Source organism: Oncorhynchus masou, chromosome 29, assembly GCF_036934945.1.
Source record: "Oncorhynchus masou masou isolate Uvic2021 chromosome 29, UVic_Omas_1.1, whole genome shotgun sequence".
NCBI classification, from domain to species: domain Eukaryota; kingdom Metazoa; phylum Chordata; class Actinopteri; order Salmoniformes; family Salmonidae; genus Oncorhynchus; species Oncorhynchus masou.
Window position 1 is genome coordinate 25,447,026 of NC_088240.1, and position 215,188 is coordinate 25,662,213.

Here is a 215,188-nt window from a genome sequence, read left to right on the forward strand (position 1 = left end):
AAGAGGGAGCATTGAGTATATAAGGATGGGGGAGGGGTTGGAGAATTTTGCATTTTTCAAAACTTAAGTATCATACCCAAGATTTTAAGCAAATTTTTGTCAATTGTTCACCTACAGTACATTCGGAAAGCATTCAGACCACTTGACTTTTTGTATATTTTGTTACGTTACAGCTTTATTCTAAAATGTCTTTGTTTCTCATCAGTCTACACACAGTACCCCATAATAACAAAGCAAAAATAGTTTAGAATTTTTTGCAAACGTATGTAAACAAAAAAAAAACACGGAAATATTACATTTACATAAGTATTCAGACCCTTTACTCAGTACTTTTGGCAGCGAATACAGCCTGGAGTCTTCTTGGATATGGTATGATGCTACAAGCTTGGCACACCTGTATTTGGGGGGTTTCTCCCATTCTTCTCTGCAGATCCTCTCAAGCTCTGTCATGTTGGATGGGGAGCGTTGCTGCACAGCTATTTTCTGGTCTCTCCAGAGATGTTTGATCTGGTTCAAGTCCGGTCTCTGGCTAGGCCACTCAAGGACATTCAGAGACTTGTCCCAAAGCCACTCCTACGTTGTCCTGGCTGTGTGCTTAGGGTCGTTGAACTGTTGGAAGGTGAACCTTCATCCCAGTCTGAGGTCCTGAGAGCTCTGGAGCAGGATTTCATCAAGGATATCTCTGTACTTTGCTCCATTCATCTTTTCCTCGATCATGGTCTGAGAGTATTTCAGGTGCCTTTTGGCAAACTCCAAGTGGGTGGTCATGTGCCTTTTACTGAGGAGTGACTTCCATCTGGCCACTCTACCATAAAGGCGTTATTAGTGGAGTGCTGCAGAGATGGTTGTCCTTCTGGATGGTTCCCCCATCTCCATTGACAGAGCTCCAGAGTTCCTCTGTCAGAGTGACCATTGGGTTCTTGGTCACCTCCCTGACCAAGGCCCTTCTCCCCCGATTGCTCAGTTTGGCCGGGCAGCCAGCTCTAGGAAGTGTTGGTGGTTCCAAACTTCTTCCATTTAAGATGGAGGCCACTGTGTTCTCGGGGACTTTCAATGCTGCATAAATGTTTTGGTGCCCGTCCCCAGATCTGTGCCGAGACACAATCCTGTCTTGGAGCTCAACGGACAATTCCTTCGACCTCATGGCTTGGTTTTTGCTCTGACATGCACTGTCAACTGTGGGACCTTACATAGACAAGTGTGTGCCTTTCCAAATCATGTCCAATCAATTGACCACAGGTGGACTCCAATCAAGTTCTAGAAACATCTCAAGGATGATCAATGTACACCGGATGCACCTGTGCTCAATTTCGAGTCTCATAGCAAAGGGTCTGAATACTTATGTAACTAAATTTGTTTGTTTTTGCAAAAATTTCTAAAAACCTGTTTTCGCTTTGTCATTATGGGTTATTGTGTGTAGATTGATGAGCGTAGTGTGTACAGCGCAGTACATCACTGAAGAGCTACCTTCCTGTAGGTTCACTCCAACCCCAGTTGTAAATAACCTGATTCATTTTATCAACCAGGTAATTATTAGAATTGTGTGCTAGATTAGGGTTGGAGAGAAAATCTACAGGACAATAGGTCTCCAGGAAGAGAGTTGAAGAGCCCTGATTTAGGGAATATGGTGCCATTTGGGATGCAGCATGAGAGACAGATGAACAGAGGAAGTAATGTACCAGCTTTAAATCATCTGTGCCCAAAGACACTCTAAAAATTAGGGGTTTAATAAGTTTTCTTCTAAGATCTCAAAGTTCTTCAGAGAACCTTAGGGTTCTTGGCACTGAAAATTGCCCTCAAAAGGTTCTTCCACGAACCCCATAGGAGGTCGGGTTCCTCGAGGAACCGCCATAGTTGGTGAGGGTTCTTGCAGGAACCTAACTGCCAATATAAAATGGTTGAATTTGAAAGGACAACATGTGCAGGCACTTAAGCGAAAATGTTTAAGATCTCCTCAATTTAAGGTAAGGTTTGTCCCTTATATGATCTAAATTGCTATTGTTTTGTGATGATACCATCTATCTTTTAATATCTGTGCAAATATTTCTAAAACAGAAAATGGACAATTCAATGGATTTCAATCAAAAAGGTAAGAACATGTACTGTATGCTAAAAGAATATAAAGGCTAGCTTTAATTTATTTAACTCGGCAAGTCAGTTAAGAACACATTTTTATTTACAATGATGGCCAAACACGGAATATGCAGGGCCAATTGTGCGCCGCCCTATGGCCTGATGTGATTCGGCCTGGATTCGAACCAGGGACTGAAGTGATGCCTCTTACACAGATGCAGTGCCTTAGACCGCTGCGCAGTTCAGATGACTGAACTGCTCACTTTCGTGTCTGTAGGTATACAGTCTAGGAGGCATACAAAGGTATGTCTATTGGTATGTTATGGAGATCACATGTACCACCCTCTTCCCTTACCTCTTCAATGAAAACCCCATAGGCCTCTACAATACCACAAAAACCAAGGTATGAATACTGTTGTGTGCATGTTTAGTTAAACATCTGTATAATCACTATTTTTGGGATTCAGACTACCCCATCCCTACACCTCTGATGAATATAACAAGAAACCTGTTCAAATCACCATGCACTGCAAAATCATTCTGGCTATGGATACGGAGAACATCAACACGCAAGAGGATATACCCATTGGACTTGGGGTTTTGCTGGCCATTTACCTCGCATTTTGATTTTTTTTTTGTTCTACGTTGCCACGAAAATCATAATAAAACACTGACAACTAAAATAGTGTTATACGTATTATCAATGTCATAATAACGATAATAAAAGGGGAGGGAGAGTTCAGATATTAACCCAAAAAGGTTCGTCGAGGATCCATTAAGAGGGGTTCTTCTACAAACTCATAGGGGATCCCACAGTTCCAATTTTAAGAACCCCTAAAGGATACTCCAGTAACCTTTCATTTTTAGTGTATAAAGATTACATTTTTTATTTAACTAGGCAAGTCAGTTAGGCTGTCGTTGTAAATAAGAATTTGTTCCTAAGATCTCAGATGCAGATGGAATGTTGGATAAAAGAATGTGAGAAAGGGAAGAGGGGAAGCGAGATTAGTGTAATGTGAGTGGAGGCTTTATTATAGCAGCTGTGTTGATAATCACTCTTTGCACTTACAGGCCTATCCACCGGATCAGACACTTACACCACTCATACTGACTAACGAACCCATATGGGTTTGCATCCAAAATGGCACCCTGTTCCCTATATTGTGCACTACTTGACCATATCCCATGGGTAGTATTGCACTATGTAGGGAATAGGGTGCAATTTGGGATGCAAAGCTTGCCTCAAGCCAAAATACGACTATTACGTATAAGGGTGTGCTAAGCCAGGCAATTTGAAGCTGCTGCCTCTGGTCCATACCTCCTTATAAATATTTTGAAAGTGCTGATACTGCAGAACAATAGTGGATTACAGAGCAGACTCTTTCCTTTCCCGGTCTGAAATGCAGCCAAACCAACCACAGCACAGAGACTGGAGGGAAACTGAAAGGCAGCCAAACCAACCACAACAGTAGCCTCGTCGCGAACCAGGGAATTTCCATGGCAGAAATGAGTTTGGCCCCCGGCCAAAAATGGGGGAGAAGGGCAACGGTCAGGGAGGTGACCAATTTACACACAGAACGTTAACCTGTTTCAAAAAGGTCTTACTCACATCCGCTACAGAGAATGTGATCACACAGTCGTCCGGAACAGCTGGTGCCCTCACACATGGGTCAGTGTTGCTTGCCTTGCAGTTGGGTTTCCCTTTGTAATCCGTGATAGTTTGCAAGCCCTGCCACATCTGTCGAGTGTCACAGCAAGGTGTAGTAGAATTCAAACTTATTGTCAGATATGCAAAATGGAGGGCGAGGGAGAGCTTCGTATGCGACTCAGTGTGTGGTGTAAAGGTGATTTAGAGTTTACAAAAACAAATGGGCAATCTTAAAGATATTTTCGGGTGGTAGCAAAGCACAGCCAGCGTCGGATGAATGGCGACATGGAAAAATTCTCGCTCACCTGAGCTCTTCAGAACATGTTGTTTGAGGTTTGAGGTTTGACTTTATCAGCGTACTCCACTTTCAGTACAAAAGAAAACATTAGTTAAAAAAAAACACACTGTCAGCCACACTTAAACAGTGATGACCATAACACACAGCACCCCCATGTGGGGGGAGGGTTCTTGAAATGTAACATCTGGGAGCCAGGGAACCATTCAAAACGGTTTTGCAAGAAAGAAATAAAATTCTCCAGACCTCCAAGGGAGGCATGACATCAATGTGATATGGCAACGCGAAACTAGCGTAATGTTGACCAAGGAAAACACCTGGCCTGGTAAAGACCTAGAGAACTATGAGTGTGAGACATTGTTTATTTATGTCTGTGTGTGTGGGTCTGTATCCTACACCACAGCACGTCTATGCTGGTGTCCAGCTTGGTCAGAATGAACACTGTTCAGCTGTTATCATGCCGATCAATATAAAACTCCCTTGCGACCAAACATGTTGTAAAGAGGATACTTATATTTATACAGAACAAAAATATAAATGCAACAATTTCAAAGATTTTACTGAGTTACAATTCATATAAGGAAATCAGTCGTAATGCCCTAATCTATGAATTTCAGATAACTGGGAATACAGATAAGATATTTGTGACCAACAGATGCATAAGAAAAAATGTAGGGGCGTGGATCAGGAAACAGTTAGTGTCTGGTGTGACCACCATTTGCCTCATGCAGCGTGACATCTCCTTCGCATAGAGTTGATCAGGCTGTTGATTATGGCCTGTAGAATGTTGTCCCACCTCTTCAATGGCTATACGAAGTTGCTGGATATTGGTGGGAACTGTAACGCTGTTGCACGCGCCGATCCAGAGCGTTGATCCAGACCTGTGTAATCCCAAACATGCTCAATGGGTGACATGTCTGGTGAGTATGCAGGCCATGGAAGAACTGGGACATTTTCAGCTTCCAGGAATTATGTACAGATCCTTGCGACAAGGGGCTGTGCATTATCATGCTGAAACATGAGATGGTGGCTGAATGACACGACAATGGGCCTCAGGATCTCGTCACGGTATCTCTGTGCATTCAAATTACAATTGATAAAATGCTATTGTATTTGTTGTCCGTAGCTTATGCCTGCCCATACCTTAATCCCAACGCCACCATGGGGCACTCTGTTCACAACGTTGACATCAGCAAACCGCTTGCCCACACGACGCCATACACGTGGTCTGCAGTTGTGAGGCCGGGTGGACATACTGCCAAATTGTCTAAAACAACATTGGAGGCGGACATTCCTGCAGTCAGCATGCCAATTGCACACTCCCTCAAAACGTCTGTGGCATTGTGTTGTGTGACAAAACTGCACATTTTAGAGTGGCCTTTTATTGTCCCCAGCACAAGGTGCACCTGTGTAATGATCATGCTGTTTAATCAGCTTCTTGATATGACACACCTGTCAGGTGGATGGATTATCTTGGTGAAAGAGAAATGCTCACTAACAGGGAAGTAAATGAAATGAGAGAAATTTGTGCGTATGGAACATTTTGAGGATATATTACTTAAGGTCATGAAACATGGGACCAACACTTTACATGTTGCTTCTATATTTTTGTTCAGTATAGGTCCCAGTCTGCACCCATTTCACACACCAACCACCTGAACCCTGACCCCCTAACCCCTTTCAGCAGAACTAAAGATGCCCAGTTTCCACATCATGGGCCAAATGTGACCCATCATCCATCAGTTAAATCGTGACTGCCATCACGTCCCAAAGACACACAACCAGAAAGGAAATACTCTGGACGGTGGAGGTAATGGAACGGAGAGGTACTTTCTGAACTTGTGTTTAGTTGCAAAATGTTTTGCTAGTGTGCGCTATCGAACACCAAGTCCCACCCCAAAACAAAGCACTTAGTAAGAACTCCATTCAGCCAACAAGTAGTTTAAAATTGTAATAAAGTTGTCACGTCTTAAGATAAAATATCTTGGCAAAACTCATTACTGAACTTAAGAGTGTAGGCTACAGGAGGTTGGTAGCACCTTAATTGGGGAGGAAAGGCTCGTGGTAATGGCTGGAGTGGAATCAAATAATTTACATGGTTTCCATGTGTTTGATGCAATAGTTGTGTAGGCTTACATAAGTTATTTAATAGTTCTTCCAAAACCCTTTGGGTTGTGCATTACATATGTGGTGTGTCTCGGGTGGTTGGTTAGTAAGTAAAAATAGAAATTGCCTTTAATCAGCAAAGAAAATGCACAAATACAGTATCCACTGTTTAGCTTGTCAGAGATCTTGCCTCTATAAGGACATATGTTGTTTTTCTTAACCAGCTATCGGTTATGACCTTCTAAAACAAACATTATAGCACAGTAGCACTACTATGATGCTTTATTTTTTTTTATGCAGTGTCGCATAGATAGACTAGTCAAAATGGATCAACCATAGTATCCGATCCTACTACAGCTCTCTTAAAAACATAGAATTTATCTCAATGAGATGACCTTACAAATAAAGCTTAAATGAAAAAATATAAATAAAAAGAAAACTTCTGGGAAAATAGGCCTTCTATATCATTTCCAATAAGGGCCTTTCATTATGCCAAACTTCTTTCATAAAGTCCAGTTCAAAGTTAAACAAATTCAAACATTCTGTGGTCAATTATAATGACGCAGCCTACATCCCAAATGGCACCCTATTCGCTATACAGTGCACTACTTTTGACCGAAGCCCTAAAGGCTCTAGTCGAAAGCTGTGCAATATATGGGAATAGGGTGCCATTCAAGAAATAATGCCGGGGTTCAGAGCTGCAATCTGGCTATCTGAACCACGACTGCTTTGTCTAGAGCGGTAACAGAATACCTTGGCCTGCCAGCCACCCCACTGCTTTGTCACGTACACACACGTCCTGTGATGTATCACAGAGCAATGTAGCGCCAGGGTGTCACCTTCCTCTGCTGTGTCCTCTGTGTAAAATGCACTTTAAAATCCTAATTAACTTGAAGTTTGCAAATTTGGATGCAAGTCCTGAAGAAACACATACAAATTATTAAAGGCCCAGTGCAGTCAGAAATGTGAATTACCTGTGTTTCCTATACACTCAGTGGCCAGTTTATTAGGTACACCACCCCGTTCATGAAAATGGTTTGGTCTTACTGACAGTTAATCACGTGGCCGTGGCTTGCTAGATAATGCAGGAAGACATCGAGGCATTCAGTTACTGTTCGATTGAACATTAGAATGAGCAAAACAAGTGACCTAAGCGACTTTGAGCATTATCGTTTTTGCCAGGCAGTGTTTACCAAGAATGGTGCAACAAACAGAAAACAGTCAGTGGCAGTCCTATTGGAAAAATCATGTCGCTTATGAGAGGTCGAAAGAGAATGGCAAGAATCATGCAAGCTAACAGGCGGGTAGCAGAACCGCAGCTTGGAACTCACACTCGTCGGTCCTGGTCACGAATGGACTATTGCAACAGACTACCACACCGGGTTCCACTCCTCTCAGCTAAAAACAAAAAGTAACGTCTCCAGTGGGCACGCGTTCACCAATGGTGGACAACTGAGGACTGGAAAAACGTTGCCTGGTCCGACGAATCCCGGTTCCTGTTGAGGCATGCTGAAGGTAGAGTCAGGATTTGGTGTAGGCAACGAGTCCATGGACCCATCCTGTCTGGTGTCAACGGTACAGGCTGGTGGCGGTGGTGTAATGGTGTAGGGGAAGGCTTTCCTGGCACACGTTAGGTCCATTGATAGCAATTGAGCAAGGTTTATATGCCCCAATGAATTCAGGCAGCTCTGAAGGCAATGGGGTTCCAACCCGGTACTAGTCGCACAGAATGGAATATAACATTGCAGATAAATTTCATCTGTACAACATCTAAAGACCTGCATCACTATACTGAGAGCTTTGCCATTTCTATAAGAACATATTTGGGTGAATTTGGAGCCTTTGTTCATATTTCTTCAGGGCCCCCATACTACACAACAAGGATGAGGAATTTGCTGTTTGGGGTAAGTTTCTCAAAACGTTGTATGGACCCTTCTATAACATGCCATTTACATCCCTTCTATAAACATGCCATTTACACCCAAAAATGATTTGATATAAATATGGCTGCATTGGACCTTTGAGTTCTACCAAATAAAGCTGAAGCAATATCATGTAACATTAGATCTCAAACAAGCCTGAATGACCCACGTACTGTCAGACCTGACAAGTCAAGAAGAGTCTCAAACTCCCACTAAATATTATATATCCTGGATATGTCAAACAGACTGGGTTCCAATCCAAATAAATCTGAAATGTAAGACTGTGTTTTATTTAAGAACAAAGTGACACATTGCTTATGATAGCATCACTTTTGGTATTTTTGTGAAACTCTCATTCCGACAGGGTCGAGCTTAAGCCTAAATTTCCGTTTCAATTCAAACAGAGCGTCGTCGAGGCGATGTGAAGTTAAGATTTATCCCAGATTTATCCTGAGGAAGAAGAAACTGTGCTTGACCTAAAGACGCTCCAGGACTGACAAAGCATGCACACACACACACACGTGTCAGTGTGTTCTTGCTTGGATCCAGCCAAAGGTTTCACACCTCTGGTACCCCTGCCTCTCTGTGAATATTCTCACCACAACCTATTAAAATGTGTCACTTCAACCCTCTATCCCCTAGTAGAGGCAAGCAGACCGGGGGTGACCACTAAAGTGCGCCCCAAATGGCACCTTCATCCTATATGTAAAGAGCCTTGCGTGCCATTTGGGATGAAGCCTATGCCTAAATAACAGTGCAGTGGTTTAGAGAGTGACCCAGCAAAAATAATTGCTGTTGGCAAACTTGACCATGACCCTGGTTTACAGGTTATATAAACATAAAAAAGGGCAGGAGAAGTTTAGTGTGTCAAGTTCAACCCATGTCTATCACTTTCACAGCTGAAGAAGAGAGAGATGCAGAGTTGGGTAACAGAATGACGATTTGTGCCGTCATTCTATAACCAAACTTTTCATCTGCACTGTTCTTCAAGCAAATGTGTTTTTGTACAATTTGTTATGGTATTTGTTAAAAGTATAGTGCATAGCGTTGTCTGGTTTATTTAACTTTACAATTGGTTTGTTTAACATTATCATTGTTTTTTTGTTTGACATACAATTTAATGTGAAACATCTGAGTAGCAAATCAAATCTTATTGGTCATATACATCATGGTAAGCAGATGTTAATGCGAGTGTAGCGAAATGCTTGTGCTTCTAGTTCCAACCATGCAGTAATATCTAACAAGTAATCTAACAATTTCACAACAACTACCTTATACACACACAAGTGTAAAGGAATGAATAAGAATATGTACATATAAATATATGGATGAGTGATGGCCGAACGGCATAGGCAATATGCAGTAGATGGTATAGAGTACAGTATATACATATGAGATGAGTAATGTAGGGTATGTAAACATTATATTAAGTGGCATTGTTTAAAGTGACTAGTGATACATTTATTACATCCCAGTTTTAATTATTATAGTGTCTAGAGATTTGAGTCAGTATGTTGGCAGCAGCCGCTCAATGTTAGTGGTGGCTGTTTAACAGTCTGATGGCCTTGAAATAGAAGCTGTTTTTCAGTCTCTCCGTCCCAGCTTTGATGCACCTGTACTGACCTCGCCTTCTGGATGATAGCGGGGTGAACAGGCAGTGGCTCGGGTGGTTGTTATCTTTGATGATCTTTTTGGCCTTCCTGTGACATTGGGTGGTGTAGGTGTCATGGAGGGCAGGTAGTTTGCCCCCGGTGATGCATTGTGCAGACCTCACATCCCACTGGAGAGTCTTGCGGTCGTGGGAGGAGCAGTTGCAGTACCAGGCGGTGATACAGCCCGCCAGGATGCTCTCGATTGTGCATCTGTAAAAGTTTGTGAGTGTTTTTGGTGACAAGCCAACTTTCTTCAGCCTCCTGAGGTTGAAAAAGAAAACTTCTGGTTCAAAAAGCTGTCTGTGTGGGTGGACCATTTCACTTTGTCTGTAATGTGTAAGCCGGGGAACTTAAAACTTTCCACCTTCTCCACTACTGTACCGTCGATGTGGCTAGAGGGGTGCTCCCTCTGCTGTTTCCTGAAGTCCACAATCATCTCCTTTGTTTTGTTGACGTTGAGTGAGAGGTTGTTTTTCTGACACCACACGTCGAGGGCCCTCACCACCTCCCTGTAGGCAGTCTCGTCGTTGTTGGTAATCGGCATCACTTTTACCTTGGAATTACCCACAGGACTGGACAGTGTCTGCCACCCTGCCAAAAATTGTCTGTGGACATTGTCTTCACCTCCTGAGACCGCATGCCTGTCTTACTACTGAGTGATTAACCGATATGTTGGTTATTTTCCATTTTATTAAACAACTAATTGACCGACATCGGTTAAATTATTTGATAAATCAGATCCAGCTTGAACTGTACGATGTAGTAGGGAGTATATTCTACATAGTTGTGGTAATGACCTAAAATTAGCATAATCCATTACGCATCTACTTGTCCGGTCTATCTACTTTATGACTGCTACGGAAGAGAGAAGAATGTGTGATTGTGAGGTGATATAGAGAGCAGGTGTTGCTTCGTGAGGTATCTCTACCTGAAAATACATGATCTAAGTGATTGATCTTTGGTATTCAGCAGTCATAAAAGTATGCCTTATTTACTTTTGTAGTTCTTCAGACAGCATAGGCAGCAGCTCTATAGAGCAGCTCTATAGAGATTAAATAATAATGTCATCAAATAAAACAAATGTAATATACACAACTGAAATATGTTGTTAATGTTAATAAATTATGGTTATATGTGATAAACAGTAATTGGCAGTTATTAACATTACTTTAACTAAATATTTCAGTTGTGGATATTACATTTGTTTTATTTGATGACTTTATTCATGGGAATTGTTTTAATTGATTTATTCTGTGTTGTTCAACCCACACAATGCATAGTGCATTAAATGGTTAAAGAAAAAAAGGGACTAAAATCCATTATTTTTTTATAGTCAAACCGAAAGTGAACCGACCCCCAAAAAGCACTAATCGCTCAGCACTACTGCCCTTCTGTCCACATAGATGCCTGTCTGCTTGATTGCCTTTATGCCTGGCCAGCAAAGGTACAACAGGCAGGAACACAGCAACACGCAATGTACTGTCCTGGAGCAATATCATAACATTTTCTTATAACAGCTGAAAATTATGGGTTTAATAGCATCCACCTGATATTAGAAACAACAAACTACTACTATAGTACTGTAAGAGATTTGCTGGCAACATTTTACAGTGGGTCACTTCCATGTAAAAATGACCCATGAGCACCAACATGTGACATTCATAGGAGCATATCAAATTGGGTGTCAAATGAAAGCTAAGAGTCCATATTTTTGAGAAATATACATAGTGCTTTCAAAAAGTATTCATACTCCTTGACTTACAATTTGTTGTGTTACAGCCTGAATTCAAAATGGATTAAATATATGTTTCTCACTCATCACACAATATCCCATGATGACAAAGTGAAAACATGTTCCTAGAAATGTTTGCAAATGTATTGAAAATTAAATAAAGAAATATGTAATTTACATAAGTATTCACACCCCTGAGTCAATACATGTTAGAATCACCTTTGGCAGCGATTACAGCTGTGAGTCTTTCTGGGTAAGTCTAAGAGCTTTGCACACCTGCATTGTACAATATTTGGCCATTATTATTTTCAAAATTCTTCAAGCTCTGTCAAATTGGTTGTTGATCATTGCTAGACAACCATTTTTATGTCTTGCAGTAGATTTTCAAGCAGATTTAAGGTAAAACTGTAACTCGGACACTCAGGAACATTCTTGGCAAGCAACTCCAGTGTAGATTTGGCCTTGTGTTTTAGGTTATTGTCCTGCTGAAAGGTGAATTAATCTCCCAGTGTCTGGTGGAAAGCAGACTAAACCAGGTTTTCCTGTATGATTTTGCCCGTGCTTCTCCTCCATTGTTTATTTTTTATCCTGAAAAACTCCCCAGTCCTTAAAGATTACAAGCATACCCATAACATGATGCAGCCACCACTATGCTTGAAAATTTGGAGAGTGGTACTCAGTAATGTATTGTATTTACCCCAAACATAACACTTTGTATTCAGGACAAAAAGTTAATTGCTTTGCTACATTTTTTTGCAGTATTACTTTAGTGCCTAGTTGCAAACAGGATGTATGTTTTGGGAATAATCTGTACAGGCTTCCTTTTCACTCTGTCAATTAGGTTAGTATTGTGGCATAACTACAACATTGTTGATCGTTCCTCGGTTGTGTTCTCCTATCGCCACCATTAAACTAGAGTATGTAACTGTTCTAAAGTCACCATTGGCGTCTGTGAAATCCTTGAGCGGTTTCCTTCTTCTCCAGCAAGTGAGTTAGGAAGGACGCCTGTATCTTTGTAGTGACTGGGTGTCTTGATAATCCATCCAAAGTGTAATTCATAACTTCACAATGCTCAAAGGGATATCCAATGTATATTTATTTTCCCATCTACCAATAGTTGCCTGCCTTTCTGCGAGCCATTGGAGAACCTCATTGGTCTTTCTGGGTGAATCTATCTTTGAAATTCACTGCTCGACTGAGGGACCTTACAGATAATTGTATGAGTGAGGTCCGTAGAAAATGACGTGAAACAGTATTATTGTATGAGTGAGGTCCGTAGAAAATGACATGAAACAGTATTATTGTATGTGTCAGGTACATTGAAAATGACGTGAAACAGTATTATTGTATGTGTCAGGTACATTGAAAATGACGTGAAACAGTATTATTGTATGTGTCAGGTACATTGAAAATGACGTGAAACAGTATTATTGTATGTGTCAGGTACATTGAAAATGACGTGAAACAGTATTATTGCACAGTTTGAGTCCATGCAACATATGTGACTTGGTAAGCAAATTCCCACTCCTGAACTTATTTATATTTACCATAACAAAGGGGTTGAATACTTATTGACTAAAGACATTTCAGCTTTTCAATCAATTTTAAATTCAGGCTGTAACAGAACAAAATGTGGAAAAAGTCAAGGGGTATGAATACTTTCTGAAGGTATACATTCAACCATTTTCCATCCTAAAATTTTGGAGTAAGCAAAAGCTTTCATTTCTTGTCAAACAGGTGGAAAACAGGTGGAAAATGGGTTTTAGAATACAACTACCAGAAGGGTATGGTGTTCTTTGGATGCAACTCAACATTCTTTGTCCTCCAAACACAACGAGTGGAGTTTTTACCAAAAAGTTCTATTTTGGTTTCATCTGACCATATGACATTCTCCCAATCTTCTTCTGGATCATCCAAATGCTCTCTAGCAAACTTCAGACGGGCCTGGACATGTACTGGCTTAAGCAGAGGGACACGTCTGGCACTGCAGGATTTGAGCCCCTTGCGGCGTAGTGTGTTACTGATGGTAGGCTTTGTTACTTTGGTCCCAACTCTCTGCAGGTCATTCACTAGGTCACCCGTGTGGTTCTGGAATTTATGCTCACCATTCTTGTGATCATTTTGACCCCACGGGGTGAGATCTTGCGTGGAGCCCCAGATCGAGGGAGATTATCAGTGGTCTTGTATGTCTTCCATTTCCTAATAATTGCTCCCACATTTGATTACTTCAAACCAAGCTGCTTACCTATTGCAGATTCAGTCTTCCCAGCCTGGTGCAGGTCTACAATTTTGTTTCAGGTGTCCTTTGACAGCTCTTTGGTCTTGGCCATAGTGGAGTTTGGAGTGTGACTGTTTGAGGTTGTGGACAGGTGTCCTACAATGTGATTTTCTGGATTCTTTTTTCTCATTTTGTCTGTTATAGTTAAAGTGTACCTATGATGAAAATTACAGGCCTCTCGCATCTTTTTAAGTGAGAGAACTTGCACAATTGGTGGCTGACAAAATACTTTTTTGCCTCACTGTACATCTAAATACAATAATTCTGAAGGAGAGACCCCTGCCATCTAATATCAACATATTTGGTTTAGGATGCATTTTTTTTGTCTCCTGTAAGTTTAAGAAACATTGCCTTGTGCCTTGAAATTCCATTACCAAGTAACAAGAAGTAACAAGTAAAGGTAGACCTACCAATTAGTTTGTTTTTTACTGGCATACATTTTGTTCATGAAGTGATAAAAAAGATTCTCGGTGACAGAATTTCTGTTATGTTCAACTGATAACTTTTCTTTCTCTATCTGTAATCTGGTGGTTAAAGCAAGAGTGAGAAAAGTCTGGACAAGTCCTCCCTACACCGTATATTGATGGACGTTGAAAATTAGTTTAAATTTGGTCAGTCCGCCCTGGCATTGATTTCAACGTCCACAGACCTAGTTTTTTGGTCCGGTCTGGACCAACGTTCATTTCAACATCCACAGAGGTCTAGACCAGCCATCATTTGGCCCAAACATAGACGTCCATGATTGGTTCAGATTTGGTCTGGTCCAGACCAAATCTGAACCAATCATAGATGTCTATGTTTCACTCGTTCGGACAACACACATTAGAATACAGTACATTACAGTAATGCACAGTAAAGTGAGTATAGATCAGTACAGTCCTGTGCAGTACAGTATAAGATTAGTTATGTGCATTGCAGAGCACACCAGAGTTCAGTACACTATAATGTACTGAACTCCACCGTGCTGTACTTTGATGTCCAAACTTGTGACACTTGGGCTGCGTTTAGACAGGCAGCCCAATAATGGTTCTTTGAAAAAAAAATGCCCAATCAGATCAGCTAAACAAAGCCATAGACGTTATAATTGGTTCAGATTTGGTCCGATCCTGAGCAACCAAATTTGGTCTTGTTTGGTGGCGGAGCGCATTAAAATAATAGCCAGAGTATAATACAGGAATATGCATGCAAAGGAGGATATTGCATATTTCTACCTTTGCGTACCTATTTAGGATACATCTCCATGAAGAGAATGACATTCACATCCATTTCTGTGTAGTACAGCTCAAGGACCCATGATTCAATTCCATTACCTCAACTCTGTTATCGGATGTAAAGCCATTTAACTTAGAATAATCCAAATCAAAATATGGCATGGGTGGCTCTTCATGAAATCAGGACAAAAAGCATTTAATCCATACAATGGTACTTTTGAGGAATTATTGTTGACAAACTGTACAGTCATGGCCAAAAGTTGTAGGAATGACACAAATAAATTGTTCAAAGTCTGCTGCCTCAGTCTGTATGATGGCAATTTGCATATACTCCAGAATGTTATGAAGAGTGATCATATGAATTGCAATTAATTACAAAGTCCCTCTTTGCCATGCAAATGAACTGAATACCCCAAAAACATTTCCACTGCATTTCAGCCCTGCCACAAAAGGACCAGCCGACATGTCAGTGAATCTCTCGTTAACACAGGTGTGAGTGTTGACAAGGACAAGGCTGGAGATCACTCTGTCATGCTGATTGAGTTTGAATAACAGTCTGGAAGAGTCAAAAGGTGGGTGGTGCTTGGAATCATTGTTCTTCCTTCATCCATGGTAACCTGCAAGGAAACACGTGCTGTCATCATTGCTTAGCACAAAAAGGGCTTCACAGGCAAGGATATTGCTGCCAGTAAGATTACACCTAAATCAACCATTTATCGGCTCATCAAGAACTTCAAGGAGAGCGGTTCAATTGTTGCGAAGAAGGCTTCAGGGCACCCAAGAAAGTCCAGCAAGCGCCAGAACCGTCTCCTAAAGTTGATTCAGCTGTGGGATCGGGCACCACCATACAGAGCTTGCTCAAAAATGGCAGCAGGCAGGTGTGAGTGCATCTGCAAGCACAATGAGGCGAAGACTTTTGGAGGATGGCCTGGTGTCAAGAAGGGCAGCAAAGAAGCCACTTCTCTCCAGGAAAAACATCAGGGACAGAGTGATATTCTGCAAAAGGTACAAGGATTGGACTGCTGAGGACTGGGGTAAAGTCATTTTCTCTGATGAATCCCCTTTCCGATTGTTTGGGGCATCCGGAAAAAAGGTGAGCGCTACCATCAGTCCTGTGTCATGCCAACAGTAAAGCATCCTGAGACCCTTCATGTGTGGGCTTGCTTCTCAGCCAAGGGAGTGGGCTCACTCACAACTTTGCCTTAGAACACAGCCATGAATAAAGAATGGTACCAACACATTCTCCGAGAGCAACTTCTCCCAACCATCCATGAACAGTTTGGTGAGGAACAATGCCTTTTCCAGCATGACAGAGCACTTTGCCATAAGGCAAAAGTGATAACTAATTGGCTCGGGGAACAAAACATTGATATTTTGGCTCCATGGCCAGGAAGCTCCCCAGACCTTAATCCCATTGAGAACTTGTGGTCAATCCTCAAGAGGCTGGTGGACAAACAAAACCCCACAAATTCTGACAAACTCCAAGCATTGATTATGCAAGAATTGGCTGCCATCAGTCAGGATGCGGCCCAGAAGTTAATTGACAGCATGCCAGGGCGGATTGCAGAGGGAGGGTCAACACTGCAAATATTGACTCTTTGCATCAACTTCATTTAATTGTCAATAAAAGACTGACACTTATTAAATGCTTGTAATTATACTTCAGTATTCCATAGTAACATCTGACAAAAATATCTAGAGACACTGAAGCAGCAAACTTTGTGGAAATTAATATTTGTGTCATTCTCAAAACTTTTGGCCACGACTGTATATTTGACATTTTTATCTAAAAGCATAATTGAGATGTTATTTATCAAAGTTGTGATATTTATGACATCTTGGCCTTACCCAGGCCCAGGGGTGTTGTGCTTGCTTGTTAAAGAACGTTTTGATCAAAGTTCAATGTCTCACAAGATCACTTAATGGCTGAATTAGTATTTTACATTCGTCTAACATTCGGTGCATTCGGATAGTATTCAGACCCTTTGACTTTTTCCACATTTTGTTTCGTTACAGTCATTCTAAAATTATTAAATAAATACAAATCTTCATCAAGCTACACCCAATACCCCATAATGACAAAGCGAAAACAAGTTTTTAGAAATTGTAGTAAAACAAATCTCAGCAAAAACCAAGCCATGGGGTTGAATGAATTGTCCGTAGAGCTCTGAGACAGGATTGTGTCGAGGCACAGATCTGGGGAAAGGTACCAAAATGTTTCTGCAACATTGAAGGTCCCCAAGAACACAGTGGCCTTCATCATTCTTAAATGGAAGAAGTTTGGAACCACCAAAACTCTTCCTAGAGCTGGCCGCCCGGCCAAACTGAGCAATTGGGGGAGAAGGGCCTTGGTCAGGGAGGTGACTAAGAACCAGATTGGAGCTCTTTCAGTGTAACAGAGTTCCTCTGTAGAGATGGGAGAACCTTCCAGAAGGACAACCATCTCTGCAGAACTACACCAAAGCCCTTCGTGGTAGAGTTGCCAGACAGAAGCCACTCAGTAAAAGGCACATGACAGCCCGCTTGGAGTTTAAAGGACACTCAGATGATGCTTGCTGACACCATCTGCTCTAAAGTTTGCTCAAATAGTAGTTACTTACATAATTCAAGAAGATCTAAATGTATATTTCCATTAAACTAATTGAGATCAAATTGTTTAATGCAGACGCAGCTTGGACGTTTCACCCATATACAATGAATAATTATCCTTTACCATTGACAATGACCATAATTTGGTGTTCGAGGTTAAAGGGGGGCTGAACTGACTGATTTAGCCTTGGTTTCAATCCTGGAGGCATGCTTTCATGCTTTGATGTGGTTGTCTCTTGTGTGTTTGCACGTGGGTAGGGCTGTGAAAGTCATGGAATTTTGGATGACGGTAATTGGCCAGCCAAATGACAGCGGTCTCCGTAATTTTTACTTTTTTGTTCTCTCTCTCCTCCGCGCCTGACTGCATGTGCTGCCATAGAAATAGAATAAAGCCTGTTCTATTCATTCTATTTCTGTGTGTGCCGCTGCTGCATTGTATGGGGCTCGTTTGACACAACACCTTGCTTGTTTCAGCAAGGAGCAACAAAGTTTCATCACGTTGTTAAGAGTCCATGTTACCGCAGAAACGCACTCAACCGCATTACTCATAGCCGCAGGAAGTAGGGATGCTGAGGGTGCTGCAGCACCCCCTGAAAAATGTAACATCTTGCTGCGGCTAAGGCACGAATGCCTGACCATCCCGTCCTTCAGTCAGCAGTTAGTTCCAAAAATACACACATATTTGTATTTATTTTTAAATGGTTACAACAGTCATTTTATTGTCATGACGGTCTTCATCCATAACCGTCGGTGACATGGTTATACGGTAATATACTCTACAGGCATATCAAAGTTCCATAGGGGGATGTCTGCTACTTTTAGAGATTTATGATCAATTTTTTAAGTATTACCAACAGAGGGAATGTGAAAATGGATTCAAAATGGTCACCCTCTGCTGGTGAATTGCAGGACGTGCAATGATAGAAGTAAAAGGAGGGCTGTGATTGGTTACATTGCCAACTATGACAATTTCTGTGTAAAATGGTTGATTACTTCAAAAACTAGCAGAGGTGGCACTCTGGAACTTTGATATTCCCATAGAGTATTTTATGTAAAACAATATATTGAAAAATGTGTAAAATCAACTACTTATATATTTGTGTTTATATTTGTCAATTCACAAATTAAACTAACAAAATTGTTATTGAAATCAAAATAACACTCATCAGGGACAGTGTTATGGGCAGGCCTCAGGGGTCCTGGCCTGCCCTGCTACTGTACTTCCTTCCTTCCTTTCCCATCCAAATAAGATATTGAAATATTGATAATTTATTTGACCAAGAAGCACACTGGCAGGAAGACCATCCTTAAAAAGTTTCACTTTAAAACGCTCCTTTACCAACTGTCTCAGACCACTCATAGAATAGCAAAGTGATCATTAGATCATGTTTTCCCCTTCCGCGTCAACTAATACAAGAACATCTCCACTAAACACATAATGAATATGTTTGTCTGTCTCTCTGTGACCCTGATAACTTCAAAACAAAGTTGACTAAAGTTGCCAATGTCTTTGCAATTGTTACAAACCGATAAAAGTAGCATATGATTCCAATGAAAAACGAGATAACTGCACTAAAATATACTGGAAATACATTAGGCCTATAGCCTACAATGCTATATATATTTCAATCATGCTGGCTACTGTCTATAATTCTTTACTTTAGTTAGTGCATTTTTTAGGGTAATGCTTATACGCATTAGAATAAGGCGCAACGATATTTGCAACAGTGGTTGCTATATCCCTCTAGAAACTGATGAGTCTTCAGTATTGTGGAATAATTAGAATGGTAAAGTATGATTTGAATGGAGAAAGCTAATCCGAGAGCAGCGCTGCTTTTATTTCGATCCTCCAGCGCGAACATTCTACCTGCGTGGTGTTTTTGGAAACGCATGTTGTATCATCGACCATTGCAGGGACGACGTAAAGTTAAAACACTCGTAAACCTAAAATCCATCGCTATCGGGAAACTAGGACTAGAACAGTCTAAAGATAATACGGATAAAATCCAAAGCAGGACAAATGCTACTAAAACAGATAGGCCACAGTCAGCAACGTGTCGGGCGATATCTCGCAAGCTGTCAAGGACGGTTTCTTTATTAATTAATTAATTAAAAGTTGTCTAAAATCGAGTTAGTCTCTCACCTGAGATGTTTTGCCCTATCCTAAACTATTTACCTAAAGGCTAGTCGTGTCTTACACCGCCATATCCTATGCATTTACATTGTTTTCTGACTTATATTTGACGTGTAAATTTCCCCTTGACATAAAAACTGTTAATTTGTATCCCAACAATTACTTTGGATATATACGAAGAGGATTGAAATCAGTGACAACTGAGGTCCATGTGAATTGCATCAGGCAAAGTGCGCCACAGTAAAAGTTTAGCATCAGATTTCTAAACATCATCGTATGTAATGTTTCAATAAACACTTATGCCTACCATTGTGTCGTGGGTTGGAAAGGAGTTTGAAGCGTTAAAATGCAGCTCCGTGGAAATGGAATCTGACAAATTTTGTAGAATTTAATTTACCCGAGTCTTCCGCTTCCGGGCGGAGTAAAGTAACATAACAAGGGGCGCGCAGCACTGTCTTCATAACTGGGATGAGATGAGTCTTCCACAAGGATATTTTGTAACCTGCTTGTGGCATATGTGTAGTGCAAACATCAGTGAAATACAGTAGGCCTATTGTTGCCCAACGACTAATCCTAAATCTCCACGTGCATTCAGTCTGAAACTGCCAACCAAATAGTTTGTTATGACATCAAAATGAGGGGGGTTGTACAAAACTAATTCATCAGGGATTTGATCATCTCTAACAAATCTAACCAATCAGAATATCAAAGTTCATAACGTCATCGTGTAGGCCGGCTCTGGCCCAACCCATTGGTTTCTGGGACCAATCCGAACAGTCAGAATGTGTTTGTGTTCTACAAAATGTCAGGGAGGAAGGCAAATCCGGACTCATTGTGGAGAAGAAATGCTAGTTTGGCAGGAGCGATGTGTATGGGTAGTCAGCCTAGGCATATTATAGTAGGTTACAGTATTAGTGAAATATTGGAATGTACAGTGCATTCGGAAATTATTCAGACCCCTTGACCTTTTCCCACATGTTGTTACGTTACAGCCTTATTCTATTATTGATTCAATGTTTTTTTTTCCCCTCATCCATCTACACACAATACCCCATTTTTTAAAGTCTGGGCTCTGACTGGGCCACAGAACATTCAGAGACTTGTCCCGAAGCCACTCATGCGTTGTTTTGGCTGTGTGCTTAGAGTCGTTTTCCTGTTGGAAGGTGAACGTTCGTCTCGGTCTGAGGTCCTGAGCGCTCTGGAGCAAGTTTTCATCAAGGATCTCTCTGTACTTTGCTTCGTTCATCTTTCCCTCGTTCCTGACTAGTCTCCCAGTCCCTGCCACTGAAAAACATCCCCACAGCATCATGCTGCCACCACCATGCTTCACCGTAGGGATGGTGCAAGGTTTCCTCCAGACGTGACACTTGGCATTCAGACCAAAGAGTTCAATCTTGGTTTCATCAGACCAGAGAATCTTGTTTCTCATGGTCTGAGAGTCCTTTAAATCCCTTTTGGCAAACTCCAAGTGGGCTGTCATGTGCCTTTTTCTGAGGTGTGACTTCCATCTAGCCACTACCATAAAAGCCTGATTGGTGGAGTGCTGCAGAGATGGTTGTCCTTCTGGAAGGTTCTCCCATCTCCACAGAGGAACTGTGGAGCTCATTCAGAGTGACCATCGGGTTCTTGGTCACCTCTCTGACCAAGGCCCTTCTCCCCCGATTGCTCAGTTTGGCCGGGCAGCCAGCTCTCGGAAGAGTCTTGGTGGTTTCAAACTTCTTCCAATTAAGAATGGTGGAGGCCATTGTGTTCTTGGGGACCTTTAATGCTGCAGAAATGTTTTGGTACCCTTCCCTAGATCTGTGCCTTGACACAATCCTGTCTCAGAGGTCTACAGACAATTCCTTCGATCTCATTGCTTGGTTTTTGTTCTGACATGCACTGTCAACTGTGGGACCTTATATAGACAGGTGTGTGCCTTTCCAAATCATATCCAATAAATTGAATTTACCACAGGTGGACTCCAATAAAGTTGTAGAAACATCTCAAGGCTGATCAATGGAAACAAGATGCACCAGAGCTCAATTTCAAGTCTTATAGCAAAGGGTCTGAATACTTATGTAAACAAGGTATTTCTGTTTTTTATGTTTAATACATTTGCAAATATTTCTAATAACCTGTTTTCACTTTGTCGTTATGGGTTATTATGTGTAGATTGATGAGGAAAAATAATAATTTAATTCATTTTAGAATAAGGCTGTAACGTAACCAAATGTGGAAAAAGTCAAGGGGTCTGAATACTTTCGGAATGCAGCGTATTTGAGTTTCCTCGGAGCAGCACCTGTCAATAGAATAGCATACAATAGGATAGGCCTTGGGTAGAGTAGATAGAATGGAATAACTTAATTTTTTCCAGAGTGTAGGAGTCAGTTTTGCTTATAGGCCTATGTTGTTGTTTTGTTGTGTAGTAGATTATAGTTTGTCTATGTATGTTCTACTTCATTTGCACACAAGGCTCAGGGCACAGTTTTTCAAAATGTTTTATCTGGATCAGATTGATCCAGATTCTGTAGTCCATGTTCTGCTATCCAGGGGGATCAGATTGATCTGGCTGTTTTTAAGTCAATTTTTCAGAAAATAATCGGCTAGGATCATGCCATCTGCTAGACAGGTTGTGGTACTACCTCTAAACTGTCATAGGTTAACAGAGATGAGTAGACTACATGAATAGTGGTTGAGCTACCTTGATTTAAAATGATAGGGCTTGCATATCACTTCTAAGTAAGTAGATGCATTTATTTGACAATTCTCAATATAACAATTGACCACATACCTATAATGCAGTCAATATATATGAAGATGTGAAATCCCACCTGTGCTAGAGTGGTTATTAGGAACTTTTGACGAGGTCAATTAATTGCAGTAACATTTATACTTGTTAGATGTTCATAATCTAAACAACTTTAAACATTTATGGAATATTTTAAAGATTAAAAAGTAGTCCCTATTGTTTAAAGCTTCTCCTATGGGCCCAGTTTTTCTAAACTTTTCTAAACGGAATTTCAGCAATTGTGGATTAAATGCTCGAATTTAGTATTTCAAAACTGAAAAATGTGATTCTGATTCTTCTGATTGGGTAATCCAATGCGACCTGTATTAAATGTTGTTCTTGCGTTTCTCAAGACTCAAAGGAAGTGATTAGAATTGTTTTGATTCCCGAAAATCAGGATAATCTTGATCTGACTGGAAGGGATGATTTAGATAGGCGAAAGGCAATACAACCGAGATATTTCAATGAAACTAAAGTGGGAGGTTTAAAAAAGTTATTACATCTGAAAACCAAAGCTTCGGGATGTTAAGCTGACTGCAGTATAGGAATGTGGTCAGCTCTTATATTAAGAAGTGTCAAACAAATGCATGTAGCCTAGCTACCTACTTAAGCGAAATACAGAGGCTAATATAATTTATTTTATTATCTTTACCTTAATTCACGTAGTTTACTCATTTCTGATTCACCATGACAGTGAACGCGTAGATAGCTGTCCAGTATTAGGTGGCAATGAGTAGGCCTGTTTAATGCAATGAAATTACGGTTTCTGTGATCTTTATATTTTGGTATTTGGACCTGAATGACACTATCCGATTATTTTCAGAAATGTGATCCTGGATGGCGAAAATGAGCATTATAGACTAACAGTTTAGAAAAACCCGGTCCTGGTGCCTCCGACATAATGTTTCATATCCACCACAAGACGACGCCATACTACCGCATTCAGCTGCATGCATCCGTCCAAGACAAAACATAAAAAATAAAAAGATCTTGGTCTTTTTTGAGAAAAGTGACTCAGTGAAGTCACAGTCCCACTCACCAGCGCAAAATTCTAATATTCTGGGCCTCATTTTGACAAATAAACAATGAAATGTGCTGATTTCATCTCATTCGCGTGTTACCTCAAGTGCCACTCCTGTTTCTTAATTATGAAAACAAATGTTATATTGTCTAGCTTATTTATGAGTGCCTGTTCGAAGAATTTAAAACAGATCGGGAAGGATGTAATTGTGATCTATGGGTGACTGTTAGGCTATGTGTGTTTTAAAAGAAAAACAACTAAATTAAAGCTATAATCCTTAATTGAAACAGTAGCTGAGGGATGGGCCTGGATAAATGTTACCACTCAAATGTATAGACAGATCTATAGATGCAAGGACTGACTGACCATCCATGATATCAAGCATTTCGCTACACTCGCATTAACATCTACTAACCATGAGTGTGACCAATAACATTTGATTTGATCAACTTTATAGTTTTAACCATGTTTTGAGGCTATACAGTGTTTGTTTCCATTTACATTGTTTACAAACACTGGAGTAAACCACACTTATATTTTGGGTTCTGATGGGGTACGACAGTTGAACTAAGCGGATGAGGCATGTATAAGTTATATTCTTCAAGAATAAATGGGTATAGGCCTCATTACTTTATAAGTCGAAAACTGTATGTATATCAACTAAGGATTTTAGCTTTAAAGTTCCCAACATTTTACAAAATTGATTGTCTCAGCTAAGTGGTGCGTTTTTGGCAAAGAAATAAGATTAATATTTGTTCGTCAATTTAAAAAAAATATTGGACATCGTTCTGAAGCCCCGGCAAATAATAATACTTGTATGATACTTACATTGTTATTATTAAAAGCCTAGTAGGTATTGTTATGTTACAACAGTGTAGGCATTCTATGTTAATATTTGTATTAGGCTTCAACAATAAAAACATTATGATTATTATTATTAGATTGTTATTTTTAGCCCATTGGTGTTTTTGTTAATATTATGCATTTCCCTAATAAGATATATAGGTCATATCTGCACTCCACATAGGGGTCAGATAGACACCTGCATGCAGCAGGTGGTCACCTGCAATATGAACGCGCCGGAAGGGTTCCATATCCTAGGCCTATTATTGAAACCAAAACCCATCGCACGATACACAGCTGGATTTCGAGCCATGACTTTATATCCGCGTCCAAAATTGTGATTTATAACACGCCAATACCAAATAACTAATCAGTGGTCTAACTAATTAATACATATTTGCATTTTTGCATAAGCAATTAGTGCGATGAAGGTGCAATGAAATGCTACGTGGAATTAGTTCAATCTAAGCGTCCATTCAAGCGGAAGGGCATTGGTAGGAGACGAGGAGTAGGGACTAGTATGTATTCCGTGCTCTGGGACAAGGGCTTCTAATTAGTGCTAGAGAATAGGTCAGATCATCATATTCAAATAGATACGGTGGGTTTAGAATGTTTGCAACCAAACACCAAGTTGAACCCAATGCACCCCACTGGGCACACACTGGTTGGACCGACGTTGTTTCCACGTCATTTCAATTGAATTAAGTTGTACCAATGTGGAATAGACGTTGAAATCATGTCTGTGCCAAGTGGGATGTTATATTAACTTGGTTTAAAATGTTGTTTTACGAGCATAACAGTAAAGTATCATATTGTTGAGCACAGAATAAACGAATAATGTTTGCAAAGACATGTTACAATATGAAGCCAATATCAGTGTGAATTATGTTTAGACATAGGCAAGTCTAAAGCAAATTCACGTTTAATCAGTGCATTTTCTTTAGGAATTAGTTATATATTTAGCCAATATGTTTAAAAGATAGACTGGTCTTACTGTGTATTATTTAAACCAAAGTTAGCCTAGTAATTATGAGCTGTTAAATACATAAATAAATTGTTTTGTGAAGTCTATCCTAAAATCATATGTCGTTTCTAAGAGAAGTGTGCTGTATTCCCTCTTGTAAGTGTAGCTGTCGGTGGTGCTGAAAGCCTCGACCACGTGTGTCTCCTGCTAACACCGTTTATATGGTAACAGAAAGATGTAGTCAAGGAAGCTGCGTGCGCAGCTTGTTCTCGTAGGGGACTTTCGACTGACACAACTTGTCCTGGTTTTATGACAGAGTCGAGATAAGGTGTTCTCTCTCAAGCAGCACTTTGAGGCGACCAGGTTATGTGGCCACTTGACGGTTACCTACATTACGGAGCAGACCCGGGCTCTGAGTTGCTCCGCTGGGCCATTAGCCTAACCGACGCTGTTAAATATATGATTCAGAGCTGAGCAAACAGTGTGAATGTGGGGTGTTTTTCTCGGGATGTCCGTGTCAGACACTACCGAGTTGAAATGTTGAAAAAAAAAGCTATTTTAATGGACGTTTACAAGTTTAAAATGTTATGATGGCTCATCATTTCGGCAAAATTGTTTTAATTTAGACTTTTTGTTTAGCATAAAGAATTGAGTTATTTGCGCAATTATCCATACACGTAGGCCTATGCTACTATAGGCTATATCAATAGGTTTATTTAAAGATATTGATAATTCATCCCAAATGATGTGCTAATGAGTGTATTTCCATGTAGGACTACCCAAATGCCCAGTCGTTAGATTTTAGGCTATAGGCCTAGAGTTACTCATTTTGTGAATGACCAGACAGTCCAGTCCGTATGGTTTTAGTTCGTGTAGTAGATTGTCGGTCTCATTCTAAGCCTATGGTCTAATTTTATAGTCCCACCATATAACTATTCTGCTTAAATATTCAATCGTTGTCTTGTGGTTCAGTTCTGTCTTGATTGTATGTTTTTCCCCCCCACTTGTTACGCTGTCTGTCCAACGGTCAACACGTAGATTTTTGGGGAATTATTGAACAGAAGATAGCAGATTTTGGTCGTTGGATCGAGGCAGTGAGCCGTGAAACAGGCTTTTGTTAGTGCGCGTGCGACTCGCGTGCCGACCTGCAGTTTGAAAAGAGAGGGAGACTCGATGCTCATTACTTCAGCAGCCCGAGCTCGGTCCAGATTGTACAACCACTGTTGCCAATCAACATCACGCACTGTTAGAGATGGGGACAATAACGCTTACAGATGAGCACTGATGCAGTCAGCAATGAGCAAAAAAAGAAAGGCAAAGTATGCATTTGATCTAAATGAATTATTTTTGTTGTTATGAAAGGCCAGTATGGGGCCTTTAATATTGCCAGCAAGGGCCTTATTATTTCCTTGGTGACTTGACGTGTTTATTGGGCGATGTTAGGTGTGTTCAATGTCCCCAAAGTATCCTAATGTGCAAAATGACATTATTCCATAATTATGAGATTCATGATTAATAAAATCAAACCATGTAAAGAGGACACACGTGGGGAATGGGTTGGGCTTGAGTATTGGTAGTGATTGAATATGTCTTACGCACCAAAGGGTTAATCCATCCTGCGGGTCCACACAGGGTCTATGGAGTCCCTAACTGGTGACAGATGGCCACTTTCTTTTGGCCACAAAGGAGCGGAATACAGAGCGCTGGCGAACACAAATGGTCCCATATCACGTGACACTCGAGGCAGTTTTTGCCTGACGTAGATGGACCATATGGCGCGTGCCGGGAGTAAGGCCTGGGTGGGTGGAGCCTGTTCCTGACTGTCATTGGGTAACGCGATGGTGATGGTATTAGGGATACAGCCATATATACACACAGGTTCATCTCTCTCTCCCAGTCAGTCACTCGCAGCATCAGCAGCAGCGCTATATAACCCGAGCATCTGTCGGCGCAGCTACATTACAATCCATCCACCGGACCTCACACTTCAGGAGGGGCATGTCAGAGTCATAACAAGATAATTCTGCAAAACATAGGTATTTATTTCTCAATCTTATAATGCAATAACGTATTTATGCAAATGCTTTGGGTGAAAGAAATTGCATGGAGTGCTGTGTGCTGTGATTTATCTGTTACATTGCCATAAAGTATAGTTATTTAACAGTTAAAGATTTTCTGAATAGGCGTGAATTATTTATTGATACAAACCTGCTCAGATGAAAGGTGATGTGACCATATGTCACCTGTTACAAAAAGGAAACAGGGATTCAGATATTCTGATTGAACTCAGCGATGACATTTCATAGATGTTTCAAATGACTGGAGATTTAAAATAACGTAATTGCAACAATTCTTTTCTATCAAATTGTGGACTCGTTATGTCAAGCTATTAGGTGTTAATTGAATACTTTATGTATTATGCTACTATAATGTTTTTGGTTTATCCTGACCACAAAGTACTGTTCTACATTTTGCTCTCAAATTCCTATGACGTTTATGATAGCCTATATAATCATCGGTGTTGCAAACGTAATATTGATTCTTCTGATCCAAAATTATTTTTGTTTGACTTAGAGTGAAAAAATGTGTATAGCATAATGCACATTTTCCAAAACGAACTCCTGCTGAATAGGCTATTAGTCAAGTAGAAAATTATGTCCTAAGTGAGTCTGCTCACGGTTGTCTTTTTTATTGACAGATTTCCAATATGACTAAGTCCTACACGGAAGAAACCATGATGTCATCAGACCCCCAGGATTCTGCGACCTGGACTGATGAGTGTCAGGGCTCCCAGGATGAACAGGATATGGAGAAGAAAAACGGCGCACTCGAATCCATGCACGGGGACCTCGAGGATGACGACGAGGATGGGTTAAACAGACTGGATGAGGATGATGATGAAGATGAAGATGAGGAAGAAGAAGGCGACGATCAAAAGCCTAAACGTCGTGGACCAAAAAAGAAGAAAATGACAAAAGCCAGAATGCAGAGGTTTAAGATGAGGCGCCACAAGGCGAACGCGCGCGAAAGGAATCGTATGCACGGACTCAACGACGCGCTCGAGAGTTTGCGTAAAGTTGTGCCATGTTACTCCAAAACCCAAAAGCTCTCAAAAATTGAGACTTTGCGTCTGGCTAAAAACTACATCTGGGCCCTGTCAGAGATCTTGCGGTCGGGTAAGAGCCCAGACATCATGTCATTTGTACAGGCCCTGTGTAAGGGCTTGTCTCAGCCCACTACTAATCTAGTAGCAGGCTGTCTCCAGCTTAACCCCAGAACGTTCCTCCCGGAGCAGACACAGGAGATACCATCTCATATGCAACCAGCAAGTGCTTCCTTCGCCGCGCATCCCTATTCCTACCAGACCCCGGGTCTTCCCAGCCCTCCATATGGTACAATGGACAGCTCCCACATCTTCCACGTCAAGCCCCATTCATACGGAAGTGCGCTGGAGCCGTTCTTTGAGACCGCGCTGCCGCTTACAGACTGCACTAGTCCATCATTCGACGGACCTTTAAGCCCACCACTGAGTGTCAACGGGAACTTTTCCTTCAAACACGAGCCTTCGTCTGAGTTCGAAAAGAACTACGCATTTACAATGCACTACCAGGCTGCCGCGGGACTGGCGGGTCCACAGGCACACGCGCCCCTTTACGCGAGCTCTGCGCAGCGGTGTGAGATACCGATGGAAAACATTATGTCGTACGAAGGACACACTCATCACGAGAGAGTCATGAATGCTCAGCTTAACGCTATATTTCATGATCCGTGAATACATTAAATCATCAAAGACTGATAAGAGTGCGTCATGATATGATATCCTAGTGCCACTGATGCAAAAGAGCAATTTATTATCATCTTGATTCTATCATGTAGCCTATGTATTTATTGTTGTTACTGCCTTTAGGAGAAGTGCGGATACATATGCATATTCTCTTTCACTTCATGTATTGTATTCTATAGCGCTTCTATAGGTCACATTGTGGAAATAGTGGTGACTATACTCAGAATGTGTTGATTATCCATGCTACAAAATCACAAGCAATAATTTGGAAAACTATGCAATTTTTAAACGAATACTTGGGCCAATAAAATAAATAATAAAGATTTCTATATTTTTCAACCAGTATTGTACATCTCCCATACTGAATTATTTTGTTGTGATTTTGTACAGAATTATGAATAGCTTTTTTATGAAGTCGAGTCGTATTTCATTTCACACAACTCCATGTTGTTAATGTTTTATAAAATAGTGTTATGTCATGTTTATATGATACAACCGTTTTATTAAAAAAAGTTATGTATACAGAGGCAAGTGCTAATACAAATCGGTTGCCTTCGCAATTATTTAGCCTACTGCAAATCATGCAACGTTGCACAATATTGATAACTTTATTTCCCCTAAAACATTGATAGCCTACTTAAAAGTTTAATAATGCGCAGGGGCCTGCTACTTGCAAAGTATGCTAAACGCCTAATTGTGTATACAACGCGTCACCTGGAAATGCTCATTGCATAAAACGAAGTAGGCCTACTTATTATTTCATTTCAAAATTCAACCGTGGCCCATCTTCATATTCATTATCAGTGCAGCACATTTTGGAACATACCAGGCACCTTCTTATTGCGCCATTGCATGCATGTCCAAATCAGTGCAGAAGAGCTATTTGCAGCATGATGCTTATCGTCAATGTGTGCCGACTGTATATTGTTTGGAAACATTTTATAATGTAGGATGTTTTCAGGACTCATAGGGACTGAGTGCCATGGAGTTATACTCATATGTTCGTTATTTGCATTTTGGTTTTAGTTTTAAACTCTCTTCCGATGTGATTCAAGTGTACATAAGTCAGTGGATATAAATGTATATCATGAGGCGCACTCAATTATTATTGTAAAATAAAGTGAATGAGTAGCCTACAATTTCTTTAATTATTATCTGGATCGACAGATGTAGGATCTTAGTTTGATCATTCCTTTGTTGCTGAGAATTTCACAGAAAATGCAAACCTGTAGTCTATTTTAGGTTTAAAAAGTATTCTTAAGTTTGTAATTTCCACTTTGAAATTTCAGACTTGATTTGCCCTAACGAAAAATGTATCAACCCCTACAACAATGTCCATTAATTATAATCCACATAATAATTCACATGTCCTATTGCTGCAGGATAGTGTTCCTGCTGTAGCAAACTGGCTCAAATTGATTTCCTACATCTGCGTTGCCAATGACGGAGCGAAACAGAAATAGCTACTTTTGAGCAGGACTGATTTGGCCAACATTACGTTGACAGGTGTGGCTCAATCATCAACTATATGGTTCTTTATAATGATAAAATTGCATAAAAACCTAAATGAAAACCTATAGCCTATGACTAAATCTGTCAAAAACCAGAGTTAAGGCACAATTAGTTTCAGTGGCTTTCCCTCAGCCTGGTCGCACAATAACCTTGACTTCGTTGAAACCCACATTCGACACTTCTGGGATGTCCAAATTATTGACACATTCTCTAAAATATGGGTTTCCGTCAAATCTTTACGCATGGAGAGTGACTATTTCTCTGCCCATAAGGATATGCTACTAAATCATTATATCCTATATTGTCCTAGGCTATATTATGAATTGTAGATGCATGAAATGTAAAAGCATCTTGATATGAGAAATATTAAGACATCCATTTGTGATTAACATTTAGGCCTAGGCTATATGAGTGAAAATGAGCACACCCCCTTAGCCAGCATTTATTTACCTAACGTTGTATATCAAATACTGAAGGACAAAACGAGCGTTTTTCTGCCATGCCACGAATAGCTGCAGTAAGTCAAGGGGCATTCACATGCCACCATGGTTTCTTCCCAAATGACACCCTATCCCCTATATATAGTGTACTACTTTTGACCGGAGCACTATGAGCCCTGCACAAGTATAGAAGGGTATAGGGTGCTATTTAGTACGAACACCATCTCGTATGCAAACCGAGCAAGACACAGATGTTACTTCTGCTGGAGAGGTTTTTAATTTATGAAAATGATCTTGTTTATGCATGAACACACTGGCTGCATCTATAACCCAATACTTATATTATAAGGGAAAGCACCATGCAGCGAACCAACTTCATGATATACATTCTGAATTGTGCTTCTTTATTCACTGTTCACGTTGAATAACCATTAGAGATGTTTCCTTGGATATCCGTTCTTCCTCAATATCAGAATCTTCACTGAACCGTTTAATCATTTGATTATAAGCATACATCTTAGATGGAAGTAAACACTCACAGCATGCTTTAAACTGGAATAATAAAATGAAAAAATGAAATCAATGTGTGTACTCCTGAAATCTGTAAATCGTGTGTCTCCAAAATACAAATGTATTATGTATTTTGTGTTTCATAAATGTATTTCATAAATGCACACCGTTTTTTATTTATTTGAGAGACATCCCAGTCGGTTGGCTGTAAACTATGTCAAATTGGGAAACTGGCATCCCTGTGTCATCTGTAACTTTATGAATGGGTATGCAGGGTTCCTTTGTTAAATCAGGAACTGTCCATGGTGCTGCTAAGGATATTGGCGCATTAGCCTTGTCTATGTATATAGTCTTATACCCGTATTACTCAGTAGGATATGCCAGGATCTTTTATTGAATTAAAGACCTATAAAGGCCACTGTTCTATAATTACTTTGGTTAGTTCGTAAGCCTTCAACATTGAGGTAAAGTCAATGACATAATGGACAGGACAGACAGGGTCCTGAAAAATAGAAATCCATTCCTGTGCGTAACTCAAACTTTACACACCAGCTCTTTGGATTCGGTGCATGGGCCAAGCATGTAAACGAATTTAGAAATGAACCATAGCATGATACAAATGATGTTCTAATGACTAGCATGTTGGCTGGATGAAATATAAACACACCATACGTTATATCCTATAGGCTCTTGACAGAGATTTTCTTCAGAACCTTTCTTGTGGGCGCGTGCCGCGGAGGAACACTTTACGGGTTGCGCTCAGCCTGGTGACTTGAAGTAGGCAGAGGGGTCATGGCTAGATTGATTACAGTTTATCTCACATTTACGTCAAAAGTTAAGTTTTCTGCATTTTAGCTAACCCTAACCATTTTCTTAACTAATTCTCATAACCTGCTACGTTAATTATCCCAACTTGTAGCAAAAGTTAATTCTTGTCAATTCTGACATAAACTGTATACCATCTAGTCATATCTACATAACTAGACAGAGTGGGAAGTTTCAACTGTTGGACCTGCCATAATAACCTTACCGTCGCGGGCACGCGCCCATGCAAGCAACCCAGTAATAGCCTACAAAGCAGGCACCATTGTGGAATAAGACTTTACCGTTAACTTTTTTAAATGTTTGAGTCCCCTCGAAAATCGATAAATGAAGGGGACGCATTGTCAAAGAGCCAAGAGAAGTTGAGTGAGAAGCCACCGCGGTCTCCCGTGAGTACAGGAAACCGTGGGAAGAAGAACAAGAGAACGCAACAACCAAAACAACCCGATAAACGCTCGTTCTCAGCTGCACAGCTTTGCGCGGAGGAGTCGAGTGAGCAAGAACAAGAACAGCCAGAGAAACAGTACACCGATTACGACACAGACGAACCGATAGTGAGAGGGATATTTCACATAGGGAAGAAGAGTCACGACGTCCTTCTGTCATCGACGAGGGTGACATGGAGATTTATTCAGCCAGAGACCCCTACAGGTGAGCTCACCTTTTCACCATTATCCATGACAATTGCAGACGGGGTCTGTTTCTTCTACCAGTGCCGCATGTCGACCAACATAGCCTACATCAGACAGGGAGGGGAATCATAAAACATAATATTTTCACATGAAGACATAGCTTAACGTTTCTTGGCTTTAGTGAAACAGAATCCCCCCCCCCACGAATTGGTGAATTTCGGACATTTCCTACATGGCTTGTAAGAAGTGACACAAAGGTATTTGAGAAAAGAGGGTTGTACGTGTTTAATTTACCTGTAGGTTAGATTCCAGATAAGATTGACTCCTTGATATGGTAGATGAACCAAGAAAAGGTGCAACATCAATGACAGCCTATCAATTGCAAGCCATGAAGTAAACATACTTGGCTCTATGGATGCAGACATTAAATATTGACAACAACAAAAAACGTTATAAAATGTATTTTTGTTATAAAACAAATAATATTTAGCAAATTTTGCATAGGCCTATACTATAGCCTACATATAGCCTATTATTCGCACAGTATGTGATGTAGGCTTATAGGCCTATTGACTGTTACTAAACCTATTATAACAGTTAGCCTTTTAAACCTATCAATATTCAAAACGTTATTGTTTGATATTTTACTTATTTGGGTTTCAAACTATGTTACACAGCAGTCTCAATCAGTTTCAGTCCCCTTTGTCAATGGTGACATAAATGGGAGTAACACTCAATGGCCAGCCCATGCTGTAGGGTAAATTTCAATTTTGGGGTGAAATGATGTAGGTCTAGGTTACCAAATATTATTCTGGAAGCAGAAAGATCTTACTTGGTCTTGTATTATATTGCTGTAAATAAATTATATTATGTGCTGCCTCTTGAAGAGCTTAGCCAGCCAATAGCCTAATAAGAATTCTTTATTTATTGTTGGCCGCTCGGGCCAAAGTATACAGAAGATAAAATCACTAAACTAGTTAGGAAAAATGTAGAAAGTGCCTGTTGCCAGAAAGTTATGTGTAACAGATGTGTCGGTAATAGACTCCGTCTCTGACCAGCCGGCTGGCTGACTATTGTGTCCACCTAAAGCAGGGCATCTGGCGCTCATGTGGACAGTTAGGTTGCGTCCCAAATGACACCCTATTCCCCTCATAGTGCACTACTTTTGACCAGAGCCATATACACTGTAAGGAATAGGGTGTCATTTGGGGAGCAGACCTAGAACATGTCCAAGTAAATGATACTCACACATCGCCATCTGCATCTCCACACTGAAGGATGGATACATGGGACAACGTGTGATCATCATGGGCTGGTATAGGAGGCCCTACTTGCCTTATCAGTTTCAATGGAGAGGGGGGTGGGGTTGTAGCCATTTTTCTTATGCACAGACTTCAAACATAGAATCAAATGTGTCCAAATGGTTGATCAGATGAAACAGTTTCATCAAAACAAAATGAAAAAAATGAAACATATGGAGAGTTTGAACTAGATATCCATCCCTTTCATGTTTTTTTTGGGCTGTTGTTGTTTTGTACAGTATATATCTCTCAAAAGCATCAATTGCTTAGTGCAAAACAGATTGGGTTTCATTTAGCTTAATAATCTTTACAGGCAATACTTTTTGGTTATGTGTGATCCAAGCTAATGTTATTAAGCCAGCACTCTCATTACCCAGAAAGCATCAGTCTAATAACCCCCTATGGCCACTACCAAATGCTCCAACAAAACTGCCAAAAAAACCACAGGCACATGTCTGATTCGCTGGAGGTTGTCTATTTGACTGGGTTTGAGATTCTGTTCTGCCCAGGGATAGCAGATCAGATCTGTACAGTGGTCTCAATTTCAATGATCATTTGAAATATGACTCACAGTAGCCTATATATTTGACATGCTGAAGTTATGCCAATGTTCAAAGAAATGCAATGTTATGTTGTTTTGATAGACAGAAATTAATATTAAGTTATAACAGGTATTCTTTAGGTACTGAACATATTCAAGTAGCTATAGTATACTAAATAATTGTACTTATTTATCTGATGTTCTCATATCATTGAGAGGCAATACTTTTAATATCACAGTTTCAAACACTAAATGCATCAACTCACCACAGATAATATTCATAGTGAATTAAAAATTTAATGTAAACCTACTGAAGCGTTGTGTTTGCCCAGAGGCTCCTACAATAGCTTGACCTTGAGACCCCTGGCTTTGCTTTCGTTGGCCTTGTTTACTATGATTGGACCTTGGCCTGAGGTGACTGTATTTAGTACGTGTATGTGATTCCTGCTGGGATTGAACCCACAACTTTGGCAGTACTAGGTGTCTTGACCTAGGCAAGGAGAACAGTAGAGGTTTACTAAATCTGTCTCCTGGCCACAACATTTAAACTAGATAGCATGTTAAACACTTTTATTTGTCAAATGTCTCTTATTGGATCGATGTCTAAGAAAACAACAAGATTTAGATTGACACACAGTGAATGTTTACAAAATGCAATTTAACTTCATAAAATGTTATGCTCCCTTTTATTTCACTCTGTCCTAGATATCCTTCCATGAGGTTCAGTCCCTGTGAGAGGGATATGACTTCTCTGGCCAGTTCACTTGTGGGTTGTTAGATGTAGGGTGTTGAAGTGTTAATTTGATGTTCAAAAATATCCTGTTTTCCCAAGACTCTGAGACTGTGAGGCAGATCTTAGCTCGTCAGGTCCTCTGTCACTGCTACTTCTCAGTTTTCGGGAATTAATTGCACCACAGAGGTTCTTGGGTCTACAGTGCATTCGGAATGTATTCATAACCCTTGATTTTTCCACATTTAGTTACGCTACAGCCTTATTCTAAAATAGATTAAATTGCATTTTCCACCTCATCAATCTACAAACAATACCCCATAATGACACAGCAAAAACAACTTTTTAGAAATTTTGCAAATCTATTACAAATTAAAAACGGAAATATAAAATTTACCTACGTTTTCAGAGAATCTTTTTTCTCATGTTCTGAGAGACTTTTGGTGCCCTTTGGCAAACTCCAAGTGGGCTGTCATGTGCCTTTTACTGAGGAGTGGCTTCTGTCTGGACACTCTACCATAAATGCCTGATTGGTGGAGTGCTGCAGAGATGGTTGTCCTTCTGGAAGGTTCTCCCATCTCTACAGAAGAACTCTGGAGCTCTGTTTGTAGTTAACATCGGGTTCTTGGTCACCTACCTGACCAAGGCCCTTCTCCTCCGATTGCTCAGTTTGGCCAGGGGACCAGCTCTGGGAAGAGTCTTAGTGGTTCCAAACTTCTTCCATTTAAAATGATGGAGGCCACGGTGTTCTTGGGGACCTTCAATTCTGCAGAAATGTTTTGGTACCTTTCCCCAGATCTGTGCCTCAACACAATCCTGTCTCGCAGCTCTACGAACAATTCCTTCGACCTCATGGCTTGGTTTTTGCTCTGACATGCACTGTCAACTGCGGGAATTTATATAGACAGGTGTGTGCCTTTCCAAATCATGTCCAATCAAATTAATTTACCACAGGTGGACTCCAATCAAATTGTAGTAACATCTCAAGGATGATCGATGGAAACAGGATGCACCTGATCTAAATTTCAGGTGTCATAGAAAATGGGTCTGAGGCTCTGAATACTTATGTAAATATTCTATTTGTTTTTTACAAATTAGCTAAAGGCTCTGGGTATCACTTTTATGGTAGTTCACTCTTGTGACCAGTTTACTCAAAACATTGATATCAGCTAATTGACAGCATACATCTCAAGAAAAGGGGATGAGGCTTGACGGCTAATGTAACATGAGCATTTGTAGGCTACATACCGGTTGATATATGAGCGTGTGTAGGCTACACAGGAAGTTTTCAAACTCCTTGACTTTTTCCACATTTTGATATGTTACAGCCTGAATTTAAAATGGATTAAATTGAGATTGTGTCACTGGCCTACACACAATACCCCGTAATGCAAAAGGGTAATTATTATACATTTTTTAATTAATAAAAGATTTGAGTCAGTAAGTATTTGAGTCAGTAAGTATCCAAACCCTTTGGTAAAGCAAACCTAAATAAGTTCAGGAGTAAAAATTTGCTTAACTGTAACGATGTACGCTGAGAGTCGGGAAGCAAGTTCAGGGAGTGAATACTTTTAATAAATAAATTAACAAAACAAGAAACACAAACAGCGCACCGACATGAAACAGCAACAATGACGACTGGGGAAGAAACCAAAGGGAGTGACATATAAAGGGCAGGTAATCAAGGACGTGATGGAATGCAGGTGAGTGTCATTATGCGCGTAACGCTGGTGACAGGTGTGCACCCTAACGATCAGCCTGGTGACCTAGAGGCCGGAGAGGGAGCACACGTGACATTAACAAGTCACATAATAAGTTGCATGACCTCACTTTGTTTACAATAATAGAGTTTAACATGATTTTTTAATGAATACCTCATCTCTGTACCCCACACATACAATTACCTCTAATGTCCCTCAGTTGAGCAGTGAATTTCAAACACAGATTCAACCACAAAGACCAGGGAGGGTTTCCAATGCCTCGCAACTGTCACGCCCTGACCCTAGAGAGCCTTTTTATTCTCTATTTTGGTTAGGTCGGGGTGTGACTATGGTGGATAATCTAGGTTGTTTTTTTTTCTATGTTGGCCTGGTATGGTTCCCAATCAGAGGCAGCTGTTTATCATTGTCTCTATTGGGGATCATATTTAGGCAGCCATTTCCCCACTGTGTTTTGTGGGATCTTGTTTTTGTATTGTTGCCTGTGAGCACTCCAGAACGTCTCATTTCGTTTGCTCTTTATTGTTTTTGTGCATTTCACCAATAAATATGTGGAACCCATATCACGCTGCGCCTTGGTCTGAGTATGCTTACGATGATCAGGACAGAAGATCCCACCACAACAGGACCAAACAGCGTGCCTGGGAGGAGAGGGTATCTTGGTCTTGGGAGGAGATAAAGGAGGAGAAGACATCCTGGACTTGGGAGGAAATCAGGACACAAAAGTCTTCCTTGGAAGCAGACTGAAGGAGAGAAGGGCGGACAGCGACGATTCCGGGGTTTGCGGCCACATAGAAAGCCCAAAAACAGCCTAATTATGCTTGGGGGGGTGGCACACGGTTTGGTCGGCGGAGCTGGGGAGTGAACCAGAGCCTGTGTGGGAGTCGATAGAGGAAGGTAATGAGAGATACCGGGAGATGTTTTGGCAAGGAGTATGCTGCAGCGCAGGCGTGCTGAAGAGCACCTTCTCAGCCCAGCACCATCTGTGCCAGCTCCACGCACTAGGCCACCAGTGCGCCTCCCCAGTCTGGTATGTCCTGTGCCTGCTCCCCGCACTCGCCGTGCGAAGCGTGTTATCTGTCCGGTACCATGTGTGCCGGCTCCATGCACTAGGTCTCCAGTGCGCCTCCACAGCCCAGTACGTCCTGTGCCAGCTCCTCGCACTCGCCCTGAAGTGCGTGTCACCTGTGCCGGCTCCACGCACCAGGCTTCCGGCGACGGTCCCCAGTCCAGAGCTTCTGGCGACGGTCCACGGTCCAGAGCTTCCGGAAATGGTCCCCAGTCCAGAGCTTCCGGTGACGGTCCCCAGTCCAGAGCTTCCGGTGACGGTCCCCAGTCCAGAGCTTCCGGTGACGGTCCCCAGTCCAGAGCTTCCAGTGACGGTTCACAGTCCGGAGCCTCCTGCGACGGTCCACAGTCCAGAACCTCCTACGACGGTCCACAGTCCGGAATCTCCTACGACGGTCCACAGTCCCGAACCTCCTACGACAGTCCCCAGTCCAGAGCTTCCGGTAGCGGTCCCCAGTCCAGAGCTTCCGGTGACGGTCCCCAGTCCAGAGCTTCCAGTGACGGTTCACAGTCCGGAGCCTCCTGCGACGGTCCACAGTCCAGAACCTCCTACGACGGTCCACAGTCCGGAATCTCCTACGACGGTCCACAGTCCCGAACCTCCTACGACAGTCCCCAGTCCAGAGCTTCCGGTAGCGGTCCCCAGTCCAGAGCTTCCGGTGACGGTCCCCAGTCCAGAGCTTCCAGTGATGGTTCACAGTCCGAAGCCTCCTGCGACGGTCCACAGTCCGGAACCTCCTACGACGGTCCACAGTCCAGAACCTCATACGACGGTCCACAGTCCGGAACCTCCTACGACGGTCCACGGTCCGGAACCTCCTACTACGGTCCACGGTCCGGAACCTCCTACGACGGTCCACAGTCCGGAACCTCCTGCGATGGTCCACGGTCCGGAACCTCCTGCGACAGTCCACGGTCCAGAACCTCCTGCTCCATGGCAGGAGCCTTCTTCTGCTTTCCATCAGACACTGGGAGACAAATTCACCTTTCAGCAGGACAATAACCTAAAACACGAGGCCAAATATACATTGGAGTTGCTTACCAAGATAACATTGAATGTTCTTGAGTGGCCTGGTTACAGTTTTGACTTAAATCTGCATTTAGATCTATGGCAAGACTTGAACATGTCTGTCTTCAACCATCAACAACCAACTTGACAGAGCTTAGAGAATTTAAAAAAGAATAATGTACAAATATTGTACAATCCAGGTTTGCAAAGCTCTTAGAGACTAACCCAGAATGACTCACAGCTATAAACCCTGCCAAGGTGATTCTAACATGTATGGACTCAGGGGTGTGAATACATTTAAATGAGATATTTATGTATTTCATTTTCAATAAATGTGCAAAAAAAATCAATTTAATACGTTTGGAATTTCAGGCTGTAACACAACAAAATGTGGAATAAGTCAAGGGGTATGAATACATTCTGAAAGCACTGCACATGTTCCCAGACCAAGGTCTTCAACCAGCTCTTATTTTTCATCTTGAGTTCAGGATTGACAGGGACATCTAACCCCATGCTGAGGCCCTATAGTCTGCTAATGCCTCTGACTGCTGATGTGTATATCTTCTCCATATGTTGTGGGTGATGCCTGTATAGGGACCAGATCAATACAACACATCTGTTGACACACAGGGTCATATATGTAACATGAAGTCTCTCCTCTCTAGAGTGGGACTACAGGTCTACATTATATGTATATCCACTGTCTCCAGAGATCTTATCAGATAGATAGATTAACCTGTGGGGGCTCTCTCTGCTTTAATGGATTTACATTCTCATCTAGTGCACATATTGGGACACCTAACAAATAGCAGCCATTCAATTTGTGTTATAATTCAGGATATAAATATTAGTTTGAAGAAAAGTTGTTGGTCACCATGCACTAAATATGAACACAAAATATATATGTTTTATAATATCAAAGTCTGTGATATTGATGGAATTCTATCGGAGCCAAAATAATATAATGTCGTGTCCCATACTTGGGCCTATATGGTTCCTGAAATATGTAGATTAAAATAATAATAATAATAATAAAAACTATGACAAGCACTCTGGTCCTTTAGAACAGTTCTGAGATATACTGTATCTTATATACATGTACAGTGCATTCGGAAAGTATTCAGACCCCTAGACCCCTAGTATTCAGGCCCTTCCCCCCAATTGCTCAGTTTGGCCGGTGGCTGTCAATTAAATTCTGGGCCACATCCTGACTGATGGCAGTCCATTCTTGCATAATCAATGCTTGGAGTTTGTCATAATTTGTGTAAGGTCTGGGGAGTTTCCTGGAGTTTCCTGGCCATGGACCCAAAATATCGATGTTTTGTTCCCCGAGCCACTTACTTATCACTTTTGCCTTATGGCAAGGTGCTCCATCATGCTGGAAAAGGTATTGCTCGTCACCAAACTGTTCCTGGAAGGTTGGGAGAAGTTGCTCTCGGAGGATGTGTTGGTACCATTCTTTATTCATGGCTGTGTTCTAAGGCAAAATTGTGAGTGAGCCCACTCCCTTGGCTGAGAAGCAACCCCACACATGAATGGTCTCGGGATGCTTTACTGTTGGCATGACACAGGACTGATGGTATCGCTCACCTTGTCTTCTCCGGACAAGCTTTTATCCGGATGCCCCAAACAATCGGAAAGGGGATTCATCAGAGAAAATGACTTTACCCCAGTCCTCAGCAGTCCAATCCCTGTACCTCTTGCAGAATATCAGTCTGTCCCTGATGTTTTTCCTGGAGAGAAGTGGCTTCTTTGCTGCCCTTCTTGACACCAGGCCATCCCTCCAAAAGTCTTCGCCTCACTGTGCGTGCAGATGCACTCACACATGCCTGCTGCCATTCTTGAGCAAGCTCTGTATGGTGGTGCCCGATCCCGCAGTTTAATCAACTTTAGGAGACGCTTGCTGGACTTTCTTGGGCGCCCTGAAGCTTTCTTCACAACAATTGAACCGCTCTCCTTGAAGTTCTTGATGAGCCAATAAATGGTTGATTTAGGTGCAATCTTACTGGCAGCCACATCCTTGCCTGTGAAGCTCTTTTTGTGCAAAGCAATGATGACGGCACGTGTTTCCTTGCAGGTAACCGTGGTTGACAGAGGAAGATTCCAAGCACCACCCTCCTTTTGAAGCTTCCAGTCCGTTATTCGAACTCAATCAGCATGACAGAGTGATCTCCAGCCTTGTCCTCATCAACACTCACACCTGTGTTAACGAGAGAATCACTGACATGATGTCAGCTGGTCCTTTTGTGGCAGGGCTGAAATGCAGTGTAATTTTTGGGGGTGGATTCAGTTCATTTGCATGGCAAAGAGGGACTTTGTAATTAATTGCAATTCATATGATCACGTCATAGCAGACATAGGTGGCATAGCAGCATCATATAATCTACTATAATTAATTTATGGTAAAAGAAAATACATCCATTTAATCTGACATCCCGAAATGACAATGTTTTCAACATTGGCTGTAATACAAAAATTGAAGGAATATTCTCAGATATGCCTTTTTGTTCAAATTTGTATTGTGCATTCATAGAATCTCTCTGTTGGGTTCTTCTTCATTCAATGTGTTAATGTTTGATCTCAAGTGTGTCTTAGTTCACACTGCAACGTGTTGTTATTCACTACAGATTTAACTGCTATTTGTCTCATTTCAGCTGTTGTTGTTGATTTTTGTTGTTGTTGGGACATACAGTAGAGTGCTCTCAGTCCCAGATAACTCGAGCTAACATTGTCATGTTGTCAACTGTCCAAGCATAGCCAGTCTGTGCCAGGTCAGTGTAGTGCTCCTCTTTGCCCCCATGTTGTGTGGGCCATGTGGTTCACAGTGTGGCACCTAGGATCATATTTTCCACCTGTGCCTTCAGAGGCCTGCCTGCCGAGACACACACACACACACACACACACACACACACACACACACACACACACACACACACACACACACACACACACACACACACACACACACACACACACACACACACACACACACACACACACACAGTAAAACCCAATATTTACATTTTTATATTGCTGTTGTCAAGCCCCCAGGAAGCAAACAGAGCAGACGACAGGGTCTGTTTGTTCCCTTTGTGCAATTAGACTATGACACTGTCTGTCTGTCTCTGTCTGTCCCAAATGGAACCCTATGCCCTATATAGTATACTACTTTTGACCCGTGTCCAATTGATCAGGCCATTGGACTGGTCAAAAGTAGTGCACCATATATGGCATAGGGTTCCATTTGGGACAGACACAATTTCTATCTGTCCCTCTTGTAATACGGAGGGGTCACACACATTCTGAACCCTCGCTGTGGTTACTGTACTCACTGTACCGTTCAGCTAATTAACTTTGACTGCCATAAATTGTAGAGCAAATATGGGCAGAAATTAGTCCTTTCAATCTGTCATGTGCACTTCCCACAATTATGGCGTATTGTGTTGAATCGGTTAATGAAACTACCCACAATAGTATTTCTGGTAATTGCAGTCCATCACTCTAAGCATTTCTATCACCACAGACACATGCCTTACAGTGAACAGCACAGGTTGTAACTAGGGCTGTTAAATGCTATTTAAAAAATAATTGAGTGAAACGCAGTATTTGCTGTGATTCATCGCGATTCATCACAAATTCTGAATTTGCTCAAAATTGCTGTAAATTAAGACTTTTTCATACAAAAAATTACAAGAATATTCATGTTGATTTTGTCTAATGTAACTTAGCAAAATTAGGCAAATTGAAAAAGCACATTTTCTTTAACCTCATGTCGACTTGTTTTAACATTGCATTGTTATTTTTAGCTGTATAAATAATGTATTTGGTATGTTTTCAGTGTATTTTGAATGATTTTATACAATGTGATTAATCACAAGAAAAAAAAGGCCAGGTCAGTGTAGTGCTCCTCTTTGCCCCCATGTTGTGTGGGCCATGTGGTTCACCGCAGGAGCCTCTGTCTGACTCTGATGCCAAGGAGCCAGAACCCGGCTGATACCCCAATACACACTGGAAGGGGGAGAGGTTAGTGGAGTAGTGGCGGAGTGAGTTCTGGGCCATCTCTGCCCAGGGCACGAACGCTGCCCACTCCCCTGGCCGGTCCTGGCAATAGGACCTCAGAAACCTACCCACATCCTGGTTAACTCTCTCCACCTGCCCGTTACTCTCGGGGTGAAAACCTGAGGTAAGGCTGGCAGAGGAAGGAGACGGCAGGACTTAGAGAAACGATCCACAACAACCAGGATAGTGGTGTTTCCTTGTGATGGGGGAAGATCAGTCAGGAAATCAATCGACAGGTGCGACCATGGCCGTTGTGGAACGGGTAAGGGGTGTAGCTTACCTCTGGGCAGGTGCTTAGGAGCCTTACACTGGGGGCACATTGAGCAGGAGGAAACATAAACCCTCACATCCTTAGCCAAAGTGGGCTACCAGTACTTCCCAGTCAGACAACGCACCGTCTGACCAATGCCTGGATGACCAGAGGAGGGTGACGTGTGGGCCCAATAGATCAGCCGGTCACGGACAGCAGACGGAACATACAGACGCCCAACAGGACACTGGAATGGAGTGGGCTCTGCACGCAATGCCTGCATCCAGCTCCCACACTACCGGCGTCACCAGGCAGGGGGCCGGGAGTTTGGGGGTGGGATCCATGGGCCGCTCCTCTGTGTCATACAGCCGGGACAGTGCGTCTGCCTTCACGTTCTGGGAACCTGGTCTGTAAGAAAGGGTGAGCACAAAATGGGTGAAAAACATGGCCCACCTTGCCTGGAGAGGGTTCAGTCTCCTCGCCGCCCGGATGTACTCCAGATTGCGGTGGGCAGTCCAGATAAGAAAAGGGTGTTTAGCCCCCTCAAGCCAATGTCTCGACGCCTTCAGAGCCTTGAAGACAGCCAACAGCTCCCGGTACCCCACGTCATAGTTTTGCTCCACCGGGCTGAGCTTCCTCGAGAAGAAGGCACAGGGGCGGAGCTTCGGTAGCATGCCCGAGCACTGAGAGAGCACGGCTCCTATCCCAGCCTCGAACGCGTCCACCACCACTAAGAATGCCAAAGAGGGATCTGGATTGGCCAGCACGGGAGCCGAGGTAAACAGAGCCCCCCATTGCCATGTAATAGTGGGGTTATGACAAGCTAACCAGGGCAGACCTAGCACCACTGGAAATGCAGGAGAGTCAATGAGAAAGAGACTGATTTTCTCCGTGTGACCCCCCTGCGTCACCATGCCCAGAGGAGCGGTGGTCTCCCTAATCAACCCTGACCCTAATGGTTGTCTATCTAAGGTGTGAACTGGGAAGGGCATTCCTACGGTCTAATGATCTGTTTATAAAATTCCTCGCCGCTCCTGAATCGGTGAGCACCTTTGCTGGGAATGCGGGGAAAATTCAGGAAACGTAACGAACACGTAACGAAACGTAACGAAATTTGTGCAACAGAGTGCTCTGGGTGAGAAGGGTGCCTTCTCACCTGAGGTGACGCCAGAGTGCCCTGCCTGCTGCCTCGACTCCCAGAGGAATCAACCCGGCACTGACCAGCAGTGTGACCTCTGCGGCCACAGATGGTGCACGAGACGGAACCTCTTCCGTTCTCGCTGAGCGCAGCACCTCCCAGCTCCATGGGCATCGGAGTGGTGGTGCTGGGGGATGGAACCGACAGACCCCGATCTGGACGTCCGCGGGTAGCCAGCACGTTATCCAGCCGAATGGACAGGTCCACCAGCTGGTCGAAAGTAAGGGTGGTGTCCCTGCAGGCCAACTCTCGACGGACGTTCTCGCGCAAACTGCAGCGATAATGGTCAATCAGGGCACTGTCGTTCCATCCCGCTCTGGCGGCCAGGGTCCGAAAGTCCAAAACGAACTCCTGTGCACTCCTCGTCCCCTGCCGCAGGTGGAATAGACGTTCTCGAAATCTCCTTCTCCCCATACGGCGTTAGCCCACTCCAGAGCTCTCCCGAGAGGCACGAAACGAGGACGGACACCCTCTCCCTTCTCGAGGGAGCCGGGTAAACGGTGCTCAGGTTTACGTCCAGCTGTAACAGGAAACCCTGGGACCGTGCCGCCGTCCCATCATACTCCCTGGGAAGGTCGAGACGCATCGCTTGCTCCTGGACGCGCTCCTCCCTTCTCATACCAGGGTCACCTGCTCCTGCTGACTCCATGTAGTGGGTATGGTATTCTGTAAGTGGTGCGTATCTGGTGGCAGGGAAGTCAGACGCAGGAGAGCAGAACTTGATAATAGTAAATAGTAGTAAAACTATATAGTAAAACCAACGGCATAACAAATACAAAGTATGGGCAAAAATAACTCGACGTGCACCAGTCAAAAAAAATGTGCACAAGCACTTACAATACCACACAAAGACATGAGGGGAACAGAGGGTTAAATACACAACACATAATGAGGGAAATGAGAACCAGTTGTATGGGAAAACGAGACAAAAGAAATGGAAAATAAAAAATTGCTTGGCGATGGCTAGAACACCGAACACCGCTCGAACAAGGAGAGGCATCGACTTCGAAAGAAGTCGTGACATAACTGATTAACTCTGAAAGCCCTCGTTGTAACATAATAACTAGTTGTTAATAGTAGTAAGTAATCCTTTTTTTGCAATATCTGCCAAAAAAGGGAGGGAACAATGCACCAGTCTGTTTCACTTCAAAGACTTTAAGAAGATAGATAAAATTTGAAAAAATGTATAATTTCAAAAATACTCCACATCCTCTGCAGAATATACAAATACATGAACACTTCATTAAGTTGCAATTCAAAGCCATGACACATCTCTATATATCATTATATTGCCTATGCACAGTGTGACAATACATCCCATCCAAACCAGCAATGTCCAAATCCAAAACATTACACTAATTAGTTTCACAGATTCAAACCTCTGCCAAACCCCTAAATAACCGAAAATAAGTTCCAAACAACTCAGCCAACTTTATGAATGGACCTGTGCCTGAAAGAAGTCACGGGCAGCCAACCACTGTGTATGGAGTTTTTATATGTCGAGTTGCAGCACCTGAAAGAGTTGGCTTGTGCATAAACTGCGAAAACAATTAGCGTCAAGCAGATAAGTCCCCCTATAATCCTGTTTATGGTCGGAATCACCAGATGTGCCTAGATTGATCCAGACAGGACAGGGCGCCAGCACCAGTTTACTGTAATCCCCCCTTCCCCCTCTCCTTCCCTTGTACATCACTGTATTACTGGAGGGAAGGAAACGGGTGAGGGGGACTCTCCCCCTTTCTAAAGCCTCAAACTATCCCCCCTCTCTACCCCCTTTTCTGAGTGCCTTTTCCCTTGTATCCTAATATATCACTGTTGTAAATAATGCCCTGTTTGTCATTGGTCCCTGTCTGCAGCCAGCTCATTTTGTCAATCGGGGGAGATTATCTTTATTTCCTCTAAATATATTGGATATTTTTGTAGCAGCCAACATTAGAGTGGGATAGAGGACGCACTCAAAGTATTTGAACAATTTCAAATCGTATTTGGACCCAGGTCTGGAAGAAGCCTGATCACCAGGAACAGATGGTGTCAACCGGGGTGTCCCGCTAAGCTCAGTAATGTGAGAGGATAGATGGTAGTTAATGTTCTGAAACACTGTCTGAGGAACAGGCTGGGGATCTTCCTAATGAAGAAAGGGTTTCACATGAGGAGAGACACTCATTTAGAGAAGAGAAGGAGTCACAGTCAGGACAGTTGGCCATCTTGGACAAAGAACCCAGATCTGTTTAATTGGAGTTGTGTCTGATGTTGATTGTCTTCAGCAGGAGGGCCAGGGAGAATGAGACACTAAACAATCCTGTGATGTCACACTCTGTCAACACATTACCCATTAAGAGTTAAAGATCGAATTCAGCTGGTTTTTTATCTCAAGATCGAATCATTTCTGCGTAACAATTAAGTACCTGACCTTACTGTACTGTAATTGTTTTCAATTAAAATGGTCAAAAATAAACAAAACTAGCTTCTTTGCGAAGGGAAATTCTTCAAGCAACAATTTTGCTGGCATTGTCTAGGGGAAAATTGAAAATTAGCTGTTATTGGCAGATAGGTTTGAAACTCTATTTCTTATTGGTCTATTAACTAATTTACCAAATGGTGATGTCACCATGGAAGGCCAAAACTCAATCCTACCGAAACAGGCTGAAATTTCAGGCAGTCTTTTCAAACAGCTTTTACACTAAAAGGGCATTATCATAAATTTCACAATGTCACATTGTTATTCCAATCTCATAGTGTGGAAATAAAGAATATATAAAACCAGGAAAATCACGTAATTGACTGCACTGTGCCTTTAACACTTTTAAAGCTAGTATCTCTCAGAACTAAAGTTATTTCTTTGTTTAAGTATAGGCCTAAGCCTTTATGTCGGCATTGTGGTAAAGGGTTCCTGCACTTCCGGAGCATGTCTTTGCTTCCTGTGTATCTCTAGGTCAGTCGGAGACTCTGAGGCGTACAGAGTATGTGCAGCTGAAGGATATGTTTGAAGTGAAGGTGAAGAGAGATGCTATGAGCCAGCAGACAGGGGGCATTCTCTTGGGCATCACTCTGTTCCAGTTTAAGAAGAATGGACCCAAGCTGAAGGCCCATGCCATTCACTTCAACAACATGAATGTGGAACACTGTGAGATCTAGTTTAAAAAAATGAAGGAGATACTCAGTGGTAAGTGTGCTTCACAAAAAATACTTGAAACATATAGGACTGGTTTCTCTGACAAAGATTAAGCCGAGTTCTAGACTCAGTGGCAAATCTGCTTTTAAGACTGAATCTAGGTCTGGTAAACTGGCTCATATAGTATTTGGTCTGACTGAGTAAAAAAGATGGAAAACATCAAATAATGTAGTGCATTTTTATGTGGACTCAACCTATGGCCCCAAACGTAATTGTACTACCCTAAGTGGGCTGTGCTTTTGACAAATATTTGAACACCAAACATACCAGGGCATATGTGTTGTACAGCAGTTTGCAGTGATGTTGTTGCCAACAACCCACAAAGATTTTGAGACATGCTCAAATAGTTGGTCACTGATAATAAAGCAATACATTATCGATCACTGTCGTCACTAGGATATCACAATCTTTTTACAGGTTGTCACACAAAGACATTCTCCAATATCTTCCTATTGTGATTTTTTATGACTTTTTTAAGCAGCACCCCTGTGTGGTTATTGGCTCTGTGAGTGTCTCTAGGAAGAGACCTGGCATGATGGGGACACCTGTCTCTGAGGGCCCTGCTGGGTTGGACCATTTAGGCAGCCTATCCTCCTCCCCTCTCCACCCACTGTCTCCCCCTGTCAGTCCCGTAGAAGGAAAGATAATTACTAACTACAGGGTGGCCACCATCAACCTGTTCTTCAGGCCCTAGTGGCCAACACCTCCACATCGTTCTCCCACCCTCCTCCTCTCCAGCGTAGTCTAGGGCAATGACATGGCCATCACACAAAAAGAGTGCCCATATCCAACACCTTTCAATTAATCTACTATATGCTGCCTCATCAGACATAATATCCTTGACAATCTAAAATATCCACCCCAGAAATGTTGCCTAATATACAGTACAGTGTGTGCATAAAATGTATGTTGGAGTTTCTGTAAATGAGAAACCTGGTTTGGGGATAGCTCTACCAGGTGCAGCTTAGACAAGCACTCGAAAGCTAGACAGCCTAAGTTAGAAGTTAGTGACACTGTCTGTCTGTACATAATGTTGTGTTAACACAATTCAGCGTAATCCCTGTAACGTTCGTTATAGCAGCAGCCAGCTAATACTACGTGATTAGTTCTGCATTAGTCATCTGAGATTAAAGGGGATTGTTGTTATGTTAGCTCAATCTAGCCGGCATTACACCATCTCTCCTTTCACAGGCCTGTCCGCTCTGTTATAGCCCTGTACTATTCTGTTCCTCAGGCAAACCAAGGATTTGTCCAAAGTGTCATCCTATTCCTTATATAGTGCACTACTTTTGACCAGAGCCCTATGGACCTGGTCAAAAGTAATGCACTGCCTAGGGAATAGTGTGCCATTTAATACTCAGTACAACTTTGGCAAAGCCGACTTTTAAAGTTGTACCTCCCTCAGCCTTAGGAGGATCCAAAGCCTTGGCTGTGTTCCAAATGGCCCCCTATTCTCTATATATAGTGAACTCATTTTGACAAAGGCCCAAATGCGTCTGGTCAAAAGTAGTGCACAATGTAGGGAATATGGTGTCATTTGGGACATTGGCCTTGGGTTTTTGTGTGAGAGGGCTGTGAGTACTTTGTACTTTAACACGAATTTATTAACATAATTAAAACAACATGCCTTCAGGCGGCCTACAGGACACTGAATAGCCTTATTTACGAAGAAAAAAACATACAAAAACAATCATTAATTGATTCGATATTGTCTTCTTCTTCTCTTTTATGTTGCAGAATGGATCATCTTATGAAACGAAGCCTGGGCCCATATTCAAAAAGCATTTTAGAAGAGGAGTGCTGAACTACAAGCGGTGACGTCTTTTATCATCGTACAGAATATTTTTCACCAAATGTAACACAGCGGCAGTGCATTTGCACTACTAAATTGAACCAACAAGAGTTATTGGTTGTTATAAAACCTGCATCTCATTACACTCAGGTGCTGGGCAAATATGGTTCGACACAGATTCATATACTAAATAAATATACGGCTCTGGCTTGTTCGGACAAAGATCCACTGAGGCTCTAAATATTGACCCTATTAAAAGGTGGTATTAGGAGCATAATGCAGAGCCCTTAGCCTTCACCTGGCACAACAAGCCCCAAGTAAGTACAAAAGTAAATTAAGGGCATAACAGACCTTGTCCTTATCAACAATAGACATATAATGTTATATACGATTAAATAATAACCATCAACTACATGAATCATGCATATATTCATATAGGCTCTATACAAAGAGTTAAAACATAAACGGTAAAAAAATCCTCTCCATTCTGTTGTTAAACAACTTAGCTAACGGGTTTATGTAGTTCTCACACTATGACTTATCAATAGACATATGAATTCAGTTTAGAGGACAATGGTCAATGGATCAACTCTAAGTTGAACTCTGAGCTTTCCCCCCTCTCTCTTTTTCTCCTCTCTGTTTCGCTCTCTCCTCCACTCTCTCTTTTCCTCCCCCTGAGGGCCTTTAGCTGCGACAACAATAAAGTTCAACTTGATGCAGGAGTGTGACCATCCACTTTGACAAGAGCACCAAGGCCATATTATCTGTCCAGAGAGGGGAGACGGCCTGGTGTGGGCTATGAGGGGCCTGGTTGGTCTGATTGACCTGCCCAACACAGGACCCACTAATCTGTGAAAGAAAGGGGGCTTTGAAAATGCCATGGAGGTGATTGTAGGATTGTAGCTCTACACAGCGTCGCTCCGCTCGCACAAGGCAAGGGTATCAGAAAGACACGGACATCCTGCCTTGAGCCTTGTACAGGTGCTGCCATTGTTAGCGCTGGCCTCTACACATGCTGGTCTGTCTGTGACCAGGCTGGTGACATTACCAGACGACTGATGGCTGGTTTAATCTGGTGGCTGACACCCTCAGCTGGACCACGCCACCTCATGTGTCAGACCACATCACATGGCTTGTCACTGCGATGGCCCAGCAATGACCACAGCACTGGCCAAGGCAATGCCTCCATTTGGTTTCCAGCATTCAGAATCCATCTCTAGGAAAGGAGAGTGAGGGGTTGATAAAAAAGGCAAGGAGGGAGACGGGGTTATGCAGCAGCACCTTTTGTGTTTAACTGTCAGCTGGGACACTCCCTTCATTGTGCAACGTTATTAGAGGCTCCCTGGGAAACGAGGGCGCAGGGATACACCGTTCCCACTGTAACAGGTGAGAGCTCCTGTAATCCAGCATACCACAGTTTAAATTCCCCCTGTGGGAGAAATTATTCAGCAGCACCACTGACTTAACAACAGCCTTATAATAAAACAAAAGACATCCCCCTGTGGAAAACAGAGAGAGCAAGAGAGAGAGAGAGAAAGAGAGAGAGAGAGAGAGAGAGAGAGAGAGAGGAGGAGAAGGAGCGAGAGGAGGAGCTAGCACACCGTCCTTTATGTTCCATTGTGTGAGGCTATCAAGGTATAATTTTAACAGGCAGTCATGCGCGGCGCGGACCAAGGTGACATGTGGCCCAAAGTAATGCATTTCTCTCCCAGGCAGGCAAGTCAGTTAGCTAATGTGGGAAGCTAATGTAGTAAAAGATAGCAGCATGCATCTGTTCTTCAGGACACACACACACACATAGAACCTGGCTAAGGCAGTCTGGAGGAACTCTAATGAAGGAGCTGAGAGACAGAGACTTCACATCTCAGAGCACACAGGAGCCTAATATCCACCGCTTAATGTGACACTGAAACTTTATAATCACCTTCTATCAGAAAGGCTAAAAAACAAAACATCTGGGGATATATTTATAAAGCATCTCGGAGTAGGAGTCTCTGAGTAGGAGTCTCAGAGTAGGAGCCTCAGAGTAGGAGCCTCAGAGTAGGAGTCTCAGAGTAGGAGTCTCAGAGTAGGAGTCTCAGAGTAGGAGTCTGAGTAGGAGTCTCTGAGTAGCTCTGCCTGACCTTAGAACCTTATTTATCATATGCAAAAATGTTATTACAATCAGTTGCATAAAGTTCATGATTTAAATTGCTTTACAGCACATGACCTATTTGTCAGTGTGTGTCCAGCAACCTCCCCTCTCCTGATGTGGTCATATCCTCTGTAGGATATTAGTACTCTTCCTGGTTGGATGAGTGTCTTAGCCTGGTCCCTGTCTGCTAGCGGACTAGATGAGTGTAGAATGTTAGCCTGGTCCCTGTCTCCTAGCTGACTAGATGAGTGTAGAATGTTAGCCTGGTCCCTGTCTCCTAGCTTACTAGATGAGTGTAGAATGTTAGCCTGGTCCCTGTCTCCTAGCTGACTAGATGAGTGTAGAATGTTAGCCTGGTCCCTGTCTCCTAGCTGACTAGATGAGTGTAGAATGTTAGCCTGGTCCCTGTCTCCTAGCTGACTAGATGAGTGTAGAATGTTAGCCTGGTCCCTGTCTCCTAGCTGACTAGATGAGTGTAGAATATTAGCCTGGTCCCTGTCTCCTAGCTGACTAGATGAGTGTAGAATGTTAGCCTGGTCCCTGTCTCCTAGCTGACTAGATGAGTGTAGAATGTTAGCCTGGTCCCTGTCTCCTAGCTGACTAGATGAGTGTAGAATGTTAGCCTGGTCCCTGTCTCCTAGCGGACTAGATGAGTGTAGAATGTTAGCCTGGTCCCTGTCTCCTAGCTGACTAGATGAGTGTAGAATGTTAGCCTGGTCCCTGTCTCCTAGCTGACTAGATGAGTGTAGAATGTTAGCCTGGTCCCTGTCTCCTAGCTGACTAGATGAGTGTAGAATGTTAGCCTGGTCCCTGTCTCCTAGCTGACTAGATGAGTGTAGAATGTTAGCCTGGTCCCTGTCTCCTAGCTGACTAGATGAGTGTAGAATATTAGCCTGGTCCCTGTCTCCTAGCTGACTAGATGAGTGTAGAATGTTAGCCTGGTCCCTGTCTCCTAGCTGACTAGATGAGTGTAGAATGTTAGCCTGGTCCCTGTCTCCTAGCGGACTAGATGAGTGTAGAATGTTAGCCTGGTCCCTGTCTCCTAGCTGACTAGATGAGTGTAGAATGTTAGCCTGGTCCCTGTCTCCTAGCTGACTAGATGAGTGTAGAATGTTAGCCTGGTCCCTGTCTCCTAGCTGACTAGATGAGTGTAGAATGTTAGCCTGGTTCCTGTCTCCTAGCTGACTAGATGAGTGTAGAATGTTAGCCTGGTCCCTATCTCCTAGCTGACTAGATGAGTGTAGAATGTTAGCCTGGTCCCTGTCTCCTAGCTGACTAGATGAGTGTAGAATGTTAGCCTGGTCCCTGTCTCCTAGCTGACTAGATGAGTGTAGAATGTTAGCCTGGTCCCTGTCTCCTAGCTGACTAGATGAGTGTAGAATGTTAGCCTGGTTCCTGTCTCCTAGCTGACTAGATGAGTGTAGAATGTTAGCCTGGTCCCTATCTCCTAGCTGACTAGATGAGTGTAGAATGTTAGCCTGGTCCCTGTCTCCTAGCTGACTAGATGAGTGTAGAATGTTAGCCTGGTCCCTGTCTCCTAGCTGACTAGATGAGTGTAGAATGTTAGCCTGGTCCCTGTCTCCTAGCTGACTAGATGAGTGTAGAATGTTAGCCTGGTCCCTGTCTCCTAGCTGACTAGATGAGTGTAGAATGTTAGCCTGGTCCCTGTCTCCTAGCTGACTAGATGAGTGTAGAATGTTAGCCTGGTCCCTGTCTCCTAGCTGACTAGATGAGTGTAGAATGTTAGCCTGGTCCCTGTCTCCTAGCTGACTAGATGAGTGTAGAATGTTAGCCTGGTCCCTGTCTCCTAGCTGACTAGATGAGTGTAGAATGTTAGCCTGGTCCCTGTCTCCTAGCTGACTAGATGAGTGTAGAATGTTAGCCTGGTCCCTGTCTCCTAGCTGACTAGATGAATGTAGAATGTTAGCCTGGTTCCTGTCTCCTAGCTGACTAGATGAGTGTAGAATGTTAGCCTGGTCCCTATCTCCTAGCTGACTAGATGAGTGTAGAATGTTAGCCTGGTCCCTGTCTCCTAGCTGACTAGATGAGTGTAGAATGTTAGCCTGGTCCCTGTCTCCTAGCTGACTAGATGAGTGTAGAATGTTAGCCTGGTCCCTGTCTCCTAGCTGACTAGATGAGTGTAGAATGTTAGCCTGGTCCCTGTCTCCTAGCTGACTAGATGAGTGTAGAATGTTAGCCTGGTCCCTGTCTCCTAGCTGACTAGATGAGTGTAGAATGTTAGCCTGGTCCCTGTCTCCTAGCTGACTAGATGAGTGTAGAATGTTAGCCTGGTCCCTGTCTCCTAGCTGACTAGATGAGTGTAGAATGTTAGCCTGGTCCCTGTCTCCTAGCTGACTAGATGAGTGTAGAATGTTAGCCTGGTCCCTGTCTCCTAGCTGACTAGATGAGTGTAGAATGTTAGCCTGGTCCCTGTCTCCTAGCTGACTAGATGAGTGTAGAATGTTAGCCTGGTCCCTGTCTCCTAGCTGACTAGATGAGTGTAGAATGTTAGCCTGGTCCCTGTCTCCTAGCTGACTAGATGAGTGTAGAATGTTAGCCTGGTCCCAGTCTGCTAGCTGACAGTGTAGGATGGGGCGTGTAGGATAGGGTGGCAGGTAGGCTAGTGGTTAGAGCATTTGGCCAGCAACTGAAAGGCTGCTGGTTAAAATACCCGAGCCGACAAGGTAAAAAATCTGTTGATGTGCCCCTGAGCAAAGCACTTAACCTTAATTTGTTCCAGGGGCACAGTATTACTATGCTGATCCTGTAAAACAACAGATTTCACTGCAGTTATGTGACAATAAACACATATATATATATTTTTTATGTTACTTCGGTCCCTGTCTGCTAGCTGCATGGATTAGTATAGAATGTTACCCTGGTCCCTGTCTTCCAGCTGCATGGATTAGTGTAGAATGTTACCCTGGTCCTTGTCTGCTAGCTGCATGGATTAGTATAGAATGTTACCCTGGTCCCTGTCTTCCAGCTGCATGGATTAGTGTAGAATGTTACCCTGGTCCCTGTCTGCTAGCTGCATGAATTAGTGTAGAATGTAACCCTGGTCCCTGTCTGTTAGCTGCATGGTATAGTGTAGAATGTAACCCTGGTCCCTGTCTGTTAGCTGCATGGATTAGTGTAGAATGTTACCCTGGTCCCTGTCTGCTAGCTGCATGAATTAGTGTAGAATGTAACCCTGGTCCCTGTCTGTTAGCTGCATGGTATAGTGTAGAATGTTACCCTGGTCCCTGTCTGCTAGCTTCATGGTATAGTGTAGAATGTTACCCTGGTCCCTGTCTGCTAGCTGCATGGATTAGTGTAGAATGTTACCCTGGTCCCTGCCTGCTAGCTGCATTGTATAGTGTTGAATGTAACCCTGGTCACTGTCTGCTAGCTGCATGGATGAGTGTAGAATGTTACCCTGGTCCCTGTCTGCTAGCTGCATGAATTAGTGTCGAATGTTACCCTGGTCCCTGTCTGCTAGCTGCATGGATTAGTGTAGAATGTTACCCTGGTCCCTGTCTGCTAGCTGCATGGATTAGTATAGAATGTTACCCTGGTCCCTGTCTGCTAGCTGCCTGAATTAGTGTCGAATGTTACCCTGGTCCCTGTCTGCTAGCTGCATGGATTAGTGTAGAATGTTACCCTGGTCCCTGTCTGCTAGCTGCATGGATTAGTATAGAATGTTACCCTGGTCCCTGTCTGCTAGCTGCATGAATTAGTGTAGAATGTTACCCTGGTCCTTGTCTGCTAGCTGCATGGGTTAGTATAGAATGTTACCCTGGTCCCTGTCTGCTAGCTGCATGGATTAGTGTAGATTGTTACCCTGGTCCCTGTCTGCTAGCTGCATGGATTAGTGTAGAATGTTACCCTGGTCCCTGTCTGGTAGCTGCATGGATTAGTGTAGAATGTTACCCTGGTCCCTGTCTGGTAGCTGCATGGATTAGTGTAGAATGTTACCCTGGTCCCTGTCTGCTAGCTGCATGGATTAGTGTAGAATGTTACCCTGGTCCCTGTCTGCTAGCTGCATGGATTATTGTAGAAGGTTACCCTGGTCCCTGTCTGCAAACTGAGTGTATAATGTTACACATTAACAGGCTTTCCATTAACACCATGTGTATCCATGGAGACACCACCTTCTTGTCAACTCCTCTGCATAGATACCAGTCCCTCGCTCAACCTTGCTTGGTCAACAATGTTTTCTGTTGTTGGTCTTTGTATACTTAGTTTGGTGAGGTGGAGAAAACTTCCCCATGGGCGAGTCAAGTCAATCAGTTAGAGGGTGAATTGTGTGGATGTAATGTAGTAATATGAATTAGTGGGTGAGTGAGTGAGTGAGTGAGTGAGTGAGTGAGTGAGTGAGTAAGGGATTGAGGTGTGTGTGATGGATACAGAAAGAAAGTGGATCAGGGAGTTGGTGATTGAGTGATTTCATTTGATCATGGAATATGGTAAGTAAGTTAGATGAGTAGGAGAGAAAGAGAGCATGAACAGTATGTTAGATATAAGTAAGTTAGTGTGAAAATAGTGTGTGAATGAGCATGTGTTATGTGGGAGAGCATATAATAGGGAGTGTGTGTGTGTGGGCTCTCATCACCATGGGAGAGCGGTAGTGTGTGTATATCTGTCTCCTTTCTCTCTGCGGAGGATGAAACAGAGAGAAGCAGATGCTGTCCTCCGTAACAAAGGTATCACAGCCATATCACTTTCACTGGAGAGAGTACCAGTCCTGTCTTAGTGTTCCCCCCCCCCCCACAGACTGGAACCTTCTGTCTGTCTTTCTGACTGCATCTGTCTGTCTCTGGCTTTAATTGTCTGTCTGTCTGTCTGTCTGTCTGTCTGTCTGTCTGTCTGTCTGTCTGTCTTTCTGACCGCATCTGTCTGTCTTTCTGACCGCATCTGTCTGTCTCTGGCTTTAACTGTCTGTCTGTCTGTCTGTCTGTCTGTCTGTCTGTCTGTCTGTCTGTCTGTCTGTCTATCTGTCTGTCTGTCTGTCTGTCTGTCTGTCTGTTTTTGGGGGGGCCTTGTCTGTCTGACTCACCTCATCAGTGTTCAAGCACAGATTACGTGTCACTGTCTGACACATACACACCGCATTTATAAAAAAGAAAACACCAGCAATATAACACACAGGATTATCACCTACAGTGAAAACACACCAGCAATATAAACTGAGGATTATCACCTACAGTGAAAACACACCAGCAATATAAACAGAGGATTATCACCTACAGTGAAAACACACCAGCAATATAAAGCACAGGATTATCACCTACAGTGAAAACACACCAGCAATATAAAGCACAGGATTATCACCTACAGTGAAAACACACCAGCAATATAAGGCCCAGGATTATCACCTACAGTGAAAACACACCAGCAATATAAACATTTTATTCATATTTTTTTTATTGACCCAAATCACATGCAAATAAAGATTTATATTATATTCACAACACAGTTATTATATTCACAACACAGTTGTTATATTCACAACACAGTTGTTATATTCACAACACAGTTATTATATTCACAACTGACACGTACTGACCATAGTTCTGTTATTTTATTCTTTGTTTTAGTATGGTCAGGGCGTGAGTTGGGGTGGGCAGTCTATGAATCATACTTAGGTAGCCTGGGTTTCACTTTTGGTTTGTGGGTGTTTGTTTCCATGCGTGTGTTTGGACCACATGGTACTGTTTTGGTTTTGTATATTTCACGTTTATTATTTTGTTCCAGTGTTCAGTTGTTTTTTGAATAAATCAATATGAACGCTTACCACGCTGCGTTTTGGTCCGATTCTTACTCCTCCTCAGATGAAGAAGAGAAAATCCTTTGCAGAAACACCCACCACCAGAGGACCAAGCAGCATGGTAACGGGCAGCGGCAGCAGCGGCCGAAAACACAAGACTCCTGGACTTGGGAGGAGATTTTGGACGGCAAGGGACCCTGGGCACAAGCATCGGAAATTTCACCGGCCTAAAGCAGAGCTGGAGGCAGCGAAAGCGGAGAGGCGCCGGTATAAGGAGGCAGCGCGGCTGGAAGCCCGAGAGGCAGCACCAAAGATTTCTTGGGGGGGCACACGGGGAGTGTGGCTAAGTCAGGTAGGAGACCTGAGCCAACTCCCCGTGCTTACCGGAGAGAGAGAGGGACCGGGCAGGCACCGTGTTATGCGGTGGAGCACACGGTGTCCCCAGTGTGTGTGCATAGCCCGGTGCGGTACAGTCCAGCTCCTCGTATCAGCCTGGCTAGAGTGGGCATCGAGCCAGGTGCCATGAAGCCGGCTCTACGCATCTGGTCTCCAGTGCGTCTCCTCGGGCCGGCATACATGGCACCAGCCTTATGCATGGTGTCCCCGGTTCGCCCGCACAGCCCAGTGCGGGCTATTCCACCTCGCCACACTGGCCTGGCTATGGGGAGCATTCAACCAGGTAAGGTTGGGCAGGCTCGGTGCTCAAGAACTCCAGTGCGCCTGCACGGACCGGTCAATCCGGTGCCACCTCCACGCACCAGCCCTCCGGGTGGCAGCCCCCCACCAGGCTGTCTCTCCGTCTTCTCCCTACAGGTGCTCCCACCTGTTCAGTGCTGTCAGAGCCTTCCTCCTCTCCAGCACTGCCAGAGTCTCCCGTCTGTCCTGAGCCGCCAGAGTCTCCCATCTGTCCTGAGCCGCCAGAGTCTTCCGTCTCTCCTGAGCCGCCAGAGTCTCCCGTCTGTCCTGAGCCGCCAGAGCCGCCAGTCTGTCCTGAGCCGCCAGAGCCGCCAGTCTGTCCTGAGCCGCCAGAGTCTCCCATCTGTCCTGAGACGCCAGAGTCTCCCGTCTGTCCTGAGCCGCCAGAGTCTTCCGTCTCTCCTGAGCCGCCAGAGTCTCCCGTCTGTCCTGAGCCGCCAGAGCCGCCAGTCTGTCCTGAGCCGCCAGAGCCGCCAGTCTGTCCTGAGCCGCCAGAGTCTTCCATCTGTCCTGAGCCGCCAGAGTCTCCCGTCTGTCCTGAGCCGCCAGAGTCTTCCGTCTCTCCTGAGCCGCCAGAGTCTCCCGTGTGTCCTGAGCCGCCAGAGCCGCCAGTCTGTCCTGAGCCGCCAGAGCCGCCAGTCTGTCCTGAGCCGCCAGAGCCGCCAGTCTGTCCTGAGCCGCCAGAGTCTTCCATCTGTCCTGAGCCGCCAGAGTCTCCCGTCTCTCCTGAGCCGCCAGAGTCTCCCCTCTGTCCTGAGCCGCCAGAGCCGCCAGTCTGTCCTGAGCCGCCAGAACCATCAGTCTGTCCTGAGCCACCAGAGCCGCCAGTCTGTCCTGAGCCGCCAGAGCTGCCAGTCAGCCAGGAGCCGCCAGAGCCGCCAGTCAGCCAGGAGCTGCCAGAGCCACCTGTCAGCCAGGGACCGCCAGAGCCGCCAGCCAGCCAGGAGCCGCCAGAGCCGCCAGTCAGCCAGGAGCTGCCAGAGCCGCCGGTCAGCCAGGAGCCGCCAGAGCCACGAGTCAGCCAGGAGCCGCCAGAACCGCCAGTCAGCCAGGAGCCGCCAGGGCCGCCAGTCAGCTAGGAGCCGCCAGAGCCGTCAGTCAGCCAGGAGCTGCCAGAGCCACCAGTCAGCCAGGAGCCGCCAGGGCCGCCAGTCAGCTAGGAGCCACCAGGGCCGCCAGTCAGCCAGGAGCCACCAGGGCCGCCAGTCAGCTAGGAGCCGCCAGAGCCGGCAGTCAGCCAGGAGCTGCCAGAGCCACCAGTCAGCCAGGGGCCGCCAGAGCCGCCAGTCAGCCAGGAGCCGCCAGAGCCGCCAGTCAGCCAGGAGCTGCCAGAGCCGCCGGTCAACCAGGAGCCGCCAGAGCCACCAGTCAGCCAGGAGCCGCCAGAACCGCCAGTCAGCCAGGAGCCACCAGGGCCGCCAGTCAGCCAGGAGCCGCCAGAGCCGTCAGTCAGCCAGGAGCCGCCAGAGCCGTCAGCCAGCCAGGAGCCGCCAGTCAGCCAGGAGCCGCCAGAGCCGCCAGTCAGCCAGGAGCCGCCAGAGCCGTCAGTCAGCCAGGAGCCGCCAGAGCCATCAGCCAGCCAGGAGCCGCCAGTCAGCCAGGAGCCGCCAGAGCCGTCAGTCAGCCAGGCGATTCCAGAATCGCCCTTCACTCCGGAACTGCCGGAGTCTCCCGCCTGTCCGGCGCTGCTGGAGTTTCCCACCTGTCCGGCGCTGCCGAAATCTACCGTCCATTTGGGACCCGTGGCGAGGGTCCCCAGTCGGAGGTCGGCGGCGAGGGTCGCCGCTCGTAAGAGGCCATGGGGGCGGTTGAGGAGGCGGACAAAGACTGTGGTGAAGTGGGGTCCAGGTTCCGCGCCAGCCATCCAGACCCTCCCCTATAGGTTCAGGTTTTGCGGCCGGGCCCGCACCTTTGGGTCACGTTCTGACCATAGTTCTGTTATTTTATTCTTTGTTTTAGTATGGTCAGGGAATTTGAGTTGGGGTGGGCAGTCTATGTTTGTTTTCTATGTTCGGTTTCTGTGTTCGGCCTAGTATGGTTCTCAATCAGAGGTAGGTGTCGTTAGTTGTCTCTGATTGAGAATCATACTTAGGTAGCTTGGGTTTCACTTTTGGTTTGTGGGTGTTTGTTTCCGTGTGTGTGTTTGGGCCACACGGTACTGTTTTGGTTTTGTATATTTCACGTTTATTATTTTGTTCCTGTGTTCAGTTGTGTTTTTTGAATAAATCCATATGGACACTTACCACGCTGCGTTTTGGTCCGATCCTTACTCCTCCTCAGACGAAGAGGAGAAAATCCGTTACAACAACACAGTTATTATATTCACAACACAGTTGTTATATTCACAACACAGTTATTATATTCACAACACAGTTGTTATATTCACAACAGTTATTATAGTCACAACACAGTTATTATAGTCACAACACAGTTGTTATATTCACAACAGTTATTATAGTCACAACACAGTTATTATAGTCACAACACATTTGTTATATTCACAACAGTTATTATAGTCACAACACAGTTATTATAGTCACAACACAGTTGTTATATTCACAACAGTTATTATATTCCCAATTTATATTCATTTGTTAAAGTACTGTGAATAAATCCAGAAGAATTATGGTGTATTTTTGTAATCAGCCTACATCTACAACTCTCTGTGGACTGGACACATACAGCCTAAATAATCCCAAATATCTAGTCAATTTATCCAGCACGGAGGGAGGATTGGGTTTGGTTGGGGGCAGAGCACATATGGAGGAAGGGATGTGTGTGTGTGTTGGCGTCAGATCCAGAGCCTCAGCACGGTGATCCCCCTGCTTGAGGGGGTAAATCTGGAGATGGCCGGGTGGGGAAGGGACTCGGTGGGGTTTCGTGCAGGGATTGGGCTGGGGGCTCCCCCACCGCTAATGCGTTCTAATGCCAGCTCCTGACACAGCGCCAGATGCTCCTGTTTGGCAGGGCATCTGAGGATCTGAAGAAAGGTCTGGGGTGTTGGGTTCGCCACCCGTATGCCATACGCCCAGGAGAAGTAGCACATGATGGGGACAATATGGGGACAAGACGAGTCCAGCCTACACGACTCAGTACTAAGTTAGCCTGGTCCCAGATCTGTTTGTGCTGTTTGGCCAACTCCTATGGTCATTGTCATGTGGCCTGTGTCTTGACAATTACCATAGGAGTTGACAAAACAGCACAAACCGATCTAGGAACCAGGCTAGTTCTCCATATCCTGTATGCCGTCTTTTAATTCCCAGCCTCTCCTGAGCCTTCCAGATCATCCAGGATCTAGCCCCTTAGAGGCCCCACGAGGCCCTGACCTTCCCCAAACTCAGATTCCCCAGCCTGGGCTCAGCCAGGAGGATCATGGCCCCCTCACCAGCCAGGCAGCCAGCCAGTGAATCAGTCAGCCATGGATTTTCAGCAGGGAAAAAATAAGACATCTGTTCCTAAAGGATTAGCAAATATTCTGTGCTCTTCTGAAAGCCTGTCTGTGTCCGAGTATTGTCATTGAAGCAATCACTGAGCTGCATATGTGCATTACATCTCTCTCTCTCTCTGCCTCGTGAACACTCAACCTCCCAGTGTTTTTGAACTCATTAAATGGGAGATTAGCAGCTCACAGCCAAATGAAAAAGAACAGGGACAACACAACATTGGTATACCAGGGCTGAGGCTGAGTAATTGGCCTCAGCTATAATAGCCATAGGTTAACTCCAAATGGCTCCCTCTTCCCTATAAAGTACACTACTTTTGACAAGGGTCCTATGGGACCTGCTCAAAAGGAGTGTGATATATAGGTGATAGGGTGCCATTTGCGACTTTACCATATTTCCCATCATATCCCAGTTGTGATCGTTAGCCCACCAGAGGGGACGAGGCACTTAGTCTTCCGGTAGGACAGAAGCTTTGTTTTCCAATAGGAATCACTGAGAAACCTGACCTCAGCTCCAGGTAATTTACTGGTGATTATGGGAAAAGTAGTCCCTTGTGACTTGTGGCTGTCTCCAGGGGTAGAGAGAAGCCCTTAGCAGGTCTAAACAGATGCTCTGGTGACTGAATCTCGACCACAGCCACAGGAGCCACACGTCCTCTCCTCCTGGTTCTTTCTGTCTGCACTTAGTGGTGGTCAGAGACAGATGTAGTCACTGTGTTGGGCGACATTCATGTGTGTGTGTATGTGTGTGTGTGTGTGTGTGTGTGTGTGTGTGTGTGCATGTGCGTGTGTGCATGTTGGGTGACATTAGGCAAGCCTTATGGTCCTCAGAGGTAACACAGCATTAACACAGCATTTTCCACAAGTCCACAACATGGACAACATCACTCTCTAATTGCACATACAGTATCTTGTCAATATTCAGTCAATGTAGCACCTTCATTGGTTATGTCACCCAAGCTCCCACGATTGACCAGTTTTCCATGTCATGTTAGCAACATGTAAGTTAATGAATTCAGAAACACTTTATATTTTTAAGGCTGATTCTGAGGATGCTAAAGGAACAATTGAAAAACATAGCTTGCAAGTCTCATTCATCGAGCAGGAACGAGGTGGTAAATGTACCTGTTGGTGTATTTTATGGTGTACTGAAGTGACCCAATAAATATATTTTTCTGTTGTGTGTACACTGTGCGTGTACATGAGTTACCCAGTGTTGATGGTAAACATTTCCTAGCGGGGAGAGAGAGGACTTAGTTAAACCCTGATTGAAGAGAGAGATCCCTCACCAGCCTGGCTACCCAGCCTGCCGTGTTGCTATGGCACATAATCCTCTGTAAATTATGAAGCCTGTAGGAAAGCTCTGCTGACGACTGGACTGAAACATAATATTCTGGATTGTATGGAGACTCATGTTGGTTTCATGTTGTTTTAGAAAGAAGAAGGCCAACAAGATTTACAGTCATAGGGTTCCAGTTACCTATGGCTACTTACAGTGTAATGCATTAGTTACTTAGATACTGTACCTAATAATAAAATGTTACTATAATGCTATACTCCACTATATGGTGTTTACTTAAAATTAACAGCTGTAATGCACAATCTAGTGTTCGCGTTGACAATTACCTAATAAATAGACCTAGCTGTAAGACCGTTTTTTTGTGTATCTGTCTGAGTCGGACAAAGTGTGGCTTAGTGTGTGTCTGCAGTCCCCTCCCCTCTGTGAGACTGGGGGCTGTGTGAAGTTAGCTGGGGGATGATGAGAAACTCCCATGGCCCCCTCTTAGCCTCCTTAATTCCCCTGTTCCTCCTCCCAGTCCCCCTAGCCTTCCCCTGGCCTCCTAACCCTCCTGACCCTCCTGGGCTGAGCCTCCTGATCCAACCCCCTGGCCTACTCTGGTCCTCCTGAGCCCCAGCCACAGCCCCAACTCAGTCAGCAGTGACAGCATCCTTCCTGCACCTGATCCCAGTATCAGGGCCTCCGAGCCCAGTAGGAGTGGGAGAGGATAGAGAGACAGGAGTGGTATAGTGGGCCTGGAGGTCATAGGGGGAGGGTAGAGAGAAGTGGAGTGCAGGGCAGGAAGGCCCAGTAAGGCTGGAGATGTGATCCTGCTCTCCAGCCTCATCTGTCTATCCTCTAGAGCAGTGGTTCCCAAACGTTTTATAGTCCCGTACCCCTTCAAACATTCAACCTCCAGCTGCTTACCCCCTCTAGCACCAGGGTCAGCGCACTCTCAAATGTTGTTTTTTGTCATCATTGTAAGCCTGCCACACACACTATACAATACATTTATTAAACAGAAGAATGAGTGTAAGTTTTTGTCACAACCCGACTCATGGGGTTGTATCGTGGGGTTGTAATCTTTATAAAACCTTATTTGTTAATCGAAAATTGTGAATGACGCACCACAGGTTAATTTTGTATTTGTATTAACCTCTTGGAACTCCCCATCCCGGATCCGGGATCGTGACTAAAGCCTCAGGCTCATTAGCATAACGCAACGTTAACGATTTCTGAAAATCGCAAATAAAATTAAAATAATGCGTCTGCTCTCAAGCTTAGCCTTTTCTTAACAACACTGTCATCTCAGATTTTCAAAATATGCTTTTGAACCATAGAAATTGACTAATTTGTGTAAGAGTATGCAAAGCTAGCATAGCATTTTGAGTAGCATTTAGCACGCAACATTTTCACAAAAACCAGATAACCAAATAAATAAAATCATTTACCTTTGAAGAGCTTCTGATGTTTTCAATGAGGAGACTCTCAGTTACATACCAAATGCGCAGTTTTTCCTGAAAGCGTCTGTGTGTAGGAGAAATCGTTCCGTTTTCTACATTGCGTCTGGCTACCGAAACGAACCGAAAATTCAGTCACCTACAACGTAAAACTTTTTCCGAATTAACTACATAATATCGACCGAAACATGGCAAACGTTGTTTGGAATCAATCCTCAAGGTGTTTTTTCACATATCTCTTCATTGATATGCAGTTCGTGGAAGCTTGCTTTCCTCTCTGTATCCCATGGAAAAATACTGGCAGCTGCCTTTTGCGCACCAATTTCGGCGCAGGACACCGGGCGGACACCTGGTAAATGTGGTCTCTTATGGTCAATCTTCCAATGATCTGCCTACAAATACGTCACAATGCTGCAGACACCTTGGGGAAACGACAGAAAGGGCAGGCTCATTCCTCTCGCATTCACAGCCATATAAGGAGACAATGGAAAACAGAGCCTCAAAAATCCTGCTCATTTCCTGGATGCCGTCTCATCTTGGTTTTGCCTGAAGCTCACGTTCTAGGGCACGCACAGAAAATATCTTGGTAGTTCTGGACACGTCAGAGTGTTTTCTTTCGAAAGCTATCAATTATATGCATAGTCGAGCATCTTTTTGTGACAAAATATCTTGTTTAAAACGGGAACGTTTTTCATCCAAAAATGAAATAGCGCCCCCAGAGCATCAACAGGTTAATTACAAATCCCCATTAGCTGCTGCCAAAGCAGCAGCTACTCTTCCTGGGTTCCAGCAAAATTAAGGCAATTTATACCATTTAAACCCTACTCCACCACTACCACATATCTACCGCAAACCCAACACCCCCCATCACCCCGAGAACACCATCCCCACAGTGAAGCATGGTGGTGGCAGCATCATGCTGTGGGGATGTTTGTTATTGACAGGGTCTGGGAAACAGGTCAAAATTGGAGGAATGATGGATGGCGCTAAATACAGGGAAATTCTTGAGGGAAACCTGGATCAGTCTTCCAGAGATTTGAGACTGGAACGGAGGTTCACCTTCCAGCAGGACAATGACCCTAAGCATACTGCTAAAGCAATGAGGGCTGGATCCAGGATGTCTCTAGCGGGAACCCAGCACCTCTCCTCCGGGCCATAACCCTCCCAGTCAACCAGGTACAGGAAACCCCTGGCCGGGGTTGAACACCCAGGAGACGTTTTACCGTGTAGGCCGGATGGCCATCAATGACACAGGGATGGGGGTACGGAGTAACACAAGACAGACAGCAGTGGAACTCAGGACTTTGGAGATTGGAACAGGGCCAATGAAATGAGGGAACAGTTTGTGGGACTCTACCTGAAGGGGCCGATCCCGTGTGGACAGCCATACCCACTGCTGAGGTAGCGGGGACCTGGGGTCCGACGGCGGTCCACTAGTCGACGATACCTGGAGTTGGTCTTGCGAATAGCCGCCCTGGTGCTTATCCGGGTATGTTGACAGCGGGGGACAAACATCTGGGCCGAGGGTATGCTGACCTCCTGTTCTTGTTCCGGGAAGAGTGGAGCTGATACCCCATGGAGCACTCGAATGGAGGGAGACCCGTGGCCGAACAGGGAAGGGTGTTCCAGGTATACTCCACCCAAACCAGTTGTCGGCTACAGGTAGTGGATTGGTTGAGACCAGGCATCTCAGGGTGGTTTCCAGGTCTTGGTTGTCTCGCTCCGACTGACCGTTAGTTTGGGGATGGAATCTGGATGACAGACTGGCCGATCACCCAATAAGGGTACAGAATGCCTTCCAGAACTGAGATGAGAACCCCAATTGAAGACCATGTCTACCGGGAGTCCATGGATCCGGAAGACATGCTGCACCATGAGCTGGGACGTCTCCTTGGCAGAAGGTAGTTTAGGGAGAGGGATGAAATGGGTGGCCTTGGAGAACTGATCAACAAACATCAGAATGAGAGTGTTGCCATCAGACGGAGGGAGCCCAGTGACAAAGTCCAGAGATATATGAGACCAGGGACGATGAGGGACCGGTAGAGGCTGAAGGAGGCCAGAAGGAGCTTGCCATGGAGTCTTGTTCTGAGCACACACTGTGCAGGTGGCGACGAAGGCAGAGACGTCAGGAACCATGGTGGGCCACCAGAAATGTTGTCGGAGGAAGGCTAGTGTACAACGGGACCCTGGATGACAGGTCAGCCTGGAGGAATGAGCCATTCCAGGACCTGGAACTGGGGCTGGGTTAGGGACAAACAGCCGGTTAGCTGGGCCCCCTTCAAGTCCAGGCTGGGAGCATTGCGCCTCACGAACCAGGTTCTCTACCCCAAACCACAGTGGCAGCAAGGCATGAGGTAGGGAGAATGGTTTCGGAAGTCGAGGGTGTGGCAGAGGAACTGTATAGCCGGGAGAGAGTGTCAGGCTCCACATTTTGTGACCCTGGGTGGTAGGAAAGGGTTAAGTTGAAGCTGGTAAACAGGAGGGCCCACCGGGCCTGCCTGGAGTTGAGGCGCTTGGCTGTATGGAGATATTCCAAGTTTTTATGGTTGGTCCAGACCAATAATGGCTGTTCTGCTCCTTCCAGCGAGTGCCTCCACTCTTCCAACGCCATCTTAACCGCCAGGAGTTCTTGGTTGCCTACATTGTAGTTCCTCTCTGCAGGATTGAGACGATTGGACAGGAAAGCACAGGGATAAAGCTTTTGGTCCTGGGCAGATCGCTGGGACAGGATGGCTCACACTCCAACATCCGAAGCATCAACTTCCATCACAAATTGACATGAGGGGTCCGGATGGGTGCTGTTGTGAACCGTTGCTTCAGGTCCACAAAGGCTTTGTTGACAGCAGGAGACCATTTGAATGGTACCTTGGGAGAGGTGAGTGCCAAGAGGGGGGCTGCCAGGGTGCTGTAGTCCCAAATGAAACGGGGGTAGAAGTTTGCAAAACCAAGAAACCATTGCAACTGCACCCTGGACGTTGGTTGAGGCCAATCCACGACTGCATTCACCTTTCCAGGATCCATCTGAACATTGCCCTCAGCAAAGACATATCCCAGAAAGGTGATTGTAGAGCAGTGGAACTCACACTTCTCTGCTTTCACGAACAGTTGGTTCTCCAGGAGGCACTGAAGGACCTGTCTGACTTGAAGGACATGTTATTGTGCAGATCGGGAAAAAAAGAGGTACACGAACACAAATCGGTTTAGCATCAATGACCAAAGCCTGGAAAACAGTGGGGGTGTTGGTGAGTCCAAATGGCATGACCCCGTACTCATAATGTCCACTGGCTGTGTTGAAGGCTGTCTTGCACTCACCCCCCCCGCGTATCCGAACCCGGTGGTAGGTATTTCGAAGGTCCAACTTGGAAAATATGGTGGCCCCCTGGAGAGGTTCAAACGCAGAGAAGAGGAGAGGTAGGGGGTAACGATTCTTGACAGTAATGTCGTTAAGTCGCCGGTAGTCAATGCACGGACGCAGGGTCTTGTCCTTCTTCTCCACAAAGAAAAACCCTGCGCTGGCAGGGGATGCAGACGGACGGACGGCCCCAGTGGTCAGAGACTCCTCTATGTACTCCTCCATAGCTTTGGTCTCTGGTCCGGACAGAGAATACAACTGAACCCGAGTTGGTGTAGTGCCTGGGAGAAGATCAATGGCACAGTCATAAGGACGGTGCAGGGAAAGGGAAGTAGCACGTGCCTTACTAAATATCTCCAGGAGGTCATGGTACTCAGTGGGAACGGCAGAGACATCCAACAGTCTTGCTAACATCCTGAGGAAGATGACTTGGGGAAGGCTGTACTGCTTGAAGGCAGTGGGAATTGCAAAATGGGCTCCAACCCAGGATGGAGCTTGTGGTCCAGTCAATCACAGGATTGTGTTTTTGTAGCCAGGAAAATCCCAAAACGACTGGAACATGGGGAGATGTAATGAGGAGGAACTGTATGGTCTCACTGTAGTTACCAGAAACCCGTAATTGAACGGGCATAGTACTATGGGTGTCTTCCCCTATGGAGAGGCCGTCCAGTGCCATAGCAACCAAGGGAACAGAGAGAGGCTGAGTGGGAGTATCAAGCTCCAAAGCTCCGTGGCATCCATAAAACGCTCATCAGCCCCAGAGTCAATGAGCACTCTGAGAGACTTAGATTGGTCTCCCCAGAGCACAAGCACAGAAAAGGGTGTGTGGGTGATGGGAATCAGGGAACTCCCAGTCTGACTCATCATAGTGCTGGTACCCACTAGAGACAAGGGTTGCCTAATAGGACAGGTAGCTAGCTATAAAATGTCCTGCCCCTCCACAGTACAGACAACAGTTACTGTTCATCCTCCGTGAGTGTTCCCCAACTGACAACCTAGCTCTTCCCAACTGCATAAGCTCAGGAGTATTCAACTCACCCATCGTAGATTCACGAGAGGGCTTGGGTGGCTTCGAATCCTCTTGGAAAAGCGGCCTAAGGAAACTTCCGGATTCCCTCAAAGGTGAACGAAACATAGCGGGTGCACGATGTTGCCCGAGACCAGACCTCCACTCACTCCTACGTTCCCTTAGGCATCCATTGATTTTGATGGTTAGGGCGATAAGGGAGTCAAGGTCCACCGGTGATTCTCGAGCAGCTAGCTGGGGAAAATAAGTGACACCTGGAGTGAGTGGAGACAATAACGAGGACAGGTGAAACTGATCAGGGTGTGACACCAAGGGGATTTAAAAGTTTTTCTTAACAGCAAAGATTTGCCAAGGCAGGATACTGAATGCAGCCCAATCCAGAAATCTGACAGTGGCTTCTGATTAAATTTAATTATCACAGAACCGCTTGTTGCAATTTTGATGGGGCTCTCTTGTTCAGATATCGGTAAGACTGGAGGCAGGGCATGGAAGGGATAATGAAACCAGTTGTTTGTGTCATCCGTTTCGGGAAAGTACCTGCGTAATTGCGCACCCAACTCACTCAGGTGCTTCACTATATCACATTTGACATTGTCCGTAAGCTTAAGTTAATTTGCACACAGAAAAATCATACAATGATGGAAAGACCTGTGTGTTGTCCTTTTAAATGCAGACATAGAAGAGCTCCAACTTCTTAATCATAGCCTCAATTTTGTCCTGTAAATTGAATATAGTTGCGGAGATTCACTGTAATCCTAGATTCACATCATTCAAGTGAGAAAAAAACATCACCGAGATAGGCCAGTCGTGTGAGAAACTCATCATCATGCAAGCTGTCAGACAAGTGAAAATTATGGTCAGTAAATAAAACTTTAAGCTCGTCTCCCTTGGTAATAAGTGCACTTCTGTATGTTGTAAAAGCGTTACATGGTCGCTGCCCATATCATTGCAGAAAATACATGAGAGTTCAGGGGCCTTGCTTTAACAAACATAATCATTTTCACAGTAGTGTCCAAAACATATTTCAAGCTGTCAGGCATTCCCTTGGCAGCAAGAGATATATAGATATATCGCCCATTTAGCAGACGCTTTTGTCCAAAGCGACTTACAAGTCGGCTGGGGCCACTACTTTTACATATGGGTGGCCCCAGCGGGAATCGAACCCACGACGCTTGGCGTTGCAAGCGCCATGCTCTACCGACTGAGCCACACAGGACCCCAGCCTCTCGTGGATGCTGCAGTGTACCTAAGTGGGGTCGGGAGCAACTGCTTGGACGCGTTACCACTCCTCTATGTCTCCCTGTCATGGCTTTTGCGCCATCAGTACAGATACCAACATGAGCAGCAGCTACGTTTGGCTACATACGGACTGTAAGTGGAATACCCACGAGAGAGTAAAGGTTCATGTGACTGGATGTTAGTTTTTTGACTAGGCTACCTGTATTTGACATTGTGTTGTTATTTCGCTGAACACTTGATGGTTTAATTTTAATTTTAATTTTATTAATTTTATTTTTTGCAGTGATACGAGGCTACTCAGGCGAGAAGAAAAAACTGTATAGCCAAATGTATATCCCCGTTGGAAAATATAAATGGACTGTTTGAATTTTTATTTTTTATTTTATTATTATTATTATTATTATTATTATTATTATTTTTAAATGTGAATCACATTTTTATTTGGCGTACCCCGACGGCATTGCGGGTACCCCAGTTTGGGAATACCTACTCTAGAGAAACTGGAGAAAGCACATCTCCAGGCCTGCTGTACCTTCCTGAGCTCCTCTCCTCTCCCGGTCCCTCATGAGACCATTGCTCCCTGGGACCCTGACGTTGGTCCCCTCTGTCTGCACATCCTCCTTGATCGTTGCTCGTTCCCTTCCTTTTGAACATGTGACCCCGGATGCCCCTGAAACTCAAGAGATCACAATGAATTGTCAGAATGGATAGCTGGGTGGCTGGCAGAGGGCCGGGGGTCCGGGCTCAGAGTGGGGCTCTGTCAAAGCAGAGCCAGGGCTGGCAGGCTGAGGCTCAGGCTCAGGCTGGGGCTCAGGGGGCATAGGGCTCATTAGCGTGTCGAGGTCAGGAACTTCAGGGACCAACCACCAGGGAGCCAGTGGATTAGAGTAATGAGGGGGATAATGGAGACAATGATGGGGATGAGAGGTTCAGCATGCTGCCTCTCCCCATCGATTCCTGGGTCTCCACCTGGCTCCAGAAAAGCCAGGAAGGAACACTCCCTAATTCTGCCTAGTTCTGATCCAGTGTGGAAGCTCAGTAGCTCAGAGGCTGGGTGCTTAGTGGAGGGCAGGGTGGAGAACAGACAAAGAGAGGGCGGGGGGAGCTCAGAGAGAGAGAGAAAGGGCAGAGGGAAGAGAGAGAGAGGGCAGGGTGAAGAGAGGGAGAGGGCAGGGGAAGTGAGGGAGAGGGCAGGGGGAATAGAGAGAGAGAGAGGGCAGGGTGAAGAGTGGGAGAGGTCAAGGGGGAGAGAGGGCGAGCGTTGAGGGAAGGGGAGAGAGTTAGACAGAGAGTCATGACTCCCCCCTATCTCCCTCAGCTCAGACTCTCTAGCTGCAGTTCAGGTTGTGTAAGCGAGAGCTTCAAACCTACTGACCTTTAGAAGTAGAGCGGACTCAACTCACTCTTTGTTCAGCTGATTTTATTGCAAGTGCCTCAGACAAAAGCTCAATACACAGTGATAAAACTGACCATGCCTGGTAGGGATGCCTGCTTTTACTGACAAACAGATGTGCTTGACCTGGACTAGAAATCCCAGTGAAGCAGAAATGTACCTGTTTGTTTGCCTTTTGTACAATTCTGTTGTCCTCTGCTTCTGTTTTTGCTGTCTCTTTTTGTTGTCTACACCAGGACTTTGTGCTATAAAATAGCTTTACAAATACATTTGATTAATTGATTATCCCCTTGTCTTCTTGCAGGTTTCCAGAACAGGCCCGAATCCCTGAAGGTGTTTGTGAACCCTACCAGCCATTAGAAAAAGGCCTATCAGATCTACAGAGACAATGTTGCACCACTGTTTCAGCTAGCAGACATCAAGGCTGATGTCACCAGTAAGTGTCCCATGAGAGTGTGTGCATGTGCGTGTGCGTATAGCAGCAGCTGTACTACTCTGTTGAGTCTAAAGTGCGTCTCACACTTAATAACAGGAGCAGTGACTCCTCTCCTTACTGAGTAACCTGACCCATGGGAGGGGCTAGGCCCATCTGTTCATATCCTCCCCATCTCCTCCTCCCCCTCTCCTCCCTCTCCTCACCCTCTCCTCATCCTCATCTTCTCCTCTCCCCCTGCTCCTCCCCCTCCTCCTCCTCCTGTTCCTCCCCATTCCTCTTTCCTCCTCTCCTCCTCATCCGGTTCCTTCCCTCCCCCTCTCCTCTTCCTCCTGTTCCTCCTCCCCCTCCTTCTCCTCCTGTTCCTCCTTCTCCTCCCTCTCCTCCTCCTCTCCTCCTCCTCCTCCCCCTCTTCCTCACCTCCACTTCCTGTTCCCACTCCTCCCCCCTCCCACTACTCCTTTCCTCCTCCTCCTCCTGTCTGTGTATTGTGTACGTGCTTGTGTAAGTGCGTACATGCTTGTGTGTGTGTGTGTGTACTCTAATGAATGCTACTATCTGATTCCAGAGACTTCTAAAAGCCAACTGACTTCTAAATGCCAACTGTAATAGAATCTGGTTGTGTCCCAAATTGCACAATATTCACTATACAGTGCAATACTTTTGACCAGGGCCCATAGGGTTCATAGAGCTCTGGTCAAAAGTAGTGCACTATGCAGGCAATAGGGTCCCATTTGGGATGCGGCCCTTCTTTCCTGAGACTGTATTCTCCCCGTGGGGAGGGTAGGGGATGAGTGGTCGACGAGGAGCCATTAAAACATACTTTACCTAATATAAATTAAATATCTCATTCGGGCCCCGGCTGGAAGCTGGGAGCTGTTCTGGAGTCTGCAATACACTGCAGTGGCAGTTGGGACCAACTGAGTTTGATGATGTTATAATTTCTGTTATTGATGATGTTATTACTTCAATGAGTTGTGATGGTGACAAATGTGTCCGCAATTTACTTTAAGTGAATGATAATGATGATAATGATAATGTCATTTGGACAATATAATGACAGTTAGGTAGAAACAGAGTAAAACATGTTTTTGTAAGCATATAGTTGTAATATTTAGAATAACAGTTGCATAGAATATCTAATGCATGACAAATCATAGAGTTTATGTGAATTTATGTATATGGGCCATTTCTTCTGGATAAAAAAGCATCTCTGCATAGTCACTGTTTTCACTGTATGTACACAACATACATCAACATCATCTTGATATGACAACACAACTGGTACCAGGGAAGAAACATTCCTGCAGATCATTTTTGGCTATAGTGTATTTCTGTCCGGATTGCAGGATATGTTCAAGCCCCTGTTTTTGCTGTACACTGAGTGTACAAAACATTAAGAACACCTTCCTAATGTTGAGTTGCACCCCCCCCCCTTTTATGCCCTCAGAACTGCATCAATTTGTCAGGGCATGGACTCTACAAGGTGTCGAAATCATTCCACAGGGATGCTGGCCCATGTTGACTCCAATGCTTCCCACAGTTGTGTCAAGTTAGCGAGATGTCCTTTGGGTGGTGGACTGCTCTTGATACACACAGGAAACTGTTAAGCATGAAAAACCCAGCAGCGTTGTAGTTCTTAACAGAAACCTGTGTGCCTGGCACCTACAACCAATATTTTGTCTTGCCCATTCACTCTCTGAATGGCACACATACACAATCCATGTCTCAATTGTCTCAAGGCTGAAAATTCTGTCTTTAACCTGTCTCCTCCCCTTCTTCTACACTGATTGAGGTGGATTTAACAAGTGACATCAATAAGGGTTCATAGCATTCATCTGGGTGTTTTGTACATTCAGTGTAAATGTCCACCTAACATTTCCATGTAACAAAACAACTGCAATGGTAGGCATTGGTACCAGAGACATAGACCAGGAATGAAACATCTATGTGGTTCTTCAGATAGATTTAAAAAAATGAATTTAAAAAAATGAAATCTTTATTTAATTAACAGTGGGTTAACTGCCTTGTTCAGGGGCAGAACAACATATTTTTTACCTTGTCCGCTCAGGGATTCGATCCAGCAACCTTTCGGTTACTGGCCCGACACGCTAACCAATATGGTACACATTCTCACACAACAAATCCTCATCTGCCAGTGTCACATCCGTCATGGAGGCACCTGTGATGGTTATGTGTGTGTGTGCAAGGGTGTGTGTGATGGGTGGGTACAGCTGGGACTAACCTGCTCCGACGGAGAGGAGGTGCCCCAGAAATGCTAAATGGGGCAAGGCCATGTAACGCCATCTGTGGTATAGAACCCCGTTCCCCCATATTCCTTGGCATCTTCCTTTGTGGGTGTGTGAGTCGGGTGGGGGATGAGGTAGGGGGTAATTGTATCTGTGTGTTAAGGACAGCGATGCAGAGTGACAGCTACCTAGTCTCTGGAGAACTGGGTGGGGATACGGGTCCTCCTCTCCCTGGCGTGACACCCGCTATCCTTCCTGTCTCCCCCACACCCCCACTGTGGATATGCCCACATCCCAAATTGCCAATGTATCAACTCGCTCCAGTGCTGTTGTACATCATAGTAGTCTCACTGTGTCCCTCGGATGTCCTTCCCCCCGGAAAGTTTGACCTCTTTCTGCCTGAAAAAAACAGATTTAAGATTTAGAATAACACACCAACTACAAGTTATTACAAAATAATGAACATCAGTGTTGCAAAAGATTTAAAATATCCACACCAACTACACGTTATAACAAAATAATGAACATGAGCAGTGGCATTACTGACCTTGTTTTGCATAAGTGAGAGAAGCATTAACACTCTGGAGGCAGCCTCTTTGCATTGCTTTTCTTTTCTTCATACAAAATCCAAACCGCATGCAAGTATAAATTGTACTTTACCACCACCCCCATATGTTCATCAGCCATGTGCCAAATTAACATTGGATAGGGATACTAAAAGCCATGTTTTTGTGCCAGCCCAGCCCTCTGATTTAATCTTTCATTCATTAACACATTTATTTATGTTCTCTTGCCTTTCTCTCTTCACAGTCACTGAAAGAAAAAGGGCACACTTTATTCATTCTGTGCAGAATCTAATTGGATGAATATTATGGGTAGGTTTGCTTGCCACACTATCTGTTAGATGGTCCATATAAATCCTCTCCATAAAATATCAGACAGAAAGAAAACCAACCAATAGACTGATATGAGCAGGTGTTCCCAGTACGGGAATGCAGCTGCAGCAGAATGATACATCTAATCTCATCTAAGGAAATTAATAAAACCTTTTATTCACTTTATTCATTTTTTCTATTCAGTTAGGTAGGTAAACAAAAACACCACATTGATATGGTGTTGAGTAATCAGCATGGTGAGATTCCAATTAATACAAGGTATTATACTGGGCTGTGATGTGAGGGTGGAGGGATGAGGGTGGAGGGATGACGGTGGAGGAATGGGGGTGGAGGGATGAGGGGGAGGGATGGGGATGGAGGGATGGGGATGGAGGAATGGGGATGGATGATGGCACAGAGTCAAAGTCATATGAGGAAGTAATCCCATGTCTGTGGTCCGGTCAGTTTTGTTTATCCTCTTAAGGTGGCATTTACAGTAGCTGTAATAAAAAAGCAAAGTTAGAGAAAGAGAAGGAGAGAGAGAGAGAGAAGGAGAGCAAGAGAGGAAAGGAGAGAGAGAGGAGAGAGAGAGTAGAGAGAAAGACGGTGAGGGAAGGGAGAGTCCAGGTTTAAAAACATTAGTGATAATACTATGATTAGAACAGTGTGCCAGGGGACCAAGTTGACCCAGCCGAGGCAGTCTCCTTTACAGGAGTGTGTGGGTGTGTGTCCTCTCCAGTGTGGGCACGGCAGGTGGCACTTTAATTACTTGTTCTGGAAGCAGTGATGAAGTACCTCCCATCCAGCAGACTGCTGGTGCGTGTGCGTGTGTGTGTGTGCGTTTTCTCCCTGTCTGTGTGTGTGCATGTGTGTGAGTGTGTTTTTACACCACACTGCCACACCATAGCTCCCATGTGTCTGCATTATAGTCACAATTAGATCCTTTTAGGTAGCTCCAAACTCCTGTTAAACCAGGATTGCTGCATTGGTGTCGCTCAGCAGATCAGCACAGATTAGTCTACACCACAACCTAACCCTTAGGAGGGATAGGGGAGAGAAGGGTAGAGGGCAGGGTGGGGAAGGAGGAGGAGGAGGAGGAGGGAGGTAGAGGCAGGAAGAAGATGTAGGGTGGGAGGTAGACAAGGGTGGGAGGTAAGCAGGAGAGGGAGAACAGAAAGACAGAGGGATGTCTGGCTCATGCTCTGCTAGGCAGGTCTGATATGAGGGACAGATGGAGCAGGTGTGAAGAGTGACTGGTGGAAAAGCTGAGCTCATGATCCTTCTGTCCTGCTCTCACAACCTCATTAATGTGGCCCACATATACTAGACACATATACACAACCAATATCTCAATGAATATCTCAATATTTCTTACATGATAAGAACAAATGTGTATTGTGTACTGTAGGTTTTAATGTTTGGATTTATGGTTGACGTTAAGAGTCAGACATATGTTATGCTCCTCTTATCAAAATTAAATATTCTGTTTGCATGGAAAAATCACTGGGTAAGTCCCGGAAGATTCAAGCTAAGCTACTTAACCCAACATAGCCTTGTTCGGTTGTTTGCGGTACAGTATCATCTTTAAGCAGGGAAGCTGTGGTATTACCAATACAAGTGTCATGTAATGTCTAATTGATTTGCAATATCCCTCAAATTGTTCAGAGACAGGGTTCATAACATGCACTTCAATCAGAGTCAGAACCTGATTGTACAGGATTCACACAAGGCTTATTTCATACAACATTTGTAAGTTATTAGTTGTCCGTCTCTATTGAGCTTTTTTTAAACTTTGGTTAGAAAGGAATTGTGTCTAGCTATATAGGAAGCTTTCACAGACTGTGTGGAAGACGTATGGTATATTCCCCATAGAGGATGAGGTTTTCTAGAGTATTCCGCTTAAGGAGAGGCTTTCTGTCTGGAAGACATATTCCCAATAGAGTATGTGGTGTTATAGATTCAGGGTCCTTCGCAATGGTCTGATTCTAGATCATCTCCTCTTTGTCTTGTCAACACCAGCTTAATTAACCCCAGAAGACTGAGAAGTGGTGCGAAGGCATAAAACACTAATCACGTATGTCTTCATTAATACATCATAACTCATTAATCTCTGCTTTTAAGGAAAAAAGTATATTTTTGACTACTGTTTTCCGAGGAAGTCATGCAGGGTGTGACAGCCTCAGTCCCTGTTACATGGGCTGTGACCCAAATGGCACACTATTTTCTTTAAAGTTCACAAATTTTGACCAGGGCCCGTAAGGCTCTGGTTGAAAGTGGTGCACTATAAATGGAATAGGGTGCCATTTGGGACACAACCCATGGAATCGTGGTGTGTGTAACACAATAGGAATGTCAGACACTACTGTAGGCTGTTGCGATGTGTGTAATTATTTCCAGATCTCACATTAGTGTTAATTATCAGCTCCTCAAATTAAAACATTGTATTAACCGGAGCTTTACTGCCTTTTACAGATTTTATTACTGCCTTCCTGCTTGGGGGTGTGTGTGTGGGGTGGGGGGTGGGGTGGGGGGTGGGGGGGGGGGTGGATAGGAGATGAGGGGTAGTTTAGTGGAGAGCCTGTGTTCTTTAATAGAGGGATGTATTGCCAGTGTATAACCAAGCAATGACAGAACATTAGGCAGGCATGGAGGAGAATGATATGTTATTAGACATCTTTGGAACACGATGCAGAACTTGAGGTCAAAGCCTGGCTCCTATCTAATGCCTCAGCTATATAACCTGCACATAACCTGAGTCTGTCATACATTGTGAGGTGGGCCTCATCAGCTCAGCATATGACAGACAAATTCCTTGCTGCTGATTAATCATGTTTTCAGTGAGTGAAACAAACAAACACTGCATCTAGTAATCAATTCACGGAATCCTAGAATTTTGACCACATTTAGTGCTGACCTTTATGCACATATTGCTTTGTTTTGTTACCACTGCTAGGTAAACTACAGCTCAATATCAAAACCTTAGTAACAGGCATGTCATCCAATGGGAGTGGCCAATAAAATACTCTAATACAATTTTACCCAATATAATCACCCTTTAATTACAACTAGCCATGGATTGGAGGCTAAACTAATCTTTTTAGGAATGGTAATATAAGGTCTTGTTCAAAAGCATTTCTGAAATTAACTGTAATAAGCTTTCATCAGTGCACTGATGTACTGATGTACTGATGTGGGCGGCAGGGTAGCCTAGTGGTTAGAGCGTTGGACTAGTAACCGGAACGTTGCGAGTTCAAACCCCCGAGCTGACAAGGTACAAATCTGTCGTTCTGCCCATGAACAGGCAGTTAACCCACTGTTCACAGGCCGTCATTGAAAATAAGAATTTGTTCTTAACTGACTTGCCTGGTTAAATAAAGGTAAAATAAAAAAAATGTACTGATGTATTAGTAATGTGCTTATAGGAGCTAAATAGGCTCAGGCTTACAGATTTGACCAAATTCCTGTAAAATGCTGCATCCATGACATAATCTGACTATTCAATACATTTAATGGGAATTATCATTTCAATGAATTGAAATGGATTCTACTTATATAATAAACAGGTCAAGCGCTGTAATAGTGATGAATGTAGAGAGTGTGTGTGTGCGTTCTTGCATGTGTATGCACCTGTCTGTCTAGCCCTGACCTGTATTACAGACATGTTCTCTGTTTAGTCAGGTGATTAATATGATTGATTTATCTTGCTATGTCAGTATGTCATGTTTAGCTCAGTTACGTAGGCTTAGAGGAGGAAAACCTTACTCAGGCATTTACCCTGAGCTGCATTGAAGTTCACTGTTTCATGCTCTGTGTGTGTAACGTTGTATTTTATCCTTCAGGGTGGTGTGTGTCAGCGTCGACAATTCGTGGCCGATTTACGCGTGTGCTGTATCTCATACATGTGTGTTTTCTCCAGGGTTGTGGCTTTCGGTGGGGACGGCTCGGTGGCCGAGATGGCCCATGGTTTGTTGCTGCAGGCTCAGATGGAGTCAGGCAGGGACACAGACTCCATGTTCACGCCTGTCCAAGCACCACTTCCTCTAGGGCTAATACCAGCAGGTGAAGAGCAAGGGTGGCAGCCCACACACACAACAACAAACACGTACACACACACGCACATGCGCAAGCACACACGCATGCACACACACACTCCAGCAGGTGAGGAGCAAGGATGGCTTGACCTCTCTGTTCTGCAGCTGTTCTCAATCCTCACCCAATATTTAGAACAGCTTATCTCCGGGTGTTGAGATGACCATGTAGTTTATGAAGTGCACATCCGCTAATAGAACCCCATATTGGTTTGAATGGTTTTAGCTTGTGTGCTATTACACACCATCAATCCATAAAGGTCATATGGTTATACATGTTTTCTTGAAGCATAGCAGGGGCTTCTCAAATTTGAGCATTGTGAAATTGTGTTAATAGAGCAATCAAAACATATTTTTTGAACTAGGCAAGTCAGTTAAGAACAAATTATTATTTACAATGACGGCCTAGGAACAGTGGGTTAACTGCCTTGTTCAGGGGCAGAATGACAGATTTTTACCTTGTCAGCTCAGGGATTCAATGACATTTCCATAGAGGGAGTTATTTACTTCTCAATTGAAAACAAACTGGTCATTCAAGCAAGTGTATCCTTTTCAACTTGGTTGAATTGCAATTTGGTTTGATTGCACTGGGAGCTAAATGCCTTGTATTTGAGACGGAACCACAATTATACAGCAGTCTATTCCACTATAAAATTGTGAAAGTTCCATCAACCAATGAACATGCATGTGGCTCAGACATTGGCTGAGTGTATGCCTCATGCAGTAGATGATGGTTATAGAGCAGGCAGGTCACCCCGTGATACAAGTCAGTATTCGTCATCTATCCATGTTTGAGGACGTCGGGAGATGACGTGGAAACCGGCCACTAGGGTTTTGGTCTTCCTAGGGTGTTATAGATGGTGTAAGCATCTGATTCCAAAGGTTGAATGTTCGAATCCAGCGATATAAAGTTGTTTTTGATATTTTGGTTGCAAGCCTATCCAAAACCTAAGAAACTAGTCGTACCCCTTGACTTATTACACATTTTGTTGTGTTACAGCCTGAATTCAAAATTTATAAAATATATTTTTTCCTCACCCATCAACCCACAATACCCCATAATGAAAAAGTGAAAACATGTTTTTAACATTTTTTCCAAATGTATTGAAAATTAATTACAGAAATACGTCACAAGTATTCACACCCCAAGTCAATATTTTGTAGAAGCACCTTTGGTAACGATTACAGTTGTGAGTCTTTCTGGGTAAGTGTCACGACTTCCGCCAAAGTCGGCTCTCCTTGTTCGGGCGGTGTTCGGCGATCGATGTCACCGGCTTTCTAGCCATTGCCGCTCAATTTTTCATATTTCCATTTGTTTTGTCTTGTTCCATACACACCTGGTTTTAATTCCACAATCACACTGAATGTATTTAGTCCTCTGTTCCCCTCCATGTCGTTGTGTGAAATTGTTTTATGTTATGTGGGTATTGTCACGCGCCAGACTTTTGTTTATGTTCTGTGTTTTGGTCACGTTTATGTACTTATGTGCTTTCATTTAGACTGAAATATAAAGTGTGCCTGTTATCTACACTGCTCTCCTGCACCCGACTTTGCCTCCAGTACACACCCGTAACAGAATTTCACACCAACCATGGAGTCAGCAGGAGCAGGTATCCCGGTTAGAGGAGTCGAGAAGCGCATCCAGGAACATTCTGCAATGTTACATCATCTTGGTGCCATGATGGATTGCGTTGTCCAGACCATGGACCTCTGGGAGAGACAGGAAGTCTCTCCAGTGCCTCGACCAACGCAACCGGGGTTACCTCTCCCCGTCCCGTCCGGAGCCAGTCCCAGTGAGATGGGTCTCTCCCTGATGGGATGGCAGCACAGTGCCAGGGATTCCTGTTACAACTGGACCTCTACCTGGCCACTGTTCACCCAGCTCCCTCAGGAAGGGAGAAAGTGTCCGCCCCTCGTCTCATGCCTCGTGGGGAGAGCTCTGGAGTGGGCAAACGCCGTGTGGGGAGAAGGAGACGCGGCATTGGACCTTCAAGGAGTTCACCCGGCCGTCTTCGACCATCCGCCCGAAGATAGAGCGGTTGGGGAACGGCTCTTCCATTTGAGGCAGGGGAGGAGGAGCGCCCAGGAGTTCGCCCTGGAATTCCGGACCTTGGCCACTGGAGCAGGCTGGAACAACAGGGCCCTCATCGACGTGAGCTGGCCTGCAGGGATGCCACCATCTCCTTTGACCAACTGGTGGATTTGTCCATCCGGTTGGATAACCTGCTGGTCACCCGTGGATGTCCAGAAGGGGCTCTGTCGGTTCCTTCTTACTGCAACCCCACTCCGGTGCCCATGGAGTTGGGAGGGGCTGCTCGTAGGGAGGCTGGAGGAGGGGCCATCACGTGCACCATCTGTGGCCGCAGATGGCACACTGCCAGTCGGTGACGTGTCGGTCCCTCTGGAAGTCGAGGCAACAGGCAGGGCACTCTGGCGTCACCCCAGGTAAGTCTGCACCACACTCATCCAGAGTACTCTGTTGACCATCTGTTTGTAAATGTTTGTTTCCCTGAGTTTTCCCCTCATTCCCAGCATAAGGCGCTCGTCGATAAAGGCGCAGCTGGGAATTTTATCAACAGAGCGTTAGCCCTTAGTTTAGGCATCCCCATCATTCCTGTAGTTAGAACTTTCCCGGTTCACGCTCTGGATAGTCGACCATTAGGGTACGTGCTAATCAGGGAGGCCACCATCTCCCTGGTCATGGAGATGCAGGGGGGTCACAAGGAGAAAATCAGTCTCTTCTTCATTGATTGTCCTGCGTTTCCCGTGGTACTAGGCCTTCCATGGTTGGCTCATCCTAATCTCACCATTTCCTGGCAACAGAGGGATCAAACGGGGTGGTCGCAAGAGTGCTCGGGGAGGTGTGTAGGGGTTTCCATTGATGCTACCACGGTGGAAAGTCCAGACCAGGTCTCCGTCATGCGCATCCCGCAGAATATGCCGATTTGGCTCTCGCCTTCTGTAAAAGAAAAAGGCGACTCAATTACCACCTCATCGATGGGGGAATTGCGCGATAAATCTCCTGGCAGACGCTGCGCTTCCCAGGAGTCACGTGTAATCCCCTGTCGCAAGCGGAGACGGTGGCTATGGAGACATATGTCTCTGAATCCCTGCGTCAGGGGTACATTCGGTCTTCCTCTTCACCCGCCTCCTCAAGTTAATTTTTTGTGAAGAAGAAGGATGGAGGTCTGGGCCCGTGCATTGACTATAGAGGTCTCTATCAAATCACGGTGAGGTACAGTTACCCGCTACCTCTTATTTGCCACGGCGATTGAGTCAATACATGGGGCGCACTTCTTCAAGAAACTGGATCTCAGGAGTGCATATAACCTGGTGCGTATCCGGGAGGGAGACGAGTGGAAGACAGCGTTTAGTACCAACTCAGGGCATTATGAGTACCTCGTCATGCCGTACGGGTTAATGAATGCTCCATCAGTTTTCCAATACTTTGTCGATGAGATTTTCAGGGACCTGCACGGGCAGGGTGTAGTGGTTTATATCGATGACATTCTGATATACTCCGCTACACACGCCGATCATGTGTCCCTGGTGTGCAGGGTACTTGGAAGACTATTGGAGCCTGACCTGTACGTCAAGGCTGAGAAAAACCTTCCTAGAGTATCGCATTACCACATCAGGGGTGGAGATAGAGAGTGACCGCATTGCAGCCGTGCGTAATTGGCCGACTCCCACCCTGGTAAAGGAGGTGCAGCGATTTTTAGGGTTTGCCAAATACTACCGGAGATTTATCCAGGGTTTTGGCCAGGTGGCTGCTTCCATTACCTCACTGCTCTAGGGGGGTCCTGTACGGTTGCAGTGGTCGGCTGAGGCGGACAGGGCTTTTGGGCAGCTAAGAGCTCTGTTTACTTTGACTCCCGTACTGGCCCATCCGGATCCCTCTTTGGTGTTCATAGTGGAGGTGGATGCATCCGAGGCTGGGATAGGAGCCGTGCTCTCACAGCGCCCGGGTATGCCACCGAAACTCCGCCCCTGTGCTTTCTTCTCGAAGAAGCTCAGCCAGGCGGAGCGTAACTATGATATGGGGGACCGGGAGCTGTTGGCTGTGGTTAAAGCGTTGAAGGCGTGGAGACATTGGCTTGAGGGGGCTAAACACCCTTTCCTCATCTGGACTGACCACCGCAACCTGGAGTACATCTGGGGAGCGAGGAGACTGAATCCACTTCAGGCAAAGTGGACCATGTCCTTTACCCGTTTTGTGTTACCCTGTCCTACAGACCAGATTCCCAGAATATGAAGGCAGGCTCACTGTCCCGGCTGTATGACACAGAGGAGCGGCTCATGGACCAGACTCCCATAGTCCCAGCCTCTTGCCTGGTAGCGCCGGTCATGTGGGAGCTGGACGCGGACATTGAGCAGGCGTTGCATACAGAGCCCGCTCCCCTCCAGTGTCCCGTCGGGCGTATGTACGTTCCGTCTGCTGTCCGTGACCAGTTGATCTATTGGGTCCACACGTCACCCTCCTCTGGTCATCCGGGGATTGGTCGGACGGTGCGCTGTCTGACTAGGAAGAACTGGTGGTCCACCTTGGCTAAGGACGTGAGGGTTTATGTTTCCTCTTGCTCGGTGTGTGCCCAGTGTAAGGCTCCAAGACACCTGCCCAGAGGTAAGCTATACCCCTTACCCGTTCCACAACAACCAGGATGTGGGAAGGTTTCTGCGGTCCTATTGCCGGGCCTGGCCGGGGGAGTGGGAGGCGTTCGTGCGGTGGGCCGAGATGACGTAGAACTCACTTCGCTACTCCTCCACTAACCTCTCCCCCTTTCAGTGTGTATTGGGGTACCAGCCGGTTCTGGCATCGTGGCATCAGGGTCAGACCAAGGCTCCTGCGGTGGATGACTTGTTCCCGGTGCGCGGAAGACACATGGGAGGCTGCCCATGTTCACCTCCAGTGAGCCGCACTGCGCCAAAAGGCCATCACGGACCGTCACCGCAGTGAGACCCCGGTGTTCGGGGGGACCGGGTCTGGCTCTGGACCCGAAACCTGCCCCTTCGCCTGCCCTACCGGAAGCTGGGTCCGCGGTTTGTGGGTCCATTCAAAGTCCTGAGGAGGTGTGTTACAGATTACAGCTTCCCTCTGATTACCGTATTAACCCCTCGTTACATGTGTCTCTCCTCAGGCCGGTGGTGGCTGGTCCGCTCCAGGAATCTGAGGTGTGGGAGGTTCCTCCGCCTCCTCTGGACATCGAGGGGGCCCCGGCATACTCCGTTCGTTCCATCCTGGATTCGAGGCATCGGGCAGCGGCCCTTCAGTACCTCGTGGAGTGGGAGGAGAGGTGCTGGGTCCCGGTTGCGGATGTTTTGGACCCCGAACTGCTGCGGGAGTTTCACCGTCCCCGGCCGGATCGCCCTGTGCCTCACCCTCCGGGTCGCCCCCGAGGCCGTTGTTGGCATGCCGCTGGAGCCGGGCGTCGGGGGGGAGGCACTTTCACGACTTCCACCAAAGTCTGCTCCTCTCCTTGTTCGTGCGGCGTTCGGTGATCGACTTTTGTTTAAGTTCCCTGTTTTGGGCACGTTTATGTACTTATGTGCTTTCGTTTGGACCGGAATAAACAGTATGCCTGTTATCTACACTCTGCTCTCCTGCACCTGACTTCGCCTCCAGTACACACCCATAACAATAAGTCGAAGAGCTTCCACACCTGGATTGAGTAACATTTGCCCATCAATCTTTTCAGAATTCTTCAAGCTTTGTCAAGTTGGTTGTTGATCATTGCTAGACAACCGTTGTCAGGTCTTACCATAGATTTTCAAGCAGATTTTTTTTTTACACCAATAGATGCCCTTATTTGCTAGGCATTGGAAAACCTCCCTGGTCTTTGTGGTTGAATCTGTGTTTGAAATTCACTGCTCGACTGAGGGACCTTACAGGTAATTGTATGTGTAACTGTACAGGTAATTGTAAATCATGTTAACTTCTTGAAACTCCCCATCCCGGATCCGGGATCGTGACTAAAGCCTCAGGCTCATTAGCATAACGCAACGTTAACGATTTCTGAAAATCGCAAATAAAATTAAAATAATGCGTCTGCTCTCAAGCTTAGCCTTTTCTTAACAACACTGTCATCTCAGATTTTCAAAATATGCTTTTGAACCATAGAAATTGACTAATTTGTGTAAGAGTATGCAAAGCTAGCATAGCATTTTGTGTAGCATTTAGCACGCAACATTTTCACAAAAACCAGATAAATAAAATCATTTACCTTTGAAGAGCTTCTGATGTTTTCAATGAGGAGACTCTCAGTCACATACCAAATGTGCAGTGTTTCCTGAAAGCGTCTGTGTGTAGGAGAAATCGTTCCGTTTTCTACATTGCGTCTGGCTACCGAAACGAACCGAAAATGCAGTCACCTACAACGTGAAACTTTTTCCGGATTAACTACATAATATCGACCGAAACATGGCAAACGTTGTTTGGAATCAGTCCTCAAGGTGTTTTTTCACATATCTCTTAATTGACATGCAGTTCGTGGAAGCTTGCTTTACTCTCTGTATCGTATGGAAAAATACTGGCAGGTGACTTTTGCGCACCAATTTCGGCGCAGGACACCGGGCGGACACGTGGTAAATGTGGTCTGTTATGGTCAATCTTCCAATGATCTGCCTACAAATACGTCACAATGCTGCAGACACCTTGGGGAAACGACAGAAAGGGCAGACTTACTCCTCTCGCGTTCACAGCCATATAAGGAGACCATGGAAAACAGAGCCTCAAAAATCCTTGTCATTTCCTGGATGCCATCTCATCTTGGTTTTGCCTGAAGCTCACGTTATAGGGCACGCACAGAGAAGATCTTTGTATTTCTGGACACGTCAGAGTGTTTTCTTTCGAACGGTAGCAATTATATGCATAGTCGAGCATCTTTTTGTGACAAAATATCTTGTTTAAAACGGGAACGTTTTTCATCCAAAAATGAAATAGCGCCCCCATAGATGTAAGAGGTTAAACATTATTATTGCACACAGAGTCCATGCAACGTATTATGTGACTTCTTAAGCAAATTCTTATTCCTGAACTTTTTTAACAAACGGGTTGAATACTCATTGACTCAAGACATTTCAGCTTTTATTTTGCAATTAATTTGGAAAAATTTGGAAAAACATATTTCCACGTTGACAGTATGGGGTATTGTGTGTAGGTCGGGGACCAAAAAATCTCAATTTGATCTATTTTAAATTCAGGCTGTAACACCACAAAATGCGGAAAAAGTCAAGGGGTGTGAATACTTTCTGAAGACACTTTATATGACAAAACAAGCAAGTATAGTGTAGAGAATCATTGTACCATCTAAACCGCTGTGAAATATATTTTTCATAACCCTAAATATTGTATTTTCAGCTGTTTGAAGTTGGTGTACAAAACCGAAAGTAAAAGAGGCAAAAAATAAAATATTAAAATAGCGCACATAAAATTGATCTACCGCTTCTTACACTTGCTTTCAATGAGAATGATAGATCTATAACTCACATTTCTACGTGAGTTTGGTCGGTTCACCCAAAAAGTTACATATTGCAACTTTAAACACTTCGAAATTTGATGTTTGCAACATCTTCGAAATTTGACATTTAAGAAACATGGATGAACATCTAATTCTGATGTGAGACTGTGAGAGCTTGTAGTATAGAGAGCTCATCACTCCAATAATTTGTGGAATAAACCCCCATAGCCACACATAAACACACACACACACTCACGCATCATGAGTGACCCTACACACCACAGCCTGCAGCGAGGGTATCAACAACACTGCCGTGGGCCAGTCCGGCTTTTTGTGCCAACAGTTTGACCTTCATGTGCCATTCTAGGCTGTGGTGGTGGGTGGTAAAATGGAGTGCTGTTGTTAGCAGCCACTCTGCACTCACTGCAAATTGGTCACTCAGAGGTCACTGTTTCTCTTCATTAGTGGGTGTTCCCACGGGAGTATTTGTGAACAGTTTCTTGTCACAAACAGGAGAGAGAGGAGAGATAGGCACCACTGTACCATGACTATGTCACTCCTGAGACTGAAGGAGGGATGCTATCATGTCTCCTTTGTTGAAGGAAATAATAAATAAACTCCACAGTTGATCAAAATTTCACCATTTGAATTTAGAAAATAGTTGGAATTAGGGTACTGTCAAAGTAAACCATTATATTCATAGTCTCAACAATATCCATATTTATTATATATCTTACAGTTTTTTCATTTAATTAATTTTTTTGTCTGCTGAGATTTAAAAATCGAGCTAAGGGCGGCAGTCTAGCGGTTAAAGTATTGGGCCAGTAACCGAAAGGTTTCTGGTTTGAAAACCTCAGCCGGCAAAGAGGAAAATCTGTAGATGTGTCCCTGAGCAAGGCTCTTAACCCTAATTTGCTACATTAGGGCTGTACTACTATGGCTGATCATCAACTAGATTCAGCCGCGGGATGATTTATTTTCTTGAGTGGATGGTCAGGGGGCCAGAACATAATTACAAATCATTTGTACACTGCAAATTGGCCGCAAAAAGCCCTAACATAAAATACTTATTTTCCACCATAATTTGCAAATAAATTCATTAAAAATCCTACAATGTGATTTTCTGGATTTTTTTTCTCATTTTGTCTGTCATAGTGTACCTATTACAGTTCTCTCTCATCTTTTTAAGTGGGAGAACTTGCACAATTGGTGGCTGACTAAATACCCCCCCCCCCACTGTATATCTCTCTATTACGTGTGGGAATACTTTGGAACATATTTCCAAAATTAAAATCACTTGGAGCTGATTTGCTGGTGTTGTTACAGTATATTATGTCCAACAATGAAAGCAATTATAAAAAACAAAACAAATGTATTTATTTTTTGCAAACAAAAAACTCAGGGGCCAAATAAAATCCCCTGCGGTCCAAATTCGTCCCACGGGCCACCAGTTGGGGTATGCTGCCGTTAAACAACTAATTTCACTTTACATTTATAAAAAAATAAAACAATAAATTGTTCATTTTTTACTAAGAGGACTACAAATACATTTTTGTATCTTAAAAATATGGGCTACTTAATGCGTTGTGCATGCTAATCAAGCTATCATTTCTATATACTAGCCTATTATACAATGCACCAATTTGGTGTATGTGACAAGAAAACATTATCATACATTTTTTATACAGCTGTTTTGTATGTATAGCATAGACGCTCGGGAATTCTAATTAATTTGACTTGTTTAACTGTTAATTTCTTTGAAATTCCAATGTTGGTGCCGTTAGTTTCTTAGTCTCTCGTAAGTCTCCCATCTCTCTCTCTCTCTCTCTCTCTCTCTTTCTCTCTCCTCTCTTTCTCTCCCTCCTCTCTCTCTCTACCTATCCCTATCCCTCTCCCTCTCCCTCTCCTCTCTCTCTCTCTCTCTCTCTCTCTCTCTCTCTCTCTCTCTCTCTCTCTCTCTCTCACTCTCACTCTCTCACTCTCTGTCATGCTTGACTAGACTAGCGAGTCATTGCATCCAATTCATCTGCCGGCCCGGATAGGGGCGGGGAGACATTAATGAGATTATGAATATTCATGATGTCTGCTAAATTAAGTTAATTGTTCTGCAGAAGTGCCTCACACACTTCCAAGGACATTTTCTCTCTCTCTCTCTCTCTCTCTCTCTCTCTCTCTCTCTCTTTTTTTTCTTCTCTTTTTCTCTGTCAATTCAATTCAATTAAGGGCTTTATTGGCATGGGAACATATGTTAACATTGCCAAAGCAAGTGAAGTAGACAAATGAACAGTAAATATTACATTCACAAAAGTTCCATTAGTATAAAGACATTTTAAATGTCATATTATGTGCAAATAGTTAAAGTAGAAAAGGGTGTATGTGTCTATATAGTTATACATTTGGCAGCAGGTTAGGAAGTGCAGCTCCACCTCATTTTGTGGGCACTGTGCACATAGCCTGTCTTCTTTTGAGAGACAGATCTGCCTACGGTTGCCTTTCTCAGTAGCAAGGCTATGCTCACTGAGTTTGTACATAATTAAAGCTTTCCTTAAGTTTGGGTTAGTCATAGTGGTCAGGTGATCTGCCACTGTGTACTCTGTGTACTCTCTGCTTAGAGAGTGTACTCTGTGTACTCTCTCTCTCTCTCTCTCTCTCTCTCTCTCTCTCTCTCGCTCTCTCTCTCTCTCTCTCTCTCTCTCTCTCTCTCACACACACACACACACACACACACTCACACACACACACACACACACACAATCTCTCTCTCTCTCTCTCTGTCTATGTCTCTCTGTCTCTCTCTTTTTCCTTCTCTGTCTCTCTTCTTCCCCTCCTCCTGCATGTTACCTCTCTTCATCCGTCATGTTGTTGAATGTATGAGGCAGTGCGTGTGCCTTTTGGGAAGGGGAAATTAACGAGTGTGAATTATGGAATTACAATCGCTGTTGATAATATGAGCACCACACACAACAATGGCTAGGAACAATAGATGTAAACAAAACTGATGATGGAAAATACTACATTATTATCTACACTAGTTCCGTTGTAGTATTAGGGAAATCTCATGTGGTATTTATCTGCACTGTAGATATATTGGATTATAAGGGACAAAAGCATTCCATGCAATGGAGTAAAGAAGAGATGAATCACACTATGCAAATGATTAGTTAATTTGCATAATATGCCATTACAATGCTTACGCCTAAGCATCTAAACATTTTGAAATGTCTTAGTCCAATCAATACATTGAATGAATGATTATAGCAATGAAGATCTAGATCACTTTGAAATAAATTGTATCATTGGGAACAACTTTGTTACAGTGTAATAGTAGCAGTGGATTGGAAGGTCAGAGGTCAGCACTATATAATATCTATCGGTAGCCAAGCTGTCTGAGCATCACCCCTGTATTCCGTGCTCTGTGCTGTCCAGGCCTCTACCGCATTTCATAGGAGAGGAGGAACAAGTCAATCCCTCACCCACCCACCCAACCAACCACCCATCCAGCCAGCCAGCCAGCCAGCCACCCACTCAAGCCACTCACTCACTCACTCACTCACTCACTCACTCACTCACTCACTCACTCACTCACTCACTCACTCACTCACTCACTCACTCACTCACTCAAGCCACTCACTCACTCACTCACTCACTCACTCACTCACTCACTCACTCCCACCCAGCCTGTCCTATCTGTCTGTAATGCACTTCTTTACAGACATCAGTTCTCATATCCTGTTAATCTGAGCAAACAACATGGCAGATAGCAGCTTGAAAGGAAATGCCTACTCACGTAGTGACAGAGACAACCTGCTCTCTCTTTCTCTCTCTGCTATCTCTCTGCTATCTCTCTGCTATCTCTCTCTCCATATCTTTCTCTCGCTCACTTTTTCATTCTCTCTCTTTCTTTCTCTCTTTCTCTCTGTATATACAGTAAATCTGTCTCTCTTTCTCTCCTTTCTTTCTCTTTCTGTCGCTCCCCTTTGTCTCTTTGTCTCATGCTTTGTCTCTCTCTCTCCCCGTATATACAGTAAATCTCTCTCTCTCTCTCCTTCTCTCTCTCTCTCTCTCTCGCTCTCTCTCTCCCACTCTCTCTCTCTCTCTCCGTTCTGTGTGTTTGTCTTTGTCTATAATCAGTACAAACACACTGACACCTGTTCTATCCCGTCCACCACTGCCAGCAAGGTAAACTCAGCCTAATTGGCACCAGACAATATTAAGTTGAATTAATTAATTATTAACCCTAGCTACCTCATCTACAAATAGTAGGATACATTGTGTTTGCATAGGCTTTCTTGTCTTTTGTATCATTGCGAATTGTGATAGCTTGCTACATTCAGATGGCTTACTTCTGCAATAATTAAGCTCAGTCATAGGTTTGGTAAATATGATAATTGATAGGAGAATGAGTGAATGCAAATAGCAGAAATACCTGGATGGTATAGACATTTCCCCTTTGAGAACTACTTATTGTTTGACGACAATATCATGTGAATGGCATTCCACTGATGTTGTTCTGCATCTCTTTTTCTCCAGGCTCCACTGACACGGTGACGTGTTCTGTCTATGGCATATGGCACCGTGTTACCACTGCAATGTACATCATCATGGGTACGTTCTCATGTTCTCCAGTATTATCCCATTTAAGATATAGACATCACTACAATGCTATTGATAATAGAGCTGCTTCGTAACACAGAGACCTTTTAGCAATGGAACAGGGATCTAATACAGCTCAAATATACACTGAGTGGATTAATATGTAAATGGTATGCATATTTACTTTACAATTCCACCAAGTTGTGTGTCTGCGTGTGTGTGCGATCCTCACATAAGGTATGGGTTTCAGTATTATATGGTGCTCCTTCGCCACAATAGAATGGTTGGTGAGGAACTAGTGGTTGGCGCAATCTGGTCCTTAATTAGCTCCATCGCTGCAATTGTGGGATGTGGGAGGCCCTGAGCAGAGCTGCTGGTATTGTCTTCTGACTACTAGATCTGGTTAACAGGCCCCCTGGAAGAATGAACAGTCCCTGGAGAACAAGGGGGAAGGGCTGTCATCCTGTCCCTCACACGTTCTCCGTTTTGTCTCACGGTGTAGATAGGGCTTTCTCACACTCGCTGAGTCTCTTGTGACAGACTCTTAACATAAATGTTAACAATTCTAATAGCTGGCTTGGGCAGGTGTTATTTGGTTCTGGTGTTCGGAGAATATAAACCTTACCATACGTCTGTCTGTCTGAGGAGGAGGTGAAGTTCCTGGTAGTGAATTGTCTGATCTGTTGTGTTGGCGGTGGTGTGTGAGCTTCTCCCGACTTAGCCTGATAGACAAGAGGATTGGGCTGTGAAGAGATAAGAGACAATACCAGGGTTTACTGGAAAACATGCCACACAAAATATACTTTGTAGATAGAATGCCCTCTTTTTGTGGACATTCAAACAATATGTTTATTGTATTAGCTGTATCCCTGTTATAAATGCAGTATAATGTATAGTAAAATCAGTTATAAATGTTATGAAAAAATAGCAACTCTGCGATGGCTTTGACAGAGAGGGCTGCCTCGCTTCTAATCCTTAGGAAACATTGCAGTAAATTGTTTTTGATGTATTATTTCTTACTTTGTTAGCCCAGAAAATCTTAAGTGTAATTACATACAGCCGGGAAGAACTATTGGATATCAGAGCAACGTTAACTTACCAGCACTACAACCAGGAATACGACTTTCCCGAAGCGGATCCTTTGTCCGCACCACCAGGACATTTGAACTGATTCCAGAGGCAGACCCAAAACAACGCCGCCGGAGGAGAGGGCGGCACTGAAAGTAAAGGGGCTGAATAATTTTGCACACCCAATTTTTCAGTTTTTGATTTGTTAAAAAAGTTTGAAATATCCAATAAATGTCGTTCCACTTCATGATTGTGTCCCACTTGTTGTTGATTCTTCACAAAAAAATACAGTTTTATATCTTTATGTTTGAAGCCTGAAATGTGGCAAAAGGTCGCAAAGTTCAAGGGGGCCGAATACTTTCGCAAGGCACTGTATATATATATATATATATATATGTCAGGATTTGGCCAGGGTTGTTCCGGGTTTTGGTCAGTAGATGTCCCCATTGTGCTTTTTGTCCCTATGTTTTTCCCTTGATCCCCATTATTATTTGCACCTGTGTCTCGTTTCCCCTGATTGTATTTAAACCCTTTGTTTCCCTCAGTTCTGTGCTCTGTGTTTGTATGTTAGCACCCTGCCCTAGTGTTCTGTGTGCTCTTGTCGATTCCGGGTGAAGTTCTTGTGGTATTCTGTTTTTTTGTTTTTGTTTATTTTTGGTGAGTTTCTTTTGAGGTCTTTTTGTGTTTTTCCTACCACCTTTTGGATTTGCCATTTTTTGTATTTTAGGATTTTTTCTTTATTAAATACACCGTCTTAAGTACTGCTGTGTCTGCCTCATCTTCTGGGTTCTGCTGTCTATTCGTGGCTCAGTTGGTTAAGTGACTGTTTCTCACTCCGGAGACCCAGGTTCGAAACCGGGTCCTGACAGAAACACAGAGCCAAAAATGAACCCAGAGGCAGCCAGTTCCCAGGACCTTTTGCCACGCTGTCCCACCACCAGGAGACTGTCCAACGCCACGAAGCCGCCCTGGTTCAGCAAGAGGCCTTAATGGCTAGACATTCTCATCTTCTGTCGGAGATGCTGACTTCCATTAAGCAAATATCTGATCGACTTACCCCGGCAACAGTTTCCGTCCCAGTACCTCAGGTTCATGTACCCATGGCAGTTAACCCCCTGGCTGAACCTCGTCTTCCACCTCCCCAACGGTTCTCAGGTGATCCAAGTGCTTGTAAAGGCTTTCTCACTCAATGTTCTCTCTCCTTTGAGCTGCAACCCTCGTCGTTTCCCACCGACCGGTCTAAGATCGCATATATCATCACCCTGCTGTCGGAAAAAGCCCTGGCCTGGGCTACTGCTGTGTGGGATGCCCATAGTTCCTGCTGTGCCAGCTACTCTGCCTTTGCTGAGGAATTCAAACGAGTGTTTCAAGGCCCAAGCAGTGGTTCTGACTCAGCCAAACAGCTCCTGACTCTCCATCAAGGTTGGCGCAGCGTGACGGACTATGCCATCCAGTTCCGCACGGTGGCAGCAGCGAGTGGCTGGAACAACGAGGCGCTCACGGTGTGCTTTCTGAAAGGCCTTTCCGACACTATCCAAGATGAACTGGCCACTCGGGAACCACCGGACAATCTCGAGTCCCTGATCAAGTTGGCCTCACGCATTGACCAGCGTCTGAGAGAGAGAGAACTCAACCGTAGACCTCTAGCCCCTATCAGTCCCAGCTCCGAGTCCCCACCTTTATCATCGCTGGCTCCACCGGAACCCATGCAGATTGGACGCATCTCCCAGGCTGAGAGAGACCGCCGGATGAGGGAGCGACGCTGTCTAGATTGCGGCAAACCGGGCCATTTCCGTTCCACGTGTCCCGGGCTCCAGGGAAACGCTCTGTCCCGTACAGACCGGGGGGAACTGTAACGGGAAACATAACCTCCTCCCATCCGTCCAACTCCCGTCTGCTCATTCCAGTCACCCTCTCCTGGGACAACCACAAGCTTCACCTTCAAGCCTTGGTAGACTCTGGAGCCGCAGGTAACTTCATGGATGGTGTCTGGGCGAAGGAGAATGGCGTTCCCTCTGAACTTCTAAGTGACCCCATGAGGGTTACTACATTGGATGGAAGCCCTTTGGGATCTGGACTTGTCACTCATGTCACTACCTCCTTGAGACTTTCAGTTTCACAACACCAGGAATTGATGAACTTTCATTTGATCTCCTGTTCCGAGTTCCCTCTCGTCCTTGGATACCCCTGGCTTCACAGCCATAACCCTCACATCGACTGGTCTGTGGGCACTATCAAGCAGTGGGGTCCTACGTGCCAAGCTACTTGTATTTTCCAGAATTCCCGAGTTCTACTCCCGAGTCTTTAGAATCCATCGACCTGACCCGAGTTCCCGAGTGTTACCATGACCTCAAACTGGTGTTTAGCAAACAGAGGGCCACCATGCTACCACCCCATAGATCTTACGATTGCCCCATCGACCTGTTTCCGGGCACTTGCCCCCCCAGGGGTCGGATCTTTTCCCTATCTCCACCCGAACGAGCTGCTATGGATACCTACATCAAGGACTCTCTGGAAGCAGGCCTCATGCGTCCATCAACCTCCCCGGCGGGAGCAGGGTTTTTCTTTGTGGCCAAGAAAGATGGTGGATTACGTCCTTGCATCGACTACCGGGGACTCAATGACATAACCGTCCGTAACCGTTACCCACTACCCCTTATGGCCACAGCCTTCGAGCTGCTCCAGGAAGCAGTTGTTTTCACTAAGCTTGACCTGCGGAACGCATACCATCTTGTGCGGATCAGACCTGGTGACGAGTGGAAGACCGCTTTCAACACGCCTACTGGTCACTATGAATACTTGGTGATGCCCTTCGGCCTGACCAACGCCCCAGCGGTGTTCCAAGCGCTCATAAACGATGTGCTTAGGGATATGCTTAACATATTTGTGTTCGTTTACTTGGATGACATCCTCATCTTTTCGAGCTCCTTCAAGAACACACTAAGCATGTCAGACAAGTACTCAAACGCCTCCTGGACAGCCATCTGTACGTTAAGCCGGAAAAATGTGAATTCCATTCATCCCGAGTACAATTCCTGGGATTTGTAGTGGAACCCGGTCGAGTCCAAATGGACCCTAGGAAGGTAGGGGCGGTAGCGGATTGGCCCACCCCCAAATCCGTTAAGGATGTTCAGCGTTTCCTGGGCTTCACAAACTTTTACCGCAAGTTCATCAAGAACTTCAGTTTGGTGGCAGCTCCTCTCTCAGCTTTAACCAAAGGTGGCAATGCAAGGTTTTTGTGGGGAAGAGAAGCTGAGACGGCCTTCCAAGGACTCAAGCAGCGCGTCCTCTCTGCTTCCATCCTGATACTACCGACTACGGATGAACCATTTGTGGTGGAGGTAGACGCATCAGAGGTTGGTGTTGGAGCTGTCCTGTCTCAGAGGGGTGAAGACAAGAAGCTTCATCCGTGCGCTTTCTTCTCACACCGGCTTACCCCGACTGAGAGGAACTACGATGTGGGGGATCGTGAACTCCTAGCGGTTAAGATGGCATTGAAGGAATGGAGACACTGGCTCGAGGGGGCTTCTCACCCGTTTCAAGTGCTTACGGACCACAAAAATCTGGAGTATATCCAGCAGGCTTAAGCGATTGAACTCTAGACAAGCTAGATGGTCTCTTTTCTTCAATCGATTCCAGTTTATCCTCACCTATCGGCCCGGGTCGAAGAATCTCAAACCGGATGCCCTGTCCCGAGTCTACGCTCCTGCCATTCGAGATGACACGGACATGCCTGTCCTTCCTGCTGCTAAGATTGTGGCTCCGATCTCGTGGCAAGTTGAGGATACCGTGAGACGTGCTCAAGCTAGCGAACCGGACCCTAAAGGAGGCCCTGCCAATCGGTTGTTTGTCCCCAAGGCAGTGAGGACTCAGGTCCTTCTGTGGGGGCACTCCTCTCGCCTCACCTGTCATCCGGGCATAGGTCACACCTTGGAGTTTATCCAGCGTAAGTTCTGGTGGCCTACCATAAGAGAAGACGTTGCCACTTTCGTCAATGCCTGCCCCGTGTGCTGCCAGGGCAAATCTTCTCACCTCCGCCCTCAAGGACTCCTTCACCCTTTACCTGTTCCCCACAGACCCTGGTCCCATATCTCATTGGACTTTATTACTGGACTTCCTCCATCCCATGGCAATACTACTATCCTAGTCATAATCGACAGGTTTTCAAAGGCGGCCAGGTTCGTCCCTCTGACTAAGTTACCTTCTGCCAAGGAAACGGCTGAGTTGGTAATTAATCATGTGTTCCGAGTCTTCGGCATTCCTCAAGATGTGGTTTCTGACAGAGGTCCCCAGTTCGCCTCAAGGTTTTGGAAGGCCTTCTGCCAACTCATGGGGGCTTCTGCCAGTCTATCTTCAGGGTACCATCCGGAGTCCAACGGCCAAACAGAGAGGATGAATCAAGAGCTGGAAACCACCCTCCGATGTATGACTCGTGACAACCCGTCCACATGGTCATCCTTTATTGTTTGGGCCGAATACGCGCACAACACCTTGCGCTCCTCCTCCACTGGTATGTCCCCGCACGAGTGTCAGTTTGGCTATGCTCCTCCATTGTTCCCGGACCAGGAGGCAGAAGTCAGAGTGCCTTCAGCCTTGAGGTTCGTCAGACGCTGTCGGCTTATGTGGAGGAAGACCCGTCTTAATCTGATGCGTTCCTCACAGAGGTATCAACAACAAGCCAACAGACGTCGCCGTCCCGGGCCTACCCTGCGCCCCGGCCAGAGAGTCTGGCTTTCCACAAGAGACTTACCTCTACGGGTGGAGTCTCGCAAGCTGTCCCAAAAATACATCGGTCCCTTCAAGGTTGCCAGGAGAGTTAACCCAGTTTCTTATCGCCTACACTTACCCAGATCCCTTAAGATTAATCCCACATTTCATGTGTCATTGTTAAAACCTGTTGTTTTTTCTCCCCTTGTCCCGGCAGACAGACCTCCCCCTCCGCCTCGTGTCATTGGAGGCCAGCCGGCTTATACCGTCCACCGGATACTGGATTCCCGCCGGGTGCAGCGGTCCTGGCAGTATCTGGTGGACTGGGAAGGCTACGGTCCTGAGGAGCGCTCCTGGGTTCCTGCCAAAGACATCCTGGACCCTGACCTCATTCGTCAGTTCAGGGTCCTCCACCCTGAGAGAGCTGGTAGGAACGTCAGGAGCCGTTCCTAGGGGGGATTCTGTCAGGATTTGGCCAGGGTTGTTCCGGGTTTTGGTCAGTAGATGTCCCCATTGTGCTTTTTGTCCCTATGTTTTTCCCTTGATCCCCATTATTATTTGCACCTGTGTCTCGTTTCCCCTGATTGTATTTAAACCCTTTGTTTCCCTCAGTTCTGTGCTCTGTGTTTGTATGTTAGCACCCTGCCCTAGTGTTCTGTGTGCTCTTGTCGATTCCGGGTGAAGTTCTTGTGGTATTCTGTTTTTTTGTTTTTGTTTATTTTTGGTGAGTTTCTTTTGAGGTCTTTTTGTGTTTTTCCTACCACCTTTTGGATTTGCCATTTTTTGTATTTTAGGATTTTTTCTTTATTAAATACACCGTCTTAAGTACTGCTGTGTCTGCCTCATCTTCTGGGTTCTGCTGTCTATTCGTGGCTCAGTTGGTTAAGTGACTGTTTCTCACTCCGGAGACCCAGGTTCGAAACCGGGTCCTGACTATATATATATATAAGGTATTCCTTACAGTGAAATACTTATTTACAAGCCCTAACCAACAATGCAGTTAAAATATATATGTATAAAATACCTTACAAAAAATTAAATAAAAAGAAATACAAGTAACAAATAATTAAAGAGCAGCAGTAAAATAACAATAGCGAGGCTATTTACAGGGGGTACCTATACAGAGTCAATATGGTTAGTCGAGGTAATTGAGGTAATATGTACATGTACAGTTGAAGTCGGAAGTTTACATACACTTCGGTTGGAGTCATTAAAACTTGTTTTTCAACAACTCCACAAATTTCTTGTTAACAAACTATAGTTTTGGCAAGTCTGTCAGGAAATCTACTTTGTGCATGACACAAGTCATTTTTCCAACAGTTGTTTACAGACAGATAGCGGCACCCTCGACAACATTCCGCTGAAAAGGCAGCGCTCAAAATTCAAAAATATTTTTCCGAAATATGTAACTTTCACACATTAATGAGTGCAATACTTCAAATGAAAGACAAACTTCTTGTTAATCTACCCATCGTGTCCGATTTCAAAAAGACTTTACAGCCAAAGGTACAACATATAATTATGTTAGGTCAGAGCCAAGTCACAAAAACACTCACAGCCATTTTTTCAGCCAAAGAAAGGAGTCACAAAAAGCAGAAATAGATATAAAATGAATCACTAACCTTTGATGATCTTCATCCGATGACACTCAGAGGACAACATGTTACACAATACATGTATGTTTTGTTCGATAAAGTGCATATTTATATCCAACAATCTCAGTTTACATTGGCGTGTTACGTTCAGTAATGTTTTGCTTCCAAAACATCCAGTGATTTTGCGGAGAGCCACATCAATTTACAGAAATACTCATAATAAACATTGATAAAATATACAAGTGTTATTCACAGAATTAATGATAGACTTCTCAGAGTTAAAAAAAACTTTACTGAAAAAGCAAACCATGCAATAATCTGAGTACGGTGCTCAGACGACAAAACAAGCCAAAGAGATATCAGCCATGTTGGAGTCAACAGAAGTCAGAAATAGCATTATAAATATTCACTTACTTTTGATGGTCTTCATCAGAATGCACTCCCAGGAATCCCAGTTCCACAATAAATGTTTGATTTGTTCGATAAAGTTCATAATTTATGTCCAAAGTTGTCCCCCTTGTTGTTAGCGCGTTCAGCCCAGTAATCCAACTTCATGACCCGCGAGCACTAGGTGCAGACAAGAAGTCCAAAAGTTCCATTACAGTCCGTATAAACATGTCAAACGATGTATAAAATCAATCTTTAGGATGTTTTTATCATAAATCTTCAATAATGTTCCAACCGGAGAATTCCTTTGCCTTCAGAAATTCAATGGAATGTGAGCTAACTCTCACATGAATGAGCATCACGAGCTTGTGGCACTCTGCCAGACCATTGACTCATGAGAACTCATGAGCCCCCACTTCACAGTAGAAGCCTCAAACAAGGTTCTAAAGACTGTTGACATCTAGTGGAAGCCTTAGGAAGTGCAATTTGACCCCATAGACACTGTGTTTCGATAAGCCAAGCGTTGAATAACTACAAACCTCAGATTTCCCACTTCCTGGTTGGAGTTTTCTCAGGTTTTTGCCTGCCATATGAGTTCAGTTATACTCACAGACATCATTCAAATTGTTATAGAAACTTTAGAGTGTTTTCTATCCTAATAGACTACTAATATGCATATATAAGCAACTGGGACTGAGTAGCAGGCAGTTTACTCTGGGCATGCTTTGCATCCAATCATGAAAATGCTGCCCCCTATCCCAAAATGGTTTTAAACAGCTTGGAAAATTCCAGAAGATTTTGTCATTGCTTTAGAAGCTTCTGATAGGCTAAATTACATCATTTGAGTCAATTGGAGGTGTACCTGTGGATTAATTTCAAGGCCTACCTTCAATCTCAGTGCCTCTTTGCTTGACATCATGAGAAAAAAGGTTTGGTTCATCCTTGGGAGCTTTTTCCAAATGCCTGAAGGTACCACGTTCATCTGTACAAACAATAGTACCAAGTATAAACACCATGGGACTACGCAGCCGTCATACCGCTCAGGAAAGGGACACATTCTGTCTCCTAGAGATTAACGTACTTTGGTGTGAAAGGTGCAAATCAATCCCAGAACAACAGCAAATGACCTTGTGAAGATGCTGGAGGAAACAGGTACAAAAGTATCTTTATACACAGTAAAACAAGTCCTATATCGACATAACCTGAAAGGCCGCTCAGCAAGGAAGAAGCCTCTGCTCCAAAACCGCCATAAAGAAGCCAGACTACAGTTTGCAACTGCACATGGGGACAAAGATCGTACCTTTTGGAGAAATGTCCTCTGGTCTGATGAAACAAAAATAGAACTGTTTGGCCATAATGACCATCGTTATTTTTGGAGGAAAAAGGGGGATGCTTGCAAGCCAAAGAACACCATCCCAACCATCAAGCAGCATCATGTTGTGGGGTGCTTTGCTGCAGGAGGGACTGGTACACTTCACAAAATAGATGGCTTAATGAGGAAAGAAAATGACGTGGATATATTGAAGCAACATCCCAAGACATCAGTCAGGAAGTTAAAGCTTTGTTGCAAATGGCTATTCCAAAAGGACAATGACCCGAAGAATACTTCCAAAGTTGTGGCAAAATGGCTTAAGGACAACAAAGTCAAGGCATTGGAGTGGCCATCACAAAGCACTGACCTCAATCCCATAGAAAATTTGTGGAGAGAACTGAAAAGGCGTGAGCGAGCAAGCAGGCTTACAAACCTGACTCAGTTACACCGGCTATGTCAGGAGGAATGGGCAAATGTTCCACCAACTTATTGTGGGAAGCTTCTTGAAGGCTACCTGACATATTTGACCCAAGTTAACCAATTTAAAGGCAATGCTACCAAATACTAATTGAGTGTATGTAAACTTCTGACCCACTGGGAATGTGATGAAAGAAATAAAAGCTGAAAGAAATCATTTTCTATACTATTATTCTGACATTTCACATTTTTTAAATAAAGTGGTGATCCTAACTGACCTAAGACAGGGCATTTTTACTGGGATTTAATGTCAGGAATTGTGAAAAACTGAGTTTAAATGTATTTGGCTCAGGTGTATGTAAACTTCCGACTTCAACTGTAGGTAGAGTTATTAAAGTGACTGTTGCATAGATAATAACAGAGAGTAGCAGCAGTTTAAAAGAGGAGGGGGGGCAATGCACATAGTCTGGGTAGCCATTTGTTTAGATGTTTGGGAGTCTTATGGCTTGGGGGTAGAATCTGTTTAGAAGCCTCTTGGACCTAGACTCTAGCGCTCCGGTACCACTTGCCATGTGGTAGCAGAGAGAATATTCTATGGCTAGGGTTGCTGGAGTCTTTGGCAATTTTTATTGCCTTCCTCTGACACCGCCTGGTATAGAGCTTCTGGATGGCAGGAAGGGCTGGGCCGATGTACTTGCCATACGCACTACCCTCTGTAGTGCCTTGCGGTTGGAGGCTGGGCAGTTGGCATACCAGGCAGTGATGTAACCAGTCAGGATGCTCTCGATGATGCAGCTGTAGAACCTTTTGAGGATCTGAGGAACCATGTCAAATCTTTTCAGTCTTCTGAGGGGGAATAGATTTTGTCGTGCCCTCTTCACGACTGTCTTAGTGTGCTTGGACCATGTTAGTTTGTTGGTGATGTGCACACCAAAAAACTTGAAGCTCTCAACCTGCTCCATTACAGTCCCGTCGATGAGAATGGGGGCGTCTTCGGTCCACAATCATCTCCTTTGTCTTGATCACATTGAGGGAGAGATTTCTGTCCCGGCACCACATGGCCAGGCCTCGGACCTCCTCCCTATAGGCTGTCTTGTCATTGTCGGTGATCAGGGCTACCACTGTTGTGTCATCTGCAAACTATATGATGGTGTTGGAGTTGTGCTTGGCCGTGCAGTCATGAGTGAACAAGGAGTACAAGAGGGGACTGAGCACGCACCCCTGAGGGGCCCCTGTGTTGAGGATCAGTGTGGTGGATGTGTTGTTACCTACCCTTACCACCTGGGGGCGGCCCGTCAGGAAGTCCAGGATCCAGTTGCAGAGGGAGGTGTTTTGTCCCAGGGTCCTTAGCTTAGTGATGAGCTTTGAGGGTGTGTTGAACGCTGAGCTGTAGTCAATGAATAGCATTCTCACATAGGTGTTATTTTTGTCTAGGTGGGAAAGGGCAGTGTGGAGTGCAATAGAGATTGCGTCACCTTTGGATCTGTTAAGGCGGTATGCAAATTGGAGTGGATCTCTGGTTTATGGGATAATGGTGTTGATGTGAGCCATGACAAGCCTTTCAAAGAACTCCATGGTTTTGGACGTGAGTGCTACGGGTCAGTAGTTATTTAAGCATGTTACCTTAGTGTTCTTGGGGACAGGGACTATGGTGGTCTGCTTGAAACATGTTCATATTACAGATTCAGACAGGGAGAGGTTGAAAATGTCAGGGAAGACACTTGCCAGTTGGTCAGAGCGTGTTCGGGGTTCACGTCCTGGTAATCCGTCTGGCACTGTGGCCTTATGAATGTTCACCTGTGTTAAAGGTCTTATTCACATTGGCTGTGGAGAGCATGATCACACAGTCGTCTGGAACAGCTGATTCTCTCATGCATGTTTCAGTGCTACTTGCCTCGAAGCGAGCTTTGAAGTAATTTAGCTCATCTGGTAGGCTCGTGTCACTGTGCAGCTCTTGGGCTGGGCTTCCCTTTGTAGTCTGTAATAGTTGGCAAGCCCTGCCACATCCAATGAGCGATACCACAACGGCCCTCAAGGAACTTCACTGAACCTTACTGGACTTTATGCAAACTGTATAACATACATCCTGAGGATGCATTTATTGTAGCTGGGGATTTTAACAAAGCCAATTTGAGGAAAAGGCTACCTAAATTCTATCAGCATATCGACTGGAGCACTCGCGCTGGAAAAACATTGGGCCATTGTTACTATAAAAACACTGGACCATTGTTACTCTAACTCCTATAGGAAGAAACTCAAACAAGATGTACCCGTGCTTAGGACTATTCCACGCTGGTCTGACCAATCGGAATCCACAATTGTTTTGATCACGTGAACTGGAATATGTTCCGGGTAGCCTCAGAGAATAATATCGACGTATACGCTGATTCGGTGAGTGAGTTTTTAAGGAAGTGTATAGGAGATATTGTACCCACTGTCTATTAAAACCTACCTGAACTAGAAACCGTTGATTGAAGGCCGCATTCTCGCAAAACTGAAAGCGTGTACCATTGCATTTAACCAAGACGACTGGCAATATGGCAGCATACAAACAGAGTAGTCATTCCCTCCGCAAGACAATCAAACAAGCAAAATGTCAGTTTTGAGACAAAGTAGAGTTGCAATTCAATGTCTCAGACGTGAGACGGCGGTCAACAGACAATCACGGACTACAAAAAGAAAACCAGCCTGTGCAATTGGGTCCTGGACTTCCTGACGGGCCGCCACCAGGCGGTGAAGGTAGGAAACACTGGGGCCCAACAAGGGTCCGTGCAAAGCCCCCTCCTGTACTCCCTGTTCACCCATGACTGTGTAGCCATGCATGCCTCCAACTCAATCATCAAGTTTGCAGACGACACAACAGTAGCAAGCTTGATTATCAACAATGACGCAACAACTTACAGGGAGGAGGTGAGGGCTCTCGGAGTATGGTGTCAGGAAAATAACTTCTCACTCAAAGTCAATAAAACAAAGGAGTTCAGGAAACAGCAGAGGGAGTACATCGACGGTGGAAAGTGGTGGAAAGTTTTAAGAAGGTGGAAAGTTTTAAGTTCCTCGGCGTACATATCACTGACACACTGAAATGGTCCACATAGACAGTGTGGTGAAGAAGGCACAACAGCGCCTCTTCAACCTCAGAAGGCTGACGAAATGTGTCTTAACACCTAAACTTTTACAGATGCACAATTGAGAGCATCCTGTCGGGCTGTATCACCGCCTGGTACGGCAACTGCAACGCCCACAACCACAGGGCTCTCCAGAGTGTGGTGCGGTCTGCACAACGCATCACCGGGGGTGAACTACCTGCCTTCCAGGACACTACATCACCTGATGTCGCAGGAAGGCCAAAAAGATCATCAAGGACAACAACCACCCGAGCCACTGCCTGTTCACCACGTTACCATCCAGAAGGCGAGGTCAGTACAGAGGCATCAAAGCTGGGACCGAGAGACTGAAAAACAGCTTCTATCTCAAGGCCATCAGACTGTTAAAAGGGGCTACGGGTTCCCAACTAGGAACCCCTCCCCCCCTTCAGCCCAAACGGTGGCGCAGGGAAAGCAAAAATATTCTTAAGAATATTTAACCTCCACACATTAACAAGTCCAATAGCTTAAATGAAAGATAAACACCTTGTTCATCTACCCAGCATGTCAGAATTTTAAAATGTTTTACAGCGAAAACATAGCACATATTTATGTTAAACCACCACTAGGGAAACATACAATATGTAGCCACATGGCTATGCAAAATAGCACAATCACAAATGCAGGATTAAAAGAAAAATAATTCACTAACCTTTTGAAAATCTTCATCAGATGACAGTAATAGCACATGTTACACAGTACATTTATGTTTTTTTCAATAATATGCAATTTATATCCATAAATCTCCATTTACATTGAGCCATGTTCAAAAAATGCAGCAGAAATGACCGGAGAAATTATAAATATCTCCAGCAGCTAACGCCAGATAACAGCAATAAACATCAATAACTTTGACTAAATATACATGTTCTACATATATTTAGAAAGATACACTTCTTCTTAATGCAAACGCTGTGTTACATTTATTTTTAACGTTACAGAATTCGTTCACTATTCAATCATCTGAGATGGCGCTCAGCCGTTAGCATTATTTCTCTACTATGTTGGATTCGACAAAAATACAATTTTATAACATAAATATTCCCTTACCTTTGATGGTCTTCGACAAGAATGCCGTGGAAGGAGTTATACTTACCTAATATAACGTTTGGTTGCAGTTGGTGTGTCTTTGTATTAGCAAAAGCTAACATCTTCAGGTGAATTACCCCAAAAAGGACTTCTGATCACGAAAATTGCGCATCAAAACTTCAAATTTACAAATTATATGTCAACTAAACTGGTCAAACTAAGTGCAGAATCAAGCTTTAGGATGTTTTTAACGTACAAAACAATTGGCGATTAAATCAAACGTAACGAACTCTCTTCAACCAGATTGGGAAAAAAAGTCTGTTTTTCCAGAGCGCGCTCCTGAAAACTCGTGACACCTCAGTATTTTGCCCACCAAGCAGTCAAAGCTCGTGCTATTTTCTCCGTTGCACGTCTCATTGAAAGCCGGGAGCGAGCTGAAGAAATAGAAACTGTTCCCAGATCCATAGCTGGTTGGCAAGGGTGGGGGCGATGACATCAAAGTTGGAGCAACTTTCTTAGGAGAGAGAGAGAGTTTGGGAGAATGGCTGCCCTGTGAGTTCTGCTTTACATACAGACATAATTCGAACGGTTTTAGAAGCTTTAGAGTGTTTTCTATTCAATAATAATTATTATATGCATATATTAGCAATTTTTGACAGTTTTTGTTTTAGTTTACTTTGGGCACACAATTCATCCAAAGGGGGCAGTATTTCCCATAGCCCCATCAGGTTAAACAGCCATCACTAGCACAGAGAGGCTGCTGCCTACATACATACTTGAAATCATTGGCCAGTTTAATAAATGGAACATTAGTTACTTTAATAATGTCACTTTAATAACGTTTACATATCTTGCATTACTCAACTCATATGTATATTCTCTATTCTATACTATATATTGCTTCTTAGCCTATGCATTGCTCATCTGACATTGCTCATCCATGTGTTTTACATATTCTTATTCCGTTCCTTTACTTAGATTGTGTGTATTAGGTGTTTGTTGTGGAATTGTTAGATATTACTTGTAAGATATTGCTGCGCTGTCGGAACGCGAAGCACAAGCATTTCTCTACACACGCAATAACATCTGCTAAACATGTGTATGTGACCAATACAATTTGATTTGATGCAGAACATTTTGTGTACAGTACAAAGTTTAATCCTATTGAAACAATCACGCATGCTACAATAAACTGTTATTATTAAACAAACGTTGACCCCAACTACACGAGATAACCCTACTCTTCATTAAATCCTCTTTGTCTTACATTACAGGCCATACGGCTCTGTAATACATAGTTCCAACACTGAACTAGGAGGGACTTCTAGCAAGTTCAGTCAGTCCAGTTCTGTCAGTGGTTATGGTGATAGATGATTGGAATTGTGTTCAGATTCTTCTACACATAATAGCATTCACACTTTATTCTGAATAACCAATATGGAGGAGAATCAGATAATTAAATGATGAAAATGAAAATGCAAACAAACAACATTTCTGAAGTTTTGACATGTCTGAATCTCATTTTGACATGTCTGAATTTCAAATCTCACCTGATTAGAAACAAGGCAACAGTAAACCTGTTGTCCCACACTAATGATGCAGCACCCCCTTGGGCCAATGAGTGACAACATTTCAAGCTCAAATGAGACAGGATATATGCTTGATCAAAGTTTTGAATTTTAGTTTGGCCTATCAGTGTAATTTTGCAACTGCCGGATCTATATGGCAAGATGCATCATTCACCCAAGTTTCGTCAAAATCGTGCCAGTGGAGTTGTAGATATTACGTGCAACTAATGAACAAACGTATAGACAGAGACAGATCCACAGCCCCCTTTCGATTTCATCGTGGGTGACAACAGCGATGGGAAAATAGAAATAAGAAAGAAACAAGCGAAAGACAAAAGACAGAGCCCTCCACACGACCTATCCAATTAGTTTTGCCAGACACAAAGCTTGGTGACAGCTTGGTAATTAGGTTCTGTCTCCTATGGCTGCTGAGTGCATCACTAACCATGATCAAAAATGATGCAGCGCCCCCTTGGGCTTTTCAGTGTAATATTGTAAATTATGAATTTCTATGGCTAGATGCATCATTCACCAAGTTTAATCAAAATCGGGCCAGTGGTGTCTGAGATATTGCGTGTGACTATCATATGTAGAGTTGATTACTATAGCGCCCCCCTTGGGCCAATCAATGTCATTTTGTAAATGCTGGCTCTCTATGGCAAGACGCATCATTCACCCTAGTTTTGTTAAAATCCAGCCAGTGGTGTCGGAGATATCGTGTGGGTTCGCTAGACTCATGTCTCTTAGCATGTTCCCGTTATAGCACCACCATGTGGTCGATATGAATATTCGTGCATATGTGAGCCTTGACAGTGTTTGCAACATGTGTACCAAATTGTGTTATAATACTGTAATGAAACAGCAGGGAGCAGGTCTCGACCCTCGACCTTCGAGCCCGAGGTCCGGCGCGTTATCGACTGTGCCGCAAAAGCATGCTCGTGCGGCAGGGTCGATTTGCGCGCATATAAAACCCAGGGTTGTTAGAATACAAATATCCTTTACTGACTTATATGCTACACTACTCCCTCCTTTCAAAGAGCGCGTCCTCGCACTAGCTTGCGACTCTATGTCTTACAGGAACGTGCTCACTGGCCAAGCACATGCACTGTTGTGGATGCAAGATCTGACCACTTCTGACACCAATGTAATGAAACAGCAGGGAGCAGGTCTCGAACCCTCGAGCTTCGAGCCCGAGGTACGGCACGCTATCGACTTTGCCGTAAAAGCATGCTCGTGCGGCAGGGTCGATTTCCACGCGTATAAACCCAGGGTCGTTACAATACAAATATCCTTTACTGACTTATATGCACTTATGTTCCAGACCACATCCACATGAATGTTTATTGGTCAATAGCGGACATGTTGTTTTAGTTACTAGTCTGGAAAATATTGCGCTGATTGATGTCCATAGATGTCACATATCAAGTTTCCTGTAGATCGGTCATTCGGTGCTAGAACAGTAGCGTTTTTCACAAAATACTAAATGGCGGAAAATCCATCATGGTGGACCTCATGGGTCCCTGAGGCCAATTTCTTCCTTCTGAGGAGAGGGACCTATGTAACAAATTTCATGACTTTCGGTCAAATTTAGTATTTTTTATCTTGTTATAGTGCCACCATCTGGCCAATCAGTGTAATGTTGTAAATGCCGGATCTCTATGGCAAGAGGCATCATTCACCTAAGTTTCATTAAAATCGGACCAGAGCTGTCTGAGATATCAAATCAAATGTATTAGTTGCATGCGCCAAATACAACAGCTTACAGTGAAATGCTTACTTACAAGCCCCTAACCAACAATGCAGTTTAAAAAATATGAATAAGAATAAGAAATAAAAGTAACAAGTAGTTAAAGAGCAGCAGTAAAATAACAATAGCGAGACTATATACAGAGGGTACCGGTACAGAGTCAATGTGTGGGGTCACCGGTTAGTCGAGGTAATTGAGGTAATATGTACATGTAGGTAGAGTTATTAAAGTGACTATGTATCGATAATAACAGAGAGTAGCAGAGGTGTAAAATAGGGGGGGAAATGCAAATAGTCTGGGTAGCCATTTGATCAGATGTTCATTGCGTGTGACTAACAAACGTATGAACGAATGCACGGATGAGAACAGATGCACAGATCCACAGTCCCCTCCCCGATTTCATCGTGGATGACAATTAACTGACAGACAAAATGTTTGGGTTATAAGCAAAATAATGTAAACAAGAACACAGAACACTTGATTTGAACAAGGGATGGTGATGCTTATTTAGGACGGGCCGATGTAGAGGGCTTGTTGGTTTTCTAATGAAGTAATATTTATGCATGTGAATAAGGCCAACTGGCAGGATGTTTTAGACCTTCATGAATATTCATGAGGTATGAGGTCAGGAGCCATATATTATATGGGCGAGACAGAAAGAGGTCAGGAATGTGTATAGGCCAATAGGATGGGACCTGTGTCTGTACCATCATAAGCCTATATTGCCACAAAAGAAATGGCAATGACCATGGCATAGTCTGATATATTGTAAGTTATAAACCAGAGATGAATAATTTCCCATTTTGTGTGCTGGACTAAATGTAGGCCTACAACTGAAGTGAAAGAATGCCATACACGTACTAGTTACATCTCAATCTCTGCCAGAGAACACGTCACCGAGTAGAAGCATGTCATTCAAGCTGCAGCACCATGCCAACTTTATACAGTACATTCATCGATATCAGTCATATCTATTCTTCTTCTCTCTTCCCTCTCTTTGTCTCCTGTCTGTGTTACTATAGGAGGTAGATGTGTGTAGTTTCAGTTCTCTTGGTCGCCTCCTGCATTTCGGCTTCAATGCCATGTTTGGTTTTGGGGGGCGGACGCTGGCCTTGGCGGAAAGGCATCAATGGATGCCACCTGGGCAGAAATGGGAGTTTGCTGTGATCAAAACGCTAGCTAACCTCAAGTAAGTCTCCCAATACAGCCCTAAAACTCAACTCTGGACCTCGAAGCCAGTTCCACAGCATTTTCCATTGTTCCCCTCTAATCAGGGACTGATTTAGGACCTGGGATACCAGGTGGGTGCAATTCATTATCAGGTAGAACAGATAACCAGCACACAGACACACACACACACACACACACACACACACACACACACACTCACACACACACACACGCACGCACACACACAATACCCGTCAATTCTGGACTAAGCCTCCAGGGAAAGAGACTTGCCTGCCAGGGTTTCCTTTTGAATAGTCTCTTTATCACACATGAATCTGTCTCTAGAGAACCATCCCTCCTCTTCTCCAATCCAGCCATCTAAAGTCTACTCTCTTCATCTTCCTCTCCCTCTCTATCTTGGTATGTCTGATTACAGACCTGAAGACTGTGAATTGTCCTATCTTCCTGTGAAGAAAGTCCAGACTGAAATGCTGGATCTAGTAAAGTAAGTGACAGAAGTCTGTCTGATTATAAGATCTGTAGTCCAAGTTTGATAGTAATTACCTGTGTGAATTTGATTTGAAACAGGCCTCTACAGGCTTAGTAGATCGTTGGAAGGAAACCAAAATGCCTTCTATGTAGAAGAACAACCGACTAAATATGTGGGGGGGAGAATCTCACAAAGAAAGACAAAAGTCAAAATGATGCATCTGAAAATATATATATATATATTTAGAAATGAGTCCTTGAAAGGTGACACTGGGACACTGTGAAGTCCATGGAGAACAAGAGCACCTCCTCCCAGCTGCCCACTGCACTGAGGCTAGGTAACACGGTCACCACCGATAAATCCATGATTATCAAAAACTTCAACAAGCATTTCTCAACGGCTGGCCATGCCTTCCGCCTGGCTACTCCAACATCGGCCAACAGCTCCGCCCCCACCGCAGCTTCTCGCCCAAGCCCTTCCAGGTTCTCCTTTACCCAAATCCAGATAGCAGATGTTCTGAAAGAGCTGCAAAACCTGGACCCGTACAAATCAGCTGGGCTTGACAATCTGGACCCTCTATTTCTGAAACTATCCGCCGCAATTGTCGCAACCCCTATTACCAGCCTGTTCAACCTCTCTCTCATATCGTCTGAGATCCCCAAGGATTGGAAAGCTGCCGCAGTCATCCCCCTCTTCAAAGGGGGAGACGCCCTGGACCCAAACTGTTACAGACCTATATCCATCCTGCCCTGCCTATCTAAGGTCTTCGAAAGCCAAGTCAACAAACAGGTCACTGACCATCTCGAATCCCACTGTCCCTTCTCCGCTGTGCAATCTGGTTTCCGAGCCGGTCACGGGTGCACCTCAGCCACACTCAAGGTACTAAACGATATCATAACCGCCATCGATAAAACACAGTACTGTGCAGCCGTCTTCATCGACCTTGCCAAGGCTTTCGACTCTGTCAATCACCATATTCTTATCGGCAGACTCAGTAGCCTCGGTTTTTCGGATGACTGCCTTGCCTGGTTCACCAATTACTTTGCAGACAGAGTTCAGTGTGTCAAATCGGAGGGCATGCTGTCCGGTCCTCTGGCAGTCTCTATGGGGGTGCCACAGGGTTCAATTCTCGGGCCGACTCTTTTCTCTGTATATATCAATGATGTTGCTCTTGCTGCGGGCGATTCCCTGATCCACCTCTACGCAGACGACACCATTCTATATACTTCCGGCCCGTCCTTGGACACTGTGCTATCTAACCTCCAAACGAGCTTCAATGCCATACAACACTCCTTCCGTGGCCTCCAACTGCTCTTAAACGCTAGTAAAACCAAATGCATGCTTTTCAACCGATCGCTGCCTGCACCCGCATGCCCGATGAGCATCACCACCCTGGATGGTTCCGACCTTGAATATGTGGACACCTATAAGTACCTAGGTGTCTGGCTAGACTGTAAACTCTCCTTCCAGACTCATATCAAACATCTCCAATCGAAAATCAAATCAAGAGTCGGCTTTCTATACCGCAACAAAGCCTCCTTCACTCACGCCGCCAAACTTACCCTAGTAAAACTGACTATCCTACCGATCCTCGACTTCGGCGATGTCATCTACAAAATTGCCTCCAACACTCTACTCAGCAAACTGGATGCAGTTTATCACAGTGCCATCCGTTTTGTCACTAAAGCACCTTATACCACCCACCACTGCGACTTGTATGCTCTAGTCGGCTGGCCCTCGCTACATATTCGTCGCCAGACCCACTGGCTCCAGGTCATCTACAAGTCCATGCTAGGTAAAGCTCCGCCTTATCTCAGTTCACTGGTCACGATGGCAACACCCATCCGTAGCACGCGCTCCAGCAGGTGTATCTCACTGATCATCCCTAAAGCCAACACCTCATTTGGCCGCCTTTCGTTCCAGTACTCTGCTGCCTGTGACTGGAACGAATTGCAAAAATCCCTGAAGTTGGAGACTTTTATCTCCCTCACCAACTTCAAACATGTGCTATCTGAGCAGCTAACCGATCGCTGCAGCTGTACAGTCTATTGGTAAATAACCCACCCATTTTCACCTACCTCATCCCCACACTGTTTTTATTTATTTACTTTTCTGCTCTTTTGCACACCAGTATCTCTACCTGTACATGACCATCTGATCATTTATCACTCCAGTGCTAATCTGCAAGGTTGTAATTATTCGCCTACCTCCTCATGCCTTTTGCACACAATGTATATAGACTCGCCTTTTTTGTACTGTGTTATTGACTTGTTAATTGTTTACTCCATGTGTAACTCTGTGTTGTCTGCTCACACTGCTAAGCTTTATCTTGGCCAGGTCGCAGTTGCAAATGAGAACTTGTTCTCAACTAGCCTACCTGGTTAAATAAAGGTGAAATAAAAAAATAAAAAAACAACGACATAGGTGAGTTTGTCATGGATGATGTTTTATCAATGTGAACTTTTCTATAGCTTATCTTTTATAGTGTGCCACTGTCCATCACTGAAAACCCATCTTCTCTAGAAGAGCAAGAGTTGTGGATGACCAACCAGGGTCTGTTCCTCAATGTCAGCATCATGGCCATCCACTGTCTCTGCTCCATGGCCCCCAGGGGCCTGGCCCCTAACACCAGGTATGTGGGTCTCTCTTAACACAATCACCTCCTGCATATGTGAGTACAATACATGCATACAAACCTGAATCCATGCCTGCATGTGCGTGAGTGTATGCAAGCCTGCATCTGTGCCTAGTAATGTATATATGCGTGTGGTTGACTGAGCATTGAGCAATGTGCATGAACTACGTCCTGGACCAGTGATAATGGCATGTGGTTACCGAGCTGCCATGCCGTTCCTTGTTATGCAGGGAAGGCCTGCCCACTCCAAGAACTCTCCATCACAGTTGACAACTCCACGGTGTCCCCCCCAGAGAGGAAAGCACCTTGACGTGACCCTGGACAACACCCTGTCGTTCTCTGCAAACATCAAAGTAGTGACTCGCTTCTTCAGGGTCATGCTCTACAACATCCGTAGAGTACAACCTTAACTCACACAGGAAGCGGCGCAGATCCTAATCCAGGCTCTTGTCGACTTCCGTCTGGACTACTGCAACTCGCTGTTGGCTGGGCTCCCTGCTTGTGTCATCAAACCACTGCAACTTATCCAGAACGCTGCAGCTTGTCTGGTGTTCAACCTTCCCAAGTCCAGCCTCCATGCCCGGCCAGTTATCCCCCAGGTAGGGTGAGGAGGCCACTCCCGGTGGGGGGTCAGTACCAAACATGGGACATACTAACCAGTTCCAGGTAATCCAATGAGATTGGGATCAGTGTTTGGATCAGACTACCGAGGTCAAAGGCTTCTAACTGGACTACTGAGCGGATAACGACTCTGATTTAAGGGAGTGACAGAACTTAATTAAAGAGAATGGCAAAGCTTATTAAAGGGAGTGTCAGAGAGGGAGGTCTTAAAGACAAGAGCATATGTGTGCACTGCAGGACCAGACCTCCTAGGTGGCTCAGCCTGTGTCCCAAATGGCATCCTATTCCCTATATAGTGCACTACTATATAGTGATTAATATGGGGAATAGGGATTCATTTTGGACACAGGCCCAGTGTGAATCTGGCCACAGTAATGATAGAGCATGTAGTAGAGCAACAGGCCTCACACAGTGCAGTGGAACCACACTGTGTATTATAGCATCATCAACCTTAACTACACAAGACAGGAACAGTAGGAGTATTTGTAAATATAGCATGGTTGATGTAGACACATTTACAATAAACACATCATGTAGTACTAATGAAGTTGGAACTAATGTATACTGCTGTCTGTTCTGTTCCTGACATTATCTATTCCTCTTCATGGTGACAAATCACGAAAAATATAGGATGTGTTGCTTAATCAACCTGCTTGGATTTAAATGGCCACAGTGATGTAGTATACTGTACATATGGCCTTGATCGCAGCAAGAAACACTTCCAGGTCAGAGTTCATCAAACACCTGAAGAGATACAACAGTGTAAACAATCAGGTGAGGTCACCAGGGCAGACCTTCCTTCCTTCCTTCCTTCCTTCCACCCTTCCACCCACCCACCCACCCACCCCCCACACACACACACACACACACACACACACACACACACACACACACACACACACACACACACACACACACACACACACTCCCCTTAAGGAATGGCATGTGTCATTCAGTGAGTCAGTCAGTAAACACATGTAAACACACACACACACACACACATGAAAACACACACATAAACACACAGAAACATTAAATGCACATGTAAACACACACATGTAAACACACACACAAACACAGAGAGAGAGAGAGAGAGAGAGAGAGAGGAAATCCCGCTGTCACTAATGGAGTTTGCCGCCCTGCGAGCTTAAGCGGAATTAGCATACTGTCAAGTCAAATTAATCACTGACTGTCAAATTTCCCTAAAACACTTTTCAGGCTAATACAGATTAGTCCATTTAAGAGCCCAGCAGCCCACCTGTCCTGTTTTCCATCCAACACAATCTAATCTAAGCCTGTTTGTTAACCTACATTCTAAATATACAGTTGGCTGTATACAGGGGGATGCTACTGTGTGACTGGGTAGGCAGCAGATCACTCAAAGTTTGTGGGAGTCTACTGTACCTGAGAAGAGACATTTTATTTTTTTGTGAGTTTCAATAGAACAGGTTTCATAATGTTCAGGGTAAACAAATAGTTCGAGGGGACTTCATAACCATACTGTCCGTCCGTCCATCCTTCTTTCTGTCTGTCCTTCCGTCCAAGCACATCTGACTAATGTTTGTGTTGTTGGGCCATTTTCCATGAAAACAAGCAGGATGTGAAAATGATAAAATTATGACTCAGACAAACAAATTAACCAGACTATTTATTGTCTGACTTCTATTGAACGATTTCTGGGAAACTGAGTCTGAAGGACAACTAATGAAAAACATATTTACATCCCACAAACCTGATGGGGAGTCAGAATACATAAGCCAAACAATATGAGTTGTGGTAGGAAATGTAGACACACCTGTACTCCATGTACTCCCTGTATCATTCATCGACAAAAGATAGGCTGTGTCATTCATATGAACTACTTTTATGTTTCCACTGGCTTAACTGGTTTAAACTTTTGTCCAAGACCGGATGTAACCTTGGTGACCAGGGTCATATAACAGCATGATTGCTGTTTAGGGAATTGTGTTGTTGGGGACATGTATTCACCCTGTGCATCATCATTGCCCCCTAGTGGTTATAGTTAGAAATGACTGAGACGATGGTATTGTTTCCTCAGCCCTTCCTTCCTCTATTCCTCACCTCCCTCTCAAAGCTTATTGGAGGTCCTAGGGAGGGGTCTTGGATCCTCCTTGTGTACAACTGGACAATAAAGTAATCTCCTCCTCCTGCTCCTCTTCCTCCCAGTCCAGTTTCTCCTTCGTGGAGACACACACGGTGCGAGCTGTGAGGCTTCGCCCCCGCTCTCAGAGGAGCTGGTCTGACGATGTCTGCGAGGACAGCGGAGAGTGTGAATCTAAGAACACACCCATAATCTCCTCAGAGGGGACCTAGCCTTGGAACGTAAACGGAGACCTACGGGAGGTGCCCTCAGAGCTACTCATCAGGTTCAGCTCTTGTTCTTGACTTGGCCCAAAGCACCACAGCACCTGCACTGATAAACCTCATATGTTAGTGGCTGGATTCAATCTGTATTGCTGAAGTTCAGAGCTGGAGCACGGTTGAAATTTAAATGCAATGTTCCGGTGTTCGCAGAGACTGTATTGACGGTAATCGCTGCATATGTCGGCTCAATCAGAAATGACCTTTACATTTCAGTTGTGCTACATTACTGAACTTCAGTGATATGGGTGGAATCCAGCCCTAGGGGTTGAATTCATAAAGCGTCTCAGAGTAGAAGTGCTGATCCTGAAAGTGATCCTAGATCAGCAGTCCTACTCTGAGACGCTGTGTGAACACTGGCCGATATATAAGGTACAACTCTATCCTTCAGCTGGTTTAAAGCCCCATAGCACCTGTCAGATAGACCTTCAACCTGGATACAACCCCTGTCTCAAATAACATGTTACCAAAGCAGTGACCTAACGCTGCTCACTATGTATAGCCCTACCTGTAATCTAATGGTCATATTAATCTGGGTTTAATTTACACCCCACAAAGAGAGTTCTTAGAAGTCATGGTCAGTATAATTTCACCGTCTTTTTCGATCATGTATTTAGCAGTACTGTTAATTTGTCTGTCAGATATGGGACATTTAAAACCTCTTAAACTGCTTTATTTGTTTCACCAGCAGGATAGATCCCCAACTCCCGACCCTGTTTGTTTCACCACCAGGATAGATCCCCAACTCTTGACCCTGTTTGTTTCACCACCAGGATAGACCCCCAACTCCCGACCCTGTTTGTTTCACCACCAGGATAGATCCCCAACTCTTGACCCTGTTTGTTTCACCACCAGGATAGATCCCCAACTCTTGACCCTGTTTGTTTCACCACCAGGATAGACCCCCAACTCCCGACCCTGTTTGTTTCACCACCAGGATAGACCCCCAACTCCCGACCCTGTTTGTTTCACCACCAGGATAGATCCCCAACTCCCGACCCTGTTTGTTTCACCACCAGGATAGATCCCCAACTCCCGACCCTGTTTGTTTCACCACCAGGATAGATCCCCAACTCCCGACCCTGTTTGTTTCACCACCAGGATAGATCCCCAACTCTTGACCCTGTTTGTTTCACCACCAGGATAGATCCCCAACTCCCGACCCTGTTTGTTTCACCACCAGGATAGATCCCCAACTCTTGACCCTGTTTGTTTCACCACCAGGATAGATCCCCAACTCTCGACCCTGTTTGTTTCACCACCAGGATAGATCCCCAACTCTCGACCCTGTTTGTTTCACCACCAGGATAGATCCCCAACTCCCGACCCTGTTTGTTTCACCAGCAGGATAGATCCCCAACTCCCGACCCTGTTTGTTTCACCAGCAGGATAGATCCCCAACTCCCGACCCTGTTTGTTTCACCACCAGGATAGATCCCCAACTCCGACCCTGTTTGTTTCACCAGCAGGATAGATCCCCAACTCCCGACCCTGTTTGTTTCACCACCAGGATAGATCCCCAACTCCGACCCTGTTTGTTTCACCAGCAGGATAGATCCCCAACTCCGACCCTGTTTGTTTCACCAGCAGGATAGATCCCCAACTCCGACCCTGTTTGTTTCACCAGCAGGATAGATCCCCAACTCTGACCCTGTTTGTTTCACCACCAGGATAGATCCTCAACTCCCGACCCTGTTTGTTTCACCAGGATAGATCCCCAACTCCCGACCCTGTTTGTTTCACCAGGATAGATCCCCAACTCCCGACCCTGTTTGGAGTGGACATCGAGGAGGCAGAGGAGGCACACATCAAGTGCAGCTGCATTTAACACTGTCTGTAGAGTGGATCGATGCCATTTAAAACTGTCTAAAGGGTGGAGGAGTCTTTACACATATCAACCTGCACTGCCACTGAATGTAACAAACAGGATTTCCTGCTGTACTCTAGAAGAAACCGTCTTCAGTTTACAGACTGTCTACAGTTAAAACAGTCTACAAGAGAGGAGTTTATAGGCACAACCTAAAACGGTCTCCATGTAGAGTTAATCTATTATGCAGAACCTCAGGTTGCACTGCCACTGAATGTTACCGACAGGAATGACTACTGTACGACACTGTGAATGTTAGACATCAAATAACCAATGACAGACAGACACATTCATAAATAGAAAAAGTTCATTTTTACACGCCACACACTTATTTATTAAAAATAAAATTATAATTTAATTTTATTGAAATTCAAATTGGAATGTGCCCCCTTTATTTTTGTCATAACTGACAACTTGGTCAGGAAAGGTTGACTCCCTGAATTAACTGTCCTGAACCTTAAAATACAAGCAGTAAAAACATGTTACTAATCCTCATTCAACAACAAAACATCATCATCATCATCATCATCAAGGCATACCACATCTCCTAAACCTGAATGTTCCAATCCCTTACAGCTACAGTAAGAACACAATCCACTGATTCCAAGGTCAGTGTTCCATATGTTTCATTTAAGTCCTGGCATGTCTGCTATGCCTTGAGGAACATTTCTGAGTCACTGAAGAACCAGCTTTTACATTTTTTTGTTCTGACTGCATTGAAAACTTCTGCTGGCATGGTGTACGAGCAACGAGCTCTCACAGTCTCACTGCAGAATCAGAAGTTCATCTGTTCTGCAAACGTCAAATTTAGAAGTTGCTCATAACATCAAATTTAGAAGTTGCTCATAACATCCAATTTCAAAGTTACTCCAACATCAATTTCAAAGTCGCTCCAAAATTCACATTTCAAAGTCGCTCCAAAAATCACGTTTAAAAGTGTTTTGTTGCTCCAGCTGCTCTGTATCGTTCCATGTCTCCAAACGTCAAATTTCAAAGTTATGGTCCAAATGGTTAAGGTAATGGTTAAGGTTTGGGATAGGGTTAAAACATTAAGTTTAGGCACTCCTTCCAAATGGTTAGGTAAGGGTTAATGTTTGGGATAGGGTAAAACAATTATAAAAAGGCATTTCTTGACATCCTCTGGACATAGATAAATGTCCAATTTCGACGTCAATCTTGAACGACCTGACTGGTATGAGTTGCTCACACACACACTTTGTTGTTCCCCTCTAATCAGGGACTGATTTAGACCTGGGACATCAGGTGGGTGCAATTCATTATCAGGTAGAACAGATAACCAGCAGGCTCTGGACCTCGTAGGGTAAGAGTTGAATACACCTACTCTAGAGGGTCACAGACACACACACACACACACACACACACACTGTCCCCTTGAGGAGTGTGCCATTCATGTGTCATTCAGTGAGTTGAGTGACACCCAACAACAGCCCCTTTTTTCACAGATGACACTACACTGTCCTCATCCTTCTGTTGTCTTCAGTTCTATACTACATAAATAAGCTTAAACTTCTGTCCCATCCACTTCTATATATATATACACATCTATTGATGATATAGATTTGACATATAGATGTGTATATATCGATATACACTCAATAGACTTTATTAGTTCCACCCATCTAGTACCGGGTCGGACCTCACTTTGCCTCCAGACACACCTGAATTCTTTGGGGCATGGAAACGTTGCTCAATTGGTATCAAGGGACCTAAAGTGTGCCAGGAAAACATTTCCATCACCATTACACCACCGCCACCAGCCTGTACCGTTGACACAAGGCAGGAGGAGGCAATGGATTCATGCTGCTTATGCCAAATTCTGACTCTACCATCAGCATGATGTAACAGGAACCGGGATTCGTCGGACCAGGCAATGTTTTTCCACTCATCAGTTGTCCAGTGTTGGTGATGCCCAATGGAGCCACTTGTTCTTGTTTTTAGCTGATAGGAGTGGAAACCGGTGCTTTTGTCTGCTGCAATAATCCGTGACAATGTTCTGAGATGCTGTTGTACTGCGTCATTATTTACTTGTTTGTGGCCCACCTCTTAGCTCGCACGATTCTTGCTATTCCCCTTCGACCTCTCATCAATGAGCTGTTTTGTCCACAGGACTGCTGCTGACTGGATGTTTTTTGTTTGTCTCACCATTCTCGTTAAATCCTAGTCACTGTTGTGCGTAAAAAGCCCAGGATGCCGGCCGTTTCTGAGACACTAGAACTGGCGCGCCTGGCAGCGACGATCATGCCATGCTCAAAGTCGCTTAGGTCACTCATTTTGCGCATTCTAATGTTCAATCGAAGAGTAACTGAATACCTTGATGCCGGTCTGCCGGCTTTACAGTGGGGCAAAAAAGTATTTAGTCAGCCACCAATTGTGCAAGTTCTCCCACTTAAAAAGATGAGAGAGGCCTGTAATTTTCATCATAGGTACACTTCAACTATGACAGACAAAATGAGAAAGATAAAATCCAGAAAATCACATTGTAGGATTTTTTATGAATTTATTTGCAAATTATGGTGGAAAATAAGTATTTGGTAAAATAACAAAAGTTTATCTCAATACTTTGTTATATACCCTTTGTTGGCAATGACAGAGGTCAAACGTTTTCTGTAAGTCTTCACAAGGTTTTCACACACTGTTGCTGGTATTTTGGCCCATTCCTCCATGCAGTTCTCCTCTAGAGCAGTGATGTTTTGGGGCTGTTGCTGGGCAACACGGACTTTCAACTCCCTCCAAAGATTTTCTATGGGGTTGAGATCTGGAGACTGGCTAGGCCACTCCAGGACCTTGAAATGCTTCTTACGAAGCCACTCCTTCGTTGCCCGGGCGGGGGTGTTTGGGATCATTGTCATGCTGAAAGACCCAGCCACGTTTTATCTTCAATGCCCTTTCTGATGGAAGGAGGTTCACTCAAAATCTCACGATTCATGGCCCCATTCATTCTTTCCTTTACACGGATCAGTCGTCCTGGTCCCTTTGCAGAAAAACAGCCCCAAAGCATGATGTTTCCACCCCCATGCTTCACAGTAGGTATGGTGTTCTTTGGATGCAACTCAGCATTCTTTGTCCTCCAAACACGACGAGTTGAGTTTTTACCAAAAAGTTATATTTTGTTTTCATCTGACCATATGACATTCTCCCAATCTTCTTCTGGATCATCCAAATGCTCTTCAGCAAACTTCAGACGGGCCTGGACATGTACTGGCTTAAGCAGGGGGACACGTCTGGCACTGCAGGATTTGAGTCCCTGGTGGCGTAGTGTGTTACTGATGGTAGGCTTTGTTACTTTGGTCCCAGCTCTCTGCAGGTCATTCACTAGGTCCCCACGTGTGCTTCTGGGATTGTTGCTCACGGTTCTTGTGATCATTTTGACCCCACGGGTGAGATCTTGCCCCAGATCGAGGGAGATTATCAGTGGTCTTGTATGTCTTCCATTTCCTAATAATTGCTCCCACAGTTGATTTCTTCAAAACAAGCTGCTTACCTATTGCAGATTCAGTCTTCCCAGCCTGGTGCAGGTCTACAATTTTGTTTCTGGTGTCCTTTGACAGCTCTTTGGTCTTGGCCATAATGGAGTTTGGAGTGTGACTGTTTGAGGTTGTGGACAGGTGTCTTTTATACTGATAACAAGTTCAAACAGGTAACGAGTGGAGGAAAAAGGAGCCTCTTAAAGAAGAAGTTACAGGTCTGTGAGAGCCAGAATTTTTTTTACCTTTATTTAACTAGGCAAGTCAGTTAAGAACAAATTCTTATTTTCAATGACGGCCTAGGAACAGTGGGTTAACTGCCTGTTCAGGGGCAGAACAACAGAATTGTACCTTGTCAGCTCGGGGGTTTGAACTTGCAACCTTCCGGTTACTAGTCCAACGCTCTAACCACTAGGCTACACTGCCGCCCCGTTTGTAGGTGACCAAATACTTATTTTCCACCATAATTTGCAAATAAATTCATAAAAATTCCTACAATGTGATCTTCTGGATTTATTTTCTCATTTTTTTCTGTCGTAGTTGAAGTGTGCCTATGATGAAAATTACAGGCCTCTCTCAATCTTTTTAAGTGGGAGAACTTGCACAATTGGTGGCTGACTAAATACTTTTTTGCCCCACTGTATATAGTAAGCCACGTGACTCACTGTCTGTAGGAGTGAACCATTTTCGTGAACAAGGTGTTGTACCTAATAAACTGGCCACTGAGTGTATACAGATGACGTTCCTATGCATAAAGAAAAGCTTCAGCAGTGCATTCATAAATGTTTCGTACCTCGACCGAATCCAAGTAGTCAGGTCTGTGAGACTTGGGCCATGTTCATTAGGGCAGACCGTGGCAAAATGTTTTGCAATGGAAAATGAGCAGTCCTCAATTAATGGACAGGTACAGATAGTACCTTCTTGTTTCGGTTTGTGCTTATTTATCAAGTTCTGTTTTCACTTCCTGAGATCTTGGTAGGAAATCAAAACAGGAATGATTAGCCTATTTCTATGAGATCATGTAGCCCATGTTCTAATGTACATAGTCCATGTTCTAATGTACATGACATGTTCTAATGTACATGACATGTTCTAATGTACATGACATGTTCTAATGTACATAGTCCATGTTCTAATGTACATAGTCCATGTTCTAATGTACATAGTCCATGTTCTAATGTACATAGTCCATGTTCTAATGTACATGACATGTTCTAATGTACATAGTCCATGTTCTAATGTACATAGTCCATGTTCTAATGTACATGACATGTTCTAATGTACATAGTCCATGTTCTAATGTACATAGTCCATGTTCTAATGTACATGACATGTTCTAATGTACATGACATGTTCTAATGTACATGACATGTTCTAATGTACATAGTCCATGTTCTAATGTACATAGTCCATGTTCTAATGTACATGACATGTTCTAATGTACATGACATGTTCTAATGTACATAGTCCATGTTCTAATGTACATAGTCCATGTTCTAATGTACATAGTCCATGTTCTAATGTACATGACATGTTCTAATGTACATAGTCCATGTTCTAATGTACATAGTCCATGTTCTAATGTACATGACATGTTCTAATGTACATAGTCCATGTTCTAATGTACATAGTCCATGTTCTAATGTACATAGTCCATGTTCTAATGTACATGACATGTTCTAATGTACATAGTCCATGTTCTAATGTACATGACATGTTCTAATGTACATAGTCCATGTTCTAATGTACATAGTCCATGTTCTAATGTACATGACATGTTCTAATGTACATGACATGTTCTAATGTACATGACATGTTCTAATGTACATGACATGTTCTAATGTACATAGTCCATGTTCTAATGTACATAGTCCATGTTCTAATGTACCTAGTCCATGTTCTAATGTACATGACATGTTCTAATGTACCTAGTCCATGTTCTAATGTACATGACATGTTCTAATGTACATAGTCCATGTTCTAATGTACATGACATGTTCTAATGTACATAGTCCATGTTCTAATGTACATGACATGTTCTAATGTACATAGTCCATGTTCTAATGTACATTACATGTTCTAACATACATTCAATGTAAACACTCCAATGTTTTATAGTCTCACTGCACCAGACCCAGAGGTAAAGTGTAATATAGTTGTCCCGCTGACAACACATTTTAAACTTACACTTCGTCAGCCTTTTCCTCTTGCATGTTTTAGGGAAATGACATTTTTTCTTTCCTTGTCATTCTGAGCCATCACAATTTGAATGGTCCAGCAGTTCTTTCCCTTCGGTTGGGATGATCTCAGTCAAAATGTGCCTCTTAGTCCATGTTGTAGTATAGAACCATTCTGTATTAGGACACAGTCACTCTGTCTTGATCTCAATCTTAGGATCTACTCTCAGTCTTAGTCAAATGTTTTGGTACATAGTCCCAGCTATCCCTCCTGATCTCATCCTCCTTCTTAAACTGCCTTTTAAAGAAACCAGCCTGAGAAGGAAAGAGAACAGGGTTCAGGTTCAGATTACAGTAAATACATTGATATACAGTCACCATCTATAAATCTAGTACTTCAAATTATGCATTTTAAGAAAAGGAAGCAGTAGAAGAAGACTGTGATTGGTTTGCATTTTGTAGTGTGTTTGCATCCTGTCTCGTGTGTGATATAAGGGAGTAGTACTGACCTTCCAGAGGGCGAAGATGAGCAGGGCCAGGATCAGGAGACCCACCAGTAGACTCACTACAATGATAAACACCTCCACTGCTGCCTGAGGCTTCTGGCTGAAGTGGGCCTCCAACACAACCTGAGACAAGGAATGAAATACAACACTATTACAGAACTCGTATAATATTTCTATGACGTGCAACAGCATACCAGGTTTTTTACATAGGGCTGTCATTACCGGTGCTGTCCTATGGATACCAGTGTTTATACAGTTTGAAACTCAACAGAGGTACTTGAGGTTACAGAGCTATCCTGACACCTCCTCACTCTACCAGGACATGGACTTGAGTGACCTCAATTGTGGAAAAGGGACATAGTATGTAAGTCGTAATAAGTGTATTCTCCATTAGACTGCTGTATGAGATTAACTTTTTACCTGAGCGATAGGGATCTTCTGTAGGATGATGGTTTGAGGGTCCTCCCTTGGTGATGTGATGATGCCAGTACTCTCCATCAGCATCACTCCATGACGTCCCTAAGAAGAGAGGAAGGAAATCCATTTGAGTAGACAATAGAAATAGAATGACTAGAAAGGGGGAGGGCCACAGACCATCCCGTACACACACTATACACACACCGGTACATTTATGAGACTGAGACTTTGGCCATGTAATGAGATGTGCAAGGGCACGTGTAACATAAGTTAAGTGTTTACAGGTGAGAGCTGTAGAACGGTAGGATTCAGCTTCACTTCCATGTGAATGGTGGCTTCTTTCCCAACGTCCATATCTCCTAGTCTACACTCCAGGGTCAGGCACAGGTCATCACCATGGGCACAGAACTATGGAGAGAAAGGTTCAAGTTTATATTTTATTTGCCATGTGTAATGGATACATTGGAAATCTAACACATCCAAAAACTCTTACAATAAAACACGGCAGGAAATATGCAAACATACAACAATCAGCAATAAAATGTTAATGCTGAAATAAGGACAAAGGGCACAACAAAATTAGTTATATAGATAACTATATATCAGAAGGGAGGAGGTGGTAGGGGGTGATATTTACCATTTTGCGTTTGCTGGTTTTGGAGAAGAAGAAGACCAGTTCTTTGATGAAAGAGGACTGTGGCACCTCACAGTCATCCTCCACCGCAATGGAGTCGTTTCGAATGGAACATTCTCCAAGAGACGTCTGACAGATGGAAAAGAAAACAAGTTAAACATTCATTAATGTATGCCTGTATCACAATGCAAACATGCACATATTAAGTAGAATAATAGAAAAGTTTAATAACAGAAAAATATAATAATATAACAATAATCTAGATGAACGTTTAAAAATAGACAAATGACAAGTTATGAATATTCCCAAACATACATGGAAGTCTGTGACGTGGAGTAATCTGTATGGATATGGTGACAGGATCTTGGGAATATCAATCTCCACTATCGTGTTGAGAGATTTGCTTGGACCAATATTGACAACCTATCAAGTGGAGGAAAGTACACAGGTCAGTATAAACTCATTAATTCATTTGAAAGCTCCAACTAAGCTTGAGTGAGTCTATCAGTCTCTCATAAGGGTGTACTATACTGTGCATACCTTGTAAGTGTAGTTGAATGTCTCTGTGTAGCAATCAACTGGAATAGGTGCCTGGTCACCAAATACAAAGGATGTTGGAGTCATAAACCTGCAAGGGAGAGCAGTGATTATCTTATGAAGTGCAATAAGATGTATTTAAATATATACTGCCAATGCTGAGCAAGGAACTGTCTTTGTTACTGTAAAATCAGGGGTTGACAAAAGGCGGCCAGCGAGCCAAAACCGGCCCTCAAGTGCTTGTTTTGGTACCCCACAATTTTTTGCAAAAGTTATTTTTGGTCAAAAACACTGCAAAATCAACTGGAATTCAGCAAAAAAAGTTTAATTTAGGAAGTCTGTTCCTAAGTAGTCCCACAAAAAAATAGATATTTGATCGTGTGTCAATGTAATGAAGTAATTAAACTACTGTTATTTTCAAATTCAATCTCTTTTTTTGGCTTAGTTGTGGTCAGTTTGGTGTGTACAAATGATTATAATTATGTTCCGGCCCCAGACCATCCACTTTGCCTACCACTGCTGTAAATCGGTGTCTTACCCATGAATGTTGACATCTACTCCATATCTCAGTGGTAACATCAGAGTGGCAGAGTTGTCATGCAGAAGATCCTCGTTTTCATAATTGTCCCTGGAAAATACACAATGTAAGATAAAAAAAAAATCTATTTTGATTACATTTTATAGTGATGCAGGCCTAATAACATGGCTCATGCCATTATACTGTTAAAGGACTCAAAACCAAAGAATTTCTAAAACATAAGACTTTGCAGAACTTCAAATTCCGAGTATTGCTCACAGTGAGGAGCATTACATGACACCTAGATTCAATCAGATCAGGCGTTAACCGGCGATCGCCATCACCCCCATAGATTATGTTTTGGCGATGTCGGAGGTGGAACTGCGTTGGAGCTATCAAATCGGTGATAGCTCCAACGAGCCTAATTGATCATTGTCATGAAGTCACACCCACCCCACTGGCGTTCAGAATGAGAAAGTGTAGGCTATATAGCAATAATAATGTGCCTAACTGAGATGTATATTACATCTCACATTCCAGTGTTCAAACTTCTAAACAAGGCTGCATGGCATTTCTCTTAATGCAACTCCGTGCAGCCAAGGGCAATGTCTGCTTTAGGTATAATGCTGGGAGCTGCTTGTGGACTTGACAGCTCTAACGCAGTTGTTCAGGGGCAGAATGACAGATTTTTACTTTGTCAGCTCGGGAATTTGATCCAGCAACCTTTCGGTTACTGGCCCAATGCTCTAACCACTAGGATACCTGCCACCCCAATGTATGAAGGAAGACAGAAACTTCACATTTATAGTCTTTGAACAAAACTCCAGTTAAGTTCAAGCATGGAATGTTCTAGAGTGTTCTGGAATGGCATTCCAAAGCCATTATTTACCCAAAAAACAAAACACAGACCGCAAGGAGAATTTCTTAACCACACAATCAAACAACTATGGAATAGAACCCAAAAGAGGGAACCTGCAGCACCCTCTGATTTGAATGATTCAGCTAACTGAGACTTTGTGTTTCCTGTTCCCCTAACAACAGAACAAACACATAGACTACATCATATCCCACTGTGTCTCACTGGGCTGTTTTACGATTCTCCGTTTGCCTGTTCGGTTTAATAAGGCTGGTCAGCAGCAAGACGTCACCGACGTTGTAACTAGACGTCAGTTTCAAAAACATGTCATTCGATTCACAGTAGGTTGCTGAGGGGAGGACAGCTCATTATAATGGCTTGAATGGAGTAAATGGAATGGTATCAAACACATGGAAACCACGCATTTGATGAGTTCGATACCATTCTATTTAATTCAGTTCCAGCCATTTCTATGAGCCTGTCCTCTCTAATATGTCACTGGTGTCACTGGACTCCTGTGATTTGATTATTTCATGTATTTCGGACAGAAAATGTGTTCGGGGGTTAGGGGATCGGATCTTAGGTCAGAAGTAGTGTAAGCACATCCAGTTACTTACAAAAATCATGAAAGAAAGATACTGACAAAGACCTTTGGGTCGAAACATTGCACTCGATAACACTGTCATTCAACAAAGTTGGGTCTGTACTTACCCACTAGCGTTGATGGAGATGCTAACGTCACCAACACTACTACTCTGGTTCACATCCAACAGAAAACTGATATTGACCTGCAGAAAAGATGGAAAGTCTCATTTGTTACCAAGCAAGACAACAGCATTAGTTGTGGAAAATAAGACACAGCAGGAACATTGGCACCTAACTAAATAAATTGGTCTGAGTAATTAGTTCAAATTAGTCTTCAGCTGATGGTGTTTCCAACAAGCAGTGAGAACACTCAGATCCAGTTTAATGGCGTAACTTTGGTGTAAGGTTAGAGTAAGGTTGGAGAATTGTCAGGTTGAGTGTGAAGCCAACCTTGGCCCCAGAGCTGAGGTATAGGTTTCCCACACTGCAATCCACTCCTACTATTGTCTTGTTCTCCTCTGAAATGTCACAGCTCACAAACTTGTCCTCCTGAAAACAATAACAGATAGATGATGGGATTGTGTGAGTTACTAATTGCAATCCAAGAGGGCACAGATTCTTCTGCTTTCTCACAGAGTTGTGTGTGTTTCTTGAACTGTCCATGCAACAACATCTAAATTACATTGGTGATCATGTGAGAAATTGAAAAACTTTGGGTAATCAATACATACATCAGTCAAACACTTACTGCGTCAAGCACTTTGATGTAGTGCAGGTTACTGGGGAATCGAAGCTGGAGTCTGGGGAGGAATGCATCATCTCCTGTGTTCACCAGGGTTGTGTTCAACATGATGGTCTTCCCATTGCCAAGTGCAAAGTACGGCATGTTGTTGTGTCTCCTGCAATAATAACAGTCTTATTATCAATTGGGTGGTTTGAGCCCTGAATGCTGATTGGCTGAACGCCGTGGTATATTACATTGGTAACCAGTTTATAATAGCAATAAGGCACCTTGGAGGATTGTGGTAGATAGCCAATATACCACGGCTAATGGCTGTTTCAGGGACTGTGCATTGCATTGTGCATATGAACAGCCCCTAGCCGTGGTATATTGGTCATATACCACACCTCCTCGGGCCTTATTGCATAAGTATAAAACTGAAAGTCTCTCTCCTTATACCTGTGACTAGCTAACATCTGTGCTAAAACCACAATGAATCATACCCTCTCGTGTAGGCAATTATTGCCTTACCTCAATTGACTTTAGTCATACAACAAAACATATAATTTCATACTTCATTAGACTTGAGTCATATAACTTTTTTTACAGTGCCAGCTTCATGGTTTCAGAGGAGACCAACAGACTAAACAGTGACAGAAATAGTAACAACAGAGAGAAACAACATGTCCCAAATGGCTCTATGGGTCCTGGTCAAAAGTAGGTCACTACATACTGTAGGGAATAGGGTGCTATCTGGGACGTGCTGGTTTCCTGGCTTTTAGGAAATTAGTAATTACACCTTAGTGAGGGGAACTGAACCGAGTTGGCACTGAGACTAGGGCTGCATCCCAAATGGCACAATATACCCTACATAGTGCATTACTTTTGATCAGGACCTACAGTATAGGGGGTGGTTTCCTTGACACCACCAGCACTGAGGGCCTCACAAGCCTGCACACACCCACACACACCCACACCCACACCAACACACCAACACACAGACACACACACACACACACATGCCTCATGAATAATCAGATCATGTATTAGCCTGGCGGTTAAGCATTTAAGTGTGACCATATTGGTGTAATAGAGGCTCTACTGACAACACTTGATCTTGGTCCCATGAAGGTTGTTTTCCCTCCAGAAATACTGTTTGTTTTAAATGCTGAATATTTAATTTGTAAAATGAACCTTTCAAGAGCTCAGCCTTGTCGACAGCAGAGATGAGAAATAGAAAGTCAAAGCTTCAAGACAAAAGGTTGTGAGAAAAAGAAAACATATTGTAATTGAACATGATGAAATGCTACTGGACTTACTGTGGTAACACCAGTTGAGCAGAGACCTGCAGATTGGTTGAGCAGTTGGCCAATGAACAGTACCGAGCAAACTCTGTCTATGGATAGGAAAGGTGCAAATAAAGTGTAAGATGATGGGGCCATCCGTACAGTTATGAATCCTCCAGAGGTGTGGACTCGAGTCACATGACTTGGAGGAGTCAGACCCCAGTCACAAATATGATGACTTGCAACTCGACTTTGACTTTAACACCAATGACTCGTGATAACCTGAACTTGAGCCTTTTGACTCGACCTGACTTGATACCCTCCCCAACCCAAATCTAAAAAATGATGCTATTAAAAAAAGTGTGCAGCACATCAACTCTTCATTTAACGGATTACAGTTTGAATCGGACAGCAGCCAATCAAATTGTACCAGCTGAGAAAAAGTTGTGCGTGGCAGTGCAGAGGAACTTCGGGGGGTGAATTCAGATGGAGCCAAACGGATTGCAACTTGCAAAACATGCTGGAAGAAAATTACAGACAGAGGCGCAACAACTTCCAACTTTGTTCGACATTTGAAGCTGCACAAAGAACCGTAAGTCGAGGCTAATATAGCCAACAGCTATATAATTTATAACTTTACTAGTGTAGCATGTAGGCTAACGTAACGTTAAATCAATGAGCCTCCACATGGTCAGTCAGTGCGGGAACGTGGTCATTGCACCCAAGATTGAGCTACAACTGGCTAGGCAGTTGGTAGCCTAAATCCTGACTGATGTTACTGGTGTTCTGAAAACCATTGAAATACATTAGCCTACTGTAACCACAGAGTGTGTGGAGGTGGGTGGGTGGGTGTGTGTGTGTGTGTTAAGGTTGGGCGATTGTGTACAAGCCTACATCGCCGACTGCGCCCCCATATCGATCCTCAATAGCCGATCGCTATTGGGGGAGGGTCTTTCTCATGGCTACCCACGTATATCCTTGGAAATATAAAGTTTATTTGGCATTCATGATTTGTGTAAATGTAATATACTAACTATTACTCCTGTTAGAAATATGAAATTGTATTACATTTGGTGAAGAGCACATTAGGACTTGTTTAGAACTCGAAACTCAAAGTTTAGGACTTGAGACTTGCCTGTCTTGACTTGAGACTTGATTTGGGACTTGAGTGCTAAGACTTGAGTCTTACTTGTGACTTGTAAAACAATGCATTGGTCCCACCTCTGGAATCCTCTACCATACCATGCATCAATATGAGTGGAGAACTGTAGAGCTAGTTTCCCGGACACAGCCTCGTACCTGGGCTAAAGAGCACTTTTAATGTAGATTCTCAATTGAGCATGGTTCTTAAAGCTAGAATCCTTTCATTGAAACAATAACAAGACGGACACCCCGCCTCGGTTTTGTTGAAACTCTGAGAGACGGAGAAATGTAACCACTCTCAAATTCATAGACAGAGCTATGGATACCAGGACTGACTATCCATGACATCAAAATTATAGTTTTTACATTGGCTGCATGGATTTGAATTAAGAGAAATCTTATGCAGCCTTGTTTACAAATTCGAACACCGGAATGTGAGTCCTATTTATTTTGTTTAATGATTTTCAATTTGAGTGTCATTATTTCTGTATAGCCTACACTTTCTCATTCTGAACTTCTAATGCGAGTGGGATGGGTGTGGCTTTGTTACAATGATCTGCATCTGCTCACCGATTTGACAGCTCCAACTCAGTTTCACATGAGACACCGCTAAAACATCAGCTATGCGGGTGTCCGCTATCGCCGGTTAACGTTTGATCTGATTGAATCTAGGCCTTAATCTGTGTCTGGGAAACTGGCCCTATGAGACTCACCTTATTGGCCACCAGGTTACCGTGCCCCCCTCTCTGCTGCAGTATGGGTTTCAGAGCAGGGAAAGTGGATCCTCCGTTATGGACAGTGTGCTCTCTGAGAGTGTACGAAACCTCAAAATGGATGGGTGTGAATATATCTTGGACATCTTTCTACAAGCAGTAAAGAGAAAGAGAAAATTAAAGGATCAATTTAATTACAACATTGAGAAGTAGGGAGCTTCTTGCTTGACCTTGCTAATGGATGTTCTGGGGTAGGTTGTTGTGGGGGTCTGCCTGTGCTCTGGCACAATGTTACAGTGTCATGTGCTGTCTGTCCCACTAAAAGAGTTGGCTTGTGGCCACTGCAGATGTCCCGAAGAGCCTCTCCTCCAGCTCAGACACCTGCCTTTAGCTTAAGGAGGGATAGGGCACCAAAGTAATCTCCTAATTATTTAAGACAAAGATATCTATTTTATCTTTTGCTAAATTGTTTCTAAAAGTGTTCTGACTAAGTTGTAATGCTATGATACCAAAAAAGGACTGCTATACGTTTCTATGACTGAATGATTGAATACATAACTTTGTAAAATAAAGAATGGTATCTAAAGAGTGAGATGCTTGAATGATTCCTATGTTCCATCCTCTCTTATTTTTTCAGTGAGCACACATAGCAGCTATAAACCAGCGCTTCATTACCTGCAAGGAAACACGTGCCGTCATCATGGCTTTGCACCAAAAGGGCTTCACAGGCAAGGATATTGCCACCAGTAAGATTGCACCTAAATCAACCATTTATCGGATCATCAAGAACTTCAAGGAGAGCGGTTCAATTGTTGTGAAGAAGGCTTCAGGGCGCCCAAGAAGGCCCAGCAAGTGCCAGGACCGTCTCCTAAAGTTGATTCAGCTGCGTGATCGGGGCACCACCAGTACAGAGCTTGCTCTAGAATGGCAGCAGGCAGGTGCGAGTCCATCTGCACGCACAGTGAGGCAAAGACTTTTGGAGGATGGCATAGTGTCAAAAAGGGCAGCAAAGAAGCCCCTTCTCTCCAGGAAAAACATCAGGGACAGACTGATTTTCTGCAAAAAGTACAGGGATTGGACTGCTGAGGACTGGGGTAAAGTCATTTTCTCTGATGAATCCCCTTTCTGATTGTTTGGGGCATCCGGAAAAAGCTTGTCCGGAGAAGACAAGGTGAGTGCTACCATCAGTCCTGTGTCATGCCAAAAGTAAAGCATCCTGAGACCATTCATGTGTGGGGTTGCTTCTCAGCCAAGGGAATGGGCTCACTCACAATTTTGCCTAAGAACACAGCCATGAATAAAGAATGGTACCAACACATCTTCCTAGAGCAACTTCTCCCACCCATCCAGGAACAGTTTGGTGACAAACAACACCTTTTCCAGCATGATGGAGCACCTTGCCATAAGGCAAAAGTGATATCCTAGTGGCTCGAACAAAACATAGATATTTTGGGTTCATGTCCAGGAAACTCCCCAGACCTTAATCCCATTGAGAACTTGTGGCCAATCCTCAAGAGGCGGGTGGACAAACAAAACCTCACAAATTCAGACAAACTCCAAGCATTGATTATGCAAGAATGGGCTGCCATCATCAGGATGTGGCCCAGAAGTGAATTGACAGCATGCCAGGGCGGATTGCAGAGGTCTTGAAAAAGATGGGTCAACACTGGAAATATTGACTCTTTGCATCAACTTCATGTAATTGTCAATGAAAGCCTTCGACACTTATGAAATGCTTGTAATTATACTTCAGTATTCCATAGTAATATCTGTCAAAAATATCTAAAGACACTGAAGCAGCAAACTTTGTGGAAATTAATATTTGAGTAATTTTCCAAACTTTTGGCCATGACTGTACATATGAATTACAGTATTTAAAACTTTTTCAAAGTGCATACAGTATGAGTGAGTAGAGATTGATACAGAAATGGGCGACCAAAAGACATTTAGCCCCATGTCACATCAGTCACTCACATTCCCCTACCAGTCCCCTTTACTGCTGTACTGTCACCTCTGTTAATAACATTCATTACTGCCATTACCCATTAATCACACTTAAAAAAAATACATCAAATGTACAAACACACACAGTCACACCTTCATTGGGATTTCCTCTGACAGATAATGAGTCTAGTTTAAGGTCTCCAATAACTCCATCTTTAGCTGTTAATAAGTACAAGGGTTAAACCATGAGCTAGCTTAGATGGCGAGAGAGAGAGAGAGAGAGAGAGATTTACTGTATATATGGGGAGAGAGAGAGATATTTACTGTATATATGGGGAGAAAGAGAGAGATTTACTGTATATATGGGGAGAGAGAGAGAGAGAGAGATTTACTGTATATATGGGGAGAGAGAGAGAGATTTACTGTATATATGGGGAGAGAGAGATATATTTACTGTATATACGGGGAGGGAGAGAGAGAGAGAGAGAGAGAGAGAGAGAGAGAGAGATTTACTGTATATACGGGGAGAGAGAGAGATATTAACTGTATATACGGGGAGAGAGAGATATATTTACTGTATATACGGGGAGGGAGAGAGAGAGAGAGAGAGAGAGAGAGAGAGAGATTTACTGTATATACGGGGAGAGAGAGATATTTACTGTATATATGGGGAGAGAGATATTTACTGTATATATGGGGAGAGAGAGAGAGAGAGAGAGAGAGAGAGAGATTTACTGTATATATGGGGAGAGAGAGAGAGATTTACTGTATATATGGGGAGAGAGAGAGAGAGAGATTTACTGTATATACGGGGAGAGAGAGAGAGATTTACTGTATATACGGGGAGAGAGAGAGATATTAACTGTATATACGGGGAGAGAGAGATATATTTACTGTATATACGGGGAGGGAGAGAGAGAGAGAGAGAGAGAGAGAGAGAGAGAGAGATTTACTGTATATACGGGGAGAGAGAGATATTTACTGTATATATGGGGAGAGAGATATTTACTGTATATATGGGGAGAGAGAGAGAGAGAGAGAGAGAGAGAGAGATTTACTGTATATACGGGGGGAGAGAGAGAGAGAGAGAGAGAGAGAGAGAGAGAGATTTACTGTATATACGGGGAGAGAGAGAGACAAAGCACGAGACAAAGACACAAAGGGGAGCGGCAGAAAGAGAAAGTAAGGAGAGAAAGAGAGACAGAGTCCAGAGGGGTCCAGAGAAAGAAAGGAGAGAAAGAGAGACAGAGAGTCCAGAGGGGCTCTTCCAAACACTTGAGTATTTACCACTCCTCCCCTCCTCTCCTTTCCTCCCAGTCCCGCTATATTTTTATCCAGTTCACTATGCTTCTTCCCATGTAACGTGATACGTTGTTCTGGACTTCCCAACGTCACCTACTGTCCTTATTAGACCCCTTTATCAGACATAAACTGAATGGGTCATTGGTTGCTGACGCAGTTGCCACCCAAATGATGGTCCATCCTGATAACAAACTAGCCGATGATTCATCGACTGAAAGGTGAAACAGGTCTATGACCATCAGACAATGTCCCTCGACTCTACTGACTCATAATGTTTTGATCTCTATCAGTAGCATGCTGCCCTGACCAGAAGTCCTAGCAAAACGCAAAGCACATAGAATAAAAAAAGGTTTTACCAGATATTGTTCATCCTGATCAGACAGGTTTTTTACATACATTTACATTTACATTTAAGTCATTTAGCAGACGCTCTTATCCAGAGCGACTTACAAATTGGTGAATTCACCTTCTGACATCCAGTGGAACAGCCACTTTACAATAGTGCATCTAAATCATTAAGGGGGGGGGGGGGGTGGTGAGAAGGATTACTTATCCTATCCTAGGTATTCCTTGAAGAGGTGGGGTTTCAGGTGTCTCCGGAAGGTGGACGATATATTGGAGATAATATTTTTAATGAGGATAACATTGACTTGTGTTTTATTTCGCAAGACACATTTTCGTTTACCATCAAAGGACAGTGCTGTTTCACAGCGATACCAAAAAGATCATCAAGGGGTTAGAAATCCAGGGGATAAAAACAAGTGTTGATATACGCCGAAGTCCACAATCTGGTCCCTGCACAGTCTCATTGAAGACCTTGATCACTTTCCTATGGATTAAAACCTAATTATGACAGCTGTGCCATATTACGTATTGGATCTTTAAAAAATACAGTGTTTACACTCCCCTGTAGTTTACAAATAAAATGGGAGGATGGTGAAGTAGACATACTTGGTATTCACATCTCCAAAAATATAAATGAACTTACCACAATCAATTTCAATGGACAGTTAGCAAAAATACATACGATTCTGCAACCATGGAGAGGGAAATACTTGTCTATTTATGGAAAAATCACATTGATTAACCCTTTGGTCCTATCACAGTTTACTTACTTACTAATGGCACTGCCTACTCCAGATGACTCATTTTATAAATCATATGAGCAAAAAATATTACATTTGACTTGGAATGCTAAATTAAGACTAAATTAAATGCTAAGACAAAATTAAATGTGCTTATTTACAGTGCCTTGCGAAAGTATTCGGCCGCCTTGAACTTTGCGACCTTTTGCCACATTTCAGGCTTCAAACATAAAGATATAAAACTGTATTTTTTTGTGAAGAATCAACAACAAGTGGGACACAATCATGAAGTGGAACGACATTTATTGGATCTTTCAAACTTTTTTAACAAATCATAAACTGAAAAATTCGGAGTGCAAAATTATTCAGCCCCTTTACTTTCAGTGCAGCAAACTCTCTCCAGAAGTTCAGTGAGGATCTCTGAATGATCCAATGTTGACCTAAATGACTAATGATGATAAATACAATCCACCTGTGTGTAATCAAGTCTCCATATAAATGCACCTGCACTGTGATAGTCTCAGAGGTCTGTTAAAAGCGCAGAGAGCATCATGAAGAACAAGGAACACACCAGGCAGGTCCGAGATACTGTTGTGAAGAAGTTTAAAGCCGGATTTGGATACAAAAATATTTCCCAAGCTTTAAACATCCCAAGGAGCACTGTGCAAGCGATAATATTGAAATGGAAGGAGTATCAGACCACTGCAAATCTACCAAGACCTGGCCGTCCCTCTAAACTTTCAGCTCATACAAGGAGAAGACTGATCAGAGATGCAGCCAAGAGGCCCATGATCACTCTGGATGAACTGCAGAGATCTACAGCTGAGGTGGGAGACTCTGTCCATAGGACAACAATCAGTCGTATATTGCACAAATCTGGCCTTTATGTAAGAGTGGCAAGAAGAAAGCCATTTCTTAAAGATATCCATAAAAAGTGTTGTTTAAAGTTTGCCACAAGCCACCTGGGAGACACACCAAACATGTGGAAGAAGGTGCTCTGGTCAGATGAAACCAAAATTGAACTTTTTGGCAACAATGCAAAACGTTATGTTTGGCGTAAAAGCAACACAGCTCATCACCCTGAACACACCATACCCACTGTCAAACATGGTGGTGGCAGCATCATGGTTTGGGCCTGCTTTTCTTCAGCAGGGACAGGGAAGATGGTTAAAATTGATGGGAAGATGGATGGAGCCAAATACAGGACCATTCTGGAAGAAAACCTGATGGAGTCTGCAAAAGACCTGAGACTGGGATGGAGATTTGTCTTCCAACAAGACAATGATCCAAAACATAAAGCAAAATCTACAATGGAATGGTTCAAAAATAAACATATCCAGGTGTTAGAATGGCCAAGTCAAAGTCCAGACCTGAATCCAATCGAGAATCTGTGGAAAGAACTGAAAACTGCTGTTCACAAATGCTCTCGAGCTGTTTTGCAAGGAGGAATGGGAAAAAATTTCAGTCTCTCGATGTGCAAAACTGATAGAGACATACCCCAAGCGACTTACAGCTGTAATCACAGCAAAAGGTGGCGCTACAAAGTATTAATTTAAGGGGGCTGAATAATTTTGCACGCCCAATTTTTCCGTTTTTGATTTGTTAAAAAAGTTTGAAAGATCCAATAAATGTCGTTCCACTTCATGATTGTGTCCCACTTGTTGTTGATTCTTCACAAAAAAATACAGTTTTATATCTTTATGTTTGAAGCCTGAAATGTGGCACAAGGTCGCAAAGTTCAAGGGGGCCGAATACTTTCGCAAGGCACTGTATATAATGAATATGAGTTTGGGGGGCTAAGATTATTAAATATTAAAGCTCTAAACCTCTCACAAAAAGCATCACTCATAAATATATTATATTTAAACCCAAAATGGTTCTCCAGTAGATTATTAAGAAAGGCTCATTCTTTGTTCAAAAATGGCCTTTTTACCTTTGTACAGATTACAACTTCTTATTTCCGACAAATTGAAAAGTACATTTTGTTTAAAGTATCGCCCTTTCTTAAACAAGCCATACAAAGTTGCTTACAATTTTTGTTTTATCCTCCAGAAAAGATAGAACAAATATTACAACAAACGTTATAGTTAAACTCAAATATACTGATCAATAAATAAAACATTCTTTACGGAAAAAGTTGCAAAACAATGTATTATATTTATTAATGATATTATGAATAGAAATGGAGGAGTTGTCACATATGCAGCTATCGAAAATATATGTGAATATCTGCTCAATCCAAATTTACAACCAACTGATTGCAGCATTACCACAAAAATGGAGGAGGCAAGGGGAAAAGGGAGAAGTAGGGAACTTGTTTGCCTGCCATATATTAAAGACACAAATTGGCTGAAAGGAACTAGCATAAATAGAAAAATATACCAGTTTCATTTGAGGACAAAAATGTTGCCAGCTGCGCCATACAGGCTGTAAAATAAATGGGAGGAGATTTTTAATGTACCAATTCCACGACACATGGTTTATGAACGGGTACACAAAACTACGCTTCATTCAACACTTAGAGTCTTCCAATTAAAATTTTTATATACAATTCTTGCCACCAACAGAATGCTATGTATATGGGGCATACAGAAATCTCAGCTCTGTAGATTTTGCTGCGAAGAGACAGAATCAATAGATCATTTATTCTGGTATTTCCCTTATGTAGCTTGTTTCTGGTCACAGGTTCAGGAATAGTTAAAAAATCACAACATGCTCTTAAAATTAACCTTATAAATAGCATTGTTGGGCGATTTGGAAAGACAGTCAGTTACTAAATAATATAATAATACTAGTAGGAAAGGCTTTCATCTTTAGCTCACAATCTGTGGATACTATACGATTAGAAAGGTAAAACAATATTGTAAAACATCACAGCACAATTAAAAAATATGGCACATGGAAACCAAACAAGGGTGGTTGATGGTGATAGGTGGGATGGGCTGAGAGTGGCTGAGGGGTGGTCGATGGTGATAGGTGGGATGGGCTGAGAGTGGCTGAGGGGTGGTCGATGGTGATAGGTGGGATGGGCTGAGAGTGGCTGAGGGGTGGTCGATGGTGATAGGTGGGATGGGCTGAGAGTGGCTGAGGGGTGGTCGATGGTGATAGGTGGGATGGGCTGAGAGTGGCTGAGGGGTGGTCGATGGTGATAGGTGGGATGGGCTGAGAGTGGCTGAGGGGTGGTCGATGGTGATAGGTGGGATGGGCTGAGAGTGGCTGAGGGGTGGTCGATGGTGATAGGTGGGATGGGCTGAGAGTGGCTGAGGGGTGGTCGATGGTGATAGGTGGGATGGGCTGAGAGTGGCTGAGGGGTGGTCGATGGTGATAGGTGGGATGGGCTGAGAGTGGCTGAGGGGTGGTCGATGGTGATAGGTGGGATGGGCTGAGAGTGGCTGAGGGGTGGTCGATGGTGATAGGTGGGATGGGCTGAGAGTGGCTGAGGGGTGGTCGATGGTGATAGGTGGGATGGGCTGAGAGTGGCTGAGGGGTGGTCGATGGTGATAGGTGGGATGGGCTGAGAGTGGCTGAGGGGTGGTCGATGGTGATAGGTGTGATGGGCTGAGAGTGACTGAGGGGTGGTCGATGGTGATCGGTGGGTATGGGCTGTGAGTGACTGAGGGGTGGTCGATGGTGATCGGTGGGTGAAGGTTGAGAGTGGCTGAGGGGTGGTCGATGGTGATAGGTGGGATGGGCTGAGAGTGGCTGAGGGGTGGTCGATGGTGATAGGTGGGATGGGCTGAGAGTGGCTGAGGGGTGGTCGATGGTGATAGGTGGGTGAGGGTTGAGAGTGGCTGAGGGGTGGTCGATGGTGATAGGTGGGATAGGCTGAGAGTGGCTGAGGGGTGGTCGATGGTGATAGGTGGAATGGGCTGAGAGTGGCTGAGGGGTGGTCGATGGTGATAGGTGGGTGAGGGTTGAGAGTGGCTGAGGGGTGGTCGATGGTGATAGGTGGGTGAAGGCTGAGAGTGGCTGAGGGGTGGTCGATGGTGATAGGTGGGTGAGGGTTGAGAGTGGCTGAGGGGTGGTCGATGGTGATAGGTGGGTGAGGGTTGAGAGTGGCTGAGGGGTGGTCGATGGTGATAGGTGGGTGAGGGTTGAGAGTGGCTGAGGGGTGGTCGATGGTGATAGGTGGGTGAGGGTTGGAATTATAGAGCTTATGTTTGGTAATGTGTTATTATTTTATTGTTATTTGACTGCTTTATATAAAAGTATGTAAAATGTGTATTTAAAATGTATATGTAACATGTGTATTTAAAATGTATATGTAACATGTGTATTTAAAATGTAATAATGTATGTATACAGGGTATGTAGCAGAAAAGCAGTATAAAAACTAAAATATATTTGTCTTCCAAAGAGGGGGTTAATAAAAATACAAAAAATACAAAAAAAGCATGCTGACCTGACCTGAAGTCAGTTCTTTGATGCCTGGCAGTAGCATGCTGATATTTTAATAATTGACACCACAGCCTAAACCGACTTGAGGCCACACATAGGGTCTTACAATAACTGACTCTGGGTTAGTGATTATAGTGTCTGGGCTGGGGTTCTAAACTTACCTGAAGCCATCGCATACCTGACAACAGTTCTCAGTGGTTACAGCTGCTGACCCTCACATCCGACCCATTACCCCTGAACTCTTACTCACCCTTATGAAGGCCTGGTGGGGGACGCAGGTCAGGTGGTCATGTCTGGTCTTGACCCGCCCTGTTGTAGTGTTGGACGTCCCGTTTCCGTGGAAATGGAAACGTGAGGGGAAGGACTCCTTGTGCTGCGTGTCTGCTGTCAGATTATACTGGAGCACTATGGGTGAGAGTGAGTGAGAGGTGGAGAGCGGGAGGGAGAGAAGGGAAAGGAGGGTGAGAGAAGGAAACATTGAGGTAACAATATTTTGTTTCAGAGAGCACCCAGAGTTGACATGAACCAGGGCCCCAGACATACAGACATAAACCCAGCCTCAACCCCCAGACATACAGACCTAGACCCAGTCTCAATCCCAGACATACAGACCTAAACCCATTCTCAATCCCAGACATACAGACCTAAACCCAGTCTCAATCCCAGACATACAGACCTAGGCCCAGTCTCAATCCCAGACATACAGACCTAGACCCAGTCTCAATCCCAGACATACAGACCTAGACCCAGTCTCAATCCCAGACATACAGACCTAGACCCAGTCTCAATCCCAGACATACAGACCTAAACCCAGCCTCAACCCCCAGACATACAGACTTAGACCCAGCCTCAATCCCAGACATACAGACATAGACCCAGCCTCAACCCTAGCCCCAACCTCAACCCCAGACATACATACCTAGACCCAGGCTCAACCCCAGACATACAGACATAGACCCAGCCTCAATCCCAGACCCAGTATCAACCCCAGACATACAGACTTAGACCCAGCCTCAATCCCAGACATACAGACCTAGACCAAGCCTCAACCCCAGTCTCAGACCCAGACATACAGACCTAGATCCAGGCCTCAACCCCAGACCCAGACATACAGACCTAGACCAAGCCTCAACCCCAGCCTTAACCCCAGTCCCAGAACAAGACATACAGATCTAGATCCAAGCCTCAAACCCCGCCCTCAACCCCAGACCCAGACATACAGACCTAGACCAAGCCTCAACTCCAGCCTCAACTCCAGTCCCAGACCCAGACATACAGACCTAGGTCCAAGTCTCAACCCTAGATCCAATCACAACCCCAGTCTCAGCCCCAGCCTCAACTCCAGCCTCAACCCCAGGCTCAGCCCCAGACCCAACCTCAACCGCAGACCCAGCCACAACCTCAACTCCAGCCTCAACCCCAGGCTCAGCCCCAGCTCCAACCTTAACCGCAGACCCAGCCACAACCCCAGGCTCTGCCACAGCATCAATCCCAGCCCAGGCTCCCAGCCTCAACCCCAGCCTGCAACCCAGCCTTACTACCAGCCCAAGGCCTAGATCCAGGCCTCAACCCCAGACCCAGACATACAGACCAAGCCTCAACCCCAGCCTTAACCCCAGTCCCAGAACCAGACATTCAGATCTAGATCCAAGCCTCAAACCCCGCCCTCAACCCCAGACCCAGACATACAGACCTAGACCAAGCCTCAACTCCAGCCTCAACTCCAGTCCCAGACCCAGACATACAGACCTAGGTCCAAGTCTCAACCCTAGATCCAATCACAACCCCAGTCTCAGCCCCAGCCTCAACTCCAGCCTCAACCCCAGGCTCAGCCCCAGACCCAACCTCAACCGCAGACCCAGCCACAACCTCAACTCCAGCCTCAACCCCAGGCTCAGCCCCAGCTCCAACCTTAACCGCAGACCCAGCCACAACCCCAGGCTCTGCCACAGCATCAATCCCAGCCCAGCCTCAACCCCAGCCTGCAACCCAGCCTTACTACCAGCCCAAGGCCTAGCTCCAGCCTCAGCCCCAGACCCAGACTCTTTCTCAGCCCCAAACACAACCCCAGCCCCAGCCCTAATCATAAATGTACTATAGATGGAGAAAACATATTTTTAATATTTTTTATTTCGCAAGACACATTTTCATTTACCATCAAAGGACCAGTGATGTTTCACAGCGATACCAGATAACTTTGAATAACTTAAATCCTTTCTGTAACTCACCATTTAAAATCCCACCAAAAAGATAATGTAGGCAGTTAAAAACCTGGTACCCTAGATGGACAACATCATTGTATCTATCAGGACAGGGCTGTGCCAGAGCCTTACAGGCTCTAACAGACACTTTCACCACAGGAATGCTCTGCAGAGATAACCCTTGATAAGGCAGGGTTAACAAACTAACCAACTGCCCCACGCCTCAGGGACTAGTGATAAGATGGAAGGACTGACAGTGATAAGGAAAAAGTCTGTCTCCGACACAACAGTGTTTTCTGTCAACTAGTCCAGGTCAGGGGCTTTCATAACTATTTCCTATACTAGACTTCGTGCATTATACCATTTTCCACATACACACTAGTAGTATAGGAATGCTCACATTACTATAGCATGTTTGAAAAATTCGTTTTTGGTCAATATTAAGTAGAGGTCGACCGATTAATCGGAATTGCCGATTAATTAGGGCCGATTTCAAGTTTTCATAACAATCGGAAATTGGTATTTTTGGGCGCCGATTTGCCGATTTAATTATATATATATTTTTATATATATTTTTTATACCTTTATTTAACTAGGCAAATCAGTTAAGAACACATTCTTATTTTCAATGACAGCCTAGGAACGGTGGGTTAACTGCCTCTTTCAGGGGCAGAAAGACAGATTTTCACCTTGTCAGCTCGGGGGATCCAATCTTGCAACCTTACAGTTAACGAGTCCAACGCAATAACGACCTGCCTCTCTCTCGTTGCACTCAACAAGGAGACTGCCTGTTACGCGAATGCAGTAAGCCAAGGTAAGTTGCTAGCTAGCATTAAACTTATCTTATAAAAAACAATCAATCATAATCACTAGTTAACTACACATGGTTGGTGATATTACTAGATATTATCTAGCATGTCCTGTGTTGCATATAATTTGACTCAGCATACAAGCATACAAGTATCTAAGTATCTGACTGAGCGGTGGTAGGCAGAAGCAGGCCCGTAAACATTCATTCAAACAGCACTTTCGTGCATTTTGCCAGCAGCTCTTCGTTGTGCGTCAAGCATTGCACTGTTTTATGACTTCAAGCCTGTCAACTCCTGAGATGAGGCTGGTGTAACCGAACTGAAATGGCTAGCTAGTTGTGTGCTCTAATAGCATTTCAAACGTCACTCGCTCTGAGCCTTCTAGTAGTTGTTCCCCTTGCTCTGCATGGGTAACACTGCTTCGATGGTGGCTGTTGTCGTTGTGTTGCTGTTTCGAGCCCAGGGAGGGACGAGGAGAGGGACGGAAGCTATACTGTTACACTGGCAATACTAAAGTGCCTATAAGAACATCCGATAGACAAAGGTTAATGAAATAAAAATGGTATGGAGGGAAATAGTCCTATAATTCCTATAATAACTACAACCTAAAACTTCTTACCTGGGAATATTGAAGACTCATGTTAAAATGAACCACCAGCTTTCATATGTTCTCATGTTCTGAGCAAGGAACTGAAATATTAGCTTTCTTACATAGCACATATTGCACTTTTACTTTCTTCTCCAACACTTTTTTTGCATTATTTAAACCAAATTGAACATGTTTCATTATTTACTTGAGGCTAAATCGATTTTATTGATGTATTATATTAAGTTAAAATACGTGTTCATTCAGTATTGTTGTAATTGTCATTATTCCAAATAAATAAATACAAATCGGCTGATTAATCGATATCGGCCCTTTTGGTCCTCCAATAATCGGTATCGGTGTTGAAAAATCATAATCGGTCGACCTCTACTATTAAGTACACACACCAGAACCAAAACTGTCTTTTGTTTGTAAGTTCCCCTGCACACATAACCTTCACTAATGTAATGATTAACACAATGCAAACAGACAGGTTGTTTTCACAGTGCAGGGCTATGAGGGAGCCAGGGGCACGGGTAGAGGGTCTGCTCACCTATTGAAGAGGTGAAGTGTCGAGCATGGACCCTGAAGCAGACTGTAGCATTGATACAGACAGCAGGAAGACCGTTGTCAGAACACAGCGCTACATAGCGGTCCACACTGACAGGCAGGGGCATGAAGGCTTCTACCACTATTACTGGACGAGTCCTGGCACAGGGAGACGACAACATGTCAACAACATGAAAACAACACATCGACACTCTGTGTCAAAACAAATACAATTGTACATTTGCATTAGAATATGGGAGCTACAGTATATGGGCCAGAAGACAAACAAATCTACAAACCAAAAGGTATTACAAACGGTAAAAATGGCCAGGGAACTATACAGGTCAAATACATGGGCCAAGCCACTTTCACTGAGGTAATATTCAGAAAGTAAAATAATGAAATGTAAGATAAAATGTTCACCAATGTTCATTGAAAGCTTAACCTCTACCCGACATCTCTGACATGAATGCAGTAATTCTAGTTTCAGAGATTAGTTATCTAGTGGATGTAATGTGATATGTAACACAGTTCTTACCTCAGAACAACAGCTGAGTCTGAGAGGAAGGCCCCTACTGCTACATCTGTAGTTTAGGGAGATGCAGATAGATAGATGTCGTTATCTTGAACATGCAATTTCCTGCTATAGGCCTATCTGACTGCAAGGCTCTCTAGACTTGTTAAAGCTCTAAACCAGTTTGTTACTCAGTTTAGAACCACTCATAAGACATCAGTGGAATGTTTTTAATTCATTCATTTGTTCATTCATTCATTTGTTCATTCAGTCAGTCATTCGGTCATTCGTTTGTTCATTCAATCCACATCAGCCTGCAGACAAAATGTATTCACACAGTTTACTGTAATGTAATCAAAACTCCTTTAAACTTTACAGCAATGTACTGTTAAACCAATGTTCCTTTGGAAGTTATTGTAACATACTGTACTTTTTTCCTACAGTAACTTACATGTAACTAACTGTCTGCCAGTAAGTTACCATAAAAACAACAGGATTTATTTTACAGTGTGGCAATAAACTGATGCGTTTTGTTTTTAGGTAAGTATTTAACACTTGCGTTACAAATCAATCTATAAAACAACAATTAAAACAAATAACACATGAAAAAAACGAAGGAAATGTTTTATTGACAGACAGTACACAATACTTTACAATGTACCAGTTCTAAGAGATGACTAGCTAAGAGATGACTAACTGTCTACATCTCTCTCTCTGTCAGTCTACCGTATATCCTGTTTAGTTCACAGTGTATCACTAGTGGAAGATGCGAAGATGAGAAGCAGAGAGTAAGCAGACAACCATCAGTAGTGACCCTAATTTAAACCCCAGGATATTCCCACTGCCCAATTTGGTTTTCCCTGGGTAGCAGCCAACACATACACACACACACACACACACACACACACACACACACGCACACACACACACACGCACACGTGCACACATATTTTCCCGTCCCCTGTCCTCAGTTCTCAGTTCTGTTCCCACCACTGCCATGTTTTGACGATCTTACTAATTTAAGGCACAGCATGTGTGACATAATAACAGGACATTTCCGTGTGTTCTGTTCGAGTCAGCAGTAGAGAAACCGAGACAGACTCAAACATTGTGCTGGAGGGAAAGGTTGACAGTCAAGGTTGACAGTCAAGAAAGGGATAGTTACCTTGGTAACCGTTTTCATCAACATCGATGCCTCCTGACACAGACTGGCCGAACATCTTTAACTCATTACCCAGAACAGAGCCAGTGATCCTCTGATGATGGAACAACAACAGCTTGATTATTCTTACAGTTTAACCCTCTGTACTTTACACACTTCATACTCTTCATTTTGTCTCCCAAACCAACAGAGCTGTCTATGACTACCAGATGTAAGCTGTATAGTACACATTTCAGCTTTTTTTCTAGTACAGAGCTTTGAGATTCAAGTAAGGTAATTGATCTGTATTTGGATATACAGTAACTACATTTTCTCCAAGAGGTTGTATTCCACATTGAGATACATTTATTCACATATACATTGATTTATATCTATGGTATTCCATAACTAAAAGCTAATTTAAATGTTACTGCTTCATGTAAACTGTCTCACATGCTCAGACAGAGAAAAGCAGGAGACCAAACAGTTTAAGGAAATCGTAGCAATTCACAGTCAGGAACACTCTTCCGACTGTCTGAGAGCAAAGAGAGAAATAAAGGCACCTTCGATCCTCACGTCCTATCTCCCTCCCTCCCTTCAATCTATTGTCCCTGATCGTTGGTCAGAGGAGGGACACCCTGACCCCTCTTCCCTTCACTCCCTTCTTTCCTTCCAGTAATCTCCTGTCCCGGAAGTCTGTGGACAAAAAGCAGCTGGAAGGGACATAGCCATAGCTGAATACATACTTGAGAGAAGGTCTGAGAGATCCCTGTTTTCCTCCCATTGTAGATATATATAGCCCCACGCAGCTCTTCTTCCTGCGGAGCTCCCACTGCCACATCTGGAACACATTTACAGTCAGTCAGTGGTTAACTTAGGATGCGTCCCAAATGGCACGACATTCCCTATTTTGTGCACTACTTTTGATCAGGGCCCGTAGGGTAATGTAGTTAATTAGTGCACTATATAGGAATTAGGGTGCTCTTTTTTCTAACCTTTATTTAACTAGGCAAGTCAGTTAAGAACAAATTCTTATTTTCAATGACGGCCTGGGAACAGTGGGTTAACTGCCTTGTTCAAGGGTAGAGCGACAGATTTTTACCTTGTCAGCTCGGGGATTTAATCTTGAAACCTTTCGTTTACTAGTCCAACGTTCTAACCACTAGGCTACCTGCCGCCCCAATTCAGAAAGTAAACCAAATTCCAATTCCAGATTTTCCTTATTGAAAAGCATTGAAGAGAATTGGAATTCTAGAGTACGTCAATTTAAATGGAATTGACCCCAACCCTGGTGTGGGTGTGGCTGTGGCTGTGGCTGTGGCTGTGGCTGTGGCTGTGGCTGTGGCTGTGTGTGTGTGTGTGTGTGTGTGTGTGTGTGTGTGTGTGTGTGTGTGTGTGTGTGTGTGTGTGTGTGTGTGTGTGTGTGTGTGTGTGTGTGTGTGTTTGTGTGTGTGTGTGTTGAGGAACTGGCAGTTAGGCTGGTGTAAGTGGCAGTTAGAAGTGTGCTGGGGCCCTGTGATCAGCTGTTGGGGATGTGGTTAGTTGGTGGTATTGCCTCTGTGTTGAGTGGGGCTGGTTTATGGTGTGTATCTTCGTACCCAGTTACCCAATATCACCACAGACTTTAGTGCAGTTCCTCCCTGGCATAGCTCACTTTCTGTTCATTTTAGAGCTGCCAATTGCTCATAGCCTTGATCAACCATCCTGATCTTGCGAGCTTACATTGAAACTAAATGAGAGCGCAGTGGTCCAGATGGTGGATCAGGCTACATTGCATTCAACTGAAATATGCAGATATTTTATTGTGCAACAATTGGGACAGTACCTACTTGGAATATATCACCAAGTTCAATTTCACTTTGTTTTTCTTCTTTTTTTTATACCAAAAACTATGCAGAACATTGGCACATTCGCTAGGGTAGCTGATTTTGTCATCAAAGTTTTGCTGTACTGTGACAAATCATTATAACTTTAAAGATATGGTAAGAATTGGTTTATATCTTTGGAAAAAAATAAGCATAGCACTCACCAGCAAAGCCATCATCATCAATATCTCCCAGATCAGTTATGGTCTCCCCAAATCTGGCAGCATACGAGTTGCTTCCCACCAACTGAAACTCTGCTTCCTTCATATTAGCCTTAAAACACATTCATTTACAGTCTTAATATTCCTTCTCGCCTCTGCCCAGGGTAATGGCTTGTAAAGTTGATCCGGGAAGAAAATAACGTTCATTTGCTGATGGAGATATGTGGGGGAAGTAGCTAGCTAAGCTCCATATAATTGTAGTCATTAGGTTGGTAATTACATAAAGTTACTCATGTCATGCAGAGTTGCCTGGTCCTTAGTAGTACACTATAAATGTAGCAGATATCTGCTGGTTTAGCGTTCCGTAATACAAACTCATCAGTCATAGAAACAGTCCTCAGGTCCTGCTATCATCATGCTGTGTTGTTTTATATCATCTGCCAGTGTATAAGAGAGTACAGTAATATAGTAACTCCAGCCTCTTCTCTTTATAGGAAATGGCAATAAAATAAAAATCTCTTTACTCGAGCATATTCATTTCTATAAAGTTATCTCTTTGTTCTGAAAGCTGAATAGTTAGTCTAGATGTTACTACATAGGTATAATAGCAACTTAATGTTAAGTGATACCATCATTGGTTTTGAAAGGTTTTTGTTATAACAGTACACAACGCCAGTATTGTATGAGATGCTTAACTACTATCATATTTAAGAACTACAGAGTTAAGTTGTGAAGATAACAGTATGTGTGTGAGATGTGATGTGAGGAAGGAAGTCTCTATTGATGTTGTTCTGTTTTAACAAATACTGTATCTTCAGGGACAGTGTTCCATATAACAGCTTCACAAAGTTTAGAGTAAAATTTCAATAGGTAATGGACCATCAAATTACATTAGATCCAAGGCTATTTGAAAAACTCTCAGCTAGACACACAATAACTGCACAATAAGTTATTTTTACAATAGTGGTGAAAGAAAGGTTGTATCTCACTCAATTCGTTTTTCCTCGAATCGTCACATCCTCACTCCTCACCTCCTTCTCAAGCCACATTGGAAGAGAAAATCCAATGTCCCTCCCTCCTGACCTTCTCCTCCAATGAGTTTTGAGAAGGCAAGAAGAGGAATCAGGGAAATCAAGGTTGTCTGTCGTATACTGTATTTTTTATATGGAGGGTGTTGATTATGATACTTGTAAGTGACAAGCCTATCTTAATTGCCCCTGAGGGGACAAATATAAAGTTGTATTGAATTGAAGGAAAAACGGATTGGGAAAGATCCCAGTACTTACGGCTCCTTGGTTTATATAGACATGGACTTGTCCTTCCTCTCTCACGGTGCTGTACATGGGAGATCCTACCAGTAGATCAGACAGGCCATCTCCATTCAGGTCCACAGCACACACACTGGCACCAAAATACGAGCCGAGCTACAGTATAGGAAAACAGGTTACAAGACAGTCGATCAAATCAATCAAATTTATTTATGAAGCCAGCAGTTGTCACAAAGTGATTTTGCAGTGAGGAGGTATGATCGAGTTCTGCATCAAAATCAAGACATTAATTTCCGGTTTCCCAGACAAAGCTTATACCCAGTCCTAGACTAAAGAGCATGCTCAATGGAGATTCTTAGTACAGGACTAGGCTTAATCTGTGTCAGGGAACCTGGCCGTAAAGATATCTGGCTACTAATTCCCACCTTGCTGCCCTTGACTTCACTGATTATCTTCAGCATGTTTTCTTCAGCTCTGAATAGGTAGGCCTGGAGAAGAGAACAGAAACGACCTGGTCACATCAAAACTTAAAGCTAACTACAGATGAATGGAAAAATGCATAAACTACTTAGATTATATCACAATACCCATACAGACATGATCTCAAATCAAATCACATTTTATTTGTCACATGCACCAAATACAGACCTTACAGTGAAATGCTTACTTAAAAGCCATTAACCAACAATGCATTAATCTGATTGCTTTCTACTGAAAAAATATCTCCCATCTGTCATCTTGACATTCCTGTGGGACATGTATTTGGTGAGGCCATTAAGAACTAGCAACTTTTACAGTCTTCAAAAAATAAAATATTCATCCATAAAATGTGCACAGAATTGCCACAAAACAAAATTATTCCCCACTTTCTGCAGAGAGATAAATTTACATTACCTTATGGGCCCTTGTCAAAACTAGTGCACTTAATAGGCAAAAGAGTGCCCTTTGGGACATAGTCTGTGTCTGCTAAATGAGTTAAATGTAAATAGAATGTATTGACGACAAGATCCTTAAAGCATATCTAAATAAAAGCCTTCCAACAAGTTTAAAATGTCCTGCATTGCAGGAAAGTTCTCCTACAACAGGGCAACCAGAGCAAAACCCACATGTATTTTTCAATAGCACATACATTTGACCAGTAACATGAGGAATGCCCAATGCATCATATATTTAGCATCACCCTGGTTAGTGATTCAAACACACACGGTATTGTACTTACCGCCTTTAGCTTGTCAGGTAAGAAGAAGCAAGCCACATATAAGTGTTGGTTCTGTGCTTCTTTCTACAGGCGGGTGGTGGGTTGATAGGGTTATGATGGGGGTGAAAGAAAAAACAGGAATGAAATGAACTCTTACCTTACCAGTCTGCCCGTGCTGGGGCGCACCGCCTACAATCTCTGTGGAGTCAGGGTGGAGGAAGTGGCCGGCCCCAACCGAGTAGCCTGGTGAGGAAAAGAAGGATCACAATATAACCAAAGAATCAGACTACAAGAGTAGCCCGGCAATGGAAACGTATCACAACGTAAATACAATGTCAGTGCAACATTAGTATAACCTTGATAAAACATTTGTAAACCTTAGTACATCTTTAGAATACCCAACTGAACAGGTACTGCAGAACCAGATGGCACTGGTTGATATAAGAGATAAGAGAAACGAGCCAGATGTAACTGGCATGATGATTTGCAGTAACTACAATTGAGCAAATAATGAGCAACCCCCCCCCCCCTCCCACACGCACACACACACACAGACAAAAGCATGCTTCCTCTCTGTATTCCCTTACATTACACTTCACCAACTCAAAAACAACTGAGTGTCTTTATGAGACATGTGACAACCAGACAAGTCTTTCTGATCGTCTCCAACCATATTATAATTAACATACCCAGGTAACTGCCATAGAGGACAGTGCTGCTGTCATCCACATAGGCAGACAGGACCCTGCTGGAGGTGTTGTAGACCAGGACAGATCCAGTCCAGTACGATGTCCCTGGGGCTCCCATAATTATCAAGTCCTGAAAAAAATAACACAACACATACATCAGAGTGTTGTTCAGTTTTTGTTTTATGTTTGTGATTTCCCAGTAAACCAAAATTGGTTCTGTGAAAGTTCGCAGAACCTTCTTTACGTTGTGGCAAATGTTTGTTCTCATAACACAAAAACTATTGTGTTATTACATTACCTGGAAACCTAATGAGAACATTTGGGGAATGTCCTGTGGTGGTTGTTTCAGATGTTGTGCACAACATTTTAGTGAATGTTAGGAAAACATCCCAATATTTCATTTAAATCATTTTCTGAAGAATGTTTGAATTATTTTGGGATGTTATCATCTTAATTTTAGAGAAAAAATACTAGAACTTAAAGAGAATCTTAACTAATGTTCTGGGAATGTTCCTAGTTTCATGGTGTCACACCCTGACCATAGTTTGCTTTGTATGTTTTTATGTTTTGTTTGGTCAGGGTGTGATCTGAGTGGGCATTCTATGTTGTGTGTCTAGTTTGTCTGTTTCTGTGTTTGGCCTGATATGGTTCTCAATCAGAGGCAGGTGTTAGTCATTGTCTCTGATTGGGAACCATATTTAGGTAGCCTGTTTGGTGTTGGGTTTTGTGGGTGATTTTTCCTTGTTCATGTGTCTGTTTTAGTTAGCACCAGTTTCGGCTGTTTCGGTTTTCAAGTTACGTTTATTGTTTTTGTATTGATCTTGTTTCATCATCATTAAAGATGTATCTAAATCACCATGCCGCATTTTGGTCCGACTCACCTTCACCACAAGAAAACCGTGACACATGGGTTGTGTGCATTTCAAGTTTGTGACTTGTGTATGTGTACATGTACATGTGTATGTGAACACGTGCATTACTAGCATATACATTAAATATAGGTTTAAATAGAATATGTAGAGGAACTGATACCTCAGTCAGAAAGTTGGATATCCCTGCTTGGCATGATCCATAGTCCTCACCAAACTTCCGTTGGTGATCTAGAGAAAGAGTGGCACAGATGCATTTTCATTTTGGCCAACAAAGCAAGCTTACTGTCAACAAGCTCTCAAACTGAGTGCAGGTTGCTTACAGGTGTGGCCTTGGAGTTAGACATGGCGAAAACAAAAACATATGGATACTCGGCCTCGGTTATTGACTGATTTATGTGATTTATAACCCACATTTCCATTTTTCTGTTCTGTTAAATGCATTAATGAATAAGAATCAGATATCCTGTAAATGCTAAACAGTGTACCTTTGTAGCATGGGATGAGTGGTTGAGACTGTTTGAGGTCAGCCTCGTATCTGTAACAGACACCATGAGGCAGCTTGTTCTGGTTTTCTTTCCTGGAATAGAACACATTCTTCCAACGATGCCCACATGCCTGTGGAAGGAGAAGCAACACAGATGTTGTTGGAGGAAATGGAACTATTTGAGAGGAGGAATGTAACAACAATGGAATAGTCTACACACAAAATATGTACATTTGTGTTTATTCTAACAAGTGACATAATGAGAGCACTGCGCAGCAGCTAGTTTACAAAATAACGTTAAATGACAACAGGTTATAGGCTAAACACAAAATATGTCAATGATGTGGGTCTTCAAAATAGGAACATCAGTGTAATATGGGATCATTTGATATGTCTGGTAGGGTTGCAAAGGATGCAAGTCTTGTTTCTTGATTAAGACCAGGCACTGCAGGCAGAAGGTGAATTCACCAATTTGTAAGTCGCTCTGGATAAGAGCGTCTGCTAAATGACTTAAATGTAATGTAAATGAAATAAAAATGTTTTCACCTAGCTATCAATTCTGAGATTTTTTAGCACTTTGGTCCATTAATATGAGTATTTTCAAAAAAGAAACATAAAAAATTTAAAAACGGCATGAGAAAATACAGTATCAGTCAAAAGTTAGAACACATCTATTCTTTCAAGGATTTTTCATAATGTTTTACTATTTTCTACATTGTAGAATAATAGTAAACACATCAACACCATGAAATAACACATATGGAATCATGTAGTAACCAAAAAAGTGTTAAACAAATCAAAATATATTTTAGATTCTTCAAAGTAGCCACCCTTTGCCTTTGCCTCCCTCAACCAGCTTCACCTGGAATGCTTTTCCAACAGTCTGGAGGGAGTTCCCACATATGCTGAGCACTTGTTGGCTGCATTTCCTTCACTCTGCGGTCCAGCTCATCCCAAATCATCTCAATTGGGTTGAGATCGGCTGATTGTGGTCATCATGCAGCACTACATCACTCTCCTTTTTGGTCAACTAGCCCTTACACAGCCTGGAGGTGTGTTGGGTCATTGTCCTGTTGAAAAAACAAATGATAGTCCCACTATGCACAAACCAGATGGAATTGCGTATCGCTGCAGAATGCTGTGGTAGTCACGCTGGATAAGTATGCCTTGAATTCTAAATAAATCACTGACAGTGTCACCACACCATCACACTTCCTCCTCCATGCTTCATGGTGGGAACCACATACGTAGAGATCATCCATTCACCAACTCTGCGTCTCACAAAGACACAGCGGTTGGAACCAAAAATCTCACATTTGGACTCATCAGACCAAAGGACAGATTTTCACCGGTCTCATGTCCATTGCTCATGTTTCTTGGTCCAAGCAAGTCTCTTGTTATAATTGGTGTCCTTTAGTAGTGGTTTCTTTGCACCAATCGACCATGCACACAGTCTCCTACAAACAGTTGATGTTGAGATGTGTCTGTTACTTGAACTCTCTGAAGCATTTATTCGTGCTACAATTTCTGAGGCTGATAACTCTAATGAACTCTGTAGCATAAGTAAGACAGGCAGTCCTCATGAGAGCCAGTTTCATCATAGCGCTTGATATTTTTTGTGACTGCACTTGAAGAAAATGTCAAAGTAATAATGGACTATTTATTCTCTTAGTTTTTTTGAGCTGTTCTTGCCGTAATATGGACTTGGTTTTTTACCAAATAGGGCTGTCTTCTGTATACCACCACTACCTTGTCACAACACAACTAATTGGCTCAAACGTATTAAGAAGGAAAGAAATTCCACAAATTAACTTTCAATAATGCACATCTGTTAAAACCTCTTGGAACTCCCCATCCCGGATCCGGGATCGTGACTAAAGCCTCAGGCTCATTAGCATAACGCAACGTTAACGATTTCTGAAAATCGCAAATAAAATGAAAATAATGCGTCTGCTCTCAAGCTTAGCCTTTTCTTAACAACACTGTCATCTCAGATTTTCAAAATATGCTTTTGAACCATAGAAATTGACTAATTTGTGTAAGAGTATGCAAAGCTAGCATAGCATTTTGAGTAGCATTTAGCACGCAACATTTTCACAAAAACCAGATAACCAAATAAATAAAATCATTTACCTTTGAAGAGCTTCTGATGTTTTCAATGAGGAGACTCTCAGTTACATACCAAATGCGCAGTTTTTCCTGAAAGCATCTGTGTGTAGGAGAAATCGTTCCGTTTTCTACATTGCGTCTGGCTACCGAAACGAACAGAAAATTCAGTCACCTACAACGTAAAACTTTTTCCGAATTAACTACATAATATCGACCGAAACATGGCAAACGTTGTTTGGAATCAATCCTCAAGGTGTTTTTTCACATATCTCTTCATTGATATATCGTTCGTGGAAGCTTGCTTTCCTCTCTGAATCCCATGGAAAAATACTGGCAGCTGACTTTTGCGCACCAATTTCGGCGCAGGACACCGGGCGGACACCTGGTAAATGTGGTCTCTTATGGTCAATCTTCCAATGATCTGCCTACAAATACGTCACAATGCTGCAGACACCTTGGGGAAACGACAGAAAGGGTTGACTCACTCCTCTCGCGTTCACAGCCATATAAGGAGACAATGGAAAACAGAGCTTCAAAAATCCTGCTCTTTTCCTGGATGCCGTCTCATCTTGGTTTTGCCTGAAGCTCACGTTCTAGGGCACGCACAGAAAATATCTTGGTAGTTCTGGACACGTCAGAGTGTTTTCTTTCGAAAGCTATCAATTATATGCATAGTCGAGCATCTTTTTGTGACAAAATATCTTGTTTAAAACGGGAACGTTTTTCATCCAAAAATGAAATAGCGCCCCCAGAGCATCAACAGGTTAATTGAAATGCATTCCAGGTGAGTACCTCATGAAGCTGGTTGAGAGAATGCCAAGAGCGTGCAAAGCTGTCCTCAAGGCAAAGGGTAGCAACTTTGAATCTCAAATATAAAATATATGTTGATTTGTTTAACACTTTTTTGGTGTTAAATGTGTTGTTTCAAAACTTTGATGTCTTCACTATTATTCTTCAATGTAGAAAATAGAAAACTTAAGAAAAACCCTGGAATGAGTAGGTGTGTCCAAAATTTGACTGGTACTATATATTTTCTTTAGTTTATCATACTGCTGTCATCAACATTTTAATGAATTTGAACCACTTTAAAATGGACATACATCAATCATTTCAAATTGCACTAAAAGCCCATTTCATAGAGATTGTTACAAACTGGCCTATACTTAATCATTTACTTTGAAGAGATGGTGATTGGGTCTAAATAGGCGTTTGCTGTTTGGTGTTAGTCTAAATTCAGTGTACTTGTCTTCAACTGCCATTTCCCGAAAGTCAGATTCTTCTTACAAGCCAACAGAAAATGTTCAGCTTCAGAAGCATCTGCATTCATCAAATTGTGTTTGGTTATCCTTAGACATATTCTCCAGACTTGCTCAGAGGGAATTGTTGATATGTTGTACATTTTTGTATCCTAGATACATGTTGGTTTTTTAACCGCAATATGCAAATATTTTTTTACTTTAATAAAATATTTAATCAATGTTTTAATACAAAAAAGTATTATATTTGTGCCTACATTCAACTGGCAAAAGTTGATTGTGATATGATTAAGGGAAATAAAATACCCAATGAGGGTGTGGTGCCTGGCCTTAAACAAAGTTCACCAATACAAGATGTACCCATCTCATTATTTGATTTCGGTCTCGGAATGGGCACAAACACTGTATCACTGGAATTTACACCAATACATGACCATCTGAGAAGGGATTGTAACATTTGTTTACCCCTACTGGGACTAATCTACATAGCCAATACATGACCATCTGAGAAGGGATTGTAACATTTGTTTACCCCTACTGGGACTAATCTACATAGCCAATACATGACCATCTGAGAAGGGATTGTAACATTTGTTTACCCCTACTGGGACTAATCTACATAGCCAATACATGACCATCTGAGAAGGGATTGTAACATTTGTTTACCCCTACTGGGACTAATCTACATAGCCAATACTGACCATCTGAGAAGGGATTGTAACATTTGTTTACCCCTACTGGGACTAATCTACATAGCCAATACATGACCATCTGAGAAGGGATTGTATAACATTTGTTTACCCCTACTGGGACTAATCTACATAGCCAATACTGACCATCTGAGAAGGGATTGTAACATTTGTTTACCCCTACTGGGACTAATCTACATAGCCAATACTGACCATCTGAGAAGGGCTTGTAACATTTGTTTACCCCTACTGGGACTAATCTACATAGCCAATACATGACCATCTGAGAAGGGATTGTAACATTTGTTTACCCCTACTGGGACTAATCTACATAGCCAATACTGACCATCTGAGAAGGGATTGTAACATTTGTTTACCCCTACTGGGACTAATCTACATAGCCAATACTGACCATCTGAGAAGGGATTGTAACATTTGTTTACCCCTACTGGGACTAATCTACATAGCCAATACTGACCATCTGAGAAGGGATTGTAACATTTGTTTACCCCTACTGGGACTAATCTACATAGCCAATACATGACCATCTGAGAAGGGATTGTAACATTTGTTTACCCCTACTGGGACTAATCTACATAGCCAATACATGACCATCTGAGAAGGGATTGTAACATTTGTTTACCCCTACTGGGACTAATCTACATAACCAATACATGACCATCTGAGAAGGGATTGTAACATTTGTTTACCCCTACTGGGACTAATCTACATAGCCAATACTGACCATCTGAGAAGGGATTGTAACATTTGTTTACCCCTACTGGGACTAATCTACATAGCCAATACATGACCATCTGAGAAGGGATTGTAACATTTGTTTACCCCTACTGGGACTAATCTACATAGCCAATACATGACCATCTGAGAAGGGATTGTAACATTTGTTTACCCCTACTGGGACTAATCTACATAGCCAATACTGACCATCTGAGAAGGGATTGTAACATTTGTTTACCCCTACTGGGACTAATCTACATAGCCAATACATGACCATCTGAGAAGGGATTGTAACATTTGTTTACCCCTACTGGGACTAATCTACATAGCCAATACATGACCATCTGAGAAGGGATTGTAACATTTGTTTACCCCTACTGGGACTAATCTACATAGCCAATACTGACCATCTGAGAAGGGATTGTAACATTTGTTTACCTCTACTGGGACTAATCTACATAGCCAATACATGACCATCTGAGAAGGGATTGTAACATTTGTTTACCCCTACTGGGACTAATCTACATAGCCAATACATGACCATCTGAGAAGGGATTGTAACATTTGTTTACCCCTACTGGGACTAATCTACATAGCCAATACATGACCATCTGAGAAGGGATTGTAACATTTGTTTACCCCTACTGGGACTAATCTACATAGCCAATACATGACCATCTGAGAAGGGATTGTAACATTTGTTTACCCCTACTGGGACTAATCTACATAGCCAATACATGACCATCTGAGAAGGGATTGTAACATTTGTTTACCCCTACTGGGACTAATCTACATAGCCAATACTGACCATCTGAGAAGGGATTGTAACATTTGTTTACCCCTACTGGGACTAATCTACATAGCCAATACATGACCATCTGAGAAGGGATTGTAACATTTGTTTACCCCTACTGGGACTAATCTACATAGCCAATACATGACCATCTGAGAAGGGATTGTAACATTTGTTTACCCCTACTGGGACTAATCTACATAGCCAATACATGACCATCTGAGAAGGGATTGTAACATTTGTTTACCCCTACTGGGACTAATCTACATAGCCAATACATGACCATCTGAGAAGGGATTGTAACATTTGTTTACCCCTACTGGGACTAATCTACATAGCCAATACATGACCATCTGAGAAGGGATTGTAACATTTGTTTACCCCTACTGGGACTAATCTACATAGCCAATACATGACCATCTGAGAAGGGATTGTAACATTTGTTTACCCCTACTGGGACTAATCTACATAGCCAATACATGACCATCTGAGAAGGGATTGTAACATTTGTTTACCCCTACTGGGACTAATCTACATAGCCAATACATGACCATCTGAGAAGGGATTGTAACATTTGTTTACCCCTACTGGGACTAATCTACATAGCCAATACATGACCATCTGAGAAGGGATTGTAACATTTGTTTACCCCTACTGGGACTAATCTACATAGCCAATACATGACCATCTGAGAAGGGATTGTAACATTTGTTTACCCCTACTGGGACTAATCTACATAGCCAATACATGACCATCTGAGAAGGGATTGTAACATTTGTTTACCCCTACTGGGACTAATCTACATAGCCAATACATGACCATCTGAGAAGGGATTGTAACATTTGTTTACCCCTACTGGGACTAATCTACATAGCCAATACATGACCATCACTGTAAGAACTTTATGACACCTGCTGATATAAAAAGGGCTTTAGAAATACATTTGATTGATTTATTGATTGACTTAACATACCAATACATGGCCATCACGAGGCTGTCTGGACAGGCTGACTCCGAGCCACTGGTTGTCACTCTCAGAGAAGCATGTCTTCCCACAACTGTCCACACCTGTAGTACAGACACACACACATGCAAGCACACACACCAACGAGTGAGAGAGAGAACGTGAATTGAGAGGTGGCAATGACCTTTAACAATGCCTTATAAACCCTTCGAAAACAATCTGTGGGGCATCCATGTTAAACATGAAGTGGTTCTAGTTATTTGACCAGCGTGCTTTCATATAATCAAATGGAAATGGGTCAATGTCAGTGCACAAATCCCCAAAACCACCTTGGTCAAATAACTTGGAAGCAACTCAGATTTTTTTCTTGGTAAAGTCGATATTACAAACCTGTTGATATTTGTTGACATTCTCTCTTGTCCGAGATGCTGCACTTATAAATTGCTCCTGGTTTTTTTACGGCTGGGTAGGAAGATGAGTTCGCAACTGGAGCTCCGACTAATAACCTATAACAGGCAATATGGAAATTAATACCCCTAACGTTACAGTTTTATACACATCAATACCGCAGCTGTGGGATATCGAACAAACAAATCATTCATACTGAAAAACAAAAAAAGGCAACATGGATACTCGTAATGTGCAGTTTCTGGTGTTTTGTTGTGTCAAAAGGTACTTGTGTTTATAGAATCCCTAATTAACAGTTTTCACACATTTTGGGGCTGAATACCCATTTTGTTCATTCTTCAACAACTAATAGCCTAAATGTATGTAGCCTATTCAGTTATGGTGTTCTACAGTATGAATAGAGGTTTAAAAAAAGCCTACCACAATGTTTGATTCACTTACCATGTGTTTTTCTGGTTCTTGTGTAACAATACAGAATATCCAAATAAAGATCCATTTGGTCCACTGAAACTAATGGGGTGGTCTACATCCAAATTGTAACACTCGGTGAGATTACAGCACCAGAAGTACGCGAGAAGAAAGCTCCAACAGCAAGAAAGATTGCCCGGCGTTTTTCGCTCCATTTTTGTAAAACAAATACCAACTTTTCCAACACGAAGAGATTACAAGTGAAGGCAGATGAAAACAAAATTAAATAAAAACGTCGTTTATTCAAATCCACGGAAACAGAGAAAAGTCGTACATCCCAATACCAACTTTAGAATTGTATTTGGATAGAGTTGAATAGAGACTGGGCGCGCTCAACTCCTGTTGCGCTTCTTCATGCGTCGGTCGTTCTGCCTGTGCGCAACCTCACATCGTTAGGCTCATGACTAAATTCCGTCACGTGAAACTTCACAAAGTGAGTTAAACCTCTGGCGGATGGCTTGCATGCTGCTCCCCAAATTCATCAAACATAGAGCCCAACCCCCCAACGCACCCTGAAACGTTCTATCCACTGAGAGAGATATGTATCCCCTGGATCCTGTGCAGTGAGGAATACATTTTTATTTTAATCAAAGCCACACACATACAGTTCCTTCAGAAAGTACTGTATTCATCCACACCTTGACGTATTCCACATTTTGTTGTGTTACAGCCTGAACCAGGTTTGCCTCTAGGATTTTGCCTGTGCTCAGCTCAGCTCCGTTCAGTTTCGTTTTTTATCATAAAAACTCCCCAGTCTTTAATGATTACAAGCATACCCATAACATGATGCAGCCACCACTATGCTTGAAAATATGGAGAGTGGTATTCAGTAATTTGCTGTATTTGATTTGCTTCAAACACAACAGTTTATAATCGGGACAAAAAGTTCATTGCTTTGCCATTTTTTTGCATTATTAATGTAATTCCTTGTTGCAAACAGGATGCATATTTTGGAATATTTTTATTCTGTACAGGCTTCCTTCTTTTTGCTCTGTCAATTAAGTTAGTGTGGTGGAGTAACTACACAGTTTTTTCCTTTCACAGCCATTAAACTCTGCAACAGTTTTAAACAGTGCTGTGAAGTACTTAAGTAAAACATTCTTGAATGTACTACTTAAGTCGTTTTTTGGGGTATCTGTACTTTACTTGACAATTTATATTTTTGATAACTGTTACTTTTACTTCACAACATTCCTAAAGAAAATTTTATACTTTTTACTCCATACATTTTCACTGACACCCAAAAGTACTCGTTACATTTTGAATGCTTAGCAGGACAAGAACATTGTCTAATTCACACACTTATCAAGATATCATCCCTGGTCATCCCTACTGCCTTCCTTTTTTTCACTCTGTCAATTAGGTTAGTATCGTGGGGTAACTACAGTACACTGTTTTCTCCTTTCACAGCCATTCAACTCTGTAACTGTTTTAAACATTAGTGTGAAGTGGTCTAATTCACATACTTATCAAGAGATCATCCCTGGTCATCCGTACTGCTTCTGATCTGGCGACTCACTAAACACATTCATTTGTAAATTATGTCTTGTGTTGGAGCATGCCCCTGGCTATCAGTATATAAAAACAAGAAAAGTATGCTGTCTGGTTTGCTTAATATAAGGAATTAAGAATGATTTATAATTTTACATTTACTTTTGATACTTAAGTTAATTTTAGCAATTACATTTACTTTTGCTACTTAAATATATTTAAAACCAAATACTTTTAGACTTTTACTCAAATAATATTTTACTGGGTGACATTCCCTTTCACTTCTGTCATATTTTTATTACATTTCTTTTATTGCTAAACGACAGTGGACACAACTGGAGTCACATGTGCAAAACTCTAACTACAGTCTGCACAGCAGCAGTTCATGTGGACCAAACTCTAGTTCGTTTTTCATTGCTTGAACACAGTTTTCAAAACTCTACACACTTATCCCATGACTTTAACCACAACCTGCACAACACTGTGGATTTACAGCACTTTGTTCAAATGCTAACACACTGCTGTCAAAACTGTGAACCACACATTCAAAACAGAATAGATTTCAGCCTTGTGCCTTTCAAACACTGCTGATTGCAATTTCAGCTGAAAGGTTAAGCAGGTGTCTTGTTTTAGACTTGTTAGTGAACACACACAAAGATTACAGTATATATAGGTAGAGCTCAGAAAGACTCATTTTGGAAATGGAACAAGGAAGATGGGTTCGTGGAGGGAGAAGGGTGGCAGGGAGAGGGCCGATGCGTGGAGGAAGACAAAGAAGACAAAGAGCTGTTTCAGATGAAATAAGGGCTACACTTATAGACCATGTCGTGAACCATGGTCTCTCATTGAGAGAGGCAGGGTTGAGGGTGCAACCCAATCTGCAAAGATCCACAGTGGCATCTGTAATGCGAATTTTCCATCATACAAACAGGTGAGAGTTACATCCTTACAGTAAATGAAAACATTACAGGAATCTATTTTGTATTGCAATTATAGAATATTTACACAGATATATATTACAGTAAGTTTGACTATAAAATATATTTTTACAACAGGACCCAAAGGCTGTCCCCAACAGGGGGAAGAGGAAAAATACTTTCAGATGCGCAGGAAAATGCTATTGTTGACATGGTTGTTGTCAACAACGCAATAAAACTGAGGGAGATTCAAGATAGAGTGCTGGCTGATAATGATATATTTAAAAATGTTAATTCTGTCAGCAGAACAACTATTGCTCGAGTCCTAAAGAAACACCAAGTCACAATGAAACAGTTATACACTGTACCGTTCGAGAGAAACAGTGAACGGGTAAAAGAGCAAAGATACCAATATGTCCAGGTAAGACGTCTGAGGTGACGTACACAGCAATACAAAATATTTACAGTAAAAATAAACATTAGCATTTCTACAGTAAAACTGCGCACTTACTGTTTTTCAAAGAGTAATGGAGGTGGAAGCACTGGAAAGACCACATTCATTTGTATTTACCGATGAAGCTGGATTTAACCTTGCCAAAACACGGCGCAGAGGAAGGAATGTTCTAGGTCAAAGGGCCACTGTGGAGGTTCCAGGCAAAAGGGGGGGAAATATCACCATGTGTGCTGCAATGGCCAATGATGGTTTGCTTCTCAACACACCAATCATTGGCCCATACAACACAGAAAGGCTTATAGCTTTCCTAGAACAGCTCTATGCTCAGCTAGTGCCAGCAGAACAGGGGGAGCCAGTAAGAAACCCCCAAGTTTTTGTCATAGTTTGCGATAACGTTGCTTTTCACCACTCTGCAGCTGTCACAGATTGGTTTGCAGCACATCACAGATTTATGGTTTTGTACCTGCCTGCATATTCACCCTTCCTCAACCCAATAGAGGAGTTTTTCTCTGCCTGGAGGTGGAAAGTGTTTGGTCACCACCCACATGACCAAATGTCTCTTTTGGAAGCCATGCGTGCCGAATGTGAGGACACGAGTCCAGAGGACTCCCAGGGATGGATAAGGCACTCCAGAAGGTTCTTCCCCAGGTGCATGGCAAGAGAAAACATTAGATGTGATGTTGAAGAAAACCTGTGGCCTGATGCTAGAGAGAGGCAGGATTAGCCCCTCAATTATTTGTTCTAATTACAGTATGTACTTTTAGTTTCTACCTTTTTTTCTCATTACTGTAATTCCATAAATTACTACAGACTATTGAAGCAAACTGCTCATTTTCATTTACCTTAAAGAATTGTTATGTTCTAAAAATTTTAATAAATCATGTGAAAGAATGTCACTCTTTTCTTTGAAGAAAATATTACTTTGTATGAAGTCACTGAAATTGTTCAAACTGTAAAGATGAAAAGTTTGTATTTTCTGTATTGGTGTTTGATGCTAGTGTTTTTACTCTCAGTGTGTTCTGAGTGACAGTGTGTGTTATCTCAGTGAGGGTTGTGCATAGCGTTTGAGCCATGTGTTAAGAGTTGTGTTGCTTGGAATGAGTTTTGCAGGTGATGTGAACTGTTTAGCTCAGGTGACTGTTGGTAGTGCAGACTGTAGTTTGAGTTTTGCACATGTGACTCCAGTTGTGCCCACTGTCGTTTAGCAATCGAAAAAAACTGTAAGGTATCTTTACTTTTACTCCAGTATGAAAATTGTGTACTTTTTCCACCACTGGTTTTAAAGTCACCATCGGCCTCATGGTGAAATTCCTGAGCAGTTTTCTTCTTCTCCGGCAACTGAGTTAAGAAGGACGCCTGTATCTTTGTAGTGACTGGGTGTATGATACACCATACAAAGTGTAATTAACAACTTCACCATGCTCAAAGGGGTGTTCAATGTTTATGTATTATTATTTTTACCCATCTACCAATAGGTGACTTTAGTTGCGATGCATTTGAAAACCACCCTGATTTTGTGGTTCAATCTGTTGGACATTCATTGCTCAACTGAAGGACCTTACAGTGTGGGGTACAGAGATGAGGTAGTCATTCAAAAATAATTTTAAACACAATTATTACACACAGAGTGAGTACATGCAACTTATTATGTGACTTGATAAATATATTTTTACTCCTGAACTTAATTATATTTGACATAACAAAGGGGTTGAATACTGATTGAATCAAGACATTTCAGCTTTTATTTTCATTTAATTTGAAAACATTTCAAAAAACATAATTCCACATTATGGGGTATTGTGTGTAGGCCAGTGACACAACATCTCAATTTAAACAATTTTACACAACAAAATGGGGAAAAAGTCAAGAGGTGTGAATAATTTCTGAAGGTACTATAGATGCTGCTGAAATGGATTGTTGGCTATGTGGCAGCACTGGCTGGTCTACTATACATTCATGCCAGCACAATACTAAAGTCTAATTAGCTTTTTGTAATAGGTGAAGGAATAGAAAAAGTAACTAATACAAAACATGTAATTTTTTTATCTTGCTAGCAATGAAGTTAATTAAGAACAAATGGAATTAGTCTATTGAAATGTTATTTTACAGAGCAAATATGGACCATGATTGAGTGTCAGTGTCTGGAGGGAAACTGGGAATGTTATCCTACAGGGCAAGACCAGGAGGAATGTCTGTCTGGTCTGTCAACAGTATTTCCCATATTGGTCCACCCAGAACATGATGTGAATTTAAGTTAATGACCTGCTGTGTAATTTGGTAAGAATTTAGCATCTGTCAGGTATTTTCTCCCTCCTTGTTTGTGTGTTTGCGTGCATGCGTGTGCATCTATGTGTGTGAGTGTGTGTGTGTGTGTGTGTGCCTACCGTAGGGCTGTTGTGGTCATGACATTTTGTCAGCAGGTTATTTTCATGCAAAAGACTACCCGTCTCACAGTAGTTGACTGTGAATTAACATAAACATGTTGAGCATCTCCATACGTGCACAGGCATGTGTGTGTGTGTGTGTGTGTGTGTGTGTGTGTGTGTGTGTGTGTGTGTGTGTGTGTGTGTGTGTGTGTGTGTGTGTGTGTGTATGCAGAGCTAGTGTTGGTCTTGCCGGTAGTCTGCTGGGCTAATTGCCTGCTCAGTTATTGTTGATGGAGGGCTGGATGGAGAGTTTGGGCAAAGTCCACTTGGTTAAGCAGTAGTTTGTTTGTCTTAACAGTAGGTCAGTTTGATTAGCAGTACGTTGGTTGAATTAGCAGTAGGTCGGTTTAACAATCAACAGCACTCCTACTCCAAGATTCTTGATACGTCATTTCCAGTCACAACTTGCAGACTTGTGTATGTGCTGTTGTGCGTTTTGTTGCTAACCTTACTTTGCTACCTGACAAATGTAAGGTTTTAACTTTTTAAATAACGTTTATATTTTTAGTTTTTCCCTCGCTCTACTTTTTTTCATTCAACTTTTTCAATACGGACGCTTTATCTGGACGTGATTCGTGAGGACCTCCACCAGCAGAAGAAGTAGTAACATTAACATGAGGCCTTCTAATTGCAGTTGCTGTACTCATAATATACAGGAGAACGATCGCCTTACGGCCAGCTTCAGACGCAATTGTTGGGCAAAGGTGATTTCTGTGTAGAAAAGGATGAAACAGCATCTGTGCCACCAGTAAGTACAGATAGTAGTATAAATCCCCTCGCACAGTCCCTGGAGCCGGACAACTTTCTCATGGCTTCTGGAGGGAAATTCTGTAGGAACTCAACCGGTGTCGCTATTCAGCCGACATAAACTTTTAACCAGTTCTCCCCATTAAGCAGCGAGTTGGAGTCAGAGGCCGAGCCGTCTCTGTCCTCTACTCCTCCCGTTACGGGTTCTGGGACGCTGAAGCCTCCCACCATTAGCTCTGACAAATTGAAAACCCTAGTCATCGGTTACTCCATTACCCGCAGTATTAGACTTAAAACAAATCATCCAGCGATCATACACTGTTTAGCAGGGGGCAGGGCTACCGACGATACAGCTAATCTGAATATTTTTAAATTTTTAAAATTTTTAATTTCACCTTTATTTAACCAGGTCGGCTAGTTGAGAACAAGTTCTCATTTACAACTGCGACCTGGCCAAGATAAAGCTGTATGGATAAAACTGGTGAGTGTAGAGAGTATAGGGGTATTGTTATCCACGTCGGCACCAACAATGAAACAGTCAGAGGTCACCAAGCGCAACATAGCTTCAGCGTGTAAATCAGCTAGAAAGATGTGTTGGCATCGAGTAATTGTCTCTGGCCCCCATCCAGTTAGGGAGAGTGATGAGCTCTACAGCAGCGTCTCACAACTCAATCGCTTGTTGAAAACTGTTTTCTGCCCCTCCCAAAAGATAGAATTTGTAGATAATTGGCCCTCTTTCTGGGACTCACCCACAAACAGGACCAAGCCTGGCCTGTTGAGGAGTGACGGACTCCATCCTAGCTGGAGGGGTGCTCTCATCTTATCTACAAACATAGACAGGGCTCTAACTCCCTAGCTCCTCAATGAGATAGGGCACAGGCCAGGTAGCAGGCTGTTAGACAGTCTGCCAGCTTAGTGGAGTCTGCCACCAGCAGTCAGTGTAGTCAGCTCAGCTATACCCCATTGAGACAGTGTCTGCCTCGACCTGGGTTGGGCAAAACTAAACATGGCGGTGTTCACCTTAGCAATCTCATTGGAATAAAGACCTCCTCAATTCCTGCCATTATTGAAAGAGATTGTGATACCTGACTGAAGCATGGCTTAAGGCTGATGAATTTACTGTGTTAAATGAGGCCTCACCTCCTGGTTACACTAGTGACCATATCTGCCGCACAATCCGCAAAGGCGGAGGTGTTGCTAACATTTATGATAGCCAATTTCAATTTACAAAAAAAACCCAGACGTTTTTGTCTTTTGAACATGTCATGAAATCTACGCAGCCTATAGCTACTGTTTACAGGCCTCCTGGGCCATATGCAGCATTCCTCACTGAGTTCCCTGAATTCCTATTGGACCTTGTAGTCATGGCAGATAATAGTCACATTTTTGGTGACTTCAATATTCACACGGAAAAGTCCACAGACCCACTCCAAAAGGCTTTCGGAGCCATCATCGACTCAGTGGGTTTTGTCCAACATGTCCTCGGACCTACTCACTGCCACAGACATCCTCAGGACCTAGTTTTGTCCTGTGGAATAAATGTTGTGGATCTTAATGTTTTTCGTCATAATCCTGGACTTATCGGACCGACATTTTATTACGTTTGCAAATGCAACAAATAATTTGCTCAGACCCAAACCACAGATCATCAAAAGTCATGCTATAAATTCTTGGACAACCCAAAGATTCCTAGATGCCCTTTCAGACACCCTCCGCCTACCCAAGGACGTCAGAGAACATAAACCAGTTAACTTCTTAAGGTATAGGGGGCAGCATTTTCACTTTTGGATAAATAGCATGCCCAAATTCAACTTCCTGCTATTCATGCTAAGAATATAAGATATGCATATTATTAGTAGATTTGGATAGAAAAATGTTTATGTTGCAGGCAAAACCCAGAAGACTAACTGTTCAGATTTTTTTTGAGGTCTCTGTCTGTTCAGTGAGTTCTCATTGGGAAACGGTATTTCTTAGGAACTTGTTTTCCGTTCCTACCGCTTCCATTGGATGTCACCAGTCTTTTGACATTTTGGATATATATGGACGGAATTAATCGAACAAAAGGACCAATTGTGATGTTTATGGGACATTTTGGAGTGCCAACAAAAGAAGCTCGTCAAAGGTAAGGCATGTTTTATATTTTATTTCTGCATTTTGTGTAGCGCCTGCAGGGTTGAAATATGCTACCCTCTTTGTTTACTGTTGTGCTATCATTAGATAATAGCTTCTTATGCTTTCACCAAAAAGCCTCTTTAAAATCAGACATGTTGGCTGGATTCACAACGAGTGTAGCTTTAATTTAGTATCTTACATGTGTGATTTAATGAAAGTTTGATTTTTATATAATTTATTTGAATTTGCCACGCTGCATTTTCCCTGGCTTTTTGCAGAGTGGGATGCAAGCGTCCCCTGTACCATAAGAAGTTAACCACCTAACTGAAGAACTCAATTTAACCTTGCACAATACCCTAGATGTAGTTGCACCCCTAAAAACAAAAAGCATTTGTCATAAGAAACTAGCTCCCTGGTTTACAGAAAATACCCGAGCTCTGAAGCAAGCTTCCAGAAAATTGGAATGGAAATGGCGCCACACCAAACTGGAAGTATTCTGACTAGCTTGGAAAGACAGTACCGTGCAGTATCGAAGAGCCCTCACTGCTGCTCGATCATCCTATTATTCCAACTTAATTGAGGAAATGAGAACAATCCAAAATGTATTTTTGATACTGTCGCAAAGCTAACTAAAAAAGCAGCATTCCCCAAGAGAGGATGGCTTTCACTTCAGCAGTGAAAAATTCATTAACTTCTTTGAAGAAAAGATCATGATCATTAGAATGCAAATTACGGACTCCTCTTTAAATCTGCGTATTCCTCCAAAGCTCAGTTTTCCTGAGTCTGCACAACTCTGCCAGGACCTAAGATCAAGGGAGACACTCAAGTTTTTTAGTACTATTTCTCTTGACACAATGATGAAAATAATCATGGCCTCTAAACCTTCAAGCTGCTTACTGGACCCTATTCCAAATAAACTATTGAAAGAGCTGCTTCCTGTGCTAGGCTATCCTATGTTGAACATAATAAACAGCTCTCTATCCACCGAATGTGTACCAAACTCATTAAAAGTGGCAGTAATAAAGCCTCTCTTGAAAAAGCCAAACCTTGACCCAGAAAATATAAAAAACTATCGGCCTATATCGAATCTCCCATTCCTCTCAAACATTTTAGAAAAAGCTGTTGCGCGGCAAGTCATTGCCTTACTGAAAACAAACAATGTATACAAAACCCTTCAGTCTGGTTTTAGACCCCATCATAGTACTGAAAGTACACTTGTGAAGGTTGTAAATGACCTTTTAATGGCGTCAGACCGAGGCTCTGCATCTGTCCGTGTGCTCCTAGACCTTAGTGCTGCTTTTGATTCCATCAATCACCACATTCTTTTGGAGAGATTGGAAACCCAAATTGGTCTACATGGACCAGTTCTGGCCTGGTTTAGATCTTATCTGTCGGAAAGATACGAGTTTGTCTCTGTGGACGGTTTGTCCTCAGACAAATCATCTGTACATTTCGGTGTTCCTCAAGGTTCTGTTTTAGGACCACTATTGTTTTCACTATATATTTTCCCTCTTGGTGAATTCATTCGGAAACATAATGTTAACTTTCACTGCTATGCGGATGACACACAGCTGTACATTTCGATGAAACATGGTGAAGCCCCAAAATTGCCTTTGCTGGAAGCCTGTGTTTCAGACATAAGGAAGTAGATGTTCTACTTTTAAACTCGGACAAAACAGAGATGCTTGAGACCTCCTAACTGAGGCCTCCTAACTGTCCCTAGAATTTCTAAGCAAACAGCTGGAGGCGGGGCTTTCTCATATAGAGCTATATTTTATGGAACGGCCTGCCTACCCATGTGAGAGACGCAGACTCGGTCTCAACCTTTAAGTCTTTATTGAAGACTCATCTCTTCAGTGATTGAGTGTAGTCTGGCCCAGGAGTGTGAAGGTGAACGGAAAGGCACTGGAGCAACGAACCACCCTTGCTGTCTCTGCCTGGCCGGTTCCCCTCTCTCCACTGTGATTCTCTGCCTCTAACCCTATTACAGGGGCTGAGTCATTGGCTTACTGGTGCTCTTCCATGGCGTCTCTAGGAGGGGTGTGTCACTTGAGTGGGTTGAGTCACTGACCCCCCCCCCCCCTTGGGTTGTGCTGTGGCGGAGATCTTTGTGGGCTATACTCAGCCTTGTCTCAGGATGGTAAGTTGGTGGTTGAAGATATCCCTCTAGTGGTGTGGGGCTGTGCTTTGGAAAAGTGGGAGGGATTATATCCTGTCTGTTTGGCCCTGTCGGGTGGTATCGTCGGATGGGGCCACCGTGTCTCCCGACCTCTCCTATCTCAGCCTCCAGTATTTATCCTGCAGTAATTTATGTGTCAGGGGGCTAGGGTCAGTCTGTTATATCTGGAGTATTTCTCCTGTCTTATCCGGTGTCCTGTGTGAATTTAAGTATGCTCTCTCTAATTCTCTCTCTCGCTCTTTCTCTCTTTCTTTCTTTATATTTTTTCTTTCGGAGGACCTGAGCCCTAGGACCATGCCTCAGGACTACCTGGCCTGATGACTCCTTGCTGTCCCCAGTCCACCTGGCCCTGCTGCTGCTCCAGTTTCAACTGTTCTGTCTGCGGCTATGGAACCCTGACCTGTTCACTGGACGTGCTACCTGTCCAAGACATGCTGTTTTCAACTCTCTAGAGACATCAGGAGTGGTAGAGATACTCATGATCGGCTATGAAAAGCCAACTGACATTTACTCCCGAGGTGCTGACCTGTTGCACCCTCGACAACCACTGTGGTTATTATTATTTGACCCTGCTGGTCATCTATGAACATTTGAACATCTTGGCTATGTTCTGTTATAATCTCCACCTGGCACAGCCAGAAGAGGACTGGCCATGCCTCATAGCCTGGTTCCTCGCTAGGTTTCCAATCCTTTCTAGGGAGTTTTTCCTAGCCACCGTGCTTCTGCACCTGCATTGCTTGCTGTTTGAGGTTTTAGGCTGGGTTTCTGTACAGCACTTTGAGATATCAGCCGATGTAAGAAGGGCTTTATAAATAAATTTGATTTGACTTAACAGTAGGTTGATTGGTTTGAAAGTAGGCCGGTTGGCTTAACAGTAGGTTTGTGGTTGAAACAAGTTTTTTGTGAGAGAGTACACACACAGAATATAAAATATTTGGTGTGCTCTTTGGCTTGTAATGTGGTGTTTTACCAAGAGAAGTAAAGGAAAATGGAAAATTAAGGACAGAGAAGGAAAGAGAGAAGAAAGAGACAGAGGAAAAGACGGAGATGAAACAGGTCTAAATGGAATGGAATGGATTAGTGTCTGATTGCCTTAACTGCCAATGAATCAGCTGTTTTCTAACTCTACACTCCACTACCAGTTTGATTTCAACCAACGTTTTCTCTCACATATGACACCTCTAAGAACAGCGAATGCATTTCGGCAATCATAACATAAAATGTAATGAAGCAGTTCTCTCTCTTTTCAAAGACTTAACATTTCCCATTTATGACTGAGATAAAGTAGTGTCTTTCAGCTCAACTCACATGTCCTTATTTGGTGTGTGAATGGAATGCGTTCTGCCACTGATTCAGGCTGGAGTAATGATGCTAGTGGTATAATAACAACATGAGCCAGTACTACTCAGCTGAAATTATGAAAGTCATTTCTCAATTGAAACATCTGGAATTAATGTGAGCTTTCTCTCTCTTTCTCTCTCTCTCTCCTTCTCTCTCCTTCTCCCTCTCTGAGGTTTGGAAGGTGTGGTGTGCGCGATGGCTTCTCAGTCTAACGCGGAGGAGACGCTGTCGATACGGCATGGATCCAGGTGTGTTCCTGAAAATGGAGTTAAGGCGGAGGAGGTTTTGCTCGCGGTCGGTGAACAGGTAGGAGCTGAATTTATACATTCTGCTTCTAGAATGAACAAAGCTGTGGTTGTGTTCGTGAAAAGAGCAAATTTGGTTGGTAGGCTAATTGCTAGTGGAATATTTGTAAGGGCTTTGTTGGTGCCAATTTCACCTCTCTCTACCCCTTCGACAAGAGTGGTAGTTGCAAATTTGCCTCCGTTTTTAACGGATAATCAAATCAGGAAAGAGCTGAATTGTTTTGGTAAGTTTGCTAGTGGTTTTCGTGTACTGTCGGCAGGTTTTCAGGCAGATGCCGTTAAGCACATTATTTCGCTCCGGAGGCAAGTGTATAGGTTTCTGAATAACGATGAGCAACAGCTAAATTGACATTTTAAAGTGAGGCATAGGGAGGGGCTCTATGCAGGGTTTGCCAGCACAGATAGTCTACGGTGTTTTGAGTGTGGGGATTTGGGGCATAAGAGCTTTGCGTGTCCACATAGACAAGGTGAGTGTACAAGCGCCAGTGGGGGAAATCGAAGTCAACGTGCAGGGGGTAATGAGATGCAGACAGCAGAGCCTGGGCCTAGTCATGCCCGGGATGGTGGTGTAGATGAGACTAGGCCTAGTCATGCCAGGGATGGGGGTGTAGATGAGGCTGGGCCTAGTCATGCCAGGGATGGTGGTGTAGATGAGGCCGGGTCTAGTCAGGCTAGAGATGGTGGGATAGCTGAGGCTGGGTCTAGTCATGCTATGGATGGTGGGGTAGCGGAGGCTGGGTATAGTCAGGCTAGAGATGGTGGGGTAGCGGAGGCTGGGTCTAGTCAGGCTAGGGATGGTGGGGTAATTGAGACTGGGCCTAGTCATGCTATGGAGGGTGGTGTAGATGAGGCTAGGTCTAGTCAGGTTATGCTAGTGGATGAGGAGAGTAGAGTGGGGAAGTGTAAGAGACTAGGGAGGAGGAGGAGGGTGTCAAGCAAAAAAGGGTGTGGACAAAGGCACCATGTAAACTGTGCCTGTTGCTGTGGGGGATGCCCTGATCAGAGAGGAAGGGCAGGTGGTCAGGATGGGAGATAGAGATGAGGAGGAAAGTGAGTGTGAGGGGATAAAGAGTTATTTTTTTCAGACTCCTCTTCAATGGGCCTTCAGCTGACAGCCAGTCAAGCAGAGGGGTCAAAGTACACATTGAGAGAACTGACAAGGTTCCTGAATGAGACCAAGGGGGAAAAAGTTAATCTTGATGCTTTTTTCTGATGTGAGAAAGTTTGTAAGATCAGTACAAAATGCTATGAAAAATGAGGGGCATGGTGTCCTCTCACCCAGGAAACGGTTTAGGTTGAGCAAGTGGGTCACAACAGTGCGTAAAGGTTTACCTTCAGACATTGTTTAGATGTATATTTTCTTAATGACTCTGGGGCTTTTGAGCTTTGCTATTGGTCTCTTTCTTTGCTGGCTTTTCTCCCACTTCTTATGGAGACTCTTTGGGCAGGCTTGCTCAATATAAATGGCGCCAGAGATGCGGAAAAGAGGAATGTGTTAGGTGAATATGTAAAACAAAAAAGTACAGGTGTTGTTTCTGCAGGAGACACAGTGATGTGTTGAATGAAGTCGATTGGGGGCTCGGGTGGAAAGAGGCAAGTGTGTTGAGCCATGGGACAAATTTTGGTGCAGGGGTGGCAGTCCTTTTTGCACCGGGTCTGTCTGTAAAAATTTGCTCTTCAAATAGGTGTGTAGGGGTAGGCTGCTCGTTGTTAATTTCTGCTTTTACAACATGGGTTTGTCTTTATAAATGTGTATGCGCCTAATGCAGGGAGAGAGAGGGGGTTCTATTTGGGAGTCTTAGACAGGAACTCTCACAGGTAGCGCCTGAGGAGATGCTGGTGGTCGGAGGGGACTGGAACTGTACAATGGATTTTACGAAAGACAGAAATGGGGAAGAGCCTCATTCAGTGTCTGTGGGAGTGTTAAGGGACATCATTAACCTCTCTAGGGTAGGGGGCAGCTTTCGGAATTTTGGATGAAAAGCATGCCCAAATTAAACGGCCTGCAACTCGGGTCCAGAAGATATGATATACATATAACTGGTAGATTTCGATAGAAACCACTCCAAAGTTTCCAGAACCATTAAAACAGTGTCTGTGAGTATAACAGAACCGATTTAGCAGGCGAAAACCTGAGAAAATCCATTCAGGAAGTAGTTTATTTTTTGGTTTTGTAGTTTTCTATTCAATGCCATTACAGTATCCATTGACTTAGGACTCCATTTGCAGTTCCTATGCCTTCCACTAGATTTCAACAGTCTTTAGAAATCGGTTCAGGCTTGTATTCTTATATATGCCGGAGTAAGACCAGTCTGAACGAGTGGACCCTAACGTGACGCAGAGTTTTGTCAGGCGCATTTCTTGTTTACCTTCTATATTGACAACGTTATTGTCCGGTTGAAATATTATAGATCATTTAGGCTAAAAAAAACAACCTGAGGATTGAATATAAATATCGTTTGACATGTTTCTATGAACTTTATGGATACAATTTGGATTTTTTTTGTCTGATTGTTTTGACTGAGATTGAGCCTGTGGATTACTGAAGGAAATGCGCTAACAAAACTGAGGTTTTTGGATATAAAGAGACTTCATCGAACAAAAGGAACATTTATTGAGTAAATGAATGTCTTCTGATTGCCACCATATGAAGATCATCAAAGGTAAGGGATTCATTTTATCTCTATTTCTGAGTTTTGTAACGCTTCTGCTTGGCTGGTTACTGTTTGTAATAATTTGTCAACAGGGCTATGTTTTTTATTTTTTTTATTTTTTTTATTTCACCTTTATTTAACCAGGTAGGCTAGTTGAGAACAAGTTCTCATTTGCAACTGCGACCTGGCCAAGATAAAGCATAGCAGTGTGAACAGACAACACAGAGTTACACATGGAGTAAACAATTAACAAGTCAATAACACAGTAGAAAAAAAGGGGAGTCTATATACATTGTGTGCAAAAGGCATGAGGAGGTAAGCGAATAATTACAATTTTGCAGATTAACACTGGGGTGATAAATGATCAGATGGTCATGTACAGATAGAGATATTGGTGTGCAAAAGAGCAGAAAAGTAAATAAATAAAAACAGTATGGGGATGAGGTAGGTGAAAATGGGTGGGCTATTTACCAATAGACTATGTACATCTGCAGCGATCGGTTAGCTGCTCAGATAGCAGATGTTTGAAGTTGGTGAGGGAGATAAAAGTCTCCAACTCCAGGGATTTTTTCAATTCGTTCCAGTCACAGGCTAGGTATGTTCTGGGCTAGGTATGCTTTCGCCGAAAATCATTTTAGAAATATGACCATGTGGTTGGTTTAACAAGAATTGAATCTTTTAACCTATGTAAAATATGTTTTGTTTTCTGAATTTTTATAATGAGCATTTCTGTAATTGAATTTGGCGCTCTGCAACCTCACTGGATGTGGCCAGACGGGACGCTAGTGTCCCACATACCCTAGAGAGGTTAACCGTTCGACCTAGTGGATGTTTGGAGAACTAAACATCCTAACACAAGACAGTATACATGGGTGAAGGTTTTTGGGGCTACGGTGTGTGCAGCCTGACTTGATCGGTTTTACATGTCTAGGAATTGGAGCAATTGGCTGTTTGGCGCTACCATTCTCCCGGTGGGGTTTTCGGATCACCAAATAACCATGGCTCGGCTGTCTATTTCACCAGGACCCCGGCAGTCATGCTATTGGAAGTTCAATGTAAAGCTCTTACAAGATGCCACTTTTTGCTCAGGTTTCCAGACCTTTTGGGAAAGGTGGGGGCAGCGAAGTCAATGGTGGGATGTGGGGAAAGTCCAAATTCGGCTTTTCTGTCAACAGTACACAGCTCTCTCATCCTCAGAGGCTAGGAGAGTATTGGGGGAACTAGAGTGTTGTATTAGTGAGATGGAGGTAGAGATGGTGGGGCAAGGCAATGTAGGCCTTCAGGCTAATTTAGCTGAATTACATAGGGACCTGGTTCGTTTTTTCCAGGTTAAAGCAAAGGGAGCACTTGTAAGAGCTAGGTTCTCCATGCTCAAGGAGATGGATTCTCCCAGCTCCTCCTTCTTTGGTTTGGAAAGACAGAGCCGTGAAGCCAAAAGTATGCATTGTCTACGGCTGTCTGATGGGCGGGTGACCTCTGTGGTGGGGGAGATGCGGGAGCGGACTGTGGAGTTTTATACTGAGTTGTATAGTGCAGAAGTGTGTGATCCTATGTGTGCTCAGGTGTTGTTTGCAGGCCTCCCTAAGCTCACTCCCCCGGTCGTACACCGGGGGTCGATGGACTCCCAGTGGAGTTATATAAAAAAATCTGGGGAACAATTGGACAGGACTTCTTTTGCGTGTTACATGAATGCGTCGGGGTAGGAGAGTTGCCGATGAGCTGACGTCGGGCGGCTCTGACATTCCTGCCCAAAAAAGGGAAATTCTGTGAACTTAAGAACTGGAGGCCTGTGGCATTACTGTGCAGACTACAAAATATTCACCAAGGTCCTCTCTAACAGACTGAAGTCCCATTTGGACTCGATAGTACATAAGGACCAAACATATTGTGTACCGGGACGCTCAATCACGAACATCTTGTTCTTAATCAGGGACATGTTGGACTTGTCGAGAGGTTCTAATGTGAACTTTGGACTGGTCTCTTTAGATCAAGAGAAGGCTTTTGATAGAGTGGACCATGAGTATCTGTGTAACTTCTTATGGCTGGGAGGTGCTATTTCCACGTTTGGATGAAAAGCGTGCCCAGAGTAAACTGCCTGCTACTCAGGCCCAAAAGCTAAGATATGCATATTATTAGATTTAGATAGAAAACACTCTGAAGTTGTCAGTGAGTATAACAGATTTCATATGGCAGGCAAAAACCTGAGACAAAATCCAACCAGGAAGTGGGAAATCTGAGGTTTGTAGATTTTCTAGTAATTGCCTATGCAACGATAGTGTAAATTTGGTCCGATTGCACTTCCTAAGGCTTCCACTAGATGTCAACAGCCTTTAGAAACTTGTTTCAGGCTTCTACTGTGAAGGGGGAACAAATAAGAGCTGTTTGACTAAGGGGGCTGGCATAATGCCATGAGCTAAGTCACGCGCGCGGCCATGAGAGCGAGCTGCGTTCCCTTTCATTTCTAAAGAAAAAAGACAATTTTCTGGGATGGAATATTATTGAAGATTTATGATCAAAACATCCTAAAGAGTGATTCTATACATCGTTTGACATGTTTCTACGAACTGTAGTGGAACTGTTTTTACTTTTCGTCTGGACCTAGTGCTCGCGCCTTGTGAATTTGGATTTGTGAACTAAACGCGCGAACAAGAATGAGGTATTTGGACATAAATGATGGACTTTATCAAACAAAACAAACATTTATTGAGGAACTGGGATTGCTGGGAGTGCATTCCAATGAAGATCATCAAATGTAAGTGAATATTTATAATGCCATTTCTGACTTCTGTTGACTCCACAACGTGGCGTGTATCTGTATGGCTTGTTTTGGTGGCTGAGCGCTGTACTCAGATTATTCAACCCCCCCGCCGGTCTGCTCGCAGACCTGCAACGCAAGCTGGTGGACTTTTTCTGGTCGGGCCATCACTGGCTGAGGGCGGCAGTGTTGTACATGACCGTCCATGAAGGAGGACAGGGCCTGGTGGAACTGGAGAGCAGGATGGCTGCTTTCCGGCTAAAGGTGGTGCAGAGACTGCTGTACCATACGGATGTTGGCTGGAGGGAACCAGCATGTGCGCTGCTGAGGAGAGCTGGCGGATTAGGGTTGGACCGGCAGCTGTTCCTCATGAAGCTGGAGAGGCTGAGTACAGCAGGTCTCTCAGATTTTTACTCTGCAGTGCTGAGGGCCTGGCAGCTGCTAAGGCCCTCACGAGAAGTGGGTGTGTAGCCTGGGCTGTGGGTGTGGGATGAGCCTATCTTCAACAACCCAGCCATCCCTTTGAGATTGGTTCAGTCAGCCACCCTAACAGAGGCAACTGATGGCAGCGGGTTTACAAAGACTGGGTGACCTGAGACTGCTGGGAGAGGAGGGGTGGAAAACCCTGGAAGTCTTGGCACAACAAACAGGAATAACGTCTCTTAGGCTGCTGAAGATATTCCTGAAGGAGGTCCAGGAGGCACTGTCTGAGCCGGTAAGGGGGGTGTTTGAGCGGCCAAAGGGGGAGGGTCCTCCAATGTTTCCGCCACTGCAGGTGACGGCAGAGACTGGAGACTGGCAAGGGGGTCTGGATGACTATTAGATTTTAACACTCCGAGCCTGGGGGAGTTTGACGGGGTGGGAAGTAAAGCCCTCTACAACCTCTGCGTTAAGGTTAGGAATATTAGGAGCTTAACATGAGTGAAGGCACATCAGTGGCAGGGGGTATGTTGTGCGGAGAGTATCGTGGGGACCTCCAGTGTAGGGTTCTTCATGGAGCCCTGGCCACTAACAGCTGGTTGGCATGGGTTGAACCGGGAATCGGGCAAAGTCCTTTCTGTGTAATGAAAGAAACTGCGATTCATGAGTTTTGTGTGTGCACCAGGTTAATGCCAGTAATGTCTCTGTTGGAATGTCTGTGAGAGAGGTTGGGGGTGGTTTTACTGTTGGGATGTTTATAATGGGATACAGGTATTCGATTAAGGAGAAGGCCAAGTGTGTTTTGTTGAATTTTCTGTTTGCTCAGGCGAAGTTGGCTATTTGGCTAACAAGGGGGAACAGGGTCAAAGGTGGGGGGATTACAGACCCTTTACTATTGTTTAATGGGATGGTCTCTGCGCGCCTTAGGGTTGAGTTTGAGTACTATAGAATGATAAAAAGTGTGGAGATGTTTCAGGAGATATGGTGTAGCTGGGGAAGATGTTTTGGATATACGGTTGTAGAAGTGGGTATTGTGATGTTGGTTTGTATCATGTGGTAGATGGAAAGGTGAGTACAGTACATGTATGCAGTACAGGATATATTTTGATGTTTTATTTTTAAGGGGGGTGAGTTAAAAAAAAGAGAATTAGAACGTTTCAGTATATAAAGACAAGTCAAAAGTGTCTCTCTCTCTCTCTGTTTATATTTGTGCATATGTGTGTGATGACTGCATTTTTTCTCCATCCCGTATTCCCCATCACCGTTTGCTAATATTCTGAATATTCTCTGTTTCAGGAGTACAGTTGATGTCATAAACTTAACAAAAGCCTTACTACATCCCTCTGTCCTCAGTATTTGGGCAACTCTCCTTCAGGACTCCTCTGTAGTGGAAACATCATCATGTAAACAAGAAAAGTCCCCATTATATAGATTCTCTAATCAGAGGTAATTGAGAGTTGATTTATGGAAACTACTTGTGGATCACGTCAAGTGAGAGCCATCTTAACTGGGTTCACTTGTGCCCAGCCCAGGGATGAGCTAATGATTTGTGGATTGAGCTTATTCTAGGTTTGGAGGGGGGCTGGAGTGAGTTATATTGCACAAACTGTCCATGCAAGGATCAGTCAGATGGAGAGTTGGTTCCAAATGACACAAGACAAGTGGAGTGGACACCAGATGATCCCAACACTGTAAACAACTCTTCATGTTGTTGAACACGAACACACACAATCACACACAAACACACGCAACACAGACGGCCCAGATAAGAGCTTTGAATCAGCCCTACGCCACCAGGCTTCCCCTATAATTTCTTAATTGTAGTATTACGACAATCCTGGCGACTGGAGAAATACATTCCTGTTCACTCATTCAGGGATTATGCTGATTCTCATAAACACAGTACACACATGGCGGTGTTTAAACATTTACAGTGGCTTGCGAAAGTATTCACCCCCTTGTAATTTTTCCTATTTTGTTGCCTTACAACCTGAAATTAAAATGGATTTTTGGGGGGTTTGTATAATTTGATATGCACAACATACCTACCAGTTTGAAGATGCAAAATCATTTTTATTGTGAAACAAACAAGAATAAGACAACAAAAAAACTTGAGCGTGCATAACTACCCCCCCCCCCCCCTAAAGTCAATACTTTGTAGAGCTACCTTTTGCAGCAATGACATCTGCAAGTCTCTTGGGGTATGTCTCTGTAAGCTTGGCACATCTAGCCTCTGGGATTTTTGCCCATTCTTCAAGGAAAAACTGCACCAGCTCTTTCAAGTTGGATGGGTTCTGCTGGTGTACAGCAATTTTAAGTCATACCACAGGTTCTCAAATGGATTGAGGTCTGGGCTTTGACTAGGCCATTCCAAGACACTTAAATGTTTCCCCTTAAACAACTTGAGTCTTGCTTTAGCAGTATGCTTAGGGTCATTGTCCTGCTGGAAGGTGAACCTCGGTCCCAGTCTCGAATCTCTGGAAGACTGAAACAGGTCTCCCTCAAGAATATCCCTGTATTTAGCGACATCGATCATTCCTTCAATTCTGACCGGTTTCCCAGTCCCTGCCGATGAAAATCATCCCCACAGCAGGATGCTGCCACCACCATGCTCCACTGGGATGGGATCCTCGGGGTGATGAGAGGTGTTGGGTTTGCGCCAGACATTTTTCTTGATGGCCAAAAAGCGAAATGTTTGTCTCATCTGACCAGAGTACATTCTTCCATATGTTTGGGGAGTCTCCCACATTCCTTTTGGTGAACACCAAACATGTTTGCTTATATTTTTCTTTAATGAGCAATGGCTTTTTTCTGGCCACTCTTCCGTAAAGCCCAGCTCTGTGGAGTGTACGGCTTAAAGTGGTCCTATGGACAGATGCTCCAATAACCCTGAAGGAGCTGCAAAGTTCCACAGCGGATATCTTCGGTATCTTTGTTGCCTCTCTGATGCCCTCCTAACCTGGTCCGTGAGTTTTGGTGGGCGGCCCTCTCTTGGCAGGTTTGTTGTGGTGTCATATTCTTTCCATTTTTTAAATAGTGGATTTAATGGTGCACCGTGGGATGTTCAAAGTTTCTGATATTCTTTGTAACCCAACCCTAATCTGTACTTCTCCACAACTTTGTCCCTGACATGTTTGGAGAGCTCCTTGGTTTTCATAGTGCCGCTTTCTTGGTGGTGCCCCTTGCTTAGACTCTGGGGCCTTTCAGAACAATGTGTATATATACTGAGATCATAATACAGATCATGTGACACTTAGATTGCACACAGGTGGACTTTATTTAACTAATCGTGTGACTTCTGAAGGTAATTGGTTGCACCAGATCTTATTTAGGGGCTCCATAGCAAAGGGGGTGACATACATATGCACGTACCACTTTCCCGTTTTGAAATTATATAAAAAAAAATGTAAATAAGTAATTTTGTTCACTTCACTTCACCAATTTGGACTATTTTGTGTATGAACTCCAAATTAAAATCTATTTAAATTACAGGTTGTAATGCAACAAAATAGGAAAAACGCCACGGGGGGGTGAATACTTTGCAAGGCACTGTAACCTGACGTCTACCCAAGAATGATGGCTGCTGTTTTACCCTCCCATAACCAATTGTGCTATTGTGTATGTTTTTTCACCTTATTTGTACCTTATTTTGTACATAATGTTTCTGCCACCGTGTCTTTATAACGGAAAAGAGCTTCTAGATATCAAGACAGCGATTACTCACCCCGTACTGGAGGAATACCTTTTCTCAAAGGGTCGGATGGGAAGGATGCACTTCAGACGCCCGACAAGGCCCCTCATCTCCGCCATTCGCAGGAGAAAGAGACGGAGGTATCGGGGACGAATGTCAAGGTGTCTTGTAAGGATCCGTCGCTGAGAGGATAATCTACCATCGGTCCTATTAGCCAACATACAATCAATCTATAATAAAATAGACAAACTACGGTCACGTATATCCTACCAACGGGACATTTAAAAACTGCAATATCTTATGTTTCACAGAGTCGTGGTTGAACGATGAAATTATAACATTTTGCTGGCGGATTTTAAGCTTTTTCGGCAGGATAGAAAAGCGGCTTCTGGTAAGACAAGGGGTGGCGGTCTATGTATATTTGAAGCAACAGCTGGTGCACAAAATCTAAGGAAGTCTCAAGGTTTTGCTGAGGTAGAATATAGCTGTAGACCACACTATTTACCAAGAGAGTTTTCATCTGTATTTTTCATAGCTGTCTATATACCACAACAAACCAATGCTGGCACTAAGCCCGCACTCAGTGAGCTGTATACGGCCATAAGGAAACAGGAAACGTTCATCGATAGGCGGTGCTCCTAGTGGACGGGGACTTTAGTGCGGGGAAACTCAATATGTCTTACCTCATTTCTATCAGCATGTTAAATGTGCAACCAGAGGGATAAAACTCTAGACCACCTTTACTTCACACACAGAGACGCATACAAGGCTCTCCTTCGCCCTCCATTTGGCAAATTGTACCAGAATTCTATCCACCTGATTCCTGCATACAAGCAATAACTAAAGCAGGAAGCACCAGTGACTCAGTCAATAAGATAGTCATCAGATGAAGCAGATGGTAAGCTACAGGACTGTTTTGCTAGCACAGACTGGAATATGTTCCGGGATTCTTCCGATGGCATTGAGGAGTACACCCCATCAGTCACTGGCTTCATCAATAAGTGCATTGATGACGTCATCCCCATAGTGACCATGCGTACATATCCCAACCAGAAGCCATGGATTACAGGCAACATCAGCACTGAGCTAAAGGGTAGAGCTGCTGCTTTCTCTAACCCAGAAGCTTATAAGAAATCCCTCTATGCCCTCCGACTATCCATCAAACAGGCAAAGCGTCAATACAGGACTAAGATTGAATCGTACTACTCCGGCTCCGACACACATCGGGTGTGGTAGGGCTTACAGAGCCGCAATCTGCCCAGTGACACTAGCATATCAGACGAGCTAAATTACTTCTATGCTCGCTTCAAGGCGAGTAACACTGAAACATGCATGAGAGCATCAGCTGTTCCGGACGACTGTGAGATCACGCTCTCCGCAGCTGATGTGAGTAAGACCTTTAAACAGGTCAACTTTCACAAGGCCACAGGGCTAGACGGATTACCAGGACGTGTTCTCTGAGCTTGTGCTGATAAACTGGCATGTGTTTTCACTGACATTTTCAACCTGTTCCTGACTGAGTCTGTAATACCAACAAGAACACTAAGGTAACCTGCCTAAATGACTACCGACCCATAGCACTCACATATGTAGCCATGACATGCTTTGAAAGGCTGGCCATGTCTCACATCAACACCATTATCCCAGAAACCCTAGTCCCACTCCAATTTGCATAGTGCCCCAACAGATCCAAAGATGATGCAATCTCTATTGCAGTCAGCACTGCCCTTTCCCACCTGGACAAAAATAACCCCTATGTGAGAATGCTATTCATTGACAACAGCTCAGTATTCAACACCATAGTGCCCTCAAAGCTCATCACTAAGCTAAGGACCTTGGGATTAAACACCTCCCTCTAGAACTGGATACTGGACTTCCTGGCAGGCCGCCCCCAGGTGGTAAGGGTAGGCAACAACACATCTGCCACGCTGATCCTCATTACGGGGGTGTGTGCTCAATCCCCTCCTGTACTCCTTGTTGCTCATGACTGCATGGCCACGCACGACTCCAACACCATCATCAAGTTTACCGATGACACAACAGTGGTAGGTCTGATCACCAACAACGATGAGACAGCCTATAGGGAGGAGGTTGCCGTGAGAGACCTGGCCGTGTGGTGCCAGGACAATAACCTCTCCCTCAACGTGATTGAAGTCAACGTACCCAGAGGAGGACGGAAGCTAGCTATCTTCCGGCTACACCATGGTGCTACCCAACAGAGTGCTGATAAGGCTACTGTAAACCACTGCAAAACAGTGAGATATTTGGTGACATGAATATATTTAGTATAGTTTTATCTAAAAAGTATAACTTTTTTAATGTTTCACTTTTAATTCGTATGAAATTCCATGAGGAGAGTCCTCCTCTGAGGAGCCTCCACTGGTGTGTGTCATAGCAGGATGCGGAAAATCTACTTTACCGGGTACAGTATATACCCTACCACCCAATGCCACCACCCATCTTTGCCCCAACGCTTTTTCACTCTCCTTATTAATTAATAACTAAATTATTGAGAGCTACATCAGTTTGTAATAACTGAGGTTGTCAGAGTACGTCTGTGGCATTATGTGCTAGCTGCTGAATGCCCACCCACTCTCTCCAATGCATGGTCTCAGGAGGTATGTGAACTCATTCCATAGCCCAGAGCTGTAAACCATTAGAAAGGGGGCATCATACAGGGGAAAATTGTGTTTTGCTTCTGAAAAAAGTGTTTTGCTTCTGAAATGGATGTCAGTGTGCTGCTAACAGTATAGCTTCCTCCATTGTTCTATCATCAAACCGGGCTCAAACCAGTGATCCTCTGCTCGCAGACATTTGTGACCGCCCTCCTTGATAACGTACAAACCATTTCAGCTATCAAAAAAATATCAAATTCGATAGCTCCCTCGGCGACATTTCAAGCTAGCTGGTTGTATACAGTTGAAATCATTTAAACTAGTTTTTCAACCACTCCACAAATTACTTGTTAACAAACTATAGTTTTGGCAAGTCGGTTAGGACATCTACTTTGTGCATGACACAAGTCATTTTTCCAACAATTGTTTACAGACAGATTATTTCACTTTTGGAGAAAATGTCCTCTGGTCTGATGAAACAAAAATAGAACTGTTTGGCCATAATGACCATCGTTATGTTTGGAGGAAAAGGGGGGGACAACAGTACGGTGGTGGCAGCATCATGTTGTGCGGGTGCTTTGCTGCAGGACGAACTGGTGCACTTCACAAAATAGATGGCATCATGAGAAGGGGAAATTATGTGGATTTATTGAGGCAACATCTCAAAACATCAGTCAGGAAGTTAAAGCTTGGTCGCAAATGGATCTTCCAAATGGACAATGACCCCAAGCATACTTCCAAAGTTGTGGCAAAATGGCTTAGGGACAACCGAGTCAAGGTATTGGAGTGGCCATCACAAAGCCCTGACCTCAATATTATGGAAAATGTATTGTTAGAACTGAAAAAGCGTGTGCAAGTAAGGAGGCCTACAAACCTGACTCAGTTACACCAGCTCTGTCTGGAGGAATGGGCCAAAATTCACCCACCTTATTGTGGGAAGCTTGTGGAAGGCTATCCAAAACATTTGACCCAAGTTAAACAATTTAAAGGCAATGCTACCAAATACTAATTGAGTGTATGTAAACTTCTGACACACTCGGGAATGTGGTGAAAGAAATTAAAGCTCAAACAAATCAGTCTCTCTACTATTATTCTGATATTTCACATTCTTAAAATAAAGTGGTGATACTAACTGAATTTTTACTCTGATTAAATGTCAGGAATTGTGAAAAACTGAGTTTAAATGTATTTGGCTAAGGTGTATGTAAACTTCCAACTTCAACTGTATCTGTCTGACTACCATGTGCCTGGCTGGTTGTATATCTGTCTGACCACCATGTGCCTGGCTGGTTGTATATCTGTCTGACCACCATGTGCCTGGCTGGTTGTATATCTGTCTGACCACCATGTGTGAAGCATTCCATTGATTTAAAGCATCTTCCCTGTGTTTACTTTGAATTAGAAACCACTCAGTTTTCCCATCAAAGGAAGTTATGAAATCCCAATGTTTGTGTGGATAAAGTTAAGACAATAAAAACTGAATACCCCAATATGTTCCTCTCTTCTCCTCACATAACATTCCTGAGCACAATCCACATGGCTGTCAGAGGCCCTAGTGTACAGTATCTCAGAACACACACACGCACACACGCATACCCTGAACTCAACCCACATGGTTGTGAGAGGCCCTAGTATCTCAGGAGAAGAGAGACATAATGAGCTGCCTGTGAATTGTACCCAGGGCAGCAGCTCAGGACTGACCCCAGCTGTAGCCAAGGCATGCACCGGTTACACAGGACCTACTACAAAACTTCTAACGGTGCTCTTCAACTGGCCAGGAGGAGAGGGTATAGGGAGCAGTAGTTCTGCATCATTAGCAGGAGATGCACTACCTTGGTTCTGTGTTAGCATGAGGATCAACTACCAGCAGTAAATATATGATGGGACTGGGTGGGTTCAAGTGCAATGTACAACACTGGTCTTTACAGGTGATGTTTATTGTCAGGAGGGAGATGAAGGGGGGGAAGAACAAGGTTACCAACAAACACACACACATAGGGTGATGCTATTCCAACTGGAGTGACATTATCCCTCTCTTGTCAGACAAATCCAGAGATCCTAATTGAGACTCCAGCTTAGTGGATAAATGCTTGTCATTGTCAAAAACTGGGCGACTCCATAGCAAATGTTTAGCCATTCACAGCCGATCATGAGATCAGTCAGATAATAATGCAGGAGAGCTGTCAAAATTCCAAATGAGAGGGAGAATTGATGAGTAGATCCCTAGCAACAGTCTCTCCTCAGGACAAACAACCCCCCTAGCAACAGTCCCAGTGCACTGTAGCTAATTGAATCCATCAGCAGATGGGTGTGTGTGTGTATGTGTATGTGTTTATGTGTGTTTGTGTGCATGTGTATATGTGTGTGTATGTGTGCATGCATGAGTGTGTGTCAGCAACCATGGACAATTTAAACCACAATCATGAATAAGAAATGTCTTGTTAAATCAAACAACAGTCATCTCAAATGGAACTTTACAGCGATGTTCTGTCTCTCTCTCACTGAACATGCCTGTCCCGGGTTTCATTTGCTTTGTGTCCACCTAGCCCTCTTGTCCAATGTCCTTTCCTTTCTCTTACCTCCATCTACTTCACCTCCACACTCTTTTTCTTTGACCTCTCTCTCTCCTAGTCCTGCCTGGATCAGCAGTGGTCCAGTGATTCAGCTGAATCTGATCTTCCACCCGCTCCATCATCTCGATATGAAATTAGCCTGATCTCATTTCCATGCCAAAAAGGACATTTGGCAGGGAGCAGTGCAACCCAGGCTGAGCCTCATCCTTGACATCTTCATTGGGGGGCCAGGCAGGCAGTAGGCACCAGGCTGAAAGAGAAAGTGGGGCACTGCTGCCTCCCCTTGTTTCTGCACAGGGCATCACTGCTAAGGGTGGTGTGTGTAAGCATGTGTGTGTGTGAGGTGTACTTGCCCTTTTAGGAAGGTTACTACGCCCCCACCTCGGCCGGTCAAGCCTTCCACAGGGAGAGGCCTTCATGGGTATGGTGAGGAGCAGTGAGTGTGAAGTCTAGCCTAGCGAGCCAGAAAAGCTCAGCTGTAACTGAGGTTTGTAACCAACCAGCAGCCCAGGCACCATATACTGTACCTGCACCATCCTGGGATTTTAATTGCCATTCAGTGGCTTGATAAATGGATTGGCATAATGGGACGATGTACTTGACAGATGCAGGGCTCTCCTGAGACTGAGGGATTCATCTTTTGTACTTCACACATCGTTCGCTCGACATGCTGCAGATACCAACACAGAGGGAGAGGCGCCTCTTGCTCCACTACCAGCTGCGTCCCTGTCAGCGATGCACCCCTTCTCTTACCCCCTCTCTACCCCCTCTCACTCTCCCCTACCCCCTGCTCACCCCAGCCAATCAGATCTTTGCCAAATTCAAAGCCCAGTGCCTGGGGGTTAAAGAGAGAGAGAGGCACAGCCAAGATGCCACACCACAGAAGAGTAGAGTACTGATTCGCTCTTTCTCTCTCACATAGCCCATCTTCTCTTGACAGCCAGGTCTGCCTACGGTAGCAAGGCTATGCTCACTAAGTCTGGCTATGCTCACTAAGTCTACGTAGTCAAAGCTTTCTTACATTTATTCTGGGTCAGTCACAGTGGTCAGGTATTCTGCCACAGTGTTCTCTCTGTTTAGGGCCAAATAGCATCCCAATTAGCTCTGTTTTTTTGTTTAATTCTTTCCAATGTGTCAAGTTATTATATTTGAGTTTTCTCATGATTTCGTTGGGTCTAATTGTGTTGCTGTCCTGTGGTGTCTGTTTGTGTTTGTGAAAAGACCACGGGACCAGCTTGCTTAGGGTACTCTTCTCTAGGTTCATCTCTCTGTAGTTGACAGCTTTGTAATGGAAAGTTTGGGAATCGCTTCCTTGTTGGTGTTTGTAAAATGTAACGGCTCCTTTATGGATTTTGATCATTAGCGGGTATCGTCCTAATTCTGCTCTGCATGCATTATTTGATGTTTTACGTTGCACACAAAGGATGTTTTTGCAGAATTCTGCATGCAGAGTCTCAATTTGGTGTTTGCCCCATTTGGTGAAGGAACCCCAGGCCTCACAATCATAAATAGCAATGGGTTCTATAACTATAACTACTATAAGTATTTTTTGCCAGATCCTAATTGGGATGTCAAATTTTATGTTCCTTTTGATGGCGTAGAAGGCCCATCTTATCTTGTCTCTCATATCGTTCACAGCTTTGTGAAAGTTACCTGTGGAGCTGATGTTTAGACCGAAGTATGCATTGTTTTTTGTGTGCGCTAGAGAATTTATATTTTTAGGTCCTGGCAACTGGACCTTTTTTGGAACACCATCATTTTTGTCTTACTGAGATGTACTGTGCAGAAGATCTAGGTGCTGCCTGTTGTAGGCCCTCCTTGGTTAGTGACAGAAACATCAGATCATCAGCAAACAGTTCAGTTTCTAGTAGGGTGAGGCCAAGTGCTGCAGGCTGTTCTAATGCCCTCACCAATTAGTTGATATATAAAGTGGGGCAAAAAGTATTTAGCCAGCCACCAATTGTGAAAGTTCTCCCACTTAAAAAGATGAGAGTGGCCTGTAATTTTCATCATAGGTACAATTTAACTATGACAGACAAAATGAGAAAAAAAATCCAGAAAATCACATTGTATGATTTTTTATGAATTTATTTGCAAATTATGGTGGAAAATAAGTATCTTGTCCAGTACTGGCATTTAGGTTCACCACAGACTAGTACGGGCCTGGAGATGGTTGATTTCCCCCTCTAGGATGGAGAAACGATCATTTTTAAAGTATGGGATTTCTATTGTCATCGTTAAAGTATGGAGATTCTGTTGGCACTGTTAAAGTATGGAGATTCTATTGTCACTGTTAAAGTATGGGGTTTATATTGTCATTGTTAAGGTATGGGGGACAACATTAACAACAATATCCAAGGGTCAAAATAACCATACATTGAACAATAACAATAAGCATACAGTAGAGGACATGCAGGTTGATTGGTCTGTCAGACACTGTCCCTCATCTTCTGGCAGGCAGCAATGTAGTGCGCTGCCAACCCACAGCTCTCTGTGTCCTCCCCCAACAGGACTCTCATCAGCGTAAACCAAACCAGGGGGACAGTTTGCAACACTCCACCCGGAAAGGCGCATCCTGGGTGGAGAGCCATACCTTCTGCCTGAGAAGATACTGTATCGGGGAGCCGGGGTCTGATGGCGATCCGCTTGTCATTGATACCTTGAGGAGGGCGGTGGTCTTGAGGAGGGCCGGCCGGGCAGTGGAGGACAAACATTGGGACAGAAGGTATGCCAACCTCCTCTTCCTGTTCAGGGAAGAGCGGGGGCTGATACCCCAGGGAACAATCGAAAGGTGACAGGCCCGTGGCAGAGCATGGATGGGTGTTGCGGGCATATTCGACCCACACAAGCTGCTGGATCCAGGTGGTGGGGTTGGCGGAGATCAGGCAGTGCAGGGTGGTCTCAAGGTCCTGATTGGATCGCTCCGACTGGCCGTTGGACTGGGGGTGGAATCCGGAGGACAGGCAGGATGACAACCCAATGAGAGTGCAGAATGCCTTCCAGAACAAGGACGAGAACTGAAGACCCCGGTCGGAGACCATGTCCACGAGCAGTCCATAGATCCGGAAGACGTGCTGGGTCCCTTTGGCAGAGGGTAGTTTGGGGAGAGGAATGAAGTGGGTCTTTGGAGAACCGATCCACCACGGTCAGGATGGCGATGTTGCCATCAGACGGGGGAAGACCCGTGGGATGGTGGGGGACAGGCAAAGTTTGGAGCTTTCCGATGAGTCTTGTTCTGTGCACAAACAACGAATGAGGACACAACTGGACGACTGCATCCGGATTGACATTCTTGGATCCCGGCCGGTACGAGAGGGAGAAGTTGAACCGTGTGAACAGCAGGGCCCGTCTGGCTTGCCTGGAGTTGAGGCACTTGGCGGTGTTGAGATACTCCAGGATCTTGTGGTCAGTCCACACGATGAACGGATGTTCTGCCCCCTCCAGCCAGTGCCTCCATTCCTCCGACGCCATTTTCACCTCAAGAAGCTCCCGATTCCCCACATCGTAGTGCCTTTCCATGGCATTGTGGTGATGGGAGAAGAAGGCGCATGGATGTAGCTTGAGGTCAATGGCAGAACACTGGTATAGGACAGCCCCCACTCCGACGTCCGGCCGGATGAACCAGGACAGGAGCTGTCGTGAAGTGATGTTTGAGGTCCCGAAATGCCCGGTTAGCATCTGGGTACCACGTGAACGGAACCTTGAGCGAGGTGAGTGCCGACATGGGGAAAGCCAGGGTTCAGTAACCCCGGATAAAGCGGCTATAGAAATTTCCAAACAACAGGAAACGTTGCAGCTGCATCCTGGACTGGGGCTGAGGCCAATCCATCACTGCTATCACCTTCCCGGGATCCATCTAGACACTCCCAGCAGAGATTATGTAACCCAGTAAGGGGATGGTGGAGCAATGGAACTCACACTTCTCCGTCTTCACAAACAGCTGATTCTCCAGAAGGTGTTGAAGGACCTGCCGGACATGGAGCACTTGTTCTTGAGAGGAGCGGGAGAAGACGAGGATGTCATCAATGTAGACAAAGACGAACCGGTTCAACATGTCATGGAGAACATCATTCACCAGAGCCTGGAACACAGCAGGGGCGTTGGTGAGGCCAAAGGGCATGACCAGATACTCGTAGTGGCCACTGGCCATGTTGAAGGTGGTCTTTCACCCGTCCCCCTTTCGTATCCGCACCAGGTGGTAGGCGTTCTGTAGATTCAGCTTTGAAAACACAGTGGCCCCCTGGAGTGGCTCGAAAGCCCAGGAGATAAGTGGTAGCGTTTCTTAACCTTATTGTCATTGAGTCCCCAGTAGTCAATGCACGGGCCTTGTCCTTTTTCTCCATGAAGAAGAAGCCTGCGCCAGTGGGCGAAAAAGGGGGACAGATAAATCCAGCATCTAGGGAGTCCTCAATGTAGGTATCCATAACCTTGGTCTCTGGTCCTGACAGAGAGTACAGACGTCCCTGGGGCAGCATGGTGCTAGGGAGAAGGTCAATCCCGCAGTCATATGGTCGGTGCAGCAGAAGCGAAGTGGCCCGGGCCTTGCTGAACACCTCCCGGAGGTCCTGGTATTCCGCGGGAATGGCGGAGAGGTCCTGGGCACCTTCCGAGCCCACAGGAAGACGTCCTGGGGCAGGTTGTGCTGACTTCAGGCAATGGGCATGGCAGAATGGGCTCCAGCACATGATGGCACCAGTAGACCAGATAATGACCATTTGACCATCGGTTCGGATGGTCAAAGCGATGAGGGAATCGAGAGCCGGAGGTAACTCCTGAGCAGTAAGCTCGTCCTTGACCTCCGAGATGCAGTGCAGGAACATATCGAACAATGCTTCCTGGTTCCAAGAACTCTCCGCTGCCAACCTGCAGGAAATCCACCACATAGTCAGCCACACTGCAGGAGCCCTGCCGAATGGGTCTTCCGAGAAGGTGGAGTGGCCGATGATACGGCGCTGCTAGCAGCTAGGTTACTGAAGGGCTGTGGGGTTACCGCCGTGGTATGCTGCCTCCCAGACAACCAGCGTAATTGCTCCAGCACACCGTCCAATGCCTGGTCATGGCGTTCAGCCAACGTTTGGACCACCTCCATAAGGCCATGAAGCAGTTCCTCGTACTCCCGATGGTGGCTCGTTGGGTGGAGATGACTTTGCGATGACCCCCGGGTCAACTGGGACAGTCATGACCAGTTCGTACTGTCAAGATAAGGTAAGACCCAGATGCAGACCGTGTCAAAGTAACAATGTTTATTACAACAACAGAGTCAATGGTACAGGATGGCAGGCAGGCTCAGGGTCAGGTTAGGGAGAGGTCAGAAATCTGATGGAGCAAAGGTACAGGACAGCAGCCAGGCTCAGGGTCAGGGGCAGGCAGAGTGGTCCTCGGGCTGGTTCAGGATCAGGACAGCCAAGGGTCAAAAACCAGGAAGGCGAGGAAAAAGAGAGGCTGGGAAAAGACAGGAGCTGACAAGACAAATGCTGATAGACAAAGAGAGAACACAGGTATAAATACACAGGGGATAATGGGGAAGATGGGCAACACCTGTAGGGGGGAGACAATCACAAAGACAGGTAAAACAGATCAGGGCGTGACAGTGTAGATGGGTGAGATGTTTTATTTATTTCATCCATTTTGAATTCAGGCTGTAGCACACCAAACTGTGGAATAAGTCAAGGGGTATGAATACTTTCTGAAAGCACTGTATATATCTGGGTATATGCCATAATGTGTTTTTTTATAAATCAAATCTAGATAAACAAGATTGAATCAGCAATGAAGCACCAGCCTTGTTTGTCTCTGGGGTAGTGAATAACAATAAGCATGGTGCAACAAACTTGCATATCCAAAACAAATTTGCATATCAAATGAAACACAAACTGGTCACATCTGTGAGTGCAACGCATCACGGCACTCTCAGAGGTTGCCATGGTGACAGATGAATGAATGAATGGCTGTCTCTCTTCTCTCACACACAATAAATTAGGCAGTTTATGTTTTATTTATTTTATTTAAAATTTCTCCCAAGCCCAATTAATTAAAACCAGCTCAGAGTCAGTAAATCATGAGTAAACAGGGTGACCAGCAGGTAACTGAAGACATCAGATATCCCCTCTCATGTTGAGGACCACCAAGGATATAATCCTATTATACTGCAGATGCCCAGGGATGAAGATTCCTGCAGGGGTGGAGAGACGTGGAGATGCGGTCACTGTCAGAGAGTTTACCTGTAACCAGAGAGGAAGAGAAGAAGCAAGTGGGTCCAATCCTGTCAAAATCTGTCATGGGAATACAGCGATAAGCAGACCTCCTGCCTTCCCGCCTTTGGGACAACGACTCCCATTGTTAGGGCGGAGACAAGATTATCTTGTCATTCTTTGCAGTATCTCTGCTGTAACTTTCCGCAAGGTTAGAGTTCAAAGCAGGGCAGCAGGCATGTGGTCATGAGCTGGAAATTGCCTGGATCTAGAAAGCCCTATCAGACAACCCTATCAGTCTGGTACATATGGAGAGAAAGATAGAGAGAGGGATGGAGGGAGGGAGGGAGACGCTGAGAGAGACGCTGAGAGACAGAGAGAGAGAGAGAGAGAGAGAGAGAGAGAGAGAGAGACGCTGAGAGAGAGAGAGACGCTGAGAGAGAGAGAGACGCTGAGAGAGAGAGAGAGACGCTGAGAGAGACGCTGAGAGATATCTGAGATAGCCATCAAAGGAGTTGACCTGGATAATGTGGTTATATATGTCACTGGAGTCTTCATAGGGAACGGGAGCCAATGATTTGCCTCTCGGCTAGATGGTGAGGGAAACCATCCTGGGAAGTATAATCCATACACATCTACCAGATTGTGTGCATGTGTGAGGGAGAGGAAGGTAAGGAGAGAGAGGGAGATAGGAGAAAGAGAGAGCGAGAGAGAGAGAGAGATGGGAAGAGTGAGAGAGAAAGAGAGAGAGAGAGAGAGAGAGAGAGAGAGAGAGACTCAGTGTGTGACAGATTCTAATTACTGTGTAAAAACAACATATGGAATCTTCATTGTCCATTTCATCCCTCAATGTGCCATTAAGTCACCTCTCCTGCTCAATCACCATCAGTAGAGATTGTGTGGGGTCCGCTTTGTTTGTCTGGGTGCGTGAGTGTATGCATGCGCGTTTGCATTCCTGCATGAGTCCCTGTGTGTGTGTGTGTGTGTGTGTGTGTGTGTGTGTGTGTGTGTGTGTGTGTGTGTGTGTGTGAGAGAGAGAGAGAGAGTCATATAGGCATTGTGTTCATCAAGCAATCACAGACTGTTCCTCTGTGTTTTCACAGTTAGCGTGCTGGATGGACGCTTAAATAGGAGAAGATTCCTCTGGCAGAGCATACACCCAAACCAAGCTTACAGTAAAACACAGTGTAACACCAAAACAACTATGACAATATTACCCAACATGTTGTACATGCTATCAACAATGGACAAAGACTTTTATATGAAAATGGCAAAGCATTATTTTCACCCTTATCCATCCATCTGTCCTTCCACCGAACAAAATGTTACGTGACAAAAGGAATATACAAAGAAGCAATTTCTAAAATTGAACTCAAACATCATTATTCAGCCTTTAGTAGAGTCAACCAGTTAGTAAAAGATTCAGTTTGATTCACTTGACTTTAATCTTTCTCTGCTCTGTCACATTAGATTTCTTTAAGGGATTAGCATCCAATTTAATCAATCTGACTGAGTGGAACTACATTTAAATTCATGTTTATTTCTTTTCAAATCTGTTTGGTCATGATTCACAGAGATGAACCCTTATATTTTATTTAAGCTTTATTTAACTAGGCAAGTCAGTTAAGAACAAATTCTTATTTACAATGACGCCCTACACCGGCCAAACCCGAACAACGCTGGGCCAATTATGTGCCGCCCCATGGGACTCCCAATCACAGTCAGTTGTGATACAGCCTGGAATCGAACCCGGGTGTCTATAGTGACTCCTTAAGCACTGAGATGCTGTGCCACTCTGGAGCTGTGTGATGAAAAACTCCGAACTCAATTTTTGCACTTAAAAAATAAACATTTATTGAAAGCAGTACCTCCCCTCAATGCACTTTGAACATTTCATGACTGACCAAGAAAATGTATTCAAGATAGCTTCTGAAGTTTCATAACTGTATGTTTGTTAATGGGAAAATGTGGTCATTTTGACCATTTCCTAAAAAGTTTCTGTTTTGGAGATAAGGTTTTCATCAGACAGTGACGATATGTGTTCGACAAGCATGTAGCAATGTTTAGTGGATCTGAATATCTTTATATAGATCCATATAGCATAATAATATATACATATTACGTATATACATTATACATATGGAATCATGTAGTAACCAAAAAAGTTTTAAACAAATCAAAATATATTTTATATTATTCAAAGTAGCCACCCTTTGCCTTGATGACAACTCCCACCTTTATTTATTTCTCTCTCTCTCTCTCTCTCTCTCTCTCTCTCTCTCTCTCTCTCTCTCTCTCTCTCTCTCTCTCTCTCTCTCTCTCTCTCTCTCTCTCTCTCTCTCTCTCTCTCTCTCTCTCTCTCTCTCTCTCTCTCTCTCTCTCTCTCTCTCTCTCTCTCTCTCTCTCTCTCTCTCTCTCTCTCTCTCTCTCTCTCTCTCTCTCTCTCTCTCTCTCTCTCTCTCTCTCTCTCTCTCTCTCTCTGCCTCTGTGTTATTCAGCCAAACATCTGCGCCAGAATTCTGGTTTTGAGCTGATCAATGGAGGTACATGTGACACAGACAGAGCTGCAGCTGAATAAGGGAGGAGTGGAGATGTCGTCCTCTCTCTTTCTCTCTCTCGCTTTCTTTCTTGCTCGCTGTTTGTTGTTCTGTCTGTTGTTCTGTCTGTTGTTCTCGCTCTCTCTCTCCCTCGCTCCCTCTCTCGCTCTCTTCCTCTCTCCCTCCACTTGCTCTCTTTCCCGCACTCCACTCTCTCTCTCCCTCTCTCGCTCTCTCTCTCGCGCTCCACTCGCTCACGATCTCTCTCGCTCTCTTGCTCCTCTCGCTCTTTTGCTCTCTCTCATTCTCTCTTTCTTACTCTTACCCATGGAATGCCACTACAGGCCTCTATGCTGTGTGAGATCAGGACATCTGGTAACCAGCTTCTTTTCTGATTCATTAGCTGATGTCGCTGCTGTGGCCAGAGGGCTTTACAGTGGAGAGGAGAACTGAAGAAAGAAGATGGGGAGAGCGGGGGTGAGGGATTTTGGGGAGGTGAGGGTAGAGGGGGTTGCAATGTGGGAGGGGGGTGTGGTGTGGTGGGGAAGTGAGTTCGCAGCCTGGGAGGTGTTCTGTGAATACCTCATCCCTTACATACGTGATGAGGACCACGGAGATTAGTATTCACAATACATAATGTGAGCTCAGAGAGAACCCTTGGCAGGGGAAAAAAGACATACACACAGGCTTGCAGGCATACTAGCATGTGAACACACACACACAAACACACATTATGACAATTCCCAAGTTGCTCACATTTGCGTTGCCAATATATAGAGATACATTTACTTCACGCTTCACTAATAAGTATGCTATTACTATAGAAACCATGCATCTCACACCTGCTTATTCATTTCTACACAATGCAGAACGATTGCTCCTAACACTGTGTGTCTTGTATAATTTATTTCCTAACAGCACAGTACAAATCTGTGAAAGCATTATTTATTCCAGAATTAATTAATTATGCAAATGAGTTGCAATTAACTAATCTCTTTCTAAAACACCATTTGCATGTTAATGAACTACATGGCTGTGACACTATTTAATTGGGTAGATACTGTAGGTGCATTAAATGCAGTGTTTGTAGTAGACTATCACAGTGTGTGTAGCTAGCAGTTCTCCAGTCAATTTAACATGAAACTATTACAAGTGTAAATGACATTTGCAGTGTAGCACATAATACAAAATGATCCAGATGAATAATAATGTAGCCTACATTTCCTCTATGTTTCATTTATAAAGCAGTTACACTAAGATGTCATCTTTGATAGTGTCTTTCTGTCAGGAAGTTGGCTTCAACAAGTCAGTGGAAGAGTGTACCATAGAATGAGGGTTGTAATAGAACAACAGGGTCCAGGTGATGGTTAGTTAGTATCTCAGTGACCATCATCTGACCTCTCCTCTCCAGATAAGGTCTGAAGTCTGGGGAGACGCTGCCCTGTGTAATGAAGGGATGAAACCCTTTAAAACTACTTGCCTGGCTTTATCTCAGGTTTAGAAACCTGCGTCATACGCCACATGAAAGTAGTTTAGACCGTTAGAGGTTAAGGTTAGAGGTTGATGAGGGAGTGAAGAAAGCCAGGGAAATTGTAGATTAGCCTTTACAGCCAAATAACTGTGAACAAGAGAGTAACACTACTCTAGACCAGGGGTATTCAAATCTTACCCCATGAAGTATGGAACCTGCTGCTTTTCTGTTCTACCTGATAATTAATTGCACACACCTGGTGTCTCAGGCCTATATCAGTCCCTGATTAGAAGGGAACAATGACAAAATGCAGTGGAACTGGCTTGGAGGTCCAGAGTTGAGTTTGAAGGTTGGCAGTTGGTACTAGAGGGTATAGGCTTCCACGTGCTTTGGTTTGGCTGTATGCGAACCAAACAAGTGTGCTCGCATCCTCCCTTAAAATAACTTTGAGGCAATTGTACTGTTTGTCCATATTGAGATGCTGTAGCCAGTATACCCTTCTTAAAAATAGTCCGAATGAATCTAAGATAACTCAATGAATCTGTCATTCATTTAGATTTTTTTTGCAGAGGAGATCTTAGTCGGTGCAGTATTTATCAAGAATGGTCCACCACCCAAAGGACATCCAGCCAACTTGACACAACTGTGGGAAGCATTAGAGTCAACATGGGCCAGCATCCCTGTGGACCGCTTTGGACACCTTATAGAGTCCATGCCCCAACGAATTGAGGCTGTTCTGAGGGCAAAAGTGGGGGTGCAACTCAATATTAGGAAGGTGTTCTTAATGTTTTGTGCACTCAGTGTAGAGATTAACACTCTCTACATTGCTCTAGACAGTTGGTACTAGAGAGTAACACTCTACATTGCTCTAGACAGTTGGTACTAGAGAGTAACACTCTACATTATTCTAGAGAGTGTGATGTCTGCATATGCCAGGGAAATTACCTTTAAAAGTCTAGCACTGTTCGCAGGTCATTAATCTGCATTGGAATGAATCCTGGCGTTGGTTTAGGGCAGAGGAGAGAAGTTGTTAATGATGGAAACCCTACAGTTTTTGTGACTGTAAATTAAGCTGCCTCTCTATTGGCTGTCAATCTCTTGACCCTGCTGTCCTGTTGAAGGACAGCATCAAGGCTTCCCTCCATCCCTCTACCCCTGCAACTAATCTTATCGAAGACAGGAAAAAGAGGTTACAGTGTGGGTTTAGTATTAGCATTTTATTGACCTCCCCATTAGCTGTTGCTAAAGCAGCAGCTACTCTTCTTGGGGTTTGGACTAACTAACTTGGAACCTGGCCCTGTATCTCTCCTGATTGGGTGGAGGGTTCAAGAGTGAGAGACAGGACAGGACAGAGAGGTTATGGTGTGGGTCTGGATACCTGATTGGGGGCCTATCTTTCCATAGGATCCCACCACGCTAATGGACGTCTTTAAGTCTTCCCACCCTCCACCATCCTCTTGACCTGCATCTCCATCTGTGTCCACTCTGACCTCGGTGTTCTGTATCTCTGTGTCCATGTCAGAAAGAGAGCCTTGGTGCATCCACCTGGAAGCAGTCAGGGAGGAAAACACAGGACACAGCTGGGACAATAGCAGTCAACCAATGACTCTGTGTGACCATGGCAGAGAAGTCAATGATTCAGTGACTCTACTGGAATATCCCGGGTCCTCTAGTCTCTTTGTGTATGCAGAAGTAACAATACAGCCATACAAAATGGAAAGCAAACAGTCTGATTCGCTGCAGAAACATTTTGAATTAATTAATATTTGAATGTGTTTAACTCCTTAGTTAGTCCGTGGTGTATTGTTAAAAACAGGCTTTAGGAGAAACCTGGTCCGTATAATGAGTTCCGCCTGTTATATGACGTGATGGTGTATAATTAGCAAAGCCGTATTAATTATTATGATTAAAACATTAGCCATGCGGATCATGAATGCTGTGGTTTCAGTGTGATGAAATGACTCTGGATCCTCCTGACCTAAAAACCTCTCCTCTTATCCCCTCCCCTCCCTTGCCCTCCTCTCCTCTCCTTTCCTCGCTCTTCTCTTCCGATTCTCTCCAAGGCACCAGAAGGAAGATGTGTAAATGTGTTTTCATCCTCAGATGGCCCTAGTATACTAAACACACTTCTCGCCCCTGAAAGAATAGAGGGGTGATTTGGAAGGCGGCCAAATTACAAAGCCGTAATGAAAAGAAGGCGCCTGTGTTGGTTGAATGGTAGTCTGTCAAAAAATGGTAAACTTCTCTAGGGCAAAATGTGTTTCGGTGACTTGGCCATGTTTAAATGGGATCTATTAATCCCATGCAGAGGTAGAGAAAGAGGGGAGAGGAGGGGGAGGATGGGGAGGAGAAGAGGTGGTGAGGAGGGGGAGGAGAAGAGGAGGTGAGGAGGGGGAGATAGGAACTGGTGGGGAGGAGGGAGGGGAAATAAAAGAGGAGAAGGTGGAGGGAAGGAGTAAGAAAAGAGGAGAAGGTGGAGGGAAGCAATATGAAAGAGGAGAAGGTGGAGGGAAGGTGTATGAAAGAGGAGAAGGTGGAGGGAAGGAGTAAGAAAAGAGAAGAAGGTGGAGGGAAGCAGTACAAAAGAGGAGAAAGTGGAGGGAAGGAGTAAGAAAAGAGGAGAAGGTGGAGGGAAGGAGTAAGAAAAGAGGAGAAGGTGGAGGGAAGGAGTAAGAAAAGAGGTGAAGGTGGAGGGAAGCAATATGAAAGAGGAGAAGGTGGAGGGAAGCAATATGAAAGAGGAGAAGGTGGAGGGAAGAAGTAAGAAAAGAGGAGAAGGTGGAGGGAAGCAATATGAAAGAGGAGAAGGTGGAGGGAAGGAGTTAGAAAAGAGGAGAAGGTGGAGGGAAGGAGTAAGGAAAGAGGAGAAGGTGGAGGGAAGGAGTAAGAAAAGAGGAGAAGGTGGAGGGAAGCAATATGAAAGAGAAGAAGGTGGAGGGAAGGAGTAAGAAAAGAGAAGAAGGTGGAGGGAAGCAGTACAAAAGAGGAGAAGGTGGAGGGAAGGAGTAAGAAAAGAGGAGAAGGTGGAGGGAAGGAGTAAGAAAAGAGGAGAAGGTGGGGGGAAGGAGTAAGAAAAGAGGAGAAGGTGGAGGGAAGCAATATGAAAGAGGAGAAGGTGGAGGGAAGCAATATGAAAGAGGAGAAGGTGGAGGGAAGCAATATGAAAGAGGAGAAGGTGGAGGGAAGCAATATGAAAGAGGAGAAGGTGGAGGGAAGGAGTAAGAAAAGAGGAGAAGGTGGAGGGAAGCAATATGAAAGAGGAGAAGGTGGAGGGAAGGTGTATGAAAGAGGAGAAGGTGGAGGGAAGGAGTAAGAAAAGAGGAGAAGGTGGAGGGGAGGAGGAAGAAAAGAGGTGGTGGAGGGAAGCAGTACGAAAGAGGAGAAGGTGGAGGGAATGAGTAAGAAAAGAGGAGAAGGTGGAGGGAAGGAGTAAGAAAAGAGGAGCAGGTGGAGGGAAGCAATATGAAAGAGGAGAAGGTGGAGGGAAGCAATATGAAAGAGGAGAAGGTGGAGGGAAGCAATATGAAAGAGGAGAAGGTGGAGGGAAGCAATATGAAAGAGGAGAAGGTGGAGGGAAGCAATATGAAAGAGGAGAAGGTGGAGGGAAGGAGTAAGAAAAGAGGAGAAGGTGGAGGGAAGCAATATGAAAGAGGAGAAGGTGGAGGGAAGGAGTAAGAAAAGAGGAGAAGGTGGAGGGGAGGAGGAAGAAAAGAGGAGGTGGGGGAAGCAGTATGAAAGAGGAGAAGGTGGAAGGGAGGAGGAACGAAAAAAGAGAAGGTAGAGGAGAAGAGGAAGGAAAGAGGAGAAGGAGAGGAGAAAGAAAAGAGAAGGTGGAGGGGAGGAGGAAGGAAAGAGGAAAAGGTGTAGGGGAGGAGGAAGGAAAGAGGAGAAGGTAGATGGGAAGCGGAACGAAAGAGAAGGTGTAGGAGAGGAGAAAGGAAAGAGGAGAAGATAAATGTAAGGAGAAAGAAAAGAGAATGTAGAGGGGAAAAGGAAGGAAAGAGGAGAAGGACGAGGGAAGGAGTAAGAAAAGAGGAGAAGGAGGAGGGGAAGAGGAAGGTGGAGGAGAGGAGGAAGGAAAGAGGAAAAGGTGGAGGGGAGGAGAAAGAAAAGAGGGGAAGAGGAAGGAAAGAGGAGAAGGTGAAGGGAAGCAGCATGAAAGAGGAGAAGGTGGAGGGGAGGAGGGAAGGAGTAAGAAAAGAGGAAAAGGTGGAGGGAAGGAGTAAGAAAAGAGGAGAAGGTGGAGGGAAGGTGTATGAAAGAGGAGAAGGTGGATGGAAGGAGTAAGAAAAGAGGAGAAGGTGGAGGGGAGGAGGAAGAAAAGAGGAGGTGGAGAGAAGCAGTATGAAAGAGGAGAAGGTGGAGAAGGTGGAGGGAAGGAGTAAGAAAATAGGAAAAGGTGGAGGGAAGGAGTAAGAAAAGAGGAGAAGGTGGAGGGAAGGTGTATGAAAGAAGAGAAGGTGGAGGGAATGAGTAAGAAAAGAGGAGAAGGTGGAGGGAAGGAGTAAGAACAGAGGAGAAGGTGGAGGGAAGCAATTTGAAAGAGGAGAAGGTGGAGGGAAGGAGTAAGAAAAGAGAAGAAGGTGGAGGGAAGGAGTATGAAAGAGAAGAAGGTGGAGGGAAGGAGTATGAAAGAGGAGAAGGTGGAGGGAAGGAGTAAGAAAAGAGGAGAAGGTAGAGGGAAGGAGTAAGAAAAGAGGAGAAGGTGGAGGGAAGCAATTTGAAAGAGGAGAAGGTGGAGGGAAGGAGTAAGAAAAGAGGAGAAGGTGGAGGGAAGCAGTATGAAAGAGGAGAAGGTGGAGGGAAGGAGTAAGAATAGAGGAGAAGGTGGAGGGAAGGAGTAAGAAAAGAGGAGAAGGTGGAGGGAAGCAATATGAAAGAGGAGAAGGTGGAGGGAAGCAATATGAAAGAGGAGAAGGTGGAGGGAAGAAGTAAGAAAAGAGGAGAAGGTGGAGGAAGCAATATGAAAGAGGAGAAGGTGGAGGGAAGCAATATGAAAGAGGAGAAGGTGGAGGAAGCAATATGAAAGAGGAGAAGGTGGAGGGAAGAAATATGAAAGAGGAGAAGGTGGAGGGGAGGAGTAAGAAAAGAGGAGAAGGTGGAGGGAAGGAGTAAGAAAAGAGGAGAAGGTGGAGGGAAGCAATATGAAAGAGGAGAAGGTGGAGGGAAGAAGTAAGAAAAGAGGAGAAGGTGGAGGGAAGAAGTAAGAAAAGAGGAGAAGGTGGAGGGAAGCAATATGAAAGAGGAGAAGGTGGAGGGAAGCAATATGAAAGAGGAGAAGGTGGAGGGAAGGGGTAAGAAAAGAGGAGAAGGTGGAGGGAAGGAGTAAGAAAAGAGGAGAAGGTGGAGGTGGAGGGAAGCAATTTGAAAGAGGAGAAGGTGGAGGGAAGGAGTAAGAAAAGAGAAGAAGGTGGAGGGAAGGAGTATGAAAGAGGAGAAGGTGGAGGGAAGGAGTAAGAAAAGAGGAGAAGGTAGAGGGAAGGAGTAAGAAAAGAGGAGAAGGTGGAGGAAGCAATTTGAAAGAGGAGAAGGTGGTGTGAAGGAGTAAGAAAAGAGAAGAAGGTGGAGGGAAGCAGTATGAAAGAGGAGAAGGTGGAGGGAAGGAGTAAGAAAAGAGGAGAAGGTGGAGGGAAGCAATATGAAAGAGGAGAAGGTGGAGGGAAGGTGTATGAAAGAGGAGAAGGTGGAGGGAGGCAATATGAAAGAGGAGAAGGTGGAGGAAGCAATTTGAAAGAGGAGAAGGTGGAGGGAAGGAGTAAGAAAAGAGAAGAAGGTGGAGGGAAGCAGTACGAAAGAGGAGAAGGTGGAAGGAAGGAGTAAGAAAAGAGGAGAAGGTGGAGGGAAGCAATATGAAAGAGGAGAAGGTGGAGGGAAGCAATATGAAAGAGGAGAAGGTGGAGGGAAGCAATATGAAAGAGGAGAAGGTGGAGGGAAGAAGTAAGAAAAGAGGAGAAGGTGGAGGAAGCAATATGAAAGAGGAGAAGGTGGAGGGAAGGAGTAAGAAAAGAGGAGAAGGTGGAGGGAAGCAATATGAAAGAGGAGAAGGTGGAGGGAAGAAGTAAGAAAAGAGGAGAAGGTGGAGGGAAGCAATATGAAAGAGGAGAAGGTGGAGGGAAGGAGTAAGAAAAGAGGAGAAGGTGGAGGAGAGGAGGAAGAAAAGAGGAGGTGGAGGGAAGCAGTATGAAAGAGGAGAAGGTGGAGGGGAGGAGGGAAGGAGTAAGAAAAGAGGAAAAGGTGGAGGGAAGGAGTAAGAAAAGAGGAGAAGGTGGAGGGAAGGTGTATGAAAGAGGAGAAGGTGGATGGAAGGAGTAAGAAAAGAGGAGAAGGTGGAGGGGAGGAGGAAGAAAAGAGGAGGTGGAGAGAAGCAGTATGAAAGAGGAGAAGGTGGAGAAGGTGGAGGGAAGGAGTAAGAAAATAGGAAAAGGTGGAGGGAAGGAGTAAGAAAAGAGGAGAAGGTGGAGGGAAGGTGTATGAAAGAAGAGAAGGTGGAGGGAATGAGTAAGAAAAGAGGAGAAGGTGGAGGGAAGGAGTAAGAACAGAGGAGAAGGTGGAGGGAAGCAATTTGAAAGAGGAGAAGGTGGAGGGAAGGAGTAAGAAAAGAGAAGAAGGTGGAGGGAAGGAGTATGAAAGAGAAGAAGGTGGAGGGAAGGAGTATGAAAGAGGAGAAGGTGGAGGGAAGGAGTAAGAACAGAGGAGAAGGTGGAGGGAAGCAATTTGAAAGAGGAGAAGGTGGAGGGAAGGAGTAAGAAAAGAGAAGAAGGTGGAGGGAAGGAGTATGAAAGAGAAGAAGGTGGAGGGAAGGAGTATGAAAGAGGAGAAGGTGGAGGGAAGGAGTAAGAAAAGAGGAGAAGGTAGAGGGAAGGAGTAAGAAAAGAGGAGAAGGTGGAGGGAAGCAATTTGAAAGAGGAGAAGGTGGAGGGAAGGAGTAAGAAAAGAGGAGAAGGTGGAGGGAAGCAGTATGAAAGAGGAGAAGGTGGAGGGAAGGAGTAAGAATAGAGGAGAAGGTAGAGGGAAGGAGTAAGAAAAGAGGAGAAGGTGGAGGGAAGCAATATGAAAGAGGAGAAGGTGGAGGAAGCAATATGAAAGAGGAGAAGGTGGAGGGAAGAAGTAAGAAAAGAGGAGAAGGTGGAGGGAAGCAATATGAAAGAGGAGAAGGTGGAGGGAAGCAATATGAAAGAGGAGAAGGTGGAGGGAAGCAATATGAAAGAGGAGAAGGTGGAGGGAAGAAATATGAAAGAGGAGAAGGTGGAGGGGAGGAGTAAGAAAAGAGGAGAAGGTGGAGGGAAGGAGTAAGAAAAGAGGAGAAGGTGGAGGGAAGCAATATGAAAGAGGAGAAGGTGGAGGGAAGAAGTAAGAAAAGAGGAGAAGGTGGAGGGAAGAAGTAAGAAAAGAGGAGAAGGTGGAGGGAAGCAATATGAAAGAGGAGAAGGTGGAGGGAAGCAATATGAAAGAGGAGAAGGTGGAGGGAAGGGGTAAGAAAAGAGGAGAAGGTGGAGGGAAGGAGTAAGAAAAGAGGAGAAGGTGGAGGTGGAGGGAAGCAATTTGAAAGAGGAGAAGGTGGAGGGAAGGAGTAAGAAAAGAGAAGAAGGTGGAGGGAAGGAGTATGAAAGAGGAGAAGGTGGAGGGAAGGAGTAAGAAAAGAGGAGAAGGTAGAGGGAAGGAGTAAGAAAAGAGGAGAAGGTGGAGGGAAGCAATTTGAAAGAGGAGAAGGTGGTGTGAAGGAGTAAGAAAAGAGAAGAAGGTGGAGGGAAGCAGTATGAAAGAGGAGAAGGTGGAGGGAAGGAGTAAGAAAAGAGGAGAAGGTGGAGGGAAGCAATATGAAAGAGGAGAAGGTGGAGGGAAGGTGTATGAAAGAGGAGAAGGTGGAGGGAGGCAATATGAAAGAGGAGAAGGTGGAGGGAAGCAATTTGAAAGAGGAGAAGGTGGAGGGAAGGAGTAAGAAAAGAGAAGAAGGTGGAGGGAAGCAGTACGAAAGAGGAGAAGGTGGAAGGAATGAGTAAGAAAAGAGGAGAAGGTGGAGGGAAGGAGTAAGAAAAGAGGAGAAGGTGGAGGGAAGCAATATGAAAGAGGAGAAGGTGGAGGGAAGCAATATGAAAGAGGAGAAGGTGGAGGGAAGAAGTAAGAAAAGAGGAGAAGGTGGAGGGAAGCAATATGAAAGAGGAGAAGGTGGAGGGAAGGAGTAAGAAAAGAGGAGAAGGTGGAGGGAAGCAATATGAAAGAGGAGAAGGTGGAGGGAAGAAGTAAGAAAAGAGGAGAAGGTGGAGGGAAGCAATATGAAAGAGGAGAAGGTGGAGGGAAGGAGTAAGAAAAGAGGAGAAGGTGGAGGAGAGGAGGAAGAAAAGAGGAGGTGGAGGGAAGCAGTATGAAAGAGGAGAAGGTGGAGGGGAGGAGGGAAGGAGTAAGAAAAGAGGAAAAGGTGGAGGGAAGGAGTAAGAAAAGAGGAGAAGGTGGAGGGAAGGTGTATGAAAGAGGAGAAGGTGGATGGAAGGAGTAAGAAAAGAGGAGAAGGTGGAGGGAGGAGGAAGAAAAGAGGAGGTGGAGAGAAGCAGTATGAAAGAGGAGAAGGTGGAGAAGGTGGAGGGAAGGAGTAAGAAAATAGGAAAAGGTGGAGGGAAGGAGTAAGAAAAGAGGAGAAGGTGGAGGGAAGGTGTATGAAAGAAGAGAAGGTGGAGGGAATGAGTAAGAAAAGAGGAGAAGGTGGAGGGAAGGAGTAAGAACAGAGGAGAAGGTGGAGGGAAGCAATTTGAAAGAGGAGAAGGTGGAGGGAAGGAGTAAGAAAAGAGAAGAAGGTGGAGGGAAGGAGTATGAAAGAGAAGAAGGTGGAGGGAAGGAGTATGAAAGAGGAGAAGGTGGAGGGAAGGAGTAAGAAAAGAGGAGAAGGTAGAGGGAAGGAGTAAGAAAAGAGGAGAAGGTGGAGGGAAGCAATTTGAAAGAGGAGAAGGTGGAGGGAAGGAGTAAGAAAAGAGGAGAAGGTGGAGGGAAGCAGTATGAAAGAGGAGAAGGTGGAGGGAAGGAGTAAGAATAGAGGAGAAGGTGGAGGGAAGGAGTAAGAAAAGAGGAGAAGGTGGAGGGAAGCAATATGAAAGAGGAGAAGGTGGAGGGAAGCAATATGAAAGAGGAGAAGGTGGAGGGAAGAAGTAAGAAAAGAGGAGAAGGTGGAGGGAAGCAATATGAAAGAGGAGAAGGTGGAGGGAAGCAATATGAAAGAGGAGAAGGTGGAGGGAAGCAATATGAAAGAGGAGAAGGTGGAGGGAAGAAATATGAAAGAGGAGAAGGTGGAGGGGAGGAGTAAGAAAAGAGGAGAAGGTGGAGGGAAGGAGTAAGAAAAGAGGAGAAGGTGGAGGGAAGCAATATGAAAGAGGAGAAGGTGGAGGGAAGAAGTAAGAAAAGAGGAGAAGGTGGAGGGAAGCAATATGAAAGAGGAGAAGGTGGAGGGAAGCAATATGAAAGAGGAGAAGGTGGAGGGAAGCAATATGAAAGAGGAGAAGGTGGAGGGAAGCAATATGAAAGAGGAGAAGGTGGAGGGAAGGGGTAAGAAAAGAGGAGAAGGTGGAGGGAAGGAGTAAGAAAAGAGGAGAAGGTGGAGGTGGAGGGAAGCAATTTGAGAGAGGAGAAGGTGGAGGGAAGGAGTAAGAAAAGAGAAGAAGGTGGAGGGAAGGAGTATGAAAGAGGAGAAGGTGGAGGGAAGGAGTAAGAAAAGAGGAGAAGGTAGAGGGAAGGAGTAAGAAAAGAGGAGAAGGTGGAGGGAAGCAATTTGAAAGAGGAGAAGGTGGTGTGAAGGAGTAAGAAAAGAGAAGAAGGTGGAGGAAGCAGTATGAAAGAGGAGAAGGTGGAGGGAAGGAGTAAGAAAAGAGGAGAAGGTGGAGGGAAGCAATATGAAAGAGGAGAAGGTGGAGGGAAGGTGTATGAAAGAGGAGAAGGTGGAGGGAGGCAATATGAAAGAGGAGAAGGTGGAGGGAAGCAATTTGAAAGAGGAGAAGGTGGAGGGAAGGAGTAAGAAAAGAGAAGAAGGTGGAGGGAAGCAGTACGAAAGAGGAGAAGGTGGAAGGAATGAGTAAGAAAAGAGGAGAAGGTGGAGGGAAGGAGTAAGAAAAGAGGAGAAGGTGGAGGGAAGCAATATGAAAGAGGAGAAGGTGGAGGGAAGCAATATGAAAGAGGAGAAGGTGGAGGGAAGAAGTAAGAAAAGAGGAGAAGGTGGAGGGAAGCAATATGAAAGAGGAGAAGGTGGAGGGAAGGAGTAAGAAAAGAGGAGAAGGTGGAGGGAAGCAATATGAAAGAGGAGAAGGTGGAGGGAAGAAGTAAGAAAAGAGGAGAAGGTGGAGGGAAGCAATATGAAAGAGGAGAAGGTGGAGGGAAGGAGTAAGAAAAGAGGAGAAGGTGGAGGAGAGGAGGAAGAAAAGAGGAGGTGGAGGGAAGCAGTATGAAAGAGGAGAAGGTGGAGGGGAGGAGGAAGAAAAGAGGAGAAGGTGGAGGGAAGCAGTATGAAAGAGGAGAAGGTGGAGGGAAGCAGTATGAAAGAGGAGAAGGTGGAGGGCAAAACTAAACCAATTTAGTGCCAACAAGTTCTCTGTGGTAAAAGTGTAATGGAACAATTGAAACGATAAAACATCATGATCCTTGCTGTATGGTGGTGATGTCACTGTTGTGACAAGATCTCACTGAGAGTCCGTGCTTTTCTAGTAACAAACAAAGTTAGAACTACCAGTAGACAATTATACTGTAGGTTCTCTCTTTTGGACTCCAGTATTTAATCATCAGTCTATCATGTTTTTGCATATTCAGCTCTGAATAAGGCATACATTCTATTCATAAGTGATGTGAGCAGAATAAGTTCTCACAGGAAATGAAGAGAGAAGTGCCCATGGGTTCAGCTGGGTCCAACGAGAGAAAGCCAGTCAGTGGTAGAGAGAGAGAGATGCTGAAAATGTATATAATGTATCTCTCCTTTGAAAGATGCCTGAGTCCTGCATGGTGAGCATGAGTTTGAAGTGGAGAGTTTTCTTTGAAACAAAGGAACCAAAGACAGTCAAAGTAGAGGGGGACAGATTGAAGATGCACACCTTCTCCAACTCCACACACACACATTCACGCTGTCTCCATGGTGGTGTAGTTCTGGTTCAAATGAAGACAGTCTAAACATAGCTCACCCCCCCCCCAACCCCCCCCTCAGCTATTCATGCTCACACCTCCCAATTAACACTCCCCCAGTATGCAGCCTCATATTACCTAGAAACTGAGCAGGCAATACACGCCGACATCACTCCTCCCTTCCTCTCCCTACTCTGCGTTTCTAATGGAAAATAATGTAGGAGTTAAAGGTTGTGATTATTCAGACAGTAAGGCAACTCATGGTGGTGAACAGCCACACACAGATCCCAGCTAGGCTAACACCTTGGTTCATCTTCACAAAATGCCTTTGAACATAATTAAATTGGCTTCCAACTGATGATTATTCATTAACGCTTTATTATTTTTGTGAAAGATGATTTCACAACCTCCACCACTTTTCTTACCTCTCTCTCTCCCTCTCTTTCACCGTCTCTCTCTCACTCTCTCGCTCTCTTTCTCTCTATTTCTGGATTCGAACAGCAAACATGCGTCGTTGAGAATGAGCTAATTGCTGAGAGGCAGATTGAAATCCAATTAGCAATGATCGTATGGTTGACACTTCTCTGTGGTTAGTCGATCGGCCCAATGCCTGCAGGAGACCACACTCCTCATCACATCACTCTTCAAAGACATCAGGAACTTTGGAGCAGATGCTCCATTATCTAATGAGAATTGGAGTTCGAGTGGGACATCGTTAAAGTAGTATTAGGGTGGGAATCCAATTCAGTTTGTTAAGTCAAAGAGATTGTAGACTAGACACTAGACTACCATTTGGTTGCAGGAGAACAGCCAGTCATTTCTATGCGATGGCCATCACATAGAAATAGATATTCCAGTTCAAGTCAACATTCTGTGACAGGGCTGTAGACAAGACAATCGTTTGGTCAGTGGTGTCAGCTGGTGACATGAAGGGTTGAGGAGGATTGAGACTCCTCTGGTTTTGGTTGCAGGTCAAAGCCAAATCATTGTAGTGAAAAGTAAACATACAAAAGTAAACATTGTAGTGAAAAGTAAACATACAGTGAAATGTTTGCTGACAAGCCCTTAACCAACAATGCAATTTTAAGAAAATTAAGTGTTAAGTAAAAAAAATATATAATAAAAAATAAAAGTAAGAAATAATTAAAGAGCAGCAGTAAAATAACAATAGCGAGGCTATATACAGGGGGTACCGGTACAGAGTCAATGTGCGGGGGTACGGGTTAGTCGAGGTAATTGAGGTAATATGTACGTGTAGGTAGAGTTAAAGTGACTATGCATAGATAATGAACAGAGAGTAGCAGCAGTGTAAGGGTTCCTGTCTTGGGGGGGGGGGGGGGGGGGTAGGTATATGCTGTCTTTATACTGTATTTAGTCAACAACATGTGAAATAAACATACACTGTTCACAGCCCACAGATCAACCACCAGCTTGTTGTCAGCAGACCAGAAGCACCATTAAAGGAAAAAGTACAGACAGGATAATACTGACACATGCATACAAACACACGATAACATACACACTATACACACTATACACACTATACACACTATACACACTGTACACACTGTACACACTATACACACTATACACACTATACACACTATACACACTATACACACTGTACACACTGTACACACTGTACACACTGTACACACTATACACACTATACACACTATACACACTATACACACTATACACACTGTACACACTATACACACTATACACACTATACACACTATACACACTGTACACACTATACACACTATACACACTATACACACTATACACACTATACACACTATACACACTGTACACACTATACACACTATACACACTATACACACTATACACACTATACACACTATACACACGTACACACTATACACACTATACACACTATACACACTATACACACAATACACACTATACACACTATACACACTATACACACTATACACACTATACACACTATACACACTATACACACTATACACACTATACACATGTACACATGGGTTTTGTGTTGTAGATATGTGGTAGTGGAGTAGGGGCCTGAGGGCACACACTTAATATGTTGTGAAATCTGCTATGAATGTATTGTAATGTTTTTTTTTTTATGTATAACTGCCTTTTGCTGGACCCCAGGAAGAGTAGATGCTGCCTTGACAGCAGCTAATGGGGGATCCATAATAAATACAAATACTGTGATACTTTCTGTATTTAGAAAGTTCTATATCTTGAAAACTTAATTGCTGACATGCAAAACATCTTGGGACTGCATCAACAGTGGACTAATGAAATAAATACCAAAAGATACTTTTGAGTGGTATTTTCACATGGCCCAGTAATGTACAGACCTGAGTGTTCTGCGTCCCAAAGGACCCTAAGGGGTTTCGTTTATTACTTCTTTGCGTTCCCATTAGTCTTGCTTCTGCTTAGAAAACAGTGCCAATGTTCAATTATACACATTCTGGCTCAAACTATCACCCCCAAGTTTGTCCTGAAGCTGCAGCATGTGATTGTTTTGTCATCGGAACAGTCTCCATAACCCCATAAGTGGGTCAGTGTGGGCCTTTACAGTACTCTGCTTTCCTCAAGTCCTTTCACCCCGCAGATCACCTATTTACACTCACTTAACTTATTGTACCATATATCCCATGTCAAACAATAAGGGCTTTTTAAAATGATATCAATGTAAAATGCTGCCACAACCATCAGATATAAACCCACAGATCAAACGAGTTAACAGGACATATATATCTAGTAAATATTCCCACTGTCTTGGCAACAACAGCACTTTTCCCTTTTTATGTCACAACAGATTTGTATCAGTGTTCTTCAGTCATCATTCATGGTGAACCCATCACCTCGCGACAGATGTTTGCTGATTCAGATCCTTGTTCCTTTTCTTTCTCTCTTTCTCTCGCTATTTTCTCTACTCCTGGCCGCCATGCCCCCTGTCTCTGTGAGTCAACTCTCGTAACGCATGGAGAACACAACACAACATGCAGTCGGAACCCTGTCACATTGGACGGGCCTCACATCCACAGCAACAACTCCGACCCTGACATAGAATCGTGGATATCACCACATTTTGAAGGTCTCTATTTTACAGAGATCGTTTTATTTACAGCAACTGGGGAAGCTCCTTTCAACAAGTCTACAAATGATAGCATTTCCACCTGACTCCCCTGGAAGCCAGCTGTACCATGTGTATCATAACACAGGAGAGCTCATTCAATAAAGCACCTTGTCAAAATGTGTCAATTATTGGAACGGTACATACCAGATACTAATGCCCTCCATCGAGGCCTTAGTTGTCTGAACAGAGTAAAGATACTACAGTATAAAAAATACCAGGTTTTTATTGAATTGGGGTTCCTGCCTTGGTAATACAAAATGCACAACAAGACGTGTTCAACTCTTGTTAAAATTCATTCTTTGAATGATGTAAATTAGTCTTTGGGTGCAGTAGCCCAGCAGTAATCTGTTGTGGTAGCACATCATTCTCTTTCTTCCTCTCAGATACCATCTTATGCCATCTGTGAAAACCATTTCAAAGCTATTTATGATCTCCTAAACGGGAAGTGAAAATAATGATTCTGCTTCCCCACTACAAGGACTTATTTCTTATCTCAATGAGTAATGCTGACAGTCATATCTCTAAAAAAATAAAAATAATCACCACAGCTGTGATGGATATAATTTTGAAAATGCCGAAAAATTATTTGTTCCTTCGATATGATGGGATCTTTTTGTGGGAAATGGAGGTGGAAATGCCTTTATGCACAAATATTGATATAATAACCATCCTATGGAAGTAAATATTGAGTTACACGATGATATGTTGTGTGGTCCTTCCACTATGACTCGGGAAACCATGCAGTGTATTCGGCTACAAATTAAATAAATTGCGACGAACTTCACAGGGTGGTGAAAGTGCATGGTGATGTGCTTGATGCTCCTTTCCAATAAATATCCAGGGTGTTATTCTGATCATTCTTCCGCATTAAATGATTAGATGGAAACCTGCTTAGTGGTGGGAAAATACAAAACATTTCTTAATGCGAATTCTAGAATATTCACATCAAAATCTGTTGCCAATTGGATGGAAACCTATCGACTGTTGATGGTAAAAACAGGAAAAGAGGGAACAATTACATTTGATTGATTCTCCATTAAATTCACGTTATGAAGTTATACTGATTGACAAACAAGGTGTTGACACTGCAAGTCTACTTGGCATCGCACTAATATTTTCTGTTCATGTGTCATAGTATTTTTAGCCAGGGATAATTCCATTACTAGAGTAGCACTGCAGTCAGCCCATAGAGTCAGCCTAGAGACTACAACCCAAACCAGTGTATGATTCAATCAGGTTCTGAAAGATTAGTATTTGCATGGCTAAAGACGCCGCTGCCTTTCTAAGCCAAGCCACACAACGCCATGGAGCTATTGAGGAGAAACAGAGAAAGAGAGTACTCAGTGAAATGAGACTGGAGTTCACCACAGATAAAGGGCCTAGTATTCAGCTGACTAGTTCACTCTTGATGAGGATAACACTGGACAATAGTGTCCTTGATCACAGCTCAACCTGCTGCTACTGCTTCTACTGCTGCTGATACTGCTACTGCTGCTACTACTGCTTCTACTGCTGCTGCTACTTCTACTACTGCTACTGCTACTACTGCTTCTACTACTACTGCTACTGCTGCTGCTACTTATTCTACTACTGCTACTACTACTGCTACTGCTACTACTGCTTCGAATACTGCTTCTACTGCTTCGACTACTGCTGCTGCTGCTGCTTCTGCTGCTACTTCTTCTACTCCTGCTACAACTACTACTACTACTACTACTACTACTGCTACTACTGCTTCGACTACTGCTACTGCTGCTTCGATTACTGCTACTGCTGCTTCTACTACTGCTACTGCTACTACTGCTTCGACTACTGCTACTGCTGCTTCTACTACTGCTACTGCTACTACTGCTTCGACTACTGCTACTGCTGCTGCTGCTTCTGCTGCTACTTCTTCTACTACTTCTTCTACTACTGCTAATGCTACTGCTACTGCTACTACTTCTTCTACTACTTCTTCTACTACTGCTACTGCTACTGCTGCTTCGACTACTGCTACTGCTGCTGCTGCTTCTGCTGCTACTACTTCTTCTACTACTTCTTGTACTACTGCTACTGCTACTGCTACTACTGCTTCGACTACTGCTACTGCTTCTTCTGCTGCTACTTCTTCTACTACTGCTACTGCTACTGCTACTGGTACTACTGCTTCTACTACTGTTCTGCTACTACTACTGCTGTTGCTGCTACTGCTGCTGCTCATTCTAAGGTGCTAGACATCTCCCTAGTAAAGTAGAGCAAACAAACAAATCAATGAACTCTCTATTTGTGTTGTGTATTGACAAACAGCTTTGGTCTAGAAGGCAAATTCATCTATAATACATATAGTACTGTTATTTTTGCATCTGAAAACAGATGGCACATAGCAAACCACTGAATCACAACTCCAGTATCCTCCATATGCAGAGCACATCTGAAGGCCACAAATGTTATTTGCTTAATTAAACACCATGTTTGATTCATCATCAAAACCTATAAAGAACTGGTCCAGCAGAATACCATGTTCTCACTAACACAAATCATACAGTTAAGTTTGTTTAAATGCAAATGTCACAATACTGTTAACTAAATCATGTAAAACAATCAAAGACAAAAAAAGAGACTGTTGCTGCTACAGCTTGATGGTGGTCCCTTTCTAGGCTAGCCAGGCATGTCGCTGTGCCTGTGACGTTAGTCAGAAACAGCACAATCACACACACACAAACACACGCACCTCCCCCCACAGACACACACAAACTACACTCAAACTGCACTAATCACAGACAACTCACACATTTCAATGACAAGCTGAACATCAAAGAGATTCTCTTCAACAGCTCCTTCCTATGAAAACAGCTGTCCCATTTTCAAACGGAATCGTATCGTCTAGATAGGGAATAACTCAGCAATCACACACATATACACAGCAATTACACAAATGATCTCTGATGACAATCTGAAACTGCCTTGGCACGCCTTGTATGGCCCAGTCATTAGGGCAACAGTTATCTGAGCTGGACAATGCTTGATGTCTGTCGTAAAACTTCCATAAAACCACCGTATACGTGGGTTCAAATGCTATTTGAAATGATTTCAAATACTTCTGCTCTGTGTTTTATTGAGCTTGCATGGCAAAATGGAACCCGTTGAATTGTCCCAAAATGGCAAATCCCGCCCATTTGGCGGTGCAGACAAGCTAAAGTAAACGCTCAAAGTATTTGAATGATTTCAAATAGTACTTTGATCCCAGGTCTGCAGTACTGTATGGGTGTGGTTATCTCCCTGACTCAGTAGTTGACTTGTGTTAAGCCAAGATAGCCTCCCATGGCACTATAATGGAACATCTAACGTCTTCTGTTTCTGCTTATATTCAGTTATTAAACCATATATGTTTCGCTCTAATGACAAGAAGGAATCTGTGTCCCAAATGGCACCCCATAGCGCTCTTGTCAAAAGTAGTGGACTATGTAAAGGGTGAAAAGGGTGCCATTTGAGATGCAAACATAGTCATGGAGCTCTTGGTTAGTAACAACCCACATCATCCAATAACTCAATATTTGCCAGAAGCTTTTGAACCACAATGTATGGAAAGTGATTGAAGGAGTGCTATGTTGGTTTTCTTACTGTAGGCTACCCATGAAGTCACCTCAATAACAATGCTTGCTCGATGTCAGCACAGCAGCAAACATGGGTTGAAATATTATTTTAAATCTTTCAAATACTTTGAGCATTTGCTCTACTCTGCCTAAATTGCCAGATAGGTGGATTTGCACTTTTGTGACTATTCTATTGGTTTCATTGCACCAGTTAAGCGCAATCTATCCCAGATAAAGTATTTGAAATGATTTCAAATAGTATTTGAACACAGGTCTGCTCAGCAGTGGTAGTAATAACGTAGAAAGATAGCCAGGAGAGGTATAAGCAGGAGACCTACATGCGGTAGAGCACAGCTAGACATACAGGGCTATTGATGAGGACTGAACACAGAGCACTTCTGTGAAACATTAGACACGGGCTAGGCACATACCCACATGTGCACACACACAAACATACACACCTGCATGCACACACGCATGCACACGCACGCCTGCACGCACGTACACACACACAAACATACACACCTGCATGCACACACGCATGCACACGCACGCCTGCACGCACGTACACACACACAAACATACACACCTGCATGCACACACGCATGCACATGCACGCCTGCACGCACGTACACACACACAAAAGTATTGATGATAGGTGTACTGTTGCTTCATGTATTGTATACATGTGTTTATTGTGAATGTCATCCTGATATTGGCTACTATGTCGCTACTTCCCATACGTTGGGTTAGTAGTGCTTGGCAAGCAGGGTTTTGTTGCCGTTCGTGCCCTTCCTATTGAGTAGTAGACTGTATATACTGTATGTATCAAGGGGCCCTCGAGATGGTCATCAATATTAGTTATTTCTTGTGTAGGCTTCTATTCTACTTGAAATAAAATCTTGGGAGAGAAAAATGACCATGTTAGCTTTTGCTGGTGACAATGATACATCTGCCAGCAGGCACATCTATACAACCCCCCGTTGGTCGCCCGACTTATCAACTCACTGTGCAGCCCAATCAGCTATGCAAAATGGTCTTAAGTGGCAACAAA

At 43.8% G+C, this 215,188-nt stretch overlaps 2 protein-coding genes and 1 pseudogene across 2 annotated transcripts; 2 read left to right on the forward strand and 1 right to left on the reverse strand.

Annotated features, from left to right (window-relative positions):
- Positions 1-27,120: 27,120 nt before the first annotated feature.
- On the forward strand, positions 27,121-29,365 carry LOC135519261 (neurogenic differentiation factor 1-like). Its single transcript, XM_064944396.1, has 2 exons — positions 27,121-27,274; positions 27,937-29,365. The coding sequence occupies exon 2, from the start codon at positions 27,946-27,948 to the stop codon at positions 29,008-29,010; it is 1,065 nt and encodes a 354-aa protein (XP_064800468.1). The 5' UTR covers positions 27,121-27,274; positions 27,937-27,945; the 3' UTR covers positions 29,011-29,365.
- Positions 29,366-32,605: 3,240 nt separating this feature from the next.
- Positions 32,606-117,940, forward strand: LOC135519531 (ceramide kinase-like protein; annotated as a pseudogene).
- A 4,823-nt stretch (positions 117,941-122,763) lies between these two features.
- On the reverse strand, positions 122,764-159,861 carry LOC135519262 (integrin alpha-4-like). Its single transcript, XM_064944397.1, has 28 exons — positions 159,421-159,861; positions 158,962-159,077; positions 158,581-158,675; positions 152,024-152,153; positions 151,699-151,766; positions 150,667-150,796; positions 150,135-150,220; positions 149,205-149,267; positions 148,798-148,935; positions 147,515-147,623; positions 146,232-146,326; positions 145,510-145,600; positions 144,369-144,414; positions 143,835-143,989; positions 139,936-140,090; positions 130,958-131,107; positions 129,135-129,211; positions 127,843-127,993; positions 127,545-127,643; positions 127,221-127,297; positions 125,675-125,764; positions 125,140-125,227; positions 124,915-125,022; positions 124,603-124,728; positions 124,248-124,373; positions 123,969-124,067; positions 123,552-123,671; positions 122,764-123,357 (listed from the first exon to the last, which is right to left on the reverse strand). Exons 1-28 carry the CDS (start codon positions 159,600-159,602, stop codon positions 123,256-123,258), a joined length of 3,072 nt encoding a protein of 1,023 aa, XP_064800469.1. The 5' UTR covers positions 159,603-159,861; the 3' UTR covers positions 122,764-123,255.
- Positions 159,862-215,188: the final 55,327 nt, after the last annotated feature.

Excerpts from the sequence above, each read along its gene's own strand:
- LOC135519261 (XM_064944396.1), top strand. The coding sequence starts at position 27,946 with ATGACTAAGTCCTACACGGAAGAAACCATGATGTCATCAGACCCCCAG.
- LOC135519262 (XM_064944397.1), bottom strand. The coding sequence starts at position 159,602 with ATGGAGCGAAAAACGCCGGGCAATCTTTCTTGCTGTTGGAGCTTTCTT. Across the intron at positions 124,729-124,914 it reads TCCACGTCACAGACTTCCAT|ACGTCTCTTGGAGAATGTTC; the intron begins GTATGTTTGGGA and ends TCCATCTGTCAG. Across the intron at positions 123,358-123,551 it reads TCATCTTCGCCCTCTGGAAG|GCTGGTTTCTTTAAAAGGCA; the intron begins GTCAGTACTACT and ends TTTCCTTCTCAG.